The following is a 254,217-nucleotide window of genomic DNA, read 5'->3' on the forward strand; positions in this document are numbered from 1 at the left end:
GCCCATGACTGACACCAAGAGCTTGATTTGCCTCCACAGCCCCTGTGGGGTGCAGGGGTTGGATGCCCCTCAAAAAGGGATTTTTTCCCCATCTGAGGCCTCGGTGGCTGCGCTGTGTAAGTGGATATTGAGCATTCGCAGTCACGAGGAATCCTCAGCACAAGGACAGGGTAACCCCTTGGTATCAGGTGTGTTTGCTCATGGGGTGCTGTGCCTCACTGCCTTATTCTGACTCCCAGGAATTACAGAGCCATGGAACTGGAAAACTGGGAACTGCCATTGCACCAGGGGACAGTCCAGCTTATGGTTTATAAGGACGTTGTGTCCAGTGGCTCTTTGCTGGTCTTATTTAGCAGAGCTGACTTCAGCAGCAGGAGAGACACTGATCTGTGTCCTTGCACAGCTCCTCAGGACAAACACAGCACCCTCCAACTCCTGACTCCACACACAGAGTTTGGACGAACAGCTCAGCTCATCACTTCTGTCCCGACTGCTCTGATTGCTAATAAATTGTGTCCCACACACAGAAACTGAACTTCAAATAAATTTTCTTTTCAATAGAAAAGGCTCTCCCATAAAACACAGTAACCTTTGTCTGGCCCTTACAGGTAACTCCCCTGTCCAGCAGCTCCCAGGACAAACTCCAGCTGCTGGACTCTGTGCATGGGCAGATGGCATTAATAGGAACTGCAACTGAATTAACACTCAGCTACTGCTGCCTCCCCAGCACAAGCACTGAAACCACCACAGCATTTCAGTTGTTAGACAATTATGTTAGAGATGAAAGTGGGGCATTATTTATGGATGATCCTTGGCATGCCAACCGTTTCAGCACCTGAGTTTCTCACAAAATAGACCACAGAACAGTAGTAAAGCTGAACCGTTTTTTAAGTATTAATGATATATTCTTTGGAAGTCATCAGGGAAGTTGCTAACAGTGTTTTCCAGGTATTCGTGCTGTAAATTCACAGTCTGGGGGTTGTTTGCATCTTCTGTTCTCCCAGGCTCTCAGCTGGCAAATACTTGAACCTCTGCATAACCCAGCCAGGCACTTCATGGCATCACCTGCTTCCAGGTGAAGTCCTGGTCTGTCCAAGGCCTTTATGACAAAAGGGTAAAAAATGTAAAATCAGACGTGTGCCTCCATCACGAGCCATGGATTTGCTGTGCCCATATTTCCTTGCTCATGTTACCTCAAGAGATCCACAGTTGTTTGGTTTTTTTCTCTATCAACACCAGGAGCACAGTGTTGGGTTGATAAAAAACTGGTGTGGTTAAGGGGCTGTTTCCAGATGCATTGATCTGGAATGGCTGTTTTGGTTTTAATTATGGTGGGTGTGCATGGCTCTCATTAGCCCAAACAAGCCACGACAGTTTGGGGGAGAGATGTCTATGTTTTGTAAAGTTTCAAAAATCTGAAATGTGGGTTCAGGAAATTGCTTTGTAAAAGTAAAAGAATATGGAATGTACAAAGGGAGAAGGACTTTGTGAGTGTTAGATTGTTAAAATCTGCACAGTGCTGGCCTCTGTGCTCCTCTGCCAGCCTTGACACATGTTCAGCTCTGGTGGGAGCTGAGCCAGGTGAATGAAATTGATTATTCTTTCATGCTTCCCAAACCATCGAGTGTTATTTCTTACTGTAATTTTCTGCTATGTAGCTATAGAGATACATCACTTCTAAGTGCAGTATCGTAATATAATAATAGTAATTCTAGATGAGAGGCTTCAGATGCCTCCTTTTACATTTCATGTTTCTGTGCCCCTCTGCCTTACAAACAGTCAAGAATTAATCTTGTGAATTAAAGGGGAGGAAAAAAAGCCCAAATCCCCCTCTGTGATCTCAGCTCATCCTGGTCCCATTCCCTGCCCTGACCCGTTCCCACCTGGGATGTGTGCGGGTGGAATTGTGGCATTGCCCTACGCTGGTGTCTCTCTGGAGCTGGTCAAGCAGGCAGGGCTGACCTTTCTCTTCTGGCTGTTCCTAAATGAGTCCTTGGGCGAGGACCAGGCTGACGTGAGTGCTCTGCACTCGAGAGGTGTGTGAGAGATGATGCTGCTGCCACATCCTGCTGATGCCCTCAAGGGCACCCTTGTGCAGGCAAATGCCACTCACGTAACCCAGCAGGGCAGGATTGGCCCCTGCAGCAATTATTTTCGTTTCCCTCACCTCCTTTTGCCCGTCTCAAATTACCTGGGCTCCTGTCAGTGCCCAGCCTCCTGCTCCCTTTACACTCTGGGCTCGCTGCAGGCAGCAGGACATCCCTACCTCCAGCTCCAAGGTAACTACACATACATTGCTTTTCTAGCCTCAAACCATAGTATTTCAAATGCAAGGGTTATTAAAAACAAATTCAAAGCACCACAGGATGTGGTGTTAATTTGGTTAAATTTCTTGACTTGTGTAAGTACTTGGTGTAGGAAAGTTTGTGCCAGCCCCACTGTGCAGCTGCTTCAAATCATGGAATCACAGGATTATTAATACTGGAAAAGATCTCTAGGATCATAAAGCCCAGACCTTAATGCTGACCCTTAAGTAACAATTTCAGTTAGAGGAAGATAGACCCTTTGCAGATGTGTAACAAGTTCAGAGAAAATGTCTCTAATTACATGAGTTTTTTGTGATTTTGATTGTAGCTCTCTGCACTGCGAAGATGAGAGGTTTATACTGCAAAATAGCACCAGATTGGCTCAGAAGGGTGAGCAGTGCCTGCACCTTGACTGGGCTTTGGCAGGAGAATTTGGGCGTCTGGGTCTCACCTGGTCGGGTCTGACCAGCAAGACCTTCAGCTGACAGAAACCAAAAGTCATGGTGTTACCAAGGGGTTGTTCTCTGATCTGTGAAGAGTTACCGTGTCTTCTCTACTCATACGAATCTGGTCACAGGTTCATAGTCTGGATTTTTTTTTTTTTTTTCCTCCAAATTAGTAAGTTTTTATAACCATTCACTCTCCTCTGGAATTACAAGCAGGAAGAAACTGAAATGTGGTTGGTGTTTTTGGTGGAGATGTTCCACGCTGTGATTAAGCCACTGTCAGAACGATGTCTGCACTTGGTGCTGTTTCTGCGCTTTGGAGACTGCATCTCAAAACCCAGATGAGTCAAAAGGGTTTGAGTGATGCTGAGGGTGAGCAATGAAACTGGAAAAAATCACCTATATTGCTTTATGAGATTGGATGTTTTAACGTGTGTCTTAATTCTCTGAGCTGTAGGGTGATGCTGCAAACCAAGAGTGATGTAAACTGATTTCTGTGTGTCTAAAAATGGCCTCTGAGGCAAGCAGTGACTCATGGCAGTCGCTGCAGATGTTTCTGAGGCTCCAGAACCTTCCATGGACAGGCGGGGAAAACTTTCCACTGCCCTCTGTAGGCTTTAGCTCGAGCTAAGGATGGCTTAGAGGAATTACCTCTCAAGTATAAAAGGCCAGGCTCCGTGTCCCTGCACCACGTGAGGGCCCAGCTCAGCGCAGGGATCCTGTGGCTAAGGAGCTTTGTGGGGTAAGACGTGTGCACACATTCCCTGTGGGGCTGAGCCCGTGTGAACTTTAGCTGTGACTGTGCCATTCCTCCAAAATGTCACTCAGGATCACATGGGGCTGCAATTAATACCACCCATGACATGGCTCAAATATCTAATCTACTTCTATTTCTAGAAATGTCACTGTAACCCTTACACCTTCCTTCCCTCCGGGCAAGTGTGGAATACTGGATAACCAATACCTGTGTTAGAATGCACGCAGAGAAAGATGGAGCTGGAAACTTCCTCCTTAGAAGAAGTCAAGAAAGTGAAGAATTAACAGGAAAAGAATTTTTAATTTTTTTTTCTTAATATTAGAAGTAGTTTTGAAGTTGTCAGATTCCTGGGGTTCAAGCTGTGGTTACAAAGTGCCCCTCCACCAGTGACACCTACAATCCTTTGGGCTGTTCTTCAGACAGCACCAGATTTGCTGTAGTGACTTCATTTAAACCTTGGTGCTGGCCTTTGTCTCCATTTTTTGTGCATGGCAGGTGATACAGATAAGAAAATGCAGTTTAAAGCCCAAGATATGCTGCTGGCAGGACACGGGTGTCCTGAGGGCTGGTTACAGGTAGCTGAGCACGTCCTGGGGCAGAGCAGAGCAAGAAGGGCTGTGACCTCTAAGGCTGTGACCTTGTGGACACGTTGTGCTGATTCACTGGCCATGGCATATGGGAATCCTGCACTGGGAAAGGCAAGGCTGGTTTGATCCTGCACTGGCTCACCCTTTATGGTGCCAAGGGGGTGAAAATGAGGAGTGTGGAATGAGGAGCCCTTGGTTTTGCAGACACTGGAGGTCACCTGCTGTACTGTCTGTTACTCTGAGTCAGTGCTGCATTTGTACTCTGGACCCTGCAGACATGGCCCCACAGGAGGATTCCCGTGGAATTAACCAAAGCTGCTCATTATGGGACAAACCTGGTGCAGGGCAGTTGTTTATGGGACACTTGGCTGTGTGTTCCCCCCCTGTACAGCAGCGTTTGTGCCCTCTCTGAGAGGTGCCACAAGCACAGATGACCTTGGGGGTAAAACCGGACAGGAGCTGGTGCCAGTGAGAAAGGCCAGTCCCAAGGCACCGAGCTGTGCTCCACTCCCTGGCCTGGGGCCATCTCCCATCCTGGTGGTGTACAAAGACATCCTGACCAGTGTTATGAGGCAGCTAATCCGAGCACGAGCAGACTGAGGTGAAACGGGAAAATGTACAAGGCAAGCCGTGAAAGCATTTTGTGAAGCTCAAATACCCAAAAATGCCTTGCAGTGACCTTGACTAATAAGAGGAAAACAGAAACCCATCCCTTGCCTACAGGTGGAATCCCCTGTAGGAGACACAGCTGGTGCTGAATACGGGCTGGGACACGAAACCAGACCCTCCACCCGCAGCAGAGAGCTGTGGGCACTGCTGGGGCTGTGCCACCTGCACAGGGCAGGAGGACACACAGGCTGTGGGTGACAGCAGGGCAGCTCAGCCCTGACTGACACTGCCACAGCTCAGTTTGGGGCACATCTCTGAGTGTTTCTTACACAGTGGGACAAAATATCTGCATCCTTACGTTGTTCACGAGGAAGGTGCCTCTTAGTGTGCATACCCATTACACTGGGGAAAAGAGTTTTATTGCTACAGAGCGTTGTCTGAGTGACACATGCTTGAGGACTCGTGCCAGGAATCCTAAGAGTCTTGTTAAAAATCTGAAAAATGAAATCTTTAAGGTTTGTACCCCAAGAAAGGTGTCGTGTCTAATCACGTAGAAATCAGACCTCTCTTGGACAAATGACACAGTAAAAATCAGTTTAAGATTAGATGCATCTAATCCTGTCTAAAATAAAGCCTGAATTCTCATGTAGCTTGTGGTGGACTGAAAGAACTTGAAACTTGTGGAAGGTTGGTGCAATTAATGAACCACGTACCACACATAAACATTTAGGAAGAAATTGATAAATCAGAATCAAGACCCCTTTAAGAATATTTTGTCAGTGCCTTCAGAATGCCCAGCAGAGGAGAAAGCTCCTTTGCTTATGAGGAAGCATTCCAGTGTAAAGGGAAAACGAAAGTAAGAAAAAATGACGGGACTGATAGGGTTGCAGACAACCCCATGACAGAATCTGGCTCAGAAGAGTTTCTGTGTCTGTGCTGGCAGTACTGCCCTGCTGAGTGAGGAGTCTCCTGGTCTCTGGGGCTGTGTGGCTCGCCAGGGCCAGCACTGGCCCGCAGTGACCACGCTGTGGCCTCAGGGCTACTCTGGTCTCCGGCCACTCGGGCGCTCAGCGGAGAGGAGCTCTGCTCTGGCCTCAGAGCCCCCTCCGGGGTTGTGAGGCTGCTGAGCACCAAACAAAAGGGAAGGAGCTCAGGGCAGAGACAGAACATGATCTCTGAGTTTGAAATGTCATGAAAAGCTGATGTAGAGGCATGAAAAAAGAGCGAGTTATTAAGGAGGTGCATGTGGAACAAATAATGGGTAGAAATTTCTGCAACGAACTGTTAAAAGTAGTAACAAAGGCCATTGATTTAAACTGAACAGACATGCAGGCCAGGAATAAGAGTTTGGGTTGTTTTGGTGAGGTTTTTTTAACCTCAGGTTGATTAATCCTTAGAATTTATTTCTCTTCCCTTTTTTCATACTGTCTCTACATGGTTTTGAGCACAAAACAGATGCCTTCCTAAGGGAGGTGTTCTCCCCCCAGCACACCTGGTCAGCTCAGGCAAACACTCAATTCCTTCCCAAGGGTTAAAACTGATACCCTCAAAAATTCTTCTGATCTTGAAACAGTGTTCTTTCCCCGTCCCAGCTGCACTATGGCAGCACCACAGACACTCCCGAGAAAATTGATTTTCTGTCATGAGCACAGGGGAAGACACTCAGGGAACTCCTGCAAAAGAAAAACCTGCACTTTTTAGGCTGTGCAGTGGTTACATTACCTCGATGAAAGTGAAATCCTTGCAGTGGAGGCTTAGAGATGGTCTATGGCAAAACCTGAACCACAGCACGGTAATTCTAGAGTGCTCCTAGGAAAAACATACTCCTTTAATCAGAGGTAATGGTGGTGCAAACCTACTGTAGTGGCAGGCTGACAATTTCTGTGGGGGAAGAAGAGGTGAATCTATTAATGATATGAGGTCAGACTTGACAAAAAGCTTTGATGAGGATCTTTTCTTAGTTTGAGGCCGTTGCATTCAGACTCTTTCCAAATGAATCTTTTAAAAGGTTTGTTTTGAAGCAAAGCATTACTTAAAAATCATGTTATCTTTTGAAAGGCAAAATATGGAAAAAAACCCTCAAATGATATTGTTTCCTGTCCAATAAAATTCCTTGTTCGTTTTTTGCCCTCATTAAGTAAAAACTTTCTTTGCTAAGGTTGTACACCAGGTTTTTGAGCAGTCTTTTTGTGCTGCTTTGGTTGCACTGCCTGTGCTGCAGGACATTCATACCCAGGACTAGAGTCCACCCATGTGGCCAAAGCTGTGACTGAGTCAGGAGTCACAGCACTGTGATGGAAAGGATTACGCTCACTTTCCACAGCTCTCCAGATGCTGGCTGTCTTCTCTTAAGGCATTCCAACTTTCATGTTCCCCTAGACCCTTTGCATTCGATGGTCACAACTGATGGCAACTCCATGCTGCAGTCAGAAGGTTGTACCTTCCATTGTAGGAAGAGATGTGTAGTTAAGCACCATGGTTTTTTTTAAAAGAGGGAAACAAACCCTGTCTTACAATGGTTCATATTTTTTTTAGGTAGACAACCTGCACAGTCTGTGGCGTCTCCAGTGTGAGAGGCTTCTAGGAGCTGCCAGAGAAGTGTCTGTCAGGTAAAGCAGAGCCTGCCTGAGGGTCAGGGAAACCTTTCCTGAGATCCAGCAATGCCAGACTGTCCTGGGGATGAGCCTGCAGCCAGCTGCAGATAACACTGCCCACAGGGAAAAAACACTTGTGGCCTGGCACATGATAAAGCTGGCGATAAAGCTGGCCCTGCTTTGGGGATCAAAGCCCACCAAGGCATAGACAGGCAGAAATAAGGGTGAGGAGGGGTTCTCAGGCTCACTCAGCAGCAAAGCCACAACACCAACCATGGCACAAAGCCTGCACGCTCTGAGGCACCAAGAAGGTCTCTTTGCCTTTCCCCCAGGGTTCATCTCTTTCTTTTCCCAGGTGTTTAATTTCCCTTTCTGCTCACGGGTTCTGGTTTCTGTTTGCACCCTGTGCCCGAGGCAGCTCAGCAGACCTGGGGCAGGGGAGCACAGAACGCGCCTCACCCACGGGCTGGGCACACAGAGCCTCGGAGCCTCTGGGGGTTTCTGACAGGCCATGGTTACACTGCTGTGCCTCACAACTTCTTCCTAAACACACCCTGCACATGCTTCCAGTAATTCAATCAGATGTACAAACCATATTTGTCCCTTAAAGCCATGGAGGGTTCAGAAGCTCCCAAAAAATCCACGGTGGTAGAGGTGCTGATGAGTGCCTGGGGTTGTTTGTCATAATATCATCATCTGCAGTGGGATTGTGGTATGGCTGATAGTTTTCAGGACAGGTTTTTGACTGCCAGCCAATTCCTTGCAATGGTGAAACAGAACTATAAATACACAGAGCTATTGGGAAAACACACATGGTGTTTCACAGACATTTAGGTATAACAACAATAGTTCTGTGAAGATTAGTCACAAGGAAATATTTCCAGAGTGTAGGATGAGGTGCTATACTGTGAAAAGGCACAAGAGCCATCTGCTAAACACACAGAAAAGAAATCATCAGAAAAATCTCCATCAGAAACCTCTTATCTGATTTTTATTTATAGTCAAACACACTCGTACTGCATTTTGGGAGGGAGGATTCCTGTTGCAGTCACAAGAGCCTGTCCTGCAGCTCACCTAAATGAATTCATAGATTATGGGAGAATCTTTCAGTGAAAAAATACTGAAATTTCTGTCAAACAGTCATCACCTTTCTCTGAAAGTGGTGTTATATTAACTGGATATTGTGTTTCAAAGACATGGAGGAGACAGAATGAAAAGATTCCAGTAAAAAATTGCTGAAGCACAACCGAGGACATGAAACAAATGACTCCAAACTTGGAACACATCATGTTCCTCAGCTCACAGATGTGACATAGAAAGAAGACACTGGTTTGCAACATAAAAACATGCAAGCACCAAAGAAGTTGTTACCAAGTGAGAAGATAAAGATGCAGCATTGCATCTGTCTTTGGACAAGGGGGAAAAGACAAAGAAGTAAAGGGTTTGGCCCTAACTAACCCAGACCTACAAGAAAATTATTGGGAATTAGAACTCTTTGCTCACTAAAAATAAAATCAAACGCTTTGAGGAGTTTAGTGTAACCTCCAAAAGAATGGTGAAGAGATTGCATAAAAACATACTTGAGAAAACTTTTGGTAAAACAACTGAAACAGCAGATCCTCGAAGAAATGTCATGTTTTTCTGTAAATCTTCCATGCTCATCTCACAAAGGTGATTTACCAGAGTCCAGTTTTAAGAAAAAGCTTCTGTCGATGTCACAAACTGGAGTTTAGGTTCATAGAATTGTCCTTTACTTGGACAGGAGCTGTATGTCACCAACAACACTAACCCAAACCTGATTCTTGTAAGAAAAAACATGCATTGCCTCTTTCAGACTCCCACAGAAGATGCCATTTTCTTGCTCAGACTTAGACCCCGGCAGAACAAAACGGGACGAATACACGCCACACACCGCACCGTAAATCCCCACATTTCCCTGAACACACCGGACGAGCACGAGCTACTAATGGGGAAAAATGTCCTGTTCTGGGGGGCGAGCTGGGGGTGTTGCTGCAGTGCTGGTGCTGACCCTGGCTGTGCTCCTTGCAGAGAGAATGGCTGGCACCTTCTGCCGTCTCCTGGCCGGGCGTGCGGCCCCCGCGCTGTTGGCCGCCGCGAGCACGGGGGTGCTGGCCACGGGCTACCTGCTGGGCCAGCACAACGTCAGTGCTGCTGTGCAGGAGAAGAGGAAGCTCTTCCCGCCCAGGTAAGGAGGCAGCAGGGGCAGGGTGGGGAGGGAGCTGACCCCATCAGAGCAGCACAGTCCCCGTGTGTGCCGTCGCTGGGCTGCGTGGCACCAAACACAGCACCTTCGCCAACATCTCCACTTCTGGGCAGCACCAGTAATGGCCTGCAAGGGATGTGGATAATATCAACACTCACAAAAAAAAAAAAAAAAAACCAACCCAAACCAACCAAAACCAACACTGCTGAACAACAGGAAGCCTAAGATATGCCTCAAGTTTAGTAGTGTATCATTATATTTAACTCATCAGTGGCCAACAGCTTTGCAGGTCCACCTACTGGACCTGCTGGTGTATGGACTCTGCCACTGGGAAATCTGAAAGTATTTTCACCATGCAAGCAGTAATAATCTCCTGATTACTGCTGTACTGGAAATACTCCTAATTCTGTTACAAACTGGCAGGCTGATGGTTAGAAAGTAATTACAGGGCTTCTTCTCTGTAGATTGACTTGGCTGGCCAGACTTGCCAAAACTAATGTGGATAGGGATCTGACATCTTTTAATTTTATTAATTAAATAATTTGTAGTATGCTAGCTAAAATATATTCTTAGAGAAATACCAGAGTTGTGCATAAAGCAAATCACTACCAGTACAAGGTAGCTGAGGACTGACAGAGTTGCAGAGACCCCTTGCTCAAGCCTAATGTCTTTATTTTCCCTGGCTTCATACAGCCTGCAGCTTTCTGCAAATAACAATGCCATTAAACCAAACCCTGTATTTTACAAGAAGCACTGCCCAGCTGGCAGGTCAGACAGTCCCTCTGATGTCCATGAAGCTGTGAGAGCACCCAGGCTGCAAACAAAGAGCGCTTCTTCATCTAAACTTAAATGTCTATCTAGCTGAGCAATTCGATGCTGGGGCTCTTTCCTGCCTGACTCAGATGTCTCAGTGCCCTTTCAGATCTTGCTGGGCCCCATTTCCCTGATGGCCCCAGGCAGCACAAAGCACGGTGCAATGTGGGGCACATTCAGCACCAGAGCCTTCCTTCCTTCCTAAAATTCAACGCAGCATATAAACCAAGAATAATTACACTTTTAGCTTCACAAACCATCCGGGTCACTGTCCAGGGGACACAGTAATGCCTCGGGTTTCTCTCTCTGCAGTGCTGACTACCCCGACCTGCGCAAGCACAACAACTGCATGGCCGAGTGCCTGACGCCGGGCATCTACTCCCGCCTCAGGGACAAGATGACCCCCAACGGGTACACCCTGGACCAGTGCATCCAGACTGGGGTGGACAACCCCGGCCACCCCTTCATCAAGACGGTGGGCATGGTGGCTGGGGACGAAGAGTCCTACGAGGTAAGAGGATTCCACAGGACTGGCTGGGTCTGTGCTCATGGTGCTGTTCCTGTCGGATGAAGACAGATTCCCAGAACGGAGCATGTTCCCAAGACAAATTGTGTCCCAGAGGGTACACTGGGGGCAGGCTGGTGTTTTCCCTCCTTTTGCGCATTAGGAGAAGCAGGGACATGTGGTATTACTATAGGTGCCCCCTCTGCTGCAGCTGAAGGTAATAAAATGTACCCTCTTGGCAGCAGCTGCTACCTGCCTCCAGCAGCTGCCCTCCTTCCTACAACTAAACCTAATTTATGGAAAAACTGTCCAACTCTGAGACACACAAAATGAACATGATGTGGAAATCACATTGTGAATCAGCAGAGGCAGAAGCAAAGCAGACATATCTTCTGGGCAGTGCCAGACATCACTAAGCCACAGCCTTTGGATCACGAGGAAAACTGAAGGCAAACAGCATCAGGGTGGACAGTTCATTTAGCTCTGCAATGAGAAGAGGAAAACAGAAGAAAGTCCTTATTGTTATTGATCCCTGTGGTCTGCTTCCTTCATCCACCTGCAGTAGTGCCTGTTCCTGTGCAGCCTCCCCACAGTGTCCCAGTGAGCGTGGGCTGGATATCTGCCACTTCAGACTCTCAGCTCCTGGGTTTGGTGTGCCTGTCCAGGTGTGCACTGCTGCTCCCCGGCAGGGAGCTGTGCTGGGGCTCACTGTGGGCACAGCTGAGCCAAGTGGCTCTAACCAGGACTCTTCCCATGGCAGGGAACACTCAGGGTACTCCTGCATGACCTAGAACCTAGAGGCAAGTGGCTGGGGGGGCTCTGGAGTGTGTTCTGGTTGGCAGTACACCCCAAACCCCAGCCTGGGTGTTCAGTCCCTGTCTGTGGTAACTGCAGACAGGGCCTTCTGTCTGGAGCTGCTGCAAGGACGCATTCCTGTGATGCTGCAGACTCTCTCTATGTTCTCTTGACTCTGCAGGTGTTTGCTGAGATTTTTGACCCCGTCATTAAAGCGAGACATAATGGCTACGATCCACGGACAATGAAGCATCACACGGACCTGGATGCATCCAAGGTAGGACTGAAACAAAACAATGCCACAAGAAAGGCTCTGAGCTGCTTATTCCAATGATGATGCTGTATGCAACAGTACTTTTACTTTTCTAGATCCAACTGTGAAGACCCAATTTTATGTTTAAGGAAAATGGGATGCCAGTCATGGCCCTGTCAGCTGCAGCCCTTGTTCTCAGCAGGGAATAAGTGCCAGCTGTACCAAGCATTTGGGACACAGCCTCACTGGGCACCTGGGTCTGTTCATGAGCTTAGAGAACACAGAATCATCAGAAAATGGTTTGGGCTGTATGGGATCCTAAAGCCCATCTCATTCCCACCCCCTGCCATGGGCAGGGACACCTTCCACTGTCCCAGGCTGCTCCCAGACCCGTCCAACCTGGCCTTGGACACTTCCAGGGATCCAAGGGCAGCCAGAGCTTCTCTGTACTCCTCCCAGGATACCTGTCCTTGCTTCCACCCTCTGTAGATTTCCTGTTTGCGTCTGAGCTTGTTCAGGAGCTCCTTGCTCATCTACACAGGCATCCTGATGTTTTTTCCTGGTGTCCTCTTTGTTGGGATGCATCACTCCTGAGCTTGGAGGGGTTGATCCATGAATATTACCCAGCTCCTTGGGCCCCTGTTCCCTCCAGGGATTTACCCCATGCTGCTTGGCCAAGCAGATCCCTGGAGAGGCTGAGGTCTGCTCTCCCACACTCCAGTTAGTGATCTTGCACTCCAGCTGGTCACTGCTTTAAAGGATGACACCCCCCCCCTCATCTCCCCTGCCTGCCTTCCCAGGAAGCCTGTATCCTTCCACTCCAAGTCACAGGAATGTCCCTCCACATCCCCATGATGCCAGTGAGGTGGCACATCTGACCCCTCCTGCTTATTGCCCATGCTATGGTGTGTTTGTATAGAGACATTTCAGCTGGGCCTCCAATGAAGCCACCCATTCTCTGGTGTGGAGGAATTCCTTGGGCTGGAATTCCTCGGGCTGGAATTCCTCAGATTAACAAGGGTCTAAGGCATGCAATGAAAGCAGGAGTTGAATCCAGTACCCCGACATCCATAGGGTCAAACTTTATGTGCAGTTCAGTACTTCCTTCATAGTTCAGCAACGCTGTGCTCATTTTGAGCTTCCCTCTTCCAAAGGATTTCCTTACCTGGCCCTCTGCCTCTGCCCATATCCCTATTTTCCAAAAGCCACGTGGACTCCACATTTGGGGACCATGCAGGACCAGCTGGTCACTCCAACATGTTACGTTCAGCCAGAGAAAGGTGTTGGTCCTGAAAACAACTCCTGGTGCCCGAAGCTCTTGAAGGGCTCCCGCTGTCCTGAGCGGAGAGGATGCCGGGGGCTGGGCAGAGAGAAGCCCCTCTTTGTGCACGACGGGATTTGGGTTGTAGAGGCGGACTGAAGGTGAGCACTGAGCCCTGTCTCCCCGCAGATCACCCACGGCCAGTTCGATGAGCGCTACGTGCTCTCGTCCCGGGTGCGCACCGGGCGCAGCATCCGCGGGCTCAGCCTGCCGCCCGCCTGCACCCGCGCCGAGCGCAGGGAGGTCGAGAACGTCGTGGTCACCGCGCTGTCCGGCCTGCGGGGGGACCTGTCCGGCAAGTACTACAGCCTGACCAGCATGACCGAGCGCGAGCAGCAGCAGCTGATCGATGTAAGTATTACCGCAGGCCTAGGCCCTAGGGTGTATCACCGTGTCCCGCAGCCGTAGGGAGGAGGAGGAGGAGAAGATCCAGCAGGCAGGAACTGTGCAGCAAGATTGATCTATTTAATTATTTTACAAACTCTTTTATAGACCTTTTTCTTCATAGTCTAATCGGACAAAGGACCAGCCACCCCTTGGGGGTGATTGGTCAAAATCCTAAAACATCCATTATCAAAATATTTTCTACTATACCATAAACAAGACTTTCCAAGGTTGCAGGTGGCTTGGTTGTTTACATTCCCTGCTACCTCTTCCGTGAGAGAGAAAAGTCTCTCACGGACTTAGAAAATAACAAGAAGATCCTCACTAACAGCGTTTTTGTACCTACAATGTAAGTCCCGCTCCGCGCCCGCAGCGCCTTCGCCGCCTCTCCTTTAGCTTAATCATCACCTTCCTCGGGGGCACACGCTTCCCTGCAGAGCCAAGCAGGATAACCACACAATTAACCTGTACTTAATGGCCTGTCGATATCTTTAATGGGACAGCAAACTGCCCAGGGTCTGTATTTCTGTTAAGGACATCACTGTGCAGGTCTGAAGCGTGGATTTATATTCCAGAGAGCAAGACCTGTGTCAAAGCAAACACACATGGCTGCTGTCACCTCTTTGGACAAGTATCGAGGTAAATTCAGGACCTTTCCTTGGTCATTTCCTTGAGCAAAGATTGATTCTTTCTATAGTAATAAACATTCTAACTTAAACTATTACACTGAGATAGGCATCACATGGTATTTGTATTCCGTACTGTGAGGGTGGGGGGCTTTGCCTATGATTGCTTGACATCAAAATGACACTAATTCTAATTTCCCCAAATTTGGCTGTCATTTCATTAGTGAAGACTGCGCTAATTCTAATCTCCCAAAAGTGGCCATAGCCAATTGCACCCAGGTGACCTTTTCCCAGTCCTGTCGTTGTGTTTAAGGAATTGAAGGATCAGGCCCATAACGAGAGTTTTCATTGTCACACAGATGGAAACACAAGGATTTTCATCATGGATTTTGTCACAGCATGTGACATATCAAACAAAGCTTGAATGGGCATTTTAAATATCCAAAGGAATGGCTGTACCCTCTTAGCTATATTCATGGCACATTGTTCCATAACATCAACCAAAGGGGAGCTGATGAAGTAACGTAACTATTTATAACCCTGGAACTAGGTGTCACAGTCGGGATTAACCAGGAGTTAAGAATTTGTGTAAGGTCAGTAACTTTTTAAATTGAATGTCCTTGGGAATATGTTTATTGACAGGATGTTGATGACCTATTGCAGGTTTTCTTTTCAGCAGGAGACAGCCCCTCAGAAAGCACAGATTGAAATAGGAGTATGGAAAATGTAACTCCTTCATGGTTTAAGGCTAAATCCTGTGGGTGGTGGAATAGGCTTCAGCGATTCAGCATTTTATCTTGTTTGGTTTGGTTTCATAGTTGAAAATGCAAAGTTGTAGAAATCAGACACTGGCATTGTAACCTGAGATTCATTCCTTACCTCACAACACTGCTCACCCCCTCCAGTAATTCAGGACCTTGCACCTCTGTGGGATCAGGCTTTCTGCCAGCTTTTAAAAGGCACCATCTGAGCTCAGTAAGATCAAAGTTTATTTCAGTGAGATAAATCAGTGCTACTTGAATTGCATTCAGCACAGAAGGCATTTGGTGTTTTGCAGATTTGGGCCATATGCTCAGGAGAAAAACTAATAGCTCTTTTCTTGCTAAAAGGAGAATTTTTCTTTCAAGAAAAGTGTCAAGTGGAGCAAGCTGAGGAGGGAAATTTTGTGTCCCTTTGAAGAACAAAGACAACTCTATACCTTTTCTTCCTGCATGGCTGGAGTTCTGGCTCCACTGTGTCCATTACAAAGTATTCAAAGATGAAAACCTAAGTGAAATGAAGAATATAATAATAATTATTGCATTCTTCATTAAAGGAAAAATGAAGTAAAGCACATGAATGTGTCTACCACGTCATATGCTCTCTGGATAGATTGCCTCAATATTTTTACTTAAGCCCTAGGTTTAAAAAAAAAAAAAGAATAAAACCAACAACACTCCCAGCAACCCCCCCCCGCCCCAACATTCAATGTAGCAGTGTCCAAGGAATTAAGAACTAACAGTTTGTTGGCATACACATGAAAATCAATAATAAAATACTTATTGTCTTAGGGGAAAAAAAAAAACCCAAAACCAATTAATTTTTTTAAATGTAAACTAACAGGCATGGGGCAAGTTGGTGGCACAGCAAGTGCTACATTTATTAAGTCACAAATAGCAGGTCTGTTAAGGAACAGACCAAGCTGGTGATTCCAAAAGGTTGAGATTAGCACTGATTTAATTCCTGCCTTGAGTTCATGCTCAGAATAAATATCTAAATCTCCATGCTGGAGAAGTATATTTTCAGAACTAGCATTTTTTATTATGATCTTTTTTAATCTTTAAGAACTCATTGTCTTCTCCTACGCTGGAATATGTCTGAATGCAGAGAAGATCTGGAGCCAGGTCCTCAAGAGCACCCTTTGGTGTGTCCACATGGATTTAGGCCCCACTTCCCATCCCTCCTTACATTAGAAAAATGGTTTTGGCAGAACATATCAGTGAGACTCTGCAAGACTTATGAAAATCACCTGGGTAAAGAGCTTTTAGTTTCCAGGCAGAGGGACCAGGTTCCCAGGCTGTACTGTGTGATTTGCTTGTGCTTCCACTGCCTTCACAAAAAATGTATTGGACAACATTACACTGCTTCCTGGATAAACTGGAATTTTGTTTTGTTTTCTCTCCCTCTCTGTCTGTCTGTCTCCCTTTGGCCCCGTTTTGGTGCCCAGGATCACTTTCTCTTTGACAAGCCAGTGTCCCCTTTGCTAACGTGTGCTGGGATGGCACGTGACTGGCCGGACGCCAGAGGAATCTGGTATGTTGTGAGATCTGCAGAGTCCTGTGCCCTGCTTAAAGATTGTCTTACCAACCTCCTTGCTTGTCCTAACCCTGCAGCCATTCTGGTCCCACGCTCACAGTATGTCCAGTTTGCTTTAAAAAGAAAAATGTTTTAACTCCCAGGGCTGAAAGCAACCTTTTCCTTCCAAATGAGCTGGATGAAAAGGAGACAGGGAAGTTGAATTTCCTGCTTTGTTCTAGGTCTGTTCTTACAGTCACACCTCACTTGATGTACTTTGGGCCCAAATACAATATTTTCTGTGGAGATAAAGGGTAACAAGCTCTGAGATGAGTGCCCAAACCAGCAAGAGAGGAGGGGGCAGCTGTGCAGTGCACAGCATCTGCATCCACCCTGCTGCACTGGTAGGCATTGCCAGGTGCTTTAATGCTGAAACAACAGGCAAAAAGAATTCTGAGGAATTACCTAGTGTGAAACCTGATCACCTAGGAAACCCAGTGACCTGCTGGAAAACTGTGAGGATTTTTTCATTTCAACAAACTTCCTATTAGATTCAACAAGGTGCAGATTGTTTGGTCCCCATCTAAGTCTGAGGAAAAGGATAAAGCTTGAGGGACCTTTGTTCCTCATTCATTGCCTCTACAAACAAACAGAAGTACGAAGAGCATATTACAATCCAGGGATCTCCTGAATAAAATAGACCTAGGTTTTGGCTCCTTTTACATGTGAAATATCAGGCAAACGGGAAAAAAAAATTAGTGTGATTGGAATGTACTTCTGTAAGCTACTTCTTGAAAAGCTTCCTTTCTCTTGCAAAAACATGCTGTCAAAAATTGTGCATATTCTGGAAATCATTTTGCTTTTGATGATTTAGATCCTGTCCTTGTTATGGGCTGCAGAACCATTTCCACCACAGCACCATCAGCAATGGCACACTTTAAATGCATGGTCCTGAAAGCAGTGGGAACACTTGTATAACCAAAAGGGGGAGGTGAGTTAGGCCAAATTCAGACTATTTATAAAACCCTCCCTCAGCATTTGTATGTGACTGAGGAGGAGGTGACTGGACCTTGCCTGACCCCAATGTCAGGGCACAGGATGTTTACACCTGCTCAGCATTGCACTGTTCAGCTCCAACTGCAAAAAGAAAAAGGAGACGCAGTAAAAGACCAGCTGAAAGTCAGGCTCTCAGTGATCTTGAACTTTCACTTTCATGTGTCTTAAACCTGGTGATGTTTCACTGTTGGCACAAATGAGTCTGATCCCATCAATCACCTTCTATATGCTGTAGAAAGGCAGCAGTAGGAGACTGGCCAAGAGAAGACAAAGCCAGGAAAAGTGACCCAGCACTTCACAAAGCCAGCCCTGATTGTCTGTTTGAAGCAGGAGTGGGTTTTCAGGGGTTCTGTCCTTACTGACACAGCAGGGTCACTGAGGGGTCCCAGACATATCCCTTGAGGGATGCAGACACCCAGTGCTGCCAGGGACACAGCGGGAACTGGGGTTTGAGATAGGGGAGAACAAAACCCTGAGCACACTTTACTTGGCTCCCAGCAGCATGTAAGTGTTTGGGTTTTCCAAGAGCAATAGAACCCTTCCCTGGGACAGAGGGTGCAGAGCTTGGCTCCTCCCTTGGCTGTGCCCTCCTGATGGAGGACCACATGTTTTCCTTGCCTAGCACCACAGCGGGATGATGTGACCACAAAACTTTCCTCACACTGTGCCCAAGAGACCCTGTAATGCCACAAGGCATGAGGGACCCAGTGGTGGAATCAGCTCCAATCCTTCACTGGAGACAACAGTTTTATTATGACATGTTTAACACCTCTAGTGCTCAGAGAGACTGTGGTAAACTGAGGATGCTGAGAGTTATTTCTCAGGGCTTGCTTTTTAAAAGATTTTTTTTTTTGCCCCTCTTGACTAGGCACAACAATGAGAAGACATTTCTCATTTGGATTAATGAAGAGGACCACACCAGGGTGATCTCCATGGAGAAGGGTGGCAACATGAAACGTGTCTTCGAAAGATTCTGCCGTGGATTAAAAGAGGTACTGTCTCAATGAGTTTATTATTCCTGTTTGTTCACTGTTGTCACCCCTGCTTACTGTGGTTCACACTGAGCTGACATCTCCGGGAGCAATGAAATGAAGTCACATCAGTCCACACAACAACCCACATTAACACAGCTAAAGCAGGAAACACGAGCAGATTGCAAGCTGAGTTGTAGGGAAAAATAAATAAATATACTATATTTTTTTGCTATTTTGTGCCTGCAGACTGTGGGAATTAATAAATGAAGCATTTCATTTGGATTGTTTGATTTGCTTGAAAGAAGACTTTATTGGGCCCTCCTGGTTCTCATTCCTGAAGCTAGGAGCAGAGTGCAGCCTGCTGAGGTTGTGCACAGGTCTCAGGGCCTAGCACCCACTATTTTGGGGAGATATGGGGGTTTGTGATTTAAATACTAAGAACTGATCGCTAGGGCTCCTGGATTTTATGTTGGTCTAGCTAATCACAATGCTAACAAAGAAAGGCTTCCTGAGACAGGGTGTGGTTTAAAACAGTTTTGCCCAGACAGTCCAGGTGACTCAGGTTGGGTCTGGGCCCAGTGCAGCCCTCTGACCTGCTCTGGCACAAAAAAAAGTTGACTTACGAGAGAAAGAGAACTTTATTGTGCCCCACAGGTAATGTCAAGGAACCCTGGAATGGTTTGGGTTAGGGTTATGGTTTGCACTGGGCTTTGAGGCACAGAAAAACAGTCATCTGATTTATGATCCATTGGCATCAAGGTGGTTACTGAGAGTTTGCAGGGTGGGTTTCCACCTGGAAACCTGTGAGACTGTGCAGTGCACAGGTGACACAGCTCCCAGGTGTTGTTGCCAGCTTTGCCTCTGCTGCTGAGCTGAGCTCATGTCAACCTGTGGACGTGGACACGGAAAGTGCTGGGGCAGCTTTGGGAGCTGTGACCACAGCAGGTGTCTGGGGCAGCAAATCAGATCTAGTTTCCCACCACCAGTTGTGTTATCCTCACAAGATACAGAAGTGATCTTAGGAGAGTCATTTATCCTGTATCCTTCTGCAGACCTGACGTATTCAGCTGCATTTCTAGGGGTCCTGTGGGCATGAGCTGGTTTATGTATCCAGCTCTCCTCAGGGAGAGACAAGAACTGAACTGAAATTGTATTGGGTTTGCACAAGCAAGTCTGAGAAGCACAGATGAGAGAACAGTCGCAGGTTATTCAAAGGGCAACAGACCCTTGTGATTTTCCTGAAGATAATTATTTCACTCTCCTGTTAATTTTGGTCAGAGACCTACTGATGAGAAGTCTTATCTACAAGCTGTGTTGTCTGCTTATAATGGAAGCCTGGCATTTAGAGACCAGGAGCCCTCTTCAAGGAATCATGACATCAGCTAGAAAACTACACAAAAATCAGGTTCAGCTCCCTCTGTTTGCTTCGTCGTGTTTGAGTCCTTTGGGGTCCTATGTTGCAAACACTTCAAAATTACTGAGTTAGAAACAAATGGCAAAAGCCACAACTCTTAAGCGAGGATGTGGCTCCATGGGCCAAGGCTTTACAGAAACAACACAAGAGGGAGTTTTGTGATGAAGTGACAAAGAGTCTGAAAGATAGTGGTCGTGAGAAGATGGTGAAGAAATCCTTCTGGTACCTGATGTCTGCAAACATTCGTATCACACCTAGACCACACCGCACCCAGGTGTAAATTCCTGCCACTCTACTGGTATCTTAAAATAGGACACCTGTATATGCTGCCCTTTCTGTTTTGTTTCTGTCTGGCCACGCCAGGTGGAGCGGCTGATCAAGGAGCGGGGCTGGGAGTTCATGTGGAACGAGCGTCTCGGGTACGTGCTGACCTGTCCCTCCAACCTGGGCACGGGGCTGCGCGCCGGAGTCCACGTCAAGCTGCCCAGGCTCAGCAAGGTACACACGGCGCTGAAACGTGGCAAAAGTCAGCTCTCCTGGTGTGTAAAGGAGCAGAGGAAAAATGACAGCTTACGGCAACTGCAGGGATGTGTGTAGCAAGGTCCCGGGGGTAGTGCGCAGCTAGGCGAGCACGCTTTAATTCTGCAAATTGCTGTATTTGTTGTGGAAATCAATCTGCTTCGCGGGAAGCCACGAAGATGTGCTGTGATCGAAGCAGTGACAAAACTCTGCACCTCTGCCTGTCATATATACCATACACGCAGTGAAAGGCAGTAAGCTCAAAGCTGTTTCTCCTGACAGGACCCCAGGTTTTCCAAAATCCTGGAGAACCTGCGCCTGCAGAAGCGTGGCACCGGCGGGGTGGACACGGCGGCTGTGGCCGACGTCTACGACATCTCCAACCTGGACCGCATCGGTCGCTCAGAGGTAAACTGATCTTTTTAGGGGGGTTTTCTGAGTTTTCCCCTGGCTTTTTAGCTGAGATCTGTACAGACGGGAGTCAGTTTCCCTCTGCTGACCTCAGTGGATCCACAGCAGTTTTTACTCACGGTGAATCTGGCCCAGTGGAGATGCTCACTGAAAGAAAAACTGTTAAAATGCATGAAGTGCTTGATGAATACTCCTGTTACGGCGGTGAAAAAACCCAACCCTGAGCAAATGTGCTGAGGATCTCCTTGAGGGCATGCAGGTGCTGCAAGGAAGCAGGCATGGAGTCCTAACCCACGAAGGGTATCAGGCACTAAAGCAAGACTTGGTGTAGGGTGTCACGTTCCTTTCACTACCGAGTCACACACTTGCTCCACGGCTGCACAGCAGCACAAGGCTTCCACTCTGCAGTAACTGAGGAGCTGGGGCCATTTCCACGTCCTGTGTGCCTCTCAGCAGAGGACACAAGAGAGCTGGGTTTAAATCACAGTTAGATTTAAATCAGGGCAAAGATTTCACAGTCAGTCCTGAGCCTCCCCTGTAGGGCACAGCCCGCAGAGAGATGGGTTCCCCTCAGACGTGTGCTGCAACGCCATTTCAGTGAGAAGGAACATTTGCTGTGCCAGAGCGTGGAAATGACCCTGCAGCCTGGAGCTGCTGCTGCCCTCCTGGGAGCCCGGGTCCCACACCTCATTCCAGCTTCACGTTCAACTATTTTATAAGGCAGGGCAGCTCCTAAGAGCAAGGCTAACGAGGATGGGGGAGAAGCAGCCATGCCCAGGAGCTGCAGCCTCCTCTCACAGTCAAACCCCGAGGCTGTGGCAGTTTGGATGTGGATGCAGTCTGGCCCCGGTGTTGCAGCCCAAGACCTGGGGCCAGCCTGATTCTAGGTAGTTTTTCATAATAGAAATATAACCCTGGGATAATGCACCTGGTGACAGCAAAATTAACCCAGCCCACAGTGCCTTCCCTTCCTGGCTCATCTGCCACTGGAGCTCAGCCAGGTGTCCTGTGCTTTCTGATCCAGACGTGCCTTTGAATGCCCCACAGCCACAGACAGAGGTCTGGACACTTTAAATATTGAAGTTTGATGCAGGCACCTGTGTTCCTTGGGATCTAGAATGAAGTAAGTAACAGGGAACAAAATAAATAAGTGTGAAATACTATTAAGCTGCTTTATTTGCCAAAACAGCCTGTGAAAAAGACATCTATTAATACCTGACACATCATCATGTGTGCTTTATATTAAAGTAACAATAATAAAAGAGGATTACACGGCATGATTAATTAAGCCCTACTGACAGACAGCCTAAGCCTACAAATTTTTGCTTATATAAAGACTTCCACTGAAGTCAGTGATGCCTCTTACAGCAAGGATCCAAAGGACTAAGGCAACAAAAAAGACACAGGCCCTACCTTGGAGATTCTGAAATCTAAATAAGAGAAGACATACTCAGGGGATAAGAAAAGTTTTATTATAAGATAAGTTTTATTCAGTAAATAATTAAATAAATTCCATTACGTGGTAAATGTGTTTGCAGAACTGAATTATGTTCCCAAAGGTGCAAGATAAAACTGCATTTTTGCTGTTTCAGTTACTGGTCAATGCAAACTTAATATGAAATTCATTTTCTTATGGAGACTGCAAATTCAGACCTCTGAATTCCCAACACAGCTGGTCTGTAAAGGACAATGAAATAAACTGCTAAGCCACTGAGATGCTTTATAGTAAACACAAATCCCTTGAAAATCAGCAACTGTCACACTAAAGAGACAATGGGATTTAGTCTTTGCACTTGGTTTTAACAAGCCAGTCATTTAAGGTTGCTAATGAACCATTTCATGGAGATTCAGAAGTATCAGCTTTATCTCGCTGGCTCACAGTGCCACAGGGCGTGTGGTCCTCACATGTCACCTGTCTGCTGGGGACAAGGCCCCTTGTATTCTCCAGCAATTTTGAAGCAGGTTATGGAGACACCACCACCCTCCCCCGCCATACAGAATTACAAATTCTGGTGTTGCTCCGGGCCTGGAGCGAATCCCACCCGTGGCAGTGTCACTCAGGAGCTGGGAACAAAGGAGTGCTGGGTGCTGCAGAGCCAGCATGGGTCCAGAGCTGTGTGTGCTGGGCCTGGCAGAAGCCTCAGCACAGCCTGGCAGGACGGGCAGGGTGCTCCTACGGCTGAGGGACCATCCCAGCAGGGCCATGGCTGTCTGCAGGGGAAGGACACAGCTGTGCTCTGATGAGCTTTCTCAGGCACTGAAAATGTCCCTGGCTGTCCTGCCATCCTCCCAGTCCCAGCCATGTCAAGGACACCCACCCTGTGCCTCCAGCAGCATTCAGGGCTGGTGTGAACCAAGGAAGCAAGCCTCCTTCTTGCTCTCCTTGCACCAGCATCCCTCCCAATTCATTTCCATGTCTCTGTGCTCACACAAATGTTCCTGCACACATGGTGTGTTTTGGGCTTGGGAGCTGGGGAGACACAGCAAGAACTTTAGTGCTTCATCAAGCACTGCCTGGCTGTGCTGAGCACTCACAGCACAGCTGCTCTGTGTTCTCACCCTCGTGCAGTGTGGGGAATGCTCTGTGCCAGGCATCGCTGCTCAGCAACACCTGGGGGAGCACCCTGCACCCTTTCGGGTCTCTCAGCTTCTGCCTGAACACTTTATATAGGGACTTTCTCCTGGTTGGTTTGTTCCTGAGGGAGCAGTTTGGTGGAGATAACTTCAGGGACCTACTTGAACGTTTCTGCTGCTGCTGGTCTGAGCTCAGGGCAAACAGAAGAAGGGAAATACTGTGGCTTCGCAGAACCCTGTGCCAAAGGGGGTGTGATGTCTGTGATGCTCCTCACTTACAGCTTTGCCTGCTTTTGTGACAGCACAAGCCAACTTCCCACTCTTCTATTGACAGATGAGCTAAACCTGTTACTACAATTTTCTTGTTGTTGTAGGTGGAGCTAGTCCAGATTGTCATCGATGGGGTCAATTACCTCGTCGACTGCGAGAAGAAACTGGAAAGAGGCCAAGACATCAAGGTGCCACCCCCCCTGCCTCAGTTTAGCAGGAGATGAAGTTGCTGCTGATGGCCGCAGCTGAGAGTAAACGTGGCTGCCACTCTGATGGAAAGGCACCCCCATACATCTCTGTATAAATAAAACACCACCTGATACCTGAGGTCTCCTGGCTGCACTGGCACAAACTGCTCTGGGGGCAGCTTTACTGGGGTGCACCCATACAACCACCTTGGGATGCTTCCCTTTCTTGGTTGGTGATAAGAAAAGTACCACTTCAGCTGTGCAAAAAGCACAAATCTCTAATTCTATGCAGCACCTGAATTTCTGGGCATATATGTGATGTCTCCTATAAGCATCCTGCTCATTTCTGCCCTGTGTCCTTGGGCTGCAGCAAAAGGGCCCAAAAACCAGCAGGCAAATCAGTTTGCTGATATTCTGCATCCCACCTAAACCTGCCCAGCACAGCCTGCTCCAGTCCTCTCCTGCAGCTCTCAGGTTCCAGGTACCAGGTCCTGGCTCAGCTGGCACTCCCCAAAGTGCCTGAGCATGTGCTGCCACTTGAGGGACATCTCCATGCCCACCATGGTCCCATGTGCTCAGCAGCTCAGTGGAAACAAAAAAACCTGTCAGCAAATGCTGACAATCCCACTGATTGCTTCTTTTTTGCACACCCAGTGTTTCACAGCCAGAACACCAGTTCTCAGGAAGGTCCCTGGGTGAGTCATATCTGCAGAGCTGTGGCTAGATAGCCAGCCCATAACTGGATACAGACTTCAAAAGTCACAATTGGAAGCTAATTGAGAGCTAGATGGTGAATTAGCTGCTCTTGAAAATCAGCAGCATGGTGTGCTGGCTCAGAAGGAGAGCTGCTGAGTGTAGAGCAGGCTGGAGCTTCCATGTGATTACTGTTTCCTCCTCATCTGTGCTGGGCACATTCCCTAGCATTTTGCTGCTGGCTTTCCGAATGGTGGTTAATAATAGTAATTGTGGGGGAGGGAAAGAGACTTCTGATGATTTTACATAGAAGGCAAATAAGCACAACTGGAGAGACTACACTGTTAGCTCTCCAAAACTCTCAGCTCAAGACAAAATCCAACTGTGGGCCAAATGTCCCCAGATTTTAGCCTCTGCTTTGCTTTTCTCCTGCTGATGGGCAGCAGCACGACGTGCAGCCGGCTACCATTTGCTAACAGCATTCCTGAGGGGCTGGTATGGAGCTGATGACTCTGTTTCAGTGCCCTTAACAACCACCTGGAGCATGAGCTGCATCACTCACTCAGCCAGTCCACTGCTGGTTCTACATAAAAGGGAGCAGCTGCCCAGCTGGAGAGCAGGGCTGCTCCTCAGGGAGCACTTCACAGTGGGCATGGGCTGTTGGAAGCCTCATGGGTTCAGCAGAGGCAGAGCCTGGGAGAAGAAGGCTAAGAGGATATCTTAGTGATGTCCACCACTGTCTGCATCAGGGGAAACCAGGCTCAAGAGTCTCCTTGGAGGTGCAGAGTGACAGGACAGGAGGCAACAGACTCAGGATGGGACACTGGGAATTCCAGTCACTTATCAGGGAGGCCTTTTGCCCTATGAGGGTGGTCAAATGTTGGAACAGAGCTGGAGGTACCCAAAACTCAGGGAATAAGGTTCTAGATAATCTGACCTACACTGGCCCTGCAGTGGGGCTGGGGTGGGATGGGTGGCTGTTTTGGGACAGAACACCTCCAGACCCCCAGCCTACAACAGTGTGTGATCCCTGGCTGAACCAATCACTGCAAAAACCTGAGACGAGTAAATAACCCAGAGCAATGCCCTGGCCATCCTGTGCTCTGGCCAGACAGGGAGTTTTAGGTCTGCACAAAATAGGGACACCCTGGTATGACTTACTGCCTGCTATGCTCCATCTGTGGCATTCTCTGCATTGTTGGCTTCCAACCATGCCCTTCACAACCAAAATACTCCTCCTCATGGATTATTTTTCAGAGGCTCGTTATTTGTCACCTACACTTTCCACTTCTTTGATCTTTCTCCATGACCTCTATATGGCCAGCAACAGCTACTCAGCTGCTTCATAGGAATGGTGTATTTTCATTTTTCATTCCACATCAGTAATTAATACATTAAATTAAACTTGGACAGTCACATACCTACTAAGTCTATGCAGGACAGTGTTGCTCAGTCCTACTCCCTCATGACAATCCTCAGGACTGTTTTCTGTTTGCTTGGGGCACGTTCTCCTCCGAGTGGAGCCCATCCTGGGGCTGAGGTGTGGGGAGGAGGGTCTGTGCCCTCCAGTACCTCCAGGGGCAGCTGGAAGGTGGCTGCACTGCTGCCCAAGGATATGTTCAGGTGAATGGCTGCAAAGGAAATAAACAACCTGAAAGATTGTGCACCCAAAGAAAGAAAGAAAAGCACAGAGATAATGACTGAATAAGAAAATATTAAAGGTTCAAAAGCTGGGTTAGTGCACTAACTCTTGACATAAAAAGTTACGTCTTGTTCCTCATATTTATTAGCCCCACACCACAAGTACTGCACTGCTGAGACCCTTTTCTGCCAATAAAACTCTTTCCTGACGGACGCTGATTCTCTGTAAATCTTTGAAATTTATTTGATTAAGTGCCCCAAAGGCTATGTGCCATGCCTCAAGCACTTCTCTAATGCTCTTGACAAAGCAACTAGGGAGCAGCAGAAATAATCTCTCAGGTCAAGCTGCATCAAAGCCCAAATCCATCAAAGCCCACCTGTCCTCCACTAAGCAGTTCATGCAGGGTGAGAACTGGGCAGGAATTTGCCATTACAAGACAAGAGAAAATGGGCACTTTAGATGAGCTATTGGGAAGGAATTGTTCCCTGTGAGGGTGGGCAGGCCCTGGCACAGGGTGCCCAGAGCAGCTGGGGCTGCCCCTGGATCCCTGGCAGTGCCCAAGGCCAGGCTGGACATTGGGGCTGGGAGCAGCCTGGGACAGTGGGAGGTGTCCCTGCCATGGCAGGGGTGGCACTGGATGGGCTTTAAGGTCCATCCCAGCCCAAGCCACTCTGTGAAGTCTGTAGCTACAACAGTTGTAACTGATCTCACTGTGGCACTTCACATCTGAAATCCTTGGCTGCCCTAACAAAAACTGACAACAGGCTCTGGAAGTTCACGTCTCTGTCACTCCTACAGGATCAATGCACACCTGAGCAGACCTGACGTAACGTTTCTCTGGAAACATCAAAGCCAAAAGGGAGCAGATAACATGAGGAACGAGTTACAGCTAATATATATATATATATATATGCAGAATTACTTTACTAATAAAATTCGCTGGAATGCAGTTTAAGACCTGCATGCTCATCTTTCTCCTGCAATGCCTCTTATGGTTTGCCTTCAGCCTAAGGTTTAATTAAAAGATTAAAGACTTAAACAGTGACTTCTTTTGGCTGCAAGAATGCCTGTGGCAAACACCAAAATGCACTGCATATGGCACAGAAGTCCTACCAAACCAAATCTTCCAAGAGGCCACAGAGTCACCTACTGCGCAGCCTTCTGCTGGTGATGGTTATCACATTTTTATTTCACTCTAAATTATTATAGACAAAGACTGGGGTCCTAATGAGAAAAGATCAGTTATGTTACAATACTAAGTCTATCAGTAAAGAAGGGTAATGACAATATTTCATCTACCCACTGTTCAGGGAGCTCAGGTGGACTCAGCAGAGAGGGAAAAAAAGTTGATAAATTGTGCCAGTTAACTTTCAGCTCACTCCATGTGTATTCTGGTTTGAAAATGCTCTAAGTTTTCAGTCTATGATTTTATGAAAGTTTCTGTCTTAGCTCTCATTCCAGCTCTGTACTCTGCTTTATGAACCAGCATTTGGGCTTAGAAATTACTGATAATTTGCCTGGTACTTGGCCATTACTGCACCAACTACTGGCATGGCATTTCTATCTCTTTTTTTGTTTGTTTGTTTTGTTTTTTGTTTTTGTTTTTGAGAAATGAGGAATTTATCCTTTTCTTGATGGAGAGGAATACAAGAAATTAAAGAAATTAGTAAGACTGAAAAAATTAGACCACTCTCCCTTGTTGATCCCTCTGCCCAAGGAATCTGTACCTCTGCTCCTGCCTGCAGTTTCAGCCTGTTGTTTCTCCTTTTCTCTGTGAAATCCAGCAGATTTATTCAAACTACAGCCAATACTACAGACAAGACCATTGTATCCAAACATGAGATAACCCATTCTTCCTTTGTGTTCTTTCATACCTTCATCCCTAGAAATTACAACTTTGTGATCTGAAGACATGAGCTTAAGTGAAATGCTCTGCAAATCAAGTTTAAATTAATTCATTTCCTCACTGTGTGTTTCTGAAAAAAAAAAAAAAATTACATTACCCTGTGAGAAGACACAGGCAGCCACCAAAACTAAAACCAGGGTAAGTTCTTGTGCTATCCTGACAGTGCATGTCTAACATTCCTACTTGGGCCACGTTTCTCAGATTGTCATTTTGATACAGAAATAACAAACAGCAGCTTTGCAGTGTAAAACAAATAACTGACCACAGGCTTTAACCTTCAAAAGCTTCAGTTCATCCTGGCACTTAAACACTTGCCTGACTATAAATCTTTAAATATCTGAGTTGATCCAGCAACAAAAGTTGATTGATCAACTTCTTTAAGCACTTGTTAAATATCCTGAAAGAGTATCCTCAGAGCCATGAGCAACACAGCCTGCTGGAAATGACATCCAGTGTTGGTCAGCTGAGCAGGCTCACTGAAGGGGCTGTAGCAATCAAAATCCATAAATATTTAACATTAAATATACATAGGTAATTATTACATTACATAATAATTGCTGACAAGAAAGCAGAGCAATAAATGCTAAGCAATCCATTCATCTCATGGAGAATAAATCAAAGTGAACCACCTGCACAGAAGCCTCAGAATATTGCAGACATAACAGAATTTAAGAGGGAACAGGGCCTATTTTTCCTTTCTCTCCCCAAGCTTATATTCAAATTAAAACAACCAGGAAAATGTCATCCTGACACTCTGCCAAGTAGTATTAACTACCCAAACCATACAGGCAAAGAAGAGTGAACAAAGGTAACATCAGCTGTGTGTGTACAACCAAAGCCTCTGGTACCCCTTCAGCAGACAAATCCTCCTTTTTGGGGTACAAGGACTATGAACATATGAACACTGTGCTGTGGACAGACAATTTGCTGTTTCTTAGGAAAATATGAAAAAACAAAACAAAAAAAAAGCAAAAGCAAAAAAAAAAAAAAAGCAAAAAATTTTACAGTTATTTGCACTGCTGTTGTCTTGCTCATAACTCACCTGGTGCCCAGGTACAGGAGAGTTCCCAGCCCAGTAACATCAACCTGGAACAAACCCAAGCCAAAGCAAATTTAAACAGGCGTGACCTCTGCCAAATAAGTGATATTGGAGGTAAATCTCTATTACTGATTTATCAGAAAGGTGTGAAACACCCTTGTCCGCTGCCTGCAAAGCTTGATCTTAAGTGCGGCTGATCCTGGCTACACACACATACACATAAAATTCCAGGCTGGAAAAGAAAGGACCACACATTCAGTACTTCATCAGAGCAGACAGCAAAGCAAGTCGCAGGAGCAACTGGGACCTCATGCTGTGGTTGAGCTGTAACTACATCAGCAAAGGAGGCGTTTTTAATTTTAAAAAAGCATACTGATTCCTTCTGTTTTTATTTCCTGGCTTTTAAACGGCGTTCATCAATTATTTTTATCTGCAGTCAGCGCGAGTTCTTCTTAAACCCGTGCCCGTTCTGCCTGGCAGCGGTGCAGTTTTAAAGCACGCTTGGTGCACACCTCCCTCTAGTGGGCTCAAACCCCCGGAAAATCGTCAAAATCCGCGAATTCCTCTAGGGAGACACAAGTGTTAGGGATAACAACTAGAGAAAATGTAGTATTCTTTATACATTTTATACAGCGTATGTATAATGCATCTATCTTTATAGCATCAACCAGGAAGTGTCATCGGGGTCTAGTGAAATGCTGAAAACACAAGATGCAGAAGCCTGACCTGGGAGGAAAGCCTAATTTGGCTTAAACATTTATTTAAGGTGCTGAGTGGCCTCTTCCAAGAAAACAGCCCCGGGAATTCAGCCGAGCCCCCACCTGCAGAGCTGCCCCAGCCCTGGGCCCAGCTCAGGAAGGAGCTGGAGCTGCTGCAGCCAGGCCAGGGCAGGCACCAGGATGAGCAGAGGGATGGAGCAGCTCTGCTGGGAGGAAAGGCTGCCAGAGCTGGGCTTGTTCAGCCTGCAGAGGAGAAGCTCTGGGGTCACCTCACTGGGGCCTTGCAGGGCCTGAAGGAGCTGCAGGAAACCTGGAGAGAGACAATTGCCAAGGGCTGCAGGGCCAGGACACAGGGAATGGCTGCCCAGTGCCAGAGGGCAGGGCTGGATGGGAGATTGGGCAGGAATTGTTCCCTGGCAGGGTGGGCAGGCCCTGGCACAGGGTGCCCAGAGCAGCTGGGGCTGCCCCTGGATCCCTGGCAGTGTCCAAGGCCAGGCTGGACATTGGGGCTGGGAGCAGCCTGGCACAGTGGGAGGTGTCCCCGCAGCCCCCTCAGGCAGCACCTCCTCCGTGCTCCCATTCCCTCCATCCCCACAGTCCCGGTCCCACGACCGCCTCCTCCACCGCCACCTCCCCGGGCTCCCGCTCCTCCTCTTCCTCCTCCTGTTCCGCCTCCTCTTCCCGTCCGTCATCACCGTGCGCGGCCCGGCGGTGCCTGTGCCTGGACGTGTGGCGGGCCGGGCCGGTGCCGTTCCTGTGCCGGTTCCTGTCCCGCTCCTGTGCCGGTTCCTGTGCCGGGGCCATGACCCGCTGGGCCCGGCGGAGCGCCCCGCCCGGGGCCCGGGCGCTGGACGCGACCCCCTGGGAGCAGCTGGCGCCGAGCGCGGAGCCGGAGCCGCCGCGGGCAGCGAAGAGGAGGAGGAGGAAGAAGGAGTACGAGAACCAGGACGTGAACGGGTTCGCGGCGCACCGCGGGGAGCAGCAGCAGCAGGAGGAGGAGGAGGCGCGGAGGAAGGACAGGCGGCGGGAGAGCAGGAGGCTGAGGAGGCAGGAGAGGAAGAAGAACGCGATGGTGAGTCCTGTCCGGGCCCTGCCTGCCGCCACGGGAAAAGGGAGCGTTTTAGCCTCAAAATCCTCGCGTTTCGGGAGTGCCTCAGCGCCCTTGAAGGGCCCACACGAACAGTGCGCACAATTACACTTTTTATAATAAAATGTGACAGGCTGAGGCTCGAGGGATGCCGCTGACAGCATCTGACTGAGAAAGGGTGTCCACAGCAATCTAACCAAAGCAACACGCAGACAAGCTGTAATTCAGTAAAGCTCACACAGAGCACAGTCCTCACGCAGTGGCGACCTGTGGGGGAGAGACAACGGATTCAGCTCATCCCACAGGTGACATCCCAAACTTCTCCCCGTTCCTAGCTCACTTCCATATTCTTTACTTTACGTTTAGGTGGAGATTCAGTGACTTCAGCCTTACATCATAGTTAGGGGTGGTCATACCTTGGGAGTGGGTCAGTGAGGACAGTCCCTGAGGTAACCCTGGGGTGGGATGTGGTCAGTCCAGAGAGGGATTTCACCACAGCTGCTGATCCAGCGGAATATCCTCCTTTATCTTCCTCGGTTTTTTGCTGCTGTGTGGCTGATCAGTTGCAAGGTACCATCAGGTTCCTTCCTCTGCAAGGACTTTGGCAGAGCTGTGGGGTCTCTGCCCCACTCCACCCTCCCATTAGTCCCACTTGGATTGTGGTGTGTGTGGAGTCCCATCCAGGGAGTAGCCAGTGTATTTTCCCCTGAAATTTCCCCTTTTAATCCCCAGTCACTTTCCCACAGCCTTGTTGAAAGAGAGTCCCGTGTGGGAGGCACAGGCCCTTCTCCCCGTGGTGGTGCTGCTGTGCTGCTCAGCAAGAGCTCAGCCCTCCCCTGCCACAGGCACAGCATGTGCCAGGTGGTGTTTCAGGTGAAAGAAGTCAAGTTGGGAACAAAAGATGGCTTTCAGCTCAAGTCGTAGCCTTCAGCATGGCTCTCCTGGCTCAGCACTGTTCCTCCTGCCCCTTGAGCAGTCCCCAGCCCCTCTTGGCTCCTGGGTGAAGCTAACTCAGGACATTTCTCTGTGTGATTCATCAATGTGTTGCTGGTAAAAGGAGAAGAGTGCCCATAATAATGTGGTTTGATGGCACAGAGCACAGTTTGATGGCAAAGCACGAAGTCTCTTCCTGGCTGCTTTCTCCTGGGGGCAAAATTGTGTTTGCTCTTTAGCCCCTGTGAAGGTGAGATTTCCAGGTCTCTGAGTGCCACTCACAGAATCACTGGATTTTTCTCTTCCAAGGTGTGTTTCCACTGCAGAGAACCTGGCCATGGCGTGGCTGATTGTCCTGCAGTGCTGGAGAGCCAAGACATGGGGACGGGGATCTGCTACCGCTGTGGATCCACGGAGCACGACCTCAGCAAATGCAGAGCCAAGGTGGATCCAGCTGCTGGTGGGTCTCAGGAATTTGTGGTGTTTTGAGGTGCTTGGGTCTAAACTGTCTAAGTGCTGACCCTGAAGCTCTTGTGTGTTAGAAATTTAACTTCTGCAGTATGGTAACGAGGAACCTGACAGTAATTAATAGCATGAAATGGTTAAAGTATTGTCACTGCACGGTGTTCGGTCTGTGGCTTCACAGAGGTTTTGATGTGGACCATAAACCCTGTGGCATTTTGCAGGGCCATTTCCATATGCAAAGTGTTTCATCTGTGGTGAGATGGGGCATCTGTCAAGGTCGTGTCCGGACAATCCCAAGGGGTTGTATGCCGAAGGTGAGTGTACTGATTCACTAAATTTAGTATAATTAAATTTCTGTGTCCTTCTTACCTGATACAGAGCAAAGCAACACTGCAAGTGAATGAGAATGTGGCTAAAAGGAATTCCTGTGTTTCTTTCAGTAAAAGCAGAGTAATTCTGGGGAATTCATTGTCAAATAATTACCTGCTGGGGATTTCTGTTTTAAGTGTAAATTTAGTGTGAAATGACTAGGATGAGGTACAAAGTGTGAACGTTTGCTTGTGCTTCAGTATCAGGAGATGCACAGAGGACCAAAATCCTGTGTGAGTGTAGTCAGTGTGTATTTACATGTATATGCACCAAAGTATGTGGTAAAAACATTCTCACACAGTAGCTTAAGATTTTAGGAGGTGGCAAAACATGGGCTCGCACTAAAGGGAGGATATCTTCAGTCTGAGTAACTTTAGTGAAAAATGGGGTCTAACTCTGAAGGTTGCACTTCCCCATTGGCACCAACAACCCACATTCTGTTTCCCAGCATAAGTGTGTGGTCGTGGCAAACTCCAAAAGGTGATCTTGCAGCATGGTGAAAGTGGGAGAAAAATCAGCCTGCTTTGTATTGTGAAATTTTGTATTGTGTAGAATTTCACATCTCAGTACCTGCAGTTGGATTACCTGCCTCTCAGGTCAATTTAAAAAGTTCTTTTGAGTATGCATTTCAGCAGAATTCAGCCTGTTTCTCAAAGACAGAGCTTCCAGCAAATCAGAAATACTCAGTACACAGTGGCTGGAATTTGTGGGGTGTGGTGCTGTACAGAAAAGTGTGATCTCAAAGAGCTCCATCTCTCACAGACACTGGAAGGGTGTTTTGTTGGGTGTTTTTTGGGGTGTTTGTTGTTGTTTTATTCCCCTCAGATGAGTAACAACTTTCTGTGTCAACAGGTGGGGGCTGCAAACTTTGTGGCTCCGTGGAGCACTTCAAAAAAGATTGTCCGGAGAAACAGAATGCAGGTGAGATGCAGGGGGTGTGGGGTGAGTGTGGGTCCAGCAATGGTCAGTTACTGCTCTGCATGACCGTGGGCAGGGAAAAGGCTTTGGGAAGAGGACTTAGAAGTAGCAGAGGTGACCTTTTGCTGGGATACTCAAGGAGGGTGTGGAGGAGGCAGTAAGTTGCAATGCAAAACTAAGATAATTCTTTTTTTTTAAAAGAAAGGTTATCTTGTGTGTTTCTGAAGGCAGTATGAAATGTGTATTCTTTTGGCCAGTATTTGTGCTGCTGTTCACAGTTTGGCAGCTGTACAACAGAACTGGCTGCTGGTTTTTGCTGATTTCAGTATGAAGTGGTGGAGCTGAACCCAGTGCCAGGTGCAGGGGGGTGGTGTGTGCAGGCAGGTATGTCAGGCACCCAGGACAGGGACAAAGAAGATCTGTCCAGCTGGATTCACAGCTCATGAACTACTTTGTTACATGTTCTTCAGCTTTCCATGTGGGTGGAAAAATTAAATTAGATACCCCAAACCCCCACTGTGCTGAAGGAGACAAGAGCATCAAACAAGGGTTTGAAGAATGATCCTGTTACCGGAGTGGTGACACACCTGTGCATTTTTCTACTTTGTTTCTGTGGCACTTAGTTAATAAGCCACTCAATAATAACCCACTTCGGTGAAATTTTCGTAAGAAATATTTATAGAGGCAACAGAGGCATTTTCTACATCTGATCCTATATTTATGATATTTTTAGGTCTGAAACCCTATGTAGGATTCTAGGTGTGTACTGCTCTGCCAGTTTAGAATAGGTCAGATTCAGTCTGAATTGGCATAACAGAAGTCTTTGACCCCAAAAGACTCAGAAATATCCCCAAACTCATCTGCAAGTAGTGATGCTGTGCCCACTTGGGTGAGTGATGCATTAGAAGCCTGTAACTAGATTTTTTTCTACCTTTTCCTAGTAAGGTTTACATCCATAATGAGGACTGTAAGTGCTGTTTATTTTCGCAAGGGACTTCTTTCAAAACTAGCACTGCTGGTTAAAAGCAGTCAAATTAATTGGAACTGTGACAAGAACTGTTGTTGGCAAGAATTGTGGTATTTTTTGAAATCAAGTGTGCATTGTGCAGAGTATTTTGAGTTACAGAAAGACAGCTGAGAGCTGGCAAAGGAGTTCAGGCACCACAGCTTCCAGTTTCCTCAGGCAGATTCTCAGGCAGATGGGGCCAGCGTTAGTACAGAAGCTGCTCCGGGTGCCCGTGGCATTCCCTGTGTGCAGTGCTGGGCGTGTGGGGTTTGCTGCCCGGCTGGGGCAGAGCCCTGGCTGTGCCTGTGGGGCAGAGCTGGCCCTGCACTGCTGTGTTGTGTCCTGCAGAGCAGGTGACAGTCGGGCGCTGGACCCCCGGCCTGAGCGCAGACCACGAGGACGTCATGGCCACGCCAGCTCTGCAGAGAACACAGCCCAAGCGACCCAAAGTCGTCACTTTCTGAAGGCCTCCTGGCTCTCAAACAGTTCTCCTGCGCTGCCTCCCTCCAGAGAGGTGACGACAGAGAGTGGAGCCAGACAATCAAGCCGACTGCAGAGGAATTGTTGGATTTTTGTCTCCCCTCATTTTTCTGGTTTGCCTCCCTGGCTCACTGAAAAGCTGGGAACAACAGGAACACAGCAAGTGGCTTTTTTATTAAAGGAATTGTGGGTGTTTTTTAAAGGTTCTTGTTGGATTCTGGTTTGGTTTTGCCTTCTCCTTTTAGGAATAATGCACTTACTCCTCCATATGTTCCAGCTTGAGCAGTCTTGTGGTGAAGTTACAGATCAACCCTGTGGCCTGCCGAGCTTGGGGTACAATTCCTGATGGTTGTAGTTGTTATTATCAGCCATTAACCTGATTGGTCATGCACATTGGGTTGTTTGAGTGTGTTCACTAACAGAATCATGCCCTTCCTCTGAAACCTGTGGTGAAACACACTCCTAAAGAACTGGAGAGCAAGTGAGAAGTTTTTTTAGTTTATTTACTTCTTTTTTCAAAGAAAATGCTCAAAAATCTTCAGTGTTTTCATCCCCTGGTGAGTTGGGAGTAAACTTTGTATTACACTGCCTGCTTCATGGCAGACTTTTAAATGGAGACTGCAGCCTTAGAAAACCTGATGCATATTAAAAAGAAAAAATAGGAAACCAAACAGAGTTCCTGCAGCCACCAGTATTACTGGAGAAGTGCATCCTGAGCTCCCCTCACATACTTTTCTTGCAGCAAAAAACAAATACGGGGAATTAAACTGTGTGGAGATATTTTATATTTATACAGGTAATTATTTTTAATAAAATGCTGCTAAAGAATACAGTGGTTAGAGCTCTTATTTTAGGTTTCTTGGTTCTGCTGCGGAGACTGAGATAGGGGGTGTGTGTTCAGTTTATGTTAATCACAGCGCACTTTTAAATGGGGAAGAGGAGTGGATGTGAATGAAACCAAGGATTAATTATGGAGTTTTAATTAACTATTGGATTAAAGCTCAAAGCTATCACTTTAGTGTGGACATTTTGGCAACAGACATTTATCCCAGCTTAGGAAGCATCTCCCTTTCTATTCTATGAATTAAGTATATTGTTTAAAAGCTTATTTTTAGGTAATTCCCCAGCTCCTTGGCTTTGTAACACGTTCTTGTAGCCTGGGGCCGTGGACTTGGCCTGTCCCAGTGAGGGCTGGTGCAGGCAGTGGGGTGTGCTGTGGTTCTGGAGCTCCCGAGGAGGGGGCTGATCTCCAGCTCCTGCAGAGCAATCTGAGCTGTAACTGCTGGATAAAAACGCTTGTTAGATGCACCCACTGGTATTTCACAGAGGGATGTGTGGCTGCAGGAAGCTGTTTGAAAAGCACCTGCGGAAGGTGCTGCTGTAAGGATGAAAATGCATTTACAGCGTCTGGGCTGGCTCTCCCCAGTGCCTGTGTCCACAGCCAACATTAGGGGTCTCTCTTCACCCAACACTGGGATCTCAGAGCTTCCCTGCACGGCCCAGGGCTCTGCCCTCACCTGCACGAAGCAGGGCTTGGAGAGCGAGCTCCTGCCTGGAGGGAGCTGGACCCTCCTGAGCTGGGAGGTGGCAACACGACCTTGGTGGCTTCTGTTCTGGAGGGGGCTGCCCTTGCTCCCAGAATGAGGCGCTGCCCTTCATCCGTGTGATGGGAACACCGATGCAGAATCGGAGCTGGGTCTGTGGTCACTGCTCCCCAGCCAGAGGCCAGGAGCTGTGTTGGTCCCTGCATTCTGGGCGAAGCACACCCCGGCGCTGTGGCTCAGCCAGCAGCAGGCAGAGCTGTACCCAAGCTGAGCCACAGGCTGGGGGACACAGGTGGGGTGACACCCCCGGGGCTGACAGGGCTCCCCTCGGTGCCTCCCCTGCTGCGCTTCCCAGATGCAAACCCTGCCGGCATGTTCTCAACCTGAAAATCCCTGCAGCAGGCTCTGGAGTGGCTGCAGCTCCATCTGAAGGTGTGCTCACTGGGAACTCTGCCAGCCCTGAGAGCTCTCACCCTGGCAGTGGTGACACTGCAGTGACATCCAGTGGCAGTGCTGCACCTCACCCACAGGTCCTCGCCAGGATCCAAATGCTGATGAGCACCCTCGTTCCTCTGAACAGGCCTCTTGGAACTTAAACAGGAGCAGCAAACAAAACAGACACGGCCACAGTCCAGCCTCTGGAGCCATCCCCCCCTTTTCATCTGCGAGGAGTGGATGCAGGGGTTGCTGTTGTGTGTTTGCTGCAGCCTGGCACAGAGCCTGGAGTTCACGGCTCTCCTGCAGAACCCACCACCACTGCAGGGCAGCTTTCTGCACCCCCAAACACTGTAATGAAATCTGTGATGAGTTTGTCACCTCAGAAACAATAATTTATTGGGAATCACAGAGAAACTGACAAGTACTGAAGTACAGACATTAGCAAACACTAATTTACATGGGCTGTTATCAGTTTATAAATAATGGGTGTGCAAGGACCTGCACTGCCAGGTCAGAGCACTGGCAAAGCTACTTGGTAGCACTGGTTTCTGCAGATTACAATGGGTGGTATTTACAGATTTAAAACTGCCTGGATGCCACTCTGTTCGATGTAACATTAAAATAGTGAAGTAGTCTCATGAGCTACAGCTCTACTGAGCTGAGTTCTGCCTCCATTTATATAAAATTCATTAATGCAATCAAAAGCAGAATCTGCTCCTTAATCTTTTTTAAATTAAAAGTTGAATTTAGAGCCTAAGGCCTAAGCTTGGTTTGATAGAAAATGCTTGTACCATGTATTCCCAGGCTGAAGCCCAGTACTGGCTACGTGATCCGAAGTAAGTAATCTATAGAAGCATGCTCAACACCCTTGCAGGAATTTAAACCAGAACTGCTTGATAATCTTCAGATGCCCCTTCAGAAATCTGTTTTTAACTTCAGCACTTGCTGTCTTTCAGCTCTAAGAACTTTATACATTCCAAAGCAGTGTCTTCAATGGATTTTGATGAGCCAGTAAGATTTGCAGCTAAGTAAGGCATAACTCCTGATGTCACTTGATTGAAGTAACACACCTGTTTGAACAAAAGTAAATGAAACAAAAAAGCCTACGGATTGCAAGCTAGCCAGTTTTTTGCAGAGCCTGGATGAGTATCACAGTTCTTATGGATGTGAATAGAAGCACACAGTGCTTCTGAAACTGAAGGTAATAATTTGCAAAAAGCATGCCTTTTTTACAGCACTCCAGTGATCTGGGTGTCCTCCCTGCTCTCAGATCCTCCAGCATCTGCAGGTAAATGTACAGAGCAGTGCAGCAAGAAACACTGTGTACAACATGTTAAATATGTGTGCTTTGTGAACAAAGCTGCTGCCTGAGAAAAAGGAATTGCAGCCATGGAGAGCTGCTGAAAGTTTTCATTAATGTGTTTTTTTTTTTTAATGGAGAGGTTTTAGCCTTTCCATGGTAAATAAGTCTGGTATGGGTCTAGAGATGGGATTCAGTTTGTGTGATTCCTGGCATATGAAAATTCAGGTGAGGAATGTAGTTTGAAGTAATTCTTTGGCCTTAGTGAAAAGAGAGAGACACCACCAGAGACCAGTTTATGGCACACCCTCTAGAGGTGTATTTTAGGACTCAATGACTCTGGAGGGGCAAGGCAGCCTCCAGTGCTTAGTTAGACCTCATTTCTAACAGTCAGATTGGCCAAAGCTGGGCAAGACAGACTCCACACACCCAGACCGAACTCTCTTTTTGGAGGTATTTTGCTGTTCCCTTTGCAGACTGTCAGGTCAGGTGAGGTGACAGCCCCAGGGCAGGGGGCACAGCTGGGCCCTGCAGGGCTACTCACAGTGCAGGAGCTGCTGCTGTTGCTGTGGATCTGAAACCCAGCACAGAGGATTTCACTCCTGCAGAACTCCGGGCTCGGGGGCACCGCCCTGAGGGTCACCGACCTCACAGCCACCATGTAGGGCTCCCTGCGGGGCAAGGGCAAGCATCACCTTCCTCTTGTTAAAAACATGCATGGAAGTAACTACATGTCATTTTCACAGGAGGGCAGAGAAGCTCCTGTGTGTTCAATGATCCGATTGAAAGCCTGGGCCCAGCTGAGTCTCCTCGAGGCTTCACCACAGACTCCAGTCCAGGAGACCTCTGTGGCAGCCAGAGAACAATCCCCCACCTCCTGTTCTTTTTAATTTACCCTGCACTCCTCAGCCCATGTTTACAGAATCAGGGAACAACCCTTACCCAGGGGCTTCATAGTGTGGCCACAGTAAAGGTATCCAAACTCATTCAGAACCCTCATGGGTGGAAAGCAAGCCCAGTACAGAATACTGCCTTTTACTTACTGTTAACTTGAAGAATTACTGAATGTGAGAAAAGAAACAGAATAAAGAAGGGCTTATAAGATACATCAAATGGTCCCATTTGCCCATGTTTCACTATGTAAGAACAAAAGGAAATCTAATACAAAATAATAAAATTTTAAAAAGCAGTGTATGTTAAACTGAGCAAGGGACTTGGCAGAATTTACAGACACAATATATGTGTGAGGTTTCAAGCACCTCCTTGACTAAGTAAAAGCTCTGTAATTACATTGAATGGGAGTACAAAGTCACTTCAAGCAAACAAGAAGACAAACTCCCATCTAGGTGCTTCAGCCCACTGACAGGCTCTCTGGGACATGATTTTTTCCCCAATTTGCCCATTTCAAATTTTGGCCAATTTGCCCTCCTGGAAGACCACACCCAAAAGTCACTATCAAAGAATCAGTACTGGACTATGCTAAAAATTCATGCTGATCTGGATTTATTTCATTGCACCTCCACATTGCAAAGCTAATCTGGTCGTACAAACTCAGGCATCAACATAGGAATCTCACTCCTTAAAAAGCACAGGGCCACCTTTGTCAGCCAGGGACAGATCCCGGTCACAGGACTCCAGAATGCGGCCCCAAAGAGCTCAGTTACAATCAGAGCCATACTCACTGCGGCCTGCAGGGCTGCCTTTGGGACACGAGGATCACAAAGTCTCTGGGTTTGTGGCCCGTCGTGGGGGGAGCTGTAACGCGATAGATTTTCTCCTCTTCGCTCACAGCCTGCAGGACCTCGCATGTCCTGTAAATACATTCCACACACAGGTCAGGCGCTGGTGCGTGCAGCAGCACCTCCTTCACAAACGCAGTGCAAACAGGCTCCATCCTAACACCGAACCTTTCATTTGCATGTTCCAGCAGCAAGGCAGACAGAGAGAAAAACTGGGGTTTTCTGCAACACCTCATCAACAGTATTTCTTTAGGTTTCATTTGTTACAAGCTGTAAATTCAGTAGAGATTGCAGATTTTCAAATATCCCTAAGATTCCACTTCCACCCTCTGGTAAAAATCTCTCAGGATGGAATAACTAACTGGAAATGCTTCACCAAATCAAATTAGTGTAATTTCAATTCAACTGTCTCTAATGACTATTGTACACCATAAAAGGTAAATAGAAAACCTCAAACACCTTTTAGAGCCATTCCAAAACCCATTTCCAATCAGACAGACTTCCAAACGTTATTTTTCTGAAAATACGCATTTTGAAGAACCCCATTTCTTGATTTCTCACTTTGACTGGACAGTGAAACTGAGGATCAGTGTCCCAAACAGCACAAACATGAAGGAATCCAGGTTTTCCTTAATTTTTAAAGTTAGCACGCCCAATACATCCACCTCGGTTCTTACTTTTAACTTTCTCTTTTTTTACTCATTTTGGGTTTTTGTTACTCTTAACACACACATGTCTAGGATTGGAACTGTGCTCATTTCAGAAAAGATGACCTCTGTCCCATCCCTCTCTTTTGACAGAGCACTCTGTATTTTGGAACCAGACTAAGCACAAACCGAATTTTATTTCTACACTAAAAAACCAAAATCCATACTTTGACTAATGAACCTTTGATGTCAAATTCTTACAACGCTTTCTTCCTAACGACGCAGCAAAGTTCCAGCACCATCAGGAGTGTGTGTGACAGAAAAGAGGGGTGCTCAGGGGGTTCAGAGCCGCAGGGAGAGGCAGGTTCTCACAGGAAGTGTCTGTCCCAGCGCTGGCGGAGCCTGAAGTCGGACAAGAGGGAGAAGGCGACGTGCGACGGAACCTTCACCTGCATCTCCACCTTGAAGGACAGCACAGCACCCTCCTCGTGGGTCCAGATTTTCACCTGAAAAAAAAAGCCAGCATGAATTAAAAACAAGGAATGATTACTATAAACACTTAGATGCATAATCCTACACATTTAGGACTCGAGCAGATTTTCTCAGGAGTTCCTGTGAAATTCCAGATGCCTTTGTCCAGGCAAATCAGCCACACCTTGGCATAGGCCCACTGCCTCTGGAGTAACTTCCCTTTCCAAAATATCCTTCTTTTTCTCCCTTTTTCTCTTCTGTGAAGCAGAGCACCCAGAAGTAATGACGTATTGAATAACTACTTAGAAACATAGTTTTGCATCTCTTGTCCCACACCTGTGCTATCCTTGTCTTGATTATCTTGGGTCTGTTTCTATAGGCCTAAATCCCAACACAGAGAATTCAAAAAGAATAACCTGTACATAACAATGAGCACACAAAAGAGGGTTTGGCACCTCCCACAAACCCCATATAATGGCAGAAGATGGGTACAACAGAATGCTTACAATTAGAAGGTTTTATTCCCAAATACACATGCTTTATTGCTTCTCAGATCCTGGAAAGTTTAACAGATTTTTATTTCCAAGTAATACAAAATTCATAAGGTTCATCATCACTGCTGAGGTTTTGTTGGGGTTTTTTTGCTGTATCAAAAATGAACGATCTTTTGGTTATGCTGCATTTGTGCAACAACACAGATTCTGTATTTTTCTGGATTTTCCTGTCCTGGAAGAGGAAATAAATCACAACATAATCCAGCAAGCACCTTGCTGAAGGAAAGTTTGGTGTAAAACTTAAGGCTTAAGAGCTTTAAAAGCCACCTACAGGAGGTCTGCATCAATATTCCTCTAAGGCACAGAACAGAAATCACATTGTTCTAGGAGTCTTCTAGACTTGAGAAATCACAAAACAAAGCAGGAGGTGCAGCTGTCAAAACACCTCTCTGCTGAAGGTGTTTTGCTGAAGTGAACATTAGCAAGGCTGGATTATCTCCACAGGCTTACAAGTCTTGTGGTTTTGTGTCAAAGACATCACAGTGCCATTTTTTACCTTCAAAAATTGTCAGTCAGCTTGGGGTCATTCCCCCTTTTGGTGTCCTTCTCCAGACTTCTTGTAAGCCCCCTTTAGGCACTGGGAGGTGCTTCAAGCTCTCCCCAAAGCCTTCTTTTCCCCAGGATGAAGGACCCAGTTCCCTCTGCCTCTCTCCATGAGCTGGTTCAAGCTTGCTTTTCCCAGCATCAGTGCTGTCCATTGTCTATTTGGCACAGCAGTGTTTACTGAAAGTCTTTAACCACTGGAACAACCTACACATGGAACTGGCAGATTTGCCATCACTGGAATTCCTTATTATTGTATCTGCTCTTACTCAGGTGTCTTATTGTCTACATGCAAGAGTCACTGAGCAGCGTTTCATAGCCTGTGATGCACAGGAGGTCAGACTAAAATACTGCAAAAGTCTTTTCTTGTCCCAAAACACCTGTGGAACAACATGATCTTGAAGTAAACTGAGAGTCACTACCCACATTTCAGAACCCCAGCCATGGCAGATGCTTGATGTCTCTCCATTGTCTGGAAAACACACACTGCACTGGGGTAACACCAGGTTTGCCCTTAGCTTTCTTCTGCTTTTCCTGGCAGCATCTTCCTCTGCTAGAACTGGTTTACACACATTTCCTTACTGATTTTGGATTTGTAACGCCAATTCATGAACAGAGAGGTGCTTTCCTTTCAGACTTCCGTGTTTTTTTTTTTTCTGCACTTACATTATCCAGGGTCCTGGTTATGTCCCATCCCGATTTTCTTGCCAGGTGTGTCAGTGCAGCTATGTTGCTGTAACTCAAATATGCCTGAAACACAAGACACATATCTGAAAATGGAGGGGTAAAGGTACATTTCACTAAACATTGCAGAAATGAGGTGGTGTTCTTTCTATCATTACGCTTCAACTGCAAAGAAATGTTTATTTTCCTTGTAAGTGAAAACACACTTCAGTAGTTTCTGAATTAAAACTCTTCAGTGGCTTCCTTATGCACGCACATGGCTGTTGGCAAAACAATATTAGTTAAAGGACAAGAAAACACTATCTTCTGCTTCTCCAGTTATAAAGCTGTGCAGAACAACTTTGACCACCAGGGAGACAATACAGATAACCTCTCAGACCACTGAATTAATGGTTTTGTCCATCTTCCTCTGCAGTAATTACACGAAAATTAACCTCTTCTTTGCTACCAAGCTGGGTCCATCTTGGCAATTGCTTTACACAGCAGGCTCACAGCAAAGAAAGTGCAAATACATCCATTTTTTGTGCTTGGCTACAGTGGATGCAGTTCTCATTTAACCACTGTATGAAGAGAATACAGCCTTAGAGTCCTTTCTGACAGGCTTTGATTTCACAGGAAATAAATCTTAAGCACGCCATTTTTATCACTGTGTGCATATTTTCATTCATTGTTCTGCAGAAAAAAAAAATGCTGCTTTAGCCACAAAACCTGGACACTGAAACAACATTTAGGTTGTCTATAAATCCACCAAAATTCAGGTTCAACACCATTCACTGGCAAGACACAAGCACAGTCAATGGCCCAGCATGTCCAAAGCAGAGATACCAGTCACCTGGTGCAGAGTATCTGGGAATGAACACCTGATTTCACCTCTCTCTCCATAGAAACAAAGTTTATGCTATTCCAATGTTCATATCTCTGTTGCTATCTCTCCCCCCACTTTTAGCACTTGCTAAATGGTTTCCTCACAGCAATTTCTTAGCTATTCAGTGGCTGGAGAAAGACAAGAAACAAAACCCCAAACTACTTCCTCTACAGGAGAATTCAGCTTCTGTAACAGCTGGGGACACTGAGGGATAAATCTGCAGGAGACCTTAAGGGACCACTTGTATGTGTCTATTTTAAAGGCTTTTTTTAATCCTTTGCATTGAACTTACTCTTACATCAGCAGTGAATCATCTGCTCTCCTTTTTTAGAAGAGAAATTTCATTGTGTTACACATGCATCCATTCCCCATGACCATCACAACACTTCAGTGCAGAGGGTCCACCTGTACTGCCACAGCCTGAACAGCTGTTTCACCCACCCCAAAGGGTGCACAAACACAGCTTTCTATGCACCTACAGATTACCTGGTTGCCTGTCTCCCAGGCATCAGAAGGCTTGTCTCCTTTAGCTGACAGCATGCATTTTCTAAAACAAAATTAAAAAGAGACATAGTAGCACGAATTGGTTCTTTACACTCACTTCTGTATATGCTAGGAAAAATCACTTTGTATAGGCTTAAGTGTCTTCTAAATACAGGTCCTTTTATCAATTTTTGGTTTGAATAACTGCTTTGTCTTTCTGAGAAAGATGGTGAAACAAAATAACCTACAGAGTAAAGTAATTTTGAGACAAGGAGCCTCTAATAATTTCCATGGCAATGAAAAAAAATTATTTGGCCATTTAAGCCATGTAACAGCCATATATATGTCAAAGAGAGTTCACTTACTTTATTTGGAGGATTATAAAATTAAGTTTTCAAATTAAGATCTGCCAGTGACCCAGCTATACCTGGTGAGTCGAATCCTCCTCCGGGCAATTGCTCCGTGGTACCTCCTCACAGCATCCTGTATGAAAAGTGAACCAGAGAATAAAACATCTCATTATTTTTGAACAAAGTCTGAAAAAGGACAACTAAAAATTATTAATTACAGATGGGCAAATGCCAGAGAAATAATACAGGCAAATAAAGAGCAATACTTTGTGTATTGAGCTTTCCACAGACTAACCCAAGTAAACTGGTGGTTTACTTTTTGCCTCAGCACTATTCCCTGAAATTTGAAAAATAACCAATGTGATAGAAGAGTTGTATCATTCTAGCATCCTCTTAGTGCTTTTTGGTCCTAAACCAGTGGCAGCTGGGCAGTGCACCACACACGTTCCACTCTTTCTAAATGTGCCACCCACTAAATAAACTATTAACCCAATTTTTCATCATCTGGTGTTCAAAGCACAATGGAGATTTTATTTTTTAAAGTCCGTTTTTCCTCTTGGGACAGCCTGCAATGAGCAATAGTGCAACTTACTGCCCCACTGAGTACATAAGAAACCTTGATTTATTTGTCTAGTTGCCATCCTATAAAAAATAAGGTCCCTGATGTTAAAAAATTATTTAATTTCTGCCTACACTGGCTCTCTAAAATTCTTGTAAGTAGAGCAGGAAGATTAGTGACAGGTGTCATCACAGCAAATAATTCAACAATAGCATCCACACTGTTCCAAGTGCTTCATGAACCACTTTCAGGGAAACACAAACTGAGATCTCCATGTCAAAGGAACTGAAAAGCCCACCCACGTCATGGGATTTGATTCCCACAGACTTCTTTATTCACTCTATTTCTCATCTTTGTTAAGGGTTTATAAAAATAACTGTTCACTGAATACTTACAAATTTCATCTACAGTCAGTGGAAATGGCACAAAACAAAGACAAGTGGAAAAATCTCCAAACACATCAGATTCTTCTCTGCCCATAAACCACAGAATCTCTAGTCATGAGGACCCTCTACTGAGCCTCTCAGTTTTGGAATAGTAAAGCTAACAATAACAAACCTCTCACTCGAGGGCAAACATTTCATTTGGAGCTTTTCTCTCCTGCAAGATGCATTTCAGTGCCCTGCCTGGTCCTTGCTTGCCCCAGAAGGCTGTGGTGACCACCCGGCTCCTGAGAGCTCACCTGTGTTGTAGGCTTGACCCTGGGGAAGGTGAGCAGCTCCCCTTTGTCATTCACAGCAGTAAAAATGAGGAATGCACTGTTAATGTGCCGTGGCTGGGCCTTGATCCACTCCTCACAGTTGTAAGCCTCAACACGGACACCAACCTCCAAGCTGAAAGGAAAGTTTGAATTAATTACTAAACTGCTGCAAGTGACGCAGCAGCAGCCCTGAGACATGCTAAAAAGGACTGCAGTACCTCCAGGCGTGCAGGAAGCCTGACTCAAATACCTTCTGTAGCATAGAAAATCAATTACTCAATCTGGACAGACACACTTCTGAAATAAAATAAAAGATGGCAGTAGCTAAATAGCATTAACAAAAATAAGCAATACACAGAACCCAGATCTGCCAACAAATGCTAAGATGGGAAAATCCTGGCAACAAGCTGGCATCTTCTGAAGAATCGGATCTCTTGGAGCAACTCAGCCCTTCAAAATCCCTGAATTTAAGAGCAATATTTATTGTCCGTGTTTGCAGGAATGGGATTTGGTGACAAATGATCTTTAAACTGAAAGTCAGAGAAAAATTGTTTTAAAATCTTCCAGTGATAAAAGTGAAACAAAAAAAAAAGCACATACAGGCAGTTACAGATATAGATACATCCCTCAAAGTTACACATGAAAAGTAATTCATTCCCTAATGAAAATCCTGCCGATGAAACCTGAAACACACAGTGTTGGCTGGTGCTGGAAATGCCAAGGCAGACAAGAGATGAGGAGCTTTACCTGTTGTGAAAAGTGTTGTTGACAATGGCATTGAAGACGAGGCGGTCACCCACAAAGGATGACCCCCAGAACTTGAACATGTTGACTGACTTCAGGATGGGATGGGAACGACAGAGGCGGCTGAAACAGAGAGAGAGAGCAAAACACACAGTTGTGCTAAAAAGCACAGCTGCAGGGGGTGACTGCAGAAACAAGGTTTGCAGGACCTGGAAGGTCACTAAATTACACTGATGTACTCCATGTTAGCATGTTCAGCTCCAAGAGCATGTAACTCGAGCTTCAACCATCATAATACCACTTATGTCATGCTGTTTGCTTTCCAACACATTTTACAAACACCAATTAATCTCACTGCTTGAGACTACCCTCTCTTAGAGCCAGACCATGAATCCCTTACCTACAGAGTACCCACCTACCTCACAGTTTCATTAATTTCTGTAGGACTGCACAGGGAGCAGGTTCCTGAGCAGAGTAAAAATGTCAGACCTTAAAGCCCTTAAATAATTAAAGGAAACCTGAGCAGAAAGGCCAAGCACCAGGGACAGTGTCCAAACAATGCCATGTCAGTTTACCTAGTCTAAATATTTGTACTTTTTGCTTGTTTTTAGATGCTTTCTGCTTGTGTGATAGGAAATGAGAATAAAAAAACCCTCATATGGCTGCCAGATGCAGTCTGTGTTAATAGGATCTTGTCTGCAAGCTCTCTGGAGCAGGCAAAAATCAGGTTTCTTCATCAGTTGTACATGTAGTCAAAGCCCTTCACTTTCTGCTGGGATGTCTGTGCTTCACAGGAAGAGGGGACAATATACAGCAGATGCCATTTATTTTTAGCCTCTGAAGCAACACACTGCTCTCAGTAAGGACCCCATGTGCACATCTGAGGATAGACTGTTCCATGGTGAAGTTTATAAATGTGAAAACACAGTTCTGTAGCACTCCTAGCTTTTAACTCAACTGCACAACTAATGTACCAGTATTGTTAAATGCACACAATTATCTGCAGCTAATTAACTGACTGGTACATCTCTTTAATAGTCTAATACATTTGAATTACTTTGTAATTAAATTAAAATAATTTGCTCTTCTGATTTAAAATGCTAAGTGTTGATTTAGTTTACAATGTTCAATCTAAAGATGCAAACACAATAATGATGAGGAGAGGAACAAACCAGAAATGGGCTTAAATATTCATTTTTTCCTGGAAGAGTACGCCCTGAATGCTTTTATTGCAAACATAAGGAATAAGAAAGTATATATCAAGTTCAAGCTAATATTACTAATATTCAAATGGTTTTATGTTGGAACCCTGAGTTCTGAGAATTTCAGCCTTTCAGTGCTGACAGACAGTGATCCTCAGAAGCACACTGCATTTGACCTGAAGCCTTGGGAAAGGCTTCCCAAGTTGTGTGATAACACTGAGGCTGCTGCTGTGTAGTTAAAAGTTATATCACTGGGTGGAATATGTAGAGATGTAGAAAAATTAGGTTTATGGGATATATGTAACAATATGGAGGATTTTGGGTGTGGATTTGTTCTTCTTTTCTCCTTCTTCTTCACAAATCTGGGTGTTCTGGTATTGGGTCAAAAAACCCGCACTGCAGATCATGAATAGTTAGTTATTGGATTATAAGTAAAAAAAAAATTAGTTGGCATTCCATAATTGGGTAATTTGGACCTTAGAAGACCTTGAAAGTTAGAACTTGGAGCCACTTTCACCTTGTTAACCAAGAGGCACATCCCGTGCAGCTGTACTATAGGTAAGAAAATAATAAACATCTAAGTCTGAAGATAAACTCCCGGGCTCCTGTATTTTAATTCGAACTCTGAGTAAAAGAACTCACAAAACAGAGGCAAAGAAGAAAGAAACGATAAAAGAGAAAATTAATAGTTTTATTGCTATCTGCAAGATTTACATGTATTGGCCAGCCAAAAAAAAAAAAAGATGGTGGGGAGGTGAGAAGCCAGAAGGAGAGTGAGTAACCTTTAAAATGCCCTTACAAATTTATTTTTCCTGGGTTATCCCTCCAGTTCCGTTCCTCCATCACAGTCTGTGGCCATAGAAACTCTTACCTGGCACCCTCAAAGGTCAGGTCTAACTCTGAGTGGCCTCACAAAAGGTTCATAGTGAGAGTAGTTATTTCTCAAGCAAAAACTAACATCTCTGTTTTCAAACATCATCTGACACCAGCTATTATTCCTGAAATTTTCAACATGAGTAATCATGTTTGACATTAATTAGTTCAAAGAAAATTTTGTTCGATACTCCATTTGCTGATGTTTCCCTTCCTTTTTAAAATCTAAATGTGACTCACACTAGGTAAAATTTATCACATGAAAACAGGTAAATATTCTGAGTCATATTATGGCAAAAATCTGCAACAGTCCCTTCAAGCCATTGGAATTGCACGCGGGGGTAAGGTCAGTGCACTCTGATGTTACAGAAACAAGTTGTTTATCCAACCACTACAGAAAATCTGTTGTTATCAGTAAAACCACTGGCTACAAATCAAAACCATATGAATAATGAATAGAGAAGCCATTTAATTATTAAAGATAAAAAGGGAAAACATATCTAACATCCCTGCAGTGAATTAGGTCACTTGGTATGCAAGGAGAATTCAAACTGAAACTTGAGTGGTGCTTACAAAGAAGCTTTGTACAGTGTCCAGGAACAGGAAGGGAGACAAATACAGTTTGACTCCAGGGAAGAGGAATTAAATGATTTTATGTCTGGGTCACACTGACAAGCAGTGTCACAAAATATACTTTGTTCTTTTTACCTGAAGATGCCTGATCTCTTTAAAGTGCTAAAATTGTTGCAAGCCATAGGATGTGCAACTCAGTGGGACTGAAAGGTCAAGTGACTTGCTGAGGGTTATACATCCGTTCTGTGTACACACCAACAAAACAGAACCCACTTCTGCAGATCGTTCTTCTCTGACTTCTTTTTCTTATGGCATCATGAGGATCTGCAGACTAAGTTACAGAAGGCTGTTCATTTGTGGATGTCACTTAATACAGGGTCAGTTATGGTTTTATCCTTATTAAACAACTTTGTTTAAAACCTTTGCTTTTAAAACACTGTACCAAGCACAAGGAGGGTGGGTTTCTGCTCCTGTATCCAGTGTCATCTACCTGCAAAGATTCCCAGGAAGATAACACAGCCCCTTTTGCCTTAGGGCCTACATGTGTAACAGAGTAATTTCTGACTCTCAGTGGCATGGCATGCTGTGGGAGATGTACCACATAAATAGTTCAAAGGCCTCCTGTAATGTGAGGAGGAGGAACAGTCACTAAGGCCTGGGTCTGTATTCTTCATAAAATAAATCCCTGTGAAACCTTTAACAAAAGCATATCCATTTAGAACCACACGCAGAGAAATGCTGTAGGAAAGTACCTTGCTGAAATGCTTGCCACTGTCTGCATCCAAGCCATGATCTGGCCACCGAAAGTGTTTCCATGATGGTTTGCATGAGGAGGCAGGACAAGCTCAGTGCTCTGCACATGAGTATGTTCAGTTGAAAGTGCATCTTTCTCCTCACAGGTATCTGAAACACAGCAGCAGTGTATCAATGAATGCTTTCAGAAGAAAACATACCCAGTGAAGCATGCAGCTTGCTTCAGACTCAGTGAAAAGAAGAAAAACAAAGGCACAGAAGAGCCCTGTGGTTTGCAAGAGAAGCAAGAGGCTGAACGTTTACTCTGTCAGGGTGTGTTCACGGCTGCCAGCACAGCTCCAACAGGGGCTGTCAGAGCAGTTCAGCAGCGACTCAAAAGTCTGTCAAAGACTCTGCACTGTGTGTGATGGACACCTGTACAGATGTGTTTAATTAAGGTTAGAGCAGGACACAATTATTTCATAACTTGCTACAAATCCTGTGATTGTCTGAGACAACACTGAACAGATGAGAGAAATGAGGATCTGAACCAGTGATCATCTTATGTTACCTGAGCTAATGTCTAATTCTAATGTCACTTTCAAGTGTTTAGCCATGCATCCTCACTCTAATCTCTGTTCTTCTCTTTGGTGTTTTGCAGGAACAGATTCAGGCATGAGATTACATCAAGTAATTTTAAAAGTGCCTATCTGTGCTAGGAGCTGCTTGACCTGAATGGTACTATTGACTTATGCCATAATTAACTCACTCTGTGATTATACAAGTGTGTGGAAACGTATGACTAACTCGTACTTTGGACCTACTTAAGTTGTTCCCTAAGATCCACTCATCACACAAACTTCACTTTCAGGGTATGATTTGTACCTATTTTGCTACCTAGCAGGCTGCACACTCAATGTACCCTCTCCTCCCCCACTTTGCTTGTTCTGTCTCCTTAAGGAGGTGAAGTAGTGCTACAATAATACCCTTCAAACAAGTTTCCAGGAAAGGCAGTGGAGACAGAACCCATCGACCTCCGATTTGTCACTCAGGTTATTAAACTCTACCCTGTGAGACAGTTACCATGAAGACAAATAGCTTGTTTTCTTGTACCAAACAAGACTCTTCAGTTCTATGAAGTTGTACTGAATTGTTAAAGCTAGATTTTTTTTTATAACAGGTTTAATCTCTCCTCAGTAAAACCACATAATGTCTGTTATTTATACATGGAGCTACTGCTCAGATTTTCCAAATACCAGCATATTTTCTTAACTGCTCTAATTTCTTCTGTGGGGGAACACAACAACTTCTGAGCACAACTTTCTTTAAGAACAGAAATTACTGCCATAAATAAAGAGAAACCTGTTTCTTTGCTCAGTTTTTCTAACTTTTTTTACCTGTTTTGACCTCTATGTAATGAAACTTCTCCTGCTTGTTGGGAATAATGTCAGGGCAAAACATAGCTCTTACTTTGCTTTCTGGCAAAGACATGGCCATAAGCCCGAGTGAATTTCATCCTTCTGTCTACATCACAAATACTGTCCCAGAACTTCATTGCTGTAATGCAGAGTTCTGTGTGGCTTGTGAAACCTCACACACAGAACCTACGTGAAGATCTGCATTGCACATCTATTTAATGCACGCTTGGCCTTCAACCCTGCATTTTTAAATCTGGAATTTCTGAAAGATGAAGAAATACCAGTGTATCAAAATAACTGCCTAACACACCTCTGGCACCTCTAAGCACAAATCTGGCACAGACTTTTCCACCTGACACCACAACCCCTAGGAGATGTTTTGTCTGCTTTTTTCCTTCCTTCCAGCTGCCCACAAGTCTTTGTTCCACCTTCTATGCTGAGTACAGAAATCACCTTCCTTATTGCTCTCCTGCATTAGCTTCTGAAAGACCTGGACATAGCCCAGACGGATTCTTCTCCTCTCAACAGCCAGGCTGTGCTCCAGGTGGTCTTCTGTAGACACAAGCTGTACGGGTTTTAACTCAACCTGTGCAAATGAGAAGGAAAAAACCAGAACAGGTCTGAATGTCACAATCATGACAAAGTACACTTTTGTACTTAAAACAGCATCAGTATTTCCTGCAACTTTTTCCTATCAACTGTCCAAGATGACAAGTTTATTAATACAAACAAGCACAGAGTTTAAAGTTCAACAGATTCTGCATCATCCTTTCAGAATCATTCATTAAAACTCAGTGACAAAGTGCTTTTAGCTTTTAAATACAAACATCCATGAGAGCACACAGTGTTTAAGACAGTTCTCATTTAAGAAAAAAAGAAAGAAAAAATAAAAAAGACAGGAAAAGATGGAACTTCATATGAAGGTTTGAGGATTGAATTTTTGAACTACAAAAATAATCCAGTTGCACTGATCAGTGGTGTCAGTGTAAATTCCTGTGTCAGTTCAATGACCAACTGAATCCAAACCTGTACTGGCTTAAGAAAATTACTACCTTTGGATAACTACAGCACAGGTGTCACTGCACAATCACATGTGAGATTTGTCTAGAAGGCCTAGCCTCAGGAACATTAAAATACTGCACAAAGCAGTGCACCACAGACAAATTAAACATTTTGTGTCTTGCAGTGATGCCACTAACGTTTCTCAGCTTTTGACTCTTCCCTCAAACCCTCTTGCAGATTCATTGCCCCCCTCCCAGTCCTTTTCAAGAGTTTCCTAGATTTTCCCAGATGGCTCAGCTAAAATATTAGGGTGGTGGCTGTATTGGGATTCCCTCTGTACAACTTCAGAAACAGTTTTCAGAAAAGCGGATTTGAAAAAAATATTCTTCAATTTCTCTGAGACTTTAGTTTGTGATGGAATTTGAACTGAACTCTGAAACTCCCTCTGGGTCATTCCTGTCTTAAGCCTAATCTTAGTTAATCATCACCAATTTAATCCTGAGTTAATCTCCTTGGAGATCTGGGCAAAAGGTAAGCAGGTTGATATTATGAGTATGATATCAAACTAATAATAAACAATTCTTACTTGATAGAATTTTAGTGCTATCAGGGTAGCAATTTAGCCATTAGCCTTTCAGAGACAAGTTGGGCTTTAGTTCTGGTGAAACTGTTTCAATCACTTTCTTCTCCAAAGTGTGCCACATCTTCACAGAAGAGAAAGCAGGAGTGATTGGATACATTAATATATCATAGGATATATCATGGGATGACTCTGCCAATCTGCAGTGGATGTTTAACAGGCAGATGTGCTGTCATAACACATTCCATGAGACAGGAAAGTCAGATCCGTGATCCAGAAAGTACAATTTGACATACAGAAGGAATTTATTCAGAGAATCTGAGGAGTATTTGGCCTTTCTCATAAGGAAACGCTAAAAGGACTGTGCCTCTCTGGCACAGCGATGTGAAGGCCAACAGTACCATGACTGATTTCTGAACACCTCCAGAGAGCCAAACACTGGGGAGAAGAAACAGCCCTGGCGTGAAAACTAATTAACATAAATGGCAACGAATCCATTTAGATTGGAAGTTAGCTTAAAAATAATGTCTTCTGTCTGAACAGTGATGTCTGAACAACCTCCCCAAGAGGGGAAGCGAAGGATAAAAGCCTCCACCCTACAATCAGCTTCTGAGGAGGAGAGAGATTCACAAGGAGACTCACAAGGATCTCTCTTTCATCGCTTGCCTCTGCCAATACTGCAGCCCATAAAAAGACCCCACTTCTATTATGAACAAATGTGCAAAAGGAAATGGAAATAACAATAATGGAAATAATAATAATTATATTAATAATAATAATAATAATAATAACAACCTAACCATTTCAGAGCAGAGAACTGGAAAAAAATCCCAAAACTCTACCTCATAAAGTCTGGACTTCATGATTTTTCCTATCACCAACCAGAATAAACAGTGCTTCTGCTGTGTTTCACAACCAGAAAAGTTGGGTTATTTCAAAGAAACTCAATCAGTCCAAGCTTAGGAGAAAACAGGAGAAATACCTTTCCAGCACCATCTGGTTTGGCCACGTATGTTGCATATGCCACACTCACAATCTTTTCGGCATTAGTCAAAACATCCTGCACTGTCACCTTGATGCCAACCTACAAGGAAGATGGTGGTGGAGGAAGGAGACAAAAAAGGTGCTTACATCGTTGTCAACTGACCTGAGACAAACCAGTGCAGTTTTTATCAAGTTAATCATGTCCAGTCCCTTACACCTAATGGAAAAAGGTTAAAAAAATTGCTCTGATCACCGATACATCTCTGATCATCACAACGTTAACCGAACTCTGAAAGGTTTTTTAGTACAACAACTCTTATGTATGTTCAGCATCACATGTAGGGTAAAATTACGAAACAGGAAGACACTCAGATGTAGTTTTACGGATAATTCCTTCCATTTACTTGTGTGGCATTTGGAGTCCCCATCTGAGTATTCTAAGATCTGTACATGCAAAAAAGTGTGTTTAGCGGTGCAAAACACAATGAAACACTTGAACGTGAAATACTGAATTTGATCCTGTGGGATAGGCTTGACATACACCAAACTCCTGATCTTTTCTAATTTTTAGAACCTTTTGGAATACATTACCTGTGTGATGCATCATTCCCATTAATAATAATGGGAATTGGACACAGGCACAATGCACAAAAAGCATCCCCAAGGTTCAGTTCTGATTTGAAGTGACTGGGCAAGGCTTTGCAGATTTATTACAATATGAAGACTAAGAACATGTGTACACCTGAGATACATATTTTTGTATCAGAAGTTACAAAAATGCTTTGAACTCCACGTATTCAGTGGACCTGGCCTGGACCAACACCACCTATCCCATCCTGCCCATTACGCCTGCCAAAGGCTTCAGTTCTTCGGGGCCCAGTTTCTGCTCTGACATGGATTATTTTACAGGAAACACACAAATGTAACACTCTGAAAGCAGTTTCATGAGCCAGTGTTACTGTTCAGATATCTGCAAGTATCTGGAACAAATACATCTGGACCCCTGCTGTGTTCCTCTACTGCTCCCACCTCTGCTCTATTCCTTCAGTATCTTTAGAATTAAGAGTAATGATCTCTTACCTCCATGCTGGTTTTGAATGCTCTGTTCACCTTTGTTCTGATGGCAATAATTTGTCCAACCCTGTTAAGAAGAATAAGGCCTCACAGAATGCAAACATGCAGCTTTATAAGGGATTGAATCTGCCTCTCGAGGCACTCCTAACAGTAGTGAGGAAAATCTCATTAATCAGTCTGTGTCTTCCACACTGCACTGAAAATTCACTGAAAAAAAGTGAATTTCTCACTGTTTTTGATTTAACACTGTTATTCACCAGTCAGATTTGGTCAGTAAAATTACAGCCACTCAGAGAACAGCATAACATTAATGCCAACATTCCTTCTCTCTGCTGGTGTCTGTATGCTGTCAGGTGTGCTCCAGGCCCCCAGGTGCACCCAGAAATTTTGGCTTTTGCTCAAAAGCACATCTTGCACCAAATCACTGAGTACATCTAGCTGCAGAAACAGTCAGATACACTCTACATGCACCCCTGGCACAGAGGCACATGAGGCGATAACCCCAGGACAAAAAGTGCTCCTGGACATCTTTAAAGGACGGGGAAAGACTTCACGTTCCAAGTCTTGGCCAAGAACAGGATTGCTTGTCCCTTCTGTGCTAACATCAACCCTTTGAAAACTACTCTTTCCCATTCACCTACATGATACACCTACACAGAATTTTTACTTTACCATCTAGTATTATTTCACTATATTATTATTTTTTTAATTATGTAATTTATTATTTATTATCTTTTACATTCTCTTCATTATATCATCAAATCCAATTTAAATGAGGAAATACTTTCTTTCCTTCTGGAATTCCTAAAGTACCTGTTCCATGTTGGTGACAGGAGCAAACCTTGTTTCCAAACCCCTCAAATCCTAACTCTAAGCAGTGCTGAGAGGGTAGAAAGAAGGCAATTTGCCCTCAAGTTTTCCCACTGAGAGGAAGTAAAAGTGCACAATGTGCAGGGTAAGCCAGAGGCACAGCCAAAACAGATGGGAGTCAGGCCACTGCCTCCAGGGAATTCAAACTGAGTTACAAATGCTGAAGAGCAGTCCTGGGGCAGGCCAAGTGGAGCTAATTACAGCCAAGACTGAAGTGAAATATAACTCAGAGCACTTGGGTACTGACAAAACCTTCACAACAAAGGATTTCACACAGTTATTACCCCAGTTTATTAAAAAAATAGTAAGAAGAATTTCTTCCTAATTTAAATGAATAAAGTTTTGACATTTAAAGGTAAAGGCTTACTTAAATTGCTTATTCCTCTGCAAAACTAGAATGGGAAATAGGAAATAGGAAACCTGCTCCTTCATAGGACCTGACAGGAACAACAAACTACACAGCAATTTTCTCTTTCTTGTTCACACCCAAGAACACGGGTGGAATCCTTTGGGTGGAAGGGGCAGAGGAAATGGTCAGTGGAAAGAACTGAGACCATCTGCAGGTACACAGCTCTCACTAGCTTCTGGAGAGGATGCTCAGAAGCAGTTTTTGCATTATTCATTGCAAAGAAAAAGCAGAACCGTTAAGGCAGTAGCTCTCAACTGCACAGCTAAGGGACCCACCAGCTCCCTTCCAGAAAGGAGTGTTCAGAACAGTGACTACAGATAGGCAGGGGCAGAAGTCACACAACACCACACTCCCACTTAAAGCTGTCAGAAACCTACCCGAATGAAATGACCGTGATTCACCCATGGAACACTAATAAATTTTAAATAAATGTGATTTAAAATCAGATGCAACTGAAAATCAGTACCACTGAACTGCTGTGTTTACACAGACAGGGAAGAGGTTATCATGGTATAAAACCAAGTTTTCAACTATATAGATTTGTGACAATTTCTGTTTACATCTCAGCTGAAATAAGCACAGAAGACTTAATCCTTACAGAAGATTTAGTAAGCTGGTTTAGGTAAATAAACCTTACACCAAGTCACTTCCTTAAAAACCATCTTATTAATTTACTAGTGGGAGCAGCAAAGAGCTCTTTTAATTTATGCAAGATGTTTGTATGATAAACTAGATCTGGCAAAATTTAGGAAGTGCACAGTAACCTACAAGCAGGATGTTTGGGATAACCTGACACCAAAAAGCAGTTTCTTAAATAATCTCTTTCACAGTTACAAGATTTATACCTAAATTCTTGTTACAAATGGAACACTAGTATTACAAGTGAAAGAAGAACTGGGGAAACAAATTTGGAAGGAAAAGTATTTTCATTATATTCTAGAAGCTCAGTTCTGATCTCAGGAAATGACGTGAAAGTGCCCTGAAGCTACTAAGTCTGAACTATTACACCTCAACGGGAAATATTACCCTGACTTTGATTAGTTTTCACAGACAGGATTTTTTTCTACGGACAAAATTAAAAACACAGAGCAATTCCAGGCAGGACAAGCACTCCAATACTGTAAAACAAACCAAGAAACTCTCTTTTGAGTTCCAGATTCGGTATGATCATGTTCTCTTCTTTGTTAGTGACTCTAGTTCTTACTCTAATGGACACTGCTCTAACAATCACAAGTGTGAGTGGATGCTTATTTTACACTTGTGCCAGGAACAGTTTCAAACTGACATCAGCTGTACCTCTGACAGGCAGTGTTGCTGCGTTCACAGCCACGATAACTGCATGGGCACTGCTCTGTGCAACCATGTCTATCCCATCTAAGCACTCATTAATTCCCAGACTGCATAGTGTGAAACCACAAAAAACCCACAAAGTAATGGCTTTAAGTTTCTGTAAAGACATGGTTAAGGAATAAAGGTCCTATTTCCTCTTACAGTGTCTTTTATCCCTCTGAAAACTACGAAAAATGGTTGGAACAAGTTCAGTCCTGTATTATATTGTAGACTCAGTCGATTCAGTGCTCAGTGAATGCAAAACATTTCTGTTTTTCCTAAAAGAGCTGAAAGAAAAAGATGTTAAGAAAGAGAACTGGCAACAATAAAAACACTAATAACAGTAACTTTTATAGGCGTGTATTCCTTATTTAACAGAGATAAGCAGTGCCCTGCAGCATTCACTAGAGCCAGGAATCACCAGGCCATCAGTATCTCAGCAGGCATTTGACTGCCAAGTCAAAGTAACAACAGTTTATTTCTGCCCTGTGAAATGGATCTGCTCTCTAGGTGGGTCAGGCTATCACAGGTAGAAGAGAGCAATTTTGAGACTTAGCCCCGTGACCGTGGTGAGTTCATGGGTCTGCTATCTCCCATTTTATAATGCCCTGGTTTATCTCTGCCAAATAAGAATCTGCAGAATGAAAACATCTGACTGTCATCAGCTGGTTTGTACCTGGCAGCCTCTTCAAACTGAACGTCATCCATGGACGCTGTCACGCAGGACACCCCAGCATGCTTCTCAGCTTCAAAAGAGACACAGGGACACACAGTTACCACACTGCCCCTGCAGGGACCTACACCCTTGTGGGGTCGTGCCTGAGAGACAGAGACCACACACAGCAGATCCCACTTCTTCCCGTGAACACCATCATGCAACTCTGCAAGGGGCCCCTGAGGAAAAAAGAGATGCTAAATGTGATTAAAGGTAACATGTTTTATCATGATTTTGTGGTAAAGGGTGTTCACGTTTATGGCTAACATCAGGAGATGACACTAGATGATAGCAACTATCCTACTCAAGTTTGAAAACCTCTAACTAAGGTCTTTTTCTTAAAATGGGCATTCTGGTAAGAGAGCCTTAGCAAGCATTTTGAAGGACAGAACGAGTCACAAAGTGTTACAAAGCTCACAGAAAGCTCATCATTCTCCCTCCAAACAGTATGTCATGAACATCAGCTAGGGCAATCCAGTGTGGAAGTTTTATGTCAGCTGAAGATTCTGAGATACAGGATAAAAACCTACTGGCTTATTAGTGTGGTCACAACAGTGGAAAGCAGCTAAGTATGTGTCCTTAAGGAGAGGCTAAGGACTGAGGCTACGCGTCAGATGCGGTTGAACAAAGCTTTGTATGTTTTAAACTTCTTGAATAGCTCCTTTGCAGAACCTACTCCACCAGTCATCAGGCATTTTTCAAATAGTACTCAGGCAAAATTGAGAGCAAATCCTTTTAGTCTTGATCAAAGATTTACAGACAGGAAAGATCAAGGGTTCATTTCAACTAATAACTTGGGGAAAAAGGTATGCTTGTGTCTCAACAGGTGCAGGACTGAAGTGGATTCCAGCAAAAAACGTAAAACCCTATCAAGTCGAGAAACAAGCAGGAATCGACTCCGGGAACAAGGAGGCGAGCACGCAGACGTGAATCAGTGTCAACGCTACTGTCGATGCCACAGACATCAACTGGTTTTTTGTACAAGAACTGTGGATGGAGTCTTATGCAAAAAGTGGGAAAGTTAAGGGTGTAAATTCTGAATGTAAGAGTGTGTTAGAAGTTGTGTTACAGATCAGAGATTCCTATGTGGGATAAAGCTGTTGAGAATGAAGCTCAATCAGGTATTACACTTGTGCCTTATCATCTCACTGATTGACTTAAGCAATGCAGCTTTCCCAGTAAAGCAACCAAAAGAAAATGTCTGGGAGACTTTGGCCAATGCATCAGGCCTAGATACCATCTGCCTAACTCATTCAAGACCAAAGAAGCCATTTTCAACATGTTTGGTTGGTCTACCAGCAGACAAATGGCCACCTTCCAAACATGCCAATCTAAAACTTTCACGATTCGGTTCAAATCCAGTGGAAAGTTGGGATGTTTGGACCAAATCCCTTCTGAAAGCTCCTTATGAACCTCAGGAATTGGGAATTCTTGGTTCAATAAAAATGGAGTTTTGTGTAATATTCAGTTCTCCAGGGTTGAAACAAATAAAGACAAGATAACAGATGTCACTCCAAATTACAAAATACATAGAAATGCAACATCTTGGTGCAATTCAACAGTAAAGATGAGCACACCATTCAACCAGGATCCATTACAATTGCCACAAGGGATTTTTCTCATTTGTGGAGACAGAATTTGGCCTGAAATCCCCTCAAATGTCAAGGGCGGTCCATGCAGCTTTGGAAAGCTTTCTTTGCTAACGCCTAACGCAAAAATGATAAAAGAACAGAAGAGAAAGGAGAAAAGATTTGTTGAGCAATATAAATCTGATTGTAATGACAAATTTGCAGCTTGGAATTTTGGACAAAGGTTTTCTGCAGCTCTCCTTTTACCTGGTGCTGCTGCAGGAGCAGCCTTGAGACAATTGGATCAATTGGGCTGTTGGCTAAGTAAGAACTCTCGTGCTCTCTCGCACTGAGCGATGTGTTAACTGATGTTCAGAGTGTGAGACAAGTGACTCTGCAAAACAGAGCAGCAATTGGTTATCTTCTATTAGTGCATGGACATGGATGTGAAGAATTTGAAGGTATGTGTTGTATGAATTTGTCAGATCATTCGAAATCCATCCATGAAAGTATACGGCAATTAGAGGATGGAACAGCTAAACTTGGAGAAGAAAGCGGATCATTGTTGAATGATTTGTTCAATTGGTTTGACCTTACACCTTTATGGAGAAAAATTTTGAAGGCAGGTTTGTATGTTTTAACTATTGTTGTAATTCTTTAGTATTTGTACCTTGTATACTCCACTGTGCTAGACAAGCCACGGACAAAGCTGTCAAGGGAGTGGTTTTGGTTCAAACAGGAGGGGGAGATTTAGGAACCCAGAGTGCCGAGAATATTTCTCTGCCTGTTTTTAAGGGTTCTTACCCCCCTGAACAACACTGTTTTAAACTCCAACCTTGGAAAAAATTACCAACGGTCAGACAAGAACTAGAAAATACAGTGGTGTGAATTAGGTGATAGACTATGATGTAAGACTGTCACAGGGTGAAAATTTAGAGGTTTTAGGCTTCTCTTTGTAGTAAATAGATAAAAGTAAAAAATATCAAAATGGAGGATTGTTGTTGTTCTCTAGAAGACCTTCTTCTCCTTCTTCTACCACTCCATGTTCTGCACTCAAAGTAGTTTGGGATGATTGGATAGAGAATTCTGCAGTTCCTGCCCGTGTTACTGAATAACTGGTAGGAAAGTTAAAATAATGTACGTTTTTAGTAACTATTGGTTAAAATATCTTTCAAAGACCGTGTAAATCTTGACAATTAGACTTCACTCCTGCTTTCAATGCTCTATGCTGTACCTGGGTCACGCTAGTGGCTCTGTTCCTCTGATAAGACTTAATAAACAACTATCTGGAAGCATTGAAACTCCAGGAAAAGTCTCAGTTTATCTCTGAAACTCCTTGCAAGGACTTTTAGAAAATTCTCTCCCATCAGGAGGGATTTGGTTTATGGCACGGTTCAATGTCATTAGTGTTGCACCAAAAATGCAGGAATGAAATAAAACCACACAATTTAGAAAATTCAAAATGAGAATTCACCTGCTGTGAAATATTTTTACCTAAATATGAACAGTTCTTCATCTCCCTGGGATACATTTCGTTGTGAAAAAGAATGCACCCTTTTTGTATTAATTATGGAAAGCTAATCTGGAAAAAGTAAAAATCTTATTTATCGTTAATATTTAATCACCTGATAGTTAAGTTTTTATAGCAAGTTAATATGACATATGATTTATTTGACCATAGCACCTTGAGCTTCCAGTCAGAAGATGAATGTCCAGTGAACCAGGAGCTGTATAAACACAGGGAACCTCTGCTCCAAAGTCCTGAGTGACAGAAGCAATAGAGTGGACTGGCAGGAAGCCTGGGAAACAGCACTGCAGAACAGGCAAGAGCTCTCACTCCCAAGCAGCCCCGTATTTTCAGTGAGTATCACAAGAGAGCTCAGAAATCAGAGATTTTATATCAGTATCTGAGGGGCTCCCTTTGAAAATATGAGGGGAAACCACAGCCTCTCCTCAAAAAGCGCTGAAGGGCTGAAATCGAATCACTCCTCCAGACACCTCTAAAAATACGCGTGCTCATTTGGGGAAGCTGCCCCGCCGAGGCGTCCCCGCGTGTCTGTGCGATCCCTGCGCAGGCTGCGGGCGGCAGGGGCAGCGGGACAGCCCGCGGCCACCGGGGACAGCCACCCCGAGCCCCGAGCGGGCTGGAGCCCCGAGGGCTGGAGCCCCGAACGCCGCAGGCTCGCCGCGGGCGGGCCAGGCACGCACGGGGAACGCAGCTCGCTGGCAGCGGTCGCGGCTCTCGCCGCGCTTCCCCTGCAGCCTGTGCCCACAGCAGGCACTCACAAGTTACTTCCACAAGTCAGCGAGGAGGTTTTAGAAGCTTTCGAAGCCGAGATACGTCAGACATGGAGTGCTCTGCACGCTGGTTGGATATGTGGTTGTTTCACAGAACCACAGAATCCCAGAATAGCTAGGGCTGGAAGGGTCCTCTGGAGACCATTTAGTCCAATCCCCTGCCAAGGCAGTGGCACCTTTCCTTCCTTTTAGCACGCATGTGCCAATAATCTTAAATTAGCACTTTTCTTTCTTACTTATCTTTTCCCACCTCTCTTCTTCCCTTCTGCTGCTCCTTTTTAAAATTCTCCTCATCCTCACATTCCCATCACCTTCCCCGCTCTGCCGTGCCATCTGACAGCTCATAGTGTCTGTTCCTAAATGGACTCCAAATCCCCTGGGCTCCTCGAGAGAGACGTGGATCTCCTGGAGCGGGTCCAGCAGAGGCTACAAGAATGACTGGGGGACTGGGGCATCTTCTTCATGAGGTAAAGCTGAGCTGGGTCACTTCTTCATCCTCGGGAAGAGATGGGTGAGAGGGGACCTCATCCACGTGTATAAATGTCCAAACGGGGTGTCAGAGCATGGATGAGGCTCTGTTTGGTGGTGCCCAGCAATGCAACACAAGGCAAGGAGCAGAAAATAATGCCCAGGAAATTCCACCTCAACATGGAGCTGTGCCAGGGCAGGGTCAGGCTGAGATCAGGAAAGGCTCTTCCCCCAGAGGGTGCTGGCACTGCCCAGGCTCCCCAGGGAATGGGCACGGCCCCGAGGCTGCCAGAGCTCCAGGAGCGTTTGGACAGCGCTGCCAGGGATGCCCAGGCTGGGATTGTTGGGGGGTCTGGGCAGGGCCAGGAGCTGGGCTGGGTGATCCCTGTGGGTCCCTTCTAGCTCAGGATATTCTGTGATTCTATGATGAAGAACTTCTGCAGGGAGCACTGTAACAGATTGCCCAGAGAGGCTGTGGAGTGGAGCTCCCCGGAGCTATCCCAGCAGTGTCTGTATACGAGCCTGTGCCCTGTGCTCTGGGGCTACCCCGAGGCGGGACAGGATGACCACTGTGAGCCCTTCCACCCTGCCCCACCCTGCCACCCGCTGCAACCTCCAAAGCCCTTTCCCCGCTCCACGGGATGAAACCTTCCCTCAAGCCTCCCGCTGCCCCAAGGCGGGGACTGTCCCCTCCCGCTCCGGGCCGGGCCAGCACCGGGCCGGGCTCCCCTGGCGGTACCTGCGAGGCAGGCGGCGGCGTCCATCCATCGCAGCAGCGGCCCCGCGCCCAGCTCGCCGCGGGGCCCGGCGTGGGCCGGCAGCACGGCCTGGCACATGCACACAGCCATGAGGGACCCTGCCCCGCTCCGCCCGGCACCGCGGCCAGCGCCAGCCGCCGCCGCCTCAGCCGCGGGGCGGGACCGGCCCGCCCGGCGCCGCGCCATGAGGCCGGACCGCCCCGCCGGCTTCCCGCGGAGGCGGGACGGGCTGAGGGGAAACGGAGCCGGCTCTGAGGGCAAAGGGGTGCCCGGGATGAGGGAAGGAGGCGGGTGGGGTTGAGGGGAAAGGAGGGCGTGGAATTATGAGAAAGGGCATGTGAGGATGTGGGGAAGGGGATGAGGTGCTGAAGGGTGCCTGGGATGAGGGAAAAGGAGTGTCTGGGGCTGAGGGGATGGCAGTAGCAGGGGTGAGGGAAAAGGGATGAGAGTAAGGAGATGTTGGGGATGAGAGGATGGGGTGCCAGTGCTGAGGGGAATCATGGAATGGTTTGGGTTGGAAGGGACCTTAAAGCCCATCCAGTGCCACCCCTGCCATGGCAGGGACACCTCCCACTGTCCCAGGCTGCTCCCAGCCCCAATGTCCAGCCTGGCCTTGGGCACTGCCAGGGATCCAGGGGCAGCCCCAGCTGCTCTGGGCACCCTGTGCCAGGGCCTGCCCACCCTGCCAGGGAACAATTCCTTCCCAATATCCCAACTTCACCTCCTATCTCAGTTTGAAGCCATTCCTCCTTTGTTCTGCCATTCCATACCCTGGTACAAAGTCTCTCTCCAGCTCTCATCTCTCCAAGATGAACAGCTCCAATGAAGGGGGTGCTGGTGTGTACAGGGCACCATGGACTAGATGTTCCATCCACTCCTGCCCCAGGACTCCCAAGATGACCTCACAGCCTGGCACTAGGCACTGCTAGGTTTGGTTTGTCCACTGTCACTGAAATGTCTCAACTCTGGCTCATATTTTTAATTCTCTTCTGGAATCTTGCCCTCTCATGTTGTCACCAACTTGACAGCCCGGCAGATGTGTCCAGAGTAGACACGTTCCCATCTCCAGAGGCAGTGCAACTGCTGGCACTTCCAGCACAGATGTTTTGATTCCCACCTGTGTGGCGATGGCCCTGGTCACGTATTCCTGCAGGAGCCAACAGCTGGACAGCTCACAGAGAACTCATTCTCTTACCTCCTCCTTCTCACACAGCTGGTAAGGATATTGCTGCTCTTGCATGCAGTGAAGATACAAGCACTGCTGAGGAAGCGCAGACCAATCACTTCTGAACTGTCAGGAGGGTCACAGTTTTACCATTGCCATAGATACAGTGTTATTGCTACTGAAGGCTCAACCAGTTTGGGGGTGCTCAGTGCCTGGGCTTATCAGCTGCTGGTGAGGCAGATGTGTTACTGCAATATAGCAGAGGGTATAAACTGTAAATGGTTTTCAGGTAAGACTGCAAGGCTTGTATTTGACTACGGTGCTGCATGGTTTCAATACAGTAGCAAGACTGTTTTCTGTAGCCTTTCCTTACAACCTTGCCTCTTGGTAGTTACTATTCCAGAGAGGGCTTCCCGTATTTCTCAGAAACATACATCCACGAGTTCATATCATGAGCACTTGTTCATTTAAACATTGTTAAAGATCCAGCTTTAACCTATAACAGCCAGGAAAATTTGAATTTTAACCAAGACAGAGTTTCTCAGTGCAGTAGGGATTCTCTTCCCACACGGTCTATCACTGAACTGCTATAGCACTATCTGTGTTTCTATGCACATACTCTTTTTATCAGGCAACACCATGGCTGTATTACCTCACTTGTTACATTTCAGAAGATCCTGGCTCTGAAAATCAGAATGTTGTGCTATTCCCTACATTTATTTTTGTTCTGTTGCTTCAGGAAAAAAAAAAAAAAAATTTACTGGTATCTCTCTCCCTCTTTGGCTTCTGTGAAGGGAAAAAATGGACTGTCGTGGCAGGGAGACACCTTGGTCTTGCTACCCGAACAGGGTCTGTAAAAGATTTGCACCCAGCGTTTCCTCCTTCCTCAACTGCTCACTCCAGATGACAAAAACTCAGATTATCAGTTTCTCACACTGTGGGTCCTAGATGCTATAAGAAAGAGTCTGTAAACAGAACCGAACATTTTCCTATTAAAAATCCCCCTTCACTTATGTTTTGCCTGCCTAGGCCAGTAATTTGTAAATTTGTGTTCAGGTTTACCTTGTCACGCTCAGGCATTCTCTAAGATAATGCTGATTTGTTGTTCTTCCACGGGTGGCTTTCTGCACCTCTGTTAGCACAGTTCCAGTGATTGGGTGCCTGGCCTGTTACAGATCTCTTGTTTGCTGTGAGATGAGGAGCTGCAAAACCGCCGGAATCACAGGGGGGCAAAGAAAAATCAAAATCTGCTCACATGAAAAATCTGCAGTGTGTGGGGGGGAACACGTGCCTGGGGTGAGGGGAAAGAGAAAGCAAGCTGGTGTTTCAAAATCACACCTCTGAGCTGTGCACAGCTCCTGGCCTTCAGGGAAGGATTTCATTCGGGGGGTGTCCTTTGGTGAACAGAGATCCAAATGAGCAGTGCCCGTGGCTTCCCCTGCTCTGGGCACTGTGTAGGCACACCTGGGCAGTGAGGCCAGGGAACTCACCCTAAATTGAGCTTTCCCAAACAATTCTCTGCCTTCATAAGCTGCATTTCTTTTGCTCTCCACTAAAGGACACGGAAACTAAAGGAGCACAATGGACTGCAAAGGAACCACTGAAGCTGACTCCTGTAGTTTCTTACACAGTCTCCATTGGACTAATAGAGTGTTTTACAGCTTTTGGTGCTCAGGTAATACCTGCCAAGTTGCACTGTTCTCCTTTCACTGCTGGAAAAGAGGAATTAAGCTGCTGGCCCCAGTTCAGAGAGGAGATCTGTGCTTTTCAATGGTTTCCCACTTGAAAAGTACTTTCTGTGGCACAGCTTCAGCAGCACCTGTGGCATCACCACCAAGGTAGCTGGACCTAAGGCAGCCTTTGTGGAAGCACCTTTGTGCATCTTTTCCAGTTAATGAAAGACGAGCGCAGTCTTAGATGTGAATAAATCTTCTGTAAAGTAAAGCCCTTAGAGCTAGCAAGAAGTGTTCCAAAATGCATCATTTTGGTAACACTTTAAATGCAGATGTCAGCTACTGCAGTAAATCAACTGCAGTATAGAGCTGTGCATTTCTGTAGACAGCATACTTCTTTGTTCTAGAAACGTATTACTGCCTGAAGTTATAAGTGTTTTATGTATACTTCTTTCATAGTCCTAGTTATTTATGGAAAAAAGGTGTTTGGTTGTGGGGTTATTTTGGGACACAGCTTGTGAAAATACAACTACTTCTTGTAAAATGAAACTTTATTCTAAAATGTATCCAAAATTGCAAGACACAAGCACCATTAAACAGATAAATAGACATATATTTATGTACAGAGAGCATCAAAACACAAAACAATTGTTAATATAATTCTTATACCATTTTAATGAGTATCCATCAATAAAACTTTACAATTTAAAGGAGACTTTTCAGTTGCAAAACAGTTGTAAAATCATATGTATAAATTATGTTTACTACAATTCCAATAACAGAGGCAAAGTAAAATACAAAAATAATAATCAATACTGCAAATTCAAATACAAACCCCAAAAGTAATGCTGCACAGGTACGTATGTACACTGGATGAATTCATGCAGCCAGGCAGTGCAACAAATTAACTGCTGAGTTTAACTTATCACAAAATGGAACCACCATGTCGGCAAACAGAAGAAAATATACTTTTGTAATAAATCATAGTGCATTTTGAAGTTAGACTTTATAAAATGATTGTTGAGTGATATACTTCTAATATTCCCCATGTGATCTGAGATCCCCCCAACTCCTTTTTTCACAAAATAAAATACAAATGACAAAAGCTAAAAACCCCACTGTAGAACAGAGTCTGATGTACTGGTACCATCTTGAATGTATTTGTTTTAGTTCTTGGTATCAGACTTGTTTGCAAGTGTCCATGTCCACAGGGACACATGTTTTTCCTTGCTACCAGAAGTAAATCTTTCACGCTCCAATGCTATCTCCATAAACTGCATCTCACACGATGCTTAGACTGCACTGGTTTGAAGAGACACAGCTGAGCCTTGAAAAAAGAACCCTTAAATCCCTATGAAGCACAGAGAGAGTAAATGCAGGATAGAGAGACCTCATTATTCCTGAAGCTCCTATCCCTAATTGCTTTAATTACATAAACAGAGATTAACATAAGAGGCTTTTATGGCTTGGGTGAAATTTCTGCTAATTTGCTGGGCAAGTGCGAAGCCTGTGTCTCTCCACAGGGCTTTGCCTTTCACAGTGCAGAGGGCTACAGATTCTTTTGGTTGGTGAAAGGAAGCCTCAGGTAAATATATAGAAAAATACCTCTGCAGTGAAAATGTGGTAAAGAAACAAAAAATCAAAACAGAACCTCTGGAAAACTGTGACTTCTTGTGTAACAAAAACATGGCTGTCACCTTTCAGGTCTGTGTTGGTTGGTATAGCATGAACACGTAGATAAAACTGGTTCTGTCAAAATTATATGAGATACAATTACACAGTCTGACACTTGTTTTCTTAAAATCTTAAGTGATAAGCACGCTCAGTGTTTTCACTAGGAAATTACTGCTAAAATGCTACATTTCGTTGCTGAAAAGACATTTATAGCAGCCTGTAAACTACTGAAGAGTTGCTCCCTGCATCCTTTGTGCTTCCAAAACCCCCTTCGAGCCATCACTAACTTCTGAGTTAATAGGAGTTTTGAGCAAAAAAGGGATGCAGAAAACCACCTGTATTGGGTAAATAATGTAGCAATTTATACAGCAGCTCTTCAGATTTTCCAACATGCAAGCACGTGTAGAGAAAAGCTAAGAGACAGCATGCACTGCAGTTTATGTCATTGTGCTTATGTCTGCTGAGGGCACTATGGCATTTTCACTCAGAAAAACAGAAATGTTAGCCCCAGAAGACTAAAAGAGCTAGTATTAATGAAGCCATCAGCTACTGGTGTAGTAAAGAACACCCCAAAAGAGGGAGGAAGTTCATCTGCTTGTAGCGTACATATACTGAAGCTGAAGAGAATTACAAAGGCACAATACAAGCCTATATTTCTGGTAAATTATATATATTCATATATTTCTGCTCATACCACCTCAAGATAGTGAACGGTACAATAACAACTGAAGGTACAAATGTTAATTGAAAGTGAAGCTCTACAAATAAAGGACTGTTGGAGAACACAGCTCATTACTTGCTACATTTCTACTCTTCCCAGGTGGTGAGCTCATCCACCTTTCCTGCACTGGCTGACAACAACATGGTGACCCAGTGAGAACACTGGAACACTGTCAGATGACAGACAGAATGGCTTTAAGCATCTGAAAAGCTGTCAGTGAGCGGCTGCCACAACAATTTTTCCCACTGCTTTACCTTTGGCTCAGAATTCACAGAGAAACCAGGAACAGCAACTGGAAATTCACACCCATTTTCATGCAGAGTTGAGGCTGAGATAATCTATCAAGGTAGCATTTTGGTTAACTTCAGCACTCAAAAATATTGAACAGCAGAGCAGGAGTTGTACCAGCTCATCATAAGAAACAAATCTCAATTTTTCCATTCATAGCTACACAAGATGTGTATAATTTCCAACAGCAAATGACTCACAACTTAGGAAATAAAGTGAATGGATCAATACTGCTTCTGTTAAACTCATAAAAAGTGACCCCCACTTTTGTGTGATGAAGTTACAGGGCAACTGTGGAGGCGACTGCTGTCCCAGCCCAGCTCTAAGAATGTGGACACTTGATGAAGGTGAAAGGTGCAGCTACAACATTTGAGTTTTTACTCTTGAGCTTTCCTCAGCTTGCAGCAAGAACTGGCACAACTGCTGTCAGGACTTCGTACTGGCAGGTAATGGAGGAAGGTATCAAGGGGAAATAGAGGAGGAGCCTGCTGGAAGCAGCTCTGCTAACCCACAGTAACGCTGCCTGCAACATCTGCTCTATTTGACATATGGGATGTTCCCTCATCTCCAAACCAGCACATTAAATCCCAACACATTTATCGCAAGTTTCCCCCAATAAAACCTATCATCAACTGCCATTACTACATGTGCTCTCACAATCCTCAGTCAGGACCTCCTAGATTTATTCCTTAAAGCTCTCTGGAAAGGAATCTGTAGCCACACCTGGAAGGTATGAACATTAATACCTTAGTTACAAGCCCACAGCTGAATTTAAAAGCTGCATATGCTGTTGCTGGTGTTGACTGATCTATGCAATGGTTTCTTCATGTGTTGCTTGCAATGAAAATCAGTGCAGGTAACAAGGAAGCCCACTTAACAAATAAAGGTGAGGATTCCTAGGCAGGGCTAATCCCCCTAGAAATGTTCCAACAAGTTGCAAGCTCAAGCTATAGCTGTTCATTAAAATCAAAGCAGAAATACAGAAAATAGCACTACAGGGCAGAAGTCTCATGTTTGAGATTGAATTCAGAAAGTCATCTGTAAGTCACTTGGATTCAGGTTCAAAGGAGCTGCATTATTCTTGCCCCTTCCAAGCTCGAATAAATACACTTTTGTGTAGAGGTGTGAGAAGCCAATTGTAAACACTTGGATTCATCCCACCTAATTCCGGCCGTTCATCAGTGGTGAGGGCAACTGATGCCATAATGCAATCTTCCAGAGGCATCTCCGCTCGTGTCCCTCCTCTGCCTTACACACAAGACCCAGGCTGGTAATTTTTAGGCAGCTGAAATTAGGGCAGGATGAATCAGGCCACAGCATGGAGCGGAAACAAGTCTGATGTGGTGGCACAGTATCACCATGACAATCCAGTCTGTCACAGCCCTGCCTGAGGTTCCAAGCTGGACACGCTTTGGGTCAGTGACCCACACCATCCGTGCCTTTGCAGCTCACAGTCTGGCAAGGAGCTTGTCACACATGAAACAGTGAGGCTTGAGTTCATGATGATCCCCCAAAGCAAGACCTGGAGCCACTTGGTCTGGGAGCGCTGCTGAGCAGCTCTCGTCCACAGGGACTGCAGCCCTCCCAAAACATCCCAGAGGCTGCCCTGGAGAGTTACACACAAGGTCTGGAGGGGTTTGCAGCTGCAGTGGTTACTCATCCTAACACAACACGCACACATGTCCATGTATTCATGGTGCTGTGGAGTTCTGCATCCCCATGCCTTGGCTACGGCATGGACTGGCTCTCTGCAGGAGCTGTTGGTAATGAGGATGAAGCACACACTGAGAAGAAATACAGCGTTCTGAAACACACATTTGTGAGATCCCCAATAGTATCAATAGTAATGATTAAGGTCAGAGGCAGTATCAAGTTTTGCATGCACTTTCTACATTAATATTTATATAGACAAGTTTCATTCTTGCTGGTTTGCAAAATTACTGAGGTTTTCTTTACTTCCAGAGACTGGAACACTGAACATTAGTTTTATTTATGATGTTGAAAGTCATTCTTTGTCTAAAATACACCTACAAATACTTGGGATTATGGGACTGGGATTGCCCTGTTATTCTCTGTAAAGGGCAGAAGTAACTGTAGAAATATTTTTCGATCTTAGAAATACAGGGAATTTATGTACAAATTGGACTGTAAGCATGAGGAACACTTATTGCAAGTTCTCAAAGTCTTACATGAAAGGGTGAAGGTGAGAAGTCATTAAGACTGCCTTGATTCTAAAGATTAGCCTAGTCATTTGATTAAACTATCAATAGAAACACAGAATTTAAAATAATCGAAGTAAGAATCCCCTTCAACTTTCTAAGCTTCTTCAGTTTTCCCATCATTGCCTTTCAGACTAGACAGGACTTGAACTTTTGATGTCAGAAACCAGCAAAGAACACAGACATTTTCAGATCTTTGTTGTATAGCATAAAATATTGTAAAAAAAAAGAATCCAGAGTCCCAGAATTCAGGTTATTTTTCTCTCTTGGTAGAGACAGAGAGTTCAAATCTCCTTAAAACACCACCTCAGGTAAAGCCTGCAGTGGGTGGGGATGAGGACACAATCCCCAGGCAGCGCTGGGCAGCCTCCTGTATGCCCTTAGAGATGGGCTTCTGTCTTGGCACTGGTGCAGTGTTTGGGGAATAAAAGAGACACCAGGTCACACATCTTTGTAAAGCAGCAGCCTGCCCAGGTGCTGTGCCTGGGGCACCCCTTTGCCGGGGGACACCTGCACAGGTGTGACACCTCTCAGGTGAGCAGGCACAGGCACCTGGGATGCCTGCTCCAATCCAACCCCAAGCTCTCAGACAAGGATATGAACTGGGCTGAAATCTCTTACATTACATTGAATATTCCTGTAAATGGCTTATAGATCTGCTGTTTGAAATAAATTCTGAAACCACTAAGCGTGCTTAACAGAGCTTCAACTCTATGTGGACAGCGAGTTCAGAGGACAGAACAAGGACTGTTGCAGTATATAATACACATGGCTGTACAGTCAAATGCCACCTGTTGCTTCAAAACAAGAATTTACAGTAGCAAGCAGTGGTGACAAAATTTCTTACACAAAACCTACAGGAATTTACAGGATATGCATGGATCACCCAGGTTATAACACCAGCAGTAGACAACACACAGAATCTTGTGCAATGCGGACAAAGTTGACAATAGTTTACCAATGCTGTCAGTAATTCACATAAATATGCTAACCCACCAGCTATCAAATCTTCCTCCTCTTCCCACCAGAACCAGATGTGTGTACACCAATCCATTAAATAGATGTGGTTTGTTTTTTGTGGTTTTAGCCAAACATGCACAAAATAGATGTACTCCAAGGGGATACTTGCAAAAAAAAAAAAACAAACCAAAAGCCTCAAAACTGGTCTCCAAGCACACACAGCAATTGTATTCACACTTCTCAAACAGCCATGACAGAGCCAAAGTTTATTGTATGGATGTTTTTTTGTCCTGGAAAAATAGTAGTATAAAAATTCACTTGATTTTTAACTAATGGAAAACTCCAGCTTTACTCACACCACTCTTCCATGTCTCTAATTCCAGCCCTAATTCATTCCAGCCCTACTTTAGGAACTTGTGTTCTCTTCCTTATCCATTAATGTAAATGCAAATCAAATCAAAACTACAACATAATCAGAAAAAATAAAAGAGACTAGAAAAATGAAAATGAAAATAGCTTGTACCTGCTTTTGGATCTTATGTTTGTTGACAACAATTTGGTAGCACCACTTTGCTTTCCCACTAAACCACTGGATGTGCTCCTTGCTTCTGTTACAGAGGGCTTCAGTAAATTTCTACCTCAATGAAATATATCCTGTATTTAGGATTTTACTTTCCTCCAGTCTGCATGACAAGAATCAGCTTTTCTTTCAAGCTATTTTCTATCATTGTTAGGAACCATCTCATCTAATTTGCAAGCATGTGGGATGCTAACTTTCCTGATCTGGAGCAATGAGAACTCTTGGGATGCTGCAGTGCCACTCCTTATCTAGTGTTATGCTCTATTTCACTCTAATGAAATAAACTCTCTACAGCAGGGCTCTCGTTATAGATGTGAACAACTTCCTGCAAGTTTGTTGGGCAAAATGCTCTTATTTTTGTGCAAAGATCTGGCCCAGTACATTTAATGGGGAAGTCCAAGTGAGAGAGGGTAAAACATGAAGATTAAAACAACAGAAATAAAGCCTAAAATATCCAGTTCATCCAGCTGACAATTTGACTCCTCAAGGATCAGAGCAGTTGTTCCACAGCAATATATTTTCCCATCAAAAGCAATTACTGATGATTTCAGTATCTCTGTAACAGCCCAAACTCCTAGGTTGTACAGTCTATTTCCTAGTTCACCCAGGGCATTGAAAACACATCACCTTTCTAAATCCCCATGTTTTGTGCTGTTTCCCTATAACTGATGCTAAAAACTGCCAGAATTTTCTCTTAGCAAAATTCAGCCTCTTGTCTCAGCATTGTAAAATCTTAAAAGGATCCCCAGAACCTAACGGCAAGAAGAGTTGTGCAAGTTCTCAAGAGAACAGCGAGGTAGCGAACTAACACCTTGTTTCTGGTGGATAATTACCCAGTCCTGAGCCACCTGACCTGGGAACAAGCCTGCTCGACCACTCTTCTGAGACCACAGAACCCTGAATCATCCACAAGACACACTGAAAACACTCATCAGGCAAATTAAACCCCTATTTGTGAATCAGGCTTTGTACAAGGTCACACAAATCAGACGATGTCAAGCAGTACACTTTTGGGGATGTGGAAGGAGCTTTCAACATGAAGTCCAGCTGTATTATTTATAGCAACTAGGCAGCAAAGCTCTTTTTGATCTGGCTTCCCCCAAAATCATGTCTTTCAGCAAATATTTACAATGCTGAATTCAAATAAAGAAAAAATCAAGGTGATTTTCTCTCTCCATTTCTTTTTCACACAAAACTGAAATAGTGGCTAGAAAGTGACCATTTCAAATTATAACTGAAAACTGCATTTATTCAATTTGAAAACATGTACCCAAGAAAACCTTTATACATTTTTATGGCAAGTTTTCCCATTACATGAGAGGTTTTCTTACACATTTTAAGCTTAAATGAAGAACAGCGACCAAACAGAAGTTTGGACTAAAACTGCAAAGCTGTTGGCTGTGTTGAGGGAAACTATGGCCGCACAATTGAAAACAAGATGGAAGAACAAAGTCACAGAAATACTTCATGTAATAGTGAACAAAGCTCTAATAAAGTAAGAAACAGAAGAAAGCCAAATCTGTTCCGCATGTCAGTACTATCGATACATAAACATGCTCCTGCACTGGTAAAACCTGTCAAATAATGTCTGCTTAGGAAAGACTTAATTTGAGCTCTAGACTCTCCATGTTCAAGCATGGGTTTAGATTATTACAGTCCTACTTTTTTACTTTCCTGAAGGATACTACCTGTGTTCTTAGATCTGTTTAAAATTAACTATGTGCAGGCTCAATTTCAAACCAAGGTGAAGCTGTGGGCAGGATCAGAATTTTCATGTGCTGAGTAGATGATCTATTTATTTTTTCTAGATTTGGTACTGTAATTTGTTTCCAATATGTAGACACTATACAGGAGTGCAAAGCAGTATTTTAAATTATCTTTTCTCATTTTTCAGATTGAAATATCATTTCGGTAATTTCAACAGACCCTCTGTGTTTTGCTCTATATACTCAGTTTTTACATCTGCCAAATAATGTCACACCACAGGTGAGGTATGTATTTGATCCAGACTAAGGTGGAATCCTATCCAAAAAATGACCTTGTGTGAGTGGTTTCATCAAAGTTTCAGCAGAAGTGGCACAAGCAGCAGTTTATAGGATTGTGCCAATAATATCTGAAAAGTAGAGAGAACTGCATACAGTAAAATTGAAATGTAACTAATTTATCTCTGAATTTTTACAATTGTTTTGGATCACTGAATCATGAATTGCCTCCTCAGTGTGAGATGTCAGTGTTGAAATAGCTTTTAGGGGTTTATTTGAAAGATGTACTTTGTCAGCATTCCCATCCTTAAGGCCTGAGCAAACCCAAGTGTGTCTGGGACAGGACCCACAGTTATATCACCACTTACAGTGAATTACAGAAGAAGTAAATTTACCTCTACTTTTTACATTATTAAGGTATATTTTATGTTCTTGAAATGCAAATGTCAATTTCTGAAGAATCCAGTTCATACTTAGGCACCAGAAGAACAACATAAGAACAGCAATGGATCAGAGCTGACTAGGAACAGGGGAAAACATTTAATTAATTGATACAGAAATAGAAATCTGTGCAACAGGTATCAGCTGGAAAGTCCTTTTGAATAAAGTAATCTACACTAAATATTGTAACAGCTGGTTCCTCCTTAAATCTAATTCCAAATCAATTGCACATGCAGTATTGCATTTGTTAGCCACAGAACAGAGGAAAATTCAGTTGGTTTTAGGTAGTTGAAGAAGCTGTCCTTTGATGCATCCTTAAAGAAGCAAGCTTCCATTCACTTTTTCCCAACTGGAATTATTTAAAATAAATGATTAGCCTATATATCTCTCATTGAGTATTCCTGTTGGAAAGGACAGGAACAGCTGGATGTCCTGGGACATGGAACATTTAATTCTCCATTATGGGGAACAGGCTGACAGTTGTTACTGTCTCTGAACACGTGACCTGTTGGGTGGCTGGGGCTCTGCTATCAGAGGGCTTCCAAATAAAAAATGGAATTTTTTGGCAGGGAGGGAGCGCAACTGCAGTTTTTCCTCATTTTCCAGTAATTAAGAAAATAACTTAGTCCCTACATGCAAATATCCAGGTGTTTTGCTAATGCATGCCAGGCCACATGCTTTACCTGTGATTTGGACAGCTTCTTCCTTGCTCCAAACCCTGTTCTTGCCTACAAGACTTAGACATGGCAATAAAATCTGGGTGACATGGAGATAAATCTGGATCTGAACACTCTTTCCATAGGTTTAAGCAGCAGGTAAGACCCTGGTTTCGCTGTGAAGTTCACAAGCGAATCCAGTTTCAGCTGATTTCTACAAAGCCAGAATATTTGCAAGAGTTCTTACAGCATAAGAAATCCCTTATTCTTCATTTCTGCTACTCTAAGATTTAATCACTTCTGCTTTTAAGAAGGCTTACTTCAACCTTGCCTGAAAGACCCATTTACAGAATCACCATCTATTTATTTCTATACTAAAGAGCAAGATCTGTCTAAAAACCTAGTGTGAGAGATCTATCCCACACCACTTAAAACAAAATTCCTCACAGAGCTGGACAAATTCTGACATCATCAACAATGCTGTTGCATAAGGACAGAACCAAACAGCAGTTACATTGCTCCTGGTATCTGGAGCATAAGAAATGTAAGTGGGAGCAAAAACCGCTTGGGAATAGTTTTTCTTCCCATATTGATGCTCCTGATACCATGAAAATCCTACAAGGATTTGTAAGCAAAAGAAAGAAAAATGAACAAGCAAAAAGCCCTGTGCATATTAATAAAAAAATAATCCAAAGGTGTAATTTTGAAGTTGAGTGATTAGCACTTAAGATTGTTTTATAATGGTTCAGCTGTAGAACCTGGCCTCTCCAAAGCCTGGCTGAGGCTGGGTAAAGGCTTGGACAAAGCATTAGTGACATCACCTGCTGCCTGTGAGGCTATGTGGGTATGGAAATGAGAAATGCAGGACACAGTGACTGAATTACGTGCTGAAAGGGTGTTATGGTCTTGTATAAAAACGAGGATAACATTTTTGGTAATGACATCCAATCTGTGTCAGCAATTCCTTGCACAGGTTTAATGATCAGACTTCCATCCTTCCAAGGTGCCTGACAGCTCACTGACCTGGGGAATGGGCCTTGGCACTTGATGCACTCTTCCCATCTACCTTAGTCCATAAGCAGTGACATAATCTGACTGGAACTGCCAGAAAAAGTCCTCGGGTCCCTGGAAGGCTACCACAGATAATAGAGGTGGCAAACACAGGCTGCAAGGACACCTGGACTCTGGGTGTACTGGGGCCACCCCAGCGGTGTTAGTGACAACAGCAAAGGGTCTGAGGAGATTACACCTGATTTTGTGTTTGTGACTCAAGCCAATAGCAGGGTCTGCCAGCATCTTTGGAGACAGCAACAAAGTGTTTTCCAAAGACAGGCAAATGAATGTGACCTTCTTAATCAATGGGAATACAGTCTACAAAACCACATAATGACTATCTAGGTTATGTTTACATCTAATCAAGTAGTTCTTAATAAAAAGTAATGCTACCAAAATCTTTGATACTTCAACATAATTTTAATCCTCTGAGACTTTCATCTTTGAATAGGCCCAACAGGAGAGTAAAGTGTTAAATCTTTTTATTTCCATATATTATACACATATAATATATGGAAATAACGAGTTAGGAGATTGCAGTATTCCTTACACATCCCGCTGCCATCACAAGCCCATCACATATGTTCCTTTATCACAAGTTCCTCAAAAAAAAATCCCCTTTTACGTGGACATCCCAGAACTGCTCCTCCTCTGCACGTGGCTCTTCTAGATTTAAGTCCAAGGACAGGAATTTGCTGTCTGTCTGTGGCACCAATTTCTGCTGAGCCACTTTGTGCCTGCACTGCTGATCATCAGCCTTTGTATCACTACAAACTGAAAACTTATTTTACTTGGGGGAGCTGAAAATCTAAGTAAATGTACCATAATCTTGGTTTCAGAGCTCTGCCCGAAGAGAAATGGGAATGCTTCCAGAAGAGTTTCCTTTAGGCCTTTTTCTGCATTCTGTCCCCAGCTTTCATACCTGTCTGTCCTCCTTATAAAAGGGCCCAGACCTTTGTTCCTCTTCTCTGCATGGCAAAAGGTAACACCCTCACAAGGCTAGTAGTCATAAAAAGTTTACTGTGGCATTTTGGCTCCAAAAAAAAAAAAAAAAAGGCTGCTGACTGGAAAGTTTTGGGGGAATTAATTCTGGCAGATATGGTAGATAACACACACCCAAGCAGCAGGATGACCTGATTTTCTAAATGGGCTTGGGATATACTGGTTATAATTAGGAACATGGATCATATTTGCTCATATTTGTTTGAGAATCACTGAAAACGGGAAACATAATTGTAAGTTGTTAGGAAATGTTTGGTGATAAGGACTCTACTGTATTTCCACTAACTACCACCCCTACAGAAGACCGTGCTAAATAGAAAACTCAATTCCAAGGGCAGGAGAAGCCCTGACACTTTATTGCTAGATTCTATAGCAATTGGAGCTCACTTACAGTAACCTTATAGTACTCTATATAAACTGAGAAGCTTGTATCAAATTCAGGCTTCCATTTAAAATAGGTATTGCAGATATTAGGCTTCAGTTAAAGAAGAAAAATAACCTTCAGTGCTTATTTTTTTTCTCTTAAAGGCAAAGTATCAAAAAAAATCCCCAAACTAGGTGGAAGTTATTAAATTTCTCCAAAAAATTAAGATGAGCTTTCTTCTATTTCTTGAGACAGTACAATTCATGATTCACAGGGTAGCTGGTATCAAACAAAAGTTAATGAAAGCTCGTCTAAGCAATTTTATTCCTATCCATAATGGCAGACACTAACAAAATCAAAAGAATTTATCCTTTGAGTTCAACTTAAAAAATAACTTATAAAGCAGTGATATATGCAACATAAAACAGTTCAGGAGGGGAGAGGGAAAGCAAATTTTAATAATTAAAATGTAAACGTGAAAAAAAAAAAAAAAAAAAAGAAATGGAATAAAAGTCCCTACTTCTGATTGCTACGTAAGATGTCATGTGATACTATTTTACAATGTCCTGGGGTCTGTGTGTGTGTGTGTGCGCTTTGTGTCACACACACACACCCCACGCCGACCCACACATGTACACACACAGACAGGCGCTTGCAGCTCCACCTCGGGCACTTCTCTCATGCCACTCTTTACAGTTGTCTCAAGCATGTTTGGGACCCACTTTTTGACAAAACGGGGGAGATGGTAGGAAAAAAAAACAGGTGGGTCTGATTGTGTCTGAGATCCTTTAGTTAAACTGTACACTGGGACGAATCATTTTCTTCTGCGGTAGCTCTCGGGAGAGGGCCAACTCACTGTGGTCTTCACGGCAACACTTGTGAACAGGTCACACACTCATTGTCATGCTAGGGGAGTACTGGAAAAGAGGAATCCACATTTTAACAAACATTTACTCCCCCACCCCAGGTAGCTACATCCATGCCTGGACTGCAGCAATGGGTTCAGGGCTCCTTCAGCTCCCTCCTGAATTCCTGCTGGAGCCTCTGCTGGGGCTGTAGTTCAGTTTGTGTCCTCAGAACTTCTGTTGTGCTTCTCTCATGCAAAAATATGGCTACTGCTGACAAAGGCAACTCCTAAGGGCTGTTTTGGTGTTACCTGGGTGCTGTGATGAGCCGATACCTTACGGAGGCTTTCCACACCCTTTCCTAGCCAGTGCTGGCTACTGGGGAATTTACCTGGGCAGGTGCCTAGTCTCAGGTAGACTGGCTGCACTCATGCGTAGCTGAACCACAGGAAGATTTTGGAGAGGTTTTTTATTACTTTATGGGAAGAAAGAAGCAAAGATATGTATGACTGTGATTAAATTAGGCTTTTGGTCTGTATTATTTTGTGTTAGCAATTTTAGGGGGGGCAAGCTGAATCAGGGACCAGTGGTCATTCTCCTTTATGTGAACCAAAAATTCAATCACCTCATCACACTACTGCAGTGACACAAACTGAACTGCAGCCTTTACCCATGCTACAGCTACCCTCAGGTTAGCAGTGCTTCATTAAAGGGACACCACAACGCCTAGAAGAAATGCACATCTATCAACATAATTTGTTCTTAAATTGAAAACTGTGGACTGCATAAAACACCTAATTTGGCCTAAAATCCTCTAAGCAGAGGAAAATCTTCAAATGCAGGAAGATCAGCTTTTTGAAATTTGACAGAAGAAAAAGGAAATACAAATTTGCCTGTGCAAAACCACATGTGCCACAAATATCCTGCCAAGTCTTGAGTTCCAAGCTGGCCATTTCCAAGTGTCTAAGCACATAGAAAAAACATTTTAGATGGGTCTTCCCCCTCACGTAAACTACACAGGTCTGACTACCAGCTCCAAGGCTTAAGGCAAAGCACCTGCCCAAGTATTTTCCTGTATCTGAGCCAGGGTATCTGGGGGATCACTTTGGGAAAGAAGTCAAACCACAGTCTCAAGGTGTTTAGGATTTTTAACTTGTTCTTAAGCCCTGCATTGTTACCCACCCCTAACCAAAATTCCTGGTGAACGGAAGAGCAAATCTACTGGAGAAAGGACTCCATGATAACGCCTATTCTGAGCAGCCAAGTGGCAAAATATGGATCAGAAAGCAAAGCAGTTCCCCAGGGCAACAGAGCAACCCATGTTAGAGAGACAGCAGTCCCTGGGAGCAGACAGGCATGTGTCACTCCTGCCTTGCAGGCACACATCTCAACAAAGCCCTTAGGAATCCAAGCCCCTGGCTCTTCCAGGCAGCACAAAAACACCCAGAACCCAGCAAATGTCTGGGAACACAGATTTTCTCTGGAGTACCACTGATTGCTCTTGTTCCCACAGCCCTGTTTCAGTGACCCTGCCTGCCCTCAGCACAGCAGAGTGTGCGAGATTGGGAGCCAAGGGCTGCTGGGAACAGGGACCACATTTCATGGAGGTTCTGAGTTTACTGCCATTTTGGCAGATATTAAACATTGCTCTTTTTAGGTTGTGTATGACAGTTTTCTTCAACACTCCACACAACCTGAATGTGTGCCCACCAACAGCTAACTGAGAGAATCTCTTCCTTTTCACTAGCTAAAAAAGAAAACCTCCCAAAAGCCCTAAAATCTGATTCCCATGAAATTTTCCATGGAACTCAACTATGCTGTGATCCAACAGAAGCTGTTTATTGAGCTGCAGGTCACCACTGGCATAGGTAAAGAGATTACTCTCCTATTCAGGGACCTAGACGTGGATTTAGAAACCCAGCTTCAGGCACACAACTATGACAATACCACAGTCCTGCTCTGTGAACTGTTTACACCACATTTTGCTGCTTTGACCATTATCCATTCTTAGAAAAAGCATAATTTGCCCCAGAATGAACACTATAGTGGGAACCTTTGCCTTTTATAGGTGCAACAGCACTCTGCATCTTTGCAACATGGAATCTACTGGTGCTCTCATCACATACTTCAGTGTAAACCCTGCTTTTTCATTGATCTCATAGCCCAGAAAAAGTTTCTGCAGTAAATCTATGCCTCCCACCTTTTCCAGCTTCACCTCTCTTTTGCACAGTATTTTTTATTCAAATCAATACTGTACTTTCAGAAGCTATTAAAAACCATGCAAGACACAGCACTGCACTACAAGCACACTACAAAACTTGTAAATTTTCTTTTTCGAAACAAAAGGCCAGAGATACAGGTCCACCTTTGCAACCCAACAACCCAGGTAATGAAATACTTACACTCTCACTCTGGAAGGGGTTTAGGAAGTTTCCACCCATCTCACTGTCATCCCTGGGAGTGCCAGGCTGGTTGCTCATGCTCATATTACTGGGAGAGTTCTGTTAAATAAGATTGTAAAATACAGATTCAGTGCTGAAGGTTTCAGTTCATTTCCCAGCCTCACCAGGTGTGCCCAGGGCATGCTCCACACATCACTTGGCGCACTTAGGTGCACTGTGCAGTGCACTGGGCTTCTCAAGGATGAAAAATCAGCCCCAGCAGGGTTCTGCATGATTCAGTCACTAATTTTAGCCTGTTAAGTAATGTTCTCTTTCCTGAAGCAAGGATTATTTACCTGTGCCTCATTTTCAGGTTATAGTCAGCATCTGCTTCTGCTGAAGTCAAGAAAAGCTATAAAAGGCTGCAGCAAGGATATGAGGAAGCTCATATTAAATCATGTGGTTGAATGCAGCCACGTCTGTGAGCCCTGACATATGTGAGGTACGAGTTTGTACTTAAAGATAGACAAAATATGTACTTAAAGGCGGATCTGGTCTGCACAGAGATTTGCACAGGCCTGTGCCTGAGGTCTACTCATTGTGGTCACAATGTACTGAAACAGTAACAACCTAAAGCCTTCCAAAAATTAATTGTTACTCCTTTTCTTACAGCCAGTGCACAACTGCCTCTGCAACTTCAAAAGGAGAATGGGTGAAACAAGGTGATTGCCATAGAAATTATTCTGCATCAATAGCTCACACATGGTTATTGTACCCACTACAATTAGTCAGGTGCTCTTACAAAGCTGGTTTGCAGTAACTGAACCATGGGCAATCCTCTTTCCATCACTGTTATATTTCCTACTTAAAGACTCATGATGGAAAAACAGAAGTAAGGGGAAGGGAGGAATGAAACCATGGATCTCAAAATGAAATCCTTACATCTATCACAGTTCTTTCCTTGCCTTTCTTTTTAACCCAGAAAAACAGAATGCAATATAAATATAAATACCAAACTAATTATGTACATGACATGCAAGCAGAACTTCTTTACCAGCATCTGAAATGCAGCTCAGAGAGTTGGGTCAAAAGCCCTGCCTTAGCCCTTCTTCTTTCTTCAGTCTAATTCACTGCTTCCAAAACTGTGATCCCCAGGGCCACTGGACAACATGCCCATCAAAGACAACTAAAAGCCTAACAAGGTGATTAACATCAGTCCATCAGGTACACCAGAAATTCAGGGCCCCACAGCTCGGAGAAGGTTGAACCCTGAACTGCTGCTGTACCCTCAGCAGGCATTAACTCAGGGGAGTCCATTGCCTGTGTTACACAGGAGGTCAGGCTACACAATCACATCACTCCCTCTGCCCACAAAATCCAGGAATACAAAGACCTTGTCACATTCATTTGTGACATGTTGCTCATTCCTGGGGGATTTTCCCCTATTTTATCTTGCTCTGTGTAGAACTAAGCTTTGACATTCTGCCGTTGCTACAGCATACCAGCCCCAAAGGGCCAAATTCCTGAAAAAAATCCTGTTTTAGAGACTCCCCCAGGCTGCTTTTGTGACCACTTGGGGTCCGGCACTCTAGCTCCAACTGGGGTTTTCCAAAGCAAGAGTACACCTGATGCCTGCACAAATTCCATGGGCATTGTAATAAATGCAGGTTATTAATGTTTATTTAATATGCATAATTTCAGTTAATTTACTGCCCTCATCTTAATCTACTTCATAAAAAACTTTATGTTCTACCATTCAGCTAATTTAATCAAAATCTTCTCTAAAAAGCTAGGAATTCCGTGAGCTGTACCGATTCTGCCAAGACTGACTGGATCCATTTGCTATGGACAACTGTGTTACAGGCAAAATTAACACCATTTTCCTTTTCGTTACTTAAAACCACAAAGATGAAATGTGCTTTCCATGAGTTATTCATGCAGGTTAATGTATATAAGACTTCCAGGTAATTTGTTTTGGACCCAAGCTTTCAAAGCTACTGATACCTGCACCAGCACAGCACTGAATAGCTACAAGTGCAATACTGGCTTTAAAAATCATCCCAAGGGAATGGAAATGTTTTGGCTTTTTCCCTTAAAAATGCTGCACTTTGCAATACAATACTGAAGAAAAAACACAGACTTTGATTAAAAAAATGATGTATGCTGGTTATCTCACAGAAGGGTTTCACTGAACCCAGCACTGCACAGCCCACCACAGCACAGCCGAGGCAATGTGGTCTTTTCCATGCATCACTTTACTTTGTGCAGAGTCTGAAAATGTTTTAAGAACACAGGGTCCTCTTTATTTATGCCTCTTTACCAATACCACATCAGCTCATTAATCCTGAGTTAATGACGATCACGTCCACAGCAGTTTTATTTTTACTGAAGTGACGCATTCAAGTATTATTTCTGTAGATGCAAAATCCCTGCAGATTAAACTCACATCCATTTCCAGCTATTTAATGTTTGTGATATCAAAACAGTGCTTCTTCTGAAACTGCTTCCTAATCTAGTTTCTGGGAATTTATCCTGAGGATTAAGATATTAACATTACCTTACAGAGGTGACAAACCCAATCCTGCAACACCTTAAGGAGATTGTCCCAACTTTACATTTGACTAGAATTGATTATTAGAACTGGTTTCATTTATTTTAAGAGTATCAAAGACTACAACATGATCTATCAGATTCTGAACTGGAGGTAATTATATAGAATATGATAACATAAATCTGCATTAAAAAAAGATTCATAATGGAGACAAAGGAAATTAGTTTAGAGTGAAACCCTCTAAAAATTCCAAATATTTGATTAGATACTCACTTTGGAAATACTGTCCATGTCTCCTGAGCCTGAAATTAAAACAGACAATTGCTCAGTTAGTTTTGAGCTGAAGCTAAACCAATAATTTTTTCATAGAAAACACACAGTGCAACATTAACATTTTAAAACATAACCAACTCAGTAAAAGTTTACAGGTGGTACAGAGTAATCAACTCAATCAGTCTGGGGTTCTTGTCAACTTTGGCTGCACTACATGTACAGAGTATCTCTTAGAAGAAACCAGATGATCCTGATGTGCAGAGTAACAGAAACCAAATGAAATTAAATACAGTGAGAGCAAGACTATTGAAAACTAATCGAGGGCTTTTTTCACATGCTGTAGGTCTCACCTCAGGTAAAGCCAAGAATAAAGGAAATGCAACTTTAGGATGGATGAACACAGAAAAGCATTCTTTTAGCAGCAAAAGACACATACGTTCAGGAAAGACAAATTCTGGAAGAGTACTGAGTACAAAACTAGAAGAGTCTCACAGCAAAACAATCACAAATGGAGCTGTGGGAGAAGACTGAAATAAGTATTTCATACAACCAGGCAAATTAGGGCTCAGAAGGAATATGATTTCTCTCTCTAAAAACGTCAGATACATAGATGTTATCAAGAGTTATTTTGTCATGGCCCAAAAGGATAAATTACATGCTATTTACATGTAAAATCCTTCCATAACTGTTTCAATTTAATTTTTCATTTTAGCTAAGGAGAAATGATTTCTGTCACTGTAGAAAGCAACAGAAAAAGGCGTGGCTGCCTCTCACAGAGATTTTCATTGATTTGAATGGAATGTGCATCATTCTCAGTTAAACCAACTGCCCATTTTAGGATTGTAATAGGTAAAGAAAGGCTGTAAAAGTGTCCTTATATAAACTAATCTAAAATTTCAGGGACACGCTTTCCTAAAAAAAAAAGTAATTTTCAGTAGGAGATAGATGCCTATGCTGAATTTTTGTTGCTCACAACAAGTCTGCTCAGTGAGCTTCAATTTTTTTTTTTTTTATTGCCACAGCCTCTTCAAGTCACTCCCTTCATCTCACTGATGTACTTACAACTTTTTTCATACATTTTTACATACTGTCTTCCACAGAACTCCCAAGAATTAGTCACAGAAAATAGCACTGTCACTAAAAATACACCACACTGGCAATATTTACTATTAGCATTACCTAATGATCCATTCATGTGATGTGAGTCCATTCCACCCAGTCCGCTCATGGGTCCATCTGAGCCTGGCCCCAGTGGAAACTACGAGAGGAGCAGGCATTAAAAACTGTACAATTATTTTTCACACAACCTAATAAAGAGAGAATATTCCTCAGGAGAAGAGGGAAAAAAAAGTAATGAAAAATCCTCAGCTCTGAATGAGAAGAGACTCTCAAGTCCCATTCAGACCTTTAAGAGAAGGTCTCTCATGTGAAGACTGAAAAACAGCATTGTTTTTGATCACTTTCATGGTTTTTGGAAACTGTCATCTCTGTAGGCTGGAAGCCAACAAAATAATAATCTATTATTTACCTCAATGCTTTTTGTATAACTTCCCAGACTGCTGCTGGCAACTCAGCCCTACCCCCATTGAAGTTATAGGGAACTTTCATAACTCTCTTAAATCCATTCGTGATTAATTAACAGCTTTCAAACCCCACCTGACCTATACAGAGTTGGAAAGCTCCACATCACCTTCACAGCTTGAGCAGTTTCTGTCCAATTCCAGTAATTAACCTTAAATTTAGCTCTTCACACATTTAAAGGACATTGCCATTATAGCCAAACAATCTACAGTTTACTGCATAATGATTTAGCATATCTACATACATTTAAGTTCTACTAGCACTTTTTTCCCAGAGGCCCATAAAGAGCCACCCATAAAAATGGAAAGCTTAGCAATAACGATAGCTGATGGAAATGCAGTGTTTGGATAAACAAAAGGCTGGAGTACTCAAAGAAGGATGTAAGTAGATTCATATTTACATTAGGTCTGTTGGGCCCAGGTGGCACAGCATTCATTAAAGTGTACATGTTGTCTCCAGAGTTGGTTGAATCTGTAATAAGAAATTATTTTAAGTGCTAAAATACACTTTTCAATAAAATTACTCACCTCATCCATTTCCTGTCATTTTGTTCATATTATTACTGTGCCTGAATCCCATACACAGCGGCAATATAACAGAAGATTTTATTCCCTTTCTATCCATTGCTGCCACACAACAGGGCTATGAAAAGAAATAATTGCCATGGTCCCCAAGTGACTACTTCTGTGCTCTAGTTTTATGCATGACTGTTGAAAGGTTTATAAATCACCAAGAATCTGTAACTATTTAATTCCATAAACCCTGTTTCCTGGAGTTCTAAATTTCTTCACTCATCTTCAATATTATCCATAGAACAGGACTTTTTTTCTTATCAACGCTTCCTGTAATTTGTTTTCCATCTGTAATAAATGATAAAAAGCTTCTCCTTGCACATACTGGGAGTTACAGTGTTTTACTCTCATCCCTGTCAAGTCCATATGATTTTGAATATATCCAGCTCTTCAGTGGAACGCTGTGCAAAGATCCTTCACTCTTGAGGGAGGCTTTAGCTGATACACCTTCATGGTACAGCCTGGTGCAATGCTTGCAAAAAGCCCCCCAAAATGACAGAAACTGAAAGGAGAATGACCTGAAAAAAGTCTGTACGCATCCCCAAGGGGATAGCACGATAAAAAAAAAAAATATTGGCAACTCTGGACAATCAGTATCTGCACAGAGAATGAAAAGAGCTCAGCACTTGTATCCAGACCCTCCACAAGACCATTCCACACCCAATGGTCCTGCACGTACAACAAGAAGATATCAAGGTTTCTGTCTACCAATTAATCTTTCCAAAATGATTTTCTAAGCATTAATCTAAGCAAATAATTCCACTATATGCAGAGCACTGTGTATCACACTAGAACAGTCAAATATGCTGTCTGAGGAAAAGGGAGAACACAAGAGCTTTTAGCCTAAAGTAAAATCAGCCTATGAAGTTGTTTTCAACATTCACTGAGGCAGGCAACAAGTTCCTTGTCCACACACATCCCTGGCTTTCCCTATGTTCTGCTGGCTCGTGTCAAAAACACAGGGGATGGCTGGGCTGTGGGAATCCTTGAGCTGTTGGTCTCAGAGGTGAGTAAATACCTTCGCAAAACTCACAGGGGCCAATTTCTAAGTGTTTTCATGCTTTGGGAAACAGAACTTCAACATATATTTACCTTAGGTTGCTTTTCACTTGTTCATTTTCTGAGTGTTTTTATTTTATTTGGTTCTGTTTTTAATTTTTTTTTTTATAAAAATATAATATTTAAATATTTAAATCCCTGGAATTCTAGTTAATGAAGTCATTATACTTGTGCATTAAGTTTTTATGGCCAGTTAGGAAAATTCCCTGAGCTGGAGACATCAGCAAGTAGGGAAAAAGAAACTGATGTAGGAAATACAGACCCCATAATTTAGAGTTATCTGATTCTTTATTAAAAAAATAACTCGTGTATTTCCTAAAATCCCTTGTAATTTTGTTGTTTCCAAGTGTATTTCAGTACCTGCAGGACTAGGCATGATGGGTGTTCCTGGTGGCCCTCCACCTCCTGGAGGACCCTGGAGAAAGGAAAAATTGTCAGTTAGCATGAAATAAAAGGTTCGACTAAAGTTAAAAGAGACACACCAAAAAAACCCCAAACATCAAGGGACATATATTTTTTTACGTTTTGGGTATTTCCATGTCACAAATCTGATCACGTCCAAGAAACACAAAATGCTCTGATTGTCAAACAAGAGTTTTAGGGTTCTCCAGGGATTTTATTCTAATCACCCTAAGCATTTACTAAGAACAGAAACACAACATTTCCAGAACCCCTGATATCTTTAGGTAACATGAAAAACTACCAACTTCCACTGTGCTAAAAATGCCTGCATCAATAAAAGACAATAAATGTTGACTTTCCTTAATAAAACATACATAGATTGCTAGTAATAATTATTATTTCCATTGCCATATGACTATTACTGTACTTTATCTCTTTTGTTATAATTTAAAATAGCAGATATTCTGTTTCAGGCAGGGATATCTTTTCAGTGGCAGCAATTACAAGGGTTTGGCGGTTCCTGTCTGCTTACAGGATATCTATCCACATACTTTTTATCCATAAATACATATCCACATTTTATCCATACCCACATGACCCTCTAGGCATCACATGCTCTCCATACACTTTGTATTCATATACCTGTGTACTAAGCTCACAAACTTGATTTTTTTAAGGGCTCTCTCTGTATATTTTTCAACATTACATAAAGAGATGCAGGAACAACTAACTGGTCATTCATGAGAAAAGTTACTTGTCTTCATTAACTTTTGCATCTCATTGTAAATTTGCTTTTACTCTCATTGTTTGTGTATTTTCTTCTCTTAGAAAGCCTCTTGGTATCAACTATTTTCACTCTGAGACTATAATTTTATTTATGTATAAAGAGAGTATACATTTGTATGTTATACATATTATATACACTTACATATTTGTAGATAAGCTTATATATTACTATATATTAAAATATATATAGATTAATTGTATTAAGTTCTCAAAGTTAATAAATCCAGATTAGAAATCTTTTCACTATAAACCTTTTTAGGGAGCTCTCTGGCCCATCCCTCATCCTCAAACATTTGTTGTCCATGAAGTCAAATATTCCCCAAATGTCGTTAAATTCTGCAAAAATGGAATGTGGCAAAACCACAAAACGTCTTCCAAACAGAGAGAGTTCTGTGAAGTTCTGCATTGAAAGAACTGACTTGGGGACAGCAAATCTTGGCTGCTTCCACCAAATTGTGACGAAATCACGGCTACAGTTATAGACACTTGCAAGAATCATAACCTTTTCCACTGCTAATTGTCTAAGTAAAGCACAAAATAAATTGCTTTAAATATATAATCCTCCCTCGTCACCCTGTGACACCAGTCTTGTTCATGTGGAAAAAACAGACTAAACAATCTGCCTTAGAAGAGCTCCTCAGACACACACATAAGCTGAGAACAACAGCAACAACAACATAAAGAATCTAAAATAATAAACAAAGTTAATCTCTGGTGACAGAAACAAAATCCAGCACTACACGTAAACACTTTTTTCCTGTAGAAGTTCAGAAACTCCCACACAGCATGGTTTTACTGAGAAAGCCAAGGGGTTTTTTGTCCTTCATTATTGAAGACAATACACTGTGTTAGCTACAGGAATGTTTTCTGAGGTGAAGCAGCACCGAGGGCAATTAGGAGCAGGCTGATGACGACTCTGGTAACGAACAGCCACATCTGTACCAGGGCCGGCTGGAAACCCTCGGTGCAGGCCAGATGTGCAGCTCCCAGCCGACACACGGGGGCTCCCCTCCACATCTGGGCTGCTGTTCCTCTGCCTGAACCAGACGTGGTGTCCCACGAACACACAGGCACACACACAGGTACTCACCACGTAGTTCCCAGGAGACGCCGAGGAATAAGGTATCTGTAACATCAACAGAAAAGCTGTGATTGCCTCTGCGCTGGGAGGGGCTCCAGGCAGCTGCGGGTTAGTGCTCATTTAATTACAGAAACTAAAGATGCAGCTACGATCGTGGGGGGAAACGCCTCTGTTGTCAAAATAAACACCTCTCTTCAGCAATTTGAAAATATTAACTATAAACTGAAGTATTAAAATGCTAAGGCGTAAGACTATTAAGGCAATGTAGTTGATAAGGTTTATGAACTTAGGCAGCACATACTTGCATTTCAGTCAGCAGGAGTTCAGAGTCAGCCAAGCATGAACTGAATTTGTGTGTTCTTAAAGATACCACATTTTGATTAAAATCTTGACCATAAAAGGAAAAGAAGCTACCACATCTTTCACCTTAGAAGACACTGGTATTTATTTGCATTTTTTATTTATGTTTTTTTTAAAGGGCAGTGTCCTGGAGAAATCCTGTGAATAATCTGGTTGTCTTCTGTGTTACAGCCTTTGCAATTATTCTGTCCAAAGGAACACAGGCCAGTGCTGTTGTGGGAGGAGCAACTGTACTGACAAACACAAATTTCTCTACAGACAACTTGTCAGCCAAATGATTGTTACAAATGAATCTATTGTTGGACTTGCCAACTGATTTCAGGGACTGAAAAGACTTTGACTATCAGTTAAGAAATACCCATTTTAGTCAAGTACATGCAAAAGAAAACTGAAGAAGAGTTTCACTAATAGAATTAAAAAGCCCAAAGTGAGAAAACCGGAAAAAACTGTTTAACAGGGCGAGCCAGACCCACCTTGTCCAAATGCAAGTGCTAAAAATGGACATGCTTAAACCAATGATCCCTGAAAGAAAATGAGATTTTTCTTCCTTCTGGAGAAATACCAGACACTGCTGTTCATGTAGGACCCCAGAACAGCCTTTATATTATGGCACTGCTGGGCCTGCTGTGAAGGTACTTCCCTAAATACAGGAAGATGTCAAATATATTTGTAATATTTACTTACTGAATTGGCATTGGTTGGGTTTGGCCAAGGTCTGCCACCCCCAGGACCCCTGAAACAGAAGATGAATGATGAGACACAGAACATCCCCATTCTCTGAGGAAAAAATCTGAATAAGCTGTTTCCAGAGGAAGGAAGAAAGTGGCTTTTTTCAAACTAAAATGTGTTTACAAACCATAACTACCCCAAGTTAAAATGAAGAGCAGAATTCTTGTTGTTGCACTGCTATTTAATAATCTGGTGAGTTGATTAATTTATTTATGACTCAGAAAATAAATTTAAGTCATAAAATAAATAAGTGGTCAGTCATAAAACCAGTAATCTTGCTCACATAATTAAGCACATGCCTGAAGTACTGAGGATGCACGCATTTACCATGGATCTAGAATACTGCAATATAGTCATGTTTCATTAGTAAAACTTGTGCCATTAGCTAATAAATGTTTTGGGAACACCAAATTTATAAAAGAACAAGCCATACAAAATATGTTGCTATGACCCCTATATGATGATGAAGATGATGATGATGATGATGATGATGATAACAACACCAGTCATGATAATAAATTTCATGTATTACCCAGAAAACCCTCAGAGGATTTTTCTTACAACTTCTGCTGTTAGTTTAAGTTCCTCACTCTCAGCTAAGCCCAGAAAAATAGTTGGGGGATGAGGCTTCCTCTCTTAACAATTCAGAGGGAACTCAGACACAGCAGAGGTAAAATCTCTGTGTTTACCATCACAATGTCTCAAACCCATAATTATTTCTGGGAGCACTAAGAGCTCCTGGTTGTTTATAAACGAGACTGAATCACTTTTTGAAGGCCGTGACAATGGAGAGGCAGAGATGACAAAACTTTCACATTTAAAATGGCATTTTGGCCTCATTAGCTGTAGAAAAGCAACATTAACCACTGCAGCTCACCAGGCATGGGAGAGAAACTTAAACAGAGAGAAAGAATCACCCTTTATTAATGATTTCTGAAAGTTTTCTAAGTCTTGCAGAAATAAAAACTATTAAGTGCATACATTGCCTGAGGGATTTAATATTGAATCTTTTTTTTTTTTTTATTATGTTGTTGATGAAACTATAAAGGAACTCTCTCAAAAACAAATCAAGAGAAAATTTACTTATTTCCACTGCCATTATTGTTGGAATGCTGGAAATCAAGAATGTTTGTATGGTCTTTTCTGCCTCATTCAATGAAAGACTGAGCAAGGAAATGCTCCTCAGGTCAAATATTCAGCAATTTCTCCTCTGCTGATGATCACATGGTGAAATATTAACTGGGTTTTTTCTCCTGTTGTTTTTATCTTTCATTGGTTTATTGGATCCTCTCTTTCAGAAAAACCAGGAATATTTGTAACACTTAAAGGCTGTTTTCACCCCAAATGCTCACACTCATTTCTGTGACATGTACTGGCTCAGAGACATAACTGGGTTAAGCCACAGGAATATGGAAACTCAGAAATTTACACTGAGACATGGCAACTCACCTTTCATCTAAAAAGCTGTTGGAATTTTCAGATTTATTGGAAAGCTTTCAGTATAGACTTAGAAATCACTGCAGAAGAATCTGCTGGAAAGCTGCATGGATTTTGTGGAGCCAAATGCTTATAAAACACACATAAAAACCTACAAACTGCATTTTTTTTCCCAATTCAATCCAAGCAGGTCTTTTGCCTTCCACTAAATGTTTTATATTGGAAGGACCAACAGGGCCATAAAACACCATACAAGTACCGATTCCAAAATAATTAATGAAGTATCTGCAAGTATGACCAATTTCAGCTGGCCTGCACCAATTTTTTAGAGTTTGTCCTGTTAACGTCAAAGCTGGCTTGAAAAAATAAAAGTCTGAAATTTTAGTTTCCCAAGAGATGAATATATTCCACCAGGAAATGAAACATCTAGACTCAAGTTTGTGAATTGAAATTAAAAGACAAAATCACACCTTTTTTTTTTTTTTTTTGTAATTCTGAGGCATGACTGAGATATTCTTAGTGCCTGAGACAGCACTGCAGGTCACACGGGGTGTTAAAAATCACCAGTGAAATGTAACACTGCTCCCTGAAATCTGCCTTTTTGCTCCAAAAACTGGCAGAGACATGAAATCTTCCTAAAAATGGCTACGTCAAGTTCCAACTGAAAAACCTACAGCTAAAATGAAGTTCTTCTGTGGAAGAACATGGGCTGTGCATCAGCTGTGTCCAACAGAAGGCTGATGGTGTTATTGATGACAAAGCAAGGAGCTACCCAGCAGTGCTGCATTTGTGGATTATACAGACTGAAATGCTGCCTTATGAGTCCTCAGGCTGCCATTTCTGGCCATAAAGAACACTTTCTCAACCAGAAAAATGGTAACATTTTATTTGGCAGATACTCTGCCCTTAACCAAAGCAGCTTCCTTTCACACCTTCCAAGGAGGAAAAGCTGGATTTCAAACAGCAGCTGTTTCTGTGGAGCACACATTTTTGTATTTAACACTGCCAAAAATCCAAGAAAAAAAGAACAGAACACTAGAAAGTCATGTAAAGAAAACACTCAGGTATGAAAGACATCCTTATGTACAGCTGAAACGTGATTTCCCCAGATGACCCCACTGCTGCCTCCTGCACTGAGGTAAAGGACGAGGGGTAACACAGAGAGCACATTTGGGTCCAACCTCTGCCACTGCCCCCAGGCCAGCCCTGAGTCTGATCCTGGACAGAAACAAGGCCTCACTAACATTCCAGTGACAGCAGTAAATTTACAGGAAGAAAACACTCTAATGTCCAGAAAACACAATTAAAAGAATCCCAACTCAGAGCAACCCCTCTGATAAAATGTGCTCATAAAAAGCAGCAATATTAGTATTTCAATCCATCTTCTGTCTTTCTGGTAGGCCAGGAAATCTTTTTGTCATACAGGAAACTCTTTTCTTACTTTTCCTGTGCAAACTCTCATTTATGTCAGTTTTCAAAATATCTTACCTGTCCCTCAATTTTACTTCTGGAAAGTAGATTTCTTTTTCTTTATAATTCCGTCTTGAGCTGAGGAAAGCCACTACAGTCCTGATACTTGACTCACACTGAATTGCAAACGCCTAAATATTTTTTCCACATCAATTTAATTGAAAAACGTAAGTGCCTACCCTCAGGATGGTTCCTACAATTGTCTTGAATCCCCATATGTGATGTCTATGATAGGGCAACACACAACTTCAGATTTTAATTTATGTGCTTCAAGAATTCAGTGTATGTCTGGAAATCCAAATATATTAGAGGTATGGTGGATTTCTTAAATCACATTATCTATTTCTGTACCTCTTTGAACTTTTCAGGGTGGAAACTTTTTACTTGCAATGAAAATTAACATTTCTTATTTGCATTTTCTATAAAAACGGGTATGATATAATGAGAAAAGCATATAGAAATCTTTACTCTTTTCTTAATGTTACATCTGAAGTATTTCTACACACTTAAAAGGGGGGTTGTCTTCAGGGATACAAGGCACAACACCCTGCCATGGCTAAATCCATGCCTGAAATAGATCTCAACTCAGATTATATCCAGTTTTACCAGATGATGATCCAGACCCACAAATACACAGAAACACTGACAAAAATACTCTCATATCTGTAAAGCTCATCTATCTGTTTAGACTGGAAATAAATGTAGTTAAGGAAATAAAAACTGCAATTGAGGAAGACTTTCAAAGCAAATGTGTCCTTCTTTTTCTTATAAATAGTTCCAGACAAAGGCTATTTTGCTTCAATTAAGTACTGATTTATTTTGCAGAGAAGAACCATTCCTCACAAGATATTTAGTAAGTAGAAATATAAATAGTGTCATTTTTTAAAATGCATACAAGGATATATCAGTGATTACATAGACAAAATATTCCCCAGTATTTGATCTGTGAAAGAAACTGAGTATTTGTATAGACTTGTTAGGACAGCCAAGGCTCCTGTAGGACTGTGGGTTCACTGCTTAAAACTGCATTTATTGGTCATCAAAGCATGTTCGCCCTGCCTTATCCATCCCAAGTGTTCCTTCTGCAATGCAGTAATTTTCTAAGTACAGTAGGATTTATGTTGTGCTTACATGTTCATCCCAGGCATCCCCGGGCCACCTAAAGCGTTCAGAGGGGGTCTCATGGCACCTCCATAGTTCTGCAACGACAACCAAGGGTCAGACTACCACAAAACAAAAAAACAAAACCAAAGAGGAGGGGGAAAGAAAGGACAGCAGGTTAATGACATCCCTGTGCAACTGCTGCCAGGACAGGCCATGCCATTCATGCTTTCAGGATTCCCTGACTGGTGACTTAAAAAAACGAGATGATTAACCCCAAGGAGAAACAACTACAAACAACAGAAATTGGCTAAGAATGGTTAAAATGGTTTCAGGAGGAATTATACAATTTACATGTATTGAGCTCAAGTTTATGGCCAGCAAGGGTCAGTTTTTATAATGAATTGAACTTTTAAACCAAGGCTATTCAAAAGTCAGAAACCCTGACTAAGATTCTGAGATATCAAACTGTATTATTTCTAATTAGATTTCATTGTGTTTGCATAAAATTAAACCATATGATACAACTTTTCTAATGTACCGTTATATTTCTCTTTCCGTTATTCAATTCTAATAAATTACAGAATCCCAGGATGCAGCTTTAAAGCCCATCCAGTGTCACCCCCTAGCCCTGGGCAGGGACACCTTCCAGTATCCCAGATCTGTGATAATCAAAATGGAGAGCATTTAATATGGCAATTAACGTCATAGCAATGCTAACAAATTAATTTCCCAAGGCCCATGAAATCTGAATTTATCTCCTGATATTATGACCAAAGTTTGACTGCACTACTTACACAAAAAACCAAATTACACCTATTTTTTTTCAGTGGAATACAAGCAGAACAATCTGTCTCACCTGACAATCTAACTTCTGACTGTAATTACTGCTAATCCTAAACAGATGTACTACTTTGCCCTCAAATAACAGCACTGCCATTAGGGCCACCCATACAGATGTTCTCTCAGAGCAGTGATGCTCTCTGCAGAGCCTGGTGGCCCAGGTAGATAGTGATTCAGTTATGGAGTCATTTGTGAACTTAAGTTTCGTGGACTTAAATTTTGTGTTGGTTAGGATGCTGAGCACAAGAAAGAAGAAGCTTACAAAAACACTGCATCTTAAATGACAGCAAAAATGGAAAAATTATCCTCATAAAAAGTGGCATGAGATTTGCCTGCTGTGTGACTAATGGTGCTGCATGAAGGATCAGCTCAATGTCATATGGCAGCACAGCAGAGCTTCTTTTCTACTCCCAAAAAGGGTAAATACATTTCAGGGCTACAGAAAAAAGTAGCTAATATATTTAATAATGTTCTGTTGGTCACACACAGCAGCTGTTTTGAAGAACTGCACAACTGGTTTCTAGGAAGAAGACCCAAAATTGTACAGAGAGTTGTGAACAGACTTGAAAGGCAAAGCTATTCCATCATTTAGAATTCAGTTGTTATTCAAACAAGAAGCCACCAGAGAGATTATCTAAAATGGGGAAGCAAAAATGCACAGTGTGGGCACAACAAGCACACTGTGAAACAAAACACTGGCAGAACCAGTGTGAAACACCACCACCCACGCTGCTGGCTGGCAGTGCTGACAAAACACAGAGCAGCCTCCTGGATTTGTGTGCCAGGGGTGCATCAGGACTGTTTGTGCCCTGCCTTGGAGCACTGCTGGGACAGAGCCACAGAGAGGCTCAAGGTGGACAGCAAGACAAATGGCAATGTGGATGTCTCACTTCACACTAAAATCTCTCCTGCACTCACCAAAATTTAAATCAACAGTGAATGAAAGAAAACCTTCACAGAATTTGGAGAGGGATTTTTGGTGAAGTTAGAGGTATTAATCTTTTCCTCCTAAACAGCTTAATCAATGAGGAGGAGGAGGAGGAAACACCTACCCCACTCCTGGTCTCCCTTGCCAATGTCACTCTTTGATTACAACATACACTTTTCTAAAAAAGCAAATGAAAGGATTCCTCCTTTAATTTCAAATATTAATGAAAATGACAGATTTTCATTACAGTTTTGTACAGCTGCAACTCAGAACTGATTTTTTTGTAAAACAGGAAGTTTGTTTTGGAAAGGGATTATGAAAACAAGTCCTGGGCATCTTCAAGCTATGCAAAGACAGAGAATATAGACTAAGTCTAGGCCTGTCACTAAGAATAACCCATCTGTGGAAAATACCTGTGGTCCTAATGGCACCATTCCCCTTGGAGGAGTCATCCTCTGCATTGGCCCACCCATGTTTGGATGACCTGCGAATAAAACATAAAAGACATTATTTACGTACGCAATGCACAACTGATTTAATTATGCAAGACGCAAGCACCTTCTGCAGCTACTTTTAATGACTCATCCCTTTCTAATTAACAGAAAAGCTTAAGGATCTGTGGAAAGGTTTGGAGCTCAGGAAGAAAGGTGCCAGTTTGTGAGGACAGTGCTGTGGAGAGGTCCCGCACTCACCCTGCTGCCGTGTGGGGTCCATCCCGCTGGGCAGGAGGGGCTGACTCCCCGGGACACCTCCAAGGGCCTGAGGCAGGGAAAACACAGAATGCCTTGAAATTCATGTTAAAGACACAACACACATATTTCATTCCTAATTCCTGGATGTTTCCTCTGAGTCAAGAGTTAATGTGCCTTTAAATCCCCACATTAATCTGCCCTCTGAGTTTACTGAATTAGGTTTAAAGCTCATTTTAACATGGTTTTACCTGTAGCTGGGTCAAATAGAAAAATGTTTTTATGAATGGATCTTTGCAGCTGATCCACAACGTGCTACTTTGCATTTCAAAGCACCACCACATTTTCAGTGAAAATGTATCCTGAGTGAGCAGAATCTCAGAATGGTTTGGGTTGGAAGGGACCTTAAAGTTCAGCTCATTCCATCCCTCTGCCATGGGCAGGGACATCTTCCATTATGCCAGGACCAAACTACCATCCAAAATTTGGGCCTTAAAGCTGCACGACAGGAGTTTATTGCTTCCACACACTGCCCATCCATGCTGTAACTTGAGTACTGACGGTGCTGTTAAAGCAGCAATTCCTGAACGTGGCACAATGTGAAAGAAACAAGAGCTGCAATTTGCTGGGATTATGTGATTAGCTTCCACACTGGACTGAAAATACCACAGTGCGCAGAAAAAACCACTCCTGAGACCAAACCTGCAGGCTGGCAGTGCTTCCAACCACCACATCCAGCACCCACCTGCCAGGATTCAACCTGCTCAGGCACACTGGGTGTGAAACCCAAACACTTGGCTCTGGGGCTCAGACACCTCTGGCTAAGGTAGTATTGGGAAGTCCAAAAACCAGGAACGCACTGAGTGACAGCAGTAAAATATGAAGTGCAGAACTTCATATTATCAAATTGCATATTATCAAATATGAAGTGCAGAACTAATGGCACTGCACAGATGATCACCTAGTCAAGGTTACTTAAGTCACCCCCTGCCCTGGTGAGAAAGTAGCCCTGGTACAGGTACCTTAACGTGATTCCAAACATGACCAGGTAGAGCAACACCTGGAGAAGTCTTGCCACCTGATACATCCAGCTCACTGAAATTTAGATTTCATATCTTCTGGTGATACAGTGTCAAAATATGAAACTGTGTTACACAGATATAAAAAAATAGCCAGAAATGAGCCTGGGGAATAGTGTGACAATAGAAAGGCAGTCCTGGAAGCCAAAGCTGGACCAAACCACCTCTTCCATTTATCCTTTCAACCTTTCCCAATATTGTAAATGACCTAGTTTTCCTCTCAGAGCTCCACTGATGGTTTTTTGTCTGCTAGTCTTTAACTTTTCATCTGCTGACTCTTTCTCCTCCTCTATCTGCACTATGGAGAACTTAAAAACACCAGAACCCTCTTCTCACAGATGGGCCAAAAAAGGTCCCTGCTGACGACCAGCAGCTCATTACTCATCCGTGTCTCACTGGCACTGCACATCCTCCGATGGAGATGAGACACAATTGGGAATTCAAAGCCTTTACAAAGTCCTCAGAGTGTCTGTAGGAGCCACAGAGCACTCATTGAGATCTGTTTCTCACCAATAATCCCCATATTTACTGTGAAATAAATATAATCTGTATGTCCAACAGAGATGGGCAGATGAGTTTACACAGAACTGAGTAACACAGGGAGGGAACCCCCACCCTGGGCCCTGCAGAGCATCAGGGGTAAAGCCTTACCTGGTTAGGTATTCTGAGAGGTGGCCTTGGACCTCCAGGGTACCGAGGGGACATGAAAGGCTGCAGGGAAAAAAGAGAAACACTGCTGATTAATTCCACTCATCTTGTAAAAGCCACCCTGTGTCACTGCCATGTTCACACCCACCCAGCCTAAACACTCCTGTGGAGAGCTCAGGACATTGTTCCACAATGTTTAGAAGTCTTACATAAACTTAGACTTTCTCAGCCAATCCATCTATCAGGACAAATTATTTAACACTTTGTTTCAGCAGCTGTAAGTGCAGAATATAAACAACGCATTAATAGTGAAGAATAAGCCATAATCAGACATCTGTACTTTCCACTGCAGAAAGGGAAAAGATGGGAACTTTGGAATAGGAAACAAAAGTGTTCTTGGGAGAGTTTAGAGGTAAGGAAGGGCAAAATAATTCATGAATACTTCTCATTCACTTTTTCATAATACAGTAAAAAGCAACACAAAATTTAACTGGTGGGGTCACAGATTCCCAGTTCATGATGCAAATATTTTGAATTTTGCTGGCTTCAGTCGCCATGTCAATTCAGTGCTGCACTCCTGTCATCCCTCCCTGCTCACACTCTGGATCTCCTCTCTCACACCTAAATTTATACACAAATCTGTCACAGCATCCACACTGTGTGAGGTTCTGGGGGCTCTTGGCTACTCCTGAGCTGCCTCACAGCCCACAAACAAGCCCAGTCCCCCAGATAAATGAGTGGTACTGACAGCAAAAACATTTAACTTCTCTACTGATCCCACCCCGAAGCATGGCAATAACCTAGAAATCTAAAAAGATGAGTGGCAAATCTACAGGAAAAAGGCACAAACATCTGACTAAACAGAAGATGAAGAGGATGGCTTTGGCAAGCAGGAGTACCTACAGCTCCAGAAGAAAATGAAGAGATAAAAGTTTGCTTTGACTGAGCACAGAGACAAAAAAGACTGATTTAGAGTAGCAATAGCTTGCAGAGAAACTGCAATTATTTTACCAATGATTACTACTGGAATTTTTCCTATGATCTTACATCAATAAATTAATGAAACCTTTCACATCCTGGAATCAGATGAAAGCTGAAATAAAGTAACCTACATAAACACATACTCAAAGTAGTGCTAGAAAGCAATTTAAAGTACAGAGGGTTTACAAACTGGAGAAGAAAGTTCAATAACAATTGTGAAAAGATTAATAAAAAGATACTTGCAATGATGTGCTGTAGAAGAGGGAGGCTCCTTTGTGCACTGTCTGATGGTGAGAACCTCTGATAAGGAAGAGAAAGGGCTGTGCTTGTGTCGAGGCCCTCGTGAAACAGTAGGAGTGTCAGGAAATTAGAATTTCAACCATTTCCACAAAGGTCAACTGAGTGCAGCCACTCCAGTGAGGACCCTGGGTTTGACTCGTCTCCTCCAGCAAACGAAACTCAACTTTATTTACAGCTGTGCAACTCACAGAAGAGAAATCTGAAGTGTCTCTCAATTCAGCCATGTCTCAAGAGCAGAACCACCCTACTAATACTGTGTAATAGTAATAAAAAATAGTCATAAAAACCTCCTCCTTCCAAGCTTACAAGGCTTATATATTGTAAATATTCATGTATCTATGTATTCCACTTAAATTCAGGTGGAACTGCAATCAGTGACAAGCAGATTTCAAGTAGTTCCTATGGTTTGGTTTACCACAAAAATTTTACCATTAAAAACTTAAATATTCTCATTTTTTGTGTCAGTGACTGAACTTCTCCATCTCCACTACCAATATTGTGTTTGTCCACAAAAAGGTTCCACCTAGGTATCTCAAGACAACAAAGAAATTCTGCCCAACATTTTACTGAAAATATGTTAAATACTCTCAGTTTTTCTCTACAGTGGCAGCAGTTTTAAAGTCCTCACACACATTATTGAGCACCAGATTCTGAAAGACACGAACTCAAGCAGCAGAAACTTTGTGCCATGTGTTGATTCACCACTTGCCTTGTCACTTACAGGAACACCTGACATTTAGTCTCTGAACTAGTTTTACTTTCATTTTCTACTCATTTTTTTGTTAGGAGTTGTTGAAATGTCCATGGCTTAGGGAGGAACCACTGTGGGCTTCCATTTCTTACATCAGGCATCCCTCTCTCCCTGACTTCTTGGGAACTTCTTCCCCTTCTCTTGTAGCACAAACACCCCCAAACTTAATGGGCTCAAAATACTGGTGCCAAATCAAAACCAGTGCCCACAGACCTTGAACTGGTCACTCAGATCTTGTTTCTGAAGGTAAAAATATAGTGTTTTCATGATGAAGACTTGGACATTTCTGCCTGTTGCCTCAGCCTTGTGTCAACTCAAAATTCAGCATTTTAAATGCACCTTAAATGGATGCTCGCACTGAATTTTCAGGAAGAAATTTTTTCTTATTTGTCTTTCAGTTAAGCTGGAAAAATATTCAATAATGCAGCAGGCAACTTTAGCTGTCAGATAGGAAGAAGACAGAGGGGCTAAAATCAACTTCTCCAATGGAGTTCAAGAACTGGCAGACACAATAAGGTGTTAGGAGAAGCAGGAAAAAACCCACTGTAAAACAAACAAACAAAAAACCCAGCAAAAACCAAGCAACCACCCAAACAAAACAAAACAAAACAAAAAAACAAACCAAAGGACACACAAAAGTCCCAACCTAATAAAAAAACCCCAATCCACACAAACAAAATCAAACCGCCTCCAAAATCTCTCAGAATTAAAAACAAAAAACAAGACAAAACCAAACAAGCCACCACAAAAAAGGGGGGGAATCCCAACTCAAACCAAATCCCAGCTAAAAGCAACCGAGCAACCAAAAAACTCCCCAAAAATGAATAAAACAAAGAAACAGGCAAGCAAGACAGTTCTAAGCCACGGCTGAGATGGAGATGCCACCAGCATGTTGACACCAACATATTCCTACACACAGGTATGAAATCCACTAATTTGGCATCACAAAAAGTATCCTGAAGGCTGCTATCCTGTAGATAAGAACAAAAAGAACCTTCTACTAAACTGGGTGAAAACGAAGCCAGAAAGGAAAAACTTTTTGTGTAGTCACTGCAGAATATTTGCATTTATCAATTTACAGTGAAAGTTTAAAAAAAAATCCCAAAAACCTAAAAGAAGGAAAGTATTAAAATACTAGAATAATAGTGACAATACAAAATATAATCAAGATGTAAAATGTTAAATTTAATAAGGTCCCTACTCTTACAGCAACATTTCATGTTGAATTGTTAGAAGTACTTTAAAGGAGGACAAGTTCAGGAACTTGAACGAGGGTGCCAGAAGTTGTAGCACTTTTTTGTTATCTCCCTGCTCAAGAATAATCTAGCTGTGTACAGGGAGAGCAAAGGGTATCTCATAACCTGTGTGTTTAATGCAAGTCTGAGAGGTCTGTGTGCTGTGCAACATCAAAGTCCAGTAAAATCCTGTTTTTCTTGGTTCTCAACACAACGGAAAGTAAGTTTCTCAGTGGGGAAGTCTTTGAGAGAGCAATGTTGAAGGACAATGGCCTCACTGCACACATTTTGGTGCCAGAAAATGTGATTTTACAAAAAGTATGCACCAGGAATCTGATGTCATAGAGACACAGAGGTTGGGATGTTTCTCTGCCAGTCACACAGTTCTTACTCTTTTTCAGTTGTTCAGGAGACTCTACACCATGATGTGGATTAGTCTTCACTTCTAATAATAATGGTGAAATGAGGAATTCAGAAGGTGGTGTTCTACTAAGCATGACAGCCTCCAATAAATCTATGGTTTCTTTAAATTGACTTCCCTTCTCAATGCTGGGAGTGTAATTTACTTCCTTCCAGATACAGGCTTTTTGCACTGACATTTTTATCCTGTTTTTCCTCATATCTCTACATTTATCAATCACATTTTGTCTCACATAAATTTGCAACATTTACAATAACCCACAGCCAGAGAAATAACCCTGAGTATTTCAATTCCTATTGAGACTTAATTGACTGTAAATATATTGACCACAAATTAAAAAACACATGGTGAGACACAGCTTCACACTTGGTGTGGAGAAGGACCGAAATGGCAATAATTTGTTTTATAACTTAGTCACCAACAGCACAAACATAAACACAACTTATGCCTAGAAGCTGAACATGGAACCACAGACCTTATTTGTACACACTGCAACAAGTGATCTTAAATTAATTGTGCTGCTACTTCAGGTGCAGGTACTGGAGAACAGGTCAAGCTGCCAGAGACAAGGCCACATTCCCTCTAGGAATTCTGAAAATGACCCAATCTCTCCATCTATCCATTTAAAAGTTCTAAATGATAACAAGTGAAACAAACTAAAAATCTTTGTTCTCCTCTGTTTAAAAATCAGTTGCCAAGTTACACATTCTGTGTCTGAAAATACAATTAATCTTCACCTTTTTTGTTTTCAAACCCTACTCTCGGCTAAAAGGTTTGGCATCACTTGCTATTATGATTATTAGTGTTAGTACCAAATGATAAAAAATAATACTTCTGGGCATTTTTATTTCACTTTCCTATTAGGTAAATAATATTTTGATATATCTCTTTAAGACTCTTGTGTTTTAGGAAATGCTCCAGAGGTGTTTTACACCTACATCTCCCGTTCTCAAACCAAAGGGGGTTTGCCGCCCTCCTGAGAGGACCACAGGGAACCATAAAATATGTGTGAATTGAATTTATATGAGTAACATTGCAATTAATTTTTCATTTCATTACTTTTTATTTGTTAGTTTCCTCTCTGATTTATTTTTGTGGCATCTCCTTCAGCAGTAAAAAGTCACCCAAGTGTTCAGGACACTCTTCATTAGCACATTTGAGTTTTAACCAGAACTAAGCCCAAAATGGTATTTTGCTGAAGTATTTCAGTGATGAAATTTGAGTTCTACACTGCACATCTTGCAGTCTCTACCACGGCAAACCAAACCAGGTTTTTTTCTATATTATTTTATATAAAAACATGTTATTCTCAGCACTGAGAGAGAATTTCTCTCCACGTTGGCCTTTCCTGATGATCAAACCCAGTTCCACGAACAAGTTCTTCTCTGTGCTTCAGAAGAACATCCCTAAAAAAATAATTCCTGTATTTATGGTTTTCTAAGAGCAGACTGACAACTTATAAATAGCAACAGTAAGAGGTGTGATTTAATTCAGAACAAAGAGCAAAAAAATTTTTTCCCCTAAATTGAAGAGCTCCTTCCACATCTAAAATTCTAGTTACAGCTATACCAGCTTTTAAATTAATTTGATGTTTTATCCCTGGTCAAGGAACACCATTTGAAAGACTACTGCAACAAACACCTTGTTTGGTGTAGAGAAATGAAGAAATAATGCCATGCTTAAAAAAACCAACCAACCAACCAAAAACAACCAGAAAAGCCCCAAACAAAACCTTTTTTTCCCCAACTAAACATTTGCTGATGTTGAAAGTCTGCTTTTAGATGATCTTTAGGAGTTGCACTGTTATTGCATCTGTCTCACTTTGTAGGGAACATCATTATCTGAAGCTCAAGATTTCATAACTGGGGGAGAAAGTTGCTAAGTTCTGCACATCATACTTGAAGGAATTTTTGAAAGAAATTCAAATTTTAAAAGAGGTATTACTTACACAGATTTTAAACCAGGTAAATAGTTTTTAATTAATTTTTATTAAATGCAAATAGAAAGGAAAACAGCGTTTTTCAAACCTGACAAGCCAAAACATCCGAGATGTGTTACCTTAAAAACCCCTCAAAATAAAACCCCCTGCATTTCTAGAATTCAGACATCATCCAGACAGATGACTAAAGCCTGAGAAAGCACTTCCCTCTGTTTGATAAACCTGATTATGATACACAGCTGATTCTTTGGAACAGCTGATTAACTCCTCAAGCTGAGCAGTTTTAATTTGTTCCAACAGTTACTAGCAGTAAAAGCATCACCACAACTGCAGGGTGCAATTATTGAAGCCAACAGATCCTGGATAACTTTATCTTTTAAAAGTTGACTTTGTTCCTGGTATTTAGAGAAAAGGAACTAAAAAAGAGAGAAAAGCACAAGCTACTTACAGATCTTTCTAGATGATAATACCCTCTCACACGGTGCAACAAGTCATAATAATTTAAAAAAATGGAATATTTTAAAATGCAGTGTGATACTGCTGAGGACAAAAATGCACATATCGCAATTCTGCAAAGAATTAGACCTATAATTTTAAGAAATTGAATATTCCCAGACTGCTCTGCTGCAGTGGATGCATTTACAAACAATGAAGATTCCAAAAATACAATAAAATTCTTCCTACCAACATTAATTACATAAAGTCAGAGGGAAAAAGATCCCCTTTAAAATCTTATTTTCGAAGCTTCTCAAGCCCTACCAAAGCTGCTGTCTTTGCTGACAAGCTGCTCGTGCAGCTCTGGTGATGTTTCATTCTTCCATCACAATGTTTTCATAGTCCAGGATGGTTTTGAAGCTTTTGGCACTCCCCTGTATCAAACTCTTTAACTTTTCACTCTCTCACCTGCAATTGCCCCATTTGCTGCACTGGAATTGAGGCTGGGTGTGAACATGTGCCAAATCCAGCTAGTTTTGCACTTCTGTTACAGTTTGTAACTATCTTCGTTTGACAGAAAAGTTAATGCTGCAAAAATGGGGAACACAGGAGGAGGCTCAGCACTGGGAGGCGGGTGATGGATCCTGGGATGGATAACGAGGTGTGGCTGCTGGAACGGGGGAGATAAACACTCCTGGGAAACCAGGACAGTGTGTGAGCATTAAGGGGAGAGCTGAGAGAGCTCAAATGGCTTCAAAAAGAAACAAACCATTTTTAGACTGGCAGAGATACAGGTGCTGGTTCTGCACAGACCAGGCTGAGCCACAGCACATCCTCTGGCTCCAGCTGTGCCATTCCACAGCTGGGACGGGGAATCCTCATTCCCTGCACAAACAATAACCCCCAGTGGACAATTCACTCCAAAATGGCTTTAAAGGGGTGCTGGGGGATTCCTCCCTCCTCACCTTCCTTTCTTCAACTGCTTTAACCAAATGCTGCATTTATTGGGTCTGGAATACAAACTCTACTGTTTAACAATGTGTCATGCCATGACTTTACTGTAAATATGGTCAATATTAAGTATGAACTAAAATAGTACATTACAGAGATATTTTACAGCCTTACACTGCACCTTACAAATCCGTTTTCTTTTTATGTGCAAGTAGTTCACCATTTCTACTTTAAAATGCAAGAGATGTATGTTACTAATTTTCAATTTGCTGACTTTGCTTATTCTCCCTTAAGTAAGTGCTAAGCCTTGATTTATATTTATTTACATATGGTAGATATATATTTGTTATATATTCATATATAACAAAGTGAAATGTTTATATATACATACATGTTTATATATACATACATATTTATTGTCCTGTCTAGCATTACTATTTGAAATATATATATATATTTGAAATATATATATATTTTTTTTATCCCAAAGAGTAATGCTAGGTAGGAAAATAAAGTCCTTTCTGCTCATGTGGCTTACTGTAATGATGCTCTCCTGAAGCATTAGGCCAGCTCTACTGTGGCAAACAAGGCTAAAAATAATTCTTTAGAATAATATGGATTGAGCTAAAACAAGCACAGGCAGCTGCCACTAGATGGCAAGGCAGGCTCACGGTACTTTGCAGGGCTGGTTAGGGCTGGGGTTTTTTTTTCCCCCTTTATATAAGAGGAATATGTAACATTTGTATTTCAAACATGGTGTCGACACTTCTCTCCCATGCCATTCCAAGTTTATCTGGTGATCTGAAGTTGGTGAACGAAGCCAACCACTTGAAAAACCCTTTAGAAAACACAGAAATAATGTTTAGTGGTTAAGTTGAACTTGAAGAGATTTTAACAAATGTGCTGAAAAAAGTAATGCGTTTAAAAGAAAGGGCGCTTCACTTATGTGTGAAAAGGTACAGACAAGTGCTAGAATTTGACTTTTAACAAAATTACCAAATTAAACAAGTGAACTGTCAATTATAAAACAACTTGCTTCCCCTACAGCTCTCAGCAGGGTCTCCCAGGTGAGTGCCTCTAAATCCAGTCACATTCCTCCCACAGCCAAACCTTTGGTCAGCCACGGAATAGAGGAGCTGAGGACAACTGGGGTTTAATGAAACATACATTTAAGCATTTCTCCTAATTGTAGTGCAAAAGGCAGCAGCCAAGGCAGACTCTGGGTGTCAGTAACTTGGAGAACCAGTGGAAGGTGCCCCTGCCTATGGCTGGGGGTGGAACAAGAGGGGCTCTATGGTCCCTTCCAAACCCCTGCATGCTGCTCTGTTTTAAACTCTGCATTTAGGAGAACTAAAACTGGAAATTTAACTAAAAGGCAAATAAAATCCTGTGAAATCAATAGTTTACATGCTGTTTAAAAACTCCAAGCACCTCAATGAACACACGCTCCAAAACTTCCCTCTGGGCTCTGAGGCTCATTTGCTTACTAACACCAACATTGTCCACAAGGATCAAATAAATGGTCTGCAAAAATACAAACGTAACATCTCAAATTGTTTAGCTGCCTTAAAACACCGCTGAAGAGAGGGATGGAAATGGACCTCAGTACCTGAAGAGCAGCAGTTGCACCTGCAAGACTGGATGTGGAAACCTGTAAGTCTCTGAATTCTACAACCTGAACCTCTTTGACCACAAGTGGAAGATTAAACTCACTTTAAAAAGAGTTTCTAAGAGCCTTGTGTTAAGTTGTGGCTGCTGACATTATATACATCCACTAACATGAGACACAATGGTAATTATTTATTATGTCCTTACTTAGTCTTTCAGTTGCTCAGTTACTGTATCAGGGTCAGACAGGGCTCCAGAACCAGAGACAAAGGGCAGGTCATGCTGATACCCATGACGGGCCATATGAAGAAACTAACATGGATTAAAAATGTCTACAAATGACACAGAAAACGTCCCAAATGACTTTATTTTATTATCACAGTAGCTAAGTGCCTTCCTCACACCTTAGCTCCATGTCCAGGATGTTCTATATGGGAAAACTGGAAAAGGATGATGTATTTCCAGACTCAGGCTGGGGTTGGTTGGGCATTGCAGATATGTATAAAATCCTGTCACCTCTATGCCATCTAATACGGTTTCATTGCTTCTTTGCCCAAAGCAGCTGCTTGGGTTCTACTATTTGGAGTTAAGGAGTCTTTTATGGCAGAACTATTGTGCCCCACACATTCAAGTGTTGCTGGTCATGAACCAAGAGCACGTTCAGTTTCTGTATCACACAGAGTTATTTCCAGAGTCCCACTGCTGCTTAGACTGAGAGAAGATGAGGACAAAAAGTATGTGCCTATGAACTTAAAAGTTACATTAAAACACAAACACACCAGCGGAGGAAACTGAGGCACATCCTAACTCCACATAAACACAGACTTTTCGAATTTCACTTTTGACACTGCAAACAAATTCTCTTTAAAAAAACCAAAAAACCACAAACAAACAAAACCCCAAAACCTCATTTTTTTGACAACAATAGCTGTGTACAACTCCACCACCTTCCCTGCACTGTGCCTTAGGTCTGGACTGTCAGCACTGCAGTGACCATCATCCCTCACCTGAACTGAAGTATTAAAGTACAACTACAGAGAGAAACAAGACAAATTCAGCCGCTGGCTTCAGAAACTCCAGCTCTGTGGACCAGGCATGAAATGCCACAGGTTGCTAATTAGTATCAGTGCTAGTGGTCTCCCTGTATGAGAAAACCTCATTTTACAAAGAGAAGAGTTTTACCACACACTGTCTCAGAAGCAATAATTTTCCTGTATTTCTTTACCTCCATGTGCTATACTAGCAGACTGCATTATTTATTAAAATAAAATATATTTATTTTCTTTTATAAAAAATAAATGTCTCAAAAATCATGTTAGAGGTCAGCAGTGCCAACCAAAAGGGAAGCCTGTTGGTGTTTCTTCACTCCCAGCACATTTTCCCCCCTGGTCTGTGACATTGCCCTGCTCTGATAAGAACCCACTGCAGCAGCAATGACCCCACTTTGCTCATGTCCCTGTTAGTGCTCAGTGCCCACCCAAAACAAAAAGTGCAAAACCAAGAAGGAAGAAATTACTTTAAATCATCTATGACCCCTGAGCTCTGCAAGCAGAGCTGGTAGGTACTGGCTGTCAGCAGCTTCAGCTTAGCCCAACACAAACAACTCCTGAAAGCAACAACAGGCACCCTTATCACTCCAGGGTGACCTTCCAGATAAATTCTGGGCTAAAGGAATTAAAATGTTACGAGGCTTTTGTGGACCAAAGTCTCAGTGCACTAAATATAGACACAAGCACCTCTCTCCTGCTCTGCCCATGCTGTCTGACTCTGGAGAACAAACTGTCTGCTGTCATAATCTGGGAGTGAGGGGCAGGTCTCAGCTCCAAACTGCTGAGGGAGAAGACTGAGAATTGCCAGCTCTCAGACCGAGACAGATGAACCTGTTCTCTGTGGTCTGTTTTACTGTGGGATCAGAGGAATTGCAGAAGAGGAGGGAGAAACAGCCCGTCCACATAAAGGTCTACCACAACAGCAGTACCCGTGGAGGAAGGAGGAGGTTTTCACCACGAGTTTCGCTTTCCTGCCTGTGATTTCACCTGTGTTTCACAGCAGCAGATGATGCCCCTCCATTTTCAAGTTCCACACACACAGGCTCTGTCTGCCAACACATTTTCTTGTCCTCGGGCGAATTGACCTTGGTGAGACTCAGCTCTGATGAAGGTTTCAGAGCCTGGCACCAAGTGCTGCCTGACAACACCCACTGCAGCACCAGGGCTGTCTGCACTCACAGCCTCACACACCTCAGCTCTCACTGGGATGGAACCCACTGGATTTTGGCTTAGCTCCCCTTGCTGGGATTGCTCCCAGCCACATCAATGCACCCACTACCACACCTGATTTACAAAATTACATGTATTCTTAAGCACACAACTATGGCAAGAATTAATAACCACTTGAAAAATCTTCCTTTTCACTCCCAGGCCTCTCAAAAAGAGCAGGACGATGTTGTGGCTTCAAGTCAGACTCAAGCCAGATACTGGCATACAATGAGATTTTACCCACACCCAATTTTCTATCAGCTTGTCTTTCTTACATCTTCAAAGATCTGGAGTGGCTAGAAGTCTTTTCACGCTTCTAAAAACAAAACTCCCACATCCTCCTTCTGCAAAACCTTTAAAATAGTTACTCTCTCCTCTGTACTTCACACACTTGTCCTATCTGTGCCCCTTCCCCCTCCTAATTGTCATCACAGACAATAACAAAAAAAGTTAATTCCTCTGACATCACAACTGGAGTGGGAGGCTGAAGTAAAAAAAAACCAAACAAACCTGAAATATTGATATATTGATATAATATAAAAATTAAGACAAAAAAGTATGTGTAAAAAGTCTACCTAACCAGCTGTTCAAAGCAGTAAAAGCAGAAATAAATTAATTAATGAGTTCTGCCAGCTCCTGAGAATTTTTTGACTGGCAGCAGGCAGATATTTTCCACTTCACTAACAAGTATTTTTTCATTCATCTATTACAAATCAAGCCTCAGTTTGCCAGTGCAGAGGAAAACAACTGAGTTTTGGTGAGGAGGAGATGCAAGCCCAGCCTGGGAGAGTCCAGCCTCAGGTCACAAATACCCTGCTGGGCTTGCACTAAAATGTAATTTCTCCCACCGTCATATCCTGTGCTGCTACTGCCCAAAGTGCTAAATGTGTTCAGCTCCACTTAGGTCAAAGCTGAACAGAAGCAGCACATGGTCTAAATCCCCGACTTCACTTTTTTAGGCACTGGGGCTGAGATCTTCAACGTGCAGGGCAATGCTCAGTGGGACATTCTGCACTGCCCAGGCTGAATTCCCACAGCAGCTCAGAAATCTGGCCCGTGGCTTTGGCACAGAGCTGAACACAACCAGCAACGTTCTGACTTCAAAATTTCCATGCAATGTTATGTATATTATCATAAGAAATTACTTCAATATTATACCCCAGCATTTTCAATCTCTGCTAACAACCTGGCACCATTTCTTGTTCTGTGCTGTACTATTTCATAAATTAAATACTCGTCAGTCAAGTCCTTTCCTTCCCACCTGTCCACTTCTGTTTAAAAATAAACTCTCAAATATTGCACCACACAGTGAGACATAGTTCAGAACAGGACCTTTTCTACAGACTTGCAAACAGTATCACAAAGGATTTTCTATCCTAAAATTCCTGTAATTATAATTTTTTTTCTTAATACCTGAAAAAACCCCGGTGGTACTGGACCTACTGGCATGCCATCTCCTGGGGGAATGTTTCCTAGCACTGGGCTGGGAGCTGCTGCAGCACTCTGAAAAGAACAAAGGGAGAATAAACCTTTGTCATTGCATGGTATGCATTAAACCCCCCCAAAAAACCCCAAACCTGACCAAAGTGCAGAAAGTAATTCTCTGGATACGTCATTATTGTTTCATCTGAAGGTAAATTAAAATTGTTCGGCCTTTTGTCTATACAAGTACCATGATTTGTTGAAATAACAAATGTATGTTGAGGGGAAGGGTGCCAGAGACTGCACAGGCCAATTAGACAAATCCTGACTAAATTTTTAAAAATGTTGTATCTGAGTGTCTCTACATGCACCAATGTGAATGTAACTTGCACACTTCTTGTCTTACACATAGGAACAGTCTCACACATGCACACAGAGCATAAAGAAAGTAATTTCTGCATTTTATCAGCAATTTCCAAGCACTTTAAAGATAATTTCAGCAGCCTGCAATATTTTTCCAGAACAACAACAAGCTTCAAAACAGGGCTCTGTTATAAACAGTACAAGAAGAGATGCTCATGATTCTGCTGGTAATGCTCAAGATTTTACCAACCCCAAAAATAACTACCATGACAAATTAGAAGAATTCAGGTTACGTTTTTGGAAGGGAAAAGAAAAAAGGGATTTCTAAGGAGTGAATCAGAGGATGAAATTAGTTACCTTTGCAAATCCTTCAGCTGGAATAAGCGAGTAAAGAATATTGCTCCTGGCAATTTACACGCAGGAGATTGTCACAGAAAAGAGAAGCCAAACTGCTTCTGTTGCCATGTGTTGGAACCTCAATTACTTTTAATTTCTAGCACTCTTCCTTCCTGCAATGTGTTTCTGTGGGGCATGAGGCTGAATCACCTATAAATGCTCAAAATCCTCTGTGAAAGTACTGGAGCACATAGAATGCTCCCAGAGCCACTGGCAGGTTACTAATGACCTGCCAATGCCTGCCCTGCAGAACACACAGATATTAAATTATCACTCTATTTATTGGGCGCTCGCACTCGATACCATAAAGATGCAGATCTGGAAATTGCATTTCCAGGTGTTTGGCACAATACCTAAGAAAGGGAAGAATAATGCTGGAAAGATCTGAAAACTGGCACAAAGGAGGGCTGACCTTTTTCAACCAAGCAGAAAGAAAATATTCAGTTAATCACCACAGATTCCTTCAATGGCTTAAGCTGTGTTTTAGAATTAAAGTCCTGAACAACTCACAGTAACATATTTAGCATCCAAGCTGAATGTTCTTTGGAAAAGTCTGGAATGTATCACTGAAATATAAAGTCTGCAAAAAGTGCTGGCTTTCAAAATGAGTGCAAGGCTTTGATTCACTGAAAACCCCTGCAATAAAGGGTATTATCTATGCAAGGATCAGTGCTAGAACACTGTTGAATTGCAGCTGACAGAGAAAGCCAACCAGGTGAGCTGGATGCAGCAAACACTTTGGAATCATAACCACAAATCATGCAGGGAGAGGCCACCACAAAGCAGCCAGAGCAGCCTGGGAAGATGTGGCCAAAAAAGGTGGTGCTCTGCCAGCCACTGCCAGTCATGTCAAATAATTATTTTTGTATCATCTCCATTTCCAAAGGAAAACAGAAAAAAAAGCTGCTGGTTTGCTGCTGTTTGGGTATGTTAAGGAAATATGAGCTCTTTAAGCATCCATGTCCAATAAACCCATGACAGGCAGTCTGAGTGGAGCACGTTGGATGCAATTCTGCAGGTACAGGTTTTCTGGATGAAGGATGACAACAGCAGCACCACTGATGGAGAAAATCGATGATGTTAAAAGCCTGAGCATCTCCAAAAGCCCCAAGGAGGCTGAGCTGCAGTGGCTGACCAAGGAGGAGCAGCCCATTAAAGAGGCACCAGTACTGATGGGCTTTATTACAGCACCATCCCTCCCTGCATGACCATCCCCTGGGCTCAGCCCCCTCACTGGCCATTGGATCTGCCCCCTGCAAGGTCCCTGGGGTCACAAGGGAAGGAACAGCCCCTCAGGATGCAGAGCTCCCACAGGGATACAGCAGCCTGCTGCTGACAGTTCATGCTCCTTCCCACTTTGAAAAAGACTTTTAAAAAATAAACCAGCAAATGTAGCTCGAAAAGAGAGGGGGAGGGGGAAATAATGACTATTCCAAAACGGAGGGAGAAAAGGATTAAAGTTATAACTGTTAGCCATTTACTGTCCTATGAAGGCTTTGTAAGAAATATACCGAAAAATAACATTTTCATTATTGCCTCATAGAGGTGGGGTTTTCCCCCTATTTCTGAGTCTCACCTGGCACTGACACCAGAGGAACCCAGCCCTGCTCCCTGGTGAACCACCAGGAGCTGGCAGGGAGGGACTCGATGTGCTGGGTGTAATTTCTAGTGGATGATCAGTGACTGAGGCTGGATGGCCCCCCAGGTCACAGACCCCCGTGCAAACGCCCCGTGCCCCGCTCTGTGCGTCCGAGGGAAGGGGGACACAGAGTCTGCGTGGCCACAGCAGCAGGTCAGTGTTACTGACATCTGCATCCATAATGGTAAGAATTCTGCAGTTACAGCCACTCTCAGGCCTTACAGAAACCTCCATTTCTATCCTTCATTATGCAATGCACTGGGGTGTTACGTTTTCATGTTTGCTTGGGATTTTTCTGTTTTCATGTTTGCTTGGGATTTTCTTCCCTGATGGGCAATGAAGTCCCAAAGCCAGAAATAAAGCATTTTCAGTGTTTTGGGTATATTACATTTTCTAGCCTGTGCTAAATAATGAATCTTTTAAGAACTTCTACCAGGTAGATCAATAAACAAACCTGCAACTGCTGCATGGAAATATTCTTATTTATTCTATCGTGATGAATTATTCATTCTTTTTCCACAGTCCCATAGCAAACCATGGCCTCCTTTTGCATGCCTTACAAGTTGTTCATCATTTATACTTCCATTAGTTTGACATTTTTAAATATTTGCAAATTGCTTTCCCTGCTTTCCATAAAAAGATGAAATCGGAAAATTTTGATGGTATAAAGTCTTTGTACAATACCTTACCTCCTTAAAAATGTAATCTGTATTTGCTTTTGTAGCTAAAAGAATGCATTTATACTAATGAAATGATAATAATTCACAATTATTAATTAAAATTGTGTACTTGAGTGGAAGTTATGGTCATTCCTTCTCTATCCAAGCTATTATTGGCAATACAAAAATAGATTATTACAGTAACTAATAAAACTAGCTTTGGTTTAGAACAGATTTATAATAAAGAAATCACAAAGTAAATAAAATGCAAAATAAAATCGTTTAGCTGTTCCACTAGTACAGTATCTGAAGTATAAAAATCCAGAGATAAACCTGCAATGCTCATTTTTTGAGGCTGCCCCAAGAAGTGACTAATGAGGAAAGCTTACAAATAATTTCATTTGAAACCATAGAATGCTACAAAGAAATGACTTCACTTTATAAAAATCCTCACTGGCTCTTTCTTTCACCAAGGCATTTAATTTCAGGTATTTTGTCTACAGTAAGACTTCCTTATTTTTATCCAAAGAAAGCAGTTTACCACATGCTACTAAATTTGTCTACTCAACGGAGAGTTCTGTGTTTAGGAAGTCTCACTGATGGCAAATGATGAAATCTACTGGATGATGGTGGGGAGGAGCTGGACCCTACACATAAAAGTGTTGGGCACCCAATTCCCTCATCACCCCACCCTCCTCCACATCAGCCCTAAATCTACTCTTATCATTTAAGAATATAATGTTTTCACATATTCGTACAAGCAACCACAACATGCAGTCTCCAGACAAAGATATTCTGCCATGGGTGGTACCAACATGATCAGCTGAACCAGAACCAGAGGACAAACCATCAACATCTCAGGATATTTTTGCATACACTGGTATTGGGTTAATGAAACAAACTGAGCAGTGAATGTGGAATGTGAAGGACAACGCAGAGAAAACACAAGCACATTTGAAATGCTGGTGAGAGCAGCACAGTCAGAAGGAAAAGCAGAAAATGTCAAAACTTAAACAATTTCTGTTTCTTTTTTTTTTTTTTCTCCTTCTCTTTTCTTTTCTTTTCTGGGGTCAGAGGATAAATATCCAGTACATTAATTCAGGAAATTACAGGAAGCAAGGAATTTAAATGTAGTTGTTCATTTTTTTTTTTTTTTTTTCTGGAAAGACAAACAATGGATGATTGCTATTTCCAGTCATATTTACCACATGTAGAATTTCTGGTCATTGATAGCTTTGAAGTGCCAGACACACTTCAGCCAATACGGTAGAAAATATCAAATTTCCTTTTGTAACACTTCAACGTGTAACTTACCAAGTGTTTCTAAGACATCAGCTGGTTACTGTAACAGACCATCCCTATTTGTACCCATCACAAATTATAGCAGTATTGAAGGAATTATATTGATCAACCACTAGCAACCTTCTAGTTTTCTCCAAGAGAGAACATAAAACTACTCATCACTCTGAACAAAAATGTAAGTAAACTTCTAAAAACTCCCAACACTTTAATTAAGTCTCTGTGCCTTTTGCAAAGCCTTTGAACACTTGGCTGTACACAAAGAAGCCAAAGCCCCCAGAATGAGCAGCCTTGGTTTACTCAACACAGACTGGAAGGTCATGACCAAGAAAGGTGGATTCATCACACTGAAAGAGGCAGGTAATTCGAAAGATCTGGATCATGAGACCTAATTAAATCCTGGCGTATCTCCATGGATATATATTTATCTAAACTGCTTAATTTCTGTTGTGTAACAGGAAGGCATTCACGTGACAGCACAAGTCTGAGAAGTGTAGCTGTGGAAGGTCATTCCTTGCAACTTCTCAGTTTTCCTCCAATCCCAGCTCCCTATGGTTTTATCTGGACTCTGTCATTTTATTTCTCTTAATTCCATCTTACGGGTAAGAAAGAATAATAAAAATAATGATGGCATCAAGGCAGATGAAAAAAGAAAACACATTTAATCCTTTTCTTGGAAACACAAAAAGGGTTGCACCAGCAGACATGGTCACCTAGGGAAGGGCAGACCTGCTGATGGTGATGATGATGATGATGAAGAAGGTGCCCTCTGGGACTCCACCCATCCTTCTTCCCCAAGAAATAATCCTACCCCCAAACCAACCTCACTTCAGCAAAACTTCTCCATATCTGAAGTGGGATCACAGTTTGTATCCCAGTGCCCAGTCTGGGGGTTTCATCCTGCTTAGCTGAGACAGAGAAATTGTATTACAGTGCTGAAAACTAGCCACTGCGCTGGAACAGAAATTAATTTTGAGGAAAGCTTTGTTATCAGCGAACAAAAGAACTTCAAATTCCCGTTAAAAGAGAGCATTTCCACCCTGTCTCTAAGCTGCTGCTTCTTGGATTATTTAGAATATAACTTCCAGACAAGATTTTCTCAAAAGTATGTTTATAAAGAAGAATTGTTTAAAAGAAACCGTCATTATTGCTGGAAGTTAATAAAATCAGTATTATCCATAGGTATCAATGGACTGTTCACTTACAAAAGCTGCAAAAGTACTTTGTGTTTCAGATATGGAAATAAACCCATGAAATTCTTTTGAATTTCTGCCCATTCTTCTGTTTTGTTGGTTTTTTTTCCAAAACAGTACTGTGCTGAAAAGCAGAATACCCGGCTTTCCCCAGTTATTGACGAAGATTCACAAACGATACTTCAAATAATGCTTCCGGCCCATTCTCTGTGACGGCAAGGGCACTCGTGTGAGCTCAATGCCAGGGCCTGTGTTAGCCAGGCAGGTGCATGTGTGTGCAGGGCGAGGCAGGACCCCGCGCTCCCGAGCTGCAGCAGCGCTGCCAGCCCCAGCAGGAACCACCGCGCTGCCGACAACAAGAGGCACTTGAGGACACACAAAGTGCTGCTGTTGAAGCCTGGAGCCGAGTTGCAGTGATATTTCAACAAAATGACTTCTTTTCCAGAAGTGACACTTACACCCCTCCTCCAGACTCCCTGGAGACTGAGGCAGCTCCGAGCGGTGCAGCTCCGATCGGCGCTCGCTCGGCAGCCACGGAATCCTCCGCACATTCCACGCGCTGCTCTCCTCCTGGTTCCCTCCAGGATTGCCTCTGTCGAGCCAGGGCCACTGCAGACGATGGGTTTAGCCCCCCTGCCTGCCCCAGGAAGATGCTGCTCCTCACACAGGGAACAGTTCGACCTCCACACGTTCCGTGTCTCCAGCTGGAATTTTAAATTCCAGATATTCCCTGTGCTCAAGACACGACTCGCTGCACAAAGGGGGCTGATCGCTGCTCATCCTTCCCTCCTTCTTCCCCAACATACTCTGCCATTTTTTTCCACGCTCTACAGATAATTCATGGTTGTGCTAATTGGACTAGTATGACAAGACTATCTCGTACCCTGACTTCCCCTAGCAATTAAGTGGTTGGCACAGTGTCTTTCAATCATTTAATTAATCTAATTGTTAAACCCATTTTATTTTCCAAAGATTTTAAGATTGCTAGAGTATCGTATCCCAGTTCTCATGGTACAGCACTCCACACAAGTCAAGTGCTTTCCCATTTTAGGAATATAGTGATTATTAAGATGAAAGTTTTTCTGTATCTCTCTGTCCTTTCCAAGTTGTGAAACAAATGAAAAAATATGCTGCGAGCTGAAAGACTAAAATTTGGCTATGAAATGCAAAGTAGCCTGGTTTGGGGTTATCCTCAGGTCACCAGGGAGTGATTCACCAACGCTGGCAACATATGCACAGCTTCAGAAAGGAAAATACACCAACCCACCCCCCAGTAATTCCTTCACAATTCAAAATGGATTTTTGTTTCCATATGTAGCTGACTGGAAAAATCACATGTACAAAAAGCTAAATTTTACTTCACAGGGACCTGAACTGCAGAATTTACTTTATTATGAAAATGCTTTCCTGCTTCTCCAGAGCCTGAAAAATTGTTCATTCGGGTGTTCTTGTCTGGACCTTCAAGTCATGAAATGCTCCTTTAATAACCATTCACTAAGATACCCACCACAGATACATCTCTGCTTTCCAAGTCTGTGCTCCATAAGTTATTACTCTGTCCTAAAATGTGAAAACATGGGACTCCACAACACTGCAATTCTGACAGCACATTTTCATAGAGAAAACTTACTGAAGCATCCATTTGGGGGTTTTATTTGAACATTATCTCCATTATCAGTGGAATTAGTGGTACATAACACATAACACAATACATACTTTAGGGTCTCTAGACTAAATTTCACTGCTTTAAAACCAGTGGTATTTCTTGTATGTGCAGCTGCTTATAAATAAATACTTAATTCCCTAGCAATTATGTGCTCATTTGAAGAAAAATAGGATAAATTTAAAACTCATGGAAAGCTAGCCTCTAAAGTATCTCATTTTTCTCATGTTGCCTGAATATCTATCTTTGGATAAATGTAACTTGTTGAGCAGGGAGTTAACACCTCTAAGTGCTAAACCAGAATTAGGCACTGTGCTTAGAGAGACCACACATTTTCATGCTGGTGATTATTTGCTATAAAGGAGTTATAGGGAGTAGTCAAAGAGCAACAGAAGCCTCACAGCCCACCCCAGGGGGTACCAGAATTCAAAGAATTTCTGTATTTCCTTCCTTCCTTCCTTCCTTCCTTCCATCCATCCATCCATCCATCCATCCATCCATCCATCCATCCATCCATCCTCCACAGACAGCAGAGGCAGAGCAGAGCTCAGTCCTCCAAGGACCTGCTTTTTGGATGTCCTTCTGAAAAAAACCCCCTTAATTCCATTTCTTTGGGAATTTGATCCACGGAAACCAAGCCTGTGAGTGCCCAGCACGCACCCCAGGGCTGGCTGAGGATCGACGCAAGGAGAAACAGCCCTGCCAGGAAAAACCCTGGCTCCAAATGTGACCAAACTCGCTGGTGCCCAAGTCACACAGCAGTGCAGGTGAACCTGTCTCAGGTGGCTCCTCCTCAGGGAACCAATTATTTTACACCCTGTGGTGTGAAAATCCATCGCAGAGATAATGAAAGCTTGAATCTTTCAGGGTTAACTACCTCCTACAGCTCTTACACACACCCTTAAAATCTTATTCTTCTGATTATTTTATTATTATTTGGGTTTTTTGGTGGTGCCCAGATAGACACTGAAGGGATGCTGATCCATGCACAGCTATTCCACCTGGCTGGTCCATGGACTATTGGGTCACCCACATGGAAAACAGCAACACTGACAGTGTATTTTTAAATATATTATGTTATACAAGGAACAAGATTCAAAATTCAGCTGATGCAAGAATGATTGCTGAAACTTCTGCTTCACCATGTAATTCTTCATTGCACTTCATTAAAAAAAAGAAAGAAAGAAAAAAAAAAGAAAATCAGCTAAACTCAGGAATATGGTATGAAAAATTGCCTTCATAAACAGTTTTATACATGCACAGATTGCATATAGAAATAGGCTGGGTTTAAATCAGAATTATGTGTATATGTATCTTCACTAAAAATGCACATTTTGTGGTGAAGGAACCATTACAAAGTACAGAAGGTATAAACCCCCTTGTTTATATAAATAAATCAGGTCACATTACACTGATCCAAAACAAAAGCAGCCTGTTTTCCCAAGGTCCCTGACTGAGTCTGTGAGTGCAGACCTGTCAGGGTCACCTTTACCTCAGCACCACGTCCAAGATGGCCTAAAACACCAGAGATTAATGTGAGCACTTAGTGGTTGCTATAATCCATATTTCACTATATATAAAAAACTGGCTTCCTCCTCAGCTAACACAGAGAGGCTTACAGAAGGAAAAGTACAGACAGATCCAGTTCAGCTCTGTTATTTAAAAAAAATTATCTAAAGGAGAGCAGCAGTCACCCATGCGCCACCTGAACACACACCGGTCCTCAATGTCTTTGGAATTAAGTGTAAGCTCAGGTTAAAACACAGCAGAATGAGAACTATGTAATGTACAGACTGGAAACAAGAGAAAATGAGAATTGAAGTCAGTTGAAGCATTCTCCCCATCCTAAACTACAACAGAGGCATTTTCCAGGAGGAGGAAAACGCGGCTTTTATTGGGATTGCTTAAAGCAGCAGCCAAGGCACAGAACTCTAAAGCTCCCCCATCCCACCATTTCCTCTTCTTCACTTCCACTTCTAAGCCTTCCAATCCCTCAAAACAACTCCAGGCTTTTCAGTCTCTGGGGACTGCAGCCCATCACACAAAAATAAGCAGTTTTCTGCAGGCAGAGGGTCCCAGGGGAGGGATATTCATGCTTACTACAAAAGCTGACAAAACTTAAGTGTCAGGTAACAGTGGGTAATTGTAGTACTTCATTTAACTGCTTCATCTACCCTAATAGCCTGCACAGAGCATGTCTGATGAAAGGGACTGCAGATTCCTGGGATGGTGAAGTTTGTTTCCTGCAATTACCTTAGAGCTGCTCACCTGTGTGCTTGATGTCCCTTGTGCCTTCAGCTTCACGTGAAATGAATGGAAAACATTTTTTATTTTCCCTGCAAGTACCGCTCCATAGAAGGGACTTTCCAGGATCTGTTTTCCAGAAAGCACCCTTTTTTATCATTCCTTGTGATTACCATCTGCATGGATATTTTACTAATCACGATCATACACAACAGAGGCTCTTCTTACTTTCTATGCGCTCAACTTGGTACCTCTTTAAAATGTCTGGTCTATTTCAACTGCTGTCTAATTAAAATGTTACCACTCCAGCTTGAAAATCCAAGAGAAAGGTGCAAAGTTTGTATAGAAGAAGGACAATCAAGGGGTTATTTTTTCCCTTAGTACCTCCAGTTTGGTGCTATTCCTGTATGAACTTATGTTTGCAGCACTCTTCGTGCTGTTGTACACACAGCGAAATTCACATTTACCACAACTGCTTCAGATTGGTGAAAGTCTAGCTGGAGCAGACTGCATGAAACAACTTGTAATTTTCAGACGGAAAACCAGCCTAAAACACAGTACAATGTGTGAAGAGGTGACAAATATCCCAGTTTAAATATAAGCAATATGAAGCTTGGACAGAATTTTTTACTTCTCAGTCTATGGTAACACTATCATAAACTGTTATCAGCCACAGCAATGAACTTGTACAGGTTTTTCAATTATTTTCAAAATCCTTCTTTATGCCCAGGACACTGTGTGCATTTTCAGTATGATAATGACAAAGGCACACTTGATAAAGCACTGTAAGAAAAACCCCAAACAGAATTTTATTACTTTTCTCAGTGTAGTTGTTAAATCCTTCTCATCCCCAACAGCCCTCAACTCTACCAGTGCCCATTCCTGTAGTGTTCCTCAAGCACTCAAGTTTTGAGTGTATTGGTTATTTTGAAGCAGGAAACAAGGTTTTAAAATAAAATAAAATAGTTTTTCATGCAATACAATGCCAAGACAGAATTACAGGAGGCAAGGAAAGGCTGCTCCGTGTTTTCCAATTTAAGCTGTGCCACAGTTAGGACAAGAAGAAAAAGATGTGTGGTACCTACAGTGAGACTTGGGGCAGCCCCAAAACCCCAAACCTGGCTAGGTTCTGACCCAACAGGTCCCACCAACGCCTGGAGCTGGGAAGAGGCTTTTTGGGGTGACCTTTGGGGGTCTCAGGAGGACGGGAGGATGGAGAAGGTAAATGCAAGTGCTCCCATTAGTGCAGTTCTGAGTCACCTCCACCCCCGCAATTGAAGAAGAAAGGGCAGAAAGTTCAAAATCAAACTGCAAAGGGCATCTTAAAACTGCTCACGGGTCTCAAAATCCTTGTAACCAGCATTTTACTCCAGAGATGGGAATGTTTCGCACAGGCAACCCTCCCCCATGCACTTTTTAGGCTGTTGCTTTTGGCTGAGGCTGCTGCTACAACAGGAAATAAAAATTATATTACTCAGGAAGGAAGCTAATGAGTTTCCCCTCCCCCCAACGCCATTAGACACTTCCTGAATAAAGGAGAAGCACATTAATATAAAGAACGGCCCTACGTGAGCAACCAGGGGCTGAACAGCTCTGGGATTAAAGCTGAATTCCATCTCTGGAGGGACCAGGAATACCAGGTCAGCTGCCCTGAGGCACCACCTCACTGCCTGTGCCTTGTCCATTCTGCGCTCAAACCACCCAAAATCAGCCACGATTTCATCACTTCCTCTGGGAGAGGATGCCAGGAGATAAAACAGCTCTTGTAAGCAGTGTTTTCCATGTGCTTACTCTGTTCATTTTGCTTTATTGTTCTGAATTTAAGAGGCCGCTTCATAAAGCCCCAAATCTGGGCTTTTATTGTTCAGTTTGTTTTGGGAGTTCTTTAGGCTGAGGGATTTCCCAATCTGGGAAATATCCAGAGCCTGAAAAATAAACAAAATACCCAACACTGAATTCATGGAAGCCTAGTGACTGACCCTGCTGTGTTATTAACATTCAACACTATCTTAAAAAGGCAGCAACTGTTTTAGTGATCAGAATATAAAAATTTTTGTGTTGATATAAAAACTTGTGTCCAAATCATCAAGCTTTCCACGTAGCTCATCTGTATTAGGTACTTTGGACGGTAGCTACTTCAATTCATTCTTCACACTGTTTATTTTTTTTTAAATCAAGTTACAGTAAGAAATTTAGGGGAAACTCTGCAAAAATGTAAGTGAGGACCATCTGAAGTTAAAAAACAAAATACAGAGGAGTGAAGATTTGCAGCTGTTTTCAATCTTCACAGGAGCAAACCTTCCCAGCAAAGGAGCACGAGACACACAAAATAAGTGAGTTTAGAGTTATTCAGCATGAGTTGGCTCTTCTGACCACCCCAGCACAACCAACAGTGACAGCTACAGCACTCAGAAAATCCACTTTTTTGCTTTGGCTTATTCTGTTCTCACTTCCTTTCCTTTTCTGTCCAATAAATATCTTGTTTTCTTGCCTTCTTTAGGCTCCTCCCAGTTCCTCGATCCACCAGTCTTTTTTATCTCTTTTGATTTACTTTAGTTGCTAAGAATTAATGAGATGCTGGAAAAACAAACCACAGTTTTGAGTTTAACTCTTACTGGCATAAACGAATGGGGAGTTAAGTGTCCCTCCAGGTACCCTGTCTCTGCCACTGGCACAGTCCTCATCCAAAAGGATAAAACTCATGAGAACAGAGAGATTTCTTGCCAAAGCTTCTCTGGCCTCTGTATTTTGTAACAGCTTTCATATCTAAACCATGGCTTAGAATTATTTTATATGCCATTCGGAGAGTTTTAATTTCAGACAAGACCTAAAGGTGTAGAAAACAAAACAAAAAGCGTAACTGACATAATTTTAACTTTGCACATCCTCTTCCTAGTGTTACAATACACGTGTTGTTGTATTGTAAAGTTATAAAATTTAAATATAGGACCATTTCATTAAAAATAGAACCATTTCATAATCACACTGAGACATTTCAGAGTGTGTCTCACACTGGATCTTCCGCTTTCCATCAGGAGCTGAGACACTTGGATTTTTCTCTTCTGAGGAAACCGAGATGCGACAAGAAGCCACGGTGACACGGCGTGTGTGGAGCCTCAGGATTTAACTACAGGATCCTGCTTTTAAAGAGAAACCACACAAGTGCCCACACCACGTTTAGGAGCAACAGAAATGTGTGATTTAAACCCTGTGGATTAAATTCCTTTGCTCCTCACTGCGGACAAACACAGTGTTAGCGACAGTCGCATACAACACCTAAAAGGCAAAAAAAAAAAGGGAGAAAAAGAAGAAAATAAAAGAACCCAAAATATTACTTTCCAATTTGTTTACCCATTTAAGAAGCACAGCTATTATTTCCAGCCAAATCTAGCAGCCTTTGGCCATGATTCTGAACATACCTACGGAGTGTTGTGAACAACAAAACAAGTTTAAATTATTGAAGAGGAATTCTCCAGGAAGCAGGAGGATGAGCTGGACAGAGGCCAGCACCACCAGCCAGGTTTTGTCACGGGGACCTAAGCTGGAGCCCTGCACACGACAACTCTTGGACAAAAACAATATATGACTCTCAGCAAAATAAAAAGTACACACAAAAGTGCACAAAACCTTCCATGTCTCTTCCTCCCCGAAATGAAATGTTAGTGAAGGGTTAAATTTCAGCTCATGTTGATGCCACAGAAAAAAGGATAACTCTGTGAGGAATTAACACTAAATGAACAAAATTCCCCCCAAAAATAAAGGATTGTGATTTTTTTTAATGATTGCCACATTCAAAACATTACGTACTCTAAATTTGTGCACAAATTTATCTGTTTGAGCATGTTTTTTCACATTCCTCACAAAGCCTGTACTAATCACCTGCCAAACATGCAACAGTTCCCAGCTTCTCCCGGCACAGCCCCTCTGCATCTGTGGCTCCTGATACCAGCACATTGTCCCAATACCAAGCCAAACTGTAAGCTCACAGAACGTTTACCCACAGTTTTTCTTATCAGTTGCAGCTAAGCAAGAACAAAATCTAACCTTCACACAACCCCCCAAATCGTTACCCTACTACTCAACACCCACCTTTTCCTTCATTTAGAAGGCAGTGAACATTACATTAAGAAATGAAGGCACTAAAACATTCAATTTCTCTGTTTGGGTTTGATTTGTTTGGGGTTTTTTTTCAGGTAAAACAACTAAAGATCACCCCAAGATAAAAAAGGGGTTTTAAGTAGCACAGAAATTTCAAACTCAGGCATTCCCCTGGGCACAGCCCTGTATCTGGCCTGCAGGTGATGCTCTCAGCCTGCCAGCCCCAGCCCAAAACACAAATTCTGCATACTTAGATACAGATAAACTATGAGTATTCTAAAAGGTGAGGACAAAGACAACAAGAAAACTTTATTCTAGGGTTTTTTCCCCACCCTGGAAAGAAAGGACTTTCAAATAATGAAGCAATAATTACTCTCGCACCCTTATATTATCATTCACTTCACACGCCCTGTCGCGCTTTTTGTTCAGAAAATTGCTCCAGTAGGCTAAAAAGAAAAAAAAATTCAGAACTGCTTCAAATCCATTTGTAATTCAGTTAGGTGTTTCATTTTTGGCTGATCATACTGACACTGTCATTAAATATACATATGAAGAGCAAGTTTCCTTTCACCTGGAGATCCCCAAAGTGCGGGGCACAGAAATCTGTTTATCTTGATGCTATTCAACATCTTTGAAATTAAGATACGAATATTCAAAGAATGCCTCCCACACCAAACCTAAAGATAGCAATTTCTCATTCCCATTGTATATTCTGAACTCCAGAGCTGGCAGTTTCGGAGTTCGGCATTTCTGAGTGCACCATTTTTGCTTCAGAAGAGGGAAAACACTGAACAATGATTTCATCAGAGCTCAGAAAATATTTTAACCCTTATTTAAAATGAGGTTCATTTTGTCCTCACTCTTCTCCTCAGGGGGAGACCCACCTGTTCTGCACCAGTGTGACTGCTTTATAAGGCATAAGCACAGCATCTATGTAGCACTAAATCACTGTTTCAGAGCCACATGATACAGCAAAAACCTTCTGAACTGAATTTCCAGAAGTAAGACATCTCAGTTCTGAAAAACTGAGTCAAGTTGGGCTTCACTGCTGCAGTTAAGACTTAAATAATACCACTGAAACAGAAATCCTAATATTTACAGCTAATACAGGCGTTGCACAGGGTTGTTTTGAAGCTAAATCCAACACTTTGAGGCACTGGTACTTAATATTAATGACTTTTTCAGCTTTATAGCAATGGCTATCCAAAATTTGAATAATTAAACAAATAAGGGGGGGGGGGGGGGGGGGGGAACTATCATCAAAGCAAAGCCAAAGCCTTTCTTGATATATATTTTCAAAAACAGCAAATGAAGCTTCCCTGAGAAGTCACCTTGTTATTTAATGGTTCCTAACAGCTACAACCTTGCACATTCCTTATATATTTAAATAAATAACAGTTTCTTTGGTGTAGTAATAACAATGAGGAGTATCTTAACAGGAATCAGCAGTCTGTACTTGGAGGGGGGGTGGGGAAATCCAGACCAAGCAGGATATAACTTCTCTGGGGACTGAGGAGACCTTGTGTGTAAACTGTCAACTCCTTCCTCTTCCCTCAGCAGCAGGAAAGGAAACATTAAGGGTGGGACATCACTTGCTTCTCTTATAAACAAATGCCAGGGATCACAGATACCACAGAAAAAATACCTGTATCATGAACAGAAGTGATTCATTTTATTCAGCAGGGAGAAAAACAAAAGCCCTGTAATTACAGTATTGCTAGCTAACACCAGAGGAGAGAGGTGGAGTAAATATAAAATAAGTACAGCTGGACTCTTTTTACTGCCTGGTAGCAAAGAGGGAAATAAACCCCTAGGATAAAGCTCTTTTTAAGAGATGGATCAAGTTGAATAGTTAAAACCTCCCCAGAATTTAAGGGAAGAGAGTGCACTTACAGCCGTCTACAGTGCTTACATCTGTCCCAGCTAAATCTCACCTAATGAGATTAAAGCCAATTTCATTCACAATTAAGTTATGTTGGAAGAAGAACTTCTTACTCCAAAATTATTTTATTTATGACTTACAAGCAGGTACTGAGGTCAGACAAAACTGAGAGCAGAGAACATCTGATCCTTTTTACTGCAGTGAGTGACTGAAATTAAGAGTTTTGAGGGATGACTTTAGAAAGGTCTGAGGAACAACTCGACATTGTCTTAAGAGAAATTCTCACTTTGTCTTTTGGTGCAGCCTTTTCCTTTATTTTTCACAAATGTTAATCAGCCTGTGACAGACCCCCACAGGCCCCCAGCAGCAGCAGCTCCTGCCTGGGGTGGCTTCATACCCATTTCAGAGACTCCCTCTCACAACAAGGTCTCGAGAAAACCTTTAAAGAATGCATTTGTTTCAAACATTTGCTTGAAGACTGTGTTTGTGGGAGGAATAAAAGGACTGTGGCACAAGCCTTTGCCCCATGAGAGCCCCTCCAGCTGGACACCTGACCCCCGTGGCCATGCCCAGGTGCGAGCACTGCCGGCCCTGTGGGGCTCTCTGCAAAATCAACAAGCACATGAGGGTCTTGGTCAGCATTAAAGATGCCACACCTCCCACTGAGGCATGTCCAGATTTCTTTTTTTTGTTCCAGAAATTTGGAAGTAGCCTCATTTGAGGGGATTAAAGAGTAAACATCAAGGATTATGACGAAAAGATAGAAAGACAAGGCAGGATTTTACCCACACTTGGCTCTGGTTGATCACCACAACCAGAAGGTACACTTCTCTTCTTCTGGGAGAAGCAGCTGAAGTCACATTCAATTTTTACTGCTGCCACAGTAAAACAGCTTTTTGTGATGGCCAAACAGAATTATCTGTATTTCAGTCTGTGCATTGTGTATTAACTCACCTCAGTTAGCAAGATCTTGTATTAATTTTGCTCAATATTCAAGTTTCAATAAACACACTTTAAAAGGAATTAAGCACTGTACATGACTCCTGCTAGTTTCAAAAGGTATTTCCAATTATATATGTGGTAATACCTTAAAAAAAAGAAAAAAAAGGTAAATTCTACATGAATAGCTGTCATTGGATGCAGAAGAGTAAAATTGTGGCCAATGTTATTAAAATAAACAGTCCTTAAAGAGCTTCCTTAGGTAATGGGCACAATCCAAGCAGAGTTTGAAAAGAGATGTTTTTGCACCACACTTGGAACAAAAATACATCAAATAGATATATTTGTTGGCCTCACAAAGACATTCCAGGAGTGGTCATGCAGCTCAGAAGTCTGTGAATCCAAGCTCAAAACCAAAGTGAGGCTCTCTGTTTGATAAAGATTATTTTTCGTGTTACTTCCTAAATATTCACTTACTTCAGTATTTCTTTTTTGAAGGAATTCAGTGATACTCCGCTCATTTCAAAATCGAAGATACTAAGATTACCACAGCTCAAAACTTATATAATTAAATACTAAACAATCCATTTTTAAGAAGAATCCTACTGAGCCAAGTTCCAATTCAATGGTATGATGTGTTCTGAGGATCAAAACACAGAGGAAAGAAACCAGCTGGTAAATAAAAATGATTTTTTCAGAAAAGTATTGTGAATGTATGAAGTTTATATAGGCTTGAAAATAACATGAAATAGTAAGTTCTCCAATTCCAAAGAGAGGAAGGCAAAAAGAAAAGGAACTCCCTGGAAATGTAAAATACAAAGAAAAGTATAAATATGCCCATGATTATTAAATTATCAATAGTGCCTTTTCTTCATAATTAAACCTAATTTAGTGTTTGAAGACATGTTTAAGTCTTTAACTGAACAAGTATGAAATTATACAAAGCAAGAATCAAAACCAAAATTATAAAACATTACATCATTTTTAGATTATTTTGAAAAATGAGCTTTTAATTATCACCTACTATTTGGATTTCTCAAAGGCTGCAGAACTATTTGAGAGCACATGAATCCCTGATAAATAACTGAAGTCAGAGTCTCATCTGATGCTAAAACATTATCACATTCTGCTGAGGTGCTGTGCTAATGGCTACATGGGAAAAGTACAAAAATCAATGAAAATCTATTAAATCTAAAAGGTGCTCCTTTTTTTCATCTGAAGAAGCAATATTAAAAGCATGTCTGCAATTCACACCCTCCATGATCAGATTAAAAAAAAAGAAACTGAAATCTTACAACCCTTGACAACATCTGAAGAGCCTTGATAATAAAAAGGGATACACCCCAAAAAATTGGTTTCTACACAAGAAATCTTGCACAGTGAGAGTCTTCAGAATCATAGGCGGTGAGCACTTTCTGCAGCTGTAGAAATTATGGATTTGTAACAAAACTAAAGCAGGTGGAAGTCTTCTCCTGAAATACAGCAAATCAGTTCTCCAGCTCTGAACTGATTTAGAAAATTTGCATCCTCCTCTCATCAAACGAGGTCACTTGCATCACTATATTTAATTTATTTTACAGCTATATAAGAAAAAACTTAGTATCATTATATGATACATGGGAACCTCATTAACAACAATAGGAATTTCACGTCCATGGGGAGAAATACATCAGTGGAATCACGAGGATTTGGGAGAATTCATTGTGGGACCTTATGTTTTTGCAATATGTGTGTGTGCACAGGATATGACCACAATTTACAGTAGATTAGCAAAGATTTAAAATAAATTAGAAGGCCAAAGATTAAAAATAAGTCTGGGTCATTAGGATATTAGAAATTAAAAGCCCAGGCTCACACTGCTTTAGGGCACCCACAACACTCAAAGCGCCTTGATCTTGACTGTTGCATTGGAATGATTGATTAGAGGAGCACAGAACTGGAAAAAGGAAGATTAGCCATTTGTTTCTATGTTGAGCAATGATCAGTGTAAAACAGTTGCCAATATTTAGCCAATTCCCCTTAGGATTGGGCCCTTCCAATCTATTTCTCTGCTGCAGCCAGGTCACATGGAGGCCACAAGACAAGCACTTTTGGGTATTCTGGCAGTTTTATTAACCAAAACCAAAGACTGACCTAACCACTGCTGAATAAAACAGCTTCTGCCCATCATTTCCAGCCTAAAAAATACAAAAGAAAATGTTGTCATGGAAACCAGTCTATCCCAAAGGTATACTGCATTTTTCTAGATCCAAATTATACCAGTATCCATATTTCACTTATTACCAGAGATAAAATCTTTGTCACATCACACTAAGCACAGCCACCATTCAGCACAAGTAAAGCCAGCCTAATTTTTAAAACAAACTACTAAGTAATGCTAAGACGTATTTATAAACGATTTTGCAAATATGCAAAATTATAAAATCTCTAGACAAATATGACAATGAAAGGCAAATAACACAAGAAGACCAAAACCACCAAGTAACTGAAAATCAAGACATGAAAATCACAAAGTCTCAAAAAATTGAGAAGAATATGAGTGTTGATGTCAGCCTTTGGCTACTTTTCCAGGACTTTCAAATGTACACATTACCCTGATTCATGTCTGGACCTCAGTGATTATATTTATTTCATTTATTTGCTCCACCAAGGTCAAAGTCTTTACATAAAAGCAAACAGAACCTGAAGAGTGTCCAGTTATGTTTTGTCCAAACACCATTGAAGATTAATTCAAAATGGCAAAAATCTTGCTCAAATCCTGCATTTTAAAGCAAAAATAAAGTTTTTTCTTTGCACTTTAGGAGGCACTGTGGAAAGCTGTGGTGGAAACCGCCTGGATCCAGGTCAGTCGTGGATCATCAGGAAACCAGGCTGGATGGAAAGGAACACCAGCCTGACCAGTGAGCAGATGAAATAGGAGCTTTTAGGGGTTTTAGTTACAGACTGCCTCAAGAACATTCCTGCAGCAATGTGTTTATAGAGAACCTGGTGAAAATGGGAAATGGAAGATATCTGCTTGCTCAGCTCCCAGCTCCAGTAGACACAGCCTCAAGAAATATTCCTCTGAAGGACCAGGACTTTCAGCCTCCACAAAGCAGGAGTAGAGCTACGAAAAACTGCCAATCAACCAAAATAAGAAGGGAGGCAGAAGAAGACTCTCAGGTCCCAGTTTCAACTCCTTCCGGTGACCACATTGGCTTATTGACTCCAGGACACTCAAAAAGTACACTTGGACTTGGTCAACCTCTGTGTGGCATGCCCAGGGTAAAAAGCCTCACAAAACCAGCTGAAATCCAAGAGGATTTGCTACAGCAGAACCTTCTTGCTGCTGGTGGAGTAGTGGTGATGGGACTGGGGAGCTGTGCAAGTCTCTGATGGTGGTGGAAAAATACCTATTAGTCATTGTGAAATATACGGGAAGACAAGCCTAGAAATTGATTTTTTTAAAAATTCAGCAGATAATAAGGATATATTTAAATGCAATTTGTTCTGGTGACCCGTGCTGCATCTGGAGCTGTTCAGAATAGTTTGAGTCTCTACTGAAAATGATGCAGGGAAGGAAATCGACCTGGTGTTCACAGCAGCTCTGTTCCCACAGCGACACAGAACCTTTTCTGTGTCACAAAAATAAAGCTACTAGGGAGTACAACCAGGGAAAAAATCCAGGCTCCCTCCTAGGGCACGGACATTTCACTCTGCTTTCCCAGGAGAGTTTAGGCAGTCAGTGGTTTTGCTGCACTGACGGATATTTACCCAGAAACACTAACCCCAAGGCAGTAACGGAGCTGCTGCTAATCTGGGGATTAATTTCGACCCCCATCTCAAACTTTAAATTGCTACACCTGACTAGCAATCCAAGCCTGTAATTGTTTCAAGCGTATTCCTCTCAAAACCACTTGGAATGGCCCATGAGGCTGCCCATGGTTTTGGGAGGCCACCTCTTCTCAACTTCACTTCTAAGGCTAGAAAAAACCACGGTTTATGGAAGGGGCTCATGAGACACAGACACTCAGTACAATTTTTTTTAACTGTAATTATCAAAGTGAATAACCATAATGGTGGTTTTCTGCTCCACAATCTTCTCCCCTCTCTACGGACTTTCAAAAACCCCCAAATGCAATAGCAGACTTCTGTGGGTGTGGTTTAACTTCTTGGGTAAATAGCATTTTGGTTGCTCAGTGAAAACATGAGCAGAAATCCCATTTTAAATAACTTAGAAGATGAAAACCTGACACAGTTCACTGTCAACAGCTGACTTTTGTGAGACCAATAAAAATTTTAAAGTGTAATATACATCATGCCCAAATAACACAGATTCTATCCAAGTCATGCTTCAAAATTAACAAAATAAAACTTCAATTTATTTGTAATTTCACAAGCCTGTCAAGGAGCAATTTGAAACTGGAGAAAATTTTACTTGATATTTCTATTGAGTTTTCTAAAGTCTGTAAAGTTCACTCATGGGAATTTCTACCCTAAGACTCGAGATACTGCAAGTAACAAAACATCTTGCGAGTAACTGCAAGTAACATGTATTTATTGTTGCTAATCATCCAAAGAGGATGTTCTTCAGGTCATATTTAAACAAAATACATCTTTTTCTAACCCCCCCATCACAATCTTTAATTGGTTTCTAATTAATGGCTACTAACATAATGTAAATAACCCACACTGAAGTTCTTGGAGTTATGGGGAACAAAGTTCCAACTTGGGATTTTGGAGTTATAAATCACTGTAGCCTTTCGTAAAAGGAGAAGATAGATAACCTAGTTTATTTTCTTTTCTGAATTTTCTTTTCAGCATGCACACTCTGAGGCACGTGAAACTATTAATCACGTATGGAAAATCCATTTTTTTTACTCATACAAACAAGACAAGACTCATACAAACAATCAGTGTGTGGGACTCGTTACATGGATTAGAGCCTACAAATTGCTGGTGTTCAAGGTTCTACGTGAACATTACTGGCCTTGGAATAATCTGTGATTGGGGAATTCAGAGTCTATTGGTTTTGTATTGCTGCCAAACCAAAACCAGTGTCATTGTTTGCTCAACAATACTCAATACTCTTGTCTTCGACAGCTCCACACTGAGCACTGCAACATGACAGGGAATGGAGAACTCTTACATTTCCCCACAAATCCAGCAGAAGCAGTGAATAAAAGAGAGTTACAGTGAGAAAAGAAGCCAATTATCTGGAGCAAAGGAGTGTTGATGGCAATTAGATACACTGATTCCTCTGACTCCATCTTTATTTTTATTTAAATGGTTGAAACTGCTCAGCTTGTATTCATTTTTCTGCCTTCAGCATTTAATTCCATCTATATTTTCAACTTTCGTACCAGCACTTTTTTTTTTGTTCCAGGCTAATTGTGTTTCCAGACCATACCATGCCTAGTGTACTCCTTGTACGATTTATAACATTAAGGTAAAATTTCATTATTTTGTGCAAGTATTCAAACCAAACCTCCTTGTGCCTTTACCCAAACGAACAAATTTAAGCCCCAAATCCAGCATCTCAACCTCTTCTTGTCAGAATCTTTGTGATGGTTTTTTTCCATACTGGTAAAGCAACAGCTGTTGCTGAGTATTTTTAAACACAGGAGGATTTCTTTTAGTGCTGCTACATAAGATAGCCAAAATTTAAAGTGACAATAAATTAAAGCTCATTATTGTCATAGTAATAGCAGTGTGATGTGTTTAAATGGTACTTAGAGACTGTGTCTTCTGAAGTTAAAATTAATTACACCTGTGGTACCTCTCACAGATTTATTTGAAAAATTACAGCCCTTGGTGAGGCCTAAGAAAATCCTGAGTTGATCTCATCGGTAACCTCTGTATTTTTAAATAAAGTACATATCTAGAGACAAAATATAATGAAAATAATGTAAACCATCACCCAAAATAACAGAACATGTGACATGATGGCAGCACACAATGTTACAGCAAATCACTTTACAACTCCTGTTTTCAGGGAATTGGGTTTATTTCCGTAATAAATGATTACTTAAAAGATTTATAACTCTGTTTCAGGGTAAGTATGGTAGGAGTAGTTCCCCTCAGGAAGGACTGCAAGATTACGTCAATAAGCTGGTCCCTGGTGATTCTTTTAACCACTTAGGACTTGATGTTCTGATATCCAAGATGATTTCATATCAAGCTCAGCAAATACCTTTTTTTGGTGTGACCTCAGAGAGATTTCGGCAGCCAGGCAGCAGAGCAGGGAGCAGGGAGGCAGAAATGTCTGAGTCCTGCTCATATGAACAGCTTTTGGATGCTGTTGCTTCTGCTCCCTCTAAATTTTCATGGATTTGATTTGCAGGAAAGATCTCTCCAACAGTACCTAAATGTAAGATTCTCACAAATATGCACACTTCCAAGGACTCTAAAAAAATTCCACTACCCAAACTCAATAAAGCAGCTGTACTTTTACAGGAGTACAAGAGAACATTTCATGGTTACAATCCTGCAGATCCACCACATACTGATATTTCCCTGAAATGTGCTACCTAAGCAGATGAAACATCACTGGCTATTTTTTTGTTAAAACCATGAATCTTTAATGCAGCCGAGGTGTCCTAGTATTTTGTCACCCTTTGCCAAATTTAAGATTCGTAAAAATAGCTATCTTGAGTTGATGAAATGGTTGAGGTTTTTAATCATGACATTATTTTACGTCTTTCACATTCAAAAAAAGTTGAACCTAAGAATGGTAACTGTGTAGAACACAGGTGAGCAGCATCACAACTAAAGCAGAATGGTTTAGAGAGCTGAAGATTACAAGCAGGAAGTACTAATGCAAATATTTGCAGCAATCTCAATTAGGATTTGTCATTCTGACATAAAACATTACTGTATGAATGGTGTGGTTTTCATTCAATCCAGCTGTGGTTTATGATGCATACCTTTACATTTGTATTTTAATTTGTATATTCATTTTAAAATTCACATATAATTGCATCTATATCTGTGTGTAACACTATTCAACATGACATTGTGCTTTATTCCTAGTAACACACTACACTGAAAACTTCAGTAATTGCCTGTGAATTCTTCAGAGGTACAATTTTACTGTACTAGTTGTTCTTAATGCCCAAGATAAACTGTAGATGTGTCCACTTCAAGAGCTACCACTTTCAACTCTTGCTACTGCCCAGAGTTTTTCTTACATGTGTAGAATCATGTAAAATCCCTCAGGATCAGGCAAGTTATCCAGAATCATCAGTTTGGTCAGTGTGGGGCAGCCTGAGACAACAGGAGAAGATGCAGTCAACTAAAAGTAATTCTTTCAATGTGTCCCACAGAAGAAAATAAGCCAAATAAAACTAATATAACATGGGTTTGTTTGTTTGTTTGTTTGTTTTTGTAAAGGCACTGAGAACAAATATCTCCATTTTTAAGAATTACTATAGGATCACCAAGTAATTTAGGTTGGAGGAGACTTCTGGAATTCCTCTACTCCAGCCTTCCCAGGGACTTGACCAGACAAGCTCTGAATATCCCAAAAAGTGACACCACAGCTTCTCTGGGCAATCTGTGCCAGAGTTTTGTCACAGTTGCTGTAAAAAAGGTTTTCCTTATTTTACCTGGAATTTCCTATGTTCTGCTCCAACCTCGTTTAGGTCAAATCACCCAGTGGAACTGATTCTCAAATAATTTGCCCATTTAATTTTCACTGCTCATACAACTTGAAAATATACAAAACATGCTCTCTGTGCATTTCATTTACATTGTAATTTTCTTTTTAAATTAGAGGAGGAAATGAATTGTTATATGAGAATCTTTAGACTCACTGAACAAGCTGCATTTGAAAGGCAAGAATATGATCAAAGACCTGGAGGGAGAGTTCCAGGCTGCAAAGTGTAACAAACCCGTTCATATATTTCGGGTTTCTCATGAAACTAACAGAAGGCTTCAACTGCACCAAGCCCACCCAAGGTACAGCAAGTGGAATTTAAAATTCCATTTCACTGGGAAGAAAGGAACTAGGTAAAAACATTGTAATAAAATTCACAGCTCCAAATTAAATAATTAACAGATAGGATTTCTTAGGGTAGCTTACTATTGAACCAAAGCTTCTTATTTTGTTTTACAAAACATAAAGAAATAAAATTAATGGCTATTTCATGTGGTGGGAAAAAAAATGTTGAAGCATGCAGAAGTTGTGTAAGTAAAAATGATGCAGAAAAATGAAATGTACACCAGAATCTCCAGTGGTTCTGCTCCCAAGCAGCTTTTATGCACCACAATGACCCCTTTTCTCCTTCCACACGCCAGTTTTGGCAGGGGACCCCCAACAACCACTGTCAGTGCAGCTGATCTGACCCAGGACCTCACTGGTCACTCCACCCCCACAGCCTGCCAGCAGTAACTGGAATTTTCTTTTTATCCTCTTCAGAGGCATGTTTATGGGTTGTTTTTGTGGGTCTTGGGTTCGTTTTTTTTTTTTTTGTTTCGAGACTGTTAAATGAAAAGAACCGATTCAATGGCTCTAACATGAAAATATCTCGTAAAGAAGAGCTTTAAAACCTTATGCTGCTGGATTTAAGGACTCTGATACCCAAGGACAGGGCTGTAAGAATTCAGTACAAAATCCTTGTAAATTCTGAACTTACGGATGTAAGGAGAACCTTGGATGTGAGCCTGGCCAAGATTTCAACACCTGATTTTGTGCTAAAATCTATTTTGAGTGAAGAACTTGTAGGTGGACATTATAAACCTGATTAAAGTACAGTATAAGCACATGGACAGATGGACACATGTTAGAACCTGCAAATGTTACCATTTTAGTAGGACTAAATTAATTATGTGTGGCACCCTTCTTTTGTTGTCATTTGTAAATATTAGGCAAAACTTAATTAACAATAAAATGCACTGTAATAATCTTTTTTTCTGCCAACAGATGTAAATATGTAGATTATTAAGGCCTTACTATTCAGACTCTCCTAGTATACAAACCAAACTATTTATTATTTATTATTATTAAGAAAATAAACAACTCATGCTTTGAAATCTGTCATTTACTGAGATACAAGGAGCCAGTCTGCTTTATGGCTGAGGCTTTTAAAAGAGTAGAGTGTCAGCAATTTTAAGGAAGAAAAACGTTTGCCTCTGTCAGAATTATATTCCCTTTTATTCACGATACCTTTCAGCTTGGGAAAACACTGAGTATTTTCTCTACTCTGCTCATTTTTTCGTTATTTTCTAAATAAAACCTCAAAAAACACTCACAACTCTTCCAACCCAAGCCTGTCTGTGACTGAAAGAGGTCGATCCCATGGTGACCTGTGCAAACCCTTCATGGAACACTGGGAAACACAGGGAAGGTGAAAGATATTTTTACATTTATGGGCACTGCAGGAGTGTTACCAATAAAATTTGGTAAATCCATGAAGTTGGAGGTCTCAGTAGTGAAGGAACAGAACACCACTGGTGAGGAAACAGATGGACAGGATGACCCTCAAAGGGATAAAATTTTTCAAGTGTTAACTGGGAAATGGATAGCACATCTACAAATTAACAGAATATATATTTAATCAACCTATGGCAGAATAAATATATAACAATAAAGAGTGATTATGAGACCATGAAAGCAAACATAAATCTAAAATTTGAAGTAATTTTGGTAAAGCACTGGAAAACACTGATGTCAGTCCAGAAATGATCTGTGAGATCCCAGCTGGGACATGGAAAACTGTGACCATTACGTGAAATTAATGTAGGCTGTAATAGAATTAAAGAAACACAGTGGCAAGAGGTTTGATCATTAAGGGTGGTGGAGAGTTAATCAGGCTTATATGTCCATTTATTAACCGTAACTAATTTCACAATGGACATTCAGAAAACTGCCAGAGCCAACTGAAGATGGAGCATTTTCGTATGGAGTATATTCCTTTCGATTCTGACATCTTTCGAAACGAAATTTTATACATCTGTATTGAAATAACCAAAGATTAACAAATGCAACCCCCCTTGTGGTTTTGGATGAGAGGGGTGGGTTTGTGACAACAGGTTTACCCAAACTGTAATACAAAATCATCAATTAGAACAAAAACCATATATATTAATAAAAAGTTTGTTCCAGCTTCTGGTTTTTTTGTCATGAAAGTCTCTTTTATATGTGCCACTCTCCTAAAAGTTGAAAAAAATGCTAAAGATGCTCATGCCTGTGTTCCCACACTGAGTATTTTCTAATATTCTTGTGCTACATGGTCATAGGCTCTTGTGACCAAAATAACTCCAGATAAATTCCCAGCAAACAGAACTGTAAATACTGTTGTACTCCTTTTGACTTTGATCAGGCTACACTGTGTTGGCCTGGCTGAAAACCTGCCCCAAAATATTAATGTAAAACTCTGGTTCCAGCAGCACAGAACAGGGGAAAAAACAGGAGACTGAGAAAACTAAGGTAAAGTGGTTTTTGAAAATTTGACCACAGCAAAGATAGTACTCAAATTAGATTGTTTCCATCAATTTCTATATATATAATGCTAATAATATACATTCTTTAATATTTAAGACCATAAAAAATTTTTGGAGATGGCAATATTCACTTCCCCCATTTTACAGGAAAACAAGTTTGGGGAAAAATTTTACCAGGGCAAGACAATGACAACAGGAGGTGCAGGGAGGGAACCCCAGAGCTCCCAGCCCCATATTCAACCCTTTTAATCACACTATCTCTTCTAGAGAACACATGTTGTACTCATGACTGGATGTAACTGCAGCAGGCCTGTGTGTAGGATTGTTTATCATTTTTAAGGTCCCAGAAAACTTCTGTTTGGCTTAAGGACCCATGAAAACAAAACACTTGAGGAAAAGTGGAAAGGGGAAAAAAAATAAGGAAAAGGCAGTTATGTTTAGAAATAAACCTTTTCTTGACATCTCATTTCATCCACAAGGTGAGGAGGTGCCATCTGGTCACCTTACCCCGCCCACCTGTGGTGCAGGTTAGGGGAAGGTACTTGAGACAAAATGCTTTTTTTCTAATGCCCACCTGGAGAAGTGGAAAATTCCATTTCAGCAAGAGGCACTTAAGAACAGTGAGGGTCCAAAATCGAGAGAATATCCTTGAATTTCAATATAAATCTATGACGTTGTTTTCTAAAATAAACTATTACAGCTGATGTGATGGCAGTAATGAATTGATTCTGTGTTAAATAGAAGTATCCTAAGGATCTGTAAGGAAGCCTTCCATAGAGTTCAAGAGGCAGTGATCCACAGGAGGAAGCACCTGGCAAGGAAGGCAAGAGACTAAGGAGCAAGGACTTGCTGGACAAAGGAAAGGCACAGAAGCAAAGGCAGTGGAAAAGGAGAGGTGACCTGGGAAGAGTCTGGAGGTGAAGGTGGGTTGTGTAGGGATGGGGTGAGGAAGGACAAGGCACAGTTGGAGCCAAACCTCTCAAGGGACACACAGAATAACAGCAAAGGCTTCTACAGGTCTGTCAGACAGAAGGCCAGAGTTGCCAAGCCACTCTCCAGAATACTGGAGAAGTCCTGGCGGCCGGGTGAAGTCCCAGGTGACTGGAAAAAGGGAAACATTGCCCCCTTCTTTAAAAGGGGTGGAAAGGAGGACCCTGGGAACTCTCCCCTGTCAGCCTCCCACTGTGCCTGGGGAGATCCTGCAACAGCCCCTCCTGGAAGCTCTGCTGAGGCAGGGGGAGGACAGGAGGTGACTCGGGATAGGCAGCACGGCCTCACCAAAGGCTAGTCCTGCCTAACCAACGCCGTGGCCTTCTCTGATGGGGTGATGCTGTCAGTGGACAAGGGAAGGGCTGCAGATGGCATTTACCTGGACTTCTGCAAAGCCTTTGACAGAGTTCCCCACAACATCCCCACACACTGGAGAGAGATGGATTTGACTTACGTGGGTTAGGAAATGGCTGGATGGGCACATCCAGAGGGTGGTGGAAAACAAGTCAAAGTCCTGATGGGCATCAATAACCAGTGGTGCCCCTCAGGTGACACCAGGCTGAGGGTGCAGTGACACCCCTGAGGGATGGGGCCATCCAGAGGGAGTTGGAAAAGCTCCAGAGGTGGCCCGTGGGAATCTCAGGAGGTTTAATAAGGCCAGGTGCTGGTGCTAAGGCCCTGGCACAGGGTGCCCAGAGCAGCTGGGGCTGCCCCTGGATCCCTGGCAGTGCCCAAGGCCAGGCTGGACATTGGGGCTGGGAGCAGCCTGGGACAGTGGGAGGTGTCCCTGCCCATGGCAGGGGTGGCACTGGATGGGCTTTAAAGCCCCTTCCAACCCAAACCACTTCGTGTGTAATTCTGTGATTCTATTTTACATACCAACAGAAAATAAACTCTAATGAAATAGGTACTTGTTTCTCAAAATTAGAAACGTAGAACACAAAATGATGCCTGCTTATGTTCTTGGGAAGAAATCCCCAACCAACCAACCAAACCCCAAACACTAAAATTACTGTACAGTGGGTAAAATTATAGCAAAAATTCCTGCTATACAATGCTGTGAACTAACGTACTCGAGCTTGTACTGAATTACAATTTCCCATAAATGATGCAAACATCACCACTCAGAGATATTCACCCACTTTCTCTTCGCTCTCACTACATCACCTCACCTTTATTCTGGAAAAAACTCAGTCTTGAAGACACTACCTGCAGTTGCCATTAAATATTACTTTATGCAAGGGGTTTTGTGCACTAGTACTACCTTAAAGAAAAACAAAAAAAGTCCTTTCACTGACTAGGTATCTCACCATTTTTTTTCCACTGAAAGCCAGCTGTGAGTATCAAATACAAAAGAGCATTTTAAAATGTAAAAATGTCTTAAAATAAGGACATTTTCACATGAAAACAAAATGATCAGACACTACTTTGAATAGTGAAGAAAAGTCGGGGCGCTGCTACACAGGAGTAAGTGCATCATGGGATGACTGAAAATATTGTATTTTATCTTTATAGAAGACAGTTTTCAAGAGGTACCAACTGTTGGAACAAGCAACTCATCAGTGAAGGGGTTAAATGAAACTGTGTCACAGTAAAGCTATAAAACTTGTTTTCCTACATTAAAAATGAATCTCATGCTAAGGTTATTTCGTTGTGCTCTGGTTCAGAACCTTTCCATGCCTTCTGTGAGTTCAGCTCTCCACTGAAGAGCTTCCCATTGTGTGTACACAAGCAACTCCAACCCTGAGCACACCCCAGCCCTCCAACAGCAGTAATTTAATGAGCTGAGCCACCACCAGCAACAGGCACTGCATGCAGAGTTTCAAGAACATTAACCTCCTTCCTCACCATTCACAATCCAATTACCCACCCAGCCCACAAGCATCACAATTACTCTTCATTAAAAAAAAAAAAAAATCAGTAACATCCAATATTATAAATCCAGCTCATTGTTCAGTTATTTCCCATAATAAATCTACCATTTGAAAAAACTGTTCAGAATCCTTTCTGGAAAGCAATCCCAAACCAAAGCTGGTTCTGTATGGCCCAAAAAGCACCTTTATCATAGGAGTATAGGCAAGAAAATCTCTGGCGGTTGCAGTGACCATTTTTGCACACAGAAGCCAGATGAGGCCCTAACACACATTTTTCATTATGAGTTTATAAAATTTTCCATACTGATTCCCACCCTGTTTATTATGCAAGCCTTACACAAGCTTATTATCCTGTGCTATCATAAATAATTTGAAACTGAGAGATACGGGGTTTTTTAATAACTAAGGAGAGAACTTCCTCAAAATCCAGTTTCAGGAATACTTTTTGCAAAAAGAAGGTGAAAAAAAATATTGCACAAATACAACACGAGAATGTTAAATACAAGAGATTTGTGTCAGAAAGGCTGGTTAGTTTGAGCCCTGGATTTATACATCAAGTGAACAGTTAAGCAGTGTTTTTTACACGTGGTGTGTTTTGTCAAACTTTAAAACAATTATTTTCCACATATATTAATTTATATAGCAATTATATTAATATATATTGTTTATATATAAGCAGGATTACACATTTCAGTGGTAGGAATGCAAAATTTGTTGGCACAGTTGGCACTATGCCAACAATTAAAAACACTCCACTCAGCTCTGGGAATACTGGAATTTTTCAAGGACAATTTTAAGAAGTGTATAAGATGCTGAACCACACAAGTTCTGAACTGAATATTTATGATACACAACAGCCACTTCCTAAGAGACTTTGCTTGAAATTATTCTATCTGTGGATATAGGCACTCAAATACATGAAAATCTTTGATCATAAAGGGCTCACCAGCCTTAGTGAAGCATCACAAGATCCCGTAGCCAGAGGTTACAGTTACATTGTTAAAATTGAGAATTATTCGGCACTTAAGTGCTGTTTTCAAGAAGTCAGGATTATTACACATAGAATTCACTCACCAAAAGAGGTCGTGGGCTTATTATTGGCAGGCAGTTTTTCAGGTAAGGCCTTTTTTAAAGTTATGTTCCTACCCACTTTGAGAAAAAATTATCTGCTGTGCCCAGAGCCCCATTTTCTCTGCCTCTTTCCTTCTTTTGCCCTGGGGAGAATGGAGATGCTCCCACCGCCCCCAGCATGCTTGGAACAGCTGTGACCCTGTGTGGTGGCACCAGTCAGGGCAAAATATCCTCCCTAATGAACTTGCCATAGTCCAGACCCTCTCCCCTACGGTTACACCTGCTCTAACAGTGCAGCACTTCACTGTTTTTTAAAGAACAGACTGTTTATTTTCCAGGCTGTTTCTAGTAAACTTAGAGCATTGTTTCAGTTCTCTTTTCCCTTCTCATTTTCCCTTGAACACTCCTCTCTGAAATTTACATTCCTTACTATTCACCTCATGTAAATACTTCAGACTTCCCCGTGTTTTTCTTTGAAGAGCATTTACACTTTACTGGTTGAGCATCCCATCTTACCTGTCCTTGCTGTTCAGTGTAACAGTGACTGCTAAGAAACTGCTGGTTTCTTCTCAGACCATGCTTCCACTAGATCCTTTTCACTTTTAACCTCAGTGTCTCTGTATTAACTATCTGATTTTACTTCCTCTGAAGCTTTGTCTCCTCTGTGTTGCCTCTTGGTTCTCTATCTCCCCCTAGGATGTTGAATTTAATTATATTGCAATTATTATTAAATTGGTGGCTCAGCCATTCCATCAGAAATTAACTTCAGCTAGGTATTTAATATTAAATTGAGAATAATGTTGGCTCTCCAACTAACTGTTTTGGAGAAGTTCTTTAATGCGCTGAAAAAACACACCTCAAGTTTTGTGCTAGCCACCCACTTCAATCCTAACTGGAGTCCTCCATTATTGTAACAATTTAGACAAGATTGCACAGACTCTCCATCCTTCTCTGCTGGCACTCCAGTATCCTTTCCTTGGCTCATGCCTGAATTATGCAGTTTATTTAGCTTCTTTCTCTTGGGAATGAAAATCTGAGAGGCTTTAAATCTACCAGCTGACAGTGGCTGTGTAAAGAAGTAAGTGAAACTTGAATAAAATAAGCATTGCTTGAGTTATAGACTGACTGCCACTCCTCACTTCTCACTTCCAGACACAAATACATACCACATTAAGGATTTTTTTTTTTTTTTGCAATGAGCTCCCCATGCCTATTATCACCTACCATTTATACTTTGATAAAAGGAAAAGACTGAGGCAAATCATAATTGATCATGGGGGACATTGCATAAAGAAAAAGAAGGAGGTAATTCTTACTACAGATAATTTATGCTTTAAACAGAGACAGGAGATCTGAGAAAAGGACAGTTATGCCCAGTTTACAGATAAGAACCTGAGGCAGAGAAATTGTCTTCATACAGTATTCTGCCTCAAAGATGGGCATTTTCCTCAGTCCTCCCCACTTGACTCCCATGTGGAGATAAAGATGTATAAATGACTACAAAGTTATTCTTTCATTCTGCATTGTAAGGGAAGGAATAAAGGAAACCACTGGAAGTCCTCCCTCTCCCTCTGAATCAGCTGATGGAAAAGGAGTTCATCAAAATACACAACACCTGAAAACCACTCAACAACTTCTGAGTGCTCTCTTTTATGGCTTTTAATATTTACTGTTTTGCCATTTCAAGGACTTAGTGAAACTCTTATACCTAGACTACTTGAAAAGACCAGGAACAACATTCACTGTCTGTGTTTACTGTCTGAACTTATTTCCACATTCTTTGATTAAATAAATGTTGTAAGTGCAATCATACCTGTTCTTTATTCTGTATGCTGCCTGACAAATATAATTTCTGCAATATATGAAACACAGTGATTCTGATACTTAAAAGTCTGATGGTGAATTATTGAAGAAATCAGTCACACACACTGAAGAGACTGACTTTGAAACTGGAAAATTCTGTGTCATTGGCAATGCCAGAAATAGGTTCCCAGAGGACTTTGTAAGTTCCTGTATAATGTAGCTTTACCACTGCTTTTTCTCCTGTGGCAGAACAGTAATTAGAATTATATTAGAATAAATAGAAGTTTATTTCCCTCTCCAGTGTAGCAACAGGAAACTTTTGTTGCTACTCAGGTGGGTCTCTCCTTTGGATAGGAAAGAGACAGAAAGCAATGCCCACAGAATAGGAAAATCTAAAAATGTCTCATTTAAAACACACTGACAATAAGGTATTACCTGAGGTCTAATCTTCAGAGCTGAATCTCTGAAAATTTACTTTCAGGCTGTATCATGCCTAACTGAGGAGGTTAGACCTATGTTCAAACAATCTTATCTACCTTTTTTATCATTATCATTACAATTATTATTACTTGAAAGTTTGGATTTTCTATTATTACCGTGTCCCTATTTTACTCAGACAAACCTTCCAAATCTGCATAGAGAGGGCAATGGCTCTTTTTTTTTAATGATGCTGAGTGGAAAATATTTTCTCCTTTGTTTATTCTATTTTTCCTGTGCTGTACATGAGGATGAACATCCAGAGTATTAAAATAACTCAATCATTGTTTTAAAAAACAAACATGTGCCCCCGAGGGGAATAATCCTTCCTGAATTTCTTCCTCAGATCTATCCAGACCCAATTCTGAGAACTCTTTTTCTCTTCCAGATGAGAGAGGAAGAGATGCACACACTCTTGCTTCTTCATGTTTAAGGTTTTCTTTTTAATTTCTCTTTGATATTTTGAACTGCTTGAGGAATTTCAACTATAAACTTGAAGAAATAGGATTTCCAACTTCTCTTTTCTAAGCAAGGGGGATTACTCTTCCTGCCAATATCCCTGCTGGAAAGGACAGAAATTAAACTAATAATGTTAAAGTTTTGTGGAACCTCTTCTAAGTTTGGGATGCACTGAAGTTGCACTTGGAGAGGGACATTATAGGTTGGTTGGTTACACGTTTGCACTCTCGGGAGACAAGGAATCACCTCACTTCCTCTGTATGGAGTTGCTACAAAAGTGTTAGGCATAGACTCAGAGGAAAAAAAAGGGAGAAAACCAGTTTGTCCCTCTACAGTCAGAGCAATGGATTCATAACCAGGGCACTTGAAGCTGCAAAGAACGAACTGAGAGAAGACTGCTGGACACAAATGCAACCAGTTTCAGAGGAAAAAATCCTAATACATTTAATAGTATCCATTGTATTCCACAATGTTGTTAATGACACTAACAGGACTTTCTTGAGAAATCAGACTACCTGACAGTATTAAGAAAAGTTGCTAAATCATCAACAGATATCAACAAAAAATTCCAAATCAATTCCATTACCATATTTAAGCACACAGCAATGAATTGGTAAGCAAGTTCCTTACACAAAAAACATACTAAGGAGCAGCTAAAATTCTTCAAACTCAAGTTACATTGCTATTTGGGAATTCAATGATTTTTTTAAAAAACCATAGTGATATAATGGGGCATGCCTTTGACTCCTCTGATCTATTTTAATTCAGCTTCCGGGTTTAAACATTTCCATGTACAATCTTTGGTCATAAGGTCTTATTCACTCTCCAGCCTAAGCTGGGGCTGCCCCTGGATCCCTGGCAGTGCCCAAGGCCACGTTGGATGAGGCTGGGAGCAGCCTGGGACAGTGGGAGGTGTCCCTGCCCATGGCAGGGGTGGCACTGGATGGGCTTTAGGGTCCCTCCCACCCAAACCATTCCAGCATTCTGTGATTCTAAGCAGTTGCAACAATAAACTGCAAAAATCTCCCTCTGAGGAAACTGGGGTTTTTTCCTCCTCGTTTACTACCTATGACACTATCACTTACAAGGCCTGAATATTTGCAACTAACAGAACTATGAATATCTAGAAAAATACATCCTTTTTTGCAAAAACTGCAAATGGTCTGTACTCCTCTGTTTTAAATATAAACAGAGCTTTTATTACTTACAATTATGTGCAATGGTCTTGGTCTTGCTGTTGACTTATTTGGTAACTGATATGTATAAAGGAAAGAGAGCAAAATGAACATTTTTCTAAAGATTGATGGGAGGGAAGGTTGAGGTGTCTGTACAAGGCTTGTCCCCAGGGTAGAGGGGCACAGCTCAGAGGCTGATGTGGAACAGATCCTCCTTACATGGGAAATTCTGGGAAAAGAGATCGTCCAAGCTCTGCAAGTCAAGACATCCTCATGTCATGTTAAGACCAGAATTACTTTTTGCTCTGGCAAATGAGGACTACATTGCACCAAACTGAATATATTCTTCTTAATTACTCTAAGCAGGACCATTTCTGAAGAAATCCCTATTTGGTCTTCCCAAGACAAGGTAAAAATAATTACAATGTCAGATAAATACCCTGAATATTTCAGCTGCCAGAACGTCCAGGATTACAAACAGAAGGACACAGAAAAACAGGACAAATCAAGGAAAGAGAGAAAATACTGACCACCACACAGGCAGCCAGACAAACCATATTAACAGTGCACTTCCCTGACTTTTAATGTATAAAAAATACTGAAAACAAACAAAAAACCCCAATTAAGACACTAAAGTCAAGTTTAAGTATTAATCTGGAGAACGGTGACAAGTAAAGCCTGAGAATATTGAGATAGCTTCTCTTCAACAGAAAAGAAAAGCACAAGACTGGAATGATGGTTTGAAAATCTATGCAGGAAGGGCAAAATTAGTATTATGGCAGGTTATTAACTTTTTATTAGTAACTGATAGCAGTAGAGTGTGATCTCTGAAGCACAGAATCAACAACCAGCAGTGGAAAATGCAAGGAAAGTGAGTACCAAGTTAGAAGCAGGATTTCTATAGAGGGTGGTACAGCAACCCCAAATTTTTGAGGGCCAGAGAAAAGCACAGTTCCATAATCAATATATTGGTCAAGCAGAGGCACAGTAATTTCAGTTCTACAGAAAAACTGAGAAGACTGGAATGAATATATATATATATATATATATATATATAGTGACTGGGAAATACCTGCAGATCTCAAAGCATTCCTGGCTATGGTAGGAACAAGGGAAAGGGGACAGCAAGTTTAAAAGCCTGAGGGTAAGGCAGTCAAACAACACAACCCTTAATTATCCTATTTCCTTCAAAAGGAAAGATGCAAGAGAAAGGCTAGGATGCTGATTTGGAGAAAATAAATTTTTGAGGATGTGAATAGTTGTGAAGACAGTAGCTGTGTTTGTGTTTGGAACTGACCAAAGAGTGAATATACCCAGAGGAAAAACGGGCAAAAAAGATGAGAGAGGTTAAAAGATGAGGAAAAGTCACTGTAGGAAACACTGTAGGAACATCTGGCAAGTCAGGAGGTGAACACACAGCCAAGCCATCAATGGCACTGAAGGAAGGATGGGCTGAATCCAGTCAAGAATGGATCAGATTTTTCACTTGAACAGAACAGGTAGAATCTGTTTTGGAGAGGGCCCCTCATGTCTGTGAAGGAGAGGTACCCCAAACACACACTGTGAGGGGTGAAAAGCTGATGACAGACAGTGACGTGGCTCAAGGAAAAGGAAATCAGAATATTTTGTGTGTGTGTGTTCTTAGAGAAAAGAAAGATTAAAAACCTTTAGTTATAAATCAGGGGGGAATAGCAATTAATAAGAGGAAGGTGAAGAACTATGCAAAGAATGCAAGAGAAGGAAGCTGAACAAGTGGAACAAGCAGCAGGAGAGCTACAACCCCTTCCTGAACCTGTAATGGAACAGAACTGAGCAGGGAGAGGGGAGAAGGCAAACCAAAGGAGGGGAAAAGCCACACTGTGGGTTACTGTGCTCTTATTTTACTGTTTGTAAGACACCAGTGAGATTATACAGGGAGAAGGATGGGAGGGCGACAGCCAGGAGTTCAGCAGAGATCCAGAACCAGGGGAGAGCCAAAGGAGCTGTTGGGGGATGTGGAGATGTGAAGCTGCTCAGTGCAAGGATGGCAGAGCTGGGGAAAGAGAGGAGCTGGATCTGTGTCCAGAGGAAGCGGGGCTGGCCGCAGGATTTCCGCAGGGATCCAGTGCTGCCGCAGCCGCGCGGGAGGAAGCGGATGCTGGGAGCCTGCCAGGGACAGCAGTTGGTAGCGGGGGAAAAAGGGAGAGGACAGCACAGTTTACCCAAGAGCTCTGTTCAAATATGTGGTTAGAGGAGAACAAACCCAGGAGTCAGAGCAAACAGGGTGAGGACCTGGAGTGTTTGCTCCTGCAGAGCTGGGCTGGCTGGGGATTTCACGTCTTGCTGTCAAGACAGTGCAGGGTGGGGGGAAGCAAATGATGGGTATGCTAGCAGATAACCACAATGTTAATTACCTTAAAATATCAATTATCTCCAGAAAATCTCCCCTTTGATCTGGGGAAATCCCAGTTTCTCAGTGGTATAAACATGCAGAGCTGGAGGCTCACGAGCTATTCCTGAATGTCTGAGCCACCTTGATGTAGAAATGGTTTTGATCCCACACTCACTACCACAAGCTCTCAACAGTGAATTTTCCATCTTCAGTTTCACATTTCAGCAGGTCAACATTCAAGCAGCTCCTGTTCCCATCCACCACACAGTTACAGGCTTAAATACCCTCCTCGTCCTCCTTCAGACTCCGTGAGGAGCAGCAATATAAAACAAATTCTGGAACAAGGGATTGCTTTCAACACCAGTGCTGCTGAAAGATACAGGTGGGCCTGACATTATTTCACCAATTGAAAACTGGAATTAGGGACAGTTCTGCTGTGAGACATATGGATTGTAATGCCTGCATTCATCAGATATGTTTATATGTATGTTTGTATATCTTGCAGACATAATTCCAGTTTCACTGCAGTGCAATCCAGCAATCAATGCTATCTGTATCGGGGGCAAAAAAATAATAAATAAAAAAAGATTAGGAAAAGGTTCCCTAAAACTACCTCTAAAAATTACTTTTTCAATAATCACCTGGAAAATGCAACCTCAGGTGCAGCAACACTGATTTTTTGAGAGGGGAACTATACATTATCCTGTGGAAAATACTATCTTGGGTCTTGATAAATTATTCTGGGAGTTTAAACTGCAGGTTTTTCTAAATACTCCAAATCCTGAACAACCTTGCAACACACTCTCCTAATCTCCAATATAGTGGCAATGAAGTAGCAGACTTACATATCAGGCGCTGGCAATTTAGGTCCTTGTTTTTTCTCCAATCCTCCTGAAATTCCCAAGAATTTTTCTCTAGTACAGGAAATCAGATTTTTCTGGAGAGCAATGAATTTACAAATTCTTATGTATTAGACTTCATGCTGGGAGCAGTGTTTGAGGGCCATGTACAGACACAGTGCAACTTAATAAGAAAAAAGGGGTTTTATACTAATCAGCAAATGAAAGCTTGGTTCCAGCACACAGTACAAAAGTACCACAGCACATGAATTACTCAACACAGTTCAGCATTTCACTTTGCATCTACAAAAATAAAAGTACTATAGTGACACAGCATGTGCTGATTGCATATCTTCAGAAATAAAAGGGAAAGAAAACCCCACTGGAAAAACTGAAATACAGAAAAGAATGTCAGCTACTTTAGGCAGCAGATTTAACTTCCTGGATATAATAATGAACTGGTTAATTTTGGGGGGTGCTGCTTAATTAAAAAGCTACCAAGAAGACCACAGATACAAGCAATATTGGTTGGTTTCAGTCAATACCTAGCACAGAAATTAAAATAAAAACCTTTTCCACAGTCAGACACTGGATATGGGACCCATTTCTAAATTTCTTCCATTCCATAACAAGTTTTGACTTCAGCAGCTGCCTCAGTACAAAAACCCCTTGACAATATCAAGCTGCAAACTGCTGAGCAACTGGAACAAAGAATATTGACAGCACTGCTTGGGTCCCCAAAGAGAACATTTAGAAACCAAGTAACTGGAAACGAGACTTGAACCAATTCTATGGTTCATCAAACATCTGCAATAATATTTGATTCTAGTGTAGTTACAGGGAGTGAATCTGAATGTCTGTCAGGCTGGAATTAAAAATTAAAGCAGAGGCCTTGGCTTGTCAGGAATTCATGTTGGTAAAGAAAAAAAAAAAAGGAGAAACATATATTTTAAAAGCGAAATCACTGAACAGTGGAGGATCACCACTACAATGGTGACAGTGGGTTGAGAAAAGGAGGAGAAAATGTGTGTATTTTGTCAAGGCTGATAGCCAGTTTGAAGTCTGACATTTCAGCATGCTTAAAAGCAATACTTGAGACTTTCTTAACAGTTTTTATAAAGATACAAGTGGTTTGTTACATCACTAAACTGTATGATGGGATAAAATAAAAACATCAACTAACTTACCTTAAAGCAGCTTCAGAGAAGTCAGGGCTGAGCTCTCAAACAAAGGGACATAAAGCACAGGTCTAGAATGGTGAGTTATGCAAGGAAAACACAGGTAAAAGAAGAATCTGTGCCTTGGCTTATTTACCACAGGCAAACACTGACAAGGGTGTTTAGAGTGGTCACCTCATCTGTGTGAATATTATTTAAGTTTAAATAAATCAAAATAATAAATTTAAAAATAATAATTAATTTTAAAATAGTAGTTTAAATAATGATTTTCCCTGATCTGTAGAGGAAGTCATGATGCTTCAGTAGTTCATGGGAATTGGGGAAGAGGCAACCAAAAGCAACTCCCATAACCTGTGCCCGTTATTTAAAACAGAATTACAGCTCAATTCTGGCAATTTGTGCAAAAACAATTAACCAATATGGAAATGCCTTTTATTGGAGCAGCCAAATGCTTATCAGAGTTCATGAGCCACAGCACTACCAGGAACAGTAGGCTCAAAACCTTCTTCTCTTTCATACTAAGGAAATACCCCCAAATGCAAGAAGCATTTGAATTTCAGATAAATTTAGGAGGAAAACTTGAGGAGGCTCTAGGACACATCTTCTGTGTCATGTAAAGAACTTGTAAGAACCTCTCATATTTTTAGTTCTTTATAAACAAATATTATAAATAAATACATTTGAAAATTTCCAAGTTTAATTTACTATAGGTTGGTCCCTGGAAAACAAGACAAAGTAGCAATGGCACTTTAAAAACTTTGTCCTGTCACTGTTTTTTCTTTTTGTACTGAACTTCTCTCTCTTTCATGACCAGCACTGTGAATTATAATAATTCACACGGAGTCTAGAATACCAAGTATTTCAGCACTACTCCTACCCCCATATAATGTGATTTCTGAATCAGCACCAGTAAGGGTTTGCTAAGCCTTTTTATTTCCACGGAAATAACACTTTAGGATTAACAACTCCAACAGTGTTTTGTGTTTTGGGGCATCTGAAGTTTCCCTGAAGACAACCAGAGGAACCAAATGTCACCACCATGACCTCCAAAAAAAATTAAGAGACAATTAAATAAGGATTAGAAAGCCCAGGGTGAAGTAAAGCACCAAGCAATGGCACAAGAGTTAAAAAAACACATTCAAGGGAATGTGTTGTCCACAAGACACAAATGGACAATTCTACTTCTGCAGCTCCAACACCTCCACGGTTTGCCTACCCAGCAAAAGTGCAACACAGAAATTACTACCAAAAAAAGACAATTCTTACTTACAGAATTCTTCTCCTGTTTAGGCAATGGTTGTGCAGAACTGCTTGCACCACCACAAACAATAATTCAGTTTCTGCTACCAGGCAGTATCTCAACAGCTGCAGCATTTTCCAGGCTGGAATGCATTTTCTAAGGTGGCTTCTAGTCACCAATAAATCTAGTATGTAAATGCATGTGTATTCTTGCAGTATTTCCTTTGACCTCAACCTTTGGTGAATTCTGAAAACTGTGACCAATCTAATTTGAATTACTGAGTTTTACTGTAACTTTTCTAAACTAAGAAGTTCCTGACAAAACCAGGATATACCACCTGTTTTATGTGACTGGTTTACAGAGTTTGGCTAATCCAGTATCAGGCCTGTACAAAAAAACCCCAACCTCTTTGCTAAGAAAAGAGATTATTACTACAGATAAATACCCTAAACTGAGCCTCTTGAACAGGCAGTCTGATCTATGGCAGCTGGAGAACCTCTGGAGTTCATCTCATGTCAGGAACAGCTGCTGCAGACTCCACAGTTTTATGTTAAAAAAATAAAAGAAGAAAATAAAACAAACACGGTACTTCTATTAACATGAACTGGTAGCTAAAATTTAGACATAGCTGAGATTTAATTCATGATGTCAGAATCATCAGAACACAAATTACTACCTGTTTCAGCTCTTGCTCTCTTTAAACATATTTTTAAGGCACAGAACAAACCCAGAGGTTTTACCACCTTTCAAACCTACACTGGATGTTAATAGTGTTAACTGGGCCATTTCCAGCTGACACTATGAACAAATCATCACTGTTTTGCATCTTGGCAGTGGGAAAATTAAGAAGAAAGCAGAAAATAAACATACTGACGTGATAATTTGTTCTCTCTTTTTTTTGTTTTAAAGTCACAGGCTGCTCAAAAGTGATAATACACTGTTCATTGACGGCTTTCTAACCCAGAAACACACACCAGCCAAAAAACTGTCACTCACAAATGCTGCAAAGACTGAGGTGGGGTCAAAGAAACTCCTCTGGAAGGATGTGAAGGTTCTGCACAACAAAATCTGTGTGTCTACATGGGAATTAAACACAACACAGCTAAACACAGGTATTTAATAAAAAAACCCCACCTCCATAAAACCCCCAGGTAGCTCCAGAGGTGCCTGAATGCCACAGCAGCATCACAGAGACATGTCGTGGAGGGATATCTTGGATAGACAACTCAGCTGCAACTGCTGAAATTTAAGAAAACTTAAAGCAACCAAAAACAGGTTTTTAAAAAGAATCTTACACTACAGATTACCCTTTATAAACTTATTACCCATAATGCACAAAAATGGAAAGTTACACGTGTTTGTGTGTTTTAGTGTCAACAAAGTAGATTTATTAATGGTAAATGTTCTAGAACTACCCCTGTGGGGTGAAATGGCATCTGGTAACAGGGTAGAACATTAAAAACCTATTAAAAACCCTCTTCTGCAATCACCCTCTTGGACACCTTAGCCTTCAGTACCATTTTCTTGTAGTAATGTGGAATTAAGGAAGCTGAATAGAAGCAATGTCAGCTTTACTGAGGAAATTTCTTTCTTTTGGTACCTAATTATTTTCCACCATTCACTCAAGTCATGTTTTCTAAATAATCAGGCTAAAAAAGATTTTTTTTTTTCTTTAAATAATGAAAGCTCAGTTCCTTGTGCAGTTTAAGAAACATGATTTAGGGAACAGGAGCTTCAACAAAACCCTCCACAAACTATAATGCTGCAACAATAAATAACAATACTCATCTTGTTCCAGGAAGAAGAAATTCTGCACATTATCAGGATAAGATAGCAAGGATGTCAAGGAGCTACATTTTTTTCCTATTAGGAGGAAATCCAACATGTGTTCTCCAAACAGCAATGGGAGGGAAGCAAATGGAGCAAGAAAAATAAAGCAATTGGCAGGGGGAGTCACAAATCACCTTGTGTACACAGAATAACACAAAACTATGAAAATACAGGGAAAATAAAATGAAATATTATAAATTAAATGATAGGATGGAGTAAAAGCTTTCTGCAGGGATATCTAAGGGTTGTCCAGCAACCACTCTTTAACACCTTTGTCCTTGTAAATAAGAAAAATTGGTATTTTCTTCACAATAGAGGAAGGTGGAAAAGAGTCTCTTTGCCTCAAATACATAGAAATAAACCCAGATTAAATAAATAGTTTCAGTACAGAGAAATAACTCTAAAACTGAACAGTAAACAGGAATGACCCACTGCATTTGTAGTGTTTTCTGTGACCCTGCTACTGCAAACGTGTGACTCTAATCAGAGTATTCACACATAAAATGCTACTCGACCATGAAATTGTTTGCCAGACGAGGGCCAGAGTCGCTGATCCTGCTGTCGGACCTGTCCACGCACATCCCAACATCTGTGCAGAGCTGGGATCAAGCCAACGGGGTCGTGCTCCATGGGGATTCACTGCCTGCTTTTACAAATCTCACTGAAATCCTACTCATGTAAAACTGATTTATTAAGTGAAGTGTCATACTCAACTATGCATATTCACAGTCTGTGCATTTTTCTGCCACTCTTTTGGAACAGAAAAGACATTAAAACTCACCTCAGGGGTTAAATTATTCCCTTAATTATCTACTACTTAAGAACTTAGTACATTTCAGACTAAAATTTAGGTTTGCAGTATGGAAATCAGATCTGAAAGCAGAACTGGAAAATGTTTTCCAGATCCTTTATGTCTCAGGACATATTTATTACATACCTTATGAAGAACTTTGTTTTCCACTTCCTATGTCACAGAAAACCAGACAGGTCATGTATCTCTTCTGGTGTAAATTATGCACAGAACTACTTTCTTGGGTAAATGAGCCTCTGATGGGTTACAGACTGCTGCATTTGAATTTTGTTACAGGTATCCTCCCTAAGTGGCGTAAATCCAGTCTGTGGATGTTGCTGTGACAGCACTTTGGAGAGGTACACTTAAGTTAAGGAGAGGTCACAATAAAACAGCCCACAAGGACAAAGTGCAGTGCAGACTTTCACCTTAAGTCAAGTTTAATATTTTTTATTCTCCTTCATTATGCCACAACCTCCATTTTTCTCTAGAGGGGAGAAAATGGAGATGAAATGTCGTATTTTCTCTATCTATACACACTCCAGGTTTACTGTTGTCAGTGGTTATCATGTTTGGAATGCAGAGGTCTCAAAATAAGAAACAAGATTTCCAAGCTTCCCTCTAAATGTATCCCAATCTGCAGAAATGCACGTTTCTTCCCAAGCACCACATCCTGTGCAGGCCCGAGGACCCACGTAAACACAATGGTCTGTAACACCTAGGCCTTAATTCTGCAGAAAATTCAAAAAAGACCATTATCTGCTCCCTGTGACTCGTGTTTCGCAATGTGCATCTCATATTTAGCGTGGTGTTTGGATGTGACAGTTCTAGTCAGCCATGGATATCCATGTTCTCTCCAGAGGCCTCCCAGCCTTTCCTCCTCATTACTTCACTTTTCACCACCTCTCATAAGGCATTTGTTGTTCAGCTGTTCTTATTAAGAGCCGCATGTCTCCTGTAATTTATGATCTTCAGGATTCATCTTTCATCATATTAGAGAGCAGATGGAAGTTGTAAGTCCTTGGATTTTCCAGAAATGTGCTAAGCAAGTCTGAAATGAGTCACTTAGACGTATTAACAGAGCAGTCGAGCTGATAACAAAATCTGTGTTTGGCATATTGTGCAGAAGTAAGACTCTCACTTTCACTTTTGCTTTTCATGAAGCTAAAGAAGATTGCATTTAGGCAAAGTGCCTCCAGCCTAGGCAAACAGAAAAAGGAAGATGCTTCCCATCAGTGCAGCTCTGCTTAACCTGGTGCAAACAAAGGCACGGCCACACGCCAGAGGCGCAGCTCTGCAGAGCCACAAAATGCCCTCGTCCCCAGCCCAGAGCCATCTCACAGCTGAAGTGGGACTGCTCGGTGCAAACACCTGAACCAGGGGCATCATAAACATCAGGAGGGACCCTGGCATGGAAAATGAACCATCAGGAGGAAGAGCACACAGAGGAAGTAGGCCTTGGAAAGGCTTAACCCAGCACTTGCTCCCTATTGATCAAATGTTTGTGCAGCACTCTATTGATGTAGGGCATTATGTACAATCAGTGTTAAATATTAATGCCAGAAAATCTCCAGCTCTAAATTCAGAGTTAGTCCATTTAACATTCCCAGTGTTACTAAGCTACAACTTGACCTCCTTTGGTAACGTTCTGGAGTGCAGTAAGAACATATTGTGTGCACTATGCCACGAGTAAGGACGATCTGCATGTCAACAGTGACAAATAAATGTTTTTAAATACAGCTACTAAACCAAACATTTAGAAACAGGGCATTTTTCAATGCTACTTAAACTCATGGTAGGCTTTATCTTCCACTCTTAAAGGTGAAATAAATTCAAAATAAACAAAGCTGCTACAACTTTTGAGGCAGTGTCTAAAATCCAGGAGGTTTACACTTCTGTATACTGAATTATTAGATTATTAAACACACCCTATGAAGTGTGTATATGTATAAGAGCTTCCATTTGTAAAAGAAAAAATATCCTCTCTCCATTGAAACCTTGATTTTAAGTTCACTCCAAATGATAAAGTTTAAAATTTGAACTGTAATACAGCTTTCACTATGGTAGCAAAAATAATCCATTAGAGCAAATGAAAAAATTAAAATTTGAATGAGCAGAGTTCATTCAATTGCAAGACATTTTACACAGGATACATTTAACAACATGACTCTGAGAAATGTCTGAAGTTAACAGCTGTACATCAGGACAACCACACAGGAAAAGAAACTGCAGTACCCTGGGACTTCCATTGAGCTGGTCAGAAATTTCCTGTGGAGCCTTCTTCCAGGTGATGACACATGTCACAACTTTAGAGCAGAAGCACCTCAGCTTTATTTTAATTATAAAGAAAGCCCCTGGCTTCAGAACTCAGAGAAATTAATCAATGGAGACACCTATCATGAACTAAAGTATCTAGTAAGGTAACAGTCTGTCTACCAACATTAAAAAAAAAAAAACAAACCCAAACCTTTACAACCAGATTTTACCAGTGTTTTTTAAAAAACTAAGCTACTCCAGAAGGCTGTGAAGCAGCCTGAGCATTCCAGCCACTCCCCTTTGTCTTTCAGCCTCTGCCTCATCCTGTGAATTCCACATTATCTCTTCAACCACTCACTTCTCCCTTAACTTCCTGAGCCTTCACATCCTCCTCCTTTCCTCCAAGCAAAAGAAAACCAAATTTTATCCCATTTCATAAATTTGGCACGGTTCTGCATACAGTGTATATAAATCCCTTTAGGGCTCCACTCTAACTAAATACTATTTTTCGAACAGAATGTTCCCAAAAGCCTCCCCCCATTAAAATGGCTGTTATCTCCCATTGTTTTCAATGCAAGTGAAGCTAAAATGGTTGTTAGAAAAGAGGCAAAATAAAGAAATGTGTCCAGTGCCTCCCTCTAGGAACCATGAAAGAGGAGCTAAATTACCTTTGGGGAAATGGTGGTTCCTTATCCTGTCTGAGGTTTCCACTGAGCTCAGACTAATTAACCATTTTACTTCTAAACTCTAAGAAAATTAAATATTCACTCAAAGAACAGCCATTGAAATTTTGGGGAGGAAATGCTTATTGTTCTCTCTGAAACAAGTGGCTGAGTTCTCACATTAAAAGAGAAGCAAAGCACAGAATTACCTGGGAAATTACCTCTATAAAGAGAAAAATTATGTTGGCTGTAAGAAACAACACACCTCTGTATCAGAGCTTACAATTAACATTTGTGACACACAGCAGTTCAAATCCAAGCATTATATTTTCTACTAATTTGTGGAAAGGAATGATGAAGGAGGATGGTATGAGCAGAACAAGCACAGCTTCCCTCTTCACGAAAATGTGAGAACGAGAATTCAGCGGGGGGATTTCTTAGCAGGAAACAGGAAATTAATCCTGATTTCTCTGCAAAAGGAGTCTCTGCCATCCAAGGGAAGTACCAATTTCTCAACTTCAAGAAATTCCTGATGAGCAACCAAAAAGAGTTTCATACTCCTGGAGATACAGTGCAATATTCTGATTTTCACCTGTAAATACATGAGACCAGACAGTGCTGTTTGCAGACTTGGGAGCTGGAGCATGCTTTTAACTAATCATTTCCACACAATTGCATTAAAGAACAGCTACTGAGCAATAAAATTAGAGCTGAGAGACTGAAGAAGCTCAGCTCCCCTGTGTAAATTCTATGTAAGATCCTCGGGTGGTGACCCACCCTGTCCTCTCCAAACCTCCCAGTGAGCACTGGCCTGTTCATGCAGACAAAACAGCTCCTACACCAAGGACAAGGATCCTAAACATTTATCCAGTTTTTCACATTCATGGCATTTTTGGCGGCACGCATGAGAAAGTCAAGGATGTATCACCTTGTGATATTACACCAGTGTTCTGCACAAAATACGGTTTGTTAATTGTTTATTGTAGTGCAATCTTTAGCCATATGGATTTTCTTAATGTGTTCAGATATGGAATTTCAAGGCAAATGCAAATTCCTTGGTTTTCTTCTGGCTTCCATATCTAAGAACACATTTTACTGCAGACATATCTGAGCAGTGTGAGACATGATCTCCACAGAATGAAAAGAGCAGTAAAGAAAGGCACTTCATTCAAAATTAAATATGAATGCTATTTACAAAAGGAAAGAATACAATTTTAACAATGAATCTATGAGAGGAAATGCTTTTCACTTCCCTATTAACTACAAAAAGAATGCTACGGCCACTTAATAAATTTCTTATACTTTTAAGAAATAACCTATTCTCTACCTGGACACAGGAACTATCTACAGAGTAAACAAATCAATTGCCTGAAGAACATATTTTGAAGGTGAAATCACTGACTTAGTGATGACCAGTAAACATGTAAAGGGTCTTCCAGCACTTTGTGACCCTCAGGTCACAAAGAACTCGGGTAAGGAATGAACAGGTAACTCAGATCTGCAGCATTGCCTCTGGTACAAAAGCCCTGGAGCAAAGTAGGACACCTTGTCACCTTTTGCCCTTCCATGGGAGGATGCGAATGATGGGGAGCTTTTTTTCCTTAATTTCTGTTTTAAGCAGAAGAAGTTTAACATGCATTCTCCACAGAAACTGACAGCTGGAAATTACCCAGTTCAGGTCTTTTGTGGGTCCTGGGACATATTTAATCTTCAGAAACTGATTTGGAGAAGGAGACTGAAGGGAATGTTGAACATGCATTCTGCACAGAAACCAGACCGAGAATTCCATTTCCAGCAATAAACCTAGAAGCAAAAGCTGCTCTAGCTAGGCTGCCTGCAGAAGGTCACAGTAGCAAGAGATGGGTCAGGCAATCAAGAATGAAGACAAGTTCCTCCATCCCTGATACACAAAAGGCAGAGAAAGAGGACAGCAGTTTAACGAAACCAAAACCAAAAAAGTCCTTGTGCGAGAACAGTCTCACAGGCTTTTCATGGTAATCTTTAGTCCAAAATGGACATAAAAATATTCATAACTCCTCAAATACTGAGTACTGATAATGATTAATTAAGGGGGCTTGGGGCATTTAGGGTGTGCAAGTGCCTCTTAGTTCTACTGGAGGGAGATGGGTTCAGAGAAGGAGACGGTAATTTCTCCTCCTCCTAAATGCAGAGACCAAACTTTTCTGAAGAGAGATGCACAGAGATTGATCAGCCATCTCAAATGTCCAAACACGCTGCTCATTAACCTCTAGGAAAATTTGATTTCCAGAGTTATCACCTTTAAAAGGAATAATCTGGACAAAACTGATGGCAGCATTGTCTTTGGTACACTCTACAACCCTCACATGACCTAAGCTGTGTCACAGAGCTCAGCATTGAACTGTGCCAACAGGGCAGGGGGGATGTGGTACCAACTCATGAGGCTGCTCAGTCTCTGGGGCGAGGAATGTCTCTGGTTTGTTACCCTGTACATTACCTGGAATTCTGGGAGACACAAACACAAACCAGAGACCTTTGCCCATAACAGAAGTGATCTTTCAAAAAGCTGGGGAGAAGAACTAACCAAACCTTACATGGGAAATAATCAATATTTTAATACAACTACATGTGAGAAATAATAAATCCCTTCTTTACACCAGCACCACACAGTAAAACTTCCGGTGACAGGAACATGAGAATAAAAGGAGCATAGGAATTTCTGGACAGTAAAAATATCTTAACCACTATGTATAGAAATCATCTTGTAAGGAAGGACTTTTCAGGTACCACCCCTTCAGACCCAGAGATGGGGATGAATGGCCAGGCCTGAGGACGAGCAGGATGGTCATTTGTGGCCATCAGAAGTAGTGGTGCTGCTAAAAATCCAGTTTTTATTTCCCTTTTTGACCCAGTTTTCACCTTGGAAAGAAGTGGAAAGAGATGCATGTTGGAACTTGCTTCTCTCAGCAAAAGATCTCAAAGCATGGAAAAATGAGCTCTTAACTAGAGAGGTGAAGAGATCTCCTCAGGACACCATCAAGAAACACAAATCATTCTACACTGAAGACTGAATTTTGCCTCAGACCATCCATGTACACGATTTCTCACAAGACTTTAAAGCACAGAGAAGTTTTCCTGCAGGAAAAGTAAAGTAACGGGTACCCGGAAAAGAATCACAGGGATTTTTCTGCTTCAAATGAAGCTACTCCTACTGGAATGCCTGCATTATTAACAGGCTGGGTGAGCAAGCAACAGTTTTCTTTCCTCAGTCACCTGAAACAATTTCCAATTCTACATCATATATCTCAAAACTTCCAGGCCAGGACCTATCTCCCTGATCCAACACGTGCATGTTCATGACATGCATCTTTTGAAGCCTAAAAAAATGATATAAATGTACATAATGAGTTCAGAACCTTGTTCACTCAGAAGAAAACATATCCAGTGGCAAATCTTGACAGAAAATAAACACACAATCCATTTTAAATATGGAGAAGCTGCAAATACTTAAACTCACGATGAGCATGGAAAGTCTTTATAAAGCCAGAATAAGTCTTTGCTTTTCTATTTAGTGTGTTTTTAGTAAGATGAACATTGTAGTGCTGCAAGCAAAAATGTTGGGGGGGTGGGGGGGGGAGAAATCAAACAGCATTACCCTCACAATTGCAGTTAAGATAATGTAAAACTTATAAGTAAACTTACAGAAACTCAGCCTTTCTGTGTATTCATTTTATGAGTCAACCTGTGTGTTCCTGCCTGACTCGCAGCTATGTCGAGTGAGGCAGCAACATTTCCAAATCATTAAATCATCTGCAAGTGCTTTCTTCCTCCATCAAGCATTCCTAAGCCTTTCTCTCTCCACAAAAGCAAAGACAAGATTATTTCCTCTCCAAACACAGCCCACTCAGCTACAGCTGCCATGTCTGCAGCAGCCAGACCATGCGCCCCTTCAGCAGGAATGGTTTTTCTTAGGTCAAGTGGAACACATGCCTCATAAAAAATTCTGAATTGCTCGTATGAATTAATAAACAAGCCTTCTGTGCTGTTTTGTACTTACAATAACAGTTTTCAGATATGACAGCACAGCTACAAATGCTCTACTACTTGACCTGCAATGTGGCAGCAGAGTTTTGATTTACCAGCCCCCTCAGCCTTGGCAGGAGCCAGAATCCAGCAGCAGCTTCTGACAGTCCCCACTGATGGTGGGATTTTGACCCCTCCACAGTCAATGGTAAGACACTACATGGATCAGGATTTCACTTAATTCATGTTCATCTTCCTCTGCTGTGAAATCTGCTTGGCTGTATCCCATAACCACTTTCTTGTTCTTTGACATGAGCTTACAATGCTCCCTTAAAATACCAGACACAAAAACTATGATGAAGACTGTCCTAAGGAAAATTCATGTGATGACAAGGAGCATTGTGAGTCTTGTGAGGGATTAAATAAGTTTATCCCAACTGTGACAAAAACAGTGCAAAGCTTTTCCTGCCGCCTTAAAATATTGAGAGAATGGGTTTTGCAAACACCAGGTGAATTAATTTCTAAAGTAAATCAAATTGTTTCTAAAATATGCATTCATCCTGTCTTGATGTGAAAATAGAATCATACCATGATTTTATCTTCCCTTCATCAAACACAACTTTATACAGTAACTTAAACATTCAATCACAGAACTGCAGGACACACAGAACTCACATTTTCTCACTTTCCTTGAATTATGACAATGCACATCACAAATGAAGACAGAACTGAGCAATAAGGCCATGTAATATTCCAAGACCTGTAGAAATTAGAAATGCTAAGGGGTGCTTCTAAATACTTTGATTCACCTACTCAGATTCTTAGTATACCTCTAAATTTAGACTTACTGATCAGTTAAACTCTTCTGAGCTTAAAGGTTTGTGGACTCCTACTAGACTCCCAATACTTTTTCACTGAAAATTTCCTCTTGCTGATCGTTTTGTTTTACAATTTTTTTTCACAACGATATTTACATTTTTTTGATTTTTGGCTTTTGTTACACACACTTTATTTTGAGAACACAATGTCCCCCACTGAAGTCAACTGTTGTGCTTTGGATCTCCCCACATTTAAATCTCCAATGTCATTCCTCACGGTCTTACACTATTTCTTGTAAAATTGCTACTCCTTCAGTGGGGAATTACACCTTCCTCTAATAACAAGGATTCAAAATACTAAGTAGCTAATACTAATAGCTAAGTGTTCTATTCTTCCAACAACTTTATATTTAAAGCAGATTAGGCCAAAATGACCACAGCTATTACACTTGCAAGAGATACTTCATTTTTAATTTGAGGAATGTGCCTTACTAAGTTGGCTGACCTTAACAACTATGTGGGTACAAAATGTCCTTAAACTTTATTCCTCTCTTGGATAATTATTTCTTTTATTGATTATGTTTAGTGGTCAGCACAGCCTGGACATGACTGTGCAACATTGTCCAAGCTCCTTAACCAGTCACCCTCACAATTTAACCACCACTACAGGGTGTTAAAGAGACATTGGTGAAAGATGCTGAACAGCTCTGACTGTGCTGATGGTACATTTACAGTCTAAGGTGTTGTTTACTGCAAATAAGGCAAGAACACCATTAGCTCACATGTTGTAGGATGCCAAGCCATTACCAGATTTTGACAACAGAAAATGGAAAATGGTCACTTTGCTGAATCATTTCTGTTGTTCTCAATCTGTGTTTGTAAGACACCCAGGGCAGTCTAATTTCAATTTTATCCGTAGAAATATTTTTTGGCAGTAACTAGACACTATTTGTGAGACAGACCTGGAAAAGACTCAAGGAAAGAGGTTTCACAGTTGTACTGTGAGAATTACTCTCACTCAAGACCCTCGCTGTTGTGTTTTGAACTGAAGGCAGCAAAACTGTCATGAAACTTCTGCTCTTTATCCCTCCTGTTCTCTTGGACCAGCTGATGTTGCACTTAACTTATTCTACGATGTCTGGTTGTTTATTAGGATGAAAAATACTTACTTCAGGATACAAAAATATATGACCCACCCCAGTTTCAGCCAGGGGGGTCCTGACAGAAGCCAGGGATCAATTCCATCTACAGAAGAGCCTTTTCTTTAGCACTGACAGAGCACAGATATTTGGACAGGTCACATCCATCTGTCCTGTGCCTTTGTGACCAGCCTCATGTGTCAATGGCATGGGGGACAGAAGGACACTCTTTTTTCTGCATTAACACATGGGACAGCACGTTGATCTCTGAGCTTCCAGGAGTCACCCATATTGTGCTGGCAGTTAAAGAATTAGGAACTCCTAATTCTAAGGTAACCTCAGAAAACTGTGAGTTACATATGACCAAACCTGTGTTTTTGAGCCACTGCAGTGCAGAAATACTTCTCTATGACATTTATACATGCAATTAATGAAGCCATCGTAAAGACACACGAAACTTACATAGTCATGAAAGGCTTTTGCTTCACTTGAGTGTTCACATGTTTCTCGTCTTTCTGGAGCCGCACAGTAGAGATCCCAAAACACACTGCAAGGGAAGAGGTTACAGGGATGATGAGAGTGTCACTGTGATGCTCATGCAGATTTTATGGTGTACACACACCCCACGTGGATGTTCCTATACAGAAACATCACTTCTCCTCCAAAGGATGGGAACACTCACCCCTAAGCAAGAATTTAGCTTTGTAAATCATCTGTGAGGAACCAAGTCCTGCCATCTGATCTCTGAGGCAAGCAGTGCTCTACTCCTTTAATACCACTGCAGTACAGCCTAATATATGAGAATATAACGTGTATTGCTGTGCTTAACCTTATCCCTCTGGCAACTGCTCAAATGACTTCCAGAATGCATGGGAAGGAATGAATTTGTAATAATATGGAAAGGAAAGAAACTGTAGAGAAAACTGGGAGTCCTTCCATGGTCAAGGTTCATGGAATCACAGAATGGTTTGGGTTGGAAGGACTTTAGAGCCCATCCAGTCCCCACCACCTTCCACCATCCCAGGTTACTCCAAGCCCTGTCCAAACTGGCCTCGAACACCTCCAGGGATGGGGGAGCCACAGCCTTTGCAGAAAAATGTCCAGAACTGTGCTCAAACCAAAGTTCCCTGAGGACCTGGTGCCTGGGCAAGCACAGAAAAATGGATGGGCATGTTCTTAGGTCATAAAGAGTGAAAGGAAGGGTATTATGGTACGTAACCCCATTGGTCCTCCCCCACAAACTCCTTCAACTAGAGTTTTACACCAACCAGTTCTACCACAGAGTTTCTGGAATTAAACTGTGTGTATGCTAGAATGACTTAATAATAAAATTGATAATAAAATTTGTTGGAGTTTCATAGTGGTTTTTTACTGGTTTAGACTTAATCCTTTGTAACTTAATCCAGAACCATAATAGCGATTTATGGACAGTTTGAGCACTCTGCTGCAGACAGCCAAAATTAAGGATAATGCAGACATTAAAGGGACACAGTCTTGCCAGGCTTCCATCACACAGCAAAAGCTGTGCAAGAACGGTCGAAGAAGGATACCCCACTTCCCATGCAGCTGTGCAAATCACTTTGGTTCAAATGGGATGGTTTCAAAACTTGTGAATTCTTGTGCTCCTGACAGCTGGGCATATTGTCTGCAGTTCTGCATTCCTTCAAACACAGGCTTGTCAGATATATTAAAATAATGAATAAATACCATGGCTACACAGCGGTGCCTACAAGCACTCTTCTCCCCTGGGGAATTCTGCACACACAGCTATGGACTGCAGACTGAGCAAGCTCACATCTACGGAGTCTCTGTATTTACTGAGTTTTCTTTTCAAATGCAAGTATTTATGATATGCAGAATGATCCCGTAACTGCAAAATGTGCAGGAAGGTGGTGAAGAAGGAAATCCAGGCCATCTTCTTTCTTATGAATGCCCTATGCACTTTTTTTTTTCCCTGTATCCAAGATCTGTATCTTTTCCTGTATCTAATTTTCTTTTATTTTATTCCTTAACAAGAGAATGCCTCTTTATCCTCACCCTCTCACTCTTTTTGCACTGTTCACCTGAATTTCTTGCCTCCAGCAGCTGGAAATGGCCAGACATACTCTAAAAAAATCAGAGGAAAAGAAAACTGGTACTTACCACCACCAGGAATGCAAGAATCCTGGGGGCTCCCCCAGTGTGATGTTTTTTTCCCATCTTATCTAAAACAAAATGATAAAAACAGACGTGTACATTCTCGTGATCATTGTGACTAAAAAGCATTACATAATTCAGATGGAGAAAAGATGAGGAAGAGAAGATTTCATGGTTATGAAACACTTTACGGGCATCAATTTGAATGCCCTATTTACTTACTTTTTTACACTTACTGATATAGCTGATACTTAAATTTAGTTCTTCTTGTGCTAGGGAAGCATATTTTAGAATTTTATTCCTTGTTTTCTTTTAATTCTGAACACATTGTGTATTATTTTAAGGTCAAAAATGCATGATTAAAAAAGTGATTATAAAGTACCCTTAAACCCTGAAATCTTTTCCCATTTGCACAGGACTGATGCTGTAGATTCAGCAGGTGGCACTCTTCCCCCCGCAGCCACGGCCAGCAGCGTTTTATAATCCTCAAGGAGTGCTTCAGTGAGAGGTAATGAGGCAAAAGCAAGGCAGCACCACTGCCATAACTCAGTCTCCCACCACTTGGGGAAGATGTACAGCTACTCTGGCTTGGTTTCCTGTGCTGGCAAGCTCTCCTCAATACCTGTACTGGCTGGGATTTCCTTCCCACCAAGGAAACTTGGTTAGTTTGATGCTGTTTTCAAAGGAAATGCAGTTTAACAACTCTCAACCCCCGAATTCAAACTTTTGTTGTTGATCAGGGAACCCATCAGACAACACCAATCACAGCAACAGAGTCTGTCTCTCTGCAAAACTCCCCAAAATGTTGTACTTTAACTATACTAACACAACCACCTTTTCAATGCCAGTCATTAGCTTATCCTTAACTTCAAAATTAAATAGTTTGGGCTATAATAAAGCCCACACAACACTGTCCAGAAGAATGTCCCACATTAGAACTTGGTGGATCAAAGGCATTGTGTGTGCTCCAAACTCCTCCAGTTATGACAAACAGTATCATTTCCTGTCCAACTCTGTTAAAAAAGGAGTTGTTAAAAGCACAAACCTTCTCTAGAGACAGAAGTAGTGGTAGACAAGGACAGGGTTATTTTAATTAAATACTTTAGCAGCCTTAATATGAAAGGAATTTAAAGAGATAGATCCACATGCATATATGTAAAAGTACATAAAAGCTTAATATTAAAGGTAGATATAGTGTTCATACTGCCAGGGACCCTCCTAAAGCTGGCATTTTTCAACGAGACTTAAGATTCTCAACTACAACTTGATTTCCACATCCAATTCTTAAGAAATTTAAACACATACAAGTTTTGTCTATAGCAGAAGAATATGTAGCACATACACCTAAAAATGTTGTTTGCACTTACATGAAAATCCACACAGAAAATCTCAAACATGAAGAAACCTAATGCAATTTTGATATATTATATGAACACAATTCAAAAATAATTGTGCTGTTTTAAATTGTTTATAAAATATAACTTTGAGCCACTATCACTTTAGTTGGTAAAGCTGGCAGAATGAACCAACATCCCTCATATATGTTAATACACAAAACCCCGTATTTTACAAAATTCCTGCTTAAGTGCTGGCAGAAAAAAGTAATGAGCATTTGAATGCCAAAGTCACTACAAAGGTATTACACACTCTTCAAATACACTTCTCTGAGGCACAGCTACTCCTCCTGTGCCCTGGGAATGTCTTGGAAAGACTTGCATTAATAATCAGGAACACACAGTACCTCTGAAAAGGTTCAAAATAACATAATGAAGAGATGCAATGTACAACTAGAATGAGAACGAGGTTCCTGAAGCAGAAAAATGATTTGCTTAAGAGTAAAAATTTTGTCTGGGTAGAACACCCACATTATGTCTAAGCAGTGTTTTGTTTTCTTCAAAGCAGGGTCCGGTGAAGAAATTACCCAATTCAGGTATTTTCTGAGTCCTGGGACATATTTCATCTTGAGAAACTGATTTGGAGGAGACTGAAGGGAATGTGGAAGTTTGGGGCTCTTTTCAAGGGTTTTTGTTTTGTTTTTTCAGAGTATCCTTACTTGTGCTTCACATGGCAGATGCAGTCTGTCTGATAAATGAGACTTATCAAGAATTATTCATTATAGAAAAAAAAAAAAGCTTCATTGTCAACTGTACAGGTTAAGCTCATAGCCAGGGATGGACTAACTGGGAAATGCCCACCAACCTCGTTCAGCCAGGAATTAGCCCTCCAAGGCTGGAATCTGACTCCCAGGACAGAGAATACATGGGATAAGAATCAGCTCTTCAAGGGAAGTGTACAAAAATCAAACTAGACACAAAGCACAACAGAAACACAGGGATGCTCAGGACAACCATCCCTAAGTTATAGAGTATCACAGTGGATTCATGGATATCCAACTTCTATTTTCCTTTAATTTGGTTCCATTCCTCTGAGCCACAGTCCCTGGCAGATTTGTGAGAGAGGGCTCTTAAACTTTAGACACCACTGGCTGCCCTACAGCTCAGATAATCTGTGTGCTCTTCTTTAAAGCTGAGTGTTGGGGCTTGAGAGTTGCTCTGAACCGTTTAACTTTTAAATGAAACCCACCCAAACTGAGAGAGCCTCCAGCCCAAAGAACCATTCACAAGAATTATCAGCACATTTACCCCTCTGCACTGCTAATTACAGAGGGAAATAAACTCACAGCTTGTACCTCATACCCACTCTATGCACTGCTAATTGTCCCTGACCCTATTGACCACCTCTTGATGAGTGTAAGTCTTAATTTGGAAAATTTGATATATCTTTATGTTTCATTGTTCAGATCTGAGAACTTCTCTGTAACTCAAGACTGAATTAGTTTTAAAAGGTGAGTTTCAAGACACTGTATTTAATGTTTTCTGGAAATCCACATGTCGTACCAGCTATGCTTCTGCCAACTGCTCATTTTGCAAATACATCATATAAATAAAGTGAGGAGAATTTGCCTTGTGCAATGCATTATTTACAAATGACAGCTGTTTGGGGAAAGCTAAGATGATACTCTACATTATTTTATCTCTCATCTTTCCATTCCTTTACCACAGAGATATAACAATTGTCAAAAACATGCTTTACTATAAACATAAACTGATCCTACTACAATTCTACCCTTTTCCCTTAAATCTGCTTTGTCAGTTTTGTGTAAACATCACAAACAACACTCTGGGTTTTCATTTGTTCCTCTTCCATCTCCAAAATGTCATCACCAGCATAATAATTTTATTAGCTTTTGGAGGAGGATCAGCTAAAGCAGCAAATTTTCAAAAGACAGTATCTTGCCTATTTTTTCCCAACTTCTGCTCACTATTCCTATTATTACTACTTCTACATTGCTATTATTATTATTATATCATGATCATATCATCATTATATCATTATTATATCATATTTATGATGATAATAATATCATCATTATCATCTTATATATTCTTGTGAAAGACTAAAAACAATAATAAACCCAGAAGACTTCAATATGTTCAGCATACATTTGTATCCCAGGACAAAAGAAGGAGACATAATTTATTTAAACTTTCAAAAGATGCATATGAAGTCTTTGAAAAGACTCTTAAAAAAAAATAAGCCACTGTGTAAAGGTAAAAATTCCATTAGCAGTTGAAAGTGTTTTAAAAAGCAGGACCTAAGTGGTTGTAGCCATCATTGATTCAACAGATGAAAAGAAGTGAAGTGGTTAAAAGCATGGTGAGAGCACAGACAGATCAGCAGTGCTTCACAGAAGGAGAACCAAGAGTGTATGACAGTGGGATGTAAAATACATTTAGAAGGGCCCATCATTCACAATTGGAGATATCAATAGTAAGTTAAAAGGTCATCAAAAACGAGTACCACTGAAGTGTTCTCCAACATGCCCACTTATTAGAGAAAATAGATTAATCTTCCCCAGTGTAGAATGGGGATAACAAACCACAGCAAAAACAGTTACACAAAGTCATGTAAAATGACATGGTAAACTGGGTTCCAGAGGATGAGGAACTACTGATTGAAGTGAACTGACACCCCAGGTTCTCACTGCTGTTATTCTAGACCAAATCATATTTATTTCACTTGCAGGCCCTTGGAAGTCATATAAGAAAACTCACCTCTGATAAAAATGTCTGGGCTGATTTCTGTGCTCCTACATGGAGCAGATACTCATATACGTACAGTGCTAATCTGGAAAATAAAAAGAAAGGACAATATTTAGTATTGTGCATTTGTTTGCTCCTTGTCTTCAGAAATAAAGGCTTATCACAAATTTGAGATGTGCCCCACTGCCTTCCACAATGTACTGAGCGTGCCAAATCTATTACCTCTACCAGAATTGTTCAGCTAGACATGTAGGTCAATCTGACCAGAGGTGTTTAAATAGTCGTCAATTAAAACATTATTAAGCCCCCAAATTACTTAATGTCAACATTTTTAATATTTGGCCAAGCGCCCAGTGAGCTAACAAGTGACCCAGTGCTGCTCTGAGTGAGCGTGCTTACTGTAAATACAATGTATTCATACAGCATCACTGATTGTTTTTCCAGGTCAACTTTCTTTAACATGTGGAATGTGTCAAGTTGTTAGCACACTTGAAAAACAGCCCTGTGGTTTTTCCAAAGAACAGGGAAACTTCAGGCTGCATCAGGAGAAGCGATGGCAGCCTCACTGCACTGCACAGCTCAACAACCACAGCTCTGCAGCGAAGGGAAAACGGATCCTGAGATTCATCCAGACCTGGGCTCTGATGGCAGCAGAGCTACAAATGACTGCCACAGCTCCAGTGACTCCCCAGAGACTCCTGTCTGTCTGTCTGTCTGTCTGCAAGCCTCCAGTCTTTCCAGAAGGAGAAGGAGGAGGAGGAGAAGGAGAAGGAGATAGGTGTCTTTTATATTTGCTACCTGTGCTGTTTCTAAGAAGTAAAATGTATTTGAATGCATCTAGTGATACACATCTATTCTTATTTGAAACATTCTTACTATTCATTTTCAAAAACCTGCAGATAACTCCACAAAGAAGAGGGAGAGGATCTGTCTTCCTGTTACTGTGCGAAACGCCATGCCTTGGTCTGTGTGATCACTGTCATCGTGGCACTGATAGAACACTAATTATGGCAGTGATCTATGAAGTGTGAAATTTTAAAATCTCCTCAGAGAGGCATTGCCCAAAAATGGTTTTCACTAGTTGTTTGTACTTTGTACATGCAATACATAAACGTATTAGTTTACTCTCCATCCAACTTCAAAAGAAAAGATGTACTTTTTTCTCAAATTAAATATATATAATTCAAACATGTGACTAGTTTTAGTTTGAACTCTCTAAGTACTGTGGGGGGAGCGGATCTCCTAAGAGTTGACTTAATTCTTTCCAGTTCAACTACCATCCAAATTTTAAGCAATAAATGTTGTAGACAAAATCTAAAACAGATGTAAAAGACAGAGAAGAAATGCTCTTCTGCCACAGCCAATACATCCTGAATACCCAGTAATGCTTTAAAGCACCTCATTTGTCTTATGAGAGTCCCTTTTTTGTTCTTACCAAAACATGAAGCCTGCAGTCCGGATAAAAGGATTGGTGCGATCGCATCCTTCCTGCCCCGCGAAGGAAAGCGAAGCAGCACGAACTCTGGGTTTACTGCAGGCATTTACACCACCCCCATGGGTCTGCCCTCGACTGAAAGCTTTGGCAGAGAGGGCACTGTGATGCCCACACTGACAGCACAAGAGAGATTTAATGTCCAGAGAGATTTGTGACTCCTGTCAGGACTCCTGGGGTACCCACGAGTGCTCCAGCACAGCTCAACATCCCTGCCTGCCCCCACTGTCTCTGCCCCAAAACCGCAAGATATTTCAACACTGCAACAAAAAGACAACCCTAAAACGTTTGACATAAACACACAGAATGTGCTAATTAAGCAGGATGATAACTGTTAACATCTCCAGCTCTGTGCAAGAGCTGTTACCTCTTACCAGCAGTGCAATGCAATGGTGTTTAATGAGTGTGTGGAGGGTAAACGTGGCAGATTTCAGTAAAAGAACAGCCAGGCTTTAGGCTTCCAGGTTGATCCACCTGTGGTAAACCCCAGGCTGGCAAGGGGACTGGCTGCCTCCTGTGCCAGGACAGCTGGGACCACCTCCCACCGGCAGACGTGGGCCAGGAGCACAACACAGAATAACCCGATCGGGTCTTGCTAGGTCTGTATCGCTGGCCCAGCCCTTGCTATTGTGCTGTCAGGAAGTCTTTACAGAATGTAACAATGTTATAGGTTCATTCGGAAATAAATGCATTCGCCGCAGAGATCAAAAGAGAGATACTAATGTTTCACCGTGTCACAGCCAAAGGATCAATGGGAAACTGATGCTCTGGGGAAAGACAGCAGAGACCCCCGAAAAGTTGCAACACTGTGTAACAAGGAGGAATACTGAATATACAAACTATAACTACAGGCTAGGAACAGAACAGGACAAAAACCAGGCTACAGTTCAAATGTGTAAAATGAACAAATTAATAAACTATTTCAGATGCTGGCACAAGACTAAGAAAGTAATAGCGAGGTGGTCTTCGACACCAAAGACTTGGGTTTGAAGTGACATTTTAAAAAGACCGTTTTTACTCATTAAACTGGTGTGAGAAACTGTGCAGAAGCAGCAAGCAGACATATGTTGAATTTTCACATTTGCATAGTTGTTGACATCCCATGAGTAATGTGAGGAAAAAATATTTCCAATCAATTTATGACAATGCTGCAGTAATTTCTGTTAAAGACATGACACAGGCCAGAGCTCCCCCCTCCCTGCCAAGACAATTAGAGCACACATTCATCTGTACCCTGATGATACATTCACTCCATTAACAAACAAAAAAGGTTACTGTCTGACTCATGTTGCTAACCTGGTGCACTTTGCCTGAAGTTTCTGCTTTAATTGGACAAGGCATTCTTACATCCCACAAGCAGCTACTGAATTCCAAAGAAAGGAACCATTTAAGTGGTTCAAGTCAACCATTTATCAGAATATTACCAGGAAATAAACACTAATCCTCTAACTGTGCCATGGAAATTACATTGCTACATTTTAGAGATGGGGAGATGCAATTAGCTTAATGAGAACTTACAACTCAAGCCTTGCAGCAGCATTTCCATTGACAAAAACATGGTGAACTCACCCAATTCCAAACCAAAAGACTAAGACTGCACATCAGAGAAGTGTTCCCACCACTTCCTCCGTCACCAAGAGCCATTATGCAGCTAACATCTGACGCTGGATGTAAAAAAATAAAGTATCTATAATGGGAATGTTCCAGATCTGAGCATCACCAAGACATATTTATAGCATTTTTAGATTGTTAAGATGTAATTTTTTGAAAACTCTTCCTGTATGGAGAGTTCAGCATATGGCACACCATCCATTTAGCTTTTGGTGGGTTCAAAACAGTAATTAAAGAACTAGAAAATCAATATCCATACATAATTGTAAGTCTGAGTGAAGCAGCTGAGCAAGAATTAAAAGCAACTCCATAGAAGAGATCTTAAATGTTACTCCCCATGTTTCAGAAAACCTCACGTATTCTAAAATTACTACTCTGAACTATACAGAGAAGTAGCTTTTTTGTTGTTTTCAAAAATGTTTATAGACTTCAGTTCAAATCCATATTTCATTTCAAAGCCTAGGAATCTCACGCATCTCACATCCAAATTACAAACCTCATTCTCTAAAACAAGAGCAAGTAGCACTGAATCTTAGCACTAGTGGGGGTTTTCTGAACAACTTTTCTTGAATCCGTCAATCCAGTACTTTAAAACCTGCTCCAAAGCTCCTGGTGGTGAGCTGGTTTTACCAAGTTTCAACAAACACTGGTAAACAACCCTTCTGAGGAAGTTTATTTAACATGCCAAACCACGCTTTCTGGCCTATTTGGTCATACTGACAATCATTTTTCCCCCCTTCTCTCCCCTCGTTTTTAACATATTTATATGGTAATATAATTTGTCCCTAAGTATTTATTTTTAATATATTTTTGACATATAGATATGTGTGTGTGTGTGTGTGTGTGTGTATATATATATATATATATATCTATATATATCTACAATCTTTTCCTACACATCTCACCTGAGATTTAGGGGATTCAGTCTGCTGTCAACTACCCACCCCTGAGAGGGCTGGACAAGAGACCAGATGAGCCATGGTTCTGGATCAAATTCAAGCACTACCTGAGAAGATCATGAAACTTTTTCCCTGCGCTTTGGCAGGTCCATGATGGGCCTCGAGGCTGCAGGGATTTCCCTGCACCCCCCAGCACATGCAGCAATCCCAGGGTCACCTCCACATCCCACAAACCACTGACATTTTGGGCTGTTCAGCTTGAGCCAGCAGGCTGCCCTTGCCAAGAGGCTCCACTCTGGCCACTCTACTGCTCCCTTTCCAGCTCAAGACTTGATCTGTGTCACTGTGAGTGCTCTGCATCCCATCACAGCAATCTGAGAGGTGCTCTTAGGAACACCCAGGTATTGAATGGTCGAGGAAACAGTCCTGGGGGAGATCCTCGATGTTTGCCAGGCACTGAAGTGTCCTGAGAGCTCCTGCACTGCCCTGCAAACACAGCCAGTGTAAAAGTGAGTGTGTTCAGCATGATTTATACCCAGGTATTTCTCCCTCTCTCACACAGCAGAAAACACCTTCCTTGCATTCACCCAAACACACAGGCATTGCACCCAGTGCTGCAAGGAATGGGGACCTTGCATGAGGCTGGTGGTACTTCCCAAATAAGCTGATCCTTCTCCTTGTCCATCCCAGTTTCACAGGCAGGGAAACCCTTCACCCAGCACAGCTCTGGGCAGGCAGACCCACCTCTGGCCTCTTTTCCACTTAACTCCTTGGAAGATGTCCCAAAAATTCACCTTCTGAAGTGTGGCCACCCTCCTCTTGGTTACTGCCCTGACAGTACCATAAACAACAGCAGGGTTTTTCAGTTCACCCACATGCTTGCAGCTCACTTTTTTTTTGCGTGTGTCCTAATTTCACATGCTTTTGCTACTTAAACTCCTGCAGACTTCAAGCACTGGCACAGCCATTTCCAACCATGTGCGAAGTTGAGCACCAATGTGTCACTAAACACTGAATAGGTACCTGGTATGCACTGATCTTTTGGGAAAGATCAGAGATGTATGCCGTGGTAGTGCCTGCAGTCTCCCCCACAATCACTTAATTGCAAGGTTTTAGGTATTTTCATCTGCTAAGGATGCCTTGGTTTGTGCTGTCACATTGCAGCATTCCCCACTTTGCTTTTATCTGACTCTGGTTAAATTTCATATTCATTTTTCATCTCTGCTCATAGAAATTACTACAGATCCAAACTACTGCAGAATCAAAACACTCTTCTGTAGGCTCCATCTTGAATGGGACAATATCCATCGATTTCCCTATACTTCATCAAAAGGCAAGTTTTCTTGATGACCTCCAGATTTTAATATAAAAAACTGTCATTTTTGCACCTCTGTTTGGCACATATATTCCTCAAGATTTCCAGTAGGGTTTCACAGGCTTCCTAGTCCATGGTTAGGAAAAAAAACCCCATATTTTATGAAAATATATGGATTTTTAAAGGTACTCTCTAAGTAGTTTCTTGGGCTTAACCCAAATAAACTACACAACTCACTATAATTATAAAATATTCCAAATGGCAGCTAAGAAATTGTTACCTGACAAAGTACATTTTAAAGTGCAAGCTGAGACTTTTATAAAAATACTTGATGTTTCACCTCTTCCTGGTAGTAAAGGTAGTAACCTTGGTCTCCCCTGCTGCTTTCAGTGGGATAGTAATGGGTTTTTACATGGTATTCTGTCCCCAGTAAATAATTTGCTGTATTTAATGAGTTTATACAATGCATCCTGACCTGGCAGTAAGCAGAGGCAGCAGCACAGAACTGTCATGGAGAAAAACACCACCAGAGAGCAAAGCAGAGACACAGTACTGACCACAACGCAAATTTGAAAGCTCTAAAGTCACAGAATTACTGATTGGTATATGACGTCTTAAAACATTACAGCTGTTCCTGATGCAGCTGCCTGCTTTGAGTAGAAGAAAACTGTCTACAGCATCCCTGGAGAAGGCTGAGGAGGAGGAGGGAGCAGGAATGCACCCAGCAGCTCCCCAGGGACAAGCTGGATCAGCACTGACTGGACATGCAGTGCCCACCAGCCTCACCAAGCAAGTAGCACCTAATTTGATTTTCATTCATAGAAAGAAATCAGTGTTTCTGAGTATCTGGCTCCTACAAGGACCCATGATTTTGCTAGTAGCTTTCCCAGCTTTTCTCAGAGAGTGTACATTTAATATCCTGTCCAAAGAATCCCAGGATATTTGGGGCTGGACTGCTGGCCTCCCTTGTAAGTGTCATCAATAATGTTGGGCAAAATAGTTTATTGGTCTTTTACAGCATATCCTGGCTAAACCCAGCTGCAGATGTTCAATACAGACTGTGCCATTCCCCCTCCTCACTCTTTTTACAGTGTTCAGACTCTGTAAAACGCAAACTCTGCACTTAGAGCTTGGTAGGACACCCTGAAGAGACAGTAACGAGTCACCTCATGAATTTTATGGGAATCATATGGGACGATGACACACAAGATGAAATTCCATGAGTTTCTACCTAAAAAGTAATGGTGGAAAGTAATTTATATGACTTATTATGAAGCAGTAAAATTTTCTTCTGGAGAGAGTAAGTTCTGAAAGGATCAGAGTGAAGCTATCAGACCCCGGAAGTCAAAGAAATTCAGGGAGCTGGTGGAGAGAGTTTCTTCAGAAAAACAGATAACCTGGAGATAAGAAGTGCAAGACAAACACCAGGGGCTTCAGGCTATATTAAAAAAACTGATGGCAAATATCAGTGGAAGACAGACAGGAAATAATAAGAATTACTCTGGCTGCATCCAAAAAGTCCTCAGTGATCCAAGGAAAGACTGCAACAACAATGAAGAAAATAAAATCATGTAACAATATTAACACCAATTTGAAAATAAAATCATGTAACAATATTAACACCAATTTAAGTGTTTGGGTCCAGTAGATGACAACTGAGCCTCTGCCTGAACCATTAAGTTTCCCTCCCAAAATGGGGAGCTGTGATACTGTTCCTGGGAACAACCAACCACCCATGGCTTTGAGACTGCCACTCATGCAGGGCGACAAGTTCTGCACTGGGGACTGAGGTGGAGGAACTCAAAGCATTTCCCTGCAGAACAAAAACAAAACAACAGCCACCCCAGACAACAGAAGGTGTTTGTGTGTGAGTGCAAGCACACCAGTGGAAGTTCTCAGCACACCTGAACTGGAGGTGCAGGGCTTGAAGTGCAGATTCCTCCTCGAACCCCTGCAGTTTGCACCCACAGGACAACTGCACACAGCTGGCTCTGACCAGGCCCACAGCTGCCTGCAGAGCTCCCACACAGCTGGCCACCCTGCTCCAGGGATTTACACCCTTGCCTGCTCCTCATGCCCACCCCTGCCTGACAGAGGGAGCTGCAGGGAGTCTCTTGCTGCTCCCCCAGACTGGTCCATGGCCCAGGAGGATTAGCCAAGACCCCAATTACTCAACACTTCCACTCAGCAACATCTCCAGATAAACTGGAGCACCCAGCCTCAGCTACAGCTTACACATGAAGACTTTGCTGAGCCTCCAGTCCTCTCAGACTGCCTGGGGCATGGTCTACTACCCACAAGTGTATTTTACAACTTTACAGATAGTTAGACCCTGAACTGGAAGTTACCAGAAATACCTTCCTTTTGAAATTTGGGTCATAAAAAAACCATAGTGGGTTCCATATCCTCCCGGTTTTTTTTATAGTAAGAATACTTTCCAAACAAAGAATTACAGCAACAGGAGGAAGATATTTGAAAATCAGGCTCACAAAGAGTTAATCCACACATTAAAAACCCCAAAACTTAAAAAAACCTCAGCAATAATAAAACGTTGCAGTAGAGAAGCTATACTACGAAATGTTTGACTGTCAGTCTAGAAAATTTGAATGCTAACTCTCCAAATTGCTACCACTGCCTAGTGTTTGAAAGGAAGAAACCAGATGCAAGAGAAAAGGGATGGGAAGTATTTGATTCTGCACTGACCGCTGATGTTTGGTAGAAGAACTGACACTGTGTTGTATTTGCTCATGTATGAAACAGGCAAAACAGGCAAACCACTTGTCACACAATCTCTGGCTGTGCACTTACTACTAAATCAAAATTTAAAGGGCGTAAGCATCCAAAAGACTCCAGTTCTACCACATGCAGGACCCGACTCAGACTGGCAGTTCTGCTCTTAACAGTTATAAATGCATTTCTGTACAGGACAAATTCAATTAAAAAAGGGTTGCCTTACATTGGTTTACAGGGGAAAATAGAAAATTCTCTGTTTTCTTAAGTAGGTATTAATAGAATACTGTAATCCACACTGGATTCAGTTACTAAGTTAACTTTATGGATAACTTCACAGGCAGGCAGGACAGGAAATACAGGATATAAGTCCATGTCATGTTGTCAAGATGCAATTTCTGCAGGAGGGCAGTAAACAGGCAAATAGGAGACTTCGACAGGGCATGGACAGGTTTTAGGATGTCAGGAGTTGGCACTGAAAAGTAAAAATAAACACATAAATAAATAGATACAGGGTTTTTTTTAAAAAAAAAAAAAGGGGGGTGGCAGTGGCAGGAGGAAAACAAAAAGGAGAGGGAAAAAAACGGAAAAATAAATTAAGGAAAAATAAATCCAGATGGGTTCTGCACAGCCAGACATTTTAAGGTTCCAGAAGTTTATGCTTCGGTGAGCTGATGTGCCCCAGCACTGCAGCCCTATTAATGTACCTGACTGAGCCAACACCTGAACACAGCCCTGGCAGAACAATTCCAAGATCCCTGGGGATCACCATCAGTGGCACTCCAAACACAGCAAAGAAGTACTTAGAAGTGTCAGCTTGTGACCAAAAGGGAAAAGATAGTGAAGATATCTTAATGGAGTCAAAGGTTTACAGATTAAAAATACTGGTTAGCACTATGTAAGAACTTCAGGCAGTTTAGATAAGGAGAGTTTCAGAAAATATTTTCCAATACATCATGAGTGAGAAACCATTGCATGTAAAAATCCTCTGTAATAATAGTGGAAAAAAAAAAAAGTTAACCTTCAAAAGGAACTCAAAAATGTTTTATTAAATATAAACATCAGTTTGCTTATTGTTCATGCGCAAACTCCTGCTTGAGCACAATTTTTCATTTCTTCTCAGCGATATTTTAAAGAATTTTGATTGAACTGCTTGAGAACAGAGAAAAGTTCATGAAGAAAAACTTACACAACTTTCATGTGTTTTTCACTTCTCAGTTAAATATTAATAGAACATTAAGATTCAGCAAATATTTGTATTTAGGATGCTGTTCACACACTACCTGAAATTGACTTGAGATATTTATGTGGCATTAAAGAGATTCTGATCCTGAGCCACAAAACTACATGCACACACACATAGAATACCAGACTCATGGAATGGGTTGGGTTGAAGAGACCTTGTAACTCATCCTGTCTCTCTCCTGCCATGGGCAGGGACACCTTCCACTATCCCAGGTTGCTCCAAGCCCTGTCCAACCTGGCCTGGGACACTGCCAAGCACATTGCAACAAGAGCACTGCTATTGCATGCTTCATTTATTTCTTTATCCTCCATTCTTCATTTTTCCTGTTTCTTAGAGTAAAAGAGAAACTAATCTTGAATTACTCTGGAAACTCTCAAAAGCAGATTTTGGTGTAAGAAATTAGCACATGGGAATTACAAATAGCAGAGAACAGGGATTTGTTTTGCTGATCCTTATCTTCGACAAGACTCTTACCTGCAGAAGGAAGGGGAAAGAGACTTTCTTTTAATTGCTGCTTTTCCTGCAGCCTTTCAGCATTATCTCTGCTGTGGTGTAGGGAAGGGCTGGTCCTGACAGGGGTGGGGAGAGGGGAGGGAGATGTTCTAAGACTCCACCAAAGATTTTGCCCAAGCCACTTCCAGCACCAGCTGACGAACAAAAGCCTGTTAAGATCCTTTCACTCTTTCTACCAACTATATATTTTTTACCAGTGTACACCAATAAATCAATTTATGCCTCCTGTTTCACCTTTGATACACAGAAAGGCAGAATATTGACTTTTACAGGCACGACCACTTCAGTTTTGCAATGCATAATGTTCAAATCGTTATGAAACTCTGTTATGTCACATAAAGCTTTTATGGAGAAAAATTATGAATCAAACTGTAGTATACACTTTTTCAAAAAGAAGTGTTGATGCAGGATTCTGAACAACTGCAAAAACTCTGAGTGAAGAAAAAGATATTAAACTTGCAATGAATGGCACTAAAGTGAAAAGGAAGTCAACACTTGTGATTTACTAAGGAACTCTCCTGTTTCTGCAGTAACTGTTCACTTGATGCTGAACAGAGTAAAAAAACCCATGAAAATTTCAGTTCTCAGCTAAGTGGGGAATATCCTTCACTCATGTCTCACATTTACTGGAGACAGATTGAAACAGAGAAAATCAGACTATACCTGAAATGGACAAAACCAGCTACCATCAAAGAAGAAAGGACAAGGAAGGCACACCACAAAGACCTAGGACTAAAAAAAAAAACTTCACGATATCTCTGTCATATTAATTCAGTGTTACGTGAAATGTATCTGCAAAAGTTTCCCTCTTGAAAAGGTAAAACTAGAAACAGATCTCACAAGAAATTGTACATATATATAGAAATCTGCATTAAATGCAACATTTTCATTAGCAACAGCAGATGACTGCATTAAAACCAAAAATAAAGAAAATGTAACTGCCTGTTAAAACACAGAAATTATTTTTCATTAGGAATACCATTTCTTACTCTCAACATAACTCAAAATGAGACTTGATTCTAAATCTTGTACTCATGTTAAAATACCTTGCTTTATCTTCCAAATTACTGATGCTTGACTTGGTCCTCTGTCTATTTAGAAAACACACATTAGTTTTTTAAAATATCCTTTTATTAGTATATTACAAGAAGACAGCTTGTCAGCACAGCACCAGGCATTCACAGCTCTGGATTTCAATTTCACCTCAAAAAGGCATTCCCTCCTCAGCATGGTTTTACTGGAAGGCTGGAGTCAAGTCCTGGAATTATATTTAGTACTAACTATAAAGTATTTATAAATATGCATTGAGTAAATCAAATGTTTAATATACATTTTAACAAAGGGTCATTTGTTATGGATTTTAGGGCAGCAGTTAGACAAAACACTGTCTTTAACACCTTCTACTGTGTGCTTATTGCCATACATAATACACACTCTTCATGCCTGTAACCTGTTTAATAACAGACATTAATTATTTATTAGCCCTCTATAAACAATTTATAAATGTACTCTTACTATAAAGCATGACTGGACTGGCCTTTACTCCCACAATGAAGGCGTCTGCAGAATTTTAACTGCTGCATTAAGAAGCAAACCCCACTTATAAAGAACTTAACAGCAATACACATTTTGTGATATAAAAATACAGCTAAACAGCACAGCCCATCATTTATCTCAGAATTCAGTATTATGCAGGGGATTTCCCGGAAATTTACGTGAATTGGTTATGATGGCACTGTTAACAAAACTAAAGTCGTGTTTAGGTGCAGTAGAAGAATTTTTTTTATACCTCTGTCATGCATCTGTTGGAGAAGTTTAATTTTGCGCCCTGGGTAGGTTGGTGTGTCTCACCAATACTCTTTTTAACAAGATCACCCCAGGCAAGGCTGCCTAGGGTGCCGTGCTTGCCCAGGGGAGAGTGAAAATTTTAGGAAAGCTGTGTATTTTGCCACCCTAGTTTTCAACAGCTTTGGAAATAATGCTGTATGTTAACTGAGGGTCAGTCTTCTCTTTCAGACCAGCTGATGTTCTTTATATTTTTAGTATTAAAATCAGTTAATAGTTTTAGCATGTACAAGGCATTTTGTGGCTCCTTCTGGTACTGCACTGGTTTGATTTTTTCTATAAATGTTAATTCTTCTTGTGTGAGAACTGCATTAAATTCAAAGCAAATACTTACACCATAGAAAAATCAAGAAAAGTTCCTTAATGGCAAGACACAGGGAACAACACTTCCCTCTAAGTTTTCAAGTCAGCTGTTTGCACCTCTCCTCTCTGGGATTTTTTTCCAGCTCAGTGAGTAATCAACCACAGCTTTCTAACACTGCTGAAACTTGTGGCATTTTTCTGATTAAACTCAGAATTCTCCTTATGGAATTTTCCTTATGGGACACATCTTTTCTGAGCAGCACAAGATCTGAGCAAACTGGTGGAACATCAACCCCAAATATCAGTGGTTGCCTGTGTTGCTCATCTCTGAGAGCATGTTCAGGAGAACCAACTGCAAGGAAGACCACATGCAAAAAATTCAGGAATAAAACAGCAGAGACTGTTTAACTCCATGTTCCCAGCAGTCTGGATTCATTCAGGAAAGAGACATTGCACCAGGGAAACATAAAATACAAAAAACACAAAGGCTCACAGTGCAAGATTAACTCATGCAGCTCAAAACTACTCATCTATTTAAAGTCAATGAGAAATATAAATCACAGTCAAGGCTGCTCTTTGTACATGTGAAAAATGCCTGTCCTTAACAATAAAAATGTCCTCTTCAGATCTAAATTATGCCTTCTATGTATCACCTAACTTAACATGAATGTACAAACAGAAAAACAAACCCAACAAGTTCTTGCCTATATGAAGCCCATGGGAAAGATGACAAGGGAATAACTCTGTTATTTGAATAAAGAGAAAAGAAGCTTTGAGTTCATAAATGAAGACAGACTAATCACTGTTTTTTAAGATGTGTCAGGAAAAAGTAAGCAGAGCTAACACAGAGCATTCAGGTAGACGAAAACACTAGGAAAGACGGAGAGGAACAACCACAGGATGACACACATTATGTGGCATTTAATATCCTTGGCAAGATAGCCTAGAACTGGATGGATGGAGGTACCAGGTGGGAATTTGAGCAGCAGTGCTGGGGGTGAGAGCAGCAGGAAGGAACACAGCTGTAGTGACAACACTGGGGTGCAAGAGCTTCAACATCCCCTACAGGCAGCCTCTGGTCTCCTTCTAGCAAGGAAATGGACGTGCCAACACAGCAGAGAATTTCCTGCTATTTCCATCATGCCTGTACAAGTAGATGCAGTCTTTCCACTGCTTGGTCAACAAGCCAAACCCATTGGGATTTTCAGTCACTAAAAAGATCTTAAGCACCCTCCAGGGAGATGAACACAACCCTTCCAAGACTCTCATGCAGGTATCCAATCCTTTGAAGATCGAGTCCCTGGAGATGTGCAGCTTTGAAGGCGTACTCAGACTATAAAGCAACAATCTTATGTGGGGAAAAAAAATGCATGCATGGGAATAACAACTGAACAAGCAAACCTGAGATAAAGATCTGTAAAGTCCAATGGGAACCTCAAGACAACCATGGCAAGATCAGCACAGTTTAAAACTGCTCATTATTTCACAATGTGTTCCTTTCCTGGTGCTTCTGACCTAAATAATGCCCTTGCTTTTCAGGAGGTGGCCACTCTGTGGTTCCTCATTGCTCCCCTCTCCAGGAGAGCACAAGCCTTACTGTGACTGAAACCTAAACCCAGGCACTCTGTTTCTTGTGCTCCAAAGGAAATGGCAAAAACCTCACAATGAAATGCCCTTGAAAAGGGATAACAAGAGGTGGGTAAACCTCGAACTGCATCAACCATGAGACTTAAAGAGATGGAGATGCATTTGGAAATGTTAATCTCTGCGGTGTCTGTCAGACTCTGTGGTCTCTTTTCATCCCTAGATATGTGGGACTGCAGGAAAAAGGGAGCAGCATGAGGAGAAAAGGGAGAATCTGGAGCTGCACAAGTCTTGCTACTGTGAAAGTAACAGAAATCTGAGCCCCATGCAACCTCCCTTTACAAGTTATTTCTATTGGGAATTCTGCAATTTCCCAAATCCTCCCTGAAGGTAAAACAGCCATGGGGAGATAATTTTTAATAAAATACGTTTTCCAAAGGTAGCTCGTTATGGGCATCAACTATCAGAACAAATTTAAGCCTTATGGGAGCTCTGGGACTGATGGTAAGCAAAGTTAAGAGTGCTTACCAGACCTCCTAACAATCCATAAAAACCCAAAACCAAACCTTTTACCAACCAGATCTGTTATGGCCAAGAAGGGAAAAGCAGCATCTCCTTACAAAGACCACTCCTCCCTTCCACGTGCAGACAGCAGAGACCTGGCTGGTGCACAGCAAGAGAATCCAGGTGGTTATCACACCTTTCTTGTGTTCTGGGTTTTTAGGAGGGGTACAGTCTCCTCCACAGGACATGGCAACGTGTCCAGGTGGGCTTGGGATGTCTCCAGAAAGGGGGATTCCAGGTCCTCCCTGGGCAGCTGTTCCAGGGCTCTGCCACCCCAGAAGAGAAGCCAGGCCCTGCTCTCAATGCCACCCTTGAAAATCTTAAGTCAAAAAGAGTCACTTCCACCTCTTCATTTCACTGAGGGCCACTCACTGAAACAAGAGAAACATTTCTCAGTACCTTTCACTGTTTTAGCAATCCTACCCCCTCACTTTAATAAAAATGAGCCATTGCTTGCCTGTTTGTTGAAACCTCACATGGAATTAATGAAGGCAACATTTGCTGCTTGTTTGTGAGTTTGATCACACTTCTACAGTGATGATTTCATTAGACCTACCAAATACTAGAGTTTTGAGGGTTTTGGAAGGAAAATACAAGGAGTAACAATGATTTCTTTCTATATTCATCCTTAGCCAACATCAGTGAAATAATTATAAGGAATGCAGGAGTAAAGGTTATTGAGAAGCTGCAATTTTTCATTGTTTGCCTCAGACCTGAATGTGCTTTCCTGCTTTTTTTCACTCAAAAGCCTACAAAAGGATTTCATTTAAAACAGTAGAAAAAATATACTGCTCTTATTTCAAGATGTGTCAGCTGTTCCCAGAACAAATGTTGATGAAGTATGCGATGTTTGGACTCAGTTACTAATCTCTGTTACAGACTTCATACCTTGGCACTGTTTGTATATGAGGCACCAAACGCCTGGATAGGGTATAAAACTAATGTGGATTTGACCACGGCATGGAGAGATCCTGAGGTGGTATCACTCTCCTCAAGTCAAGCTAACACACACACACCCAAAAAACCCCAAAACCACTCAAAACAAACAAACAAACACACAACAAAAAACCCCCAACCCAATCCCCCCCCAAACAAAACCAACAAAAAACCAACCCAAACCAATCAAGCAAAAACCCCTAAAGACACCAAAAAACCTAACAGAAAACCCCCACAAAACCCAAAAAACCCACCCCAAACTAAACCCAAACCCCAACCAAACAAAAAAATCCCATCCTCGAACCCCCTAATCAGTGCTTGTGACTTCAATCTCAAGCTGGAGCATTCAGTACACACTACCCTAAACAAGGAATTTGCTCCCCTGATGCTTCTATGCCAAGTATTTGCGTGTTCATTCTAAAAACAGCTTTTCAGAGCAGCTCAGGAGGCCGGTGCTTTTCCCTTTCTCATGCATCCCGTGACCTTTTGCAGGTGAGAGGGGGAACATCAGCCCCCTGAGGTGCTTTTCACACGTCCCTCAAGGTGAACAATGGGCGGGTACAAACTTTACAACACCAGGACTAAATTTCAAACCCAGCAACTTGGAGATGGAAGATTAACAGGAGACATCGATAACAACCGGTTTGACAAAGCACTCGGAGTTCCCCAAATTCCAGTGCATCTTGCTCCACCTGGCCCCCGGGAGGGTGATTGTCTCCCATTTATCCCACCTGGGCTGAAGGGTTTTGCTGATGCCCGCGTGTCATGTGCATTCTACATAAATACATATTTATCTGTTAAAATCTCTGCTGTTTTCCAGCGCCCAGGTTGCTTTGGAGGAGGGCACAGCTTCATTCCTGCTCCAGTTATTTCCCTCCCCAGGGCTGCCATGAAAACAACAAACGAAATCACATGGATGACGATCTTGTCAGGTCTCATCAGCAAATAAGAGCCGGCCCGGTCACTATTAGAATAAGAGATTTAAAATACAAGCTTGAAACAAGGCTACAAAACTTTTATAGACCGAGCTGAAAGCGCTCACTGCAGCTTTTCTGTAACGAATCCCTTTACTGCAAGGATTTTAGAGAACTTCTCATGTTCATGAAGGACCACTGGAAAAAATATTTGTACAAATGGCAAAAATAATGAGTCAGCTGCTCAGTTTATTTAGGATCCCTGCAACTTGCACGGCAGCTTAAAACAAGTTGCACAGGAAATTCAGGCAGCAAAATAGATATAAAAAAATTTTTAAAACTTTATTAGGACTGGATTTGCAAAGAGAAAGAAATTTCCAATCAAGATGCCAACAGTGTAATTATATTAGCCTGCTACAAAACAATTAAAAGTAATGAAATTTTGACTTCTCGCTAAGTATTAAGAAGCTTAAGATTAGTATTTGGTTAATCCTTCAGTCCCACTGAGAAGCCCTCACATGGCCCAAACAGCATTCTGGAGGTGGTAGGGTGCCCCACAGCTTCCCAGCAGCATCACTCATCATGGAGCCGGAGACTGACAGCTCCAAACAACAGCAGCTCGCCCAAAACCACCTTTTGTCATGAACAGATGCACTCAGGGGTGCACAGAAACCCTCTGTGCAAAAAAGAGTGAGGTGAGAGCTGTGGGTACAACATGATCCTGGCCTTTAAAAACAAACAAAACTGGTGCACCTATATTGAACTGCATCCTCTAGCAGAAAGCTGTGTCTGAGGAGGGACTCATGACTGCCCACTCTCAGGGAGGAGCAGGGCAGGAAGGACTAAACAAACACTATTTAAATTTTTTTTAAATATATAAAAACATTTTAAAAACCCTTGGGCACACAGCCCCAAAAATAACTCCAACACCCACAGTACTATTTTGGGTGGCAACTTTAAGGCTTCATTCAGCTTTGCCAATGGCTACTGGAAGGTTCAGGGTCCCTTCCAGTAAAGGAATCGCTGGGTGGTGAGGAGCTGCTGCAGCCTTGCCAGTGCAGACGTGTGCCCAGCTGGTCCCAGTTAATGGGTTACATCCTGGTGGCTGCTGCAGCCTTCGAGCAGCTCCCACTCCTGCTACAGAGCAGACTGGAACCAGAACACTCAGACAAAGCCTCTGCAGAGAAGGCAGAGTCATCTCCTCACTCTGCAGAGCAGGGGCCATGGGATGTATTGTCCCATATAAACAAACACCTTGGAGGGGATGCAGAGAAAAGGCACTAGGGTCCATTTGTATTTAACAGCAAACACCCATTTAATTTTCCTTTTAAACTGAGCATGATTCCCACCACCTGTCCCTCTCACCCCCACCTCCCCAGCCCCACAGGAACAATGCTGGAGCAGTTGCTGGAATCACTACGGTACACTGAGGCAAATCGGCAGCTTTTCATCTTGAGTCTGAACTTTGTTGGGAAAAGAACTGATGACAGTAGGATCTCTGAAATTATGGTTAAACAGGCTGAGGTGGTTCTTAAAGGCAAAAGGTCAATGTAAGTGATTTTTTTATACTTTCTTTCAAAGCAGTGTTCATGTAGGTTTCAGGGAAAGGTAGGGTTATTCAGAAACTTGAAAATGCTGTAAGATGTGCCATCAAGTACAATATCTGGAATATTGAAGAATTCCATCAGATAACAGGCCAGACACCAAATAAAACAGTTGGTAATAAGAGTGAGGATTCTGCTGCTTGGAAAACAGAAAAGAGAAGGAAGGTATTTCCAAATAAACAGTATTTCATAATGCAATATCCCATTTAATGATTCTCTGCTTTTTAGTTTATTTACTTCTCTGTGTTTTTAAGCAGAAATCAATTACATCTATTTTTTTATTCAAACACCACCTTTTAAAATAAAAAAGAAGCTTCACTGAGAACACAGCTATGGCAGCATCAATCAGAGAATGGAGTAATGAAGCTGATGCAAATACTTCAGACCAAGACTCAAACTTCCCCCCAGTTCTGAAGTGTTCAGTTTCCTGGGAGTCAGTGTGGGCAATTTGGCAGGCATGCTCATGAATATATTAACTTACAAGAACCATCCCCCCCCTCTCCAGTTAATATATATCAGGGGGAAAACATGTAGAGAGGCTCAAATAGCTAAATATCTCAGGCTAAAAATATCAAGAACTCCCTCAGCTGGAAGTTGTTAGCAAGAGCTCTGATAAAAATAAGGAACCAGGACAGCATAAATTCTTTCCTTTCCCTGCAGAAAATAAACTACATTTGGGAGGAAAGTATTCAAAACATAATAAAAGAGGTGACTCACCCCTTTCAACATGCAGCACACAGTGCATGGAAGGATGGAAGTGGGGACAGGGACTCAAACCCAATGGAGGAGTCCTGCTGGGAGAGCAGCAACTCCCAGCTCCAGCTCAGCTCCCAAAAGGGTCACCACAGCAGCTGTCACACACACACCCCTGCCCTGAGGGAGCCCCTGTGCCTCTTGAAGGGCTTCAGACACAGTAAATGACCACTCCGAGTAAATGGCTGCTTCTAGAGCCTTCTCCTGAAGTTAGTGGGACGCTCCTCCAGAAGGCTCCTAACACCTACAGCAGGAACTGCGAGGCTGAAGATGTTTCAAATTCACCTCTTAGCCACCAGTATTTCCAGTCATGGGCTGCATTCTTTATTTCTTACGTATTTCTCAAACTTACCTTGACCCAGTCCAGTGAGAAAACCCAGAACTAGCAGAGCCAGCTTGGCTTTGGTTTGCAAGCAGACACATGCACATCACTTCCATTTTTGGGCAGGCAGGGTATCAAAAATCAAGCCCAAACCGCCAACATTTAACAGCCTTCCACACTCAGAAGAAAAAAGGAGGCGAGCAGTATGGGCTTGTCTCAGCTACAGAGGAAACACAGCAAACATGGTGTCTTAGGACTACTAAACCAGCAAATCATTTACAACAGCATCCCATTCCTTCATTGTGGATGGAGCTGGAGGAACTGCATAAAGAGGAATGATATGGCTACAGCATATCATAAGTCTAACCATTTCATAATCACATAATTGACGCTTGTACATCACTTTGGGTCACACACCAGAGACACTCAAAAGGGTTTGGACCTTTCAGAGTCATCTCCAGCGCCTTCTTCCCTGCAGTATCCCACAGCAGGGTAGGATGCTTCTGCACACCAACATCCCCATTTCTTGTAGAAATAAAAACTCAGGAAAGAAAGAGAGTACTGGTGCAAGTCTGTATCTGAACATCACTTGAATGCCCAGGAGACTGATGAAATTTACCTAGTTTTACAAACTGCGTCACATTAAGTAAAAAAAAAAAAAAAAAACTCTGCCACTAGGAAATACTCAGATCCCAGCCACTTCAGGCAGACATATTCTTGGACCCTTGGATACAAATACAGAACAGTAGGAGTGGGCTGGGAAATGGTTGTTTACTGAATTTCAATCTTTGAACGTAAAGGAAAAAAACCTTGACTCCGATGTAAGGACACCTCAACATCTTCTCTGAGGAATGTTGCAGCGTAACTCATGGATTGTATCACACCCCCGAAAGATCTTTTTCTAACAGTCTGTAGCAATAATTTTTCACTTTTACATGCTGGATGAAGACACACAGGGGTGCTGGGAAGCTTCCTGTGCTGAAGAGTGAGTTGAGGGAAGAGACAGGAAGGTTTGTCCCAGCAGCACATCTGAGTATCCAGGCACATCACGTATTAGCTTAGAACACACAGAATTTTTATCTGTTACCATTACAGCCATAAGACTGTGGGACAAAGAGGGTTCAAACACACTTTGATCCTTGAGATGGCTTCTGTATTGTTTCAAACAGTGGTACACCTGTCCTATCCTCTTCAAATGTTCACATTTAGCTAAAATATCTGAAGCTACCTTAAGAGCACCAGCTCTCCCTCCATCTGAGGTCCCCCCGCACCACCACCAGGTGAGAAAACAGAACAGAACCCTTCATCCTGGTTTTTATACTGCTTTCAGCATTCCCCCAAGCCCTGGAACCACACTGCGAGGCTCTGTCATTCCCTAGCCAGAATCAATAGACCTGGAGGGAAAAAACCCACACAAACCAAGTGGGCAAATGAGAAAGAATAAACCTTTGGAGCACAAAAGCTTCTTCAGGTCATTCGGGCTGTCAAAAGGTAAGAAAAAACTAATTTCTTTTTGGATAAACTTGTCAGTTGCTGGGGGTGCTGTCCAGGGAGAAACATGGATGGAAGCTTGTTGGGGGAATTAAAAGCTTGTTCTACCAGATTAGCATTAGGGGAGTAGTGCATTCCCAGGCAGAAAACAGTTACACATATGGCCTGCTCTTGCTGTTTTCAGAGGCCTTCATTCACACTGCTCTAAACAAAAACTTTGCTTTAAGAAGCTGGGTTGTTGGGTACTCCTTTTGTTGGTCCTAAAGAGAAGTAAATACAGGTGTTGAATATTGATCCTAAAGACCAGTAAATACAGGTGTTGAATATTGATCCTAAAGACCAGTAAATACAGGTGTTAAACATAAAATCAGCCTTGGTGAGGTAACTACAGTCACTACACAACCAACAGGTAGGACACAGTAAATTCTGTGTTTCCATACCAAGCAACATGACACGGGTGTAAGGCTGACACTGGACCAGCTCAAAAGTGGACCAAGAGTGCCATTACTCTGTTAACTCTGAAAATGCCCCTTCTAATTTTATTCCATATTTGAATCAAAACTGTTGCTTATTTTGTCTTTTTTTTCCACCAATCTGCTTCTGCGATTCAACGCATGCAAGTGATGCCTGTTTGCCTGGTCTAAAGACAAAGATATCAACCCTTGATATATAATGATTATACACATTCATACATACACCTATAAACACACACAAAGGCAATACAGGGAGAAAAATGAGTGCTGGGAGAATGTGATGGTCACCTCTCTTCAGCTACGTTAATCCTTCAGATATGTTCCTGGACTGGGAAACGAGAAACACCAAGAAAGTTGTGGGCTTGCTAAAAACTGCCTGTCACAGAACTGGACTGAAGTTTAGCTGAAATCCACAGCTGAATCACAAAGGCAGGAAGAACATGAAAACACTTCCATTTTGAGGCTGCAGAATACACAGCAACTACTTTGCCAAGTTGCACTGTTGGTCCCTTTAATCTCATTTCTTGGTTCCTTTCACAACACCCTCGGAATGCCTCAGAATAAGGTGTCAGGAAGCCCGAGGCACATCTGACACTGCCATGGGTTAGGTTTCCCTACAGTTTCCTCAATTAGTTTTTCACTTGTGCCCTGAATTACTGAGGATTTCCAATGTTTGTGCTGAGCATTAAGTGCCGGTGCTCACTCCAGCCCACAACCATTTGCAGAAGGCAAAGCTCTCTGTAAAAACACACTACACCAGAGAGCCCCTCTAATTATGCTTTGCCCACTGAATGTGTACACTGTGCAAAGAGAAATTAAACAGAAAATAATACCAAAACACTTCCACAAGCTCTGTATGTTTCCCTGTGGCTGCTGCTGATCATCCCTGTGCTGCTCAATCAGGGAGCCCCTTCTGCACGATCTGCTCTCTAAAATATGGAACAGGTACTCCCACAAGCTGCTGCAGCCATGACCCTGCATTTTCAAATGCATTTATCTGGCTCACAGTCTAAGTACTGAAACCACAGAGTCCGTTTTTGACTTTCTGAAGTATTTTGTAAGAGCTTTACCAGACAGTGATATGAGTGAAAAACTGCTCAATCCACTGACATTGTTTTACAGGAAAAATACTTAAGGTTTTATGACAAGAAAACCTTCTATTTTTTTTTTTTCTCCCCCTAAATGAGTAATCCCACCCAGAACTGGAGATTGGCACTGGGCAACTTCTATCTTTCTTTTTGTTTTCTAGTTTGGAATTATTTACTACAGATTTACAGGTCTGTTGGGGGAATATAGGTAACATTTTATAAACAACTATTTTTAATTACTGCATTTAATAGGAATACATCTGCATCCAGGACTCCAGTCTGCTTTTGTTTCTAATCATCTATTTTAAATAACCATTCAAAATATTTTTTTCATTCACTTGTTCTATGTTCCCCAGCTACAGTTGGACAAATTACTTAAATCTTGCATCTTTGAAGCATAAGATAGTTTTATTTGGGGTTGGGAGTTGTTTGCTTATTTGGGTTTTGCTGCATCATAGTACCTCATATTATTTCTAAAAATATTTTGAAGTATATATAACTAAGTTTGTGGATGCAACATAATGGTTGTCTACACATAATGGTCTCGTAAAAGTAAACATCTTTCTTTCATAAAGAATTAGATGTACATTTAACACAATTAGAAGTGACACTGGATTTGAGGAGCTGCATCAGAAGTCAGGAACACCAGCATGTTTTACCTTTCAGCTCAGTTTGTCAAGCCCATTACCATCACCAGAGGCACATTTCCAAACTTCCAACGCTGCTCTTCATCTCCTGATCAGAAGCTCTCCTTCATCTTTTCCAGCTTTGTATTTTTGTTAACCAACTGTCCTGTGTGCAAGCTCTGTGTGTTTATTTGTTGATCATGTACTTCTACTCCAACCCAGAAAAAGAACTTTCATTTGTATTCTTTTACAATGTGCATACAAACACACAGGAAAACCAAATGCCTCAGGCTGGGATATGTGCCTTTACATTTTTTTTAACATCACCTTCACGTGCACGTACCCTCCCCAAATTCACATTTCAAGGAATATTAAACAATAAGCAATTAAAAGGGCCAAACAGTTCAAGTGACACACAATAGGAGTCATAACCTTCATTTCCAGGGCAGTTCCAGATTTGGCAAGGGAGCTTCATTATTCCTGATAGACCTGATGGAATTTCAGTAACTCACCCACACTCCAACCATGCAAAAAGCACCAGCACCTCCCCATCAGCACCTCCACTCAAAGGCTGACCCGAACAGGAGCCATCCAAAGCTGGCACCCACCCTTTGAGAGTTAGCTGGGAGAAGAACATAAATACAGATCGATCATGGAGAAATCAAGTGGGGCTTTGGTTTCTCAAATCCTGCTGTTGCTGTTACAGGGATCTGATAAAGCACAGCTTCTGAGGAGCGTCAGGTGTCAGCCTCACAAATCCCCCCCGTATTTATGACACAATCACACCCCCTGTCAGCCACATGGTCCACTCTGTCCCAACACCATCCAGAACATTTTAGTAAGGAATTACAGTTCAATTTCTGTACTCTAGTAATCTTCCTCAGAAAGCACAGCCCCTCCCAAGGAAAGGAACACAGGCTACTTCAGGTTGCCACTGATGTTGCTGGAATTTTTTTCTAACCTATAAAACAGGTTTTCAAGACTAAAACCCAACATTTTTTTATAAGCATTAAGGTGTTTACCACAGAAAACATAGAGAGCCTTTTACCTTCTTCTGATTACCTGTAAAAATGCTTCATTCCAGCAGTGGAGCATTCTTATTAACTTTCCAAATTCATTATATCAATATAAAAATGCACCTGCTAGTAACAAGACATTATCAATAGCAATATAAAAACGAAATTACATGCACTGGAATTTACATATACTGGGAACTCATTAGTACTGATTACTTATTGCTTCTGTATTTTCAAAACACTGGATTCTTTCTATGAAAATTAGAGGGGTTGGGTTTGGTTTTAAGGTGAAATCTCTCCCAAGAATCAGAGGCATTGGAAACAAAATGGAAATTAATGTAAAGCATAGGACATGGTGTAATCAGTAACTTCCTAAATTTCTTCTTCATGATGGAAATTTCTTTCAAAGACTATATTTTATTAAGGAATAGGAAAAAGGAAGAAAAGAAACAGTCAAGCCTGAGTAGCAAGTTAGGAATTCATTGGCAATTTAGGCCTGATCAATCCCATCAAGAGTTTGGGGTTAACATCAAGGACTGTACTTCAACCAGACCCATACAAACTCAAAAAACCACCAAGACACAAGCCCAAAGGCAGATTTAAAGCCTAGCAAGGATGGGATGAAGCAGCCCATGAATTCAATGCATAGAAGAGTTAAGCCCACTACCCACAACCACAGCTGACAAACTATATCTGCCATCAGAAATGTGATTTCTGAAACCTGGATTTTCTCAAATTGTAGTTTTCAATTGATATTTGCACAGGAAACAAGGTGAGGCAAAAAAAGTGTGGTGTCACAGTGTTCTTTCACAGGTGGCTTCAGCTTAAAAATAAACCCTAAAAGACCCCTGTACTCTTGCCCAAAGAAAGATTGAGAGAACTTTGGAAAGCCTAGAGAAAAAAAATGGGCAAGGTAAATGATATTAATTTAAATTTTTGCTCTTTTATCACCAGCAAGGCTGGCTTTCCTAGAGAGAAGATGTGTATGTCAAAGCTGTGTGCAGCTGGGGCTTGGAGGAGCCAAAGGCTTCTCCACAACAGGCTCAGGTCGCTCTGGGCACAGGGAATGGAGGGGCAAAGGGAGAGGAAAGGAAGGGCTTCGGGGATAGAAACACCTTCAGAACAGAAAGGCAAGAGGCCAACATTATCTGTCAAGGAAAAGAAATGTCAGCTCAGTTTGGGTTCCCTGGGAGAGTGGGCAGTGGGCAAGGAGGAACATGTGGAAAAGTTAAAATATTAAGTTTCGGCTCTTAGCCTATCACATGACACCTGCATCAGCGAGCATCTTCATGAAATGAAAAATCAGGGTACACTCACATGAAATAAATGATGTAAGAGTCACTAACAGCGTGTTTCTACAGAAGAGAGAACGTTTCAAGAAAGCTCTTGCTACCCTAAGCCAACTCCAGTGAAAGACATCCATTAATGAGTGGTATGTAGGAAAATACAGAAGTGTACATGACAAATCAGGAAAGATTACAAGCCCTTCTGGGGACAGGAAAAGAAAAGGGAAAGTTAATAACAGAAAATTCAATACAGGCAAATGTGGAGTACCATGCTTAGGACTAAGAAATCAACTACACAAATATGAAATGGGGAATAATTGGCAAGGCAGCTGTGTTGCAAAAAGAACCTGGAGGGCATGTGTGACTGAAAAAATGGATTACTTGAAAAACAAAATAAAACAAAAACCCTCAAACAAACAAACAAGCCCTCCCAACAACAATAAACATGCAAGTGTTCCAGGGAGTATTAGCAGGATTGTTTTATAACTATATTATTTCAAATGAGAGGTAATTATTTCATTCTGCTCTGGACACGCTACTAATAATATGGAGAAAACCCAAAAACAGTCCAGAGGCAAGAACCACAGAAGGTGTGAAAGGGAAAAAAAATGATCCACCACAAAAATGTTCCGTTTATTTTTATATTCGATGGAAAGTGAAAAGCTAGGACTCTATGGTCTTGACTACTGCCATATTTCATTTTCTTAGAAAGGGACATTTTATGTTCTCACCTGTTCCCTTCCTGGAAGTGAGAAATACCGCAAAGACTAGAGAAGGATGGACAGAGGTCATTAAGATTTCTGACTTTACACGTTTATTACTATCTGAGGATGATTTTCAATCAGGACCTGAAACACCACCTTGCCCATTGCCTGAACAGCCTGGACTTATGGGTCAGTGGCTCAACTGAGCAGAAAAAAACCCTCAGCTGTGACTCAGCCTGGACCAGCACTCCTTCCTGGAATGTTTGTGCACCAAAAAAAGGAGGAAACAAGTGGTCCTAACCCCAAGCAACACTGGAGCTGGAAGGCTCTGTAGACATAGCTCCTGAACATTTGTGGAGAAAAAATGTCATCTGGTTGTGCCCAAAGGAGCTTTAGCAGAAAACCCTTAAAAACGAGGTGCTTTGAGCCATTGCTCATTGCCTGCAGAGTACCCCACGAGGCTGTGCAGGGCAGTGACCCTCCCAGGAAGCGGCTGTACTCAATCACAGTCACCCCAAACCACACAATCACGCAATTGTGAGTCTCCCTCCCGAAGCACAGCAGCCTGGAGAGGTCCTGCTGCAGGTAAGTGCAGCTCTCCAGCCTGGATAACTTCTGAGTGTGTTCCCCAATTTAAAGGAGAACCAAAAGAGAGATGGTTTCAAAAAAATACTACATTTCTACAGTTCCTTTGGCATCTCATCCTGTGGCAAGAGAGACAGTGGAAGCTGTCCATATGCATTCCTGGTTTATGTGATACACCAATTAAAAAAAAAAAAATTCAGGGCTACATACCTCAAATTGGGAACCCAATAACCAATAAACATTTTTCTTTTTGCTTTTCTGCACCTTAGTGCCACTTCCAAACTGGCTGTCGGTCAGGAGTGGCTTGATGCCTATTTTTAGAGGTGAAGCTGAGACACAGTGGAGCTGGGCACCAAAGAAACAACACAATCTTCCTGTAGGAACAGTCGTATTATGAAACAGCAAGGCAGCCATAAGGCACATACCGCAAGACAGCAAAAGAGCAAATTATCAAATAGCTGCTCATTACCAAAACAATGCTCTTCTCTGCACAATAAAAAGCCCAGAGCTTTTTTTTCCAGAGGGAAAAAAATTCAGTGAACATGCAAATGAGGGCAAAGTGAGAAATACGCTCAGTATATATCCGCATTTTCCAAGTTAAGAGAACATTTTTGGGAATGCAAGTACAGCACTCAGACACTGCAGAGACACACTGTTCCAGCTGCTTCTGATGGGCAAATCCTACCCTTCCCTCCCAGGGTTCTGACTTCCCTGAGATGCAGCTCCAGGACTGCCACACACCCCTCGGTCGGTCAGCTGGCATCTCATACGTGTGAGTAGGGTTTTACCTTGCAAGACAACAAATTTTACACCTCGGCTCTCTTGAGTCCTTCCTGGCAGCAAGGGGATGGTCATTTCCCAGCACTTGGAGGGACAGAATGTTCCTCCTAACTCAACAAAAGCCTCCCGCTTCCTGACCTGCCTCCTAGCTGTGCTGGCTCTGCTCCCTCCTGCCAGGTCTGTGTCCCTGGTCCAGATGCTGCAGCCAGATCCCCGATCCCAGATCCCAGGGCCGGTTCTCTAGGGAGCAGTTCTCTATCTCCCCTCTCCAGACTGGCCATTTCCACTCCGTGTCCTCCATGCTCCCTGCTATCTCTGTGTCCTGGCAACTCACAGCTGCAGGCTCCAGCTGCTCACATCTACACTTTCCTTCCCACCCAGCCCCAGTTTTACTCCCCTCTGATCCCAGGATCTGCTGCCTCCCAGCGAAGATGAAATATTCAGCGATTACAGTCAGTAAGCCCTAAGCATATGCAAATGCATCTTTTTGAAAAGGCTTGTATCCTGGCTAAATTCAGATGCTTTGTCATGCAAATGGGAGAAAGACATATCCCTGGAATCAAATCCCGCATCCTTTTCTTTTTCAACCAGATTTCAAGCGTTTCGAAGGAGAGGAGTATCATCGGTCTTCCACAGCAAAAGTTGCGAAAACTTTTAAAACATTGGAAAACGCTTTTTTTTTTTTTTTGCGCCTGATTTTCAAAACGGGCCTCATTTCAACTGAAGTTTTACACACAAACAAGTTAAATAAATTGGCACAAGGCTTAAATATTGCATTATAACTTTTCCACCCAAACAGTGGAAGTTTGGCAGAGTTAGTAAAATCTTGGCTGCTTTAATATGTGTGACAGTATCATATGCCTGTAATTTAAGCAGAATGAATTTCTACTGTGTACCTGTTTAATCTGAACGGCAGCACATACATTCCCTGAAACATTTTCATGTGCTCCCAAGACACCTGTGCAGAGTAAGGGAGCACCTGAAGCACATGGCCAACAATAACTAGTGATAAATAGCTACTAATTCCGGAGCCTTCCCTTCTGCACACTTTGCTAAAAGGTATATTCTCCTAAAATGCCTGATATCCATAGACTCCCTGAGGAGCACAACTGCAGCTTTTACAAGTCAGACCTGACAGACGGAATCAGTGCATAAATGTCAAACCCAAACTTTCTAAAACAGGCAGGATGAAACTACCAGATTTGTCTTCAAAGAGGGAAAAAAAAAAATTAATGTATCTTTTACCACCATGAACTTAAAAAACTACGTGGCCATTTCCCAGGGATGAGCAGCAAATTTGTCACTGAAGCCAGTTAACTTTTATCTGAATCCTCTTTTTACGTAGCTTACAAACATTGCAGTGGAAAAAGGTGACTTAACTGTGTAAACTTGTGCAATGCAGTATTTTCAAATCTGAAGGGAAAAAAACAAAAAAAAAAAACCATGAAAAAAGAAACCCAAACAACTCCACTCATACAAAGGAACTGTACGTACAAACAGCCAACTGCCCAAAACAGACCTGATGAGAAACAATATTTTGATAAGGCATCCTTTTAAAACAAATGAAATTGCAGTCTGCCAAGCCCCAAGAAGGTTAAGGGCTTCTTGGGAAGAGGACTAGTTTAGAAGACCACTGGAATATGAGGCAAACTGATTTCAAAACATATATTCCCACCAGAATTTAGTTTTCCTTGTATATTTTTTAAAACTGCTTTTCTACATACATATTTTCAACTAGAAATATTATTTATCTATAAACAGATAGTAGCATTTGCACCTGGAACTTGAGTGGTCTGGTCCTCTTTTCTCAAAGATTAAAAATTTACAGAGTTTCACCATTCAGTGAAACGTTGGCAGGTCCAAGCTCCTAATCTGAAATACTCCCATTTTAAGGAATAAGGGGGGGAAAAAAATCAAGAAAGATTGCTCATAGTTGCTGTGAAGAGATAACAGTAGAGGATGTGTGGATACTCTTTAGTCTTTTTTCCTTTGACAATGTAGTCGGCTCTCAGGTGGAGCCGGCACAGCGTTGTGATGAAGAGCTACTGTTTAACACAACTTTTCCATCCTTGAGCAACTGGGATGGACACAGCGCAAAATTAAGGCACAGCTGTTCCAGAGAGAAGAGGGGGCACAAAGACTCCCGTGATTTTCCTCTCCACCTTCCTCAGGGCTCACAGGTATCCTGTGCCCTCACTTTCGGTGTTTTACCCAGCTGCGCTGTGCTGCACCTCTCTGGCACAAAATTCGGTATTGTCGCCCCCAAATTCAGCTACCCACACTTCACACGTGTTGTGGAGCTAAAGAACACAGGCACTTCACCCCAGAGGTCAAGCAGGAGGGACAAAGAGAGGAGGACCATAAAACAAATGCCATCTTGGAACTGAAGATTTGCCAAGGGCTATTATAAATGGCTGGCAAAACTTGTTCATTTTTATAGTAATTACATAACCTCAAAGGACACAAATACTGAAGGCAGCACACAGCAAGACACCGTGCTACAAAACACACTTGGCACTGGATTGTTCTGTAAAATATATCACAACAAATATCACAAACAGCAGCTGAACAACACGCATCTTTTCCACACTTGATAAATAAGCTTTTCACACCCTGGTCCTCTCACTGACACAAATCCTCATGGGGAAGAGACATGGTCCACATAATCAGGCCATTAAAAAGTAAGAGAGCGTAATTTTTTAAAAAATTTTATTTCCTCAATTATTACAAGTGTGTTTTGGAGATTGGCTACTGGCTACAAATTTTAGGCACTTAAAATCTTGAAGAGACATGCCAGCGTTCAGCTGAATATTCTGTTCTAAAAACTTTGAAATGAAACATAATTATAATCCCACTCTCCTTGATTAAATAAGTACTTATTGTATCAGTCAAACATATGTGTTTTTCTCTGTGGTTTCCGAATTAACACAATCTCATGCAGAAGTCAGAGCTGTATTTTTGTAGAGATATTTAATTGGACAGGCACTTTTTTTTGAGTGGAACAAAAACTCATGCTTTACGTTGGGACAAGCATTGCGTGGCTGTAAAACAAAGTCCTAAGAGAAAAAAAAAAAAAAGCAATCATAGTTTTTTTGAAAGTCAGAAAGAAAGCATATGCAAATGGCAAGGATGTGATCTGATCAGAAAGAAGAAACTTTTAGAGATGTAATACCAAAAAATCTGGAATGTAGACTATACATAATGGTATTCCACATCATAAAGCAAGCCTAAAAGCTTTTTTTCTCTTTTTTTTTTTTTTTTTTTTTCACTGAAGGAAGGAGGAGGGGGGAGAAAGAGGATATTTCCAACCCCCAGCTGAGTTCATTTGTAAGTATGTGCGACCATGAAGTTTCCGACCTGTCAGGTCCACCGTGTAAAAACAAACCATTTCGGTGTTTTGCATAAAATAATCTACATGTGAGGAGCCCACATTCCCAGCTGTTAGCTCTGAGTGGGAGACAACGTGTATTTAAATCGAACAGCACCATCTAGCAGGTCCTCATAACTTTACTTTGGAGGGCAGTTGCTACTTGGCAATAAGTCCGTTTGGCAAGCTTGCCCTGAAAATTATCAAGCATTTTCAGACCAAACGAAATATTACGTGCTTTACAGCACCAAGAACCTCGAAGAAAAATCACCTACAATGAAAGAATACGGCTGAGAACTGTTTAAAGTTTCAGCCCCATGACCAGAGCACTTGTGTGTGTGGCTTATGCCGGGTAGCTCTTGCAAAGCAGAATTAAAACAACATGATCTTCATCTGATCCGACACACAGCAGCCCTATGGATTTGTTTTCAGTCCCACTGCGAGATCCCACTGTGCCCTTCAGTGATTTACCAAGTGTATTGACAAACACCAGCAACCATGTAGCACAAGGAAATGGTTTAATTCCCTAATTTTCCTAAGACAAATAAACAGTGCTTCCACTAGCCGGTTAAGCAATTATTTTTAAAATTATCCCTCCACTGGAACTAAGGAGTGCCACTAGTTGATCAGATTTCAGAGCCCAAGTTGCGTCTCCCGCTCCATCTCAGCAATTAACGCTTCCCGTCAGGGCTGCCTCTGTCTCCCTCCACTTTCCCGTGGCAAAGTTAGGTGTGAAATCGTCAAATGCCTTAAATTCCCCCTACCACCTCCCTCTCCTCTAGAAACAGAGATGCCTGGCCTGCTACTGCTGCAGGAAGCGTGCATGCCAGCCTCTGGAATTAGGAAGTCCCTTAAAAAACCCACCAAACAAAACCAAAAATAAAAACGCACGAAAAAGAACTAACCCAGCATTAAAAAAAAAAAAAAAGCAAAAAACCAAATAAAACCACCAAATCCAAAAAAACCCACCCCCCATCCCCCCCACACACGAAAAAGAAAAACACCCAACAAACAAACAAAAACTTTTAGGTGAAGGTTCAAGACAAGCTGCCTGAAGGGAAACTCCTCGGCCGTGCCCGGAGCGCGGATCCCGGTGCTGAACCAGCTCCGGAGCGATGCGATTTTTGGAACAGAGAGGTGTGAACCTGGGCTCTGGACGGAGGTCCCCGCCTCCGGACCCCCTCGGCAGCCTTACTCCGACCTTCCCACCTCCGATACACTTCGTCCCCCTCCTCCTCTTCCTCCTCCTCGCACGGGCTTTTCCTCCCCCTCCACCCCCGCCGTGCCAAACCGGCCTCGGTCACGCCAAGTCGCTGCCGCTACAGGACAACTTGGGGAGACGCCGTCCGTTCCCAAAAACTGGGTTTTCCTCCCTAATTCCCCGGCGGTGCCCGGGTCAGGGGCACCCCCAGCCCTCCCCGTCGGGCTCTCCCCGCTCCGCTCCGCGGGCAGCAGAACCCAGGAGCGCGGCTCGCCCGGGCGGTTTGTGCGCAAGGGGAAATCAAAAATAATAAAACCAGCAGGAGTTGGGGCAGGCAGCGGGAACCCGGCCGGCCCCAGGCGGGGGGCGCGGGGAGCCCTTTGTGCGGCGGGGCGGGCGCCGAGCCCCCCCCCGAGAGCGAACAATGCGGGGCCGGGCAAAAGTTGCGAGGCGGCGAGTTGGGACGGGCGGGACGCGGCCCCCTGCCCAGGCTCTTTGTTAGCGGAGGGGTCCCGGCACCTTGCGGGGCCGGGGCTCGGGTACCGCGGGGCAGCGTCCCGAGCGGGGCCGGGGCAGCACCGCCGTGCCCCCCCCCCCCACCCCTCACCGAACGCGGGCACCGCGTCCCTCACGGGGACCCCCCGAGCGCGGCCGCTGCCCCCGCGCCCCCGAGCGCGGGCCGGGCCCCCGAGCGCCGCAAAGTTTGTGAGGGGGCGCGGGGGGGGCACTCACTTCTCGCGGGCCTGGCTGTCGGACGGGACGCTGCTGTTGCTCTTGCCTTTGCCGTACATGCCTGCGGAGAAGCTCCCGACTGTCACGCACCTGTCAACCCATCACCGCCTCCCCGGGACCGGCCCCGTCGCCACGGTGACGGGCGCCACACGCGCGCGCCATTGGCCGGGCCCGCCCCCCGCGCGGTGATGGACGGGGCGCGCATCCGGCCCCGCCCCCTCCCCCCGCCCCCCCCTCCCGCGCGCCGCTCCCCGCGCGAGGGGGAATTAGAAACGGTTCGAGAAGGATTTTAAACAACCGGCTGTTCCCGGCGCCCGCCGCCCCCCCCCCCGCCGCCGCGCCGCCGAGCGGGGAGCGCGCCGGAGAGACGCAAACTGCGGACCGGACTCGCGGCCGCCCCGGCCCGCGGCCTCCGCCCCGCGCACCGCCGGACCCCCCGCCCCAGCACGCACCCCCGAGGGTCCCTCCGCCCCGAGGGTCCCTGCACAGAGCCCACCCCGAGGGTCCCCCCCCGGGGAAGGGACCCCCCAGCGACGGAGGAGGGCGAGAGCCGGCACCGGCCTTCGGCGGCTGGAGCTGGGGAGGAAACGTTTCCTGAAGCAAGGCAGCGTGTCTTAGAGGAGCTTAAGAAAATAAAAAAAAAAAAAAAAAAAAAAAGAAAAGAGAGAGAGAGAAACACCCACGGTCTGAAGAAAATTCAAGGAAATGCTTTGATTTTTTTTAAAGTTGCATGGCAATAATTGCGTGCTCCGCAGAGAGGGGAGAGAGAGAGAGCAGCCACTGGGGCCATTTGTTACTTGATTTCTCTTTTTTTAAGTACCCGAAGCTCTGGAATTTTTTTTTGCTCTTCCTCCTCAACCACAGTCCCAAATTTTGCAGCTATTAATGCCTGCTTATGTCTAAACTTCGACTAACCTTGTAAACCCACGCCCATGTGTGCCCCGTGCGAGGGGGGCTTTTAGTATTTTGATGTTTTAAGTGTTTAATGCCAAGCCCTTTCTTTTGGTCAGGCCAGGTTGCAAATGCACCCAACATCTATCTCCCCGTTGTGTTGGCAGGGAAATGTCAGGAACAACCAGGGCCACGAAAAACCCGACCAAAATTCGAGCAGGGAAGTTGTGCCAGACGTAGACCACCAGCATCTGTTTATCATTGTTGGAGCTGCAAGGGGAAAAAAACATCCTCTGGATCCTGAGCTGCCAGAGCGAAGGGAATGGTTGGTGAGGTGAAACTGGGGAGGGGGGATTAGGAGAGTATTAATGAGCGGCTGGAACAAATTAGCGAGGGAGTAGCAGAGACAACAGGAAGGAGTGAGAGAGGCTGGAGAATCCGAGGTGCTTGTGGCAGTTCCCTGCCCGGCGTGGGCTGTGTGGGATGTGTGGGGAGCCCACCACAATAATTCATCAGTTTAAAGCACGCGGCGACAAAAGACATTTTGTGCCAAAGTTGGTTGTCTCGGGCTTTCACCCCATTATATGTGTTTTTTTTTTTTATTTTTATTAACAGCGTGAGAGTGTGGTTGGAGTGGATCTAGGGAAAGAAGTAAATTAGGCTGACATCATTCACCCTGGTTGGGACCGAGGCTCCTGCTCCCGAGCTACACCCAGGAAACCAGAGGAAACGGGTTATGGTATGAGGAGAAAGTGGGAAAGGCGAAAAAGAGGGAGGAAGGAGTGAGTGGAAGGGAAGGAGAAGTCGACAGAGGAAATGAAGGATGAGGAAAGGAAGGATGCGAAAAGGAGAAAGCGAAGTAAAAGCACAATTCAAGGTGAATTTGGGCGCTAAAGGGGGTACAGACTAGGGAGAGAACCTGGGGAGCTCCTGAGGAGCGAGCCAAAGGGAGGGAGGCGTTCTGCCAGCGTTGGGGCAGCGATGCTCACTCGGGGTGTGCCCCGCAGCTGAGGAGGCGCCCGGAGCGAACACGGGCAGCAGGACGTGGCACAGAGACAGACAGACGGACAGAGAAGGAATCAGGACAGAGAACAAAGAAGGTCTCGGGCTGTGGGTAGGATGTAAAAACAGAAGGTTGCTGAGGAAAAGAAAGGAGTGAGCGTGGACATCCTCGGTGGAGCTACAGAGGCAGCTGGCACTTCGATACGCATCACCCAGAGCACAACTTTCGTCTGGGTGTTCGCCTGCCCTTGGGGAAGGGCCCTTATCACCCATCAGACACGATGAGTAACTCCTCTCCAAGGCTTCCCTCTGCCGCCCATCAGCCGTGGTATCAGCAGGGCTTTCACACGAAACTGATAACGGTGGCGAAATCCTTCCCGGGCAAGAGAACCCTCCGAACCTCCCCTTTTGTTTGCCTCAATAGTTTTGGTTGATTTGTTTGTGGTTTGAAGGGCGGGGGGATATTCCGAGAAAACGGCGGTGTCCGTGTTGTGTCAGCCCTGTGAGGGAAGAATTTTCTCCTTGAAAAGGACAATGTTGAGGTGTTTCCCAAAAATGTGATGGTGAGATCGCGGTAATGCCCTTTGGATATGCATCCCAGGATGGGACTTTCGCAGCAGAAAATGCTTTGTTCCCGTTTTTCGTGTGATTTGTCTGCATCCCTGTGGTTTCGTTTGGGCTGAAGGACCGCCAATGCCTTGTGGGTTCGCCCATCAAATTGTGATTTGGGGCAGAGCAGGATGAGCCTCGGGAGGGCGGGGACACGAGCAGGATGGCCCCGGTAAACGCCAAACGCTGAAACTCATTCTCCTCACAGGTCTGCTTCCCAAGCCACCATTAACATTCAGGTGATGACTTGGTAATTTTGCTTAGAGATCCTTCAGTGGAAAATGCAGAAATGGTGCTAACCCTTATTTGTGCCGCGTGTGGAAAACGGGGCACAGAGAGCAGTAAGGCGCTCGCAGGACGCTGCGGATTCGCCAGGGTAATATTACCTCTGCCTTGGGAGGAATGCTGTCGTGGGGTATTATTATCTGTCAGCACCACACAAACAAAACCCCATCGCGTGGGGACAAAAGTTTGCTTCGTAAGCAGGTGAATTCGCACCAAAAAACCCACCCAAACAGTCCTCCCAAGTTCGGTGTGTCAGTAATTCTTCCCGGGAGTGGTGATGCACGTACAATACCCGTGTACCCCTGCCCTTGCTCCCGTCACTCCGAGCACAAACACTGCTCTCAGCAGGAGCAGTTGTATCTCATGAGGCCAACGCTGTAATTAATGAGATTTGAGGCACAAGCGCTGAGACAAAATTCAAGTTTCCAATATCAGAAATGAAGATCCAGCCTTTGTTACAAAAGGGGATGAGGGGTGGCAGTACTTTAAAGCTTCTCAGTCCGACACTGGAAAGGAATTCACAATGTATTTTTAGAGTGTTATAAAAATCTCTTACATAATGCTGATTAATTCTTCGGTTTTAGGGAAGAGCACTGGGCTTTGTGTATAAGTGTTGACCAGCTAAGCCACTGAAAAGGGCTGGTTTGGGCTGGTTTTTTTTTTTTTTTTTTCCCTTTAACTTTTTCTTGGATAGAGAAAGCTGCAATTTTTCAATTATTACAGGATTTTGCTTTTGTTTGGGCGTGTATGAATATTATTCTGGAAACTGCGTCTTATTCTTGGAAGTCTTTATCATTTTAAAACATATGTTATGTTATATCACCCTGTCTGAGATATAGGATAGCTCCAAACTGGGTGTTTTTTTTTTTTTTTCTCCCCTCTCTCTTGCTGCAGCTAGTTACATTATGGATTAATGTTAAGGATATCTGCAGTGAAACATTGCTTGTGTGGCTGTGCAGGACTGACTTAGACAATGTCACATTACAGGATCATAATTTTACTGATACAGTAATATGTGCAATTAATTTGTGTTTCTGCCCATTCTGTTGATCTTCAAAATTCTTTGATTAATCGAAGTGGCAGCTTTCACACAGTCCTTAACAAAGGGCCATTCAGGAAATTAAGTCAGTAAATGGTACTCCCTTATTTTAATTCTAGTTATCTATACTTATTGCTGTGTAGCTGGGAAGATTTTTTGGGCAAGATATCATAAGAGAGAGACGCTTTTGTTTTGTCTTTTTCAACAGATACGTGACCGAGGCAGCTTTGAAGCCTGTTCTGAGGAATCCCTTGTCCTTCTGTAGAATGTTTAATCTTCCTGTGGAGTGTCTAACTATGAGACTCATTCTGCAGACTTTCATTCTTGTGCCATAAAGATGAGCCGGGGTTGCTCAGGTGATTGGATGAGCCCTAAATCGTTACTGGAGAATGGAGGCAGCAGGAATGCGTAGGTCAAAACAAAATCTTTATTTGCCCCTCTTCTCCATGCAGGAGGAAAAAAACGTAATTATAGCTCAGGGGTAGGGAGGGATAATCCTTGTGGGTCCCTTCCAGCTTGAGATACTCTACGATTCTGGGTCTCAAAGAAAGGCTTATCAATAACCCAATAACCCCTTGCACTTTCTGCTTCCAGCAGGAGCCACAATTCCCTCCAGGACTTGCAGAAGGAGCCAGGATGATTTTGCAGCCTCTTCTTACACAGTTCATCCATGAAGGGGCCAGAGACAGCACGAATATGATCAGCTTGGAAACAGAACTTGCTAAGAGCAAACCTTCCTTGGGTTTGTTGCTCTCACTGGCTGTGCTGTGCCTGCTCACACACTGCACACACGTGCAGCTCAGAATAGGGGAAATTATCTGTACAGGGCACCCAGTGCCACACAGCCTGAACCTTACAATGGAAAAAACCCCACGTTTGTGGGTACTGGTTTCTTCCATGACTTCATATTCTGATGTTTCATGTGGTTTCAGCTGTCCCTGGTGCAGTTTCCACTGGAGGGGCTGTCACAGCCTCTCTCTCACACAGACGCTCACGTGTGTGCCTTCAGTGCTGGCTCTCATGAAGAAAAGTTCAGAACCAGTCTTCCTCTTCTCCCCAGTCACACATTTTTACTTCCAGAATGGGAATCGACACATTCATTGGTGAAATTTATTTGGTGATTGGGTTAAAATTATGTCTACATATACATAAACACCCTTGGCATGTGACATCTCCCTGATTTCACTGGTTAGCTGGTTGTTTTAAGCCATCTGACGGAAATTATATTTTACCAGACAACCCAGTCTGTGGAAGAAAAGAAAGTAAGGAAAAAAAGTGAGGAAAAAAAAGTACATAGCCATAGTTATTAATCATTTGAAGGATAGCTGAAAGTCAGCGTTGCTGGTTCAGTGATGTGTCACATCAGGAGCGTGGCTCCTTGTGCTGTGTGCGGCAGTAACCGGAAGAAGAGCAGCGTGAAAACTGGGGAGACACGTGGATGTGAGGCTAAATGGGACCCAGATCCCACATGAAGCTCCACACGGGCAGATCTATCTTTGCATGATGTGGGTGCAGGGATTTGTGACAAAGGACTTTGCTGCTGTAGCGCCTTAGCTGCCACTTTTAGCAGTTAGTGCTGTGCTAAAAAAAAAAACAAAAAACAAACAAACAAAAAAAAAAGCCCCAACAAAACCAACCCAGCCAGAAATCACATTAGCAGCATCAAAATTGCTTTTATTTTCAGGGTCACTACCCTCAGCAGTATGTTGCAGGAAAAGGTTGATCCCAGTATGGAGTTGCTGATAATTCCCGAGTTGGTTTGACATATGCGGGCTGCTGTCGACTTCAACAGGCTTATTTAACACATTTGTTTCTTTTGGGTTTAGGATTAGCCAAAATGCAATTCTGTGAAGCTGCACTGACGAGGCTGCCTGTAGTGGGCTGTGGGCCTGGCAGGACTCAGGCTGCACAAGTATGACAGCAGAAAGGCTTCCCCTTTAGCCTGGAGCTAACCGTGATTAGGGCAAATAACCTCTTCAGAACACTCAAGATTTTTACATTTATTAAAGTCTGCTCATAAAAAAGAGACTCCAAAGCAAGCAGTGGCACTCAAAGTGAAGATCTGGGAAAATAAATGGCCAAAGCTATCACACAGTGACAGCTTTGGCAAACCTTTGCACAGTTTTATAAGACAAACACGTGTGATGTTCTATTCTCTGGGTAGGTCTTTGCATTAGAAGTTCATACCTAACTCAGAAGATGAATAAAATGGTTCTCTCTCTCTCTCTCCACATATTTACTGAGCACATACTAGTGAATTAAGTGCCATCCCAGTGCTGTACCATATCAGCCACGCTCTATCAGCACATCCAAGCCTCTGTGCAGCTTTTCTACCTTTGTCGAAGTGTGTAACCCATAGAGGATGGAGATCTTTCCAGCCTGTTTTGTGGGCTTAATATTCCAAGGAACTAACTTCTCTGCATCTCAGGAATCACAGAAAATAAAACAATTGTCTGTGGGCTTGCTCTGCTTTTCAGCAAGTACAAAATGTGCCAGTGGGCTCTGATAACCGAGTGTACCTCCACTGGTTTTCAACAACAAGATTCGAGCTTCTTCTGCTTTTTATGAACCATCTGAGGTTTTTGTGTTCAGCTAAGAATATAGTGAAAACTGAGAGAATTTCACTCTGTTTTGGACCTGTGGCCCAAGGAGGGGGTGGTGATGATAAAAAGCACTGGCACATGTCAAATCAAAGTTGTACCGGGTCTGACTGATTATTTAACAGCTGGGCCAGGGCAGTGTTAAAAGTAAAAAAGGAAATCACAGCATTATTCATTAATTTATGCTTATGTATGTTTTGTTTCCCTCAACACACACACACACACGCACGTGATATTGTTCATATATATTGTTCATCTGGTAAGGAAGAAATAAAAAAAGAAATTGATACCAGTCTGCATATGTGTTCAAAAGCTTAGTGAATTCTCCGAGCTCTGCTGGGGATCAGATTTCATGAAACTGCAATAAAAAAATCCTTTTTTACCTTGTCTTTGTGTGTTCTGAGGTGGGTTTGTAAGGTTTGAATTACTGGGTAATAACCAAGAAGTCTCCTTTTCATGAGCCTGCAGCTGGGAAATGGACAGTTTAATATTAATGGAAAGAACAAACTCTTCTCCTTTCTATCTCCTCTCTTCTCTGCACTTCTGCTTCATCGTCTCCTTTTCTGAGGTCCCTATCCTGAAACTGTCTTTGTGGAACTCCAGGATGAACTACAAACCAGGAGGAGCCCAATTTCTCGATTTTTCATTTAATGGTGTCAAATGACACCAACTTGTGAACATTCAGGAGAGAAAAAATGCACATCATTGATGTATCTGCAATTATTTGTTTAACTAAGAAACTAATGTCACACGAATATGCAGACTTCCCTTCTGAAATATTTTATTAAGTGCCCTGATATCAGCATGCCAGGGGGAGGTATGAGAAAATGGAAGTAATCACTTCTGGCTTCTAAGAGAACGAAAATACTGAATTTTGTTGAGATTTACTTGTCACAAATGACTGAATAGAAGTAACCAGCACCACCAGTCTGTATTGTGGTGTATATCCACTTCAGGTCCATGCTAGCTTCACTTCCAGGCAAATTCAGCAAGTGAAGTTAAATACCAAGATTAAGCACGTTGTCATTTTTGTTTTTCATTAAAGGATTTATTCAAAATCTTTTTCCTTGAAGCCAAGTGCTGGGAATTCAGTGTGATGGACAAGAGAGGACAACCCCAAATCAGCATCTCCAGGGACTGCTGGGTCTGATCCTCTCTGGGATTTCTGGCACGAAGGAGCTCCTTGGCACCCAAAGGGTTGTGGGACCCTGTTGAGAACCTACAGAAGTCATGGGACTGAACTGACAGCTCCAAAATGTTTCTTGTTTCTCCATTTCTGGACAATGGTATACTTGAACAAAATCCTCTGCTGCTGGATTTTGAGCTGCCCTTCCCGTGCCTAAGCCTGGTGGTGTTTTTTAGGGAGCTGAACAGAACAAGCTCCTCTGACCTCTTGTTTAGTCCCTGAGAGATCTGTTTGCACAGGCAGAGCTGTTCTAGGGGCTGAAGCCACTGGGTTTCTGCCCAGGTGGTGTCTCTGTCCCAGGAGATGTGGGTCTGTGAGGAGAGCCCAGCCCTGGTCCGAGCGGCCGGAGCGGGGACGGTTACAGAGCCGAGTCCTGAGCGAGGGAACAAGGATGCCTTAGGGCTGTGAAACAAACAGAGGCTTCTCCCATCTGTTCTCTCCTGTTGACTTCTCCATATTCTTGCTGCCTGGCATGGTGTTTTCTTAGGATATCTGAGTAAGGAGGAGCCTGAAATCTAAGGCGAATTGTGTTGTTTAAAATATCCTTCTTTTACGGTCAAAATTTATAGCTCAGTTTCATGATGCTTGCCTGACCTGTGGTACCCTTTTCCCCCTGGTGATTTAAAAGTGGCCTTGAGAAGCAGAGATGTTTTAATTCCTTCAATTTCCTTTCATGTTCCCGTTTTATTTTCCCCTTCATTTTCTCCTGCACTTAAAAAAACACAAAACCCAAAATACTCTTCCAGCAGCACAAGCTATGACTGCCCAGTGCATCCCAAGGTATGGATTTTGGTGAGGGAGGAAGATGTGCATTTTTTATGTGGCTGTTGCTAACAGACAGGAGTTCAGGGCAGGGAGGCTGGTCTGGGAAGCCTCCTCTGTGGCCTGGGAGGGCATCGTGTCCCATTATGACAGCTCACTCAATCCCAGACACTGCCCAGCAAACAGGGATGTGGAAGGGCATGTATATGGAAGAGGAGGGCTTTTTAATCTCCCTGCTTGGCCTCGGGGGTTTCAGTTCAGAAGGAGGCAGGAGTTATATAGAATTCCCAGAATACAGCTGGTGCACCCCTAACTGCATTGGCTATAATGGGATTTTTTACTGTGCGAGGAATGAAATATCAGGCTCTCATTGTTATCTTTCCTCATGCAGCTGTAAAGAATTTATTTGTGAGTTTTACAATATCCAGAGGTGGTTCCTTTGTACCCTTTTTCAATAAAGTTGAAATGCCAAAAGTTCTTTAGTTTGTTATTGCTCTCTTTGCCCAGTGCAAAACCCTTGTAGCAATCCTGAGACTGGCATCTCTGTCTGATCATGAACCTTCTCTTAAACAGACTGTCCTGATTTCCCTGCACAGGTGGTCCTTCTAATGCCATTTTTTAGTCCACCCCAATATTCAGTCTTTTCCAGCATCCTGACATGTGTATTTGTGGTTCTGAAGAGCTGCATTATTTTATGTGCTCTTGGCAAGAGTCTGGGTCATACTTCGGATTTTAGGCATTCTCTGTTCAGTGTGCTCAAATTTCTCCTAAGCTCAAAGTGTCCCACCTTAGAATGGAAAAAACGTTATTTAAGATTGTGGGGATAAAAATGTTTTACTGGGAGAAGATGCCTCCGTTTCCTGGAATACCAAGGAATCAGGGAGCCAGTTCATTTCCATCTGCCAGCTCATGTTCCAGGTGCCAGCTTGCTCCCTGGTCTTCCTTTTTAACCATTCCTTAAAGAGTTTGGCCCTGATTTCTTGCTGCCTCAAGGGGAATCAGGAGCAGGCAGTGATGTGGCTTCCCAAGCACTCCACTTCTCCATCATCAATCAGTGGCTGCTCATGAGAATTGTTCTGGGTTTGATACTGGGGGTTGAGCACATTCAATCCTGACAAACACAGTCCTTTTTTAAAAAAGCTGCCGGTGTTAAAGGTAACTTGCATGTTGATGGAAATGACAAATTAATCTGGCAAAGAAATACACAGTGCTGAGGAGATTCTCTTTATATTTTATTTCTCTTTCTCCTACATGCTGAATCTTTAAAATTAATTTTAAGAAATACTTTTTTCTTTTCTTTTTTTTTTTTTTTTTTTTTTACAGTGGGACTTTTCTTGTCTTTCACTGAATTTCATGAATCCCCTTTCACCTCCATAGGTGCTTGTCCTGTCTGGGGAAACAGCACATGCTAAATTCAGCTGCAGCAGGTCTGTCTGCTCAGGAGTGAGTTTCCCCTTGAAACCAGGATGGTTTGGAACGGTGTAGGACTAGGGATTGCTGCTAAGGAGTAAGGAAACAACAGACTTCAAATTTTACTGAAGGACATGAGGGAAACAGTGAAGAAAATCTTTCTTTTAAACCCTGCCAGTGAACCTACATCATATATATATCTATAGATCTTCAACAGCCTTCCTCATCTGGGAAGTACGTGGACAGACAGAACAGGAGGGGACTAAAAAACCATTTCAAGGTCCCCAGATTAGGTCTGCTTGAAAATTAAAAATAGATTTAGAGATACTAGCATCCAATCTGAATGTTGTCCCTGATTTCCATGGTTCCAGCAGTATCTGGCTCCTAACATAAACACAAATGTCATAATTTGTTTTCCATCCTCTCTGATGTCAATGTAAACAAATCTTTTGGATGGGTCTGGATATTTTTCTGCATGAGGATGGAAGCCTAACTCTGCAGTATTGTGTGAGTTTATGAGAAACAGAAGGGGAATCTGACAAGCTTGGTGACATTGTCCAAGCTATCTGAAACATGAGGAACGTCTTACACAACAAGAAGCACTCGGGAGTCGAAGATATGTGCTACATTCCTTGTTTTGGTGTTCATTGGAAGCCAGCCATGTCAAGACTGGAGTTAAAATGACCAAAGCTAAGGCCAAAGCAAAAGGCATAGCAATGGCCAACATGTTTCACACAATTCACTATCTCCTGAAGCTATTAAAATGTTCTGTCATTATATTCTCTTTTTTTTCGAGATTTGTGAGGAAAGTCAGTTCATGCAGGGCTATGTAGGGACCCAGGGAAGGCAAGGTTCACCCCTTTCTTTTCTATTTGTTTCTATTTCTTTCCTATCTATTCCTATTCCTTTTAAAAATAACCTGATGCATCTTTCCTGGAGCACACAGAGATATATATACATGTCTATATATAAATACATATATGTATATATATATATATACACACATATGTGGTCTTGGTTCTTGTCTTGCAATTTGAATTCGAATCCAATCAACTGCATTTCCCAAGGAAGTCTCACATTCCGGCCCAAGTCACCAAAAACATTTGTTTACTGCTTGTGGACAATCATTATCTGTTGACAGATAGGGACTGGAAGACCTTTTTAAATTGACTTTTTGGAAATATTTTAGGGCTTATTCTTCAGAAAGAGTTCAGGCAAGCAGGTGAATGTGAGTGAGTACAGCCCGTTCTGCTTTTCCAGGAGCTGCACTTGGAGTGGGAATTCAGGGGTCAGTGCACCCTGTAAGGAAGGAGGCTGGAGCTCACCACAGGCACTGCGGTGTTCCCACACTTGCCTGAAGACCTGGCTCTCCATTTGGAAGTCTGGTCACTCTGTACTCGGCTAGCAGTGTTGTTTACCACAAAGGGTTCAGCAAAGACTGCTGCTAAAGTTGCTCTGTGGTCAGTTGTGTTTCTGGAAATTAATTTCCAGGCTGCTGGGAGGAGCTGTATGGCAGACTGTCTCTCCTCACTGCCAGAAGTTGCCCAGGACCTCTTCCTGCACGAGCAGGGGGTTTCAAAATATGCACTTGCTTAGGCACATTATTATTCTAAACATCTCAAAGTTATGTTCTCCCTCCTTGTCACCATAGAAATGATTATGCAATTACGCTCCCGTTCCTCCACAGAAGGGCTGCCTGCGTGGCTGGGTAGGGACACAATGGCTCTCCAAGGCACTGAGGAATTACTTGACTGCAGGCAGAGACCTTCCCTTCACTCCCCAGGACATGGCAGGGAAGGAGCAGCTGCTATCCAGGCTGACCAGACCTATTTTGGGAGGAGCAGGTAAGGCAGGCTGTGGGCACGTTCTCCCCTGCCTGCAGCCACACACCTGCCTCATCTTTGAGGTAACTCCCACCTTCACTCCACAATACACTTTGTGTTCTCTCTTTTTAAACCTCTTTCAGGTTCCATTTTGGTTTCTGCCCCAATCCTCTCTTCGTTGGTGTTTTCTTCCTATAGAAATAATCTTCTATGGATCTTGAGTTTAGTGCCCGAGTTCCCAGCAAGTCCTAAGAATTCCCTTCTCTGAGCAGTGCATTCATTAAGGACTCTCACTGAAGAGAGCCTTTTTCAAATTCCAAACTGTGCTAAGACTGTTTTGTTCCCCCATGTCCAGAAAAAGTGACACTGAAGCATTACATAAAATATTCTGCTGTGGTTTGACATCTTGTTCTGAAGGCATCATCCTGGAAAAGTATTGACAAACAGAGGTAATTTTAGAGGAGGAGCAAAGCAAAATGTCCAGATGCCAATGTGATAGGATTTGTGTTTTTATATATATATATACAGTAAAAATAACTTGGTTAAAAGGCAACCATGAGGGTTTGGCAAGGTCCCAGCATTCAGAGGCCATGAGAATACAAACACAAATGGCTTTTACCAGTCAATTCAGGGGTATTGCAGCTGACTCCAGGAGGAGCTTCTTGAGCGAAAGATGGATCCTTGGGGCTCGTACAGAATAGCTGACTGCAGAGAAAATGGCATAACTAGGCAAACTGTGTGGAAATCAATAATATAAATAAGTCATTGAAATGAAGGGAAAACTCCTAGCAGTGAGCATCCAACAATATTCTCAAAGGAAATGGTGAATAGCTCATCCATCAGAACATTTACATCTCATTTGGATAAAAACTGGGATTTTTTCCACATGGATTCCCCTGGTCTCTGCCAATTCCTTGAAAGCTCGCGGGAGCCTCAGTGGGGTTTGGTTACACCTCGGCAGAAGACGAGCCCTTATCCACCCAGTAGAGAAATATTTCTCCTGGCCATCTGCCACACAGAAACCAGACCTCAGTGCTCATCTTGGTCCTCTTCTTTGCATGTCTTGTGTGCTGTCTCTCCTTTCCCTCTGGTTCTGGGGCCTTTGCCCTGCAGGTGCTGTGCCCCACCAAACCCCGTCCCAGGAGCTCCCCTCCCCACTGCTCCATCGTGCAGGAAGCACAGCTGGAAGTGTTCCTGCCCGGGAGCATCCTGCACACTCTGACTGTGCAAAGTTGACTCTCTTTGACTCATCTCACCTGGTCAGGGTGGATTTGCTCGTGCAAGCTGCCAATCTGTTTATCTCTTGTTCAACAGTTAAGTACTGGAAGCTTCAAAACTAAAAATCCCCAGCTTTCCTAAGACCTTTCAAGTCAACTTTCAGAGGCACTCTTTTATTGCTGGGTTATAAAACCCTTTACAGAGAGAAAACTTCAAATCCGAATATTGAAGTAAAGTGTTTAAAGTTCCTTTTTGGATCGTGAACCTATTATTAAAGCAGGATGGAAACCAGTTTGCAGCCTGTCTTCTACATGGAGCACCCATAACGCCAGAGCCCAAAGTGATGTCACTTTTTTGGATTAGGCACTGACCACAGAAGGCTTAGAAATGCCACTTGTAATTAAAAACATTGTGCCTGGATCCCTCTGTCTTTATTGAGGTGAAATGGCCACTGGAAGCAATACAAGTTGAGGCTGAAGAACAACAGCAAGCTCTTGTCCTCTGTTTTCTGATACATTTAACTGTTTATGGATGCTGGGGAAGCTTTGTACGTTCTGTAAGTTTCAACAGTAAAATGGATGCAATTTCCTCCAGCTTTGATTGTGGTTGTAATAAGAGTTAGTGCTCTGTGAGGCCAAGCAGAGCCACCTCTCCTTGGCCCCTTCTCTGTGCCATGTGAGATGACTGCCAGCCCCTCAGCCTGCAAAAACGTGAGCTGCTGTCCCAGCTTTCTTCTGTTTTTTCAGCTTCATCTCTTCTATTTCTACTAATGCCTTGTCTACTTTATGGATCAGAGACTTTTATCTACCCGTCTGGAAGGGCTTAGCACAACACAGCCCTGATCCTGCCCGAGCAATCCAGCATCACCAGCAATTGCACAGCATTTTAATTCTTCAAAGTGTTGTGTAAACGGGATGGGCTCCACTCTTGGTGGTTCCCAGACAAAGGGGTTGGGTACTGAAGTGCCAGGTAAAATACTGTGTTGTAAGGTGTCCCCTTCCAGCTGCTGGCAAGGTGCCCCAGGCTCCCCTCCTGGGGTGGAGCTGGGAAGCCACAGAGGTGTTTGTTTCCCTGTCACAAATGGTCCCAACATCAGTGAACTCCCTGCAATCATGTCTTTTCAGAGGGATCCCCATTTTGCCATAAGTCTTCCATGCCCAAGTTTAGATGTCTTTCTGATAAGGGCTTCCAAACATGCTGGATTTGGCATGAGGTTGTTCTGTGTGCTCAGCAGACCACAAAGCGGAGGAGAAATGCCAGCAGCTCATTAACCCTTGCACCCCCTCCTTAAACCATGTTAATTAAACCCTTTACCAATCCACAGAGGTACCACAGGCACTGTGAGGAAAGACTTGAGGCTCAAGTGTAGCATACCAGCATCCCAGAGTTGCCTGAGTGAGTAGTAAGAGGGAAATTCATCTGCTGGGATGCAGCTCCTGCACCACCACACCAATCCATGATGTGTCCCGGTTGAACAGCAGCCTTTAATTTCTGTATTCTTTTCCCAAACACACCTGTAAATCTGCATGTCATACTCCTCACTGGCTTTTCCATGGCAGAATCCTACAAACAGTGAAGTTGTGGTTGAGACACTGGTGGTGGTTCCTGCTCAGGGGTGGTCAGCGAGCAGCGCAGGTGAAGTTCGGCGCCTGTCACCACCAGAGGAGGCTGGAAATACTGCAGCCTGTGACAGGGGTGGGAGGGCTGTGAATAGCTCTGATATGGTACAGTTTAATTCTGGCTTTGCCCATGAATCAGCAGGAGACCTGGAGAGCTGTAAATCCTGGTGGTCCTTGCTCCCTGGCTGCTGACGGTGCCGCGCTCCGCAGGGACCGTGCTGGGGCCGTGTTTAGCCAGGGCCCTGCTGGAAGAGCTCTGGATCACTGCCATAGGAGCCACAAAAACTCCTTGATGAGGTAAAATCTGATGTGACAACACGAGCAGGGCGGGTCAGGGTGTGTGGCAGTGGCCAGCAGCGTGACAACACAGGCGCCCGGCTCCCCTGAGCCTGCTGTGAGGTGTCCACGTCTTGGTTTTGTTCTGCGTGTCTCAGCCAGAAGTACAGGTTTTTTAGTCAGTTTTAACTGAATGTGGAAGTTTCTCTGCTCCCTTTGGAGTGCAGGGATGGAGACAAGGAAAACACTGAAAGCAGGGATTAAGTGAATCCCTGCTGTCTCCAGACAGGTAGGGCAAAAATCACAAAGGAAATCTGTGTGTTATTAGCCAGTGTGGTTAACAAAAAATTAATGTATTTGACACGTTTAACAGCTTAAATATGTCTTAAAACATTTTACTGGCAAAATCTGAAAGCCATAGGTATTTCTGCACTGAGCCAAGGAGCTGTGAAGGAGTTGTCTCACAATGTTCTGTGCACAGAAAATGTCAAGAAAGGGAAAAAGGTATGGAAAATAATGGGAACGAAACCCTGAATATGCTGTTAATTCTTTGTAAAAGCACTTATACTTGCAAACAGAGAGATGCACTCTTTGTTCAAGGCTGTTTTGTGCTAGAGGAGTAGGGTAGGATGAAGCTGGGAGAGCAGGCTTGGAATGCAGCTGCTGTCAGAGGGCAGAAAGAGGAGAACACAAAGACGAGGGCACTGCCAGGCGTGGAGCTGAGGAGGAGGTGCCCCAATAAACACCTGGGAGTGGGAGAAGGGTGATCTTGTGCTTGACGTTATGCTTGGAAAGAGGAGGTGGCTCCAAGGCACGTGTCCAACTTCTTCCCAAGACTGCTCCCAAAGGTGACACCAGCACGTGGCCAAGGGGAAGAAGGATCAGGTTTCTCTTCCCACAACTGTCAGTGCTCAGAAAAACAATCCTAGGGCTGGAGACTGAAATCACACAGCAATAAATGTTCACCATCATCCAGTGGGAAGGTGAATGGAACCAGCTTCCCTGGAGCACCTCACCAGGAGCGGGCTGGAGAACAGCTTGAGAGTTACTGATACATTATGGCCTGTCTCCTGCTACAGACACTGCCTTAGCATCTGAAATGCGTGATAGAAATCTGTCCTAAATGATCACTGACCTTCAAACAGGAGGGGGAAGAAAGCCAGACCCAACTTGGCAATATGTTCTCTGAAGAAAAAAACCAAAAAACAAACAAGCAGGAAAACCCCAACCAAAACCCCCTGTATTTTACTGAATTCTCATGAAAGATCATGTGTGCCACAAGAGGATAAATTCGGAGCATTCTCAGTTTCAGAGTGGATATTTTATATAAACAGACTAAACAGTATAGGAAAAATACAGTGCTGTGCACAACAGCAATGCTCAGTGAGCTAGAAAACCAGACTGGGCCAGATCTTAGTGATAATTCCCAGTGCAACCTATTCTTGAGTCTGAAGTCTCCTGAGAGATACCTTACATAACAGGAAATTGTGGATAATCACAGAAAATACATCAAAGCCATCTCAGATATTTCTAACACAACGTGTACTAAACGTTAGTGGGGGGGAAAAAAAAATAAAATGTGCAGATTAGCATTTAGGATTGTGGTGTTTTGGTGTTTTTTTTTTTTTTTTTTTCCTTTATTTTGAGTTGGTTGGAATATTTCCTTCAGGAGCAGGGGCTCAGAGATTTTCCAGGGCGTGGAGTTCTGACCGGCCTGTGTGTTCCATCCTGCCCGTGTGATCTCCACGGGAGAGCAGGGAGAGGGAACAGGCACGGCGGATCAGAAGCAGTCGGGGGAACATTAGCTGCATACATGCATTAATTATTGCTACAGTGACCCGATGGAAATTTTGCAGGGGTTTCCAAGTGCGTGCGAGGAACGCGAGGAGCGAAACCTTCCCCGAGCCCTTTTGTGCTTCCCTGCGCACGCTGGCAGAATGGGAACGGTCAATAATAATACTATGGGCAGGTGTTAATTCAGTACAGCCCCTGGGATTGCGGCAGGGGTTTTCAGGAGAGGGTAACTGCTTTGGAAATGGTAGAAGGCTGCATCAAACTAGGTGCTATACCCATCCATTCCATGCAGGAATAACTATACAAGGAAGAAAATGCCAGAGCGAGGAGCTCTGGCTGCCACCATCCATACAGTGCTCACAGTCTGCACGGTGGATCCATCCACCAATCTCTCTGGGTCTGCTGATTTTCTGTCTTATGGAAGTGTTACGATAATGCAAAGGTGGAAAAATTCTGATTTATCATGGGGGGGTTTTTTTTGTGGGTTTCTGTGCTCTCGAGATGGCACAGTGGTGTTGAACACTGTGTGCTAACTGAGTCAGAGCTGGGGACTGTGGGTTGTGGAGTTTCAAAATATGCTGGAATTAATGACAGAATCCACCGTTCCGTGGTTTTATACCAGCCTGTCTCAGTCTAAGGTCAAACTGGAAAAGTTTCCTGACAAGAGCTGTAGGTCTGACTCTTTGCCTCGCTGCTGACTGAGCTGGGTGGCTGCAGAAGTATAACATAACCCGAAAAAATCCTCTAACGGGGGGTGGTGGTGGGGGGGAAAAAATCCACAAATTTAGGTTAGAAACAAAAGTTATGGCAACGTAAGTGCCTGTAAGTTTTGCAATAATCCTCCAGTACTTTTTGCATCCCAAAAGGCTCCAGATGTGACCAGCCACTGCGAAGTGGCGAGTTGTTTATCAGCATCCTGCTCCGCAGACGGGCACCTGTAATTTCACTCGCGCTTTGCATCAGCAGAATCAGGATATCCAGGAAAAAAATAAGGAGGGGGAAAAAAAAAAAAAAAAAAAGCTCTGCCGAGGCATGTTTCTGCGTTTTAAGGCATAAACAGGGACAGTGCAAAGCCCTGCCTGTCACCCTCAAGGTGAGGTGGGCAGCCCCCGGCTCCTCCCGAGGGTGGGGGTGTTGTTCTCTGCTGGGTGTTGAGGGTGGTTCTGCCCATAAAAAGAGCGAAAATTAATAAAAACCAGCTACTCTCAGCAGTGTTGTTAATCAGCTGGATTTTTTTCACGTCTTTCCACGGCGTTTCCCAGCTGTCAGTGATGGGGCTGGCCACCACCCACGGGCTGGCTGGGTACCTGTAAACTCTGTGTTAGAAAACTGCCTGGTTTCGGTAGTGTTCCCTTCCTGATCCAGTCTATTCACGGCTTCATTTTGTTTTGGGGAGCAAAACTGCCTCTCGATTACTTTCTAAAAATGAGTGCCACCTTCTTCTTCTTCATTTTTACAGGTGGTGAATTCAGTTGTTGACAGAAGCCACCAGATAAAATTCCTGTGCTCAAGGGGCAGATCTGTATTTTCAGAAAGTCACCTCCATGTTTGTGTGAAGCACCTGCCAATTAATATGCTTAAAAATATCGCTGGAGTTATGTAACATCTTTAAAAATCCTTCTCCTTCTTGACTCTGCAGCACTTCACCTATGACTAAAAGTCATCAAGCTTCAATGTGCTTTAAAATAAACTCAAAACCCAAGCAGCCCTAATTTAATAGAAGCAAGAAGCCATTAACTCCTTCCTCTTGTGCAGGATTATTCAACCCTGTCCATATGGAGCACAGCCTGATCTTGGACTTATGATCTTGTGAATCTGTGTCCCTGCTCTGGCACCCCCCCCAACAACAGTGCCTTATTATAGGACATTCTTTTATATAGATACAGTTATGTATCATTCTCTGTTAATTTTATATTAAAACCATGACATTCGACATTTTATTGGCATTGGAATGACGATGGCAGAGTGAGCTCCAAGCTCAATGTACCAAACCAACTGCCCAGGGTTGTTCTGATTCCCCTGTCACTTACTTTTCTAATTTTTTTTAAAGAAACTGCTATATGAAAATGAACCTCTGGGGGCAAGTTGGGGCAGATGTACTTTTTTCTGGTGCAGTTTTGACGGTGGGAGGTGAATGATTTTGGGTGACGTGGGGGTCTGTGAGGAGTTACAAACACGTCCAAGCCACAACCAGCATCCGGGGTGAGAAAACGTGCTGCTTACGGCACCTTTAAACACATTTAAGCAGAGTGAGATTTGTGTAATATAAATATTAAATCCTTTGTAGCAGTGCTCAATATACAGGGTGTTAGAAGTCACAAAGGTTTTCTGGTTTAAAATTGTAGAGGATACTGAAGGTGATATGTAGTGTTTTCTCTTTCAGGAGCTGATTCGGGCTGCTGACGTTAATGAGAATTTTTCCTTTGTGAGCTCTGGACGAGGCTTTAAGTCAAGACTTATAAATAAACAAACAAATAGATAGATAAAGCCTCTCCCTCCTTTCTCATTTGCCACCCATTTAGAGATTTTCCGGGCTGGAGCTGTTTTTGTTCGCCAGGTACCAAGAGCTGGGAAGGGCCTGCTCTTCCTGCAGCCTTGCAACTCCAGTAACCCCAAATATATTTAGACTGATGACTCGATTCCCTCATCAGAAAGATATGTGAGTAGGAATTGTTGTCTATCTTGTAAAAACAGTGCTGCACTTGTACATGCATGTGTGGGGCTGTTAAAGGTTTTACAAGATGCACGGGAACGCGCGGCTGCTTATCTGGGGCGAGGAGGGAGCCCAGCACCACAAACCCTCCCTGGGCTGCCCAGTCTGAGCTCTGGGCTCCCTGGCTGGGCCACAGAACTCTCACATCCTGCACACAGAGGTGAACACTCGGTTCACTTCAAAAGGGAAGATTTAGGAGCAAACTTTGCTTCCATTTACATCATTAAAATCCTAATGAGGCCGTAAATCAGGGTAAGAGTACGGTTGAGGTCGATAGGGTTGGGTGGGTTTAAATGGCTGCAGAATTTGTCCATTTTAGGTGGAAATACAGACCAGACGAGCCAAAGCAGAGCTGAAAGAAAAAAGGTTTCACATTCTTATGTGAAGGTCTGAAGGGAGTAACAACAACTATCAATTTTGAGTCAGATTGTTTTGCTTCCTTCTGGAAAGAGATAACAGTGAAAATGTTTACTGCCCTAAATCACAGTGGCCAATAAAAAATACATTGAACTGGGCCAAAAAATATTTACAAAAGTTTGAAATTTTGTTGTTGTTGTTGACATATCCTTGATAGGGTAGTAATTAGAACTACTTTTGTATACTTCAGTTTACAATTGTCTTCAAACTGTTAACAAAATCCGATGTATTTCCCAAGATACACCAACATGATTACATTTCCCAGTACTTCCCTTTCTAAAGTCAGCTTCAATATTTCAAATATTACATAATGTGGAATGATCTGGAAATGCATATATTGTCTGAGAGCTTTGGATTGAATTTGAAGTTTTAATTAAATGTGTTTAATCAGTGTTTCAGTGTAAGAGGGCACAGTTCAGAAGCTGAGAAAGGCAGCCCATCCTGTACACCCAGTGCAAACCACTGGTTTCAGTGGAATTCTCCACCTAGCACAGACCATGGAAGCAGCCTCTGCTCTGAGCTGCAGCCAACTTGTTTTTCTATTCCTTAAACAGTCCTGCAGGGCTTGCCAGGAAATGCAAGAAAATAAAATGACTCACTGAAACAGTAGTTGTTTCCATTGGAAATTATTAAAACAAATGGTAATGTTATCATATACTAACTTTAATATGAACATTCTGCAGCACAACTGTTTCTGATGATGAGTGGCAGCATCACAGCAGGGACCATTTTGTCTTAAAAATAATATTAATGTGAGCTGATGCAAGTGGTGAGGTTGCCTAATGCAGTACTGCTGACACAAGTCATGGAATGACAATCTATGGACCATGGAAAAAACCCACTCTCTGCTGAGCCAAGCTCACGTCTTCAACCTGCACAGCAGCAAATCTGTGATTTAATTGTGAGGCTCTTTGCTCACAGGCAGCATTAATTCCATATACCACCAACATTAATTGTGTTCATGTCATAGAAACACGAGCAGGATTATTATTTTTTTTTCCGAAATGTGAAGGGAGTGGTTCTGAAAGACAAAATTCTAGCTAAGATTTCAAGGCTGCAAGAGAATTTGCACATAAAGGATTGCACTAAGAGGACTAACAATGAAATTGCTACAGGTTTTTCCTCTGTCATGATCCGAGTTCAAATTCCTGTGTTTTCTTTGAAAACTGTGCAGTATCTATTTTCTTGCATCGTTTGATCTGCCCAGCCATGTTACAACACTTCCCAGCAGTTGGAATACTGACCTTGGGAGTGGCTCATGCAAAGGGCAGCGACCCAGAGAATGGAAAGATCTGGGGATCCGTACATTTGTGGGTTGCTGGAAGATTAATATCTGGAATTGCTGAGAGTGACGGGGGAGATTTGTGGTGCCCTCTGAGCAGTTGTTGTTTAACCAGGAGCTGGTAGCTCCTAACTAAACATAAACCCACGTGTGCGTAGACACCCATCCTGACATCACGATTGCATAATAAAACATACATAAAAAACAGCAAGGCTTGTAATTAGAGTTCCAGTGGGAACATTTGCGTCTGACAGTCTGAAATATACATGAAATTTCTGAATTATTTGCTTAAATTGTGCAGTTTCTGTAAACAACCCTAACAGTAAACCTATTAGCTGAAATATTCACACAAAGTAAACAAAAGGAGCACAAACACAGCCAAGTCAAACTCGACTTTCTTTCTTAGTAAACACTTGTGGGAGCGTTTTTAGAAGCACATTTCTAGCTCTGTCTCGGTTTTTCAGACCTTCCAAATACTGGTCTGTACAGAATTAATAACAGTATATAAAAGTACATTTGCTCCCCCACAAAACCAGGAGATCTTTTATCAAATAAAAGGACGCAAGGCAGCAAAGCCAAGCATGAGTCTTGCCCTTTGTACCTGGCCCAAACTCTCGGTTCTCAACCCCAGCCCCTTTTTTTGGCTGCTTTCTCCCCTGGAGATGCCCGCAGTAGAGAGAGGTGTAGAAACATTCCGTGTCTAGGTTCTCTGAGCTGGTTTGCTCTGGGTGTACCTGGAGAGCCACACGTGCTGTGTCCACTCAGGCAGGCTGGCTACGGCAGCCCCACGCCCTAAACATCCCCTCACTCACCCTCAACTCCCCCGTTTGGCACATCAGAAACCAGAATTGTTGGGTAAAAGCATGACTGGAGTGTCAGGTTTTTCGTCACCAATCTGCCACGTGATAAGGGTTTGTGGAAGACGATGAAGTGACGGATGGGAGGGCACGCCAAGAGCTTGTCAGGAGAGGCACCTTTTGGTGCCAAGCTGCCCCGGGTTGCCCGGCTCTGATGTGTGAGGCAGGACACCTCCTGGTGCTGGGGAAATGGCTGGGAGGAGAGAAACCACCGACACCAGGGCAGGTGTTTCGCTGTGGATCCCACGCCTCGGTCATGACTAAAGCTCTCACTGTGACATTTAATGCCTGCCTTTATGAGTAGATCATAATTTTCAAATAGAGAGCAAAATCAGCTTAAATCCGCTTTAAAAAACCCTAAAAATGTGGTTTCGTCCACCACAAAAAACACTGTTTCTGGTTTCTGTGATGAGTTAGAGAAGTTTGTTTTAAGAAGTTTATACCAGGGACATTCTGCATGTTTTTTCCTTCCTTCAAACTCTAGTTTAGCTCAATCAACCATTTGTTTTACTTTTTGGTGCAAGAAATCATTACCCTCTCTTTACACGCATCACATATAGGATGGGAAAAGAAAAAAGAAAATATTTGTCCTAGTTCTTTTCCTTTTCCTCCTGAGGATGTCTTTTGGAACCACGACTACCTCCATCCTCGTCCCGGAGACGAGATACATAATCTCTGCTTCTCCTTGCTCTCTTGGCAGAAGTAAAACCACTTTTTTATCTCCCACCCTTCAAATCTTGCAGTGAGAGCAGTTGAGCGAATTTCACACCTCACACAATTGCAAAGACATGGCGGGCACGCTGACAGCGCTCGCCTCAGTTTGCTTCCAGGACGATGTATTTTTGGTGAGGAGTAGAATTTACAGTATATAAAACATGACGTTGGGAGCGAAATAGAGCAGCAGAAGGGAACATTCTTACGTATTCCCCTTCCAGCAGACACTCGAGGAAACAGCAGAGGATGCCCAGGGTCTCCAGCAGCCTTGGGCAGAGGATGGGGAGCCTGGGGCAGGGCCAGGTGTGCTGCGCAGGGGCGGGAGGTGGGCGCGGGTCAAAGGGGGCAAGACCAAGCCATCACCCACCCAACATCACCTCGGGTGATGCAGGAGCAGCCTCACCTGGAGCTGCCTCACCTGGAGCTGCCTCGCTCACCTGCTGCCCTCCCTCCCTGCCTCGCCAGCCCCGGGGACAGCAGCCCCACACCTCGCACCGCCGGGAAGGACCGTGCGGGTCTCCGGCCAGGGGGAGGAGGAGGCAGCCCCGAGGGGAAAGGAAAGCAGGAATGTTAGATGTTAAAGCCCTAACCGAGCTAACTGTGCCTGCAGAAATTGCTGGAATGGCTTCTTGCGTTCCACGCCGTGTGTCCAAATTCCTCTGAGATGCCTCAGAAGAGGCGCTTCCTCCACAAGCTGCAGTGGGAAGGTCTGAGGAGGAGCACCACCAATAAAGTGCATTTTTACCAGCAGTGCATTTTCGCTCTGGCCAGAGCCTGAACAGATCAAAGCTCTCTGTCCACGACGCCCGGCACAACGCAACGAGCAATGGGAACCTCGGGTATCCGCTGGAATTCACGCTTATCTTTGGGAGGTCAAAACCTACCCCAGCTTCAGTTTTCAGCTGAACATGGGGAAGGAGTTGCTAAGGTTCAGCTCTTAAAAAAAAACTGTAATAAAACTGTCTGGAAGAAGAAGTTTGACTCGCTCCCGCAGGATTCATTACTTCCCCCATAAATGCAACATGGCATTTCGACATGTTTGTATTGTGACTTCAGTAGCTTTTGTTATGTATTTGAAATATAATAATATTCGATAATAGTTCATGGCAGAGTTATTTTTAAAATGTATAATAGTGACAGCATTCAGACATACTACAGACTTCATTTGAATGAGAAAAAGTTTCTGATTCACTTGCCTTACAGAAATTGTATTTTACTGTCATTATCAAAATTACATTATTTAAGTACTGCACGATTTTCATACCAAATTATCTTTTCACAGGAAAAAAAAAATCACTGCGGTCAATTACAGTGTATTAAAATTCTGAACACCATTTTCATATTACATTACAAGCATTCTTTGTGCATTGTTTCTTCGCTGTAGCTTTGCTCTTTCATCAGATACAACCCACGATGAGATGTACAAAACTGGTCGGAATTGGGAAGAATGTGCAGGAGATGTTGGTGCTGGGAGCTGTTATGCTAAACGCAAACGTTAATCATCTTTGTTCCATTATGCTTATCTTCCCATGGATTTTTGGCTAATTTTCCAGGTCCAGGATATTAACAGTGTTTTTTGGTATGCATGGATTAGGTTGTTGTGCTAGGGATGGAATGGCTGAGAGGGTGAAACCAAAGAAATGCAGTAAAAAGCTGCTCTTTGTGGAGTTGTAAATAGTTTCCAGCAGACATGTCTCTGCCTACTCTGCTCAGCCTCAGAGCCTGGGGAAGGGGTTTGGTTTGTTTGCTTGAACTCAGGGGTGGCTCTGACTGCTCCAGGTCAGTTATTAATGAGGAAAAGAAGGCTAATGGCAAGAGGAGGTGCTGGCAGCCCAGCGTTTATCCTGTGAAACCATGCAATATCAGATAAAAACAGTGCTCGTGTCACAGTGGCTGCAAAACCAGCAGTTTGTCAAACATATCTGAATTCAGCCAGACATTTTTTTTGTACATGTCACAAAAGAGGCTGTGGCTGGAATAAACAGTATATAGTCACACAATGGTTAATGTGACAGTCTGATTTCAGTGGCTGTAATTAATTATTAATTAATTCATTAATTAATGTAGAGATGACTCAACAGCCCAGCTGAACAAGCCACCTCTGCCCTCCTCACACGGGACATCCCAGCCTGAGGGGGCAGTTTCACCCCCATTCTCCTTCTTGGTTCTGTGCAGGACTCTGGGACAAGCATTGCTCCTTAAATGCTGATTATTTGTCTGTTTTATTGGAAAAGCTGCCCCATCAGCCAAAGAAAGAGCAGGTGAAATAACCAGGGACTGGGGTGGAAAAGATGAAGTCAAAGGGGCAATACAGGGCTGGTCTCTGAAACAACTGAAGCTATGACCCCACGAGAGCAGCACAAGGAGGGCTGATGTTCACACTGTATTTTGGGGGGTTTCACTCAACCCCCAGGTGTGGTCCCATGGAGGGAATGCTGTTATGAAACAGGTTGGACGGGCTCCTAGGCTCACGAATACACTGAATTTCAGAGCAGCAATTCCGTAACTGCACAAACATCAGAGTGTGTTTGGTCTCTCTCATCGAAGGAGTAGCTCTGAAGTCACTGGAGAGCCAGAGCTCCATTTGCCACGAGCCAGCACAGCATTAGTGTGGGCAGGGCAAACCAGGGGATGGACACGGAGCACGATAATGCCTTGCATTCTTAATCTTAATGTATGTAATCTGTGGGCAGGTACTGATGAATGAGCGTAAGGGATAGCGAGGGGAATGCACAGGTAAACCTACAATGACTGATCATTGAGATGTGCTCAAAGTATGGTGAAATCTAGCATGTAGAGGGGAAAAGGGTGGTTTGCCATCAGGGGCAGCCCTAACTGGAAAAATCATGTCCTCACTAGGGGGGCCCAGGTGTTCATGCTGGAGGAATTCATGCCATTCCTGCCGAACAGAGAGGGCAAGCACGTGGTGTTGGGGATGGGGACGTATTTTGGATTATTCTGTATGTACTGTGTAGTGTCCACACACTCTTCCTTTTACTTGCTATTATTTTATTACCATAAATACTGTAAATTAAATACATTCAATATACAGTGTTACTGTACTGCCACAAAATCCTCATCACTCCGTGCCCAGTGCTGTGAAATCACAGACAAAAGCAGGACTCTTGTTCCAACACCATGGGAGATGTGTGATGTCTTGATTCTAAATAAAACACAAGCTTTAATACAATTCCATAGGAAATACAATTTTCTAGCATGTATCAAAAATTATTTAACTTCTGGGAATTAAGGATGTGTTCCAATCCAACCATCCAGAAAGGCCAAATTATACATAATAGATTGTGGAGAAAGAGGTATCACACTATCTGTCTTGTCCATAGAAAATTATAAAGCTATTTTAAACCACAAATTTTGAGTTCTTAATCAAAGAAAACTACTTCCAATAATTTTGCTGCAGGTTTTTATATAGCTGTGAGCACGTACGTCAGTCGGAAAGATGATAAAATGTTTTTAGAAGATCAAATGTTACTTAAAAATTCATATTGCTTTATGTCTTGGAATTGTACTGGCGGGTCCTTTCATTTTCCTTCAGCATGGCCATAGGCTCGGCTCTGTGGTCTTTGGAGCCAGAAATAAAAACACAGAAACGTGTTTTCTGTCTGAATGATGACATCACGGGGGGCGTAGCAGCAGCCTCTGAATACTGAAGGCGACTGTGAGATCCTGCTTCCTTCATCCAAGCCAAGGCAAGGCCGGCTTGGGTAAGGGGGTTAGGATTGGGTCCCTGGAAAAAGGAGATAACGAGCCATAAGTAGGGATAATGGGGTGATCAGAAGATGTGGAAAACGCAGGTTGAATGTCATTAAAATCTTCCTGACAGTGAGCTCTATTGTGCCGGGGAATAATCTCATCGGCTTCAACGGGAGCGCTGCCAGGGGAAGGCCTCAGGAGCAGCCCTGGTGCCGGTCCAAAGCCCACAGAGCTTGGAGGGGACATTTCCTCACACTTCAGAGAGCTCTGGGCCCGGCCCAGGGCGAGCAGAGCAGAGAGCTCTCCTGCACCCGCAGAATTCCCGGCTTTCCCTGTCGCTGCGGCAGCACATGGTGTCCTGCTCCATGGCAGCACGGCTGAGGCTTGAGAGGCATCTTCCACATGGTGCAAGCGTAAGGAAGCTGTAAAAATCATGGGCTGTGGCTGAGCAGCCAGGTGGTTTTAGCAAGGGAAGAGCAGGGGTGCGGAGCAGGGCCACGCTGGATGTTCTGGTAGCCCAGGTGTGGAGAAGGTGGCATTGGAAATCCCTGGTTTCTGTTTTCCTGCCTGTCGATGCCACAGGGGAGCTGTGAGCGAGGAAGCACCAGGCACAGCATCACATACTCAAAACAAGTGAGGAAACAGTATTTTTTCTTCTCCCCCCATGCATCTTGTGTATGCCCTTGGTGAACAAACTGGATCACGTGGGAGCTGGCAGCGTGCGTCTGTTCTCTCCTGACAGACAAAACTTGCAGCATTATGAACTTTAGCTGCTACCTGGCTCCAGAAAGGCAGCAGACTAAATATTGATGGGAAGTGCCTCTGCACAGATAATCTCAGTCATATGTTGCTTTGTAGGCACCAGTGATTAAACGCAGTTTAATGCTGAACCTCAGTGAAGTACCGCAAATACCAAATATTAAAAACCACGTTTTCCCAGCAGCAAACATTCTTTTGCCCTTGTGTGAGTTCCCTGCACCTGGGTGTTTTTTTCAGCCCCTCGTCCAGCCCTCCAGCCTATCCACACGTTTTATACTCTGCCACACACTGGCAGATGCCGATGTGAAAGTTTCTGTCTCCCAGTGAAGTTTCTGTAGCTCACCAGTTGAGTTGTTGGTGGGAGAGGGTGAAGGGAGGGAGGCCTAAAGCTCATCCATTTTTGTTCATTAATACATGTACCACAGTCAATGAGATGTAGAGATCCACAGCACTCATCTGAGGCTGATAAAACCACATTACATAAAGTTCCTGTGGTTTTTTGGGTAAATTTATTAAAACCTCAAGATCTGTGTGTGGGAAAAAATGACTGCACACCCCCTCAGTTTTTACCTTGCAGCACTCGCTGGTCTGTGGCAGGTCTGGGGAGGGTTTTATCCAGTTGCTACAGCACTTTGTGATTACATCAGTTTAACCCAAAGCAGAATGACACAGTGAAAGCAGTTTCACAGCTACTTTTTGGCACTGCAAGTCCTGTGCTGTGCTTCTCTACGTCTTCTCCTCAGTATCCCTGAACAGGGTCCCCCTCTCCTTGCAGCACTCTGATGTTTCTGAGTTTTGTTTCACCCTGGGTTTCCACAGCTCCAGCACAAAGTCTGTCCTTACCCTGTGTACATCCTCGGGGTGTAATTTTGAGGTTACTAATGGAATTTCAACCGGATTTTCAGATCTTTTCTAACTTTCAACAGAATTTTGAATTATCACCCTGCCCTTGAACGTGACCTCAGCTTGCTGTTATCTTCAGAGGAGAGAAACTTCTTGTATTCTATCAACTAAGCCATTGCTAAAAGCTGCTGTACAGTACTGGGCTAGAGAAGAACCCCCAGTGTGAAATCCCGTTGGATAATCTGTTTCTACTTCGATAATGTGACACCTGTGCTCTCCAAACACATTTTCAGTAAGATGATTAGTAATCTCCTGTTTCACTACCTTGCACACAAGGGCTCTGTGGCACAGTGACACAAACCCACTGAAGCCAAGGTTGTACCATGTCCACGGCTTCCTCGTGCTCTTGATGCCTGTGACTCTGCCACGGAACAAAATTAGTTTGCTTGGACATGATCTACTCTAGACAAATTTATCTTGGCTGCTGCTTATCTCTTTGTTGTCTTCTAGAAGCCTAAAAATATTTTTATTAATTGGTCCACAACTTTCTCCCTTGATTTTCTTCTTCCTACTACAATGCCTTTAAAATGCCTAGTTGTATTTAATATCTTTTTTGTCCTGGCCTACCCTTTTCTTCTTTTCTTCTTTTTTCCTTTTTTTTTTTTTTTTTTTTTTTTTTTTTGGTACTTTGACCTAGTTTCCAACTTCCTGTACTCTCTTCTTGTGTTTTAAGCCACTGAAACACTCCTGATTTAGCTACATTCATTTCTAGCATGCTTCTGCCTTGGCAGAGTTTATGGTTCTGCCTTTAATATAGTTTTTTAAAGGAACTGTCAAATCTATTGGATATCTCAGACCTGTTCCGCAGAAAATCTTCCCATTTCTGTGCATTTATTGAACAATGACTTTTTGATGCCCATTGGTTTTGTTTTGCTTCAAACCTCAGGCTGATTTTTCTCCTGTTTTCCCACCTCACCTCTGGAGCATTTAAATTTCTGCGTTTCTCCGGGTTCCAGTGTTTTCACACAATTCCATCAGTTTACAAAAGCATCACTCACTGCAGCAGTGCACAAAAGCTGTGACACTGCCCTCGATTTTTCCTGTTACTTTCACCCTCAGGCTTGTAACCCATCCATCTTCTTCCCCACCGGGGCCTTGGGACAACTCCTGCACCATCCTGATATTCAACAAAACACTCTCTGCTGCCCTCCCCACCCTTCCAGGGAAAGTTATACCCTCACATATTAATATTCCAGTCATGTAAATCACTTGAACAAGTGCCTGCTATGCTTATTAACTCGCAGTTTTGATCGTGCACCAACACTTTCAGCCGTTCCTGTTAATTCCCCCACTTTTTGCTGCACAAAATTGTAAGATATTGAGTAGGTGGCTTCATCCTCCTGCTTGTCCCTCCACTAACCATAAATATCATAATTTTTGATATTTATAAATATCATAAATTTCCCCAGATATTCCACTTGTAGCCTTTTGAGCTGAACTTCCCCAGTGCCACTGCTGTGACCTGCCACAACTATTGCCAGGCGTGTGAAAAATCATGAATTCTGGCATTGCCTTTTTCTTCTACATTTTTGAAGATGGATGTTGCTTTTTTCCTTTAATTTTTTTTTCTGAGATTAGCAAAAGGAAATAATCAAAAAGGCTCCTATAAAATAATGTGATGTTAGCAGAAGTCATCAAGAACTCTAGTGAAGAAACTGAACTGGGGGCTAAATTGAAAGGTGGTTTTTCTAAATGCTTTTTACAATAAAGCCCAGTTCTGATGAAGTTATGCAAAATGTGAAATTTTCTGCTATTTAATAATATTAAAATTCCCTGGGTTACTGAAGCTCCGGAGATACTTAGAGGAGCTATTAGGGAAAATTTGGCGGGATTTAGGAGAGTCTTTCAGCATCTTGTGAAAGCACATTTTCTACCAGATGTTTGTAAAGAAAGGGAAAAAAAAGCATATTTTGATTCCATTGAATCATCAGCTGCATGAGAATCTTTGTCTTCTGAAAGCCCCTTAAGCACTTTCTCTGGATCAAATATTAAGTGAAACTTCCATTAATTAATATAATTTTTTTTTCAGTAGATGACAGAGATTGGGTTTGGAACTTCCTCAGGAAATTTTCTGACGATTTGGAAGACAGGTTCCTCTTTTCTGTTCTTTTTTAGCTTTCCAGAACATTACTAGCTGGAGAGCGGTGGCGTTTTTAAGAGCAGCAGAAGACGTTGTTTATAACGGAGAACTCTTCCTGTCACGAAATCACGTGAAAAAATATCAAAATAACCTATTTTAATGCCACTGATAATTACCACCACTTACTAAAAGCAAAAGCACATCATATTCCTGTGGAGGAATTTGCTTTCTCCCCGCTCAGGCTTCGCTGAAGCACGGTTTTCAAACTCTCTGGGATAATCGCATGCCTAATTGCTGCCGCTGCTGTTTTTCAGCACTTCCAGCTTATTTCACGTTCTTGGCGAAAACCGATACCCGGCAGCGGCCACGACTGAGCCGGTATCTACCTGCGGCCGCCCAGCCTTCAGCACAGGCGGGTGGGGGTCTCGGGGGTGCCCTGGGAGCCGGAGGGGCTCTCCTGGGCAGCACCTTCGATGCACAGCAGCTCTTGCAGCGCTCCAGCTGCTGCTCCCCGCCCTGGGCCGCCCACGGCCCCGCACAGCTGCGCCAGCGGTGCAGTGGGCGGCACGGAACAAGGGCTGCCGAGCGGCAGGGATGCTCCGGGCGCTGGAGGAGCGCTCGGGGTGGTGCTGAGCAGCGCGGGGGTTCCTCGGCGGGTGTAGAGCTGTTCCCTGCTCCTTCACTCAGCGCAGCTCCTCTGCCCCTTGTCCCCGTCCCTTCCCGGGACATCCCCAAGGGAGTGCGGGAGCAGAGCCGCTGCTGCCCGGCCGTGACTCCTGTGCCTCCATCAGCCCACGCTGAGGAAGAATTGAAGTCCAAGAGCGGCTGACGAGGCTTCAGCCACTGGATGAGGCCAGTGGGAGACAAACCTCCCACGGTGCGCTGGCCTCACCTCAGTTTCACTGAGTTTCCTCCCCAGCGTCTGCTGCGGGGCGGTGTTTGGGGCTGTGTTTGGGGTTTGTGTTTGGGGCTGTGCTGAACACGGGGCTGATAAAGCAGAGCTGTTTTGTCATCGCTGAGCTCACCCAGAGCCAAGGCCTTTCCTGCCCCTCGTGTGGCCACGCTGGGGAGGCTGGAGGGGGCACAGCCAGGACAGGTGACCAGAACTGGCCGAAGGGATGCTCCAGACCGTCTGGCATCGTGCTCAGTGCGGGAAGGGGAGGCAGCAGGGGGGAAGGGAGATGCTGGGAGCGATGGTGTTTGTCTTCCCGAGTGGCTGCTGCAGGTGAGGGCCCTGCTCTCCTGGAGGAGGGAAGCAGGGAACGACTTCCTTGTCTTGCTTTGCTTGTGTGCACGGCTCTTGCTTTCCCTATGGAACTGTCTTCATCTCAGCCCACGAGTTCTCTGTGTTTTACCCACCCAATTCTCTCCCCAGTCCCACTGATGGGGAGTGAATGAGTGTTCATGAGGGGCTCGGCTGCTGGCTGGGGTGAAACCACAACACACAGACACCAGTGTCAGTTCTGAGTTGGTGGAAACCCAAAAACTGTAGCAAATTCACAGCTCAGCTCAGCCCAGAGCCAGTTGTCCACATCTCCTTATCCACAGGCAACCTGGCCTGGCAAGGTGTCCCAGAGAGAGCCAGGCTGTTGCTGTCCCAAAATAGCAGAATGACTCCTCCCAGCCAGCAAAGTGAGAGCCAGTTCTGTAAGATGGGAGTCTGCTCTATGAGTGAATGTTTTGGTGGATGTACATGGGTTAAATCCCGTCTCCCACGCTGAGAAACCCAAGTCACCAACAAATGACCAACAACAAATGCACCCACAAATGTAACTGGAAGAGTGTGTCTCCTCTGAGGGCATTCCCCAGCCGAAGAAAGTGACCCCACAGTTTGAAACAACTCATTAATTTGCAAATTCTCCTCAGTACAAAACAAACATAGGTTATCATTCAGGGATTAGATCTCCTGTTCTCTCTGGTGTTTAATCTGTTTCAGCAGTTGCTGGAATCAGATGTTTCTAATAAAAGTTCAAGGAGCCATCAGGAAAGATGTGCAGTGATCTGCCCAGTATCTGTCCGTATCTGACTTGTTTGTTCTGAGATGGAGGGAAGATTTGGAACCTAAGGTTTTATATCTCCTTCTGTACATGTTTGCTTTAGTTTATCTGCTCCAATTTTGAATGTTCTTGCTGCTCCTAAAAAAACTCTGATTTCTTTTGTAGCTTGGAAACTGCTTCACCTCAGTTATCTGTCGTGGCAATGTGTTCTCTGATCTGAAGTCATGTGGTTTGATAAAATGTTTTCTTTCACTGATGGTGAGTTTGTAAATACTGATGTTCCCCTCTCCTTTTGTATGAAACAGTGGGAGCAGAAGCTGTCAATATTTTTTTATTCTGCAACAAACCATGAAATCAGCATTGGCATGGCAAGTCAGGGCAGAGTGATCCTTATGCAGACACTCTGACCAAAATGCCCTGCCAGTGCATCAACAAGATCATGTATTTTTTGGAAACACTCTCTTCAAAGCATTGATTTTTAGTTAGGATTAACTTTCAGAGGCTCAGGGAAAAAAACAACCCTTTAGGATAAAGACCTGAAAAGGGTCCTATGCTTAGAAGTGGATGATTTCTTGTCATGACTTCCATGACCTTTGGAAATTTTGGAGAGATTCTTAGAGTTTCTGAACCAAACTCTTCCATATCTGAGCTCCACACAATTGTTCCAAGTTCTGTGTTGATTGTGCATGTGCAAAACTTTGGACACGGAGTGGCAAATGCTTGAAGCTACTTGAGTGAAAAAAGGAGAAGATGGCTGAAAAAGACAAGGAGCTGATTCTCATGAGCGGCAACTTGAAGCAAGTCTCTGAACAGCAAGACCAAGCATGTTAATTCTCCTGAGGTTGTAGAAAGACCTGGAAAAGATAAACATAATTCAGTCTTTTATAGGTTGCAGTAGCAAGGGTTTGGCTCAGAAAAACCCTAAACAAAATATGCATATAGGTGTTTCACCAGAACTACAGAATTTGACAGGGAATCTGAGTTAGGGTAATGGTGGACCTGAAATAGGAAGTCTGAATTAGGGTGATCTGTTTGGTGACCCTGTGTGAGAGGTATTAACTCTGGGTGCCACATGCGAAACCCCCGTCTCACTGCACTCCTTAGGAATTCTGAGTCGGTCCTTCAGCATCTGGATTTCAAGTCACTTATTCTTCAGAAAGAGAAGAGTTAATGCTCATGTGTGTGCGTGTGTGTCTAATCAAAGTGCTATCTTTTTTAGACAGCAAAAAATCAGGCATTAATTAGCAGGAAGTAGTGGAGTTGGGCAGAGCGCCGTGTGAAGAATACAGCTGAAGGAGCGAAGTGGACCAACCTGGAAAAAGCAGGGGACAGGGCAGAGTCTGCTGAGCAATATAAACCAACAGATTGGAATAGTGAACCATCCTGAACAGGGAATTAAGCAAGGAATGAAATCGGCCAGCTTGCCAGGAGGCAGCAGGGCTTACTGGACAGCTCTGCTTTTAATGAGCCTCTCGCAAGCCACACTTGCAGGATGTCAATAGCGTTCATACTGCATTTATTTTATTTATGAATAGACCAATTCTCTGTGGCAATGGCAAAGGCAGAAATATCCCAAAGGCACCAAACTGTCCATGCAGCACCCTCACACGATGGACCCGTGTCACGACATGGTGGAACATGTCACGACAGTCCTGAGGTGGCAATGGATATTGGGATATTGCAGTTCCTGACAAAGGCGGCTCTGCTGGTGGCAGGGATGATCCCATGTGCACCGAACATGAGTTGAGGGGTAGTCTTGTTTGTAGTGGGAAAAACAAAAGTGACTCATGTTACTGCTCCCCTCCCCAAAATGAAATACTGCCCAACTCCCTTAAAAACGGGCGCTCCCAGGGAGGTCCTTCCATCCCGGGAAGGAGCCAAGCAGCTGTGTCAGTGGGAATTCTGGGAATCAGGCATTCTTTAAGACAGAAACAAGCCTCTGAGCATGTACCCAGGGAAGCATTTTTGGAATCCAAAGAGTGCCGTCTGTTCGAGGAGGGCCAGCACAGCCGCCCGTCCTCTGCCGGCCCACCGGGACCGGACCCAGCTCACCGGGAAGGAGCTGGGCAGGGCTCGCGGCGCTGGGGCGGCGGCAGGGCTGGGGCCGGGTCACTGCTGTGCGGAGATCCCGCTCTGAGCCCGGGCAGGACCCACAGCGGGAACCACCCCCGGAGCCGCCGCAGCGTCGGCCCCGCGCCCGCCCGGCCGCGGGAGGGGCGAGGGGGGACACGGGCCCCGCTTTCGGGACATCGCTGCCCCCGGCCCGTCCTGCATCCCCTGGGCCGAGCCCGAGCATCGCTCCCGCTCCCACTTCGCCTTGGCCGGGCACCGCCATCAGCCGGAGTGGGAGGAAGAAACATTAACTCCAGCAGCTGTTTCTTGACCCCGGCTGTCAGCCCTGCCCCAGAACGGGGCGCGCTTCGTTTCTGCTCTTGTTTATTTTTTAATTCTTATTATTAAAAAAAAAAAAAACAAAAAACAAAAAAAACCCAACAAAACAACCAACCCCAACAAAACCAAAACCCCCAGTATTTCCAGATCCGGAGAGCCCAGCCGTGGGCGCACACGCACCCGCTCACACACAGGCACGCAAGGAAGGACGGGGGAAGTTTGGGGGTTCGGTGGGATATGTCCCCCCCCACCCCCCCCACCCCCAACACCCCCCCCCCTCCGCGGGCCCGCGCGCGCCCCCGCGCTCCCGCACCGCCGCCGCGCGCGCCCCCGCGGTCCCGCACCGGCGCTGCCGCGCGGAGCCGGCGCTGGGCGCCCGCAGCCCCGGCAATTCCCCAGCATGGGCGGCTTGAAACTGCTGGGGCTGAATAGCATTTGCTGTTCCGTCCCCGCGCCGCCTCCCGCCGCCGCCCGGCGCCTGGCGCGGCTCTCCTCCCGCTCAAGTTGTGCTGACACAGGCGCTGCCGCCGCTGCGACTCCGCCGCCGCTGCCCCCCGCCCGCCCCGGGGCTCCCCGGGGTCCCCGCCGGCCGTGCCGGGGTGGGGATGTGCGGTACCCGCTGAGGGGCTGGCTGCCGGCGCCGCTTTGCCCATGAGTTGCTGGGGGGGGGGGGGGGGGGTTTGGTTCCCTCGCTTGGTGTTTTTTTTTTTTTTTTTTTGGTTTTAGTACACGTGTGGAAAGGGACGAGTGGTCCCCGGGCTGTGTCACTCGGGGTGAGGGCAGAGTCGCGGGTGGGCTTTCACTGGGGGCAACCTTGGAACAAAGAGGGGTGCCAAAAATGCCCGTCCTTGTCCCCTGGGAGCCGGGCAGGGCAGGGGACGGCAGGGACAGGGAGGCACATGGGGAGCGGGCAGGTGTGCCCACACCTGCAGCGCTGGGCAGGCCAGAGCCGCGCTCCGTGCTCCCCGCTCGCACCTGAAGTTGCTCCCACACAATCTGAAGGGTTTGGGAGGTTTCGGGGGGGGGGGGGGGGTAGTGGTTTAAGTGGTTTTCTGTTGGCTCTGTGCCCTCCGAGCCCTCGGAAGGCTTTGTGGAAGGAGGATTAACTCTTTGCAGGGCTCAACGCGCGCATTCCACACGCGCAGCCCTGGCCACTTGGCGAACGGCGGGACCCTCCAGCTACGGCCGGACGCGCCCCGCGGTCACGGCAGAGGGACGGAGAGGCAGCGGAGCCGCAGCGCTGGGAGCCACGGGCGATGGCTCCTGTCCCTCGCTGAGTCCGCCGGGTTGCTGGCACGCAGGGGAGCTGCCCGCTCGCAGCCCGAGCCCAGCATCCCTGCGCGGCGATCTCCCGCTGCCTGGCGCGGCTGCGGCAGCGGCTCCGTCCTCTCCAGCGTCCCTGCGCGGGGAAAAGGAACTCTTGAGGAGATGGATGCTGGAGTGAACATGCCCATGGGTGTCTGTGCGGTGGGGGACAGGGCGTGAGGAGGAGGAGTGCTCTAAGGGCTGGGTGGCCAGGGTGGCCAGTGCTCCAGGGACTGAGCGGCATGATCAGCCTCACTGGCTGTGGTCAACAGGAGGCTCATCCTGGCCAACTTTGTGAATGAAATAGTAGTTATATATTCTATACTAACCATAAGAGAAGTAAAAATCTTGAGCACATATGTTATAGACTGATTGAAGGATATTTTTCTTAAACTAGCAGAGAACATTCTTCCCTTTCGGTAGAGTGGGAGTACTTGTCTGCAACTCCTCAGATCCATACAAACCTCCTTATTTTGAGGTGTTCAGACATATTTTGAGTTCCTCTAAACTTAATTTGATTGCAGCTGGTGAATAACTTGTGTTTTGGGTTTCTTTAAAATAAAAATACTGACTATACTAATGAAAGATCACTGATGTGTGCAGGAATGTTGAGTTGCCTGAACAAAAAGCAGGGGTCTCTCACTGCCCTTTCAAGAAAAATCTTATAAACTTTCTGGAAAATATTGTGATACTGCCTAAATTGTGGGGGTTTTTTTGTTGTCTTTTTTTTTTTTTTTTTTTTTTTATACTTTTCGTTGTCTTTATAGTTAGTACAATTCTGTTTTGGGGAAAGTTAGTTCGAATTCCTGTGATGATTTGCTGAACATTTGCTTCTTTGCCAGCTGTGAATGCAGGTGGGACATCAGCAACCATGTTGGAGGACAAGATTCCAGATGCACCATCAAGTAATACATATTGTATATAAATATATAGTGCATGTGAAACATATTATATATGGCTATCATATCAAATATTGCATCTATAAGTATGTCCTGCAGGGCTGTTTCATGCAAGTTATTTACAAGGGAGGTGTAGAGGCGGTGTTGCACTGAGACTGAAGACAAATCTGGTGCAGCAGAAGTGTTTTCCTAAATCTAGTCAGAACTATAATCTGTTCCATATCTTACACGAAGAATACTTTTATTTTAACTGCATTCTAAGTGGATCTTGTGCATATTCTTAATCCAGATGCAGCATTTACTACTCATGAAGAGGGTGGTATCTGGGCAAAATTGTAATAATCGAAGTCTGTAAGCATGAGGCTTCCTTGCAGGGCCCTTCAGCTGCTTCCACTGAAGCTGGTGATGAAGTCCCAGAGCTCTCACGGGTACAGGATTAATTTTCTAAAAATATTATGGTAGTGCAAATAAACAGGAAGAATAATAGTAATAAAAGGGGAGAAGAGTAAGCAGTTGGGAAAGCAAAGTGTCTCATGGCCAATGCAGACCAGGAATTCATGTTTTCCTGAAGTTTTCATGGTAAGTTTTTGTTCCTCCCCAGTGCAGTTGATAACCATCTCTGTGATGTTCTGTGCAGGAGCAATTTCACGTTGGTGCTGATGCCAGTTTTAACCCAAGAATACCTTGCCTGAAGTTGGAATCTGGTCTGTGATGTCTCTGTCATGTTTTTACATGCTTAGCAGCAAAGTGCTAATGAAGGCATGGTGCAGAGACGGTTTTATGGTTAGCTAAAACATAGATTCAGGTTTGAAAATGAAGGTGCTAAAAACTAGATTAATGAGGTCTGGATAAGCAGCTAAACAGTGCCTAATGGATTAAACTGCAATAAATACTCAATGTGTACTTCTTTTTCTGCGAAAAGTCACATTGTGTTGTCCAATTATTAGAGAAATTTCTAAGGCTAGAAGGAACAATTGCTGAATTTCCGCCCCCCCCCTTTCCCATAATTTATGGTTATTTTCTTTTGAATTGTTCTGGATTTGGGCAGCAGTTTATTTATTGGTACATTGGCTACCAATCTTCTTGTCATGAGTCATGACACAGAATTTCAGTTACCCCTGTGGACAGAATCTTAAATATTTCCTTCTTGTGGCAAAATTTACAATATTAGGAAATTACTTAAATAATAGGCCAAACACCCATTCAGCACGTGGCTTAGTTCTTTACTAGGTGCAATAAGAATACATAGGCATGTGAAATGTGGATTTAACATATCAGTGGCTCTCCAAAATGTGAATATGGCCAGCAGATGAACTCGGTGGTAAACTGGAGTCTGTATTTGTATCCCACTAATGGTGCAGACCTGAGCTGCAAAGCAGAGGAGGCCAGTAGTGACCTCACAGTCCTGGAGCTGACAGTCCTTATGTGAGGTTAACCTTTTTAATAGAAAGTGCCCCAAAATTACGAGATTTTTGCCTGCTGATGAGAAAGATTAAATCTGTAGTCACAGAGATGAGTTTGAGGAGAGAAGAATAGGGGTCTTGGCTAACAAACAGGTTTAATATTGTGAGTTTCTTACAAAAATGGTCCAACAGTTTCCAATGTCCACATACTGTTTTGCGTGTCCTTTGTTTCCTGTTTTGGGGGGAAATGGTTGCTGCGAGTGTTACACTTCTAAGTCTTGATACCAGTACTTCTGGCTGTAACATCACCGGTCTTGCATTAATTTTTGAAAATATTCTAAAAATGTACCTTTGTAAACGGGAATAATGTGAGCATGGGAGCCAGTGTTAGAGCAGCAGGTTACTCGGCTGTGCAGTTGTATTCCCTCTCAAGAAATTAACTGAGCGGGGTATAATGAGCACTGGCTGGTTTCTGGGAGTTGAGGGGGAAGGAGTGAAACCAGAGCAGAGCTCGTGCTGCTGTTTTTTAAAACAGGGTGTGAGAGGAATTTGGAGAAAGAAAAGGTTTGGGCAACCTTTTCCTTTTGTCTGAAGTAAGAAACAAAGAGGAGGAAAAAGAAAAAAAAGAGTAAATCAGTTCTTTTAAGATTTTTTGGGGTTATTTTTTAAGGGAATAGTTACACATTCTGGTCCTTTTCCTAGAAGGAAAAATCCTCTTCATATGTTAGGCAGTTTTCCCTTGCACGTGGAGGAGGAGACAGCAATAAGACAGGGACTTCTGAGGGACCCAGGCTCCACCGCAGCAACAAGACCATTCCATTTGGTCCCAGCACCGCATAAAAAGCAAGTCCCTGATGCTGGTAGATGCTGCAGCTAAACTCTTCGGTTTACAGGAATCAGGAGGGGATGGCCTGTGAGCAGTTCAGAGGTTGGGGAGGACAAAGCCATCCCCAAAGTGACGCTGGAAATGCTCCCTCCATCCCTGTGGGAGCCCAGGTCCTGGCACCACGCTCGCCCGGGCTCATCCCAAAGCGCTGCGGGTGGAACGGCAGAGGAGCTGCTGCAGCTCCTTCCCAGGAAGGTCCTGATTTACCCGATCGCCGTCTCTGCTGCCGTGGAGGGGGTGTTTGGGGCCAGCCTGTCCCTGGGGGTACCAACCCCTCGCCCGGGAGCGGTGCCCACCGTGCCCCCCTGGCTTCACAGCCCGGCCGTGCTCTGTCCCTCTCCTGCGGCCTCTGCTCGCTGTGGCAGGACTCTGTCCCCACCCCGGGGCTCCTGTGTGCCACACAGAAAGCCACGGAACGCCTTTTGTCACAGGTGGTCGCTGTCTATGCCCTCCTCTTTTCCCGGCTCCCCACTGGAGTCTCTGCGACCCAATTTGTGGAAGTTGTGAGTGCTCCCGGCTGTAAACAAAACGGGAGCGGGCTGTCCTTGGCATTCCCGAGGAGAGCTGGAGTCCCAGGCACACCAAATTTGATATCTCCCTGTTTCCTCAGTGCAGCACAGTTCTCTCCTGTAAAACAGTGTAGGGTGCTCTGCCACACCCCCACACTGAAGGTTCCTCTGGCTGAGTGGGAAGCTTTCTTTGATACCCTCAAAAGCAATTTAGGAATTCTATTTTCCAGCCAGGGTTTAAATAAGAGCAGCAGCAACATATTAGAGACTGAGTAAAAGAGCATAAAAAAATACATGGCTGCTCATTAAAAGAGTTTAATCTAATCTGTGCCCTCAAAAAGGTGGGCAAACACAATACAGATGAATCACTAATTACCACACCAGAATGCTGATGTATAAGATGAACAAATTAAAGTGAAACTCTGTGATCTGAGACTTTTAAGTACTAGACTTTGCAAGTGTAACAGTATTGAACACATTATTTTATGTACAGCATGTATAAAGCACTGACAGTTTTGCTAATACGAATGGTGCTCTTCAGAGGACCCCTTATCTAGAGGGAGGTCATTTAAAATCCTGGAAAATTTCCATTTTATGGAAACAAAGAAATGATAAACATAATTTTAATTCCTTAACATCTTCCCTAAAATTTTAAAGGGTACTTCTCCTTAACAGGAGAACCAAAATCAGAGTGAAGATTCCAGAGAAAAGTTCAGTCAAAATAAAACCAAAAAGAATTTTCAGCCTGTTCTCAAAACAGTGCATTTCAGGATTTTTTTTTCCTAATGTCGTTGAAAACATATCCGGGAGTGAGAAGGAATGCAAAATTTTGGGGGAGTCATTTTGTTACACATTTAAAAAAAACAACAACAACAACAAGAAAAAACCACAGAAGAGAGAAAATGCTTAAAAGCATGTTTATCTCAAAACCCAAATTCTTACCTTATCTGGAAAGTAGCTATTGCACCCTTTTATTGCCAGATCAGCACAAATACAAAGACAGAGATAATGCAAAGGTTATGAGGCTGGTTTTGCTTTGTATGGTGGATTGTGGGAGGACAGATATAGTGATTTTTTTTTATTTTATTGAAAACTGCAGCTTGTTTTAACTTTTAAAGCATGTTTTAATTGGATTGCAGATATTATACTGACTCCCCATCAATAAAGTTTTAAATAAATAATGAACTTCAGCTGTAACTGAAACTGATTGATACTAAAAGTGATTTTAGCATGGAGTAGTAACTTTGTGGGACTAGAAGGGCTCAAAGTCCAAACAAAATTGTGACACTGAAATGGAAAAAACACTGGGTGATAAAATATGTCTGTTAGCATCAAAAATGTAAGTGATGAGCAATTCAGGTATTCCCCAATGAAATAAAATTCAGGGAAATGAGTATAAATAAAAACCCAAACAAGCTCTGATTCGTACAAACTTGTCCTGCACACACCTTCAAGAAATATTGTATATGCTGTGATCAAAAGGATCATCTGCAGTTTCCATATGATACCATCACTTTGTGGCTGGCAGTTCATGCTATAGCTCATGGATACAAACTTTGAAGAATATTAACAATATCCCATCTCATGACCCTGTGTTTTTTGTACTCCCTGCCTCGGCATGTCTGCTCAAGGAGAGACTTTCTTTTCCCTACCAAACTTCTCTCATTGAGGGGGTTTGTGACGTTGTTCACACTGACGGAGATATTACCTGGCACTGAAGTGCTGAATAAACAAACAAACAAAAAGAGCATAGAATGGCCAAGAATGAGGCATTTCTTCACACTGCCAAGCTGTTCTTGCTCATCCATCCCATTAGGCAGCAGGTCAGGATTGGAGTAAAGCATATGTAGGACAGAAAAGTCCTGTTTCTGGGGTTCCCTTTGAACATGGGTTTCTCAGAGTGAAATCTGTCTGAGCCAGAATACTCCAGTGTTTCCATTATTTCTTTATAAAGCTGCAGGTCAAACAGTGTCTAAAACACTGGGTGAGGTCTGACCAGCTGTAACTGCTGATTGTGTAGATTTGTCTTTAAAAAAACTGCATTAAAATAGCATGGGACAAAGGGACCCACACTTGCAGGATGGATACATGCTCCAGAGGAAAGGCCAAGTGCCAGCAGAATAATGAAGTTTATGTTAAGCATTGCACTGTAACCACATGCCCTGGAATGAATTACTGAGCTTCTTAAATGGCCATGCTAATGTTTTTACTTATGAGTTCTTACCTGTAGAGGTATGGTCTCATAATTACTGTAATTACAAGGCTTATGAGTCTCATCACTCAAATCACCTTGCTCCCTCAAGACATTCTCAAAATTGCTATCTGTCTGATTCCCACACCGAAAAGGTAATTTTGGAGTAAAGTTTCCACAATGAAAAAATAACTCAAATAGTCAGAGGAAAGAAATACTCAGCTCTGTTATTCAAGCCCCATCTCACTTGCAGTTTTCCTTTCTAAGCTTACCAAACCTCTCGTGAGCAGCAGCACCCCAGGACAGGCAGACAGGGGTTGGTGAGGAACACAGTCGGTGTAGGGTGTTGCTGAGTGAGAACTACACCACCAAGTTTATTAACTGGTGCCTGAGTTAATGCCAGACGAGGCATGGGAAGGAAGAAATATTTCTCTGTAGTGCCACTGCTGGTGTTTCCAACAGCGTCGGCCGCAATGCTGAGAGCTGCACTAAGGGCTGCACTGGCAGCATGCTCAGGATTAAGGTTGCTGAATATTTCTTGGCTTCGATTTTTTCCTTTTAAGTTGTAGAATCATGCAATCACAGACTGGATTTGGGTTGGAAGGATCTTAAAGCCCATCCAGTGCCACCCCTGCCATGGCAGGGACACCTTCCACTGTCCCAGGCTGCTCCCAGCCCCAATGTCCAGCCTGGCCTTGGACACTGCCAGGGATCCAGGGGCAGCCCCAGCTGCTCTGGGCACCCTGTGCCAGGGCCTGCCCACCCTGCCAGGGAAAAATTCCTGCCCAGTATCCCATCCAGCCCTGCCCTCTGGCACTGGGAGCCCATTCCCCTTGCCCTGTCCCTCCAGCCCTTGTCCAAAGTCCCTCTCCAGCTCCCTTGTAGGTGCTGATATTAACGTATTATGCCACTGGTTTCTGGTTCCCCCGTGGATGCTGAGCGATTTCCTGTAACTTTCTGGATGCAGCCATCCAGCCAGGTCCTTATCCATCTAACAGTCCCTCCTTCAAACCTGTCTCTCCAATTCAGTGCCAAAGTCTGAGTCTACACAGAGCTAAGTAGTTCTGCTATGAAGACAGAAATTATTTAGAATGCAAAAGAAATCTTGTATCCTACAGGGAATAGCTGTATGCTTAATTTTGAAAGTTCAGAATTGCCTTATGGCTAAATATGTGCATGTGTGAAATCTGGAATTTGTGGAGATGGTGGCTGTTAGCCCCCAAATACATAAGAGAAAAACAGGAGAAAATGTGAAAGAAGAACGTTTTGAAATGCATCTTCTTTCACGGTATACCAAAGAGTTATAAAAAAATGATTGTCTTTTGCAAGAATATTGGGTATATTTTGTATCTAAATTAAATTATTAAAGATATATGAATTCGGCTTTAACAGCCTAATTACTGCCTCTTTGGAAGTAATGTGGAGGGGCATCCAATGAAGAGAGAGAATGCTATAAATAGAAACCCCAGCGAGAGGGCTGCTACTGGAATGTTCATGTTACTGTGGAATCCAAACAAGAAGACAAAGTTCAAGAAGTGAAATGCAGGGAAATGCGAGTTCCACACACTGAGTGTTATATCTCATTTATGTCTGACTTTACACCATGTACAGAACAGTTGCAGTTGATGTGATCTGTGGCAACTTGAGATTTATAAATGCCACCTCTTTAGCCTTTTCTGGATTGAGGTGGAGGTACACCATTGCATGTTCTCTAAAAAGGAATACTGGTTGCAGAAATAACACTGGCTCCTTAGTCACAACCAGGGGAATTGAGGGCAATGCGGGGTTAATTTGGACATTTAATCTCTAATAAATTCAAACCTGGTAAATCTTCAGGTGCTTTTCAATGCCATAGTTCTTAAGAGAAGACTCACAATTATAACAAACTAATATTGTCTCCAGTAAGCCTTTATCTGATAATATAACCAGCAATAAAAAAACAGTAGGGACCTAAATTGGGACTTGTTAATGTTGTGTTCACTGATATGGTGAATATGGTTACAGGCTTGGGCCCTTAAAACACCATTTTACAGCTTCCCATTCCCAACCATACTGCCACATCTCTTTCAGACACCAACATTGTGGCACCTGGGAACACAGTTTAGTGGTGCACATATGATACTGGGTTGTAGGTTGTCCTTAATCGTCTTAGAGGCTTGTCCAACCTCAAAGGCTAACATGAAAAAAAAAAAGGAAATTAACATTTCTTGCTAGGAATACCCTCCCTAAGTTCAATTAAAAATGCTTCTTTTTACTTATTTAATATCATGTCTCAAAATCCTTCAGTTCCAGTGGTCTGATTATCTCATCATCCTGCCTTCCCTTCCCTTTTACTCTGAACAATACTGTACATTTTCATAATAATTATACTTTGATTTTCTATACACCCATGCTCTCACTTGAGCGTCTGAAAGGTCCTTAAGTACTATTGAACTGATCTTCAAAACACCTCTTCCATTATTCTCCTCATCCTCATTCTGCAGGTAGTGAAAATAGCAGCAAGGAGCCAGTGACCTGCCAAAGGCAACAGAGAGAGCAGAGATGGAAGAAGATGCCAGCTGAAAACGGGTGACACTACCTTTACCATTAACCTCCAGTAATTCTGCAGATGATAAAACAGGATAGAGCAGCTGTTCCTCAGCTTCTGGAAGCCCACAGTGAGCTGTCATCTCCCAAGGTGCTGTCCACTGCTTTTAGCCACCTCAGCATGTAAATATTTTCCTAAAAAAAGGCGAGAAGGACAGCGCTTGTAGGTGTTGTTGCAAACATACACAGATATGTTTTGTTTATTTGAATGAAATACGCCTATCCATAAAGCCGTGTTGTCTAACAGTAAGAGGTGAAGGGACAGAAAAAGTTACCAAGTGTTGGGACAAAGGGGATTAAGCAGAAAGTGACCTGGATTTGGGTAAACCGTCGGGACGGCAGACAAAAGAAACATGGCTGGGAAAACACAGTGCTCGGGATCGCTGCTGCTGGGTGGGTCTCCTTTGAATTGGTGCTCGGGGGCACATTCCACTATTGTTACACGCAGAATAACCACCTCTCTGGCCTCTACGAATCACGTATGAATGTATACATTGTACACCAGGGAACCACAGTTTAATTTTACGTCTTATTTTGGCTTTGTTTCTCGAATGTAGCTGCTTCTGTGAAAATTCCTAGGAAGAGAAATCTGCCTCTTAAACATGATTTAGTCTGAGTCCTGTACAGGACTTACCCGGGTTTGTCATTCCTCAGGTGTTGCAGCCCCAGCACTAGCCCGGATAATGCAGAGTAATTGCTGGACTGAATGAATTCTGACATAGCCTCCCTGAGTTCAGCAGAGTTGCACCGGCGGTGAGTTTGGCCCGTGGATCCCATTGTTATGTTAAAGAGCTGTCAGTGCCGTGCACAGATTAGGGGAGCTAACGCTGATGAGCTGCTGAAGCTAAAGTGTGCTATTTCACAGTGTTATTAAATAAATCATTCAGATTTTGGAGACAGATCACTCTCAGACTCTTCCTGACTTCCTTTGACTCGAGCTGTATTATTTACCTGCTGAAAGTGCTGCACGATGTCTGGGGCTGGGGATTGGAAGTGGTTTTGATAACCTCTACCCCTGCCCTGCCTGAAATCTTCCCGGGTGGTATAACTGTGCTGTAGGTAAATACTGCAGCGAACCCCTTGCGCTGGGGTAAATTTGGTCAAGCAGGACAGTGCATCCAGGAATCGTGGACTAAAAGTAAAGAATTCCAAAGTAAGTGTTTTGCGGGGGACAAGAGTACTGAGACTGCAATAACCTGGTGTTGAAATTCTGCTGACACGGTTTGGAGGGTTGGACCTACAAACCCTTTCTCTGCATACATTTCTACAGTGGAACTTGTCAGCAGTTGCAGGGTCAGGAAAATATTCCAGCATCATTCAAAGGATCATCTTGCCTGATGGATGCACTGATTATGCAGCATGCTGCAAGTTTCAAACTTTATCTGAATAAACATAGAGCTGTTATGGGGAAGAAAACACCAAACCCAAACAAAACTGGATCTGATAATACCTCTGATTTAACTGCTGGTATGACTTTTGGAGGTTCTGGTAAATTCACGGACGCTATAATTCAAAAGAATGAAAAAAATGTTCTTGGCCTTGTCCACATAATGATAAGTGAAAGCATGCATGTTATAAATATACTTATGTTATTTAACAGAGCGTTTGGTGAAGTCTAACATAGAGGTGGTATTTTAGCACATGCTAACCTGTTCATTTTAGGCAGCAGGTCTTTTCTGTGGTGTAAAGATATCTCTTATCATTAACAAATGAGAGAAAGAGGTATATTCAAAATGTATAGCTAGATGCTGGTATCTTATGTTGGTGAGGACAATAAAACACAGGGATTTTCCACTGCCACAACTGCTGTATTAGGAAAGCTAGAGAGTAGTAGAACGTTAAGAATTCCTCCGGGAGGTGAGGCCTGAAGGAGAACTGCATAATCCCTTGTTTGAGGTTACTTTGTTTCTGCACCCGTTTAACTCACATTTTGAAAACTGCCTTTGAACTGTTCACAGAGAGACCGTCTCCAAGCTACGCACTTGTACTTAAGAGATATTTAATAGTTTTTTTCCAAGTAAACTTGTAAATTTCTGACAGCAGCTCCAATTTGCTATTCATAAACTCGCACTAGTGTTACAGGCATGCCCTCTGACAGCACAGAGCAGTTTAACTCCACTATTGTAGGTCCACGTACATAGCCCAGTGGATGCTTTTCAGGGTAGAGAAGCCCAAAGTCACATCATAACCCCCCCAACTCCCAAAGACCACCTCAACCCGTAATAACCCCTCCTGTAGCTCCCCCAATCTCCCCAAATCCACTGCCCTATAGCCCCCTGAGACCCCCAGAGCACCCCCAAATTCATGATAAGCTCCTATAGCCCCACAGATCCCTCCCAAGCCCCCCAAATCCTTGATTACCCCCCCCCCGAACCCCTCCAAACTCCCCCAGGGCCCCCCAATCCATTATACCTCCCCATTAACACTCCTGTCCCTCTAGAGCCCCCCAAGAACCCATAAACCCCTATAGCACCCCCAGACCTCTCTAGAGCCCCTTCGAATGTGTAACACCCCACAGCCCCCAACTCCTCTGCACTCCCAAAACCCCCCAAAAAAACCCCTATAAACCTACCAGAGCCCCCAAGCCCCCATAACTCTCCGATAGCTCCCCCAGAGCCTCCCAGACCACCACAAAGCCATAATAAACCCCATTACCCCCTATAGCCTCCCTAGACCTCCCCAAAGACCCCCATAATCCCTCTGTAGCCCCTACCAGACCCCCTGCAGTGCCCCAAATCTATAACACCTCAGAGCACCCCCAATCTCCTTCTGCCCCTCCAACCCTCCTCAGACCCCCAGGAACCCATGACAACCACCCTATAGCTCCCCCAAACACTCCATAACCCCACAGAACTGCCTCAAACCCATGAAAACCCCCTACAGCTACCCCAAATGCTCTGTAACCCCCAGACCTCCTGCAAACCCATGATAATTCCTCTACAGCCCCCCCAATCCCAACAACCCCCTTGTACCCCTCCCCAGAGCCCCCAAACCCACGATATCCCCCCTCACAACTTCCACCCAGATGCCATCAGGAGGTATTTTCACAGCTCTGGTGTGTCTCCAGTGTGCCAAAAGCACACTGCAGTTGTGCTGCTCCACTGCTAGGCATGTAACTGGCATTTCCTCCTGGGATCTGAGCAGTCAGAGAAGGATTTCATGGTCTTTACTAAGAGAAATTAGCTGTTTCTAAAATAACAGGGAGTGGTAACACTCCATGGGTAACAACCTTACGGGGAAGGTCCTCACTTGGACTATGAGCTTAAGCTCAACGGCTTGTCACTTTGGTGTCACAGGCAAGGGCAAAAATAAGGAAGAAAGAAAAATGAAACTAAGTCTAACTCTTGGAACGATGCCTGTGGTGATCCTCAGAAATCCTGGGGGTCAAACATATAGATCCTATATATCTCTGTGTTCAGGGTGTTGTGTGCCTGCAGTGTTGTGACATCAAGAACAGGTGTTAATTCCAACTGTACATAAATACTATAAAAAACTATAAAGAAATACTTTTTAACTTGTGTTACTTCTTGCCTGGCTTCTGGATAGTTTCTGTTGTTGAACTACTTTATTTTACAGGAAAAAAAAAAGATCACCTGTGAGGAATTTCATTCTTCAACTGGATCAGTCTTCTTAGGTAGAAAAATTCTTTAGACCTGTACCAAAAGAGTAATTTACTCTGGAGCTTAGCAATAAGCTTTATTTATGTTATCTGTGTAAAATTAGTCCTAGTTCTGATCTACCTACAAAAATACTTCATACACTGTACTTTGAACTTGCTTCTGACTTTTTAGCAAACTTGACACTGGTATTGTAGGTTTGCTGGTCTAATAAGGCAAGAGAGAAAGGCAGTAACTTGCTTATTTATTAGAATTATAGATATTTACTATAGTTCTAAGTGTATTCTCTTATTGTAATTTCATGTAATAATGACCTTTGCTCCACTGCCCGCAGATACTTTAATGCTGGTTGGACCATGAACTTGCGAGCTAACTAAAAATAAAGATCTTTCTGCATCAAGCAGTCCTCCTCATTAGTCTCAACACCCCCCAGATTCAATTTCCCTGCTCAGGAGCAACACTTTTGAGACCTTCAACTGTTGTTACTTTTATATGAATGGCCTCAGTATTTCCTAGACAGCCTGTCTCCTGCTGAGTTTGATACGTATTGGGGTAATAGGAGACAAAAAAATTAAAGAAAACAAGAAAGGAACATGAATAACAGTAACTGGAGGAGAATACAGAACAAATGAAAAAAAATTAATCCGAACCCTGAAAGAATTACTAAACTTTTATGTAAAATGAAAAAGGTAGGGAAAATTGCTAAAAACAGAAGGTGGCAACAACTTCTGCATGGTGACAGTATTTTTTTCAGTGTTGGCTGGAAACGTTTGCCACTGGAGTGGAATAAAAACCTTCATGAAAAATGAATGCTGTTTGTGTACCTCTCAGTTTATTTCCTTTTGAACTTTCTCTCAGCACAGTCACAGGGCCCAAGAGCTCAAACAGTCGAAGGCTCAGAATACGAGCCGACAAAAATGATCTCCATTCACCAGCCCAGCAGTTACCGCAGTCTTCAACAGGTCACTTAATTCCTCCTTTTCTGCCAGCAAAAGGAAAAATAACACTACTTGTGTGCTTCACAAGAGAACAGCAGCATTACAGTGATCACTGGAAAAAAGGGTTTGCTGACAATTTTGGAAGAGTAACTGTCCACTTAACAAATTTTATCATGGGACAGAATTTTGACTACGAAATCTTCTAAGCAAACAAAGCAGAAAGATGTTTGTGAAGCACACAAGTAGAGTTATTTTTCCTTTTGCTATTATTCCTCCTTTTCTTCTTTTGAAAAGGAGGAATTAAGTGACCTGTTGAAGACTGTGGTAACTGCTGGGCTGGTGAATGGAGATCATTTTTGTCGACTCGTGCTATAACACAAAGTTTCTTCGTTTTCTGTACTAATATGTAATAATAAAAATAAGATACAAACAGTCGAGGGCTCAGAATACAAGTGAAATGGTTTGAGCATGCTGTCCAGCATCCTCACAAGACATTCTCAGAAGCATTTTGCTTTGGCTACACCATTATTTCTGATTTGGCCCACCTGACAATATCCCATTTTTTATAAAACTTTGCAAGATGGGTACTGCCAGGCACCGGCAATAACAATATTATCTCTTTTTGTCCTAGCAACATCACTCAGTGTCAGAAATTAGGAGTAATCAAAGAACAAAGTGTAAGAAGTAGCATTAGAATTACTGTGAAGAATTACTTTGTCGGGAGATGAAGCACACCGAGAAGATTCATGGAATTAAATGTACATGGTGTTAATTCTGTCACTCTGAGAGCTGTAATGTCACCTTTTCTCCTTTGGAGAGTGGAGTGCTGCACGAACTGCTCGGCTGATCAAGGGGTTTGGGCTGGAGCTGCATTTCCTGGGACAAAAGAACAGGATAAAGAGATGAAAAAGACCTTTCAGAGATCATTCAGTCTGGCTGATAAAGGATTATTCTCCATGATCTTTATTTAGTTTAGTTCCAAAATTCCCAATCCACAAAGTTCCTACAACAACTGTAATTTACTCTAAAAATTTTTTGGTTTTGATATTTGATGAAAATTTGCTATTTGTATCAATGATTTTGGTCATTCATCATCATAATCATCATAATTCAATGATGATATATTAAAAAAATATATTCTAAATGCATATTAATATATTTAGAAAAAAATGAAATGGTCTAATGACCTTTTGATACATTTAAGTACATAAACATCTAAGCAGTGTCACGAGGAACAGTGATATTAATGTTCTTGTGTGGCAGAGATGAGATGGAAACCTGAGGCATTTTTTCAGGCAAAAGGAAGAAGAGAGGAGAGAGAAACCCCCCCCCCCCCCCCCCCCCATTTTGGGACATCTTGTCCAGTAATTTTAGAGCTGCAGCAGATGCATTTCCCTTGATAAAGAGGCACACACTGCAATCTACTGCAGTGCCCTGGCAACGGGACTGGAGATGACCAAGCTGATACCAGGTGCTGCAAGAACAGAATTTGACTCTGATCAGCCTTGTTTTTTCAGCCATGGCGACTCCTTTGCCAACTTCGATGCAAAATCAGGGCCCTATCAGCCACTTTTTATATGAGCCATGTCTCAAACCCAACAATTCTTCCCTAAGAAAATCCAGAGAGACAGTAACAAAGCTAAAATTAGAAATCAGGAGCTGTAGCTTCCAAGGAAATGCACATTACGTGACGTTTTTTCATTACCACATGCATTTACTGTTAGCAAAAATGGCTTAGAGAGAGCACTCCACAATGCAAAAATCTTCCCCCAAAACTCAGGGGTGACAACATGGTGTTTCACTCCCCAAATTTCAAAAAAACAATGTTTAAAAGAAACAGTACAGAATGACATAAATAATTAGTTCTGATGGTTAAATAAGGGCTATAGCATCACAGCCTGTAGGTATAACGGCATCACCCAAACTATGCAGCTCATTTTTTAAATTATGTATGCAGTCAAAATACTGACCTATGAATGCATATCTGTTCAAAGTACATAATGCAATTAATAATTCTCCAGAATAACTGCTTATATATACACCTAATGTTGAAAATGGCAAACTTAGATGGAACATTTCACTGATCGCAAGTGGTGAAAATCATCTTTACATAAGAATTCTGCTATTTATTTGAAAGACTTGGCTGCTAACAGGGATTTTAAGAACAAAGAGAAATGCTGTACCTCAGGAATATTTCAGAAGAAAAAAAATAAAAAAAAAGCTTTGGCCCTCCTGAGCTCTCCACACCCAGCAAATTACAAGGAAATTAAGAAGTGCACAGTTGGGAAAATGTCACATCACAACACACCATTTGCATACGGAAGCTCTCCCCGAGTAGTGTGGTCTCCAGACTGGTGGGGTTTGGTTTTGGCTCTGGTTTACTATAAACACAACAATCCTAAAACTATGTAAAACAGCAGTTTATGGCTAAATAGGTAAAACAAGGATTTTACATCTATTGTGTTGTAGTGCATTCTGCACACACTACCTTAGACTGCTTAGCCATGCCAGTCAAGGCCTCACCACTGACACATGTACGGTTTAATAGACCTTTGATTTTAAAATAATTCTCCCAGTATTTGTGGAGCAGAACAGCTTCAGCGCACCGCCCATATTCTCAGATCTACAGGCAACTACAGAAACAGTACAGCCGGGTACTGGAAGGAACACTGGAATACACACTGGAACGCCCTGGTAATAGCCTAGGAGGGACAGTACTCCGGTGACCCCACGGCCACGTTAACTCCACACTACCTCCTCCTCAAAAAGTAAAAACATTGTATATTTATACAGCAGGGAAAAGGAAGGTGACCAGGACTGCTATGGCCGAGCGCTTGGCAGAGTGGAAGAACAGCTTGGGCTGGGTTAAGGCTCACGGAGGGCAGGAGCAGGCTGACGGCAGCCTTAGGTAACACGGAGGGCTCCTGCAGGGGCCGGCTGGGACCCCGCACCCCTCAGGGGGCTGGGATGGGCGAGTGCCTCACGCAGCCCCCAGGCTCCCCCACCCACCCCCTCAGGGCCTTCACACCCCGCGGGCACCCGCGCCCCTCAGCGCTCTCCGCCCCTCAGCCCTCATTCGCCGCTGCCCCTCCAGCGCTGCTGCCCCTCTTCTCTGCCACCCTCCGGTACCACCCCTCCTCGTCCCCCTCAGCCCTTCATCGCCCCCCATTCCCTTTATCCCCTCATCTCCCTTATCCCCCTCATGCCTTTCATTCCCTCACTCCTCCCATTCCTCTCATTCCCTCTCAATCCCTCACGCCTTCATTCCCTCATCCCTCTCATCCCCCATTCCCTCACTCCCTCAGCCCTTTATTCCCTCACTCCTCCATTCCCTCACTCCTCATCCCTCCCATGCCCCTCATCCCCTCACTCCTTCATTCCCTCATTCCTCTCATCCCCTCACTCCTCCATTCCCTCACTCCTCATCCCTCCCATGCCCCTCATCCCCTCACTCCTCCATTCCCTCATCCCTCTCATCCCCTCACTCCTCCATTCCCTCATTCCTCTCATCCCCTCACTCCTCCATTCCCTCATCCCTCATTTCCTCACTCCTCCATTGTCTCATCCCTCTCATCCCCCTCATTCCCTCACCCGCTCAGTCCTTTATTCCCTCACTCCTCATCCCTCCCATGCCCCTCATTCCCTCAATCCTTCATTCCCTCATCCCTCTCATCTCCCATTCCCTCACTCCTTCATTCCCTCACTCCTCCATTCCCTCATCCCTCTCATCCCCTCACTCCTTCATTCCCTCATCCCCCTTATTCCCTCACTCCCTCATCCCCTCAGCCCTTTATTCCCTCACTCCTCCATTCCCTCACTCCTCATCCCTCCCATGCCCCTCATTCCCTCACTCCTCCATTCCCTCATTCCTCTCATCCCCTCACTCCTCCATTCCCTCATCCCTCTCATACCCTTTATTCCCTCACTCCCTCATCCCCTCAGCCCTTTATTCCCTCATCCCTCTCATTCCCTCACTCCTCCATTCCCTCATCCCTCCCATCCCCCTCAGTCCGTCATTCCTTCACTCCTT

The 254,217-nt window shown here is 42.9% G+C and overlaps 4 protein-coding genes across 30 annotated transcripts; 2 read left to right on the top strand and 2 right to left on the bottom strand.

The window, feature by feature from the left end:
- The first annotated feature begins 2,196 nt into the window (after positions 1-2,196).
- Positions 2,197-24,039, top strand: CKMT2 (creatine kinase, mitochondrial 2). The gene is made up of 11 exons (XM_082301529.1): positions 2,197-2,279; positions 7,241-7,314; positions 9,349-9,505; positions 10,649-10,847; positions 11,818-11,913; positions 13,340-13,561; positions 16,427-16,512; positions 18,419-18,542; positions 20,302-20,436; positions 20,740-20,865; positions 23,817-24,039. The coding sequence occupies exons 3-11, from the start codon at positions 9,354-9,356 to the stop codon at positions 23,934-23,936; spliced, it is 1,260 nt and encodes a 419-aa protein (XP_082157655.1). The 5' UTR covers positions 2,197-2,279; positions 7,241-7,314; positions 9,349-9,353; the 3' UTR covers positions 23,937-24,039.
- A 6,620-nt stretch (positions 24,040-30,659) lies between these two features.
- ZCCHC9 (zinc finger CCHC-type containing 9) lies at positions 30,660-35,987 on the top strand. 2 transcript variants are annotated; one of them, XM_082301298.1, is made up of 5 exons: positions 30,660-30,971; positions 32,229-32,379; positions 32,606-32,698; positions 33,606-33,674; positions 35,031-35,987. In XM_082301298.1, the coding sequence occupies exons 1-5, from the start codon at positions 30,702-30,704 to the stop codon at positions 35,501-35,503; spliced, it is 1,056 nt and encodes a 351-aa protein (XP_082157424.1). In that variant the 5' UTR covers positions 30,660-30,701; the 3' UTR covers positions 35,504-35,987. The 2 variants fall into 2 exon arrangements, with proteins under 2 accessions (XP_082157424.1, XP_082157425.1); XM_082301299.1 differs by having other exon boundaries at positions 35,026-35,261.
- A 2,087-nt stretch (positions 35,988-38,074) lies between these two features.
- On the bottom strand, positions 38,075-63,709 carry ACOT12 (acyl-CoA thioesterase 12; the record flags this gene model as incomplete). The annotated part of the gene is made up of 15 exons (XM_082302121.1): positions 38,075-38,209; positions 38,984-39,110; positions 40,122-40,250; positions 41,198-41,331; positions 43,060-43,143; positions 44,429-44,489; positions 44,853-44,908; positions 46,017-46,167; positions 46,782-46,901; positions 50,179-50,329; positions 52,030-52,162; positions 54,141-54,242; positions 55,223-55,283; positions 58,501-58,570; positions 63,613-63,709. 15 exons carry the CDS (start codon positions 63,707-63,709, stop codon positions 38,075-38,077), a joined length of 1,611 nt encoding a protein of 536 aa, XP_082158247.1.
- Positions 63,710-78,923: 15,214 nt separating this feature from the next.
- SSBP2 (single stranded DNA binding protein 2) lies at positions 78,924-201,629 on the bottom strand. 26 transcript variants are annotated; one of them, XM_082301047.1, is made up of 17 exons: positions 201,516-201,629; positions 169,548-169,620; positions 165,439-165,500; positions 163,759-163,843; positions 111,517-111,606; positions 99,228-99,287; positions 97,501-97,567; positions 97,222-97,292; positions 95,068-95,135; positions 90,985-91,033; positions 89,953-89,985; positions 88,032-88,086; positions 86,441-86,511; positions 85,639-85,717; positions 84,460-84,488; positions 81,657-81,755; positions 78,924-79,326 (listed from the first exon to the last, which is right to left on the bottom strand). In XM_082301047.1, the coding sequence occupies exons 1-17, from the start codon at positions 201,572-201,574 to the stop codon at positions 79,297-79,299; spliced, it is 1,080 nt and encodes a 359-aa protein (XP_082157173.1). In that variant the 5' UTR covers positions 201,575-201,629; the 3' UTR covers positions 78,924-79,296. The 26 variants fall into 26 exon arrangements, with proteins under 26 accessions (XP_082157173.1, XP_082157165.1, XP_082157154.1 ...); XM_082301039.1 differs by having other exon boundaries at positions 89,950-89,985; XM_082301028.1 differs by having other exon boundaries at positions 89,950-89,985; positions 95,068-95,159.
- Positions 201,630-254,217: the final 52,588 nt, after the last annotated feature.

The sequence above is a fragment of the Coloeus monedula genome (assembly GCF_965178545.1).
Source record: "Coloeus monedula genome assembly, chromosome: Z".
In the NCBI taxonomy this organism is placed as follows: domain Eukaryota; kingdom Metazoa; phylum Chordata; class Aves; order Passeriformes; family Corvidae; genus Coloeus; species Coloeus monedula.

Excerpts from the sequence above, each read along its gene's own strand:
- CKMT2 (XM_082301529.1), top strand. The coding sequence starts at position 9,354 with ATGGCTGGCACCTTCTGCCGTCTCCTGGCCGGGCGTGCGGCCCCCGCG. Across the intron at positions 18,543-20,301 it reads TCTGCCGTGGATTAAAAGAG|GTGGAGCGGCTGATCAAGGA; the intron begins GTACTGTCTCAA and ends TGGCCACGCCAG. Across the intron at positions 20,866-23,816 it reads ACCGCATCGGTCGCTCAGAG|GTGGAGCTAGTCCAGATTGT; the intron begins GTAAACTGATCT and ends TTGTTGTTGTAG.
- ZCCHC9 (XM_082301298.1), top strand. The coding sequence starts at position 30,702 with ATGACCCGCTGGGCCCGGCGGAGCGCCCCGCCCGGGGCCCGGGCGCTG. Across the intron at positions 30,972-32,228 it reads AGAGGAAGAAGAACGCGATG|GTGTGTTTCCACTGCAGAGA; the intron begins GTGAGTCCTGTC and ends TTCTCTTCCAAG. Across the intron at positions 33,675-35,030 it reads TCCGGAGAAACAGAATGCAG|GTGACAGTCGGGCGCTGGAC; the intron begins GTGAGATGCAGG and ends CCTGCAGAGCAG.
- SSBP2 (XM_082301028.1), bottom strand. The coding sequence starts at position 201,574 with ATGTACGGCAAAGGCAAGAGCAACAGCAGCGTCCCGTCCGACAGCCAG. Across the intron at positions 86,512-88,031 it reads CATCATGCCTAGTCCTGCAG|ATTCAACCAACTCTGGAGAC; the intron begins GTACTGAAATAC and ends TTCTTATTACAG. Across the intron at positions 85,718-86,440 it reads CTGGGCCCAACAGACCTAAT|TTTCCACTGGGGCCAGGCTC; the intron begins GTAAATATGAAT and ends CTCCTCTCGTAG.